The sequence below is a fragment of the Oncorhynchus mykiss genome, chromosome 5 (genome assembly GCF_057628025.1).
Source record: "Oncorhynchus mykiss isolate SJ-2025 chromosome 5, ASM5762802v1, whole genome shotgun sequence".
NCBI classification, from domain to species: Eukaryota; Metazoa; Chordata; class Actinopteri; order Salmoniformes; family Salmonidae; genus Oncorhynchus; species Oncorhynchus mykiss.
Genome location: NC_143026.1, coordinates 58,523,828 through 58,812,185, shown reverse-complemented (window position 1 = coordinate 58,812,185; position 288,358 = coordinate 58,523,828). Strand labels below are relative to the sequence as shown.

Here is a 288,358-nt window from a genome sequence, read left to right as displayed (position 1 = left end):
CACACACTCTTCTGACGTGCTTCCTGCTCTCTGGTTGCATCTTTCTGGGAAGCAGAGCACAGAGATGTGTGGACACACACATAAGCACGGAAGCAGAGATCTGTGTGTGTGTGTTTATTTCTGTGTGCGTGTGTGGCAGGAAGCCCAAAACATGTTCAGCAGTGTGAGGCCGGTCTTGTACACACACACACAGTCATACACACATGGAGGCAATCTGGCTCGCATTAGGCACAGTGAAAGAGGTGGGCGAGGGCCTCTACATTATATCCCACCTCCTCCGCTCCTTTCACCCTACCAGTCTCCATCCCGCCCCCAGGCCATGCGGCTCCATCCCGCCCCCCCCAGGCCATGCGGCTCCATCCCGCCCCCCCCAGGCCATGCGGCTCCATCCCGCCCCCCCCAGGCCATGCGGCTCCATCCCGCCCCCCCAGGCCATGCGGCTCCATCTCGCCCCCCCAGGCCATGCAGCTCCATCGCGTCCCCAGGCCATGCAGCTCCATCCCACCAACAGGCCATGCAGCTCCTATGCCCCTCTTCCCCCTCCTTCCTTCCTACTTTTCACAGTTCCGTTGGAGTTTGTCAGACTTATGTGCTGCCACCTTTGCAAAAACCACATCCTCCCTATTGGACAGCACACCCTAATTCATATCCAGTGTGTGTGTGTGTGTTTGTGTGTGTGAGCATGTGTGTGTGTGTGAGCATGTGTGTGTGCGTGCGTGCATGTGTGTATGTGGATATAATGTGCGTGCGTGGATGCATGTGAGTGTGTGTGCGTGAATGGGTGCATGTGTGTGTGTGTGTGTATGTATGTGAGTGAGTTACTACCCATCACCACAATTTGCCTGCGTGGCATTCTCTTTGATACCCTCTTTGTTCCATCAAAGCTCAATGGGTGTTACAGTAGTCTAGTAGTCTAGATGCCAATTAGTCCCCAATAAGAAGACCACACCAGAGCCATGTGGGTACAGAGCATGGCACAGAGATAAAAGGACAGGCAAAGGAGGAACCTTAATAGTGCGTAGCCTTGAACACGCACCAGCATCAAAGACGACTGAGGTTAGCTCGAGGACTAGACGAAGACCTTGCGAATGCAGACCTTGAACTACAGAACAAAGTATTTACAGATTACAGTCTGGCTCAAAAACAGAAACCATATGAAAGTGCTTAAAATGTAGCAATTACCATATTGCACCTAAAAATGTGTTCGCAAAGTCACCACAAGTTCTTCAAAAGATACGGTCAGAGAAGAAACAGGGGACAAGAGAGGTAAAGAGAATCTTCCTAAATCTCTTGCAAAGAGCCAGAGCAGGCAGAGAAATGGAAGGAAGAAAGGAGGGAGGGAGCGAGGGAAAGGTAAGACTCCTGCCCTTCTCAGTGGAAATATGTTTGGGAGCAGAAACCTGTTGAACCAGGTGTGGAGCGAGAGAGACAGGTACAGCAGGACAGACAGAGAAAGGGAAGGTCACACACAAGGAGAAAGGGAGAGAGATCAGAGTGTACTCAGCTTTGGGCTACAACCCTGGGCATTGTCCCAAAAAGTACGAACGAGGAAGCTGTGGAAAGCTTCTCTCCCACAGCCAAGACTTCAGACAAGACAATAAGAGACAGGATGTGTTGTGTGGTGGGTGCACCCCATGGCTCAGTATCGAGTCCGGGGCAAATTATTTTCCCAGCCATTGTTAACTTCAAAGAACATACTAAATACTATGTGGTGCCGAAGTATCATTCTTTGAGCTTGATGTCGCCAAGAATTCCTAGGTAAAGGACGTAAATGACTATCCAAAGGAGTGTCGTGGTATGTCTGTAATTCCTTTTGATACTATGCATACTTGCACACAAATTGCATTGAAAATGCAAATGTGTGGTTTGCATAGGGCAGGCCTTGGGTGAACGAAAGGGAGTACAATTATCTCCCTGAGAAGGTATTTGCATACAGGTAAAGGTGATTAGTGAATGTGTTTTTTTTAGCCCCCGGATGTACAGTGCCTTCAGAAAGTATTCATACCTCTTGACTCAGGGGCACAACTTTGGTTTTAGAAGTGAAGGGGGATATTACCTGACGTGAGGTCTGGGGGCATCTAAAGCTCACTTGCCTAGTTAAATAAAGGTTAAATAAATATACATTTTAAAAATCCTGCATTTCCACACTATCTAATATGACCCATGCCCCTTCTAGCTGGCTCTATTTAGAACAAAAAGTATACAAAAACGCCCTAGGTAAAGGACGTAAATGATTATCCAAAGGAGTGTCAAGCTAGGTAAGAGATCCTTATTAAATATGTTTAAGTGATAAAACTGAACTAGATCAAAGGTCATTTAATAATGGATATTGTGTTGCCCCTTTAACCAATAGCCTAACAGATGAACAAACTCTTTAAAAAAGGAAGTACAAAGACTTAACTTTCAAATTGTCATTATTAAGACATCCTCTAAATCAACTTTCAGCCTGAGCTGCCTGCACGCCCGACCCCCAACAGTCTAGTCCATAACGCAACTCTCCCCAATACAAATTCCTTCCCATCTTTTTAAGTAAATCAACAAACAAAAAAACACCTACGCCTACTGTATACATTAACACAAATAAACGGCACATCCTCTATATAATTAATATCATAGGCCCGAAATCCAAAAAGTGACATATTGCAGATGTAACTGAAAGGTGAAGGTGGTACTCAGGTAGGCCATCCTTCATAGTAAAACTCCAACATGATGAAGACGGGTTTATCATGACAGATAGAGGGGATCCTATTCAATTAAAACATATGCTCCTGCACAGCGAGAGAGCATGTTCAAATCAACCTGCAGTGGAGTTCCGCATTTGGTGGCTATGACCAAACACAAGCACACAAACGCACATGCACACACACACACACTCTTCTGACGTGCTTCCTGCTCTCTGGTTGCATCTTTCTGGGAAGCAGAGCATAGAGGAGTGTGGACACACACATAGGCACAAAGGCAGGAGGAAGCAGAAATCTGTGTGTGCATGTTTATTTCTGTGTGTGTGTGTGTGGCAGGAAGCCCAAAACATTTTCAGCAGTGTCAGGCCGGTCTCGTACACACAGTCATACACACATGGAGGCAATCTTGCTCGCATTAGGCACAATACACCCCATTCAGCTTTAGGATCTGAGTGAAACATTCTTTATTGGTTTCAGGTGTGTTAAACCAGGTACAGTATTCCCAAACTGGGGTATGCGTAACAGTGACAGTTGTAAATCTGATGCAGCCGAAGAGCTACTGGCCCCTTACCCGGGAAAGCACCGAACAACAGACACGGATGTTGGACCACCGAAGAGGTGCAAATATAATGAAAACTACATTGATTTGGGGCTCACTTATATTGGGAGTAGTGCCTTTCCTCAGCCACAGTGTGTTATATGTGCAAAAGTACTATCTCACAACTCAATGAAACCTCCACTCTTGCGCAGACATTTAGAAACGAAACATGCAAATTTGAAAAATAAGCTATGGGAGTTTTATTGAGCGAGAATTAATCCGACTTTCGAGTAGTAAGACATGTATAAAAGCAACAGATACCATTAATAAGAAGGGGATAGAAGCGTCTTATATGGTGAGCTACCGAGTGGCTAGGACAGGCAAGCCCCATACTATTGTTGAGGACTTAATTCTTCCTGCTGTCGCTGATATGGCTGGGACAATGCTGGGGCAAAAGACCAAAAAAACTATACAGACAATGTCTTCATCAAACAACACTGTTTCACGATGCACCAGGAGATGTTTTGAAACAATTACTGTTTCGCATACAAGCCAGTGAATTCTATGCTTTGGATGAATCAACAGACGTGGCGGGCCTGGCACAGCGCCTGGGTTATGTCCGTTACGTTTATGGGGTTCAATTAAGGAAGAGATCCTTTGGACACTACAGGAAGACGTTTTGAACACTACAGTGAAAATGGTTAACTTCGTTAAAGCAAGGCCCCTGAACTCTTGTGTATATTCTGCACTATGCAATTATATGGGCAGCGACCATGTAATGATTTTACAACATGCAGAAGTGCGCTGGTTATCAAGGGGCAAAGTATTGACAATTTTTTTTTTTTAATTGAGAGACGAGCTGAAAGTTTTCACTGACCATCATTTTCACTTGTCTGACCGCTTGCATGATGATGGGTTTCTCACACGACTGGCCTATCTGGGTGATGTTTTTCCTCGCCTGAATGACCTGAATCTAGGATTACAGGGACTCTCCGCAACTATATTCAATGTGGGGGATAAAATTGAGGCTATGATTAAGAAGTTGGAGCTCTTCTCTGTCTGGATTAACAAGGACAGTACACAGGTCTTTCCATCATTGTATGATTTGTTTGTGTGCAAATGAACTCAAGCTTATGGACAATGTAAAATAGGGAAGCACCTGAGTGAGTTGGGTGCGCAATTAGGTAGGAACTTTCCAGAAACAGATGACACAAACAACTGGATTCGTTATCCCTTTCATGCCCTGCCTCCAGTTCACTTACCGATATCTGAACAAGAGAGCCTCATCGAAATTGCAACAAGCGGTTCTGTGAAAATTTGGGCTGCGCTCAGAGTATCCTGCCTTGGCAAATCGCACTGCTAAGACACTGATGCCCTTTGCAACCACGTACCTACAGTGCCTTGCGAAAGTATTCGGCCCCCTTGAACTTTGCGACCTTTTGCCACATTTCAGGCTTCAAACATAAATATATAAAACTGTATTTTTTGGTGAAGAATCAACAACAAGTGGGACACAATCATGAAGTGGAACGACATTTATTGGATATTTCAAACTTTTTTAACAAATCAGAAACTGAAAAATTGGGCGTGCAAAATTATTCAGCCCCTTTACTTTCAGTGCAGCAAACTCTCTCCAGAAGTTCAGTGAGGATCTCTGAATGATCCAATGTTGACCTAAATGACTAATGATGATAAATACAATCCACCTGTGTGTAATCAAGTCTCCGTATAAATGCACCTGCACTGTGATAGTCTCAGAGGTCCGTTAAAAGCGCAGAGAGCATCATGAAGAACAAGGAACATACCAGGCAGGTCCGAGATACTGTTGTGAAGAAGTTTAAAGCAGGATTTGGATACAAAAAGATTTCCCAAGCTTTAAACATCCCAAGGAGCACTGTGCAAGCGATAATATTGAAATGGAAGGAGTATCAGACCACTGCAAATCTACCAAGACCTGGCCGTCCCTCTAAACTTTCAGCTCATACAAGGAGAAGACTGATCAGAGATGCAGCCAAGAGGCCCATGATCACTCTGGATGAACTGCAGAGATCTACAGCTGAGGTGTGAGACTGTCCATAGGACAACAATCAGTCGTATATTGCACAAATCTGGTCTTTATGGAAGAGTGGCAAGAAGAAAGCCATTTCTTAAAGATATCCATAAAAAGTGTATTTTAAAGTTTGCCACAAGCCACCTGGGAGACACACCAAACATGTGGAAGAAGGTGCTCTGGTCAGATGAAACCAAAATTGAACTTTTTGGCAACAATGCAAAACGTTATGTTTGGCATAAAAGCAACACAGCTCATCACCCTGAACACACCATCCCCACTGTCAAACATGGTGGTGGCAGCATCATGGTTTGGGCCTGCTTTTCTTCAGCAGGGACAGGGAAGATGGTTCAAATTGATGGGAAGATGGATGGAGCCAAATACAGGACCATTCTGGAAGAAAACCTGATGGAGTCTGCAAAAGACCTGAGACTGGGACTAAGATTTGTCTTCCAACAAGACAATGATTCAAAACATAAAGCAAAATCTACAATGGAATGGTTCAAAAATAAACATATCCAGGTGTTAGAATGGCCAAGTCAAAGTCCAGACCTGAATCCAATCGAGAATCTGTGGAAAGAACTGAAAACTGCTGTTCAAAATGCTCTCCATCCAACCTCACTGAGCTCGAGCTGTTTTGCAAGGAGGAATGGGAAAAAAATTCAGTCTCTCGATGTGCAAAACTGATAGAGACATACCCCAAGCGACATACTGCTGTAATCGCAGCAAAAGGTGGCGCTACAAAGTATTAACTTAAGGGGGCTGAATAATTTTGCACGCCCAATTTTTCAGTTTTTGATTTGTTAAAAAAGTTTTAAACATCCAATAAATGTCGTTCCACTTCATGATTGTGTCCCACTTGTTGTTGATTCTTCACAAAAAAATACTGTTTTATATCTTTATGTTTGAAGCCTGAAATGTGGCAAAAGGTCGCAAAGTTCAAGGGGGCCGAATACTTTCGCAAGGCACTGTATGTGAGAGTGGATTCTCAGCCCTCATTAGCATGAAAACTAAATACAGGCACAGACTGTGTGTGGAATATTATTTAAGACAGACTCTCTCCAATACAACCTAACATTGCAGAGTTATGAGCATCCTTTCAAGCACACCCTTCTCATTAACCTGTGGTGAGTTACTGTTTCGATGAACAAATACAGTTTTATACGTAAGATGGCTAAATAAATAGCAAAATTATTGATTATTATTACATTATTATTTGTGCCCTGGTCCTATAAGAGCTCTGTCACTTCTCACGAGCTGGGTTGTGACAAAAACTCACACTCATTCTTATGTTTAATAAATGTATCGTATAGAGTTTGTGTGGCAGGCTTACAATGCTGGCAAGAAACAACATTTGAGAGTGCGCTGACCCTGGTGCTAGAGGAGGTACGCAGCTGGAGGTTGAACGTTTGAAGGGGTACGGGACTATAAAAAGTTTGGGAACCACTGTGTTAGGCCAGAGTGACAACCCACAGAAAGGCAGACCCCCCTCTAGCACCAGGGTCAGGGCACACGTGGGCATGTTTTCAATACAGACTCCTTTTGTCGTACTGTATTCAATATAAAAGGCATCCATCCAGACCTTGTAAAAGTTGCCCAGTACTCCCTCAATCTTGTAATAAATCAAATCTAGTGATACATAACTTGACATTTCTGCCATCCATTGTGACATTGTGGGACCATAACCAATATTCCAATTAATGGCAATGCATTTCTTAGGCTGTATAAATGTTAGGTTACACAGTTTCTTCTGATAACAGTCTCCAATACCAACCTTTTAAAGCAAACATAAACAGGGAGTATCTGTACATGTTGAGATAAAATAACATCCTCTTTGCCAGAATTCAGCCAGCCAGCCTTCCCAAGACCATAACATATGCAAATGTTCCTCCAGCAGAGGAATGACATTTGAGTGTATGTTTTTCAGTTTCACTGGCATTTAGTACATTGTGATTGGTCTTAAAAACGTATTCTGGATCAAATCCCATTAACGGGATCGATTTGACAACATCCGGTGAAAGTGCAGAGCGTGAAATTCAAAAAAAATAATTAGAAATATTTAACTTTCATACATTCACAAGTGCAATACACCAAATTAAAGCTTAACTTCTTGTTCATCTAACCACCGTGTCAGATTTCAAAAAGGCTTTACAGCGAAAGCAAACCATGCAATTATCTGAGGACAGCACCCCATCAAACAAACACATGACAATCACATTTCAACCTGCCAGGCACGACACAAAACTCAGAAATAACAATATAATTCATGCCTTACCTTTGAAGAACTTATTCTGTTGGCACTCCAATATGTCCCCTAAACATCACAAATGGTCCTTTTTGTTCGATTAATTCTGTCGTTATATCTCCAAAATGTAAATTTATTTGGCGCGTTTGATTCAGAAAAATACCGGTTCCAACTCGCCCAGCATGACTACAAATTATCTAATAAGTTACCTGTAAACGCTGTCCAAACATTTCAAACAACTTTCCTAATCCAACTTTAGGTATTTTAAAATGTAAAAAATCAATAAAATTTAAGGCGGGATAAACTGTGTTCAATACCAGATAAAAACAACGTGAAGCGTGTGACCTGGAGCGCGCATCAAAACAGTAGAGTCCACTCGGCTGGACCCTCGTTCTGAAAAGCCGTACTTCTTCATTTATCTAAAGTAAAACATCAACCATTTCTAAAGACTTTTGACATCTAGTGGAAGCTATAGGAACTGCAAGCATATTTCTATTAAAACTGGCTTACCACAGAAAACCAATGGAAAACAGATTGATCTCCAAAAATAATTTCCCTGGATGGATTGTGCTCGGGGTTTCGCCTGCCAAATTAGTTCTCTTATACTCACAGACATTATTCAAACAGTTTTCAAAACTTTAGAGTGTTTTCTATCCAAATCTACCTATCTAATTATATGCATATCCTAGCTTCTGGGCCTGAGTAGCAGTCAGTTTACTTTGGGCACACTTTTCATCCGGACGTGAAAATAGTGCCCACTAGCCTTAAGAAGTGTTTAAACTGCATTAATTTATTTCTGAGATTATATGAACATGACCGGGAATTCAATCATATCTGTATCCATTCATCATCATCAATAGCTTCTACTAGGTCTTCCTCACATTTTTGTTTTACATGTTTAGTGTCATTGGCAAAGACTCTTTCAACCCTTGATACAGTTTGGAAATCAACTTTGGAGGTTGTCAGACTGCCTTAAAAAGCTTATGGCTTATACAGTGTTAGCTGCACAGCGAGAATAAAGTGTTGTATCTGAAAAAAATTAACCTCAGCTCCGTCAGACTGGTTCACCCTGGCTGACTGACCCTGCTGAGATCCCTGTCACTATTTGAACCCGCTAAGATGTGGCATGACAAATATTTACCGTTGTGTACAGTGCCTTCGGAAAATATTCAGACGCCTTTACTTTTTCCACGTTTGGTTATATTACAGCCTTGTTCTAAAGTGGATTACATGTATTTTTTCTCAGCAATCTACACACAATACCCCATGATGACAAAGCGAAAAACTGAAATACCTTATTTACAGAATTATACCCTTTGCAATGAGACTTGAAAGTGAGCTCAGGTGCATCCTGTTTCCATTGATCATCCTTGAGATGTTTCTACAACTTGATTGGTGTCCACCTATGGTAAATTCAATTGATTGGACATGATTTGGAAAGGCACACATCTGTTTATATAAGGTCCCATAATTGACAAAAACCAAGCCATGAGGTCGAAGGAATTAGAAAGCGCCGAGACAGGATTGTGTCGAGGCACAGATATGGGGAAGGGTACCAAAACATTTTTGCAGCATTGAAGTTCCCCAAGGACACAGTGGTCGCCATCATTCTTAAATGGAAGAAGTTTAGAACCACCAAGACCCTTCCTAGAGCTCGAGTTTGCCAAAAGGCACCTAAAGACCCTCAGATCATGAGAAACAAGATTCTCTGTGATGAAACCAAAATTGAGCTCTTTGGCCTGGAGGGAACCTGGCACCATCCCTACGGTGAAGCATCCCTACTCCGCTATTCAAATCTATCTAGTCCTACAGTGTACCTCAGGCCAACAGCCTAAAAGGATGTGACACCACCACTTAACATACCCTGTAACTCTTCTAATGTCCCAGCTCTGCAGATTTTCCTGCAAAAAGACGATCATTAGATCACTTGTTTTGGTCTAAAAATTGCAAAATTTACTTGGAGCTAACTCTGCAAATACCACTGCTGGGTGAATCAATCAAAAATATAATAATACTCTTAGCAAAAATGTGTATCTTTAATTTACAATCTCTAGAAAATATGAGAATAGAAAGGTTCAAAACTTTTGTGAAACATCACAGCACAGTGAAAATCATAGATTGATGATAGATGGGAGGGGTTGTGGGTAGCTGAAGGCTGGGACTAAAAACAAAATATAACTAAGATAAAATATACTGTCCATAAAATGTATACAATATGTATAAGCTGGAAGTAGAAGCCTAACTATTGTTGTCCATTAGTTTAATCCAATTAGGGGAGGAGTGGCAGGGGAAAATAATAAAGGAAAATATATTTAAAAAATATATATATACTCTACATGAACACAAGTACGTGGAAACCTGCTCGTCGAACAACTAATTCCAAAATCCTGGGGATTTATATGGAGTTAGTCCCCCTTTTGCTGCTACAGCAGCCTCCACTCTTCTGCGAAGGCTTCCCACTAGACGTTGGAACATCGCTGCAGGGACTTGCTTCCATTCAGCGACAAGAGCATTAGTGAGGTCAGGCATTGAAGTTGGGCATTTAGGCCTGGCTCGCAGTCGGCGTTCCAAATCATCCCAAAGCTGTTCGATACGGTTGAGGTCCAGGCTCTGTGCAGGTTAGTCAAGCTCTTCCACACCGATCTCGAGAAACCATTTCTGTATGGACCTCACTTTGTGCACGGGGGCATTGTCATGCTGAAACAGCAAAGGGCCTTCCTCAAACTGTTGCCACAAAGTGGGAAGCACAGAATCATCTAGATTGTCATTGTATGCTGTAGCTTTAAGATTTCCCTTCACTGGAACTAAGGGGCCTAGCCTGAACCATGAAAAACAGCCCCAGACCATTATTCCTCCTCCACCAAACTTTACAGTTGGCACTATGCATACAGGCAGGTAGTGTCCTCCTAGCATCCGCCAATCCCAGATTTGTCGGGGACTGCCAGATGGTGAAGCGTGATTCATCACTCCAGGTAACACGTTTCCACTGCTCCAGAGTCCAATGGCGGCGAGCTTTACACCACTTCAGCCGATGTTTGGCATTGCACATGGTGATCTTAGGCTTGTGTGCGGCTGCTTGGCCATGGAAGCTTCATCACTCGGCGGTCCATGTAGTGTATACTTTAATCACTCTACCAACTAACCCTATACTCATTAAAACTCATCACCTTATTATACAACTTTAACCCTATCTGATCCTACCCGTCTGATCCTACCCCAGGCCAACAGCCTGAGCTGACGGGACACTACCACTCAACACACACTGTAACTCTTCCGAAGTCAAATCTCCTATCCCTAAATACTTCTTTGTAGCTGCCACCACAACATCTATTTTCTGTGATTTGCGTTCTATTTCTGCGGTACGGTAAAAACCCTAGTGAAGTATATATCACTCTCTGGCCTATCCCTCTGTGCTGGCTCTATTCACAGGGATCCACTCAGAATCCTTCTCCCTTGACCCATCCTCCTCTACTTTCTTCACTGCCTCAGCATACGACACCTTCTGCACTACTCGGGACTCTAGCCACCTCAACCTGCCTCTATCACACCGGACACTTCTGATCCCCAGCAACGTGGGCACCCCTATAGTTGACACACACAACTTTATCCACTGAAACTACACAACCCTTTATCCCATGCTCTCCTGCACACTTCCCACATCTTGGAATCCCCATCCTACACATTGCTGCGACAATATTCTTCTTCTCCCGACTTTGTTTGCAGCCCGGTGGCATCCTGACGTAACTCCATCTCATAATCGTCCTGCTCACCTCCGAAACTCTGTTAAACTCTCCTGTGCCAGTCCAGAGATGTTAGGGAAAGAAAAATATAGTTTCCATTCATTTTCCAATGGGATTCCTGTCGACCAGTCCATTCACGTCGTCATGCTGCGTCACGCGGTTGCTAGAATTATCGTCATGCAATCCCTTCTCAAAGTCAGGGTGTGAGTCGAGAAACGCTCATATTATACTCGAAAGTACAGTACCAGTCAAAAGTTTGGACACACTTACTCATTTCCTTTATTTTTACTATTTTCTACAAATGTAGAATAATAGTGAAGACATGAAAACTATGAAATAACACACAAGGAATCATGTAGTAACCCAAAAAGTGTTTCAGATTCTTCAAAGTAGCCACCCTTTGCCTTGATGACAGCTTTGCACACTCTTGGGATTTTTACCCATCTACCAATAGGTGCACTTCTTTGAGAAGACTTATTATGTGACTTGTAAAGCAATGTTTTACTGTTGAACAAACGGGTTGAACCTTATTGACTAAAGACGTTTGTAAAAAAAAAAATGAAAAACATAATTTCAGTTTGACATTATGGAGTATTGTATTTACGCCAGTGACCCAAAATTGAATCAATTTTATATTGAGGCTGTAACACAACCAAATGTGGAAAAAGTCAAGGGGTGTGAATACCTTCTGAAAGCACGGTATTCTGTAGAGTCAGGTGTGTGTACTTTATTTGGATAATCTGGATTTGTCATTCTATCAACAACATATGTGTTGATAAGAAACTGCTCGCTAAGGTCACAGTTAGGGTTAGGATAAGGGTAATGATTAAGGTTAGGGTTAGGGTAAGGGTTAAGTTTAGGGTTAGGATAAGGGTAATGATTAAGGTTAGGGTAAGGGTTAAGGTTAGGGTTAGGATAAGGGTAATGATTAAGGTTAGGGTTAGGGTAATGGTTAAGGTTAGAATAAGGGTAATGATTAAGGTTAGGGTTAGGGTAAGGGTTAAGCTTAGGGTTAGGATGAGAGTTAGGGTTAAAGCTAGGGTTAGTAGATAGTTAGTTGAAATGTTACTGATAGTCTTGTAGAGCATCTTCAGATGGACCACCAAGATAAAGTGTTACTGCGTGTTCAATGCATGCTGGTCATTACTCTGTTTGCTCACTTCAATTTGATGGACCTACGATGCTACGGCTACATTTCCCAATTCAGCCGAAACTTGCATAAAGAGTAACACTGTTGACATTAGCACAAACACACACATATGGGAAAGCTAGGCTAACACAGGCACACTCACAAAGCAAGGCACGCCGACGCATGTTGCATGAGAACGACAAAGGTCACAACGCTCACACCGTCCTACCTTTCTATTTCTATGTCTCAAACAGCTCCTGTAAAAAAAAGACAGACAAAAGCAACAGAAAAAGGGAAGTTCTTCCATTTACCAGCTAGCACCTTGTTTTCAGCATTACAATGCTGGCATCTGTCATAGATCAAACACAGCATTCAAATAGAAGAGCGTATTTTGACAGAGCACCGAACACTGGTTGAATGAGATAGGATAAGCCTGCGTGGTATTCTCTTGCACAAAGAGGGGAATGCCGCGTTCCCTCATGCTTATGGTTCTACAACCGACACTGTGGGAAAAGGAGACATTTGGCCTCTGTTCCTCTCCTGCCCTTTACCAGCGATGGTACACTTCCTCTACCAGACACTTTCTCTCCACTCAACAGCTTTCTTTCTTTTCTGTGTGTGCATCTTTGCAGTTCTTGAGCAGAGAAGATACAATGGCCGTCTGTCTATGAACCTGTTTCCTGAGTCATCGGTCGACATGGGATTCTGAGGGAAATAATGACATGGGCCCGGCCTCCCGATAGCGGTGGAATTTAGGCTGATGAGTGTTTTAACAATACACCGTTCCCACAACAGCCGAAGATGTAACATGCGTTTCCCAGAACACCACACAGAAAGAACTTTCGCTAAGAGCGTCATTGGAGAATGTGTCGATAGGCTACTGATAGGATCGAAAGAAAGGCATCACATCTTACCTGAATATTATACACTGATTGTACAAAACATTAAGAACACCTTCCTGATATTGAGTTGTACCACCCCCCCCCCCCCCCCCCCCAAGTGCAGCTTTAGTAACAATGGTTCTCTTTATTATTTGTTTCGATATCTCACAAGTGGGATTCACCAGAATTAGCTTGAAGAACCAAATCATACATGCCTGTCGGAGACAGTGGCGAATGAAGGAGCCCCTCCCCTCATACTAAAGAGCCAATTGCCCGCCCTCTGATCTTTCTCGTTCTTCAGAGTGAGGTAAAAGAAGGGGAGGACGATGAGGCCGTGGACAAAAAGCCTGTCCAGAACAGTGATGGTGTACCAGTCCAGCTTCTTCCCAAGAGTAGATGGGTCTTGCATGTCCAGGATTTTTCCAGCTATGAGAAATATGATCCCAAATGGAAAATACCTGTCCGTAAATTTAAAAAGGAAGAACTGTGTTTCACTGTTGTTCAAAAAACACCTCCAAAGACTTTCTATACAACCTACATGTAACTGCCAAAATAAAGTAAACATCAACATAAAGTGTCTTAATTAACAGGGAGATGGGCCACAACAAGCAAGAACGTTGATTGTTAAATTTGGTTGAGATCTGGTGACTAAGACGGCCATTGCATATGGTTTACATCGTTTCATGGTCATGAAACCATTCAGTGATCACCCGTGCCCTGTGGATGTGGACATTGTCATCCTATGGAGGCTTAGCCATGGTAACCAAAATAATGGTCTGCCCAGCATTATTATACATGACCCTAAGCATGATGGGATGTTAATTGTTTTAAATAACTCGCAAACCACACCTGTGTGGAAGCACCTGCTTTCAATAAACTGCATCCCTCATTTCCTCAAGTGTTTCCATTATTTTGGCAGTTACCTGTAGCTCTCCTCAGCCTGACTTGATCGGTTTCCTGTTAAACTGTTCACAGGTGTGCCATCAAGTTTATGCCGCCAAGCGCAGGTTTTTCAGCTACTAAAAATTTAAAAAATGCTCACAAGCGTGTGAGGAAGTTCAGCATGCTCAAGAATGATCAGAGGGCAGGAAAGTGGCTGTTTAGTATGAGGGGAGGGGCTTCCTCATTTGCCACTCGACCTGTCCGTCTCCGACAGACTGGTATAATTAGTTCTTCGAGCTACATAGAGATTCTGGTAAATTGTGAGATATCTCACTCATAATATCAGAGATCCGTGGTTACACAAGTAACCTTATGTGTTGGGAAACAGCTCAGGGCCCGTATCCACAAAGCATATTTAAAAAGGTCATAAGAATCCTGTTAAAACCTGTTTTAAGACAACAAAGTCTGAGCCAGTAAAATCCACTCATGAAAGTTTATCTCAGCTGGTAATCATGACAGCTTGAGGTACCACAAGATATGGAGATGGCGCCTATTGACAATGTTGCAAATTATGGGGACTAAGCAATTGCAATGAAGCATCGCCAGCTTCAAATGTTGCAATGATAAAATGTTTGATATCATTTTGGCCTGACACGATCACTTTGCCTCCTCTTAATTCTTGGCTAATATATTGGCATGCATAACCCTTTTTTCTAAAAGCAATTCTGATGGTTGTTAAAAGCGGGATTTTGATAATTATACTGTTATATCAACACACTCGTCACTCCCGTTTAACAACTCCACATCGCTTTGGTACAGTTGGCATCAAACACAAAGTTAACATAGGCCCTAGATGCCTACAATTGCCCAACTTACAGGCATGCCCAATTTTAGCATATTTTTTAAACAACGTGATATTGCGCTTAGGGTTGCAAAGTGAGGGTATATTACTGGAACCGTTCTAAGTTTACCAGTAAACTACCACAATTTTGGTATCTTTCATGTAATCTATCACAAGACACCTAGTGGCCTTTTTAAGGTACTTCAGATTATCACAGGTGTCTGTAATTATCTCTGGCCCCCAGTCAAACTGGTGGCAGTTGTGAAAAAAGGCAATAGATGGACAAGTGGCAGAGATAATTAAAAAATAAATGGCATTGTTGATTACATGCTTTTTTTCATTAATTACGCTATTTTCTCTTGAACTGTATGGTCTATCTACTAGAAACTGTCGGACATCATGGATACAGATATAAAAAATTTAAAAAATCACTATATATGAATACATTTTATAAAAGTTATTAAAGTATTAATTACCAAAATTACTGAAGATTATGATAATTTTGGTCAATTATTGGTAGCTTTGCAACACTAAGGGTTAACTTGAAATAACATGGACTGTAGGTTATTTGGCCTATCATGTGAAATCATTTTCAAAACTGCTAGAGATACTGTTGCATGTAGGTCTAGACTATTTGTTATCATATAGTAATATCAAAACAGTCTTTGAACAACTCCAAAGCAACTGCATATGACTCAGGAACCACTGACTCGCTGCATTTCCCTATTATCAGGATACCTTCTGGTAACTCTTCAATGGTTAGGACAGCTCATGAGGTGTCCTAAATATCTGTTGACTGGGTCTGACTCTTATGACTAAAGAGGCTTCATGCATAGCTTTTATTTTTATCCCATAAGAGTCGGAGGAAAATGCATCTATTCCAATTTCCTACTCTAAGAAGCTTTGTGGATATGGGCCCAGAGATTAAACAATGCTCCTACGAATGTTCTTACAATGACTTGAGCCTTAAATGCTTTTGGGAAACCAGGCCCAGGTATTTCTCCCAATGCACAAAGTTTTAATTCTTGACTGTTTTTTTCTCCAAAGGGGAATAGTCCTAAAATATGAAAGCAAAGCAACAACCGGAAATTGTCTTCACTATAGTTAATCTATATTTATTTGGAGGAAGTCGTCAGATTCCACTCAGGCTCCCGAGGGGCGCAGCGATCTAAGGTACTGCATCTCAGTGTCTCAGGCGTCACTACAGTCCCTGGTTCGATTCCAGGCTGTATCACAATCGGCCTTGATTGGGAATCCCATAGGGCGGCACATATTGGCCCAGCATTGTCCGGGTTTGGCTGGGGTAGGCCGTCATTGTAAATAAGAATTTGTTCTTAACTGACTTGCCTAGTTAAATAAAGGTTAAAAACATTTTTTCAATAAAAGGTGAAAGCGCTTGCCGTATCTGCAAAACTAATGCTCACGTTTTATACACATTTTACTGTACAAATACATAACAGCACCCACACACGTGTCAACATCAACAACTTATCATTCTGTCCCAGGGAGAATCATTCAAAAGAGACACAGTGTTAGTTAGTATCCTTACCTGAGAACGTCTAATCACATAGTTGCATTGAAAACCTCAAAACATGTTTTTTGTCTGTTTCCTATGTTCGCTATTCCCATTGATTAGGAGAATAACATACATTGTTCTCGTCGGATATTGGATGTATTCTAGTTACTATCCGTGTGCTTCGTCGGCTGTACATTACTTGGGTGACCTAAGAACTTCATTAGGTAGCGAATTGGCTCTTCAAACCTTGCATGACCATCTGTGGACTAGAGACATATAATGGCAGTGAAAATGTCAAGGAGGCGACTGGAGTGGAGATTGGGGTAGACTCGCTGAGTCCCTTCTGTCCTCCACAGCAGCGGAAACAAAGCACAGAACCTATCGGAAGCATCCGCTTACTGGTTAACACTGGCTACCGCTCTCGCCCACACATGGAGGGGATGAGGGGAGAAAGAAGGAGGAAGGATGATTGTTAAGCACAGTGGTGATGTGGAGCAGGGTTGGGGATTTTGCCACAGAGATTTAGCCACAGAGATTTAATGAGCAAGCTCCCGGCAGAACCACCACGACGCACGGTCTATTCAAACAAGCTGCAGTCGTAACGGAACAAGAGGGAGGTGCTTGCACGACACACACTTGTATTGCTCCTGATGGTCAAACAATGTGCAAACAGCTTTTCGTGTCAAAACAGTGGCTCAATACTCGCTGTGTGTTATACAGCTGTAACACAAGCCTTGCAACAAAATGTTTTATAAACCAATGTGCAATTAGGATTGTGTATGCAATCCTTGACCAGGGCTCATATAGGGACTAGGGTGTCATTTGGGACCCGGCCAGACAAAACACTAACGGCTGCATATAGAAACAGCTCACAACTGTGAATCTGTTCAGTAGCCATTTAAAATGTGGCACAAACTAGATCTTTTTTTCCATGCAAGTCAATTGCTTGTTTTAAATCGAATCATTTGATTCATTGTTCACAGAATAATATATTAGATAAAACACCCAGAAAACAGAACAAATTAATGTTACGGTGACCCTAATTCCTAACCATTAAAACCTACCAGGACCTTTTTAGGAACCAAGGACAATTAGCTGGCGACACATGGGTGGGTGTGGGCGAGGGGGGGCAGAAGGCTACACAGCGATAACTCTGCCAAGTAGTGTCAACAGCTTCAGAGAGGCTGGCTGTGATAACCGTGTGTGTGCGGTGTGTGTGCGCGTGCGCATGTGTGTATGAATGAGAGAGAGCAAAAGAGAATGACAAACCACATTCCCTCCACTCTGCTGCGACTCTGTCAGTAGAAGTGTGTGACCCAGAGACCGGTGCAACCATATAAGGAGAGAGGAGGAAATTAGACCAGGAAGTGGGAAGTCCTGCATGTGTGGAGCCACGTGGTTTCCAGTATTCTGATGCGGTCACTGACAAACATGGGCCGACAACACACACACACACACACACACAGCAAATAACTGCATCTGAACACCACGCGTAGCTTACGACTGCCAATAAAAACATTTCGCTAAAGTCAATTGCAAGAACAAGACAGTGGGGAAATGAGGCAAGCCTGGTGTGGCGCTTCCTTCAATTTTGGACAACTGTTTGGGCAATCAGGTTAATTAGTGCATTTCCAATAATGACACTAAGCACTGTGTTGCAATCTTAACAGTACTGCCATGACGTACAATGTACGCAATAATTGTAATGTTCACACGATGTGTGCGCGCGCCTGCCAGCCTGCCTGTCCGTCTGTGTATGCGAGTGCATACTGTATGTGCATGTCTGTGTGCACGTGTACACACACACACACAAATATGTATACAGAGCCAGACACGCACTGTATGCCTGGCTTGGCCTGTCCGTGGTTTGGCTGGAACATAGCAGGGAGCCAGCGTGGATGGGCTGTGCTCTATAGACCCCTTGTGCATGCAGAGATGACACAGACCAGTCAAGGCAGCCACTGACGTCTCCAATCCCAGAGTCGACGCACCACGGCTGGGCACCCAGCCACCCCGCCTGCCCCTGCTCCAGCACTGACTCCATGCAGCAGACCTTGAGACGGACATACAGTACAGTACTAGATGGCCCAGGGTCTACTGACAATAAATGGGACACTACCAGTTCAGTATCTCTTCCTTGTCTACGGTCTTAGTCTTATCACAAGGGCTACAGCATTGGCTGTCATTCATTCAGACTCAAGCCTTTATCCAGGCTTAGGCATAGTTCTCGACGCAACAATTCAGGAAATGTATTTCGACTGAATACAACATGAATTGGGGTTCATTATCTGTATTTTGCAGAAGGGTTAACTATGTTTTTGAAAGAGGTACATTCAATTTCCCATTCATTCATTCCCTGAATTACACAGTTGAAGTGAATGGAGCATATCCTGTCCTTCAAATGGGCATTGCCGATGTGGACGTGATAGGTTCCTAAGGAAAATAGGAAATGTCCGTCCCTCTGAATGTTACAGTAAAGATGTCAGGAATCAGGATTGTGTATGCCACAGTTTGTTCCTCAGAAGGGAGGCTTGTGTTTGTATAAGTCAACAAGCTGATAAGATAAGAGCTCAGGCCCAGTTCAACAGACTGGCTGCTGGCTAGTTGGCTGCGTTTCTGAGTCAGACAGAGTACTCATATCATGCTGTGAGAATGTAGGCCTACATTTGAATGGATTAAATCAAGAAAACCATATTTGACACCATTTCATTTCTATTCAACAATGATTCTTTCTTACTCGTTCATTTGATTAAATTAGGGCACTTGTCGATACGGTTTTGCAAGGGGGTATCTGTTCTGCTATGTTTGCAGGTGTATGCATGTTCAGGCATGGTGTGTGGGGGTTGCTTTGCCAGCATCATTGTGAGTAAACCAGACAGAAAGAACAACATTGACCTTCAAAAGGTAACCTTTTCTCACAGTAAATAATCCACATCGGTCGACCTCAAGTTGAGTCACAATAGAAAGCCTCATGGAATCCCTCTCTCTTTTTTGTCCGGGTGAAATATCATCACATTTGAGATCATATTCAGAGATGAGCCGGCAGGCAAAGCCCACTCCTGCCTGCCCACTCACAACGTCATTCACAGACCGCGCTAGAATCTTCCTCTACGGTGCAGCTGTAGTCAACCACACACACACACACACACACACACACACACTCTCTCTCGTTCTCCCACGCGCAAAGCGCCCTCTGGGGGCTGTATAACTTTTGAGATTATAGACACCCCCCTTCACACTCCCACCCCCGCTAATTGTTCTCTTTGACGTACACAGGCGTGCTGGGGTGTGAGGATGACACACAGGCACAGGCTATGCCTACTACCATTGTATTATCACTGTTGAAACCATTGTGTGATTCTGCTTGTGTTCTCAGTCATCTGCTAACACTGTCCTGCTTACCGGCGCAGTATTTCACTCAGTATAGTGCTGAGATAAAGCAAAGAACAATCTTTGGAGCTTTCTACCGCGTACAATTACTGCTGCACAAGTGACACCTGCACTACAACAGAAATGTAGAAGAAATATTCGATTCGTGCATTAACAGCAGCAGAGGTCAACCAAAATAAGTTGTGTTCTGTCCTTACAATTAGCACTTACAACCCTGCACCCAAAGAGAGCATGTGAATCATTCACCCACACATTAGCAATCTATCAGTCCAAATCCAATGTATACCCAGGGATCACAGCTGCTAATTAGCTTGACAGCGTGTACAGCGTACAGGTTGTGCACGGTCCAAACCAATGTCTCAGCTGTCTTCATCTCCTCAATAGCTGACATAAATCAGGGGACACACACACACTCTGATCATGCCTTTCTCTGTCGTTGCTCATCATGCTGTCCCGCGTGCTCTCTGGCTTTCCGACGTAGCCTGTGTCACCTTCCGCCAGGCCAGAGGTTTACAGGTAAACACGACCTGTGCAACGCTGATATGGATCCTGACTGCACCTGATGGAGGGAACGTATATTAATGAAGACACATAGGCATAATGTGCATACTGTATATATATTAAACAATATGGCCATTATGAACACGCAACAATCAATGAGAAAAAAATACACAACTACACACACGCCAAGATATACAAGACTGTACAAGAAATCAGGAATTACCGTGCAATAAAAACAGCTCTGTACTGAGTTACTGTACTGTAAAAACAGTTATGTACTGAGTTACTGTACTGTAAAAACAGTTATGTACTGAGTTACTGTACTGTAAAAACAGCTCTCTGAGTTACTGTACTGTAAAACAGCTCTGTACTGAGTTACTGTACTGTAAAAACAGTTCTGTATTTAGTTACTGTACTGTAAAAACAGCTCTGTACTGAGTTACTGTACTGTAAAAACAGTTCTGTATTTAGTTACTGTACTGTAAAAACAGCTCTGTACTGAGTTACTGTACTGTAAAAATAGTTCTGTATTTAGTTACTGTACTGTAAAAACAGCTCTGTACTGAGTTACTGTACTCTAAAAACAGCTCTGTACTGAGTTACTGTACTGTAAAAACAGTTATGTACTGAGTTACTGTACTGTAAAAACACTTATGTACTGAGTTACTGTACTGTAAAAACAGTTATGTACTGAGTTACTGTACTGTACCCCTGAGACACCCCCAGGGAGTAGGGTAACAGCCAGGGTCACCATTGTACCGCACCCCTGGAGCAATTGGGGTTAAGTGCCTTGCTCCAGGGCACAGGGACAGATTTTTCACCTTGTGGGCTCTGTGATTCGAACAATCTTTCAGCTACTGTCCCAATGCTCTAACCTCAAGGCTCCCTGGGGACAGCTCACAAGAACCGTGGCTAGGGTGACAATGTCAGCCGAATGCCCGTGTGGAAATAGGAATGCAACATGAGCGATAAGGGAGGAAGAAAGCGCGCACGGTCTCAGCATACAGCAGCTCTAGCCTAAGAACAACAACCACCGGTAGAGAGAGAGAGGGAAAGCCCATTTGAGGCAGGGTCGAGGCTGGTGTGTGTGTGTGGTCTTTCACGTGTGATATGATGAAAACTCACTTCTACACACAGACACACACACACACACAGTTATGTACTGAGTTACACTGACCACACACACATTTGCAATAGATTGTGCAATAATAGTCCAGCTGCAGAAGTCATGGAGCGTGTGTGTGTAAATAGGATGATTGTAATGTCCGGGGCTTGAACCTGGCTACTGGTCCACCTAACCTATAACCTCTATCCTCCTGGCCGTTGGCCGACTCGTAAAACGAGCCTGCTCTAGTCCTGTACTAATGCTAACTGCTACTCCAGTGATAGCATCTTTAGAATATTATCACCACACAACAGAAGTCCCTTGCTCTGTTTTCGCACCCGTCAAGCATCATCTCGTGGTCATTCTTATAGTAAGAGGGGGGGGGGGGGGGGGATTCCAGAAAATGGCATTGGGACTTTAAGTAACTCTCCCTTTTTGACTCAAACCGTGGAGCTAAACATCTGTCCAGTTCTACTCGCCCTTCTTTTCAAATAAACACCTTGCACCTTGAGCCTGAGGGGATTTCCATGGTCTGTATGCTGGAAATCACACTGTCTTGGTCTGACAGAATCAGAAAGTGGATAGAAGGTATTTTTTCTTCTTCTATGTGTGCAAAGAATCAATGAGAGCTTCATTTCAATAAAAAAATATTTTGGAAATGTAAGGGCTATGTTAAATTACCAATTTATATTAAATGAACAATCTCAGCTCAGCTCCCCTGAATGCAACATAAGTCAAACTTTTGGAGGGTCTCCTAAATAATGCCAATTTCAACTATTCGCCTATTTGTTTAAAATGCAGTGGCAAATATGTTTTACAGTAGTAGTACATTTGAGTAGTAGTAAATATCACAACACTTTGTGACATCGGCTGATGTAAGAAGGGCTTTATAAATACATTTGATTGATTGAGTGGTCTCCAAGTACCTCTTGAAGAATATTGTTGTTTAAGGGTTACTTCCAATTTGGCTCAGTCTCGATCTCCCCCGCCCCCTCTCGCTCTCCCTCTCGCCCCCTCCCTCGCCCTCCCTCCCTCCCTCTCTCCCTCGCTCTCCCTCGCCCTCCCTCGCTCTCCCTCTCCCTCGCCCTCTCGCTCTCCCCCTCCCTCGCCCTCTCTCGCCCTCTCGCTCTCCCCCTCCCTCGCCCCCTCCCCCTCGCTCTCCCTCGCCCTCTCTCCCTCGCCCGCCCTCTCTCGCCCTCTCCCTCTCTCGCTCTCCCTCGCCCTCTCTCGCTCTCCCTCGCCCTCTCTCGCTCTCCCTCGCCCTCTCCCTCGCTCTCCCTCGCCCTCTCGCTCTCCCTCGCCCTCCCTCGCCCTCCCTCTCCCTCGCCCTCCCTCGCCCTCGCTCGCCCTCTCCCTCTCGCTCTCCCTCGCCCTCCCTCGCCCTCTCTCCCTCCCTCTCTCCCTCGCCCTCTCTCTCTCGCTCTCCCTCGCCCTCCCTCGCCCTCTCCCTCTCTCCCTCCCTCGCTCTCCCTCTCCCTCTCCCTCCCTCTCCTTCTCCCTCTCTCGCTCTCCCTCGCCCTCTCCCGCTCGCCCTCGCCCTCTCCCCCTCGCCCTCTCCCTCTCTCGCTCGCCCTCTCCCTCTCTCGCTCGCCCTCTCGCTCGCCCTCCCTCTCTCCCTCTCCCTCTCCCTCTCCCTCTCTCGCCCTCTCCCTCCCTCGCCCTCGCCCTCTCTCGCTCGCCCTCTCCCTCTCGCCCTCTCCCTCTCGCTCGCCCTCTCCCTCTCTCGCTCTCCCTCGCCCTCTCTCGCTCTCCCTCGCCCTCTCTCGCCCTCTCCCTCGCTCTCCCTCGCCCTCTCCCTCGCTCTCCCTCGCCCTCTCCCTCTCCCTCTCCCTCTCCCTCGCCCTCGCCCTCTCCCTCTCTCGCCCTCTCGCCCTCGCCCTCTCGCTCTCCCTCGCCCTCCCTCGCCCTCTCCCTCTCTCGCTCTCCCTCCCTCGCTCTCCCTCCCTCGCTCTCCCTCTCCCTCTCCCTCTCTCGCTCTCCCTCGCCCTCTCCCGCTCGCCCTCGCCCTCGCCCTCTCCCCCTCGCCCTCTCCCTCTCTCGCTCGCCCTCTCCCTCTCTCGCTCGCCCTCTCCCTCGCCCTCCCTCGCTCTCCCTCGCCCTCCCTCGCCCTCTCTCCCTCTCCCTCTCCCTCTCCCTCTCCCTCTCCCTCGCCCTCTCCCTCTCTCGCCCTCTCCCTCCCTCGCCCGCCCTCTCGCCCTCTCCCTCTCTCGCTCGCCCTCTCCCTCTCTCGCTCGCCCTCTCTCGCTCTCCCTCGCCCTCTCTCCCTCGCCCTCTCTCCCTCGCCCTCTCTCCCTCGCCCTCTCTCCCTCGCCCTCTCTCCCTCGCCCTCTCCCTCTCTCGCTCGCCCTCTCCCGCTCGCCCTCTCCCTCTCCCGCTCGCCCTCGCCCTCTCTCGCTCGCCCTCTCCCTCTCTCGCTCGCCCTCTCTCGCTCGCCCTCTCCCTCTCTCGCTCGCCCTCTCCCTCTCTCGCTCGCCCTCTCCCTCTCTCGCTCGCCCTCTCCCTCTCGCCCGCCCTCTCCCTCTCCCTCTCGCTCGCCCTCTCTCGCTCGCCCTCTCGCTCGCCCTCTCCCTCTCTCGCTCGCCCTCTCCCTCTCTCGCTCGCCCTCTCCCTCTCTCGCTCGCCCTCTCCCTCTCTCGCTCGCCCTCTCCCTCTCTCGCTCGCCCTCTCCCTCTCTCGCTCGCCCTCTCCCTCTCCCGCTCGCCCTCTCCCTCTCCCGCTCGCCCTCTCCCTCTCTCGCTCGCCCTCTCCCTCTCTCGCTCGCCCTCTCCCGCTCGCCCTCTCCCTCGCCCTCTCCCTCTCTCGCTCGCCCTCTCCCTCTCTCGCTCGCCCTCTCCCTCTCTCGCTCGCCCTCTCCCTCTCCCTCTCCCTCTCTCGCTCGCCCTCTCCCTCCCTCGCTCTCCCTCGCCCTCCCTCGCTCTCCCTCGCCCTCCCTCGCTCTCCCTCGCCCTCCCTCGCCCTCCCTCGCTCTCCCTCTCTCGCCCTCCCTCGCTCTCCCTCGCCCTCCCTCGCCCTCCCTCGCCCTCCCTCGCCCTTCCTCGCCCTCTCTCGCTCTCCCTCGCCCTCTCTCGCTCTCCCTCGCCCTCTCTCGCTCTCCCTCGCCCTCTCGCTCTCCCTCGCCCTCTCGCTCTCCCTCGCCCTCTCGCTCTCCCTCGCCCTCTCGCTCTCCCTCGCTCTCCCTCGCCCTCGCCCTCGCCCTCTCTCGCTCTCCCTCGCTCGCTCTCGCTCTCCCTCGCTCGCTCTCGCTCTCGCTCTCCCTCGCTCGCTCTCGCTCTCCCTCGCTCTCGCTCTCCCTCGCTCGCTCTCGCTCTCGCTCTCCCTCGCTCGCTCTCCCTCGCTCGCTCTCCCTCGCCCTCTCTCTCTCTCCCTCTCTCTCGCCCTCTCTCTCGCCCTCTCTCTCTCTCCCTCTCTCTCGCCCTCTCTCTCTCTCTCCCTCTCTCTCGCCCTCTCTCTCTCTCTCTCGCTCTCCCTCGCCCTCGCCCTCGCTCTCCCTCGCTCTCCCTCTCCCTCGCCCTCCCTCGCCCTCGCTCGCCCTCGCCCTCGCTCTCCCTCGCCCTCTCTCGCCCTCGCCCTCGCTCTCCCTCGCCCTCTCTCTCTCTCTCTCGCTCTCCCTTCCAACCAGTTCAGAGCGGCAGAAAAGACACTCTTCAACCTTTTCCCTCCACAGCCCTCCCTCTCTTTCTGTTTCCCTCCCTCTCTTTCTCCCCCTCCCTCCCCATCTCCCCATCTTAAGTGCTCAACTTCTATTACTAGCCCATGTCAATACAGTCCCACTCCCTCAGATCATTACAAGTCAATATCACTGCCTCAGTGCCTCCTCTCAAGCCTGAAGACACACTCAAATGTCCACTGTGTCTGTTTTATTGCTGTTGAATCACTCTGTGCCCACAACACGGGGGTATAACAGATCCTGAGCTCCAATACAGTTGTAATATCGGTGATTCGGGGCCACAATTTTGCCGATAGGAATTTACTCACAGCCGCTGACGTCTTTTCAGACTCGAGTGTACAGTGATTCAACTAAGAGAAAGCCTTAAAAGTCCCAGCTGACCAGGAGGGAGCCATAGTATTATTGTGTTGTAGCTCACCGTTCCTTCTACATATTATTTCAGATGGCACTTTTTCATGTTGGGCTCCTTCTTTCATCATAAATGCTAGTTACAATGAAATTATTTTGTAAAAAATTATTATATATTTTGTTACAGTGAAATTATGAACAGTTTATCAATAGATAAAGTTTCCTGTTATGCCTAATGGAATTCTACCAGTCTGTAAAAAAAAAAGTGTTTGCTAGTGGCATTTCCCATGAAATGGTTTCTCTGAAAATACAACTAAAATGAGACGTTAACCTTTTCATGAAACTCGCATTCATACCATGAAAATCGCATTCATGGGTTCAAGAGCATTACACAAAATGATGCAACATACAATGTCAGCACAGTGTTGAGTTTTTTTTGTATTAAAGCAGTTAGGCCACCTCCCCGCTCCCCAAGGAAATACAGTACTGATGGTGGCTGGTACGTGAGCTGGACGGAGTGTGTGTGTGTGTGTGTGTGTGTGTACACAAGGTAGATAACGCTTCTGTCCAACATTGATGACATCAGAGAGGGACTTTGGGTCGGAGCTGCTGACGTCATTATGCGCTCACTGTCATACTCAGAGAAGAGGAGGTGGGCGTGTGTGTGTTTGTGTGAACGAGAGAGAGAGTCACACCTGGGGCAGAGAGAGATACATATTGAGTAAGATGGTGAGGGAGATGCAGAAAGCAGGGGAGAGACAGAGACAAAAATGAGAGAATGGTAGAAAAATAGTGCAAGAGAGTCCGGATGCCAAGTACCTCCAGGCCATGCATGACTCTTACTCCTACAGTCAGTTCAAACGACCATTGACTTCTGTGACCTGCTGGGCCCCTAGGGGGTAAGGTTGATCTGTGGTCAGTATGGATGAGCAGCCAGTGTTAACCTATAAGTCAACCGGTTCATATGTCTCCCATATGAATGGGAGACCTGGCTGCAGTTTGAATTCAGTCAGTGGCTTTAATCACCCCTTCACTATACCAGAGAGAGAGAGAGTGTTCTGGGCAGCTTAGAGTTGTTACCCTGGCAACAGACCTCTGCCTATCCAATGCATTTTAAGAATTGCATAATATGTGTGTGTGTGTGTGTGTAGACGTGAGTTTATCATATCACACGTGAAAGACCACACACACACAAATACCCATATCCTACTTAAATTATTTTGTATTCTTCTATTATATTTTTGCTACATTTGTATCCTCTTTTTTTTCCATTGAGCTTTTATTCACTTAAAGTGAAGCTCTATAACTTTTTCATAATTTCAGCCAGTAGTTTTGAAAGGGATGCGCACCATTTTACAAATGGTGCCGAAGAACATGGCTGACGTTTTACATTCTCCCAACCAATTGTGCTATTTTGTTAGTTTTTTTTGTGTAACTTATTTTTTTTATCTTATTGTGTACATAATGTTGCTTGTTGCCGTCTCTTATGACAGGAAAAAACGTCTGGACATCAGAACAGCGATTACTCACCGCAGACTGGAAGAAACATTTTCCTTTACGAGTCCAACGAGAATGTTATCCTGCTTTCACTGGAACAGGCCCAGATCCACGCCTTTGCGTGAAGAAAAGACGCAGGAAAAGGGGCCGCAGATCGGGCAGCCTTCTGAGAATCCACAGGCAAGCAGGCAAGCACTGCCATCCGTTCTTCTTGCTAAAGTGCAATCATTGGAAAATTAATGACCTACGATTAAGATTATCCTACCAACGGGACATCAAAAACTGTAACATCTTATGTTTCACAGAGACGTGGGTGAACGACGATACAGACAATATAGAGCTAGCGGGATTTTCCATGACCCGCAGAACAGAGACGCTACCTCTGGTAAGACGAGGAGTGGGAGTGTGTGTCTATTTGTCAATAACAGCTGGTGCGCGATGTCTAATATTGAAGAAGTCTCAAGGTTTTGCTCACCTGAGGTAGAGTACCTTATGATAAGCAGATGACCACACTATCTACGAAGAGAGTTCTCATCTATTTTATTCGTAGCCGTCTATTTACCACCACAGAACGAAGCTGGCACTAAGACCGCTCTCAACCAACTCTATAAGGCCATAACCAAAGAAGAAAATGCTCACCCAGAAGCGGCGCTCCTAGTGGCCGGGGATTTTAATGCAGGCAAACTTCAATCTGCTTTACCACATTTTTACCAGCATGTCACATGTGCAACCAGAGAGAAAAAAAATCCTAGACCACCTTTACTCCACACACAGAGATGCATACAAAGCTCTCCTCTGCCCTCCATTTGGCAAATCTGACCATAATTCTATCCTCCTGATTCCTGCTTACAAGCAAAAACTAAAGCAGGAAGTACCAGTGACTCGCTCAATACGGAAGTGGTTAGATGATGTGGATGGTACACTACAGGACTGTTTTGCTAGCACAAACTGGAACAAACTGGAATATGTTCTCAATCTCAATCGCACTCCACACTGCCATTTCTCACCTGGACAAAAGGAACACCTACTGTATGTGAGAATGCTGTTCATTGACTACAGCTCAGCGTTCAACACCATAGTGCCCACGAAGCTCATCACTAAGCTAAGGACTCTGGGACTAAACATCCTCCTCTGCAAATGGATCCTGGACTTCCTGATGGGCCGCCCCCAGGTGGTAAGGGTAGGCAACAACACATCTTCCACGCTGATCCTTAACACTGGGGCCCCTCAGGGGTGTGTACTTAGTCCCCTCCTGTATTCCCTGTTCACCCACGACTGCGTGGCCAAGCACAACTCCAACACCATCATTAAGTTTGCTGACAACACAACAGTGGTAGGCCTGATCTCCGACAACGATATGGCCCATAGGGAGGAGGTCAGAGAACTGGCAGTGTGGTGCCAGGACAACAACCTCTCCCTCAATGTGAGCAAGACAAAGGAGCTGATCGTGGACTACAGGAAAAGGCGGGCTGAACAGGGCCCATTAACATCGACGGGGCTGTAGTGGAGCGGTTCGAGAGTTTCAAGTTCCTTGCTGTCCACATCATGGTACAAACATACCAAGACAGTCGTGAAGAGGGCACGACAAAACCTTTTCCCCCTCAGGAGACTGAACATATTTGGCATGGGTCCCCAGATCCTCAAAAAGGATTCCTCAGTTGCACCTTAGAGAGCATCCTAACCTGTTGCATCACCGCCTGGTATGGCAACTGCTCGGCATCTGACCGTAAGGTGCTACAGAGGGTAGTGCAAACGGCCCAGTACATCATTGAGGCCAAGCCATCCAAAAACCTATACAATAGAGGGTGTCAGAGGAAAGCCCATAAAATTTGGTGACTCAAGTCACCCAAGTTATTGACTGTTTTCTCTGCTACAGCACGGCAAGCGGTACCAGAGCACCAAGTATAGGACCAAAAGGCTCCTCAACAGCTTCTACCCCCAAGCCATAAGACTGCTGAACATTTAATAAAATCACCACCGGACAATTTACATTGACCCCCCTCCCTTTTGTACACTACTGCTACTCGCTGTTTATTATCTATGCATAGTCACTTCACCCCCACCTTCATGTACAACTAGCCTGTACCCCCCGCACACTGACTCGATACCGGTGCCCCCTATATATAGCCTCGTTATTATTGTTCTTATTGCGTTACTTTTTATTTTAGTCTACTTGTTAAATATTTTCTTAATTCTTCTTGAACTGCATTGCTGTTTAAGGGCTTGTAAGTAAGCATTTCACGGTAAAGTCTACACTTGTTGTATTCGGCGCATGTGACCAATAAAGTTTGATTTGAGAGTTTGTGTTTACTCCTCGTTTTGTGTGTACTACATCATCCAATTTGTATAAGTTACGTTGTTTTTTTTAAGGGGTGGGGTGGGTTGCAATTTGTATTATATATGTTACGAATCCAATTAGTACAAGTAACTCATTTGTTGTGCTTAACTCTACCGCTGTCTGTTAGATATTTAACAAAGAACATTATGCACATCTGCAATACATACTTCCGAGTGTGTTTATTCTAACAAGACTGCATCTTTAATGACTTTTCAATTGCTGTTGCAGTGTCCAGAGGTGATCCTGCAAGTAAGCATTTTGTTGCGCTGCATACTCCCCGTATATTATGTGATATGAATAATAAACCAGCTTTAACCAGAGGGCTGCTGCCCCACAGCTAGGGCGATGCAAGAAGCAAAGTCCTGCCTCATTCCACACACAAAGTGACTGCGTCAAGTTGCATGAATCAAACATGCATCCATTGTAAGAGAAGAATGCCTCAGCAGAATAGGACGACTGCATACGGTGGAATATACACCAAAGTGTCTTTATTCTAAACAATATTCTAACCCTTGTTAGAGTAAACACACTCGGAAGTAAATATTGCAGATGTGCATAATGTTCTTAGTTAAATATCTAACAGACAGAGTTAAGAGTTAGGAGTGCAGTAGGCAAAACTAAACACACAAAAAAGATCCAGAGGGATCATGACATCTTGTGCTCTATGGAATGGGCAACTGTGGGTAGGTACTGACTCATTATTCCAATGGGAGACCTTTAAACTGGGCCTGCAATCCATAATGACTAGTATTGTTGGCTACAGTTGGGTTGTGCACAGTTCACTCCTCCTCTCCTCCCCTTCTCTCCCCTATACAATTGCTCTACCCCTCTGCTCTTTTTCACCCTGGCTCTCTGCAAAGAGTAGATGAGTCACACTGCCTGCCCCTGAGAGGGGTGTCCTCCTTTACACTTCATCACTGACTGAACACATGAGTGAATACACACACACACACACACACACACTCTACCTCTTTCCGGCAATCCCCTTTCACCCTCTCTTGCCCTTTCCCTCCACATTATTCTCTCTATCCTGCCTCTCCACTCTCTTTTTCCTCGACCAACACTGCTCTCCCTTTCTTTCTTTCTTTCTCTCTCTCTTTCTTTCCTTCTTGCTCTTTGAATGCCAGACGTGCAGTCCAGTGAGACGTCCTTCTCATCAAGGTTATGGATGGGTTACTGTGTGCGTTTTTATTCCCTTTAAAACAGCAGCTTCAGTTGTGACTAAGAACAATAATCTGTAGCCTACTCTGTAACTTAACCTGTTTCTGTTTCTACTCTGGGCATTAGGACCTACGTGTCATTTGTACTTATTCTGTGCATGAATTGTATTGTGTACACACATCCAGATGCTCAGCTCCTTTGTGTGGTTTTGGGAGAGGTTCTCGGGAATATTAATGTGGACTGGTTGAGGTTATCGGGACAGTATTATGCCCAGTTTTAAATAATTCCATAACAAAATTAGGCTGTAATGATGAGAGCATACAACTATTGACTATGAAAGTGTGCTGTTTTCTGCTGACTTAGACAGCTTGTGTCATAAAGCAGGTTGGATAATTTGCATACAGGGTGGGACCGGGGAATCTGGTCACAATGCAGACGCAGTGGGCGGATAAGAGACATTTTATTAACGTGTAGACGCAACAAATCTCGATCACATCTTGATCGGATGACGTCAACCACATGTTAATGTAAGGTGTGACCACGGCTTCTGACGCTTCTGCACTAATTAAGGGCCAAAGGTGAGGAAGTGATAGGTGACCTTTTACCTTTGAACTCCTGTAAATGGATGATTCAGGTGGAGAATTATCGCACCAAAACACTACCCTGTCCTATAGCTAATTGAGGTCTTCTTCATTCAAAAGCATTTCAGAGAACCATTTCAATCTAGTCTTATGAATGATGAGAAAAATAGTTGATTGCATAGATGTAACACATTTCGCTGGGTCTCAAAGCACTTTACCTTGCAACATAGGAACTATCCTTGTTCACTACAAAGGCACGCCACATCTAATTCTGTTTCCTACTGCATATGGGTGTGCATTGTGATCTTTCAGGGAGGCCAACATTTGTAGTGGTTATCTAATGACAAATGAAGGGAGAGGAGGTTGAGATTGTTTGACTTGCACACATTCTGTTCTGATATTGATAATGGTCACATGATGGGGGCAATGACTTCATTCTACGTCCTGGATTGTTTGCTCTTAGTAGCCTATAAAAGGAGACAGTGATAAATGCTAATTATCAATCCATTAAATACACATTAGCTTGGAGACCTATGAGAAAGACCAGGCGAAGGGAATCTGGGACACACTAGATTATTTTGAAAAGAGCAAAATATGTCAAACCAACCAGTGTCTGTGGTGTATCACAGCTACTTTAAGCAACATAACTCATTAATAAGGAAGAGAGTAAAATGTGAATTGCTTAGCTATATAAATAGGACAGGGAAACCCAAGTTAAGTATATTAATTCATTATTCATTGCACTTACAGAAGATAGGCACCATTATCATTGCAAAATTAGCATCACCATTCAATTGGGCACTCCGTACCACCACACACAACAAGTCTCTCAGAAGGCAGCATAAGGTTTTTCAACAGAAGAGTCTGCAACTCCCATCAAGACAGACCAGCATTTCTCACACTTTTACAAGTTTATTCACCATCATTTAGTCTAAGGGGTTTTCACACCTCTGCCCTGGAAGAGGCCAACACAACCGTTCACACAACACATCCAACCCCCTTCTAACCTCCTTCTCCCTGAGCCCTTACTCTGACCTCTCTGGCACCCCCCCACCAGCTGCCCAGGTGTAAACATTTTGCACCTCTTCGCTCACTGAAGAATTTACCAGGGGAGACATGCCTTTTTACTCGTCCTGGGAAAACCCAACTTTAGTTTAACTGAACTTACAAAGGCAAAACAACATTGTCTGAAACAACAGCTTGACTACAACTTGAAAGAAAAGTGACTTTAACTGAAATAATCTACATGCCTCATTACATTTTGTATATTAGGCATTTAGCAGTAGCTCTTGTGCAGCGGCTATTTAGCTTGTATGAAAACAGGTTTGCCATTAATGCATTGGCTAAATCCAGCTAAAAAATTAAAGTAGAATGGTTCTAGACGCGCAAGTGATTAACACAAGGAGTAAATTCAACATTAGGCATCCACATATGTCTGCCCGGCCGGGGCGTATATGTGGATTAGCTTGAAGGAAACAACTAGCGAATTAGCGTTAGCACTGATTAGCATTAATATGCTCATTAGGTGATGATATATAGATGACTCTGACACTCTTGAATCCACTAAGGTTAAAGGCAGTAGAAATCCAATTGAGCCTCAAGAAGGGTACGCTAGCCATGCTACAAGGCCCAGAAGTTACACTAGCTAACATGCTGTTTGCACTGGAAAACTGTGAAGAGACGTTAGGAAACTAGCCAGACCAGTCATTGCGGAGGGTTGTTGTGTTCTTGTGAATATCTTTCATAATTCATAGACATTGTTACTTCTCAAATGCCGAAAATCCAGTGTTTTTATATCAAAGCGTTTTGTTATATTTTAGTATTCTGTTACGTATATAAAGTGTAATATTGGGATGCAAACTCAAAATTGAATACATTTCAACTCTATATCTGACATGGTACAGGTGTCTTTTATTTAAAGACCATAACCATGCATGTGAGGTGTATACTTTTGTTTTAAAGTAGATTTGTTCAAGACTACCAAGAAACCCTCTGTGTGACCCTTTTACTGCAGTAAAAGGTTAGGAGCTAGTAACTCAAGCATTTGGCTGACCCCGCTATAATATCTGCTAAACTGTGTACGTGACCAATAAACTTTGATTTCTAAGGTTACATATATTAATATGGGCTATTCTTATCCCTTTTCTTGGTAGCTTGTCATAGATAGACATAATATGGAGAAAAATATAATATTTGTGTGTGTGTGATATTGGGCTTAAGTTACTGACCCTGTGGCTTGGCTCTCTCATTCGTCCCAGGCTTTTGGGAGGGAGGGTTGACAATGAGCCAGATGTAAGTAATGTTCCCATGAATGCATAAGAATGCATATTCCTACTGTATGCATTCAACCTCCATTCATCTATGCCAGAAGTGACAGCAACAACACCATTCTAATTTCCTGACAATGAGCCACGCAATAACTAAAAAGTGAAGTGGCAACATGTATTGCATCGGTTATCAAAGCCATTGTTGGTGAGATAATTTACTGAATATATAGGGGGCACGTAAGGACTAACTTCGGACTAATACACAGAGCAAAAAAAGTCAGCTATTAAACATTAAAGAGAATGCCGACCCCTTTCATCCAGAGCAGTGGTTCCCAAACTTTTTATGGTCCCGTACCCCTTCAAACATTCAACCTCCAGCTGTACCCCTCTAGCACCAGTGTCAGTGCACTCTCAAATTTTGTTTCTTGCCATCATTGTAAACCTGCCACACACACACACACACACACAATACATTTATTAAATATAAGAACAAGTATTTTTGTCACAACCCGACTAGTGACAAGAGCTCTTATAGGACCAGGGCACAAAAAATAATAATCAATCATTTTGCTCTTTATTTTGCCATCTTACATTTAATCCAGTTGTTTGTGTCGTCTATTTTGGGAAAGTACCTGTGTAATTGCGCACCCAACTCACTCAGGTGCTTTCGCTATATCACATTTGGCATTGTCTGTAAGCTTGAGTTAATTTGCACACAAAAAATACAATCATACAATGATCGAAAGACCTGTGTGTTGTCCTTGTTAATGCAGACAGAGAAGAGCTCCAACTTCTTAATCATAACCTCAGTTTTGTCCCCCACATTGAATATAGTTGTGGAGAGTCCCTGTAATCCTAGATTCAGATCATTCAGGCAACAAAAAAACATCACCCAGATAGGCCAGTCGTGTGAGAAACTCGTCATCATGCAAGCGGTCAGACAAGTGAAAATGGTCAGTAAGGAAAACTAAGCTCGTCTCTCAATTTAAAAAAACGTGTCAATACTTTGCCCCTAGATAACCAGAGCATTTATGTGTTGTAAAAGCGTTACATGGTGGCTGCCCATATCATTGCATAATACTTTAACAAAGTTAACCATTTTCACTGTAGTGTCCAAAACGTCTTTCAAGCTGTCAGGCATTCCCTTGGCAGCAAGAGCCTCTCGGTGGATGCTGCAGTGTACCCAGGTGGTGTTGGAAGAAACTGCTTGCACACGTGTTACCACTCCACTATGTCTCCCTGTCACGGCTTTTGCGCCATCAGTACAGATACCAAGTACATCTTAACCACCAAAGTCCATTTGATGTCACAAAGCTGTCCAGTACTTTAAAAATATCCTCTCCAGTTGTCCTGGTTTCGTGACGTTTTCGTTGATGGCACACGAGTGGCAGAACTGTCCATGGTCCTGGCGCTGTTTGGTGACAGCCAGTGTTTTCCTCCTCTTTGGCATGGGAGAGACCGCACTTGTAAAATGATACATTGTTGCACAGGCCTTAGAGGTAGACAGGTATGTATATACAACCCCCAACTGTTGCAAACCAGATAATAGCATGTAAATGTGTAGATGCTCTTTTCCCAAAGAAAATTAAGTTTACGAAGTTGCGGAGAGAAACATTAAACGCGTCATGGTATTTTGCAGGAGTTGTTGACCCACAACTCCAGCATATCAACCAATCAGCATCCAGGATCCAAACAACCTGTTTTATAATGAGTAACAACCTCCATGCAATATCATACCGATTCCTCACTGATAATGCAGGTGGACACTGGACACTGGAGCCAAATCATACAGGGATATTGGGAAATTATTTCTGCAACAGTTTTACTGACCACAATGAGGAGCCTAAAGAGAAAGGTCATGATATATATATATATATGATCTGCTGTATTTTATTTAATATTCGGGCATCTCAGGAAATATCTTTCTGGGGAGATAAACACTTCAATGTTCTCAGGGTCCACCACTCTTCTGAAGTCTTTCTTTTGTTTGTGTTCTTTTGTGAGAACATCTCGTACACAGGGGCACTTGAGGGGCCTTGAACATACATAGATACCCCCTGAGCTTCTGCACTTTTCTTGAACCTAGAGTACAAGTCCTCGACACACACACCACGTTTTATTCAAATTGGTGAGAAAAGATTTCACGGGAAGACAGGGCGATAAAATAAGCAAGGGCTTTCAGAGTTCAAGATGATAAAATAAGAATCCTTGTGGATGAAGATATCATTTAGATACTAACTTTGAAGCGGTCTTTGGGTAACGTAAAAAGTGCCATTTACAGAATATGAAGTTCCAAAAATATGAACCTATAAGCAGACCACCTCCACCACTAATGGGAGGCCATGAAAGGCCATGCTTTAAATATCAGAGCAAAACCCCTGGCGACTCCACTGTACAAATACCAGTCTGGCTGGAAACTCTGGAGCCCACGGGACAGTGATGCACAGACAGCAGTATTATTGGCTAACACCAACGACGACAACCGTCAGGCAAGCAGGCAGTTGTCAAATGTGGCACTATATTCACACACACACACACACACGGCTAGTGGTAAGGCCTGCTGACTTGCGACCATGTTCGCGCCCGGGTGAAGTCCGAGCTGACGGTTTCCAGCTGTAAGCTTGAAACAGTGATCTACTGTATAAATGACAGTGCTGAATAATTCATGGCACAGTCTTAAACCTCAGGCTTTGTAGTGGTAGCTGGACTTTTCTCAAACTCTAAATGTTTCGGTGTGAGTTTGACCCTCCCCTCTTTCACTCCCGTTTAATTGGGGCATGGAGCAGGCAGTACCACACACGCACACACACAGTGACCTATACCCCCCCCCCCAGTGTGTGTGTTTGTGCATGTACCCGTGGTAAATATGTGTTTGTGTACGGAAGAGAGTGTGTCTGTGCAAATAAGGGCAGAGAACACCATGTTAGCTAATGTGTCATCTGGGAATGCTTGGGGACAAACAGCTCTGTTCCATTGTTGATTGATGGGGACACGATTGCTGCCAGGAAATTTCGACAGGTACATAAACATGAAGGAAGTTAACAAAACTACTACACTGTAACTACACTTATCCAGGCCACCAAAGTGAATTGAGTGCTGTTGGTAGAGATCAGAAAAAAGCTGAATGAACTGAAACTTGAGTACACAGGGTTTTGTTGTCATCAACAACATCAGGGGTATGAACACAGGCATACTCCTACCCACACACACACCTGGTCTGCAGGGGAACCAAGTTTTCAGCAAGTACGGTCAGCTCACCCAGAGTTCACCATAGGGGATGGGGGAGGGGTATCCGTTCCTGTGGCCAGTCCTGGGAAAAGTGCCTGCACCCTGGCTAGAGGGCGTCAAAATCAACCAGCCAGAGGCCCCCCTGCCTCCAGGGAGCCCTCAGGGTTTCACACCTCCAACTCTGGGTCATGGGAGAGCCAGAGGAACACTACAGACCACCGTGACATCAGGAACTAACCAGGGCCTGTCTGAGAGAAGAAATTAAGTGCACTAACCTGACCTGAATCAGACAGGAGGGAGCGAGTGGGTGGGAGGGAGCAAGGAGGAGCTAAAGAGGAAGTGAATGATGGAGGAAACGTAGGAGGAGAGATGGAAGAAGGAAGGGAGAGGGGTGCAGGGGGGATATTCTACTAATGATGGAAGTGGGGGTTAGGGCACCCCAGGAGGGGACAGTGGGGGGGGGGGGGGGGGGGGGGGGTTGAAGTGTGGGAACCAGCACCCCTCGAAGGAGGAGGGTGAAGCTTGACACGGAGGCCTGAGAAGAGACACGGCTTCTTGTTGATCTAGCTGATAGAGGCTATTAAGGCTGGTAGCTGGATTTATGAGCAGGCGGGACTGGAGCAGGCTGCTCCAGTTTCAACTATTCTGCCTTATTATTATTCGACCATGCTGGTCATTTATGAACATTTGAACATCTTGACCATGTTTTGTTATAATCTCCACCCGGCACAGCCAGAAGAGGACTGGCCACCCCACATAGCCTGGTTCCTCTCTAGGTTTCTTCCTAGGTTTTGGCCTTTCTAGGGAGTTTTTCCTAGCCACCGTGCTTCTTCACCTGCATTGCTTGCTGTTTGGGGTTTTAGGCTGGGTTTCTGTACAGCACTTTGAGATATCAGCTGATGTACGAAGGGCTATATAAAATAAATTTGATTGATTGATTGATTGATTGACAGGCTTGATTGGGCTTGGCTGGGAAGGACCCCTGGTTTTCTCATCTCAGAGAAACAGAGAGATGAGACACAGCAGGTTCAAGCTACTAGGGGTTTTTCCCCAAGTTCACTGGTGTAGATTATAGATATTTAGGGTGTCTCTGGGTGACATTTTCTGTTAGCTTGAATGCTCAAAAAAGAAGGCATTACTCACAATCCTTTCATCGGGATTAATCATCAAAACCTCTCAATTTACCATGTCACAGAAATGGTGGCACTGAAATGGTGGTGATAATTTATGCAGTAAATAGTGCAGTAAATAGTGAAGTAAATAGTGGATAAACCATAGGCGATGTGCACAATACAATCGTGAACTGCAATATTCCAAACTCATTTTCCCTTCCCCTCTTTTTAAATGTGATGGTTGTTTTCACACAGGAAGGTTGAATGAGAACACATTCTCTGAGGGCGCTTATAGGTGGACATAATAAAGCAGTCCGTTTCACCAGTAACTGTTACAGACACGGTGTTCTGCATGCCAGAACTCTTTTCAGTTCCACTTGGCATCACCATATGCCAGCTAAGTGGTGCCCACGCTTTCGGAGTGCCAGGCAGGCACCGTAACGGAGAGTTGACCCCTGTGCCATGGCCGTAGGCGGGCAGGAATGCCAGGCGGTGAGACGTGGTGCTCTATGTGCCGAGAGAGGGCGGGAAGAAAGTCAAAGACAAGCATACCCTGTACAGAATGTTCCTATAAAGGCTCCCAGATAAAGTAGCACCTGATACGAGCCTATGAGACTGTGGGTGTGGGTGTGTGTGCGTGTGTGAGTGTACATGAGAGCATCAATCGAAAGTGGGTCAGAAGTGACTAATGACCAGCCTGCATATAATTCTAGATCCATCTAAAAATAAAAGCCAATAAATGAGTCCTCGTGGAAATGAGATGCCCCTCTGACAGCTGAGCTGAGGTCAGTTTGGACAGTCTTGGCTGGGAGAGGAAGGTCGGTGGGGGAGGGTGGTCTGATTTGAAGTAAGTCTGTACACAGAGCCAGCCTCTGTGTGAAAGACTTTCCCAGAACCATCCAACATTGAACATAGAAAAATAGCTGTAAAATCCTGACTTTCTTCAAAAAGGGAGAAGAGTAAGTACAGACAGACCAACTTGGACTCATTGGTAGACGTAACATAGTTAAAGTATATTCAACAGCCCCAATTAGTATAATATGTTAGGTTTTGCATGGTATGTGTTAATTGTGGATGTCCATCATCCATTTGGAATGACATGTTACGAATTACAATTCGTACGAATTACAATTTGTTGTTGCGAACATTAGCTAGGTGGCTAATGCTAACATTAGCAAGGCTAAGGTTTATGGTTAGGAGTTAGGTTAAAGGGTTATGGTTAGCTAACATGCTATGTAGTCTCTGACGAGATTCGAACTTGCAACCTTTGCGTTACGAGATGTTCGCCCTTTGGGTTGCCGCATATCGACCCAGCCCAATCACCCTACTTTCGTTTCGCCTTAAGAAATCTTCTGTCTTATGTAACCAAATTAACAAATTTGAGCATTTCGGGCTTTACTATGTTATGTCTAGTCTATGAGACCAGGCTGGACAAACAGACAGACAGGCAAGCACACACACACACACACACAGAAGGGAAGTTGAGTGACGAAAGATTCAAAGATGAGTAAAAACTACTGGAATTCTCCTTACCACAAAACTCCCTGTGGGTCAGGGAGCAGATTTACCGGTTGATACCACCCTCTAACCGACAACATAATTTCCCCCATTTTTTACCCTCCCTTTCTCCCTCTCCCTCCCTCAAACCCCGCCTTTTACAACCTTCCCTCCTCCCCTCTCGGTCTTGTTCTAAGCTCTCTTTTCCTCCTCCCATCACCTCTCTCCCCCCTTTCCCTCTCTCACTGCCCGCCCAGTCCCAGCAGACCTTGCCCTAGCTGGCAGTGTTATGCCGCTCTGGACTTCCCGCGCCTTGCCTTTCCCGCTCCTGACGCTCTAGTGTCATGTTTCCTTTCAGTGTCTAACGACTCACGTGGTTGGCCGTGCCGGCCAAACGGACGTTTGGAACGAGACAGGAATGAATGACGGGAGGGGAAAGGACTCGCGGAGCCAAGAGGCTAAGCGTCTCCACTGCTAATATAACTGTCAGGAAGGCCACGCTTGTTAAAGTTCAAGGCCACGCCTGAGAAAGAACAAAACAAGTAAAGCCTGCCTGACAGAAGTTATCAGATCCACCAGTCGCATACCACAAAACCTTAGTCTTCTGCTCAGGGGAATGCTAGCACCACTATCAGTACCTGAATTCCGGCATCATCATATAGTCAACGAGATTTCACTTGCTATGGCATGGGAAACGCCGCGCATTGTTGAATTTGCACTCCTCTCGTCACAAGACCAAAATAGCATTCACAGTTTCAATGAAATGTCATGCAACATAATGACATTTGCCTCCCGCATTTTTTCTCCAACCAGGGTTGATTCTTGACTGCTATTTCCAGTATTCTCTCTCTACCTTCTGTCTCCCAAATCTGACCACCGCATCAGCGCTTTTATCGAGCCGACTACAGTACTAGTCTGGCTAGCTGCCATCCGTTCTTTCCTGAAATACTTAACTTACAACTATTCCAGTCCAATGCAGCAGCTATTCTTTGGACAGGAGGTGGTTGCATTCCATTCTCATTGGACAATTCAAATGGCTCAAAACAAGTTGGCTTGCAGCTGAACAAGACAATGCAGCTCCTTTTTTTAATGTTGACTCACTGACTTTGTCTTTCCGAACATCATTCCAACATTACTACTCAGCGTCAGCTAATAGCACAGGCTAAATGTCGTTGCTTCCTTGGTATGCTAGGGCAGATGAGCGGGAAATGCTGCGTATGACTTCCTTTGACATTCTATTCAAACCTTGCTAGGTGTGCAAGATAGCGAACTGAATTGACGAATCGGTGCTTTGTAAGCAGGGCGGCCATATTGTCCTTTAGGTGCACTGTAGATTTAATATTTTAGTTTGATTCTGGAGATACTCTGCTGTATACTATGTCAACCAACATCATGTGCATATACAGTATAACGTCACTGCTTCTCGCTCTCAGAGCTTGTATGGATGCAGTGAAATCTCTTCCATACATGGTTTCCTTAGGTGGACAATAACTTGACATAACAGACATTATAAGCAGACATGATAGCTGATGCTGGGTTTTCAGTATGGTTATAGACTAACCCCAAAGTATATAGACTAATCCTGCAATGGCAAGGGGGGGGGGGGGCTGAGTACATAGGAGAGGCATGCACAGATCAAGTTCAACCAGCCCCTCCATCCGCGGGAGCCAGGTAAGCGTTCTGCTCAGAATACGGCTCAACACGTGGCATGTAAAAGAAAGAGAGGGAAAGAAACAAGTGTAGCCTGAAGCGGCTGGGGAGAGGATGTGAATGCAGCCTGCCTGACACCCTCTGGCTCACAACGTCCTCACATTCCCGCCAATAGAACACTGGGAATGCACACGCAGTGCCTGTGTGGACCCCAGGGCTTGTCAACAGACTCGCTCCATTAGAAACCACCACCACAATCCAAATGACGGTGCCTGGAGCAGGGACACACAGTTCTCTTGCTGATGCACTTAACAATAACGGCTGGAATGCATGCCATTCTTAAACAGGGTCGTGTCTCTCGAGATTTCCCAGAGATATAAATAACAGTATATCTGTTCATTTACAGTACATCCCCAGGAAGAATGACGCCTTTTTCTATATAGTCATTTTCATACTTTTATAGAATGTTTGGGAATGACATAGAGTAAGGCATTTGTGAAAATTCTACAGCGATATAGAGTGGGAAAGCGGCCGTGAGGTTGGACAATTAATAGACAATACAGTAAATAAAACCGAATAAAAATTTGTCAATCTTGTCCAAGGACCGAATGCTACACAGACCGGTGCGCCATAGCCAATCAGAGCAACTGTAGAACTATAAGCCATTTGCCACAAGGGCCTTGCCATAATACACTTAGACCTGGGCAGTGTGTTTAGAGGCAGTAGCAACAGCGCGACTTTAGACCATTACAATGCATTCGCCAAAAGCCACAAAATGCACCTGAATTGATTTCTGCAAATATATAAATACCACAGGAGTCCTCTTACATTTGGGAACTTACAGCCCTATTGATCAAACAAGCGTGAAAAGGTAGGCTCTCTCTCCCTCTCTAAGATCAACAACTAATGTTAGCCAGAGCGATATGAGTTAATATCAAGCGAGGCAAGAGTAGATAAACCCTCAAACTTTTTCAGTTGTATAGTGAACACAAATATAAACACAACATGTAAAGTGTTGGTCCCATGTTTCGTGGGCTGAAATAAAAGATCCCAAAAATGTTCCATACACACAAAAGGCTTATTTCTCTCACATTTTGTAAAGAAGTGTGTTTACATCTCTGTTAGTGAGCATTTCACCTTTGTCAAGATAATCTATCCACCTGACAGGTGTGGCATAATAAGAAGCTGATTAAACAGCATAATCATTACACAGTTGCACCTTGTGCTGGGGACAATAAAATGCACAGTTTTGTCACACAACACAATGCCACAGACCTCTCTAGTTGAGGGAGTGTGCAATTGGCATGCTGACTGCAGGAATTTTACCAGAGCTGTTGAGTGAGAATGTAATGTTAATTGCTCTACCATAAAACGATTTAGAGAATTTGGCAATACGTCCAACCGGCCTCACAACTGTAGATAACGTGTAACCATGCCAGCCCAGGACCTCCACATCCGGCTTCTTCACCTGTGGGATTGTCTGAGACCAGCCACCTGGACAGCTGATAAAACTGTGGTTTTACACAACCAAATGTTTTCTGCACAAACTGTCAGAAACCGACTCAGGGAAGCTCATCTATGTGCTCGTCGTCCTCATCAGGGTCTTGACCTAACTGCAGTTCGGCATCGTAACTGACTTCAATAGGCAAATGCTCACCTTCGCTGGAGAAGTGTGCTCTTCACGGATGAATCCCGATTTCAACTGTACCGGGCAGATGGCAGAGTGGGCCACCTGTGGGCAAGTGGTTTGCTGACGCCAATGTTGTGAAGAGCGTGCCCCATAATGGAGGTGGGGTTATGGTATGGGAAGGCATAAGCTAAGGACAACGAACACAATTACATTTCATCAAGTTTGCGGACGACACAACAGTGGTAGGCTTGATTACCAACAACGATGAGACGGCCTACAGGGAGGAGGTGAGGGCCCTCGGAGTGTGGTGTCAGGAAAATAACCTCACACTCAACGTCAACAAAACTAAGGAGATGATTGTGGACTTCAGGAAACAGCAGAGGGAACACCCCCCTATCCACATCGATGGAACAGTAGTGGAGAGGGTAGCAAGTTAAGTTCCTCGGCATACACATCACAGACAAACTGAATTGGTCCACTCCCACAGACAGCATCGTGAAGAAGGCGCAGCAGCGCCTCTTCAACCTCAGGAGGCTGAAGAAATTCGGCTTGTCACCAAAAGCACTCACAAACTTCTACAGATGCACAATCGAGAGCATCCTGGCGGGCTGTATCACCGCCTGGTATGGCAACTGCACCGCCCTCAACCGTAAGGCTCTCCAGAGGGTAGTGAGGTCTGCACAACGCATCACCGGGGGCAAACTACCTGCCCTCCAGGACACCTACACCACCCGATGTCACAGGAAGGCCATAAAGATCATCAAGGACATCAACCACCCGAGCCACTGCCTGTTCACCCCGCTATCATCCAGAAGGCGAGGTCAGTACAGGTGCATCAAAGCTGGGACCGAGAGACTGAAAAACAGCTTCTATCTCAAGGCCATCAGACTGTTAAACAGCCACCACTAACACTGAGTGGCTGCTGCCAACACACTGACACTGACTCAACTCCAGCCACTTTAATAATGGGAATTGATGGGAAATGTAAATATATCACTAGCCACTTTAAACAATGCTACCTTATATAAATGTTACTTACCCTACATTATTCATCTCATATGCATACGTATATACTGTACTCTATATCATCGATGGTATCCTTATGTAATACATGTATCACTAGCCACTTTATACTATACTATGCCACTTTGTTTACATACTCATCTCATTTGTACATACTGTACCCGATACCATCTACTGTATCTTGCCTATGCTGCTCTGTACCATCACTCATTCATATATCCTTATGTACATATTCTTTATCCCCTTACACTGTGTACAAGACAGTAGTTTTGGAATTGTTAGTTAGATTACTTGTTATTACTGCATTGTCGGAACTAGAAGCACAAGCATTTCGCTACACTCGCATTAACATCTGCTAACCATGTGTATGTGACAAATAAAATTTGATTTGATTTCAATAGCAATTTGAATGCACAGAGATGCCATGACGATATCCTGAGGTCCATTGTCATGCCATTCATCCGCCGTCATCACCTCATGTTTCAGCATGATAATGCACAACCCCATGTCGCAAGGATCTCTACACAATTCCTGGAAGATGACAATGTCCCAGTTCTTCCATGGCCTGCTATCGCATTTCAAGGTAAGGCCCAAATGCAGACTGTGTCGAACTAACAATTATTTACTACAGCAACAGGCAAACGACAGGTCAAGGCAGGCAGGGTAAGGGCGGGCAGAAAAGGTCATACCCGGGAAAAAACAGGAACAATCAAGAGACAGGAACAGAGGGAAAAACACTGAAAGGCTTGACGAAACAGGAGACAGGAGACAAAGGGCTGTGAGACATGGGTTTAACCCTGGTCACATGAAAGGTGGCATGTATACGAAGGGTTCGGGTAAAACAGAAGACGAACAGCAGATGGGCTAATCATTTTGGAGATGGGGAACAGGCCGATAAATCGGGGGGAGAGATTGCAGGATTTCAGCAGATCCCGGGTGGATAGCCATACCTTCTGCCTGATGGCGATCTGCTTGTCTTTTTTTTTTTTTTTATTTTTTTCCCTTTTACCCCTTTTTCTCCCCAATTTCGTGGTATCCAAATTGTTGTAGTAGCTACTATCTTGTCTCATCGCTACAACTCCCGTACGGGCTCGGGAGAGACGAAGGTTGAAAGTCATGCATCCTCCGATACACAACCCAACCAAGCCGCACTGCCAACCCGGAACACACATCCAACCCGGAAGCCAGCCGCACCAATGTGTCGGAGGAAACACCTTGGTTAGCGGGCACTGCGCCCGGCCTGCCACAGGAGTCTCTGGTGCGCGATGAGACAAGGACATCCCTACCAACCAAGCCCTCCCTAACCCAGACGACGCTAGGCCAATTGTGCGTCGCCCCACGGACCTCCCGGTCGCGGCCAGTTACGACAGAGCCTGGGCGCGAACCCAGGGACTCTGATGGCACAGCTGGCGCTGCCGTACAGCGCCCTTAACCACGCTTGTCATTGATACCTGGGAGGTGGTCTTAAGGAGGGCCGACCGGTCTCTGCTCCAGGTACAACGACAGCGACAGACAATCATCTGGGCAGAAAGTATGCCGACCTCTTCCTCCAGCTCAGGGAAGACTGGGGTGTAACCCAGAAGAAAGGCTGGCCGATGACCCAATGAGGGTGCTGAACGCCTTCCAGAACCTGGACGAGAACTGAGGACCCCGGTTGGAGATCATGTCCACGGGCAGTCCATGGACTCGGAAGACGTGTTGCACCATAAGCTGGGCCGTCTCCTCGGCCGAGGGTAGCTTGGGAAGAGGAATGAAATGAAGTGGGCGGCTTTGGAAAACCGTTTGACCACAGTCAGGATTGGAGTGTTGCACTCAGACGAGGGGAGACCCGTGACAAAATCCTGGGATATGTGGGACCAGGGACGTTGAGGGACAAGCAGTGGTTGCAGAAGACCAGCCGGACTTGCTGAGGAGTCTTGTTCTGAGCACAAACCGTGCAGGCGGCAACAAACGTGAGGACATCTGGAACCATAGTAGGCCACCAAAAGGCCAGGGTTCGATAGGAGCCCGGGTGGCAGGCAAGCCTGGAGGAATGGGCCAACTCCAGAACCGCGGAACGGACAGCGTCAGGCAGAAACATCCGGTTATCTGCACCCCCCCCCCCCCCATCATCACCACCACCAGGCATGAAGGATGGTCTCAGACTCCAGGGTGGCTATAGCGGCGAGACAGGGCATCCGGCTTGACGTTCTTGGACCCAGGCCAGTTAGAGAGGGAAAAGTTGAACCGGGCCCATCTCGCTTGCCTGGAGTTGAGGTGCTTGGCAGTGCAGAACTAGTTTTTGTGGTCGGTCCACACAATGAACAGATGTTCCGCCCCTTCCAGCCAGTGCCTCTATTCCTACAATGCTATCTTCACCGCAAGAAGCCCTCGATTCCCCACATCGTAGTTCCTCTCTGTGACGTTGAGGCGGTGGGAGAATACGGCGCAGGGATGCAGCTTTAGGTCCACGGCAGAACGTTCGTTCAGGACATCCCTCACTCCGACATCCGAAGCATCGGCCTCCACCACAAACTGACAGGAAGGGTCAGGATGAACAAAGATAAGAGCAGTGGTGAAGCGGTGTTTGAGGTCCCGGAACACCTGGTTATTGGCACGTGGAGCACGTTTTATTGGGGGGAGCGGGAGAAGACAAGGATGTCATCAATGTAGGTGAAGACGAACTGGTTCAACACGTCGCAGAGAACATCCTTTACGAGTGCCTGGGGCGTTGGTGAGGCCAAAAGGCAACACCAGATACTTCAGCCAACGTTTGGACCACCTCCATAAGACCAGGAAGCAATTCCTTGTGCCTACTGATGGTGGCTCCTTGGGAGGAGATGGTGTTGCGCAGCTGGCCCGGGGTCTGCGGGGTCTGCGGGGTCAGTCAGGGCCAATTCGTAGTACCACATTTCAAGGTAAGACCTTTCTTTTTAAAAGGTATCTGTGACCAATAGATGCATATCTGTATTCCCAGTCATGTGAAATCCATAGATTAGGGCCTAATGAATGCATTTCAGTTAACTGATTTCCTTATTGTAACTCAGTACACTTTAACTCAGTAACATTTTTGAAATGGTTTCATGTTGCATTTATATTTTTTTTCAGTGTAGCTATAAAAGGTCAATGTTTTTACTCTGAGTACTGTTTAAATTAGCTACTTTTTACTTGATTCATTTTTTTACACCAGTAGTTTTACTTCTATTTGAGTATATTTTCATTAAAGTAACAGTACTTATACTTAAGTAAGATATTTCAGTACTCTTTCCACCCCTGACCTTGAGGATTCAACCCTGTGGGGATTTTCAAGTACCATTGACCTCAAGAAGAAGATGAGTCAAGGGCCTATACCAGCCAAAATGGGTTTGGTACAGCCTATATATCAACATAATTTAAAAGCATGGTTTGGCCTTTTGGCATATTTAACACGGGTATGGGAGAACACTTTTGAGAACAGCCATTATGATGACACTAAGCTGTCATTGTAATGATGCATCTATTAAGATACCTAAATATGAGCTCTTGCATAGCATGAATGCGCTATAGATATGCTATGGATATATTTCATTAACCTTTTAATAATCAGACACAAAAGAGATTTTGTAATACCTGTTTATCAAAAAGATAGGAATCAAATATATTGGTACCCGTTTTCACTACCTCAACTTGCGAGGATCACGTCACTGAACCTTCTTCTAAAATGTTTTATGAGATTGGAGACGACATTGTTAGGAATCTTAATCATAATCAGACACCTTATCAATAGCAACAGTTCATGGTCCTCCTGGAATCAGAAGACCCAAGCTTTGCAGGCTAGCTCAACCAGCATCAAAGCCACTCCAAGCCACTGGAGCCGAGGGAACTAGCCTTAGCCTAACAGCTATGCTAATGCTACACAGGATGAGCTATGAGCTTAGTCAAAAATTAGACAAGAGCACTGGCTCAACTGAGTCTAGCCAATTCATGTCAACACACTAAAATGTTTGCTTGGCTTAGCATTAGCTCAGCTATTTTACTGCCACTAGTTTACTGCTATTCATTAAAACAAATGATGAGAGTTATGGTTCTCAGGAATTAGACTCTCACACACATGCAATGTGACACGTTCTGGGCATTTATCTAAATAGTATGCCTTATACTGTATATGTGTGTGTAGATGCAGCTAAGTAGGGTACATCCTCATCAACATCAGTACGACTCCTTACATGCAAATGGCTTGAGATTGTCATGAGTTATAAATGAAAGCATATAGATATGCAAAGCATGTAAAAGCTGCATGTATTTGTTTTAATTAGGATTGGATTTGAATTGGGATTGGATATATTACACTGAAAACCGGAGTTAGCCCCATATCAAGGTGAACTGTATTCCTCACAAAGGATGACGATGCACATTTGGCCAAAACGTTAGCACGCTGACTAACAGGTATGCCTAACAACTCAGAAACGAAACCGGAGCTGATAAGTGCAGCAGGAAGCAAATGAAATAGAAGAAATGGTTTATTCTGATGTACTTGGACACACACCCCTCTTACAGTAAAGCTAATAGTGAATTGCCTTCTGTAGAAGGGAGGGTGTACTTCCAGGAACTGATACTGTTTGCTGGAGTGGTGTTGCATAAGACCATATTTTCTTCTCTTGCAACCCAGTCTATGATTTGTCATGTCGACAGTCAGTTTCAGCGGCAGAGTGGAAAAATACTGCTGTTTGAGGACAAACAAACTCTGGCTTTTGTACATACATTTTATAATCAGAGTAACTACAGAGAAATAACCAATGTAATTACGCTGGGCTACAATAGAGCAGAAAGAGAGAGGGGATCCCTGTGAGAGTGGTGTGTGTGTTCTGCAGGGATGCATTGTTTGGCTCAGCAGATACCTAATATGTATGACTCTCTACCTGTGTGGTTGTGTAGAGTGGGAGAGAGTGGGAGTGCGAGAGAGTGCGCTTGTAGGTGTGTGTGAGTGTGCGCGTGGTAGCGATTACATTTTTTTTTTTTTTTAAACGAAAGGTTAGATTACACATGTTGCTTGCCTCTCTCAAACATACCCTGACCGACAAGCGTGGGTGGAAGTGCGAGCGGAGAACAGAGAGAGCCGCGCAAAAGGGTAGAGAGAGTAGGAGGAGGGAGAGGAGACGGTGTCTGTTGCCTCATCCTGTATTCATATTAATCCATCTTATCCATTATAACACAAGGCGAAGGATGAAAGTGTCCAGTGCATCTGTGAAGAATCTTACTCACGGCAATCCAGCATGTCGAATAAAAACAAAGAGCTTGACTGATAGCAGAGAGAAACACGGCCTCATCCACATCACCACAGTGGAGACGGTCAAAAGGTCCTCGGCGTCCACATCACTGCGGACCTGAAAATGTTCCCTCCACACTTACATTGTGGTAAAGAAGGTGCAACAGCACCTCTTCCACCTCAGGAGGCTGAATAAATGTGGCTTGGCCCCTTAAGTCCCTCAAAAAACGCGAAAATTCTGTCAGGCTCTATCACCGCCTAGTACGACAACTCTGGCGCCTGCAGCCGCAGGGCTTTCCAGAGGGTGGTGCAGTCAGTCCAACGCACCCCCGGGGTCACGCCGCTTGCCCTCCAGGACATCTACAGCGCCCGGTGTCACAGGAAGGCCAACAAGATCATCAAGGACTTCAGCGAACCGAGCCACGGCCTGTTCACCCCACTACCATCTAGACGGAAAAGGCAGTACAGGTACATCAAAGTTAAAAGCTTTATTTCAGTCTCTCGGTCCTATCTTCAGGCCATCAGACTGTTGAACATCACTAGCCGCCTACCACCCGGTACTCTACCCTGCACCTTAGAGACGGCTTCCCTATGTACATGGAGTCATTGAACACTGGTCACTTTAATCACGTTTGCATACTATTTTACCCACTTCACATGTACATACTGTATTCTAGTAATGGCTCATCCTATATAACTACTGCTGTGCACACCTTTTCTATTCATATACTGTCCATATTGTCTATACACACTATATATTTAATATTTATTATATATATTCCGGACTGTGACTATTTCTTATTTTTGGGGGTTAATGTATTGGCTAGATACTACTGCACTGTTGGAGCTCTAGACATAAGCATTTCTCTGCACCTGCGATAACATCTGCAAACCTGTGTACGCGACCAATACAATTTGATTTGATATTTTTTGTGATGGAGGAAAATGCTTGCCGACATATACGGTAAACAAGTAGAGTCAGAATGTTCAACTTAAAAGTCGTGGAGTCATCTCCTCACCCAGGTGGGGAGGGAGGAAGGTGATATAGGTCAGAGCATACCAAGGTAAACAACCCTGGTAGTATCACTACCCAGACTATGAGGCAACTCAAGTGCAATGCACCAGAATCTGCCCTCAGCAACAGCTAGCGAATGAAAGGGGTTTCTCACTTAACCACAAAGGAAAGTAATGGGTTTTTCCCCCTAAGAGAGCAAGAGCAGGATAACTTCTCCATCTGTCCCTTTCTGTAGTGATGTGACTGTGCAGCTTATTAACTGCTGCCCTCACCCTTTCGAATTCGCTCTCTCGGTGTTAATGTTGGTGTGCTGTGCAGCAGCTGCTGCTTAACAGTTTTTAATACTTGTTTGTTTAACCTGAGTGAGTGGTTAAAATTAAAAAAGGGTTGTTTGAAAGTACATCTCGTTCTCCCTCTCTCCTGGGGAGGGGGGGGGATGTGTTTCCAAGAAGGGGCGATAGGGGAGTGTACACCCTATGCAGTCCGCGTGCCCTCATTTCCATGAGGCCAGCCAGCGGTGGTAGTATGTGTGGTTCAAGTCAATTGAACGGGGAGGCAGCCAGCCAGCGAGCCTAGTATGTGTGAAAGGGAAAACAACATGCATCAATATGTGAGGAATCTAGACAGTACCCAGCTTGCACAAATCATCCTGAGAGCTTTCTTAGAGCTTGGTTGACCGATGGTTATTTTGCATACAACCTTCCTACAACTTTCTGGGAATGGTGCAGGATAGTTGCATGGCTTTTGAACATTCTCCGCATACTTAAGGAACTTCACAAAAAAAACATGACTCTCTTGGTATTTCATTCCTTTAACAGAATGTTTCCTAAGTTCAAACATGGTTACAATTATTAAAAATATTGGTATGTTCTAGGAATGTTCTCCAGCTGGTTTGACATTGGGAATGTTCTCAAATGATTCATAACGTTAAGAAACAAATGTTATTCTGTGGGAATTTCAGTACTTTTGCGTAACGTTTCCTACAGGTTTACTCGTGGTTCTATTTAAAGTCTCCAGCAAGCATGTAACCTTCTGGTAACATACGTCTCTTAGAGCGTGTTTATCATTTGGTTATTTTGCATACAACTTTCTCAAAACAGTCTTGGAATGTTGCAGGATACCCAGCTAGCGTATAACATTCTCAGAACCACATGTTTCTTAGCTGGCAATTTCAGTACTTCAGCATAAGGTTTTCTACAGGTTTCCTCACAGCTCTATTTAGTCATGTTCTCAGAACTTTCCATCAAAAAAACAAAAAAAAACACAAGAAAGCATTCTTACAATGTTACTAATGTTATTTAAAAACGTAAACATTCCGTTCTCAGCATCAACCAAACTCTCTATAAGGGGTGTGCTCAGGTGTGTTGGCCACACCCACTAATGGGCCACACTGGAGCTTGTTTCCTTTGAAATGGAGTCTGTTTGAACAGACAAATGAACAGCTTTGTATGAGTTAAAAAATCATAGCATGCTAGCTCCATCCTGGTGGTGCATGGATAGAAAACAGAATATCATAGGTCTGAATCTCACTGATGCTGTGGCCCAATAAAAATATAAATGTGTTTGCATGATTAATGCCTAAGCAAATTCATTTCCATGTGTCTTATCTGTGTTTGGAGTTCAAAACAGTTGTATGTATGCTAGCCGAGTTTTTAAAAGTCTTATTGAAATATTCTGTGAAAGTGTTAAGGAAGTTATTCAAAAACATCCAAATAACCTTTACACTTTGTTCAAAACATTCATTGCACATTCTCAGAACGTTTTTCAAATGACCTTCACCAACCTCGAATTTCCATTCTCAGAACGTTAAGAAAACCTCCCAGGAAAACTTTTGGGGAACCATAGTCAGGAAATGTATGGCTTAGTTCCCAGAACCAATGGGAATCCAAAAACATACAACCCCACACCTTCCAAGGAACCAAACGTTCTAGCCCGGGTAGCTAAAGTCTCATCGCTAACCAGGCATCTCCTTCACTCTCTCTCTCTCTCTGGGGGGGATTGTTTCCTGTGGTGGGATTCTAGACGGGGCCCCAAACCGTCTGCTAGTTGCCCCCGTTGAGTCACAGTCTACGGGTGAACTGATGTAATAGGGCAGGAATCCGGCCCATACACTGCCAGTCTAGACAGCCTGGCCCGCTCCCTCAACCTGAAGTGGAAAACAATAGTCTGGGAAACAAGCTCGGCCAGGGGGTTGCCATTTTGTGGTATTATATCGCCCCCCTGTGGCTGCTAGGTGTATTCTGTTGGATGACCTCAGTTCTTGCAAAAACAGGTGGAATCATGAAACAGTCAAATGAAAATCACCAATCATAAGGACACAGATCCATACTATAGAAATATTCCCCCATTGTGGTTATGCATATTTTACAGTATTTATAGTAACATTTGCCTTTTAAGGGAAAACCCACAATAATCCACCCTCAATCGCTCCTTAATTAAGGGGCAGCAGGTAGCCTAGTGGTTAGAGTGCTGGGCCAGTAAGTGAAAAGGTAGGTGGATCGAATCCCCGAGCTGACAAGGTAAAAATCTGTCATTCTACCTCTGAACAAGGCAGTTAACCCACTGTTCCTAGGCTGTCACTGTAAATAAGAATTTGTTCTTAATTAATTGATTTGCCTAGTTAAAAAAAAAACAACTCCAAAGACCTTTAAAATGCCTATATAAATGTCATTAGCTGTGCATTCTGATGAGTCATTGTGACCATTATCCTGCAGCATCTGACTGGAACAGAGCTCTTACTGCAGAGAGAGCATCTCCAGGTAATGCTTTCATTAACACCTTCCAGCTAGCCCTCCTCCCTAACAGCCTACTGGAAAATTGATAACCCACATGTACAGTGCACACACACACTTCCTGGAAACTCAGAGCTGTCGGGAGAGGGGAGGGTTACGATGCTGGCATTTCCTCACATTCTTCCCCGCAATGCAATTGCAGCATCACGGGAGATAGCAGTGCACCATAGTGGAGTAAGCTGATAGGATGGACCCATCTTGTGGCTGGCCAATCCCTGTGCAGTGCACAAACAATCAGAGAGCAGCCGATAGAATCGGAAAAGGGTAAGGAGTTTCCCGGTTATTGATGTTACTGCAGAAAATGCTGTGTGTTCTGCAGAGGCGGTGTTTGAGTTGAGGTGACAGATCAATATCTGTGTTTGTGTAGGTGTGCATGTGGGAAGACACTGTTATCACTGATAACAGTCTTGTTTTTTGTTTTGTGTTCCAGTACTAGTAGGGACATCACCTTGTTCTGTGGGTCAGGTCCACATGAAACAGGAACAAAACACACGAGAGGCCTAGCAATTACAGTAAATAAAAGTCAGCCGCTGCCAAACAAACCAGCAGAGGAAAGCACTAAATGACAAAACACTGGGCTGGATTTCAGGAAGAGTTGGGCAAATAAGGGTTTCACTGACCGAGGACAGAAAGAATAGTCCACGGCTCACCAATTTGGGTTGGTGTCAAATTACAAATTAAAATGAGGGGTGAAATCCTCATAGATAGATAAATGCACTTGTAAATGATTGAAATGGTTGAATTTAAATCAAATTGGCCTTGATTAAGGTCACAAACAAAAGGTATAAAGGGGCAGCAGGTAGCCTAGTGGTTCGAGTGTTGGGCCAGTAACCGAAAGGTTGACGGATCGAATCCCTGAGCTGACAAGGTAAAAATATGTAGTTCTGAACAGGGCTGTTAACCCGCTGTTCCCCAGTAGGCCGTCATTGTAAAAGATAATTCATTCTCAACTGACTTGCCTAGTTAAATTATAAAAAATAAACAATCAGATTTTTGGACAATGCATAGGCCAAATACAACAGAGCAATGCATTGGAAAACTGGCCTGAGCCATTTGGATGGAAATGCTGTTAAGGTGTAGTCACCTCCGGCATGTGTTTCACAAAGCCAGAGGGCCTGCCTTTTACAGGTGGGGCTCCCGAACGAACAGCCTGGTATATAGCCTCTCCCACCCCCTAACCACACCAGCCCACCTCAGGAAAAAGAGCGAGGACAGTGGGCCACCAACCGACAGGGCAGGAGAGCACTTGCTTTGTGAGAAAGATACAAAGAGGGCCAGAGTATAGTGAAAGGTAGGAGAAGGGGTGTTTTTCATCCTCACCTCTCTGTTGTTTTTGAGGACTATCACGGGCTATAGGAAAATGGAGAACCTGCTGTGAATTGTTCCAAACAATTCCAAAAAACTTTAGTGCTGGGGACATGTGATGGTGTCCTAAAAGAGTTGTAATATTTATTTAAATGTTTATGGCAATGGAATGCATCATCAATGCAGAACTCTTCCAACATAACTGGACAGTGGAGATGAACTTGTATTTTTCTCTGCTGCTTTCCTGGACTAGTCTCGGAAAGTGTCACATAAAATGTGGGTTTTGAACAGCCTGCTAGTTTAAAAATGAGCAAATACGAGTTATGCAATAAGACAGAGGTGCTGTGTCTGACGTTGGAACTAAACTCTGTTGCCATGATACCACAGCCACATCAACACATTTTGAAAAAGGGGCACCTAGGCTTATACAGTAGCCTTAAGTGGTTGGCTTAATCCCAGAGCCTCCCACAAACATTTTAAAGGAAAAAAAACACAATAAAACATTTCTCTGACAGAAATCTTTGCCACACGTTGGGGTTTCTATGGCGAAAGCAACAACAAATTCATTTGCAGGGTTTGCAGTGGTCTCCCAAAATGACACAAAAAACCTTTAAGAGTTTCCTCCACACTAAACTCTCCACAAGAGATAAACTCTGAGGTTAGTGGTATGACTCATTTTGCACACAGCAAAAGTGACCTGCATAGTCAGCGGACAGCCATATATTCCCATCATGACCAGAAATACTACACTTTTTCCTCAGCAAAAGCCTCCTTTTTGGGGAGAAACCCCAGTTTGCTAAATCTATTTCTGGAAATAGTGGAACACCCCACCAGAACACTCCCTAAAATGGGATGTGTGGTTTGTCTGGGCATTTGGGAGGAATGAGAGGGGGGGGGGGTTAAAATAGGACCAATGTGTGTGTCACACTCATATTTGCCCCTCGTTAGGGTCTCGTCTCTTGGCGCGTGTCGGTGCCAGTTGATGCCCTGGTGCGACTTCTGGCCAGCGATGGCGAGTGTGTATTGTGACCCTGAGGCTTCTAGACACGTGTGAGGGGGGGGGGGGGGGGGGGTTCATGTTCACAGTTATCTGACCAGGCAGCAGCAGCCATACTGACGTCGGTGCAAGTCAAGGAGGAAATGGAAAAACACATCATGTACCTAATGGTCAATTCTTCTGAGGACAGACAAACAGCTCTTTGTTACCATTTATGACGAAGATGTTATCAGCCAATGTTTTATCACTCCCATACATTTTGACCTTGTACTCCGTAAAAATGTATATTAATAAACTACTACGTTAGTGTGTACATACATGTTACACTTACACACACACACACACATCAAAGCTAGAACACTCCAGAACACCAGCTTAGATTACTTACACTACAGCCAATCATCACAAACAAATAAACAAACATGGGTGTCTGTCCGGTCTGTCTGTCTTCATGACTCAGCACCGATCCACTAACACGCTGAGCATCGTGTCACTACAGGACACAGGACACTCAACAACACATCAGAAAACCTTGAGCAAGAGTCTAACAGGCTACATCAGCAAGTTCACAACTGCCAAAAGAGAGAGAGAGAGAGAAAAAGAGACAGAAAGAGAAACAGAGCGAGAATGAGAAAGAGAGGCTGACATGCTCCAGACCTCCACCTTTGACATCATTCTCCATAAATGTTCTGGTTCCCTCCCCCTGAGTGACGATCAGCGTGCGCACAGCAACAACAACTCGAATGACAGGCCTCTCTCACAAGTTACATAGGTAATCTTCATCAAGACCTGTTTCAAGCTCAAAACCTATTACAGAGACCTACTGGATGTGCAGATTTTTATTCTAGACATGCTCTAACACACCCGTTAGGAGGTAATAGAGGTCTATGCGCCTGATTAGTAGAATCAGTGCAGGAATGGAACAAAATCCTGCACAACGGGTTGCGGTCCTTGAGGAGGACTCAGTACAGTAAAAGGTTGTAAAGGTCAGCAAATGTCGAGAAACTCTTCCCTTTTATTGTGCCTTAGACCGCTGCACCACTCAGGAGGCAAGAACGTTGTTTCTTAATTAACCTTCGAAACAATTTCAGAACATCCCTTTAAATAGAACCACGAGGAAACATGTAGGAAACTTTATGCTTGAAGTACTGAAATTCCCACAGAAGAACATTGTTTAACCTTTTCTGAACTACTGTATTTTAGAACATTCCCAATGTCAAATCAGTTGGAGAACGTTCCTAGAACATTGGCAAAATGGAAATGAAATGTAACCACGTTTGAACTTCTGGTAAAGTAATGAAATTTTGTCAAGTTTCTTTAATGTGCTGAGAATATTCCAAAGCCAAGCTTGTATTTATGCCAATTAACCATAGCACAACCATGCTCTCACCAAGCTCCAAGAAGCATTTGGTTCTCAGAACGTCACGTGCTAGCTCGGTTGATTTGCATCTCTGTCCTTATACTTTCAAATATTTCTTGCAGCTTCCTATCCTCATCTCCTTTTCTTTAGAGTTGACCATAAGAGCAGTGCAAAATAAAGGAGTTGCCTTCACCTACATAGCCCTTTGAAACCCACTGAGGAGAGAAGACGCTAAGGGGCCTTTTCAGACAGAGTTTGGAAAGCAGCCTAACCCCCAGTCTGAGTAGAACTGGAACCCATCATGTTGTAATTGTCTCCGATTGCACACGGCTGCTTCTTACGCCACTACCAAACACTAGATAATGCTGAGCAAAGGTAGTGAGGTCATCTCATTCAGATACACACTTTCTCACAGACACACAAGCAGTGAGCACACACACACACCCAGGGTGGCTAATAGAACAGCTGGCTTCCATTTAGCTCTGGCTTGGCCTCCCTGTCCCCCACCCTGGGCCGTTCCACTGTGCCTGGCCCCTGATGGCTCAAAGATGTGGGTAATCTACAACTCTAAAAGAGGGGGGGAAACACAATGCAAGACTGTATGTGTCGCAGAGAGTAGCTCCTTTCTCATCCTGCTGACACACAAACCCTGCTCTCACAAGTGGAGAAACAATTATGGGTTGTTGATTTTTCTTTGTTGCACTGCTCTGATGCAGATGTCTCCCCCAGACTCCCACAATGCAAAGCCCTCCTGGTGTGGAAAAAGAGAGACACACACATACAGACACAGACAGTGGCGTCATGCCCATTTCAGTGTTGTGGAATAGTGAACTACATGTAGTTCAACCAGTAATATAGCAACATTTTTCAGTAGCTTGGTGGTAGTTGAACTAAATTAAAAATCTTTGTAGTGTTTTCAGTAGTTAATTACTTTTTTGCCATGTAGCGGTGTAGCGAACTACTGGAACTACACACAACTTGTTTTGCTAAAATAAAATACGCAGTGAAGTAGGCAATCATTTCAGACCTGCCTAATTCTCACTTGAAACATATTTTGTATGTGTTTTAAAGGTTAAATTACACATTCTGTTAATATCTGACTCTGATCTGATCTACAATCTGTAGTCTATGACATTTCAGATTTAGATGTGATCATTTATCGCAAGGTAGTTTGGATGTAGTGAACTACTTTTTAAAAGTAACTTTCGTTAAGGAAACCACATTCTTAAGGAGTTGCTTTAGTGTAGCTTAACTTCCTCCAGTGTGAAGTAATTGGTAGCTTGGTAAACTATATGTTTCAGAGTAGCTGAAACTGGCCCATTTATCCACTCCACTTGTATGCCAAAAACATTGGCGATACTGTTTATTTTATGCCTAATTACCCAATGCATGTTTCAGAAATGTTGAATTTAGTAGCTGCACTACCTTTGTAGCTATGGCCTGCGTATTTCTGTCTGTAGTATTTTTTCCAGTCTGCGTGATGGATAGCGAGTGCCTTCACTGAAGGGGGGAAATCAGGCACTTGTTGTTTTGTCCTCTTGACAGAACAGCCAGGGCCTAGCCTTGTCTGTATGGCGTGTCCTTGCGTCACACCACCATCAACCGTGCTACCCTACTGTCACCCGAGTAACCGTGCTTGTATTACTGCAACAGTTACAGTTCACGAGGAGAAACATCTAAGAAAAAAATCAAGCCACTTGAAGCCTTCATATTTACTCAAACTGTCCTTACCCTAGGAACTTGCTGTGGACTGGAGCCATGTTTTTAATGATTTATGTAATGAACATGACAGGGAGGTAAACAAACATAAGCCGATATCTCAATCTGCTTCTGGGAAGCTTTACAGTCCGAGTGGCGGTAGGCTCGTATACTAGGAAAAAGTAGAGAAAGTGGAGGAGCACGTACTGTATACTTAAGCCTTGGGCCTGATGCCAAGACGTCTGACAACTGTGGTTGTAAAGCGCGTCATTCACGACCTCGTAGTTCATCTTGTTCACACCTAGCAGTAGGATATTGATCACATCAAGATCGTTCGCATGGGGCTAAGGCAATGTAATGGTTATGAGTCATGAATTTGACCCTACTAGAGCTGCCGTAGGAATTGTGACGATTGCATTAGGGCACAATATTCAACATTGAAGTGTTGTAACAAGACAACACTTGAAACAATGTTGACGTCACCTAATGTCACTCAATTATTCGTTGCAACACATGATAGGGCAAACTGAAACGAAAGCAGACCAGAAAGTTAACGGTTAGTGGCGTAAAACTGTCATTAATGCGACCCTCTCGTTTCTTGTATTTCCAATCATAGCCTTAACGGTCTTGTGAGAACCATGTACGGGCAACTAAACCCCAATGTTCAGCATTTACAGTAATCATTATCTACCGAGGGATTTCTCTGTGGAAAGAGAGCACTTCCCTGAGCTGGGCTTGTATTTACTGCTTACTGTTTCTTTTGCACCATAAACCCAATTCCCAGGAGTCCAAACCTTGAGCTTTCCCTCAATCAGAACAAACTGTACCGAGCCTCTGAGATAAAACACAACAGCACATCTGCATGGCTGTGTTATAAGCAGAGGGGGAGAGCCTGTTAAGACATGAGCTGAAACCGTATGCACTAGCAGGGTTGACATTTTAACATCCAGCCTACTAGTTAGAGTTGAACTGAGTACAGAGTCAGCTGATCCTAGATCTGTGATTGAGGGCAATTTCTGCTCGAACCTGCCTTCCTTCCGAGCAAAGCCTGTGTGCTAAGTGTTCATTACCTATAAAGCCATTCCACACACGCGCACACACACACACGAAAGAGCCTGAGTCACTGTATCCTCCCTAAAGCTCACCCTCTATCACCATCGACACACACATAGGAACTCTTCCTCTTTAATCATTACCACATCCTGGATGAAATGATAACACAACGGGAGATAAGAGGCTACACTACACGATATGACACACATGCGTGTGTGTCTGCACTCTTAAAGGGGAAATCAGCAGTTGCTACATCCATTTTGGGATTTATAAAATGAATGATATGTACCCATGGATTCTTGAAGATATAACTTAAAAAGGGCTGAGTTTAACTGTCGTACCCCATCAAAACCCAAAATATAAGCTTGTTTTGCTCCAATGTTTGTAAACAAAGTAAATGTAAACAAACACTGTATAGTCTCAAAACATGGTTAAACCCATAATTTTGATATCATGGATTGTCAGTCCTTGCAACCATAGCTCTGTCTATGAATTTGAGAGTGGTTGCATTTCTCCAGCGCCATCCCTCAGCTTTTTACAGAAACAGTAGTGGGACGCCCTTTGTTATTGTTTCAACTGTTGATTGGCCCTTTAAGTCAAGAGCCCAGGTGTGTGCGAGTTAGGCTATTACCCCTCTCTTCCTGAGCCCACTGGGCCTTTGTTGCCCACCGACACCATGATACCATGTGTTGTGGGATGCGTCAGCTAGACCTGAAAGACTTTATGCAACAGCCGTGGGTCTGAGATGGGTGTTAGCTGGACGCTAGTAGGCTAACAGAGATATCCGTCCGGATGTCTGTATTGTTTTGAAGTAGCTCGGAAATCAAGTGGGGCCCCTGTAGTGACGACATGATGAGATCACATGGGCAAGGAACAAAGCCCTGGTCATGGGACCAATTACACTCTCCTCTACAGCAACTCCTCTGCTCTCACTTACGCACACACACACACACACACACACACACAGGGATATAGGTCACCTGGTCGAGGGCAATAGGCCAAACTACTAACACACTAATCACCAGAGAGTGAGATGTGACTGACGCCGTGAACCAGGAGAGGTTATGAAATTAAGAAGCTTGAGGCTGTGTGCAGTGGCTAACTGTGTCATTAATCATAGACTGAGCGAAGATGTACGTGGCGCTGCATGGGAACAGCACAGAAATAATCCCATTACTCTGACTGTGTGCCAGATAATGCTGTCATCATCATCATCATCATCATCATGCCACGTTTACCATGCACAGCTTCCCTGTCAGAAGACTCGGATACACACAGATCTAGTCTATACCTAATGGAATTAAATTAAATAAAGTCCTTGATCTTAGGCCTGCTACGTCGTAAAAAAGAGACATTTCAAACAAACATCCCATCAGCAAGGCATACCCGACTCAGACGTAGTCAAACACAGCAGAACACTGGTACTCCGTAGAACAAGTAGATAACAGGTTAAGATTCAAAAATGACAATGGCACCATCTTGTGGGGGGGCGCTAAAAAAAGGACGCGTTGACACGGCACGACTTCTCCCATCAATTTGCATCGCAAATCATTTCAAAAGCAAGTCCTGTTTTTTTTTTTTTTACACCAAGACATACAGTATTTAAGATCCTAAAACAATCCCTGCTTATTTTACGTCCTAAAGGGGAGCGCAAAAGGTTTGCAACTCTGCGAGCTAACAGAGGCTAGTTTTCAACCACTGATGGATTGCACTCTTACCTGAGAAGCAGATACCAGTCAGCCTGACTAGTATACATCTTCTCGATTCACTTTGCCTAAGGCCACAAGCACTGAGGAAGAATTGGTGGACCACATAAGTAATTAAACATCTTACTAAACCATCCCATTCAAGGTAGACTAAACTCTCCACTGGTTTATGTTCAGGGTTCAGATCTTCATTTCAGATTCAGAATATACTCTCAACTCTCAGGAATGATGCTTGTTAGTACTATATGTCACTGTACTACTACAGCACAGGGCTTTCTGGGCAAGTTTCACAACATAAGGCAAGAATTATAAGGCAAGTACCACAAATGCAGATGTTAAACGGCACAGTAATGTGAAAGGGGAAATGTGACAGATCGCCACAATACAGTGTTCTGGCCTGAAAACAAGGTAATCGTGACTGAACGCTCCAACCTGTTATGAAACAGCCCTTAGACGTGGTAAATTGGCCATATACCACACCCCCCCTTATTGCTTAAGTAAACCGTGCTGAAGTATGGATGCAAGAAACAATAACATAAAGTTAAACCAAGCTGAAGAGAGTATGGACGCAAACCACAATATCATCATTTAGTGTCATTCCTATTCAGGGTTGTTGTGCACTGACATAGGTTAGGATGGCATGACACATATCAGTTTGCTAACAATGTTAAAAAATACAAAATAAATCATTGAGTTAATGAGCCGCATACAAACATGTTGTCTTTTTTACTTTCTTGAGTAAGGCAGCTTCAAAATGCAGGTGTTTCAGCCTAGCTCAGTGCTATCTGTGGTGGTGGGGCAGCCAGCGGAAAATACAGGGTTGCTCCATGTTTGGCTCAGTGTTCTGTCACTCATGGGGACATTATGTCACCTCCAAATCTAAGGGTAGAGCTCGAAAATTGAAGCCCCTTGGGTGCTGCCATAGAGTTACATTAGAAGTGCCCATCCAAGAAGGCTCAAGGTCATTGGCCACAGATACAATTATGTCAAATCACGTCTACAGTAGCTTTGATTAGACTGAATAATGTCAACATCATACTTTCTAAATTTTAGCTAGCAGTCATTATCATGAATCAAGTCGACAATCTACTGGCAAATACTTTTTAATCCTTGTCATATGAAGGAAATAGGATAGGAAATCTGACTTCAGTGAGTTCAAGACAACTGGGAACTCAGGAAAAAAGGAGCACTAACTGGAGAAATATGTTATGAACAGACATTCAACTCGGAATTGTAAGTCGGGAACCCGGGCCTCTTTCTAGAGCTATGACCTGAAGATCACTGACGTTTTCCAAGTTTCCAGTTGTCTAGAAAGCACCATAAATCCAGGGAATGCCAGACTTTGATGACAAAATATGCTCACAATGGACCAGTGTGCCACCTTCCTGTTCAAGTGAGGACAGCACAATAAGGTGAGTACAAAAATGTCTTGTATGGTGCTGCATAAATGATGTAACATGCCAGCGAGATATGTATACTGTAGCTAAGTGAATGACATCACCGAAGTCGCGGATCGGTAGGATGGTCAGTTTTACGAGGATATGTTTGGCAGCATGAGTGAAGGATGATTTGTTTGTGAAATAGGAAGCCAATTCTAGATTTAACTTTGGATTGGAGATCTTTGATGTGAGTCTGGAAGGAGAGTTAACAGTCTAACCAGACACCTAGGTATTTGTAGTTGTCCACATATTCAGAACTGTCCAGAGTAGTCATGCTGGACAGGCGGGCAGGTGCGGGCAGCGATCGGTTGAAGAGCATGCATTTTGTTTTACTTGTATTTAAGAGCAGTTAGAGGCCACGGAAGGAGAGTTGTAATGACATTGAAGCTCATCTGGAGGGTTGTTAATTAACACAGTGTCCAAAGAAGGGCCAGAAGTATACAGAATGGTGTCGTCTGCGTAGAGGTGGATCAGAGACTCGTGGAATCGTGTCAGCTCTTTACTTTTCAGCAAGGTTCTAAACATTTCAAGGTTTTCTGAACAGCCACTTTCAGCAGGCACAACATGAGAGAAAACAGTTTGAATCTTAAGAGTTTTGAGCTAGGAGTCAAATCTGAATTTGTCTAATAAGAATCATGTTGATTTGGGCAGTGCCAATGACGTCACCAGACGCGGGCTTTCGTCCTGAATGATTTTGTCTCAGCCCTGAGTCTTTTGCCCTGCTGGGATGTAAAAATAAACTAGGCTACAGTGCATTACACACTGCAATGAATACTCCAAACACAAGACCCGGTTTGCACTGCATTTTTAGTTATGCCTGAGACCAACAAGTGTGTGTATGGTGGCACTTCAGGATGCAGAGTCAAAATCATTTTGGATTTGTCCAAAGAAATTATATTTCGGAGCGCGCGGGTGACTGCTCATTCTCTGGGGGCGAAAGAGCAAAGATGAGAAGGGGGACCGAAGGTAAACTTTGTTAATTTGATGCTCCTATGGATAATTTTGTTAGCCTGTGATGAGATTATGACCTCACAGTAAACCAGATTAGAGTAATTTACATCATTAACGTCATCACGCACTCTGGCTTCTATTTCTGGTCAATTGCGAAGCCCTACTATTATAAACTGAATTTGCCATATGTGCTACATGTACATCTGATTTAGATTTGCACATGATTGTGGCAAGGGTTTACTCACAACTGCGTGTGTTTAACTGTAGTATCCTGCCTGCTTTCCCCCTAACACATTTTCGCTGTCCAATGATGTTTATATCCTGTTGCTATGGTGCACTGCGCAGCATTGGATTCAGCTGACCTAGTCCTGCTCAAACCACTGTTTGCATTGCAGTTTTTATTATTATTTGGGAATAGACAACTGGAAAGGGACTACTGTAGATGTATCTATTAATCTCTGGATATCCAATAATCGACAGGGAATATTTCTCTGCTCAGCTTAGTTTTTTCCATCAGGCTTGTTGATGAAGGCCCATTTCCCACCTAAATTCTATAGGGGCCCTTCGTAGTGGTAATTACATCTAGACATGCTCAGAGCACTAATTGTTGATATCAATCACTTCAATTAAGACAGAGGAGCTGTAATTACATCCAAAGCTTTTATGGCTACTTGTGGGCCATGTAAAATGCATGGGAGATCAAGTAAAATAGGCTGATAATATGTTATACTTGCTGTTTGTTAGCGCTATCAATGCAGATCCAATAACTTGACATTAACAACTTACTTTTATGGCAACAATTGTCCATGGTCCAACTTCTTAGGACCCATGCATTGTATTTGATATGTTACCCATTCTTCAGTCTTATTTCAAATATGTATTTGGTTGTATAGAAGCACATACTATAAATTGTACTAAAGATATAGGGAAGGGAACTAAACACCAAACAGGAGGGATACTTGTTTCACGTTAGGAGTCCCATGACTGTTCACATGCTCAGTGGAGATTTTAGCGTGTAAATCTTGGTGGGGCAAACAAAAAAAATGGTTTGGGATGCATGCCAGCAAAGCCACTACACAACAAATCATGAAATAATACATTAATTGCACTATAACGGTGACAAACGGTGCCCACAAACTGTTAGGGCCGACATAAAGCTGTCCCAACACTTTACCACTGGCTATCAGAGGAACCTTGTCTGGCAGCGAAACAGTTCATTCAGCGAAACAGTTAATTTACTGCCTTTAAAAAAAACAGTTGATATTGCGGACTTGCTTAAACAAATGTGTTTTTTACTGACAATTGAGATGTACAGACTATGGCATAAGGAGATAACGAGCGGATAAGAAGAAATCTGTCATTTCGATTAAGACATTAACGAGCTAGGACGGACAAAGTCAATATTAACTATTTCTTCAGCACTTTTGAAATGTACAGTGACAAAATTCAGAACATGGGCTGTTCTTACAGTATTCTCCCTGTACACCAAGTCAGAAGCGTAGGATAAATAAAGGAGGCATATAATCAGACAATGGAAGCTCTTACAACATTCAATGATTACATTTCTCTAAAACAGGCTATAGGGAACATGTGCACCACCTTTAGTAAGATAGCGCCGACCGATATGTCAGCTCTGCTTCTAGCTTCTAAGCAACTTTGCAGTATTTTGTTTTTTTTGTGTGTTATTTGTTACATTATTAGCTAGAATTTTTTTGTGTTATTATAAACAGCCAGAAACAACTTTTGGATATCAGAGCGACGGTAACTCACCAGCATTACAACCAGGAATACGACTTTCCCAAATTGGATCATTTGTTTATACCTCCAAGGGCAATTGAACTTATTTCAGAGGCTGATCCAAAACACCACCAGTTGAGAAGAGGTATTCGGAGTGGACTTCTAGTCTAACTCAGGAGGCGTTCACACAATCCACCACTTCAGAGTATATTACTCGCTAATGTACAGTCTCTGGATAATAATGTAGATGCGCTCAGGGTGAGGATCTCCTTCCAGAGAGACATCAGGGATTGTAACGTACTCTGTTTCACAGAAACATGGCTCTGTGGGGTCCCTGTCCATACAGCCATCTGGGTTCTCAGTACATCATGCAGACAGGAATAAAGAACTCTCCGGGAAGAAGAAAGGCGGTTGTCACGCCCTAACCTTAGAGATCCTTATTTATTCTCCATGTTTGGTTAGGTCAGGGTGTGACGCAGGTGGGAGAATCTATGTTTTCTATTTCTTTGTTGTTTTTGCCTAGTGTGGTTCCCAATCAGAGGCAGCTGTCTATTGTTGTCTCTGATTGGGGATCATATATAAGTTGTGATTTTCCGTTTGGGTTTTGTGGGGAGTTATTTTCTGTTTAGCTGTTTTGTTGCCTGACAGAACTGTGCGCTTTCATTTTTCTACTTTGTTATTTTGTTGCGGCGTTCAGTTTATTAAAAATCATGAACGCCTACCACGCTGCACCTTGGTCTCCTTCTTCAACCCACGAGAGTCGTTACAGCGGGGGTGTATGATTTGTGATTAATTACTCATGGTGTGATTGTGATAACATACAGAAATTCAAGTCCTTTTGTTCACCCAACTTAGAATACCTCAATCAAATGCTGAACGTATTACCACCCATGAAAATTATCTTTGGTTATAATCACAGTCGTGTATATTCCCCCTCAAGCCGATACCACTACGGCCCTCAAAGAACTACACTGGACTTTAGGCAAACTGGAAGCCACATATCCTGAGGCAGCAGTTATTGTAACAGAGGATTTTAACAAAGCAAATTAGAGAAAAACACTATCGAAGTCTAACAACACATTGACTAATATTCGCACTGGTAAAACATTGGACCACTGCTACTCAACTTTTCGAAATGCCTACAAGGTGCTCCACTGGCCTCCCTTCGGCAAATCTGATCACGACTCCATTTTGCTCCTCCCTTCCTATAGGCAGAAACTCAAACAGGAAGTACCTGTGCTAAGGTCTATTCAGCGCTGGTCTGACCAATTGGAATCCATGCTTGAAGATTGTTTTGGTAACGTGGACTGGGATATGTTCCGGGTAGCCTCTGGGAATAACATTGAAGAATACACGGTTATGGTGACAGAGTTCATCAGGAAGTGTATAGGAGATTTTGTACCCACTGAATATTAAAACCTACCCAAACCAGAAACCGTGGATAGATGGCAGCATTCGCGCACAATTGAAAGCGCAAACCATTGCATTTAACCATGGCATGGTGACTGTGAATATGGATGAATACAAACAGTGTGGTTATTCCCTCCATAATCAAACAGGCAAAATGTCAGTACAGAGACAAAGTGGAGTCGCAATTCAACGGCTTAGACACGAGACGTATGTGGCAGGGTCTACAGACAATCACTGACTACAAAGGGAAAACCAGCCACGTCGCGGACACCGAAGTCTTGCTTCCGGACAAGCTAAACACCTTCTTCGCTCGCATTGAGGATAACAGTGGCACCAACGCGGCCTGCTACCAAGGACTGGGTTCTCCTTCTACGTGGCCGACGTGAGTAAGACATTGAAGCTTGTTAAACCTCGCAAGGCTGCCGGACCAGACGACATCCCTAGCCGCGTCCTCAGAGCATAAGCAAACCAGCTGGCTGGAGTGTTAACAGACATATCCAATCTCTCCCTATCCCAGTCTGCTGCCCCCACTTGCTTCAATATGTTCACTATTGTTTCTGTACCCAAGAAAGCAAATGTCATTATGAAGTGCTTTGAGAGGCTAGTTAAGGATCATATCCCTTTACCTTACCTGACACCATAGACCCACTTCAATTTGCTTACCACCCCAATAGATCCACAGACAACGCAAGTGCCATCGCACTGCACACTGCCCTACAAGAGGAATACCTGTAAGAATGCTGTTAATTTATTATAGCTCAGAATTCAACACCGTAGTACCCTCAAAGCTCATCATTAAGCTCGGGGCCCTGGGTCTGAACCCCTCCCTGTGCAACTGGGTCCTGGACCTCCTGAATTATTTATTTAACCAGGTAGGCAAGTTGAGAACAAGTTCTCATTTACAATTGCAACCTGGCCAAGATAAAGCAAAGCAGTTCGACAGATACAGCGACAGAGTTACACATGGAGTAAAACAAACATACAGTCAATAATAGAGTATAAACAAGTCTATATACAAAGTGAGCAAATGAGGGGAGAAGGGAGGTAAAGGCAAAAAAGGCCATGGTGGCAAGGTAAATACAATATAGCAAGTAAAACACTGGAATGGTAGTTTTGCAATGGAAGAATGTGCAAAGTAGAAATAAAAATAATGGGGTGCAAAGGAGCAAAATAAATAAATAAATTAAATACAGTTGGGAAAGAGGTAGTTGTTTGGGCTAAATTATAGGTGGGCTATGTACAGGTGCAGTAATCTGTGAGCTGCTCTGACAGTTGGTGCTTAAAGCTAGTGAGGGAGATACAGTGCCTTGCGAAAGTATTCGGCCCCCTTGAACTTTGCGACCTTTTGCCACATTTCAGGCTTCAAACATAAAGATATAAAACTGTATTTTTTTGTGAAGAATCAACAACAAGTGGGACACAATCATGAAGTGGAACGACATTTATTGGATATTTCAAACTTTTTTAACATATCAAAAACTGAAAAATTGGGCGTGCAAAAAAAGACTTGGACAACACACCCACGCCAACGAATAGCAGGCTAGTGATTGCTTAGCCACTGATTCATTCCACCCCCCACCCCCCCAGCATAATGCCGTGTGTAATTGCGGGCTATTCTTTGGGGGCTGAAATCAGTCTTAAAAAAATATGTTTTTTTAATTGTTTTTTTTAAATGCAGTCTGCTCACACTAGTCGCCGCTCAACTCCATCGTAAATTGTGGAGTTGAGTTTTAATCGTCTACCCATCCCTATATCTAAAACAACTGGGTCTAAATGTGGTCATGGGCATGAGACATGGCAGTGGCAAAACAAATCTGTTTCGACTTTCTGACTTGACATATTCCCACAAACCAAGCACATCACGCAACGCAAGTTGTACCGGTAGTAGGCTATAACTACACAGTAATAGAAAAAGCAGCTGGTCGGATAAAAACAACTGTTGAGACCAGTGTGCATAATGATTTCAGTTTAGAACACTGAACACACATCTTGCTGCGGTGGATCTCACCTGTTCATCAACAGGATCTCACCTGTTCATCAACAGGATCTCACCTGTTCATCAACAGGATCTCACCTGTTCATCAACAGGATCTCACCTGTTCATCAACAACAGCAGGCTAGGCCTACTCTTTGCTTTAGAGGCGAATATTGTTTATTTTCTTTATCACAAAACGTATTTATTTTAGGCTATTTGAGTGGATTAACTTGTGTATTGAGTTGCTTGAAAGTTAAACTCTTTTGTTCTCTGTTCAAGGAGGGCCTTAGGGTGCCAGGCCCGCCCTACCTTTCCCGTCCAAATAACATTGAAATATATTTAAAAAAAATATTTCACAGAAACCCGCGCCGACAGAAAGACATCAGTCTCAGATAAAGCATCCTATCGAGCGAAACAGCGCCCCTCTATGTAGCCCATGTGTCTGATTCTGTCTGGAACAAAAGAGTATGCCATGTCATACCATTTCTGGCCAGACAGCATCAGATGCATGGGCTACATTTAGAAAGACAGAGGGGTGCTGTTTCACTCACTGGGATGCTTTCTCCAGTGAGAGAGTTTCAGAAGAGAGGAAGAGGCGAAGCGAGAGGGCTCTCGCCAAAATTTCTCCAGGATAAGCCCAATGCATAATAAGCAGACCTAAACTTTTCGCCTGCCTTCCCGCCCTTAGGACAACGACTCCCATTGATAGGGCGGAAACATGAGCATTTTGTCATTTATATACATATCTCTGGTTTCAGACCTGTGAATTGGAAAGGAACGTTGTCGGGTGTAGTGCACTGATAGGATAATATCTTCCCCTAAAGTAAACTGGTGTTTTGCCAAAATGATGTAAGTACTACTGTCTAAAGAAAAACATTCAAAATACATCACCAGAGAGCATGACTTAGCCACAGAGGATCATTAGCTTGTTTAAAATGTTTTGCTGTGGATCGTTTCAAATCACAAGTGTGTAAGCCTATGCTTATTTGGGAATTGAGCAATTTGGGCAGCATGAATAGCAATATGTCTAGCTGATTGAGTTGTGGCTGTCAGTGAAAAGGACAATGATAATGTGTCCTGAAAATAACAGCAAATGTTGGCATAAGAAGATGACGGGTGTGTGGCGAAGATATTGCTTGTCGCTCTCCAGAGTGCATGCACTCAGCTCTCCAGAGTGCATGCACTCAGCTCTCCAGAGTGCATGCACTCAGCTCTCCAGAGTGCATGCACTCAGCTCTCCAGAGTGCATGCACTCAGCTCTCCAGAGTGCATGCACTCAGCTCTCCAGAGTGTGCTCAGTGGTCTGCTGACAGTTATTGTGCATTCATTGTTTCATTATGTGAATAGTTAAAAAAAAATAATAATCCCCATTACGTAGGCCTAGTAAATATACATACTGTTAATCCACCTTCATTTGGTTACATACATTTCTGTTAATTCATGTATTAATCATAGTCATTTACCGTTTTTCATTCTCGGAATGGAAACATTGTTTACAAAGTTCACAATCTGTTACACTTGTGAGAAACAAGTTAATGTAGGTAAGTGCCCGTTTGGCAATGTCTGATTTCTGATCGTCTTAGCTCGCCACGTCAACCACTAATAAGATGAGCTTCTCGGTACATGTTTTCTTCACCTTGCACAGTAAGTCAATGAAGTCTGATACAATTTTGCACTTCACTAGCAAGACAGATAGAAAGGGAGGCAGACAGGCGGAGTAGAGAGATTAACGTGATCGAAATTACCTGCATTTCCATCGGGATATTTTCTGCTGTTTTTATTTGTTGACTTGAGGCCAATGTATTTTACTTAGTTGACATGGAAGTTATAGGCCTACTTCTGCATTGGCCCATAGTCGTGTGCAGACTGGCTTTATGTTATTCTTAACGATTTCACACAAACCAGAAAAAAATAAAACTATATATTCACAGTAATATGAATGAATTGGTTTATTTGGTAGCATTTGGTAGTGTGACTGATTTTACTAATTGCATTAGTACTGTACAAAGTTAGAGGTGCGCTCTTTGATAAATTCCCCCATTCCCACGGGCTTCCAGTGGGGAGACCTGAGGTCAACCTACCCCCGCCCCATCTCGCACTTCAGAGTGGGAGACCTTCCCAGGCAGTAGCCTGCCTATCTCACAAACTAGAATCAGGGCGCCCACTTCGACAAGGTTAATGGACCCACAGCCCCTAAGTAATCATTTCACGGTAAGGTCCTGCTGTATTCGGCACACATGACAAATAAAATAGGATTTGAGAGTGTCCAATTTTGTCAAGGTTGTCCTCTCATGTGGCCCAGCTGTTCTATTATGAAGTTACCTACCGTCATGTGCTTGTGCAAAGGGAAACATTTTGGGCTGTCTTCTAGAACTAGTTAGTGAATCTTATACCCTAGACCAGGAGTCTTCAAACCTCTCCTCAGGGACCCCCCAGCCGTTCCATGTATTTGAACTATTCCACAGCTAGCATATCTAATTCAACTTGTCAACAAATCACCTGGAATGCTTTTCCAACAGTCTTGAAGGAGTTCCCACATGTTCCCACTGTTTTTCCTTCCCTCTGTGGTCCAACTCATCCCGAACCATCTCAATTGGGTTGAGATCAGGTGATTAGTGAGGCCAGGTCATTTGACGCAGCACTCCATTACTCTCCTTCTTGGTCAAATAGCCCTTACACAGCCTGGAGGTGTGTTGGGTCATTGTCCAGTAGAATAACAAATTATAGTCCCACTAAGCGCAAACCAGATGGGATGGCGTATCGCTGTAGTAGCCAATCTGGTTAAGTGTGTCTTGAATTCGAAATAAATCAGTGTCACCAGCAAAGAAACCCCACACCATCACACCTCCTCCATGCTTCACGGTGGGAACCACTCATGCAGAGATAATCCGTTCACCTACTCTGCGTCTCAAAGACATGGGGGTTGGAACCAAAAATCTCAAATTTTGACTCATCAGACCAAAGGACAGATTTCCACGGGTCTAATGTCCATTGCTCATGTTTCTTAGCCCAAGCAAGTCTTCTTTTTGGTGTCCTGATTCACACAGTTTCCTCTGAACAGTTGATGTTGCGATGTGTCTATTACTTGAACTCTGACGCATTTATTTGGGCTGCAATTTCTGAGGCTGGTAACTCTAATGAACTTATCCTCTGCAGAGGTAACTCTGGGTCTTCCTTTCCTGTGGTGGTCCTCATGAGCCAGTTTCATCATGGTGCTTGATTTTTTTGCGACTGTACTTCTTGACATTTTCCACATTGACTGACTTTGTCTTAAATTAATGGACTAATTTCTCTTTGCTTATATGTGCTGTTCTTGCCATATGGACTTGGTATTTTACCAAATAGGGCTATCTTCTGTATGCCACCCCTACCTTGTAACACAACTGATTGGCTCAAATGCATTAAAGAAAGAAATTCCACAAATTAACTTAAGGCACACCTGTTAATTGAAATGCATTCCAGGTGACCTGATGAAGCTGGTTGAGAGAATGCCTAGAGTGTGCAAAGCTGTGATCAAGGCAAAGGGTGGCTACTTAAGAATTTCAAATATATTTGGATTTGTTAATCGCTTTTTGCTTACTACATGATTCCATATGTGTTATTTCATAGTTTGTCTTCACTATTATTCCATAATGTAGAAAATAGTAAAAATAAAGAAAAACCCTTGAATGAGTAGCTGTGTCCAAAAGTAATGATGGGGAGGTGAGTCGGAGGCAGGTGAAACGTTGTTAAATAAAAGAAAACCAAGAACACGACACTAACATAAGGCCGACCTCCAATACACACGAGCAATACCAACTGGTGAGTGAACCTGGGAGAGTGGCATATATAAAAGGGGAGGAAATAATGATTCACAGGTGCGCGTAATGATGAATCCCAGGACCTGTGGTTAGTACTCTGGCGACGTCGGAGGAACAGACATGACACCAAACTTTTGACTGGTACTATATATGTGATGTATAGACAATATGGATAGAATATGTAGTATATCTGAAGAATAGTATACTGTATGTACAACAATAGTTAAGTATTATAGGCCTTGACTAGAATACAGTATATACATATGAAGTGGGTAAAACAGTATGTAAACATTATTAAAGTGACCAGTGCTCCATGACTATGAACATAGGACAGCAGCCTCTAAGGTGCATGGTAGAGTAACCGGGTGGTAGACGGCAAGTGACAGGGACTACTGTAAGTTTATTGCAGGGTACTGGGTGGAGGCCGGCTAGTGGTAACCATTTGACATTCTGATGGCCTGGCGATAAAAGCTGTTTTTCAGTCTCTCAAATCAAATCAAATTTCATTGGTCACAAACACATGGTTAGCAGATGTTAATGCGAGTGTAGTGAAATGCTTGTGCTTCTAGTTCCTGCTATGCAGTAACATCTAACAAGTAATCTAACAAATTCACAACAACTACCTTATCCACACAAATACACACAAATGTAAAGGGATGAATAGAAAATGTACATATAAATATATGGATGAGCAATGGCGTGCGGCATAGGCAAGATACAGTAGATGTTATAGAATACATTAAATGCATATGAGATGAGCAATACAGTTGAAGTCGGAAGTTTACATATACTTAACATTTTTCAACCACTCCACAAATGTCTTGTTAACAAACTATAGTTTTGGCAAGTCGGTCAGGACATCTACTTTGCGCATGACACAAGTAATTTTTCCAGCAATTGTTTACAGACAGATTATTTCACTGTATCACAATTCCAGTGGGTCAGAAGTTTACATATTAAGTAGACTGTGCCTTTAAACAGGGGTGCTCCCTCTTGTTTCCTGTAGTCCATGATCATCCCCTTTGTTTTGTTGATGTTGAGTGAGAAGTTATCTTCCTGACACCACACTCCGAGGGCCCTCACCTCCTCCCTGTAAGCTGTCTCGTCATTGTTGGTAATCAGGCCTACCACTGTAGTGTCTTCTGCAAACTTGATGATTGAGTTGGAAGCGTGCATGGCCACACAGTCATGGTAGAACAGGCAGTATAGGAGAGGGCAGTGTTGAGGATCAGCGGGGTGGAGAGGTTGTTTCCTACCTTCACCACCTGGGGGCGGCCTGTCAGAAAGTCCAGGACCCAGTTGCACAGGGCGGGGTTGAGACACAGGTTCTCGAGCTTAATGACGAGTTGAGGGTACTATGGTGTTTAAATGCTGAGCTGTAGTCAATGAACAGCATTTTTACATATGTATTCCTCTTGTCCAGATGGGATAGGTGAGGTGTGATGGCGATTGCATCGTCAGTGGACCTATTGGGGCGGTAAGCAAATTGGAGTGGGTCTAGGGTATCAGGTAGGGTGGAGGTGATATGACCCTTGACTAGTCTCTCAAAGCACTTCATGATGACAGAAATGAGTGCAATGGGGCGATAGTCATTTTGTTCAGTTACCTTAGCTTTCTTGGGAACAGGAACAATGGTGGCCATCTTGAAGCATGTGGGGACAACAGACTGAGATAGAGATTGGTTGAATATGTCCGTAAACACACCAGCCAGCTGGTCTGTGCATGCTCTGAGGACGCGGCTAGGGATGCCGTCTGGGACCGGCAGCCTTGAACGGTTAACGGTTAACACGTTTAAAAGTTTTACTCACATTGGCCACGGAGAAGGAGAGCCCAAAGGCTTTCGTAGCGAGCTGTGTGAGTGGCACTGTATTGTCCTCAAAGTGAGCAAAGAAGTTGTTTAATTTGTCTGGGAGCAAGATATCGATGTCCGCGACGGGGCTAATTTTCTTTTCATAATCCGTGATTGACTGTAGACCCTGCCACATACGTCTTGTGTTTGAGCCGTTAAATTGCGACTCTACTTTGTCTCTATACTGACGCTTTGCTTGTTTGATTGCCTTGAGGAGGGAATAGCTAGACTATTTGTATTCGGTCATGTTTCCGGTCGCCTTGCCATGATTAAAAGTGGTGGTTCGCGCTTTAAGTTTTGCGTGAATGCTGCCATTAATCCACTGTTTCTGGTTAGGGAAGGATTTAATTGTCACAGCGGATACATCTCCGATGCACTTGCTAATCGCTCACCAAGTCAGCGTATACATCAATGTTGTTGTATGACGCTATCCGGATCATATCCCAGTCCATGTGATCGAAGAAATCTTGAAGCGTGGAATCTGATTGGTCAGACCAGCATTGAGCACGGGCGTTTCCTGTTTTAGTTTCTGTCTATAGGCTGGGAGCAACAAAATTGATTCATGGTCAGATTTGCTGAAGGCAGGGCGCGGGAGGGCTTTGTACGCATTGCGGAAGTTCGAGTAGCAGTGATACAGAATTCTGCCAGCTCGTGTTGCGCATTCGATATGCTGATAGAATTTAGGGAGTATTGATCTTAGGTTAGCTTTGTTAAAGTCCCCAGCTACAATAAATGCAGCCTCAGGATGTAAGGTTTCCAGTTAACATAGAGTCCAGTGAAGTTCTTTCAGGGCCGACGAGGTATCTGCTTGGGGGGGATATACACATCTGTGACTATAATCAAAGAGAATTCTCTTGGAAGATAATACGGTCGGCATTTGATTGTAAGAAGTTCTAGGTCAGGTGAACAAAAGGACTTGAGTTCCTGTATGTTGTTGTGATTAACGACTCACGGTGTAATCACAAGGCATACACCGTGGCCTTCTTCTTACCAGAGAGATGTTTGTTTCTGTCGGCGCGATGCGTGAAGAAACCGGGTGGCTGTATCGACTCTGACAACGTATCCCGAGTGAGCCACGTTAGTGAAACAGAGAATGTTACAATCTTTGATGTCTCTCTTGAAGGCAACTCGTGCCCTAATTTCATCCACCTTGTTATCTAGAGATTGGACATTGGTGAGTAATGTGCTAGGAAGTGGTGGACGGTGTGCTCGCCTTCTGAGTCTGACCAGTAGGCCGCTCCGTCTGCCTCTCCTGCGGCGACCACGTTGTTTTGGGTTGGCCTCTGGGATAAGATCGCATGTCCAGGGTGGAGGTCCGAACAAAGAATCCACTTTGGGAAAGACGTATTCTTGGTCGTCTTTGGCAGCATTCACTAGCTAGCTCACAAGATTAGCCAAGTCTTGGGGGCGGCATGCACCCTGAGAAATAGAGCTGCATTTCAGGCATAGTTCAGGGCTTGAAAGCCGCAAGGCTCCTTGCTGAAGTGGCTATAGTGCATCTGAACAAATTTAATGGATGATGCGTGGTACTTTTTTTTCAATGCCTTTGAAAACCTAGTCTGACTAAGGAATGTATTTTGCCATTCCATACCCTACATTTTTGCAGAAACAACACTACTGGCTATACCACCAAGGTTTTGAACAAAACCACCAGCTAGATTGTTTCTTACCTTTCTAGAAGATTTGCAGCCTCTTAATGCTCTGTGGAACTTCCTGAGTGATAGATCATTCCATTCGCCCTGAAATCTTCTTGTAAGATCCCCCTCAAGTGCCAATGGGATTACTTGAGCTTTCCTCGGGTGTAGCATGCTTCTTCTGTGCTGACTGAACACATTTGTTAAAATGGAAAATTAGTTCTCGGATGTTGTAACGGTTTTGACTTGAGGTTATTATTTATAGGGGTGCCAGGTAGGTTGTGCCTACCAGAGAAAACATTGGTTTCTCCTTTTGGTTTGGGAAGGAATGAGTCCCATCTGGTCCGTCAAGTCTACACCAATACAAAGGACTTATGTAAAAGTCAGGATGGAAATAAACATTTCATAAACCCTTAAAACATTGAAAAGAACTTTGAAAACTATATTATTTTGTGTGGGTTGTATTAGCAACATCAATGATTACACACACATATAATAATATAACACAATGAGTTCTGGTTCCTCCAGAAATGTCCTGTACCTCGGGCCTAAAAAGAGTCCAGCCCGGTAAAGGAGTTCAGGGAACTCAAGTGACCTTTGTCCATTGTTTGTCCATTCATTCAAGTGTAGCGTAAACCCAGTATTAATCATACAATCAATATAACATTTATTTTACCACAGAACTTTAAAGTGTATAAACTCTTACTAAGTCCTCAACTACAACTACATAAATCATCACCGTATACATATCAAAACAAATGAAATACCGTATACAAAGGTGGTAGTCAGACAATCCAATCCACCAATAGATCTCCAGCGGAGAAAGGCCATGAAGAACGGAGAGGTGTAGTCCACGGACGCAAAGAGTGGATCCGATCCTGGTTAAACTCTATTAGGCTACAAAACACACGTTTAACGATAACAAAACAAACCGAACCGTTGAACACATCCTCATTCACGTCTCCATCACAACCCCACTTATGCGCAGCTGATGCTGGCTATTTAATTGGGAATTAAAGGGAAAGCACCCCATTGGAAGGAGAAGAAGCATTGATAGGTTCCGAAAAATTCAGGGCCGTCACAATGTAGCTGTGGACTCCCCACTCATGCGGCCTAGGATTTCAATTTGAATATTGTGCGACATGTATGTGCATTATGGGGTATGGTGCTAAACACCTTGGCAAGTTCCTTGTTTTTTCAAAGAGTATATTCCATCACAGACAGAAAAACTCCACTGCCCCCATCCCCTCTTAACTCTAATTGCATCTAATGTCCCCCTCAAAGGTTGCTGGTTTGAAACAAGGAACTCAATAATTTCCACAATCGCCGACAAAATACATATGATTTATTGTCAGCTAACAAGTGTTGACACCAATGTTACCATAGTACTTCAAACTCTTTCTTTCCACAGTGCAGTGCATTTTAAATGCTCTTTGCTTGATGCGTGTCTAGCAAATCCTTTGGTACTATCAATTTAGAATACCCAGCTCTTTGTGAAGGCCTTGTCTGCATTAGCATTGGACCCAACAAAATGCAGTATCTGCAGTAACCGAGTATTCCAGCCACTCTTCCTATTAACCAGCAGCTATTACATGAATACATCTGGACAGAAACTCTGTGGCTACATTTGGATTCTAGGCTAACCTGTGCTGGCTCCTCTGTTCTAAGATTGTCAGGAACAGTCGGAGGTGGAAGGGGTTGTGGCGCCATTATCCTGGCAGCGCTTGTGGAAGAGTGAGTAGGCTCTGCTAGCTGGATCATGGCAGCATCATCGCTGATGGTCTTGGCGGTGGCCTTGGTGGTTTAATGCTGCTGCTGCTGCTCATCGCTCTCTTTCTCCATTGGCTTTGTTTGGGTAATTTGGCGATTCTGTTATCTATCCTGGCAGATTAGCTGGTTTGAGCTAGCTAAACAGGCTAAGGCTAATAACACTACCGCTTTTTACAGCTAGCTAAGAAGCTAGCTAACTGAACTCTGTAGTGGTGGAGAGTGAGGCAGAGTTGAGTGAAGCAGCTTCAACAGTAAACTTGACCCCACCTGGAGGCATATCACGTTATTCACTTAGCCTACCACAGATGAAGCGTTTCCCCCCCACTTTTTTTATGGAAACTCAAATGAGTCCTACATAACCACCCCAGTGGGTTTCCATAGCCTCCCAACACACACACAGCGGCACGCTCTGTACATTGTGCTGATACAGATTTTGCGCCAACCTGTCACTCAATCGTTTGAACTTTTTGGAAATAAAACTAAAACTGAGGGGGCACAAGTTTCAACTGGGGGGGGCTAAGCACACTTTTGCCCCATCGTGGAGCCAGGCCCGACTAAAGTCCAGGAATGTTTTTTAGGTCATAATGACTGTGTTCAGATGGACCTACAAACAGTACCGTTAGGAGAGTAGGGGGGGGGGGGGGACTATTAATCAATGGAAAAAATGATTATACTCTTTGGTAAAGTATTTAGTTTTAGGGCAATCTCTGTAAAACCTTTTAAATAGAGAGGTGTAAGACCCTCGTAATACATCCCAGTCAAATAGGATGTATTACAAAAGGAAATGGTAAAATGGTAGTGTACTGGGTAAGATGGGTTAGTCTGTGGCTGTAAATAGCAGGAGAAGAAGTGTCGTTGTTGTGGTAGGGTAAATAATAAGTAATAGGGGGATAAAAAAAATATTATTATTATTGTTTTTTTTTAAATACGGTTTTGATAAAACAGTCAAAGGATGCTGGCTCCATATTTTGTGCAATCTACAAATTACTGTTTTAGTCACTGCACAGTCATTTTTTCAGCAGGAATTGAAGGACTACTCATTTTTAGGCGAGAGTTTAATGAGGGATCACACAAATGTGAGACATCTCTCCCCCCAAAAATATGACTACAGTGACAAATAGCAAAAATGGCTGCCAAGCATGACTAAATGAAAAATTATAGCTGATTGTTGATAAATGAAGCACCTTGTTGTATAGTGGAAAAATCTATAATATTGAAAACTCAAGGTGTCAAGCATCCTAAATCCGTAAAAAGATTACTATAGAAAATTCTATGAGATTGTACAATTTTTGAAAGCATAAGTCACTCCCGATCCTGTGTAGTGTGTGACCTGGATGTGGTGTCATTCTCACCCAGAAATACAGCGGCACGTTACGATATATGCTACATAGAACGAACATGCCTCTCTCTGATATGTACAATAAGGACTCTCTCGCAGGGCAGAAAGAATGCTATTTTTGTCATGCCCTGAAAAGGATCTCATCTGATCAAATCAAAATAAATAAATACAGAGGTAGCTACATTTAGGTGTTACTCCTCTGTCCATAACATTGTATCTCTGGATGATGGCGTTAACATAAAGCAACACTGAGAAATCTCATGGGGAACATCTCTTCTTGACCCTTCCCCAGTCAGAGCACATGGGAGTCAGTCATGTGTTGCTAATGATAGGGTACAACAGCCTTGAATCTGTATCTGTCGGTGAAACAGTGACACTCTGTAACCCTGTATACTGTAGTGTACACATTGTCCTCCTGGATAGGCTACTACTATGGCCCATTGGCCGTGTGTAATCCCCTTATAGCTGTCTGTTGCCTTCTTCCTCTCTCTCTCTTCTGCCCTCTACTTAGTAAGCATCCCGATGGCAGCTCGTACTTGTTCTCTGCAGTGATCAAACACTGTCGCCCTGCAACCTGTCAAATCCTCCGAGCAAATCCCCCCATTGATTTCAGCCCGCTCCAACCGCCGGACTCGTGGGCTTTTTCGCCGCTAGCCAATCAATGAAGAAGACAGCTTGTTCGGTAGCCATCATCCATCCATCCAGCTGCAGCTGCTGCACAGAACCTCCCTAAGCTTCAATAATGCATGACACGACAAGTCAGTATTCAGACGGAGTAGAATAACATCTACAATGTATTCATGGTGCCGTTATAGCAACACTGTCTGGGAGGAAATAGTGAGCATGTACAGGAATGACAGATGTAATTTTCTTTCTGGGAACTAACTGAATACCAAACAGTCAGGCTGTTGAAAAGATAGGGACATCTATTGGGATGAGGGGTAAGTGTTGGATAAATGTTCTATCATTCTATTCATATTAGGCAATGAATGCAATGGTACAGCACACCTAAGAACAAGTATTTCTCCAAGTAAAATGATCATGTACTTACTCCTGCAGGACTCATTCTTTAAACTAGTGGTGTAGTGGAGTGTAAACGCAAGTAAAGGCAGTTTACCCACAGTTTACCCACTTTTTACCCACTTTTCACGCCTTTTGGGGAAAACTGCATTGAAAATATAGGGAGAGTTACTTTTCTCACTGCGACTCTGGCAATCAGAGTTTACCTACCCATTTTATTACCACTACATCACTGCTTTAGACCTTGCATGTAACAGTGTGCGTGTAAATTGACCAATTAACAATTATATGTACATTTAGTTGTCTTTATTTGGCAGTTCCTTTATATGATTCAAATTGCAAAATCCCCTCAAGTGAAATGATTCCTCCAGAGCACGTCAAAGGGTTTACCAAAAGATCAAATGTCACTGTGCTCCAGATCCTCAAAGTGCAGTCATATTGCTAAAGCAATGCCATGTGATTTCTGGATTGCAACAAATATTCAATAGGGAGGAGAGGCAAAGCAAGACAATATGAGCATTTGGAGCATAAAATATATTAATTACAGTATATTATACAGTATATTAACAGAAGATAGGCATATAATGTGATCAACATTGATATAGACACCTAATTTAATGATATTTGTGCTATAGAGATTCATTACATTTCTTCAAAAACGTTTACATTTCGAACGTGCTTTGACTGCTTGTTGCTTTTGTTATTTGTTTGTGCTTTGTTTGGCTAAAGCTCACTTAAATGTTGAAATTATGCAAAATGTCAAGTCAACTGGTAGGAAAGGCATTTCAAATGTACAGCAAAATGCAGAGACCACTTGCAGCTATATTTCCTATATTTGTATTACTACACATGCTAACGTTAATTAGCAACCACTGATAGGCCTAACCTGCACCTGTAATATACAGTGCATTCGGAAAGTATTCAGACACTAACTTTTTCCACATTTTGTTACGTTACAGCCTTATTCTAAAATTGATACTTATATATTTTCCTCCTCAATCTACACACAATACCCCATAATGACCGAGCGAAAACAGGTTTTTAGACATTTTAGCAAATGTAATTAAAATGAAAAATATATGAAAAATATATTTACATAATTATTCAGACTCTATACTATGAGACTCAAAATTGAGCTCAGGTGCACCCTGTTTCCATTGATCATCCTTGAGATGTTTATACGACTTGTTTGGAGTCCACCTGTGGTAAATTCAATTGATTGGACATGATTAGGAAAGGCACACACCTGTCTATAAAAGGTCCCACAGTTGACAGAGCAGAAACCAAGCCATGAGGTCGAGGGGATTGTCCGTAGCGCCCGGAGACAGGATTGTTTAGAAGCACAGATCTGGGGAAGGACACCAACACATTTCTGCAGCATTGAAGGTCCCCAAGAACACAGTGGCCTCCATCATTCTTAAATGGAAGAAGTTTTGAACCACCGAGATTCTTCCTAGAGCGAGCCACCCGACCAAACTGAGAAATCTAAGGAGAAGGGCCTTGGTCAGGAAGGTGACCAAGAACCCGATGGTCACTCTGAAGGGGCTCCAGAGTTCCTCTGTGGAGATGGGAGAATCTTCTCGAAGGGCAATCATCTCTGCATCACTCCATCAACCAGGCCTTTATTGTGGCCAGACGGAAGCCACTCCTCAGTAAAAGGCACAGCCCGCTTGGAGTTTTCCAAAAGGCACCTAAATACTCTTAGACATCGATAAACAAGATTCTCTAGTCTGCTGAAACCAAGATTGAACTCTTTGGCCTGAATGCCAAACGTTACACCTGGAGGAAATCTGGCGCCATCCTTACGGTGAAGCATGGTGGCGGCAGCATCATGCTGTGGGGATGTTTTTCAGCGGCAGAGGAGAGTAGTCAGGATCGAGGGAAAGATGAATGGAGCAAAGTACAGAGAGAGCCCTGATGAAAACCTGCTCCAGAGCGCTCAGGACCTCCGACTGGGGCGAAGGTTCACCTTCTAACAGGACAACAACCCTAAGCACACAGCCAAGACAATGCAGGACTGGCTTCTGGACAAGTTTCTGAATGTCCTTCAGTGGCCCAGCCAGAGCCCGGACTTGAACCCGATCAAACATCTCTGGAGAGACCTGAAAATAGCTGTGCAGCGATGCTCCCCATCCAACCTGACAGAGCTTGAGAGGATCTGCACAAAAGAATGGGAGAAACTCCCCAAATACAGGTGTGCCAAGCTTGTAGCGTCATACCCAAGAAGACTCAAGACTGTAATTGCTCACATAGGTGCTTCAGGTCCGAATAGTTATGTAAATGTGATATTTCAGCTTTTTATTTTTAAGAACTGCTAAAATGTCTAAAAACCTGTTTTAAATGTTTGAATACGGTAGTAACGTAACAAAAGGTGGAAAAAGTCAAGGGGTCTGAAAAATGTCAGAACGCACTGTTTAATGAACAAATAACTTTCCGTCAACAACTCTATTCAATCTGTATCGCTGCAGCGATAGAAATGTAAAGGTCATTTCCGATTGAGCCAACATACAGTGCATTCGGAATGTATTCAGACCCCTTCCATTTTTCCACATTTTGTTACATTACAGCCTTATTCTAAAATGGATTACATAAATAAAAATCCTCATCAATCTACACACAATGCCCCATAAGGTCAAAGTGAAAACAGGTTCTTAGAAAAAAAAAGTCATTTATTTGCATGCATTTCTAAAAATCTGTTTTTGCTTTGTCATTATAGGGGCATAGTGTGAAGATTTATGAATAATTTTTTCCCATCCATTTTAAAATAAGGCTGTAACGTAAGAAAAATGTGGAAAAAGTCAAGGGGTCTGAATACTTTCCGAATGCACGGTATGCAGCGTTTACCGTGAATGCAGTCTCCTCTAACGCAAGAACATTGCCTCTAAATTTCAATTATGCTGTAACGCTGAACTTCCGCTATACAGATTGAATAGAGCCCTTTATTGATGACAATGTCTAGTTCTCAACTCTGTCCAATTACCAGGTAAATACACAGAGACTGAAGGGCAAAAGTCCAACTTGTGCTTATGGAAATGGACTTGATTTGACGAAAGTCATGTTTCAATTACTTTCACATTAAACTTGATACTCTCATCTCCCGCCAATCCACCCTATTCCCTTTCACAATCATAAGAGTCAAGTGGCTATCTCATATTAGCAGGAGACAGACAGCTATAGGGAAAAGAGGGTGTACGTGGAGTGAATAATATTGACATGGGCACTGTGTCGGGAGTTCCTCCTTTTTGTCATTATACCCTGAACAGGATATGAATTCTCAGGGCTCCATATTCTTTCCTTTTTCCCATCACAGCAGAGATGCATCAATATTTGACCTTCTCTTAGAACTTGACTCTTGTGTCCCAAACTTTTCTATCCGGGCCTTCAGTGGCATACATTTTTTGATGGAGAGGCAAACCTCCAAATCAAAACCAGTGAGACAGACGGGTTGACTGTGCCCTAGGGGTGATTCCTGGTTAATGGTATGAGCAGAGTGGGGGAAAGGTGGAGATGGGGCAGTGGTATAAAGTAAGGGGGGGGGTTGCCTCTTTCGGGATAACAAAATCCCTCTCAGACGACCCCCACCCCCACCCCAACCTTCCCTCCATTCCTCGAAGTGAGTCTCTTCAAGAACGCCCACCCTTTCCACCACCACCACCACCGCTACCCTCCCCAACCTCTGTCTTTCCTCCTAGTGGTCAGGCATCATCTCTCCCTCCCTACATGATGCTGCACTTGCCCTTAAGCTTGTCGGCATGCTTCTGCTTGCCGGAGCGCTTGCCGTCGACGCTCAGACTCATGTTCCTCTTCTTCTCCAGGGTGAGCAGCTCCTGGAAGAGCTCCTTGACGTTGTTGTTCATCTTGGCCGAGGTTTCCATGAAGGCACACTTCCATGCTGTCGCTTGCGCCTCACCCTCCTTGGTCTCCACTTCACGCTGGGTCTCGTCGCTCTTGTTGCCCACCAGCATGACGGGGATGGCGTCAACGCTGCCCTTGATGGCCAGCACTTGCTGGTAGATGGGCTTGAGCTCCTCCAGAGACTGGCGGCTGGTGACAGAGTAGACCAGGATGAAGGCGTGGCCCTTGGAGATGGACAGGCGCTGCATGGCGGGGAACTGGTGGCTGCCCGTGGTGTCGGTGATCTGGAGGGTGCACACACTCTTGTCACAGCTGATCACCTGGCGGTAGGTGTCCTCCACGGTGGGGATGTAGGTGTCCCGGAAGGTTCCCTTGACAAAGCGAAGGACCAAGGAGCTCTTGCCCACACCTCCAGCCCCAAACACCACAACACGGTAGTCATTACTCTGCTCCGGCATGTTGGGGGGGGTTTGGGATCCCTGTTGTTATCTGTTTCCTAAGACCTGAGGAAGAGAAAGAAGATAAGATCAGGAATGGTCATCAAAGGATGGGATCAGAAGCACTATCAGAAAAAACATGAATGCCATTCAACTATGTTGATTGGAATTTGCCTTGTAGTTGAAGCTAACCCAGCAGCCAAAGTTGGTTTACATGATGTCATTTCAATCACTTTTGCCAGCTGGGACAAGGCAATACAAATATCCCCACTACAATCACATTAGAGTGAGATCATACACAATAGCATAATCATGACAAACAGTGAGCTTTATCTCGAGAAATAATACATGTTCTTATCTAAATAGCATCCTCGCTATCTTCTTGTGCACTTGAACAATATCTCAGAGACCCTCGACTGAGATAAACAGTGCAACAAGCTGGTCCCTTTAAAGCCAGGCCTGCCATCATAGATTATCATTAACCTGAACAAGACACAGGAGAGGCAGTTAATTGATGGGCTCTCAGATCTATGAAAGCACAGTGCAGTGGGAAGCAGAGGCCAAGCACATTGTCATCAAAGGTGTGTTTGTGTAGCCTGGGCCCACATCTGTTTGTTCTGTCTTGCCAACTCCTATGTAGATTGTCACGGCAAGCAAAAAAAACACAACTCAGACTAGGCTATTTTTTGTGGGGTCCAATGTTCCATGAGGACTGCCTTGCGATAATACCAGAGAGTGGAAAGGTATGGAATACAGCGACACAATAGACTGATCCAAATAGCCATTGAAAATGTATTACATGTACCATTGATCTTAATGCTCAGTGGTAATGGATAAAAATGGATGTTAGGAAAAACAATACTATAGCTTCACAGTTGGGGTGTTATGTAGTACTATTGCATTTTCAAATGTGCGCTCAGGTGCATGACAATGAGAGTAATGGAGATAGTTCGATAAGCTATGCTTGCATGATGAATAACCTTACCTACCTTACCTTACAGATAACCCAGGTTCAATACCCAATCAGTCACATGAGAACACTTTCAGACATGCAAATAAGAATTGCACTGGTGTGTGTATGTGCGAGCGAGAGAGAGAGAGAGAGAGAGAGAGAGAGTGAGAGAGATTGTGTGTGTCATCTGCCATCAACACTATAGTCAGATTGCATTAGGGAGTCATTCATCTTGCTCTGGGTATGGAGGTGGTGGATAAATAAAGTGGAATGGAAGGGGGCTAAGCCTGGGGAGGGCTGACAGATTGCCATTGAGTGGGAAGATGACTGAGTGAGAGACTAAGAGGAAGAACAGTGCGGATCTAGATTCAAAATGACCAATTCAAGGTTTTGGTTGGGGGATTTGCTCAAACATAGGGACATGGTCAAAAAAGCATTTTGCCAGCTATCTGTCACTTCATCAAGTGATCGGTATCAGTTCTGTGTCATTAAAAACACAAAGCATCACCAACATAAAGTGTCTTAATAGGGCATGGGCCACCTCGAGCAGCCAGAACAGCTTCAATGCACCATGGCATAGATTCTACAAGTGTCTGGAACTCTATTGGAGGGATGCGACACCATTCTTCCACGAGAAATTCCATCATTTGGTGTTTTGTTGACTTGTGGAATATGCTTTCTCAAGCGCCGCTCTAGAATTTCCCATAAGTGCTCAATTGGGTTGAGATCTGATGACTGAGATGGCTATGGCATAATGGTTTACATCGTTTTTATGCTCATCAAACCATTCAGTGACCACTCGTGCCCTGTGGATGGGGACATTGTCTTCCTAGAAGAGACCACTCCCATCAGGATAGAAATGCTTCACCTTAGGTTGAAGGTTATCAATCAGAATGGCTGTGTATTTATTGGTGTTTACCTTGCCCTCTAGGGGTTGCGTGGACTTAAACCATGCCAATCACATATTTCCCTCCGTGGGTATCTGAGCCTTGTGTGTTACAGCCAAAGGAACCCCCCATTCATGGACCAGACAGATGCTAGCTGGAGCTCTGGCGTTAATCTCTAGAGTAAGGCTCCTTTGGTACTCCATGCAGAGCATTCTGTTTGAAGTATGTTGGAGCCCTTGGTGTTTCCACAGTTAGAGCAGACACCTTACTGTGTTCATCTAAAATAGGTGTTGGTTTCTCTCTCTGTCTCTCTCTCACGTACACTATTTTTATCTACCTTTCTCTCCCTTCCTCTCCTTCTCCCTCCCTCTCTCTCTCTCTCTCTATTGGAAGTTGTGCTTTGATAAGTACACCACACAGCTCTGTGATCACTGTATTGTTCTCTGAGGAGCTGCCAATGCTTCCCACCAACACCTGGTCCTGTCCAACATATCAAACAACACTCTGATTCATTCATGTTCGGGTAGAGCGGGAGGCCATTGCGTAGCTACAGAGCTCTCCACTGCCTTGCTGGGTCAAATATACTTGGCTATCATCATAGACGTCTGAGTACATTTGTTATGTCTTTTGGGTTTCATAACCACGTCTTTATAACAATTAAACGATGATGATGCGCGAGAGAGGGATTCAGTTCCACCATTTATACAGAACGCGATCGTCTCAACACGTACAACCCAATGATGCTCGGCGGCATAACCCCAAATCACAACGCCTTACCTCCTACATAAATTGTTGAATAACAGACCCGAGAAGGTGACTGTGAGCCTTCAGGGTCATGGTGTCACCCAGTTACAGTTCTGGACCCCTCATGACTGGTGGTTCTGTCGGTGTTGCGTTACTCAACAGTAACTGAGCTGTGTGCCTTTTCCAGACAACGTCCTCTGCAGTGTGGACCGTGTACCACACAGGACGAGTCTGAGTAAGGACTGTGGCAGGAACCCTTTGAGGTAGTTCCTAGCTAAGGCAGTTTCTCCAAGATCGAAAGCTCTGTCCTTTGCTCTCAGTTCACAATGTTTGACTTGACTCCCCTGTTGACGTCTCCTTTGCGTTCAGAAGTTTGAGTAGGTCGAAGCTTGTGCATAGTTCTTTCTTCATGAGTAGCGATGCAGGCGAGGCTTTGGTGGTTGCATGAGGAGTGTTCCTGTAGGATAGCAGGAAGCTTTTCAAGAGTTGGTGCAGTGTTCCTTGAACCGCTTTTAAGGCATGTTTCATGGTCTGAATGAACCTCTCTGCTAGCCTGTTGGTAGATAGATGATACGGTGCGGACCTGATGTGTTGTATGCCACTCATCTGTAGGAACGTAGCCATTTCTTGGGACACTAGCTGCAGTCTGTTGTCGCTAACAAGATGGATTGGCGAACCGACTAAACACTTATCCAAGCTCCTTGATGGTCTTCTCTTCAGTAGTAGATCTCTGTCCACTTGCTATGAGCAAAGTCGATGTGGATGCGTTGCCACGCTTCCTCTGGCCAATTCCACGGATGAAGAGGTGAAAGTTGAGGTACGTTGCGAACCTTCTGACATGGGGAACGTGTTTTTGCTTTCTCCTCAATGCTTCCATCTAGTCCAGGCCACCAGAAGTAGCTAAACCTGCGAAAAGGTTATCAATGTAGCAGATATTGCTCAGCAGACAACACAAGGTTTAGCGTGACTTTAAAGTCTTCACATATCCTGATTCCACCATCCTTCCTAAAGGAAAACTCTAATCAAAACTATCTTTTGGTATTTGTTTCATTAGTCCATTGTTGACATAGTCCCAAAATGTTTTGATTGTCAGCAATCACGTTTTCAAGATATGTACCTTTCAAAATACAGATATCATCCCTGTATGATGTATTTTTCATCATATGATGCAAAACGCAGCATCATAGGATGCACAATGCATCATACAGGGAGGATTTGTGTATTTTGAGTCACATATCTTGCAAACATTCTGACAAGCAAAACATTTTGGGACTATATCAACAATGGATATTTGTTGGGTGGATATAGTTGTTGGGTGGAGTTTTCCTTTAGGGACTGGAAAGATGAGTGTCGCCCATTCACTCACACTGACTGGCTCCAGTGCTTTGTTCATGACTAAAGTGTCCAAGTCAGCCTAAACTTTTGGTCTGATAGCATAAGGTACTGGTCTTGCTTTCGGAAACTTTGATTTTCTGTCTGGCTTAATGCGAAGATTCACTATTATGTCTTTCATGCTACCCAGCTCTACATTAAAGAGTCCTCCATGTTTCTTTAAGATGGCGGGTAGGCCTGTGTCTCCATGCGTCATTGTATGTGCTGATGGCCAGTCCAGTGTGATTTCCTCCAGCCACGAGCGTCCCAGTAGTGATGGATAGTCTCTCTTTATTACGTAGAGTGGCAGCTTCAGTTTGTCCATTTAACTGAACTGTGACCTCAGGGATGCCTCTTCGCCTGTGTAAGTCCTAAACACGATGTGTACTGGCTGAAGTGGAAGGTGTTTCAGTGTCTTTTCGGAGACTGTGTCTGACACAGAGATACACCCCCCCTCCCACCCCCCACAGTCACTATTTTCAATGTGACTTCCTCATCTGAGTCACTCGCCTCTGTGTTCTCTTGCTCAACAGCGTGAACATGTCTCTTTTGCTTTCGTAGGAACGTCTCTTTCTTGGATATCTTTTTGCTTTTGCAGGCTTGTGCAGCAGTGGCCTTTTTTACCACAGGCTCAGCAATCCATGTCCTTACACCAGCATGTACTGTAGATGTCCCGCTTTGCCACAGTGGAAGCATGTGCCTTGATTTCCCTGTCTCTGATTTTCAGTTCCACTCGTGTGCACTCGTCCTGATTTCCCTGTCTGCTGAGCCTCTTTAGCAGCTAGTTCCACACTGACTTCAATAGTCTCTTTTGTGTAGCTTCACTCCGTAGCCCACATTACTAGTCTGTCTCTAATTGTGTCATTTAAAACATCATTAAACTCACAGTGCTCTGATAGTTTCTTTAGCAAACATTTTCACTGATTCTCCCTCTTCCTGATTTCTTCCGTGGAACCTAAAACCTTTCAGCAACAGTGGCGACCCGTGATTCAGGGCAGGTGAGTCAGAGCCCCACCTGTTTTGAGCCCCACACTTTTTAGCTACATTTTTTTACATGTTATTTTGGCATTAATCCATGTCACATCAGTTTGCAAACAATGTAAAAAAGTAAATAAATAATTGAGTTAATAAAGCTGCATACAAACATGGTCTCTTTTTGCTTTATTGAGTAAGGCAGCTCCAAAATACAGGTGTTTCAGCCTAGCTCAGTGCTTTCCGTGGTGGTGGTGGTGGGGCAGCCAGCGGAAAATACGGAGCGTAGGTGTTGGTCATGTTCTCTATTTGCGCCGTGATTGGCTCAGTGTTCTGCCACTCATGGGGACACTACGTCACCGCCGAGTCTAAGGATAGAGGGCGAAAATTCAAGCCCCATGGGTGCTGCCATAGAATTACATTAAAGTGCCCATCCAAGAAGGCTCAAGGTCATTGGCCACAGATAAATTACGGAAAATCCCGTTATATCTACAGTAGCTTAGATTAGACTGATCATGTCAACATCATACTTTCTAAATCTTAGCTAGCAGTCATCATCATGAATCAAGTCGACAATCTACTGGCAAATACCTTTCAATCCTTGTCATATGAAGAGGAAAATTGAATAGAAATTATAGATAAAACGTATCGGTGCTCATCGGCCATTGGACATGAACATTACACAACAAGATGGAAATCACAAACAGTACAATGAGTGGTTTGGAAGTAATCATTGGCTAACTGCAAGCATTGCAAAGCGATTAGTATTCTGCTATTCATTGGAGTGGCTGTATGGTCCCAAGTCTGGATTAAGGGTCTCTTTTCCAAGCTTAAAATTATAAACATTCAATATTGGCCATGCCGTCAATGAAGCATGATTTGTGCCACGCTCAAAACAACTTAACTCTGAACTTTTGAACGGTCATCCAACTAGGAATTGGAGGTTGGGAACTTGGACCTCTTTCTAAAACTGCGACTTGAAGATCACAGATGTCATCATGATTCAACCTTCTTTTTTCAGAGTTCCCAGTTGTCTTGAAAGCACCATAAATCCAGATAATGACAGACTTTGATGACAAAGTTTGATGACTTGACTGAATTTGCCCACCTTCCTGTTCAAGTGAGCACCAGGACCACCCCTGGATTGGTGAATTTCCCCCTTCTTCCCCAGTGTACCAAAATCCCTAATAAACTCCCCATTTGCATTCTATTTATGCTACTGGTGTCAAGCCCTGACCATAGAGAGCCCTTGGGGCTTCTCTGTGGTGTAATAGGTTAGGGCATGACGAGGGGGCGTTTCTAGTTGTGTTTCTATGTTGGTGTGTGTGTATGGTTCCCAATTGGAGGCAGCTGATGATCGTTGCCTCTAAATGAGGATCATACTTAGTGTGTCATTTTTCCCACCTGTGATGTGGGATATTGTTTTGTATAGTGCGCTGGTGCATGGTTAGTTAATTAACCTGGTGACGTGGAAACCATTTCATATTTCTCAATAGGCTCCTGATTGTCATTCACTTCAATATTGTATTCCAGCACAGCAATATTTTCCTCAGTCACGATCTTCCTTCACTTCACTCACTGACGTTTCATCCTCAAGTTTGCCCATTTAGCAATTTTTTTAAATTCTAAAGTTCGTCTTCACAGTTGAATTTATGCCCGATCCATACTGTATTTTCCTGCCTTAATATTTTTTTCCCACGTCAATGTCTACCTCGACTCCTTTTCTGCTGTCCATGATGCTAACTCTCTCTTAGCTTGCTCAACTACAGTATGCACTTGTCTCTGCTAGCAATACACTGTGCTAACATTAGCATAGACTGTACAATGATAACTGTTTTAAACTTGTAAAACACAACTTTCTACAGACCGACTAGTTACTGTAGATTCAGACCTACTCGTCTCCAATCTTTTATAATGCCTTGAGACAATAATTCAGTTGAACCATTTATCCAGAATGTGATCATCTCAACACATACAACCCCCATGATGCTATGCGGCACAACCCCACTACACAAATATTTAGTCTTTACAGTATTTTGTGACCTGCTGCCCAATTACTATCCATAAATACAGATGTAGGATCTTAATTTGAACCAGTTTGATAAAGAAGGAAAATAATCCTGCAGCAAGAGGAAATGTGGATTATAATTAATGGATATTTTTGTAGGGATTGATACATTTTTTCAGGCAAAATCAAATCTGACATTTTAAAGTGGAAATTATAAAGGTTAGAAGCCTTTTTAAACGTTGAATATGCACTTTCATTTCCTGTTGTGCAGGAAAATTCTCAGCAATAAGGGTGATCAAATTAAGATCCTACATCTATCTAACTGTTCTTATAAAGATAACGGCTCATTTCAGTTTTGGTTGACGCAAAGAAAGGTTGACCTCATGCTTCTGTGGCAAACAGTGAAAAGCGTTGGTTCTTGCTTATGTTAATGTCCTGTATGAACATCGAAAAACAACTCAATGTTTTGTCAGGTTTGCTATATAATGAAATGGTGCTGGGTCACTCCTAGGGTTTGAGTTATTACCCTGTCTGTCAGTTTCCCCCAGTGCCTGCTGTACAGCTGTGTCCAGACGCTACTGGGTTGGTTATGATGACCATGTCCCACTGTCCAGGTCACAACAGGTAATCACACAGCTATTGTTCTCTCTTCATATTGCACTTTGTTCTCTCCTTACTCTGCCCCTTTGTGCAGGCTGCTCCATCCTTTATCCCCAAGTTCTCCCTGGCTTAACGAACCACAGCCTTGCCTCGTTGAGGCAGGAAGTCCATATAAGGCTTGGGGGTGGAGCCAGCAGGCTGCAAGATATCTCTCCTTAATAACCACTCCCCTCACCTCTCCCTGCCGTCTGCCACAAACTATTTGTTCAGCACTTTTGAAATGTACAGCGACAGAATTCAGAGAGAGAGAAATGTCCATACTTCCACTCCCATCTATCTGACTGCGATATCATGCATAGTGACAGCCTGGACACTGCTGCATGTCTGGTGGCCATTTCAAGTGACGGGGTGATTGTCAGATCATATAGCCCAGGAGGCCACTGTTCAACATTTGGACGGGAACTATAATCCGGTTATAATTCAATTGATTTTTTAAATGATATGTTTCGTTATTGCTTGAGTTCATTCTTGATTGAAACTGCTTTCAATGGGGAAAGATTGGAAGCCCCTCTTCTCGCGTGTGAACCTATGGCTACATTGTCATTTGTGACATGATTTATGTGAGGAAACTAACCACGTGGCTTGTTCCCAGTTAGACTAAAAATAATAGACATCTAATATTGTTTCCCTGACATGTGCTTCATGTTTTAAAAAAATATAAGTACCTTACAAAATAAATCAAATAAATCCCTCTGGTCTTAAAGGGAGAGTGTTTGATTCTAGTTATATTGATTTACTGTATGAACAGAGCGTCAAAGCAATTTCACACAAAGTAGCATTTCCAGAAGGAGATTTTGACGCTCATGTTTGACATCAGTCCTTTTCCCCCTCGGTGAGAGACAGATTTAGAAGAGTGACTAATTGAAGGTCTGGTAATCGATCTAGTCCCCGGATTTGGTCATGTATGCTCTCCCTCGGTGACAACTGCAAACCACTTGACGACAGCAGACGAGCTGGGCAGGCAGGTGTTCTTGCTGTGTTGGTGTATCTTGCTATTATGTATAGGTGTGTGCGTGCGTGTTCCCTCCCTCTGCAGCTCTGGGATTACTCCAGTTGTGTTTTTTTTCCCCCACATATCTCTGGGAGTTCTCTGGTTACTGTGGAAACAGGGCCCAGAGGAAAATCTATGACAGAGGAAGAGAGTGTGTGTTGCACGCGTGGGTGCGCACACATAAGGGAGATAGACAAAGGGAGGGGGGTAATGACTTTTGTATTTGGGGACGGGGGCATAAACATGTCATCACCCCTGTCAGCATTCAGTTGCCATGGTTACCTTCCCACACCCGTCTATGTCATATCCTTTTTCAGAGAGGTCAACAACACAACAGGAACATTTTTAAGGATTTACGCCAAACTCTTTCTCACTAACAGCTTTCTGACATTGACAGATAGGAATTACCAATGTTTGGACCACTACCGAGATTTGACAACTTGCTAGCCACATTGTCTCATCTCTGATTGAAGGCATCTGTAGGCTTGAATAAAGGAGGACTTTGAATTAGTATGCACTAGTCTATGTGGTTACTCACACAAGACCATTCAAACATTTGGAGCCATCTGCACAGACACACACACACACACAAACACCCACTCAGATCTATTAGAGACATTAAGTGCCGTACATACCAGTATTGCCAGAATGGTGTGGAGGAGGTAGTAGACAGACCAAAATGTCTGATAAACAACATTATGTCAAGAGAGGGCGATTTCGAGTGTCATGAGAATGGCCTCAAATCTCTTGATTCCTGTGTATTTCAGCAAGGAATAACTGTCACGACTGCTGCCGAAGTCGTTGCCTCTCCTTGTTCGGGCGGTGCTCGGCGTTCGACGTCACCGGTCTTCTAGCCATCATTGATCCTTTTTTCATTTTCCATTGGTTTTGTCTTGTCTTCCCATACACCTGTTTTCAATCCCATTCATTACCTGTTGTGTATTTAACCCTCTGTTTCCCCTCATGTCTTTGTCAGAGATTGTTTTATTGTCAGTGTAGTGTGATTGTTGTATAGGTGTGCGTCGGGTCCTTGTACCCATGTTTATGTACATTTAGTGTTATGGAGCATACTCCGTGGACTTTATTAAAAGACTCCATTTACACTCCATTTGACTCTCCTGCGCCTGACTTCCCTGCCACCTATTACATCTACGCATGACAGAATCTCTGACCAAATATATGAAGTCAGCAGGAGAGGACACTATGCCCATGGAGCTGGAGGAACGCGTTCAGGAACAAGCTAGGGAGATTGACGTTATCAGCTCCGTCATGGATCACATTGCCATGAAAATGGATCGCTGGGAGAGACAGGGAGTTTCTCCAGCGCCACCACCACCACAACCGGAATCTCCCGTGAACGATTTTTCCTCTCCGGAATCGAGGATCCATTTATCCCTACCTACGGGATACAACGGAGATACTGCCGGCTGCCAGGGTTTCCTCCTTAAACTGAACTTGTATCTAGCCACGGCCTCCCCAGTACCATCTGACCGTGAGAAGAGTTACGCCCTCGTCTCATGCCTCACCGGGAAAGCCCTGGAATGGGCCAGCGCTGTGTGTAGTAGGGAGGTTGCGGCGCTGGACCATTTTGAGGAGTTCACCCGCCAATTCCGGATAGTATTCGATCACCCACCTGAAGGCAAAGCAGCGGGTGAGCTTCTCTATCATCTGAGGCAGGAGACGAGGAGTGCACAGGATTTTGCCTTGGAGTTTAGGACCTTGGCTGCCGGCGCTGGATGGAGCGACAGGGCCCTGATCGACCATTACCGTTGTAGTCTACGCGAGGACGTCCGTCGGGAGCTGGCCTGTAGAGACACCACCCTCACCTTCGACCAGCTGGTGGACATGTCCATCAGGCTGGACAACATGCTGGCTACTCGTGGACGTCTAGATCGGGGTCTGGTTGTTCCATCCTCCCGCACCCTCTCTCCCGAACCTATGGAATTGGGAGGGATGGTGCGCAGGGAGACCGGAGGGGGTTCCCGCTCGAGCACCATTCAAGGTCGCAGAGAGCACACTGCTGGTCGGTGCCGGGTTGGTTCCTCTGGGAATAGAGAGGGCAGGCAGGGCATTCTGGCGTCACCCCAGGTGAGTAGGCACCATTCTCATCCAGAGCCCTCTGCTGCACTAATGTTTGTCTCTGTCTCTTTTCCTGACTTTTCACTGCATTCCCAGTATAAGGCGCTAGTAGATTCGGGTGCGGCTGGAAATTTCATTAATAAAAGTCTAGCTCATAGTTTAGGGATCCCTATTGTTCCTGTGGATATGCCTTTCCCTATTCATGCCTTAGATAGTCGACCATTAGGGTCAGGGTTTATCAGGGAGGTAACCGCACCTTTGTGTATGATAACGCAGGAGGGTCACAAGGAGAAGATTAGTCTTTTCCTTATTGATTCTCCTGCGTATTCTGTGGTGCTAGGCCTACCCTGGTTAGTTTGTCATAACCCCACTGTTTCTTGGCCACAGAGGGCTCTCACAGGGTGGTCGCGAGAATGCTCAGGTAGGTGTTTAGGGGTTTCCGTTGGTGCTACTACGGTGGAAAGTCCAGACCAGGTCTCCACCGTGCGCATTCCCCCCGAATATGCCGATTTGGCTCTCGCCTTCTGTAAAAAGAAGGCGACTCAATTACCACCCCATCGACTGGGGGATTGTGCGATAGATCTCCTGGTAGACGCTGCATATCCCAAGAGTCACGTGTATCCCCTGTCGCAAGCGGAGACGGAGGCTATGGAGACATATATCTCTGAATCCCTGCATCAGGGGTTCATTCAGCCATCCATTTCACCCGTCTCTTCGAGTTTCTTTTTTGTGAAAAAAAAGGATGGCGGTTTACGCCCGTGCGTTGATTATCGAGGTCTTAATAAAATCACAGTGAAATATAGTTACCCGCTACCTCTGATCAATACGATTATTGAGTTAATGCACGGGGCACGTTTTTTCACAAAATTGGATCTCAGGAGTGCGTACAATCTGGTGCGTATTAAGAAGGGTGATGAGTGGAAGACGGCATTTAGCACCACCTCAGGTCATTATGAGTACCTGGTCATGCCATATGGGTTGATGAATGCTCCATCAGTTTTCCAATCATTTGTAGATGAGATCTTCAGGGACCTGCACGGGCAGGGTGTAGTGGTGTATATCGATGATATTCTGATATACTCTGCTACACGCGCCGAGCATGTGTCCCTGGTGCGCAGGGTGCTTGGTCGCCTGTTGGAGCATGATCTATATGTCAAGTCTGAGAAATGCTTGTTTTTCCAACAATCCATCTCCTTCCTAGGGCATCGGATTTCCACTTCAGGAGTGGAGATGGAGAGCGACCGCATTACAGCCGTGCGTAATTGGCCGACTCCAACCACGGTAAAGGAGTTGCAGCGTTTTTTGGGGTTTTCCAATTACTACCGGAGGTTTATCCGGGGTTTTGGTCAGGTGGCAGCTCCCATTACCTCACTGCTAAAGGGGGGCCCGGTGCGCTTGCAGTGGTCGGCTGAGGCGAACAGGGCTTTTGAGCACCTGAAGACTCTGTTTACTTCTGCGCCTGTGCTGGCTCATCCGGATCCCTCTTTGCCATTCATAGTGGAGGTGGACGCATCCGAAGCTGGGATAGGAGCAGTGCTCTCTCAGCGTTCGGGTACGCCACTGAAGCTTCGCCCCTGTGCTTTCTTTTCTAAGAAGCTCAGCCCGGCGGAGCGAAACTATGATGTGGGGAACCGGGAGCTGTTAGCTGTCGTAGAAGCTTTGAAGGTGTGGAGGCATTGGCTTGAGGGGGCTAAACACCCTTTTCTCATCTGGACTGACCACCGCAATCTGGAGTATATCCGGCAGGCAAAGAGATTGAATCCTCGCCAGGCAAGGTGGGCCATGTTTTTCACTCGTTTTGTGTTTACTCTTTCTTACAGACCAGGCTCCCAGAACGTTAAGGCAGACGCATTGTCTCGGCTGTATGACACAGAGGAGCGGTCCATGGATCCCACTCCCATACTCCCAGCTTCGTGTTTGGTGGCGCCAGTAGTGTGGGAGCTGGACGCGGACATTGAGCGGGCGTCACGTGCAGAGCCTTCTCCCCCTGAGTGTCCAGCTGGTCGTCTGTACGTTCCGTCTGCTGTACGCGACCGATTGCTATATTGGGCTCACACGTCACCCTCCTCTGGTCATCCTGGGATAGGTCGGACGATGCGCTGTCTTGACGGGAGATACTGGTGGCCCACTTTAGCTAAGGACGTGAGGATTTATGTTTCTTCCTGCTCGGTGTGCGCCCAGTGCAAGGCTCCTAGACACCTGCCCAGAGGTAAGCTACAACCTCTACCCGTTCCTCAACGGCCGTGGTCACACCTGTCGGTGGATTTTTTGACCGATCTTCCACCTTCACAGGGTTACACCACGATCCTGGTCGTTGTGGATCGGTTTTCTAAGTCCTGTCGTCTCCTCCCTTTGCCCGGTCTCCCTACGGCCTTACAAACTGCAGAGGCCCTGTTTACACACGTTTTCCGGCACTATGGGGTGCCTGAGGATATAGTGTCTGATCGGGGTCCCCAGTTCACATCAAGGGTCTGGAAGGCGTTCATGGAGCGTCTGGGGATCTCGGTTAGTCTTACCTCAGGTTTTCACCCCGAGAGTAATGGGCAGGTGGAGAGAGTTAACCAGGATGTGGGTAGGTTTCTGCGGTCTTATTGCCAGGATCGGCCGGGGGAGTGGGCGAAGTTCGTGCCCTGGGCAGAGATGGCTCAGAACTCGCTACGTCACTCCTCCACTAACCTTACTCCCTTTCAATGTGTATTAGGGTATCAGCCGGTTCTGGCTCCTTGGCATCAGAGCCAGACCGAGGCCCCTGCGGTGGACAATTGGTTTCGGCACGCTGAGGAGACCTGGGAGGCAGCCCACGTCCACCTTCAGCGTGCCATAAGGCGCCAGAAAATTGGCGCAGACCGTCGCCGCAGTGAGGCCCCAGTGTTCGCACCAGGGGACAGGGTCTGGCTCTCGACCCGAAACCTGCCCCTTCGCCTTCTCTGCCGGAAGCTGGGTCCGCGGTTTGTGGGGCCGTTTAAAGTCCTGAGGAGAGTGAACGAGGTATGTTATAGGTTACAACTACCCACTCATTACCGTATTAACCCCTCGTTCCATGTGTCTCTCCTCAGGCCGATGGTGGCTGGCCCGCTCCAGGAGGCTGAAGTGCGTAATGTTCCTCCGCCTCCTCTAGACATCGAGGGGGTTCCGGCGTACTCTGTTCGATCCATTTTGGATTCGAGACGTCGGGCGAGGGGCCTTCAGTACCTCGTGGACTGGGAGGGGTACGGGCCGGAGGAGAGATGCTGGGTTCCGGTGGAGGACGTGTTAGATCCTTCCATGTTATCAGAATTCCACCGTCTCCATCCGGATCGCCCTGCACCTCGCCTTCCGGGTCGTCCCCGAGGCCGGTGTCGACGCGCAGCTGGAGCCGCGCGTCAGGGGGGGGGTACTGTCACGACTGCTGCCGAAGTCGTTGCCTCTCCTTGTTCGGGCGGTGCTCGGCGTTCGACGTCACCGGTCTTCTAGCCATCATTGATCCTTTTTTCATTTTCCATTGGTTTTGTCTTGTCTTCCCATACACCTGTTTTCAATCCCATTCATTACCTGTTGTGTATTTAACCCTCTGTTTCCCCTCATGTCTTTGTCAGAGATTGTTTTATTGTCAGTGTAGTGTGATTGTTGTATAGGTGTGCGTCGGGTCCTTGTACCCATGTTTATGTACATTTAGTGTTATGGAGCATACTCCGTGGACTTTATTAAAAGACTCCATTTACACTCCATTTGACTCTCCTGCGCCTGACTTCCCTGCCACCTATTACATCTACGCATGACAATAACTGCCAAAACATGGCAACGCATACACACACACACACACACAGATTGATATAGGGGGTAGTTCCTCTTTGATGGAAATTAGTATGAACAATATCTCTAGATCTATGAATTACAGTTGAATTTCCCAAAGAACAAAGACAATGCTGACATGACATACTGTATTATATTGTATGCTGTTATTACTACAGATCTCGGGTGTAGGTTTAGCCAAATGTTACCATGCAACACTTAGGTGGTGGCCTTGAGAAAAGTGGGTAGAGGACATGAGAGATGGACTCCTGGCTAGATGTATCCACTGTCTTTTCTCAGTTTGTGTGTGTATGGTTTCTCCTTTTTCAATCGTTGGACAGATTGCTCCACTGGGACTAAGTTTCAATGCTTTTGAAAGCTCCCCTATGATACCCTACAACCACCCCCTGCCCCACAACCCCATGACACGATAGACCCATCTAGAAACATGAACAGCGCCTAGTTCCTCCATACCTCTCAATGTTTAGATCTGAAAGGATTGGATATGGTAAAAAAAAGTCACACATCAAATCAAAATTTAACAGGGGACAAGTAATTGTTATATGATGTAGGCCGTCATTGTAAATAAGAATTAGTTCTTAACTGACTTGCCTAGTTAAATAAAGGTTAAATTAAAAACATTAAATCAGTAAATGGTTAAAACATTCATAGATTCTTAACATCTGGTGACGTCTGAGGAAATGTTTATCTAGTAGATATGATTGTATTTTAGATTTATAATAAAATGTGTTATGGCCCTTGAGAGGCATTCCATGCAGGGGTCATTGATATGAAGCTGGTTCCCTATTGGCTGGTGGTGATAAAAATGGTTGATAATTCCCTGGACGCTAGTGATCAAGCTGTGACGATTGCCCCACTACTTTCCTAACACATGCTAATGCTAGCAGTTATAGAGTCAGGCTCTTTATCGTTCACTTCAAGAGGGTCTCACCATATAAAATGCATTATCTCTGCATCTCACATGCTACCATTGCTTCTTGCAATGTAGAAATGTTCTCCTTGAAAATCCCTTTCTGTCTCTCACAATAATTACATTGATTTCCAATGTAAAATGTCCAAGTGTAGTATACAAGTTGAAATGATTGATTGTAGTTCTAGCAGTAAAGGCTACATCTTTGGAGTGGTCTTTCTAACGTTCTCAGATGAAAAGGTTCCCCTGCTGAACCCTTGAAGAAATTGAGAACCTTTTTCATGTTCTAAGAGTGTACTGTGCAAACACTGTATTAACATGTAATTATAACAGTGCTTCAAAGCTATAAGCAAAGAAAATGACATACCTGTATTTGTATTAAACCCCTTGAGTCACCTTTGACAGTGTCACACCCTGACCATAGAGAGCCTTCTTATTCTCTATTTTGGTTAGGTCAGGGTGTGACTAGGGTGGGTAATCTAGGTTATCTATTTCTATGTTGGCCTGGTATGGTTCCCAATCAGAGGCAGCTGTTGATTGTTGTCTCTGTTTGGGGATCGTATTTTGGCAGCCATAATTCTTACGTCGAACGTGACAGAAGACCCCACCACAACACGACCAAGCAGCGTGCCCAGGAGGAGAAGGGATCCTGGACTTGGGAGGTCTTGGATGGGAAGGTATCCTGGACTTGGGAGGAGATCTTGGATGGGAAAGGATCCTGGACTTGGGAGGAAATCATGGCAGGACAGGATAGCCTTCCTTGGCGGAAGACACAAGGAGAGAAGGGAGGACAGCGACGACGCCGGAGTTCGCGGCCACAAAAAAAGACCAAAAAACACCTCACATTTTTTTGGAGGTGGGGCACAAGGGGTGGTCGGCGGAGCCGAGGAGTGAACCAGAGCCAGTCTGGGAGAAGAGGGAGAAACTGGAGGAGAGTGAACGGAGAGAGTCCGAGACCGTCAGTGAGTGGATGGAGATATTGGAGGAGAAAGAACGGAGAGAGTTGTTGAGTTGGTGGAGGATGCATGACATTTGGGGGGGGGGGGGGGGTACTGTCACACCCTGACCATAGAGAGCCTTCTTATTCTCTATTTTGGTAAGGTCAGGGTGTGACTAGGGTGGGTAATCTAGGTTATCTATTTCTATGTTGGCCTGGTATGGTTCCCAATCAGAGGCAGAAGCGTGTTATCAGTTTAATGCCACCTGAGTCAGCTCTCCGTACTCGTCCTGAGGAGCGTGCTATCAGTCTGGTAAAATCTGTGCCGGCTCCACACACCAGGTCTCCAGTATGCCTTCCCAGCCCTGTACATCCTGTGCCAGCTCTCCAAACTCACAGGACGTACTGGGCTGTGGAGGCTTCCGGTGACGGTTTCCAGTCCGGAACCTCCTGCGATGGTCCACAGTCCGGAACTTCCTGCGACGGTCCACGGTCTGGAACCTCCTGTGACGGTCCACGGTCCGGAACCTCCAGCGACGGTCCACGGTTCGGAGCTTCCAGGCAAGGCATCCAGTCCTGCTCCAGGGCAGGAGCCTTCCTTGACACCGGGGCCCAGTCCAGGCACGGCGTCCAGTCCCGCTCTATGGCAGGAGCCTTCCTTGACACCGGGGTCCAGGCACAGTGTTCAGCCCGGGTCCATGGCTGGATCTGCGGGATGAGCGGGTTCTTCAGCCCGCACCAGAGCCGCCACCGACGCTAGATGCCCACCCGGACCCTCCCCTATAGAGTCAGGTTTTGCGGCCGGAGTCCGCACCTTTGGGTGGGGGGGGGGGGGGGGGGTACTGTCACACCCTGACCATAGAGAGCCTTCTTATTCTCTATTTTGGTTAGGTCAGGGTGTGACTAGGGTGGGTAATCTAGGTTATCTATTTCTATGTTGGCCTGGTATGGTTCCCAATCAGAGGCAGCTGTTGATTGTTGTCTCTGTTTGGGGATCATATTTAGGCAGCCATTTCTTCAATGTGTTTTGTGGGATCTTGTTTATGTATAGTTGCCTTTGAGCATTCCATTATCTTCACGATCGTTCATTCTTTGTTGTTTTTGTGCGTTTCAGTTAAAAAACATGTGGAAACCATATCACGCTGCACCTTAGTCCGATAATTCTTACGACAAACGTGACAGGCAGCAATTACAGATGTGAGCCTTTAAGGGTATGTCTCTAAGAGCTTTCCACACCTGGATTGAGCAACATTTGCCCATTATTATTTTTTTAATTCTTCAAGCTCTGTCAAATTGGTTGTTGATCATTGCTAATCAACCATGTTCAGGTCTTGCCATAGGTTTCCAAGCAGATTTAAGTCAAAACTGTAACTAGGCCACTCAGGAACGTTCACCGTCTTCTACATTCACTGTCTTCTTAGTAAGCAACTTCAGTGTCGATTTGGCCTTGTGTTTTAGGTTATTGTACTGCTGAAAGGTGAATTTATCTCCCAGTGTCTGGTGGAAAGCAGACTGGACCATGTTTATTTTTTATCCTGAAAACTCTCCAGTACTTAATAATGATTACAAGCGTACTCCTAACATGATGCAGCCACCACTATGCTTGAATATGGAGACTCAGTAACGTATCATGTTGGATTTTCCCCAAACATAACACTTTGTATTCAGGACAAAAAGCTGCTTTAACACATTTCTTGCAGTATTACTTTAGTGCCTTGTTGCAAACAGGAGGCATGTTTTGGAATATTTTATTTGGTACAGGCTTCCATCTTTTCACTCTATCAATTAGCTTAGTTGGTTATTGTGGAGTAACTACAATGTTGTTGAGCCATCTTCAGTTTTCTCCTATCCCAGCCATTAAACTTTGTAACTGTTTTAAAGTCAACATCCCTGAGCGGCTTCCTTCCTCTCCGTCAGCTGAGTTAGGAAGTATGCCTGTACCATAGTAGTGACTGGGTGTATTGATACACCATCCAAAGTGTAATTAGTAACTTCACCGTGCTCAAAGGGATTTTCAATGTTTGAATTTTGTATTTTTACCCATCTACCAATAGCTGCCCCTTGAGAGACATTGGAAAACATTTCTGGTCTTTGTGGTTGAATCTGTGTTTGAAGTAGTCATTCAAAAATCATGTTAAACAGTATTATTGCACACAGAGTGAGTCCATGCAACATATTATGTGACTTGTTAAGCCCATCTTTTTTTATCCTGAACTTATTTAGACTTGCCATAACAAACGGGTTGAATACTATCGACTCAAAACATTTCAGCTTTTCATTTTTAATTAATTTGTAAAAATATAATTCCACTTTGACATTATGGGGTAGTGTGTGTGTGTGTGTGTGTAGGACAGTGACAAAAAAAATCTCTATCTAATACATTTTAAATACAGGCTGTAACACAACAACATTTTTAAAAAGTCAATAGGTGTGAATACTTTCTGAGGGTACTGTAAACCTCGTCGAATATATGCAGACATTATAGCCCACAAACATAAACGTATTATGTACGTCACAACATTCTTATACAACAAAGACGTGGGTATACTACAGAGTAGCTTACGTCAAAGCAGCATTGCTCAGGCTTGCCCCCTTCTATGCCATGCCCACGCAAATAACGAAGTGTCAGTCTCCCACGAATTTTTAGAAGACTGACATAATTGCTACCGCGCATCTTGGATAATCACACAGGAATTTTACTTAACGGGCTCGCGATACCGATTTAACGGCATTAAATCAAAACATCAATCACTCATTCCCTGGCATAATGCTTGGCGGCGACATCCACACTGTTGGATGAATGAACGAAACATTGATATCCCCCCCCCCCCCCCCCCCCCCCGAGTCCCACACACGCTTTTAGGCTACACAAACACACACTCCATATTGTAGCACATCCCATATGGATGACCATTTCCTACTATAGCAGCGACATGCCTATATAACCGCACCATGGTCAACTATGGGAAGTCAGAAATGAAATATAATTCCGAACCCTATAGAGAAAATAAGATTATCTGTGCAAGGTGGTTAACTTTGAGAAAGAAATGCAGAGTTTCGAGTCCTGTATACCACAAACACACATTTGAAAGCAAAGGTGGTTGTCGCTCAGACCCTAATCAGACGCACCTGAGTATTTATTTATTTCATAAAGAGGGTATGTTAACCCACACTTGTCTAGAAAGCGTCGCTACAGTGTCTCATCCTATGTGTCTCATCCTATGTCTCATCCTACAGTGTCTCATCCTCACTCATCCAGGTTGGATATTATCACACAGTAAAGGACTGGCCTCACTATTATGGCTGTCAAATGTAACCTAAGGCAAGTATACATTTCCACCAAATACTGATGAACAATGGAGAGAATGATGAATGAGTCAGTAGGCTAGATGAGTGAGGGAATGAAAAGTGAATGGATGGATGAACGTGTTGAGTTGAAATGAATCGAACTTACCTCAAGTTTACTTTCCCAGATCCGTTGTGATGATGCGGATTTAAATATGCCCGCATTCAAGTAAATACATTGACGCTAGAGTTCTTCTATAGCAATAACATTTTACAATATACGTGATGTGTTGATGTAGCCAGGTCCTCCCCTTTTCACTGCAGCTCGCTCTCTCTGTTTTTCTGATTTAAACCCCTTGATGCCAAAGATAGGAGGTGCTTTCCTTTCTATTCAGTCGCTCATCGAATACTGACGCAAGCGAATGGGCAGTTATAGAAAAATCGTGCGCTTTTGACACTCCTTATCCTGCTTTTGCTGAAGATGTGTGCGCTTCCTCCATCATTCAGCTACGCCTCTGAGACACGCCTCTCATTCGGCTCCGTCTTTATCTTGATCATTTTTTTTCAATTGTTGTTTTCAACACCTAATATGATTGCTGAATTCAATCATGTGGGTTGTTTTTGATCGTTTTTTTTTTCTCTCACTCGTCGATTATTAGATTATAGCCTGTTTGTGAAACCAATCCGTTTATTTTGGAGAGAAGCTGGAATAGTATCATGTCAATCAAAAAATATATGATTGCTTTTGATTAGATCGGGTTCTTCCAGTCAGTCCATGTAATATACTGTTACATGCGGTGCTTTGGGCTTACATAATGTGTGTCATTGAGTAGATGCTATTTTCTGATGATAAATAGCATAGGGGCTCCCCGGCGTGCTAGTCCATATAGCTTCTTGAATCTGTGTAGACCTACTGTAGGCTATATGTGGCATGTCATGTATCCTAGGGCTAGGCTACACCTCATTTTCAGTTTTTACCCCTTGTTTCAAACTCAAATTCACACATGAAATGGCAAAAGAATATATATATATTTTTTTTTTTACTTGTCAATACCTCCAAAACTTTGTTAGCAAGATGCAAGAGCCACCATAAATTGTATTGTGAGGTACGTCATGGACTTCACACAAATTTGCCACATTGGTGTCAGGAGAGTAATGGCGCCACTGTCTGGCCATTAAAAATGTTCCCACAAACGCATTCCCACTTCCCAGCCAACCTTTCTTTGGTGCAGCTGACACAATAGATGAGCTTTTGTCTCGCTCCAGTGGTAAACTGAGAAACTCCAAGAGTGAGACGACACCCACCTCCATAACAATGGGCCATGGTTAACCAATGATGAATGGGGTCATGCGCACTTCTTTAATGTTTATCTTCACTGTGTTCGGCCAGGTGAATTAATAAGAATAAATAATACCTGGTAGGCAAAGTACACTGGGGATCTGTCCGTTCAGCACCTCGCTACCCTGGCCAGCAACATCTGAAAAGGCAGCAGCGCCATCCACCTGTTCAGCACCATGGACAACAGCCCATGGCAATGTAGCAGCCCATGTAGCAGAACACGTCAAAACGACCGAGCATTGATTCAATAAAAGTGTGCACAGTATTATAATTCACAGATGCAAACATTATAGGTGGGTACAAAATCTGACGTCTGTTTGCTTGTCCCGCACTTCCACGCACACGTTTTAAGTTTAAGTTAAAGTTCAGGCTTTGCTGACCATTCTTTACGCCGAACGTCTGAACTAAATCATTTTAACCCATATGGCTATGTTTACTGCATTCATGCTTTGTAGAGTTTCTAAAGTTTCCATTGAATGCAGCCTATGCAATACATTAAGAAATAGACATTGGCTAGAGGTCAAACGTATTTCAAAAATAGTTATAATACCTTCTATATTCAACATTTGCCTGCCAAGAGAAATAAATATATTTTTTATGTGGAATTGCGAGAGAGAGAGAGAGAGAGAGGCTGTGATATGTGACATCAGACTATAGCGTCACAGCACGCAGCTAGTGGTGAATTCAGCATCCATCCCACAGAGTCCGCGCTCTCATTCCACGCCCTACTGAAATCAACACGGCTCGGGAAATGAGGTAAGAATCCAACACAATTGTAACGCTTAGAATTGTCTTACATGACAACATTTTAAATCTACGATAATTTTTTTATACTATTTCTATCTACGATGCTGCATATTAGATTGGTTGTGTCGCGAGCTGCACGGAGGGAGAGTGGTCCTGATGTGAATAGAATGTTAAACAGGCAAATGCATGAAAGTGGGTTTGTTCAAGATATACATGACGCTTTTATAATTGAATAGATTTTATGTTCAATCTTTTGGAGCCCCAATTGTCCAATGTATTTGGATAGTGTAGCCTAATACCTGAACATGTATGGGGTTGTAGTGGGCAAGGTCGATTGAAATAGGTAGGCTTATCCAGGTAACTTAATTTGATGGTTTATCCTAAAGGGTAAGTGGCAGGCTATTTATCAAACAGATAACCAACCCTCCATTCGAAGTCAAAAAATCGTGGACATATTTTGCATTGAAATTGATTCGTGCATGTTGGTGCATTTTGTTCGACGGTGGCCTATTTGGAAGGTGAATCATTGACGTCGTCAATGGAAGAAAACGAGACCATCGCTGTTGTGTGATGTCCTCCTTCATAGATGCAGTTTATTTTCCGTACAGCTAGTTGGAGCCTTTTTTATAAAGTTGTCGGGCTAAGCAATAGTGGATTGACATTCATAACCTACACTGGTTGATGAGAAGGAGGCTTCATTGTCTGTCATTGTGTAATCCATAGGCTAAAAACAATGTATCGCGTTTACATTAGAATGCTTGCACGCACATTTTCATGGAGTATCATTTTTGTCATTTGTTTGAATCAATCACCTGAACCTCATCAGGGTAAAATATAATTGATTGTGACATTTCTGGGCAAAATATCCCACCCATAAGAAAATAGATAGGGTATGTGAAGAAGGAAAGCAGTAGACACATCGAGCTAAATATGACAGGCTTCATATAACACATGAAACATGGGGATTAAACCCAGCAGCAGAAAATAATATAGCATCATTGATCTTATTCTCTCACACACACACACACACACACACAGAGCAATGGTAACCAGTGCAGATCCTACTCTAATGAGTCTCTTAGGGACTGGCCACTCACTGTGCCCATGGCTTTGATTATACTTTGAGTGGCTTCAATCATACAACTACCGGGTGTGGCTGTGCCCTATTAGGTCTATTACCATCTGTGTAGGCCTATGTCTCCAGGTCTTCACACCAACATCCAGGAATCCAATATTACTATTTCCCTCACCGTTTTCACTTCCTCGTTGCAGTTGGCTAAACTGTCCAGGGGAACTGAACTGGACCACAGAGAGAACTGCCAGGTCTGGAATCTTGGGCCTGGAATCTTCCAAGAGCTTTGGGCCAGTAACCGAAATGTCGCTGGTTCAAATCCCAGAGCAGACTAGGTGAAAAATATGCCAATGTGCCCTTGAGCAGGGCACTTAACTCGAATTGCTCCTGTAAGTTGCACTGAATAACATCGTCTGCTGAATGACTCAAATGTAAATGTAATCCCCAGGCCTGAAAATCCCAACAAAATGGAAAGCGCTTATGTAATATTACATAACGTGATGATTTTTTTTAGGGAAGGGGTGGGCTACTAACTGACACGTCAGATATTGTGGAGGAAAACAGCGGAGCCCTGATGTCGTTGGCATCACTATTTATTCTGTGTATGGATGTCTATGGACAACGACAAGCCTTGAATTGAGATTCAATAAGGTTGACAGGTCAATTTGCTTTAACCAAGAGAGCGTTAATTGGCCTGCCTCCCATAACTTCACATCATTCTCTAGTCCTGAGAAGAAGGGAGAAGGGCTTTACTGACAGGTCCAAAACATTTTACATCATATTTGAAGGGAGATTAGGATATAGACCTTTCATGAGCGGTCTATGTGAATTGACATTGGCAACCACGCCCAGAGAATAAGTACGAAGGATTATCAGCATTTGTCTTTGTATGACTTTGTTATTGAGGGAAGCATTTGCCAGTCTAGTGTAGCTGTGATATATTTGTTTTCCTAAGGATGTGTGTTTTGTCTTGATGCACTCAAGGGAATATCCAAGTTTAGCAATGTCGGCAGATTACAAATGCATAACACCTAATCAGAGAGATTTCTATTTTCTGACTATTTTGACAGTCGGTTACAGAACCTCAGATCAAATGCATGTCTATGGTTCTCTCTTCAATGTCACTGATAGGGAAGAACCCCTGTCATCTACATTGAGGAAACAACCATATAGACATGCGTTTGACATGCATTTGCCAGTTTCCCTTTAAAAATAAATAGCCAACTTTTCCAATGATTGGGAGGCAGGAACGATCATTTATTTGTTTTCCTCCTCTGCTTCGTCTCTCCTACAGCTAAGGGCCTTATTTCCATAATCACTGAAAGACTTCTTTCTTATAATGGATGCTGAAATGCTGCTCCTGTTGCTGCTTCAGATACAATCTCTGAGGCAGTGCCTTTCAGCTCTGAGCCAAAGTTATTGACAGAATTAGCTGAAGTGAACTAATGCCTGCCCTACTCACCATTTGAATGCTCATCACTCAGAATGCAAATGGAAGATCTCTTATCCACAGAAGATATAGTGGGATGATGTTAACCTCTGTCACTAGAACAATGGGAAATGTCCTCCGTTCTACCTATGGAAGCCTACCACCTCTTTACATTGTACATTGCTAACCTCCTCTCTTGACTCATCGTTACTGTATTAGTTGCTATGGGAGACCCACTTAGGTTAAAGATAGTTAGTCCATCATTTGTCTGACATTTGGACCCATGAATGGTTTAGAACCTGTAGACGGCTATTGCTAGCGAAAGCCTTTCCCTTCATGATATGATGTAAGCCTGTATAAACAAAGGGCCAACGGCAGATCACTAATTATGCAGTCTTCTTGAGTTGTTTTTACCACACGCATATCACCCTTTACATCTAGCATCCACGTAATTGATGAAAACAAAATGTTGCGGTCACTTTTGAAGGACGTGTCCCCAGAGAGACGGATCATTTTGTGTCTGGGTCATTTGAGAACTTCGGCACAGAGTTAGACTGTCGATGAGAGGCTTTTTGGCAAGTGAATTCTAGTCAACTCCAATGCTAACACCGTATTGATTCCTCACTTAATGAACATGTACAGAATAGTCAGTCCCAGCTGTGACAAGCTGATGGAAACACTCTAGCTCTCACAGTCCAGTCCCTAGGCTGGGATGGCCATTTAGTTCCAGACTAGCAATGATCTGTGCTGTTAGCATTAGCTGTAACGTTAGCAATGAGCTGGCTAGGTAGGTCTACTGACAACATGTATGTTGTGTTAGCTATGTGTCAGACCCCGAAAACTCGATATACATCTACAAATAAGGTTGCTCTGTCTTATTTTCCCATGCAAGGACAATCTCTCTGTAAGCTTTGGATGTGTCCAATTGCCATGAAAGACGCTATTTTGAAAGAAAAAAATATCGGTGTCTGGAAACCTCACCATTAGGAAATTACATTTTGATCAGATTGCAGGACTTCCTCGCCCGTTCGCAATATCTGAATAATTGATGTTCTGGATTTAATTTTGGATGAGCGTCTACAGTAGATGCTCCTCCTACCAGGCTCACTCTAAGAATATTGGCATGACAGTATATTACCTGGCCTTTTGACCCCATAAGCTCCGTCACTGTCAGTATGGGCTGGTCTGACCCCATGCTCAATCCATGGAAGTGGGTTTCTCCATTAATGAAAGATGGCGGTGAGGTGACGCATTTCTCATGAGATGGAAAATGCCCTTTTAATACTGTGTCGTGTCATTTAGGAACTCACTTTCATTCAACACCTCTGTGTTTCACTGTATGTTTCTGACCAAAGGGACCATAATAATAGCTAGGAATAAACAAGCACGGCACTGCTGCATTGTTGATCCGTAGACTATATTATTTCATTGCACTTTATACTAGAAAAAGACTTCTCGACGGTTTAGGCATTTATCAACACCTTGAATGCACCTGAGCTACTGCCCTACTGTGAGAGCATTGTGCGTCTTTCAGCGACACCTACTACAGCACAATTCGATTGATTCCACCGAATAGTGCACAAAGAACGAGACAGCCTGGTTGAGGAGAGGGAGATCCTCAGGCTCGCCATCTTCACGGGTAGGTGCCGTTGCCGTGGTAACCAGACGGTCTTGGAGGGAAAGGGTGGTGGAGGAAGAAATAATGCAGCAGTGTGGGTCGGGGGGAGAATCCTAGCTGTATGCTACTTGTGTTCTTTGTTCTGGCCTCACACTCTGCGCAGCCATTCATGGCCTACTTTCACTGTACAGAATGAGCTGCGGACCGTTGGACTGTATCGAAATGACTCACCCTGTAAACAATGTAATGATAACCTAATGATAGGGTAAAAAAGAAACATATTATGATGATCATGATAACGCAAATCTATTACTTACCTACTGTTTTTTTGGACTGAACTACATTTAGAAACTCAGTAATGTTAGAAAATTAGTAGCCTATTATTATTTGATATTATAATATGGTTATTGTTAATGAATATGTATTCGAATTATTGTTATTTTTTTATTTTTTATTAGTAGAATTAGTATTATTATTACAGCATCCTTGCTATTAGTGGCTAAGTATTTAAACATATGACCATAATTATGACAAACAAGATGGGAGAGGCAACAAAAAGCTTATTTGGCTCCTACAAACCCTCATGGACCTCTAAACTTAAGCCCTTGACTGTTTCAGCACAACAAGACAACACTCAGAAACCATGATGTCTGCTTGTTTCTTGTCAAACCCAGAACCCCCTTTTCCCCTTTTATGCCCACACAGCCTTTGAGTCATCGTCCATCGTCAGGGGACAGTGCTCTTGATTAGCCTTTTTGTTTCGCCTGACTTAGTTCGCTGACTTCACAAGCGCCAGTTGCAGCCAGTGGATGTGGCTCAGACCTTTGGCTCCTATTGTGTTTGCATGACTGGAGAGAGAGAGAGAGAGCCTGTAGTGCAGAGCTGACTAGCTAATCACAGCACGGCTCGTCCACAGCCCACTGCTGCTGAAGGGCATTTATGCTCTAGCATGGCTAATGTTCAGCCTGACCTTATAGGCGTGGAACAAGGCTTTGTTTGCGTTTTTGTTTGTTTACATTGTCTAAACATGGCTATTACTTAATCCTAAACATAGTTATTATGAAATCTGAAAATGGTCATATATCAGTTCGGAATCATCTTGCCACTTGTCACTAATCTTCTTGCAGCTAGCTGAATGGAAACAAGTCCCTGCAGCAATGTTCCAACATCTAGTGGAAAGCCTTCCCAGAAGTGCGGAGGCTGTTATAGCAGCAAAATTGGGACCAACTCCATATTAATGCCCATGATTTTGGAATCAGATGTTTGACGAGCATGTGTCCAGATACTTCTGATGATGTAGTGCTTTTAGTCACTCACTGATAGAAATAAACAGTGATTCAACATCAGATTGTGGTTCTGAATGGAAACTGCACAAGCCAGTTGTGAAGTACACAGCACATCATGTCAATAGCATTCCATTTGGCTGGTATTAATAGACTTGCACTATATGAATTGCTTTCTTAACCACGCACAATAGGGATGTGCCGTCCAACATAGCTGCAGGATGGAGAATATAATATAGAGTTGTTTGGCTCTGCTACATCGATTACTCCTACCCCCTATTACCCCTTCTGATTGGTTCGGCCTTTATTCATCTCATCCTCACTTTTACCACCTTTTCCAGAGCGTGAAAGGGGATTGGCTGTTTCCATAGAAACAGTCTCGAACTGTTAGCACTCCGTTGGCAGGCTCGCTAACACTCACACGGCTTCGTCTGAATTCTATTCCTCTGGGGGACAATTTCCTCACAGATTACCCAGCATGCATTCCGGCCCCACCAGCAGCAAATGGGACACAACAGAACGAGCCATGTTGGGGATAAAAAGAGAGCGAGGAAAAAATGCAAGAGAAATAGCCATCACCTGACATAAATATGTCACTGCAATTAATGCTTTTGCCACAAGGGCAATTAAGATGGAAGGACGTTGCGATAACGTTGAACCGTGAGCCAGCTCATGAATATATTCCTTTGATGGAAGAAACCTAATTGGAAAAATCAACCAGCTGTATTGAATTCCCTTAGGACCACAATCCAACACGCCCCCTCAGTACCTACTCCCTATCCAGCATTGCTCAAGCATCAGTGGCTGGCCTTCAACAACAGACTGCCACACTGCCTTCAATGCTGTCCGGCAGAATAACGAATGTGTTTCATGTCCCCCACTTTGAAATGATAAAGAGCTGTGTGTTCAAGGCATTGGCATTGATGTGTCCCCATATGTCCACAGCCATTAGATAGACACGCTAAGGCTGCTTTGTGTAGGCTGGATGCATATCATCACCCGCCTAATTGCAGTAACATACTGCGTTGCTTATCAGTACATGTGGACACAGATAACAGTGTGTGAGAGAATGTGACTCGCTGATGGAAACATTTGGAAAAATACCACCACTTTCATTGCTCCAACCCATTGGATATTCAGTATTGATTTGCGAGTCTGTATTTGAGTTACATTGATTTTTCCAAGCTTGTGGATGTCCTTTGCATAACACTCTGGCCTGACATTCACTTTAAATGAACATTACGTAATTGCTCAGTTTGCTTGTTGAGAGAGAAATTGTGGGATTTGACTTTAGCGGAATAAGGCAACAGAGTACACAGACAGGACAACAAAAGAATGGACCGAATTCAATCAAACCCACACTTTGGAAAAATAATTGTTGCAATCAAAATTTCTGTTTCACCAATAAATATTGTACAATCAATCACATACAAATGTGCATTGATGTTGCGTAATAACAATTATATTTTTCTCAATGCAAATCAGATTGAGTTTGAGTATGTGCCAGTCCTCTATTTTCTACTATAAAACATTTCAACACGTTCAATCCAATACCACATCAGCCCTATCTCCTCCATTTTGTTCCACTGTGAATTCCCTAAAGGGTTGAAAGACAGACACAAGGTAATGAAATGCAGCACTATTCCAGCGGAGGGTTTGCCGCACTGACATTGCCTGTCTGCCCCCAGAGCACCGTGGTCCATAGTCGCAGACGCCCTCCTCCGGTAATATCGAAGTGGGCTGGATTGCACCTCCCCCTTATCAACGCTACTGCTGCGGGAAGGGAATCTCATCACTAGGGCTAACAAAGACTGGCCGAGGTCCTTTAGCAATTCAGATGGCTGCACTGTGCAGGAATGAACGTTTGTTCAAGTGAAATGAAGTGTCATCAAAACCCATTGAAATGAATTTGAATAAGACTTGTCTTTTTTTGTATGTCTCGGTTTGTATTCATGTGGGGATTTGATGACGAGTAATTCTTCAACAAGTAATATTTCTAACTATTAATTACCCCCCCCCAAAATGTATGCATTTCAATTCTGCGTTACATTTCATTTCTTTGTTAAAAATAGCAACCATTGTAATTCCGTAATAGAGCAGACGATTGCTCTTGCTCTCTCTGAAAAGCAAACATCCTCAAGTAGTCAAAATGTCACACCACTTGTCGTGCAAGTCTTACACATAAAAATGATGTGTCAAATTACAGACCCAGGAGAATCACTGTTGCAGTTGTTGTCATGAAGAGCAGGAAGGCTTTAATAATGTAGATATGTCACTGCCGTCGGAGTCTCCATAAAAAGCAGAGCGAATGACTGCTTCAGGCATTATGCACAAATGCGTACTGGCTTCATTTGGTTTCATTGATGTCAAGGTGACTGGGGATGAAATTGTGAATTTGATTTGCTTCTATATAATTGCATCAAAGCCACCAGTAGTGAGATTGGAGTCAAATTCGATTTATTGTACCATATATTTATGAAACACTTCCACTCCTTCAAACCTCAGAAAATGGCTCCCTGCAGCCCATTTATCAAAACGGCTGCATTGTTTTTCCTCACTGACAACATTTCTTATCTAGTAACAAATTATCAAATAACATGTGCAGGTGTAGGATCTTAATCTGATCACTCTTTTGTTGCAGAACATTTACTGCACCACAGGAAATGCAGATAAGCTTTATGATTTACATAAATTCACTGAAAACCCACACTAACACATATATTATAATACTGTTATATTAACAGTATTGCACCTTTCATGTACCCTCATTTTAATAAACTAATAGCTTAACCACTGCTCAAGTAACATTATGGGAGAAACGTTCAAATCCTGTTGCTGCAGGATTACTTTACTGTGAAAATACTGGTCAAATTAAGATCCTACATCTGTAGCACATCCAATTTATGAGTTACAATGTGATGTATACACAAATGATGCACAAAAGTTTCAAATGAACAGCAACTATAATAAATACTGTATGCTGCAATGTCATTTTGATATGGTTTTATATTCAACTGCTGTAACCAGCGGTATCAAATACCATAATATTATCCAATATCCATAACAACCATAGACTCTAAAACCAGATTAAAGCGTTGCTTAAACAAACTGCAGAGCACATTGCCAATATTGAATGGCCACACTGAGAGTGAATTCAGGCTCGGCCAAGCACAAAGATTGATCAAAACCGAGCTAAACTTGATTTGACAGATGATTAGGTTCTCTGTGTACCATCTGCTGCCAACCTTACACTGCAGAGAGGAGAGAGAAGGGATGTAGCCGGAGGAGCCCTTCGCATGTTCTACATTGTTTATATCGACACTGCCACTCAAAAGTTTGGGGTCACTTAGAAATGTCCTTGTTTTCGAAAGAAAATCAATTTTTTTGGTCCATTTTAAAATAGCATAAAATTGATCAATACATACTGTGTAGACATTGTTAATGTTGTAAATGACGATTGAAGCTAGAAACAGCAGATTTTTTAAATGGAATATCTACATAGGTGTACAGAGGCCTATTATCAGCAACCATCACTCCTGTGTTCCAATGGCACGTTGTGTTAGCTAATCCAAGTTTATCATTTTAAAAGGCTAATGGATCATTAGAGAACCATTTTGCAATTATGTTAGCACAGCTGAAAACTGTTGTTCTGATTAATGAAGCAATAAAACTGGCCTTCTTTAGACTAGTTGAGTATCTGGAGCATCAGCATTTGTGGGTTCAATTACAGGGTCAAAATGGCTAGAAACAAATAACTTTCTTCTAAAACTCGTCAGTCTATTCTTGTTCTGAGAAATGAAGGCTATTCCATGCGAGAAATTTCCAAGAAACTGAAGATCTCGTACAACGCTGTGTTCTAATCCCTTCTAACCAGAATAGAAAGAGGAGTGGGAGGCCCTGGGGCAGAACTGAGCAAGAGGACAAGTACATCAGAGTGTCTAGTTTGAGAAACAGACGCCTCACAAGTACTCAACTGGCAGCTTCATTAAATAATACACGCAAAACACCAGTCTCAACGTCAACGGTTAAGAGGTGACTCCGACTCACATTAACAATGCCTGCACTGTATTTCTGATCAATTTGATGCTATTTTAATGGACAAAAAATGTGCTGTTCTTTAAAGAACAAGGACATTTCTAAGTGACCCCAAACGTTTGAACGGTAGTGTACATATGGAGGAGCCCTGAGCATCTCTTTTTATCTATGTGCTGCATAAGTATCAATTGGGAAATGAAACGGGCAGTTTTCCTATAAATGATTCTGCAAAGACAATGAAATAACCTTATAATAAGAAATGCATGATATGCCAGAGTTTGCCAAGAAGCTAACCTCCACACCACACTAACCTTCAATCTCACTTGTTTCTCCTTCCGTGCAGGGACCACAACACTGCCTGAAGATGGCAAACTCCACGGCTTCCTATGACCAGCTGGTCTACCAGGTGGAAGCTCTCCGCCAGGAGAACTCCCATCTGCGTAGAGAGCTGGAGGACAACTCCAACCACCTGTCTAAGCTCGAGAACGAGACCACCGACATGAAGGTGAGAGAGGGCAAAGGGATGACCCCAGGGCTATGGGGGAAATAATAATAGGATAGGATTCGAGTGTTGATTTGATGTCGCAAAGGTGGAAGTTCAACCATTGCATTGACCTTATAGTTTGTTGTTTCGTTGCATATAGACCAAAGATTTTAAAACGTTTAAGACACAGATGATTAAGTGTTGCTAAGATAAAGTGTTGCTTTGGTATCTAAAAGACAATGTTTTTATTTTGGAATTTATCTATGCCTACAGATGTAGGATCTTAATTTGATCACCATGTTGCAGGAGAAATGTCAAACCTGTAGTGTATTTGAGGATTTAAAAAGGCTTCTGATGTTAGTAATTTCACCATTGAAATTTCAGACGATTCTCCCTTACCAAAAATGTATCAACCACTACAAAAATGTCCATTAATTATAATCCACATAATTCACATTTCCTGTTGCTGCAAGATTATTTTCCTGCAGTAGCAAACAGGCTCAAATTAAGATGTAGGATCCTTCCCTCTATTTTGTCAAGTCGTGGCTAATAGCATAATTGAGATACAGATAGGACGTATTCCAATTCAAAATCCACTCAGTTCTGCCCAAGATGGATAGAGTTCAGCCCCAACTCTGGAGGATGCTGTAGACTTCATGTAACTCCTTCACTAGTGACCCAGTTTCCCTCCTGAGTGACTGGAGATGCTAATGCTTCATGGCTAGCATCCCTAGCCTAGATAGACGAGGCACTGGGCCACACTTGAATCATTCCTCTTTCTGCACGGATCCATCCGGTTGTCTTTGTTACAGTAATGATGCCAGCAGGGATTGAGACAAGCCGCTGAGGAAGAAGGAAATCATTAGACCATTCAGCCCATAAGATGTTTTCTCATTATAGATTTTTTTTGCTGTTTGAAATCCCTGTGTGTCTGACCGGATAGTCCTTTTTTCCCCCCTCTGTGGCCAATCCTCTCCCTGGATTCCAGGAAAGAATCCGCTTCAAGTTTCTGTCACACCATGTGTCATTGCAAGGATGGTTTGCTGTTTGGTATTCGTCTGTCTATTGACAAAACGGTTGGCCTTTATAGACATTCATCATAATATGATATCAGTGTGGATTAATATGATCGGGATCAGATGGAGATTAAATGGCACACCCCGACTCTGTGTACCACTTCATCTCCTGCAGAACATTGCAGAGTCCTTGCGTTACCTCGGGAATAAATCAGCTCTATCCTGCATAATCACCCAGCTCTTGTCACTGTTACTTCAAATCAAACTGTGTTATTTGGAAAATGATTTCCTTCTTCAAAAGACAGAGAGGAACTGCAGCGCCAGCTGTGCCACCAGAGACTCTGGGTTCGCGCCCAGGCTCTGTCGCAGCCGGCCGCGACCGGGAGCTCCGTGGGGCGACGCACAATTGGCCTAGTGTAGTCCGGGTTAGGGAGGGTTTGGCTGGTAGGGATATCCTTGTCTCATCGTGCACCAGCGACTCCTGTGGCGGGCCCGAGTGTAGTGCATGCTAACCAAGGTCGCCAGGTGCACGGTGTTTCCTCCGACACATTGGTGCGGGTCGCTTCCGGGTTGGATGCGCGCTGTGTTAAGAAGCAGTGCTGCTTGGTTGGGTTGTGTTTCGGAGGACACGTGACTTTTGACCTTCGTCTCTCCCGAGCCCGTACAGGAGTTGTAGCGATGAGACAAGATAGTAACTACTAACAATTGGATACCACGAAATTGGGGAGAAAAAAGGGAGTGAAATAAATGTAAAACATTTAAAGATAGAGGAAAACTGATGAAAGAGATAGCAGGGACTTCTGCCTTGGCATATTTTATTCACAGGGAGGAATAGACCTATTGGTTCTCTACTGGCTCTGAATAGAGATTTGTATTCCCAACGATGTGCCATCATTTGAAAATGGAGAGAAGAAACCATAGACCCATTTGATTGCTTTGTTGTGCTACTTCTGACCCAATAGACACTCTCAATGTCAGGGGAGTTTGGATTACTGGTAGAATTAGGGACCATCCCAAGAGTGGTGGAATCGGGCTTTCCATTGTGCTTTAGAGTGGCTTTAGCCTAAATTCTGTGTACTGTGGACTACCACTAAAACACTGTGCACTTGATTCTGAGAGGCATGAGCAGAAAGGTCAAAACATGTAACATAATCTGGTTATTAAAAAAAGCCCCACTCATCCTTCTTTCATAATGAATTATTTCAAATCAGAATTGACGAAATGAACAACAAAACATACCCGAAATACGATTTCTCCGGACCCATAGCTGCAGCCAGCAACATCAATCATGGTCGTGATAGTTCTCAATCTGAAACTGTAATCATAGGTGCCAACCCCAATGCACGTGGGTTTGTCCCACAACTCCTCTGGCACATGTGCCCAGATGCTGAGCACAGCTGGATAATCCCCAGCTAAAGCCTTTAAATTCCTGAGGTCGGCTTTAGCCATCAGCAGAAAACCAAGATTCTCTGTAGAGAACACTGCCGGATACTGGTGGCAAACAGACCAAACTGTCCATCTGAAGAAGAAAAAAAATGTATCTCTTCCAGTAAGAGGACATTCATTCAAAGAAAGGCTGGGATTTCAGGCAAGCTGCTATGATATGCCATCTTACGAGAGGATAAAAAGGAGTGGAACAGGAGTCATATACAGTGTTTTCATTGCTTGGTTTATTTCACCTCTAGGTCATCAGAGACCCAGCAGGTTGTAACTCTTTTTTGTTGTTTTACTGTGGCCACAACAGCAATTTGAAGTTGACACAGTAATTATGATTTGCTTTCTCCACTCTAGGGGGTATTGAAGGGCCTGCAGAATAAACTGGAGCTGGAGGCTGGCACTTTGGCCTCCTCAGGGAGGACTGATGTGCTGGATCAGCTCAAAGGTACATCTGATGTAGTTTTCCATCTATTTTCTCCCATTTTAATGTCTGTCTTGCATTAAACTGATATTGTACACAGCTCATTCAATTATAGGACATTTCAATGGTTCATAAAAAAAAATGAATCTCTCTCTTTCTCTCTCAGAGTTGCACATGGACCTGACCAACTACTATGAGCTGAAGTACCAGCCGCACAATCTGCGCGTCCTGCCAGACAGTCTAGCCAGTCTGGCAGCTCAGTCGAGTGACATGGACGATCGTCTGGCCTGCTTGCCTCCCTCCTCCTCCAGAGCCAGGAGCCCCCTACGGCCTTCATCCCGCCAGAGCTCCTCTCTGTCAGGGGAGGGCACGGCCGTGCATCCTGGACACCCCCACCTCATGGATGGAGCCCTGGCCAAAGCCATGCTGGGAGACGGACGTATCACGGCCCAGCATCTGGAAGACCTCTACAAAGAGAGGTAAGCTCTTTACCATTTTTCAATCAGATGCATGCATTACCTGTAATACTACCTTAAACATCATCATTCACTGGAAATCTGTAGTCTCCCCCCCCACATTAAAAAAGGTGAGGTACTATGAATCCCCAGTGATGTTGCGGATGGTAGTCTATGTGTTAAAGGTTTGTGTGGCTGTGTGTGTTCCAGGGCCATGCTGGTGAGTGAGATAGACAAGGAGGAGAGGGAGCGTCACTGGTACTACAGCCAGCTCCAGGGCCTGTCTCAGCGGCTGAACCAACTGCCACGCATCGACACAGTGAGAGCAAACTCAATATACTTTAAAATGCCTAAAACAAAATTTAAACTGTGTAGAAATTATAATGGACCTACATTCATACAGATTCTTGACTGTGTCCAGCTCGTTAATAATCAGCTAAATGAAAGCTAAACAGTCAGGGAGCATTTGAAAATTCCAAAACCGATGGATAGAGGACTACTTTTTGACCATTTTGACAGCGAGGAAATATAACCAATTTTCAGTGCAGTGCTCCAGACCTTGTTGAAGACCGAATGCGGCCCCTGGGGAAGAATGAGTTTGACACCCCTGGTTTACATAGATATACACAAAAAAATGTTTTGTTGGTATGCTCATTGTCATGAAATCAACTCATTATTGTTTAAACAGGTGTGCAGGTGAGATTCAAACTAGCAACCATTTTGTTTCAAAATTGATTCTTGTGTTGCGTGGGAACTAACCTCCGCTTCCTTATTGTCATAGTTCTCCATACAGATGGACCTCATTCGGCAGCAGCTGGAGTTCGAGGCGCAGCAGTTGCGTTCTGTCATGGAGGAACGCTTCGGAACCAGCGATGAAATGGTCCAGCGGACTCAGGTAAGGAGAAGGACTCTCTGCCAAGTCTGTCTCTGGAATGGCAACACAGACTGTGACATTTGGCAGCTGTTGTCAAAGCATTCACTTACATTATTGAGTGTGGTACTTCTTCCTGAAACGTGTTTGGGATGCAACAGATGGCCCAGTTTGGCCTGCATATCCATATCCATACACAATTGACATGTAAAAAACGCAGAAATTAAAAACTGTGCTGTTATGGAGGGTGTTTTACAATGTTTGTCACCTCACAAAATGTCCGTGGCGACCAAAGACTCTCCCTCTCTCACTTGCTCATCCCTCTCTGTCTCCCCTCGCAGATCCGTGTGGCTCGTCTGGAACAGCTAGAGAAAGAGCTACAGGAGGCCAAGGAGTCCAGAGGCACCCAGGAAAAGAACCCGTGTGAGGTGAAATAAACAGCACACACACACACACACACACACACACACACACACACACACACACTTGAGATACAGGTAAAACAAAGGGGCCTAGTGTCGACTGTCCAACAGAGGCAGCACAGAATAATTGGTTTTCTGAAGTACTGTATGTACATAAGACTTCAACTGCAAAGGCCATTATGAACAGTCAATACACACAACGATTGAGGTGCGGTAGATAATCCTGTGTTCTGTTTTCACAAAATGATTTTGTACTGTAAAACATGAAAGATGACAAGGATTAGTTTCCCTCCGATGTGATTGATTTCACGTTGTCCCCCGCCTCTCGGCATCTGTCGGTGAATTTAAATCATATTGTCAGTTTTCCCCGTCCTGTGACTGGTTTAATATTTCCCTCTCTAATTCCTCTCCTGTGTCTTGTCAGCACCGCGCTGCATGTTTTATCGGTGCTATGCAATCACTACAGGGGGCCGGTACACAAACAGGCGCAGTGCCACGCCGCTGCCTTCAACATCGACACGTGCTGAAACTGAGTGATGTTTGATGTGTCTTCTAGAAACATCTTTATTGATGATTTTTTGAGAGTACACAGGCACACCACCATATTGGGTTTTAAAATAAACGTTTCATGCTGTGCGGTGGCGCAGGCAGAAATCTGTTGATGGCAGGGCCAGAAAATAAATGTGGGTTGGGCAAAATTTGGGCACTCAAATCCTCATTAAATGATCATAAAAGCATAGCCGACCTTATACCCTACTGTAATGGACCGCACACAACAAACCATAGTACATGTGATTTCGGATTACAGACCAAATAGTCTCGTAGGCCAACGGAAATCCGTGACTTGCATTTCACATGCGACTCACATAGACCTTACACGCAGGCATATAAATAACCATAGACATATAATGAATAGACAATGAGACTATAATATAATGCCCTTATGTAACAGTAATGATTGCAATAGGCTTGGTAACCTCTCACTGGCTCAGATACCAGGAGATGCTAGGCTAGGCTAGGCGGCCACAAATGTAAGCATTTAACACTAGGAAAGCAGAGAGCGTCATATTGACTAAAAACAAATGTACTTTTTTTAATTGCTTTGCCATTTTTAAACGTATGCCCCCCCCCCCCCCCCCATGCTTGACTTTTTGTAAATAAGTCTATCTAACACACTATCGTTGTTCAAATCTTAATATCACAAACAGAATTTGTGTTAGCAGTTTAAAAAGAGGACACGTCTTTTTTCTTTTCATGCCTATCAAACCTGTGAAGCTGATGATGACCCGTCGAAACTACACCTAACTATATCGAAACTAATTTCACACGCAACAATAGAGTTAGCCTAAAGACCAGATTAAATTGACAATAGTCTGATGGGTAAGAATATTATCAATTGTTAAAATATATATGAAGAATGTAATGAACCGTGCAGCTTGGAATTGACACAGAGGCAGGGAAATGAAACAGAGTGCCAAAAAGGATCTTTGCAAATGATCCTACAGTCGCAAGCAGGTAAGATGTTTTGATGTCTATATAGTAACAGAAAGAGCAGACAGTTAGAATGTTGATTTTCAAAAGACACGTCATTGGCCCGAAGGGGGTGTCCAACGAGGCCTGTTTAGTGTTAATCACTGGCACGGAGGCCAATCAAAGTAGATCCGGTTTGCATTAGACATCATCAAAGGAAACTTAAATAATAGCCTAGTAGTATGCTAATACACATAATACTAGGCCATAGCCTATATTGACTAAAACAGTGGTCACCAACCTTTTCTTAACCGAGGTCACTTTATGAGTCAAAATGCAAGCAGAGTGCAATTCTCTGCTGGGCGCGGAAGATGGAGTGTGCCTACAATGTATTGTTTGATATCAATTAAATTATAAATAGCCTATAGGGCCTAACTACAGGGCAGTTTTATCCCCCTCCCCCCCATTTAAAAAAAAATAAATAAATTACAGGCTATTTATGTTGACTGGAAATAAATATTGTTTCATGCATTTGCCTATTTTCATATATAGTATAATAAGAGATGTAGAGTCCCTTATATTTCAAAACTCGATTCTCAAGCTAGGCTATATGATAACACTGGTAATAGGTCAGTTGTTATAGCTAAGCTGTATGATAACACTGGTAATAGGTCAGTTGTTATAGCTAGGCTATATGATAACACCGGTAAAAGGTCAGTTGTTATAGCTAGGCTATATGATAACACTGGTAAAAGGTCAGTTGTTATAGCTAGGCTATATGATAACACTGGTAAAAGGTCAGTTGTTATAGCTAGGCTATATGATAACACTGGTAAAAGGTCAGTTGTTATAGCTAGGCTATATGATAACACTGGTAAAAGGTCAGTTGTTATAGCTAGGCTGTATGATAACACTGGTAATAGGTCAGTTGTTATAGCTAGGCTGTATGATAACACTGGTAATAGGTCAGTTGTTATAGCTAGGCTGTATGATAACACTGGTAATAGGTCAGTTGTTATAGCCTATTACTTTGTGAGGCACATCGGAGCATAACTTGAAATAACTTGTTTATTTTATTTTTTTATTTTTTTTATTTCACTGGACTGATGGTCATGTTTCAGCGGAGGGCGCGTTCCTGATTTCTGAAAGTGTTGCATAAAAACAGTGTTGTAGTGGTGATCAGTGTCTCTGAATGTACCAAAACTGTCTTTAAGGCCCTCAGATTAGAATAATGCAATCAGTGATTGATCTAGAGGGTGGAGGCCCTTCATGGCTAAATCACTGATATCAAATAACTTGACAAATGCTCCAACCTTCTCGTCTATACACTGCCTCTTGAAAAAAATCTCATAGTGAGCTTCGTTTGGCCATTTTACTTGTTTACTTTACAAGTTGTCAATCTCTTTCGTTTTCCCAGCACCCCCTTACTGCTTGCTATGAATTCTATCTGACGGTGAATGCATGTTTAGGCCAGTGCTTGAGTTGGGTACCGGTACCGTTTATATTTAGGTGCAGGAACTCCTCAATTCTTTCGAGATAATATTCTTTAGGAGGTGCCGGTCCTCCGTTCCGGTGAGCTCATGCCCAAGTCAAGTAAAGACACATCATGTCCCGTTTAGAAGACTGACAGGTAAAGCATACAAATGAAATCAAAATGATTTATGTATATTAGCCAATCTTATTGGGTGGGCCTGGCTCCCCGTGTCTACGCCTGGAAAACCCACAAGCTGCTCCCGTTCATTTGATATTGATGAGCAACACCGATGAGATCATTTGGTTTTTGGTTGAAACTTGATAATTGTGAATTTGAAAACAGTGATTAACTGGTTACACCAAGTTTGGGAATTTCAGGTTTAAAACGAGTTCATATATTCTTCATATATTGATTCACATAATCAGTTATTTTACTTGAGGGGGTTCCACTTTGGGTTAATTAATTATGAACTAGTTTAAATAAATCATTGTAGACAATTCGATTGAGGCAATTTCATAATTTATCAGATTCAACCTGAACCTTTGGCCTAGAAAAACCGGGATAAACAAAAAGAGATCTGTTGGTTAACCAAAACAATATATTGTACATTTTATGAAGTGACCGTTTGATTGGGCCTTCGTACTATTTTATTATCAATTCAAACTAAAATTCTAATACAGAATCACCTGTTTTACATAAGTATAATATTTTATTAGTATTTACTGTACATGCCAATGATGTTTATTCCATCCTATATGGTTTTTATGGGGGGTTGATGCTTGAACATATGATTCTAATAAGGACAGTGCACTGTGACTGTTTACAGAATACCTATTATACAAGTAGGATCTAATCCTGTAGAGTGTGGAATGCTGTTATCCTGTAATATACTGAAAATCCACTTTTATATTAACCTTGAGCTGACTGAGCTTAGCTGCTGCACTGCGCAGCAGGCCCAGCCGCATCTCTCTCTCTCTCTCTCTCTCTCTCTCTCTATCCCTCTCACCTTGTGTCGCTCCCTGGCTATGCTCTCCAGTGCTGCCGTGCTGCTATGCAGAATGCAGGCTTTACCACTCTTTAGCTCGGCTCCAATTGGTCGCTCCTCTCAGAAAGTATAGAGTTGCTTAGGGACTGCAAACTTGGCAAAGAAGGGAGGTGTGTTTCGGTTGTCTAAAACAATGTTACCTGGGTCCCAGACTGGCCCGTCTATGTGTCTGTGTTTCTGTCTGTGGGTGCTCTATAGGAGAATAGCAATGATCTCTATAGTGTCAGGATGCAGGGAGAAATAAATAAAAGGGGCTACAACAAAGATTTCTTAATGTCCAACAAGCTTTCTCTGCCCTTAACCTTGTTCTGAATACTTCCAAAACAAAGGTCATGTGGTTTAGTAAGAATGCCCCTCTCCCCACCGTGTGCCCCTCTCCCCACCGTGTGATTACTACCTCTGAGGGTTTAGAGCTTTAGGTAGTCACCTCATTATAGTACTTAGGAGTATGGCTAGACAGTACACTGTCCTTCTCTCAGTACATATCAAAGCTGTAGGCTAAGGTAAAATCTAGACTTGGTTTCCTCTATCGTAATCGCTCCTCTTTCAAACTAACCCTGATTCAGATGACCAGCCTACCCATTCTAGATTACAGAGAAGTAATTTATAGATCGGCAGGTAAGGGTGCTCTCAAGCGGCCATCAGATTTGCCACCAATGCTCCTTATAGGACACATCACTGCACTCTATACTCCTCTGTAAACTGGTCATCTCTGTTTACCCATCGCAAGACCCACTGGTCGATGCTTATTTATAAAACTCTGAGGCCTCACTCCCTCCATCTGAGATACCTACTGCAGCCCTCATCCTCCACATACAACACTCGTTCTGCCAGTCACATTCGGTTAAAGGTCCCCAAAGCACACACATCCCTGGGTCGCTCCTCTTTTCAGTTCGCTGCAGCTAGCGACTGGAACGAGCTGCAAAAAACACTCAAACTGGACAGTTTTATCTCAATCTCTTCATTCAAAGACTTAGACACTCTTACTGACAGTTTTGGCTGCTTCTTGTGATGTATTGTTGTCTCCACCTTGCCCTTTGTGCTGTTGTTTGTGCCCAATAATGTTGGTACCATGTTGTGCTTCTGCCATGTTGTTGTTGCTACCATATTGTTAGCATGGCAGCAACACAACATGACATGTTGTCGTCTTAGGTCTCTCTTTATGTAGTGCTGTGTTGTCTCTCTTGTCGTGATGTGTGTTTTGTCCTATATTTTTATTCCAGCCCTTGTCCCCGCAGGAGGGCTTTTGGTAGGCCGTCATTGTAACTGACTTGCCTATTTTTTTTTTTTTTTATACAATAGACACATTGTTCCATGTTTTTCAGAGCTATTGTCATCCATCTTGTAGCAGACAGCAGGTTCCTGGTCAATACATTGTAAGCTATTGATTATGTATTTGAACTGCGACAATTAATGGGGTAAAAGCTACTGCAGATTCAATCCATCAAAACACAGACACATTTAGCATGGTTGTCTTGTTATTGGCGAGATAACACTTTATTGCTTACAACATGGAGGTATTCAGACAAGCATATGTCTATAGCCCTCCCCCTTTGTCTGAGAGTGAGTCTTTGGCGTGATCAGGCACAGGCTCTCTCACACACACACACGCACACACACACCCTGCAGCACCAAGGGTTACCATGGTGATGGGTTGGGAGGATAAAAGAGTGGATAGATATTCTCTGATGATTTGTGATGTAGCCAATTGGTATGTCGAATGTAAATGGAGTGTGGTCTGTATGCTTGGAGTGTGCAGCTGGTACCCGATGAAGAGTATGTCTGTCCGCAGGGCCAAGATATTATAGAGTTGAAATTAAATTAGCTGAAATTAAATGTATTTATACAGTGCCTTCAGAAAGTATTCACACCCCTTTGTCCACATTTTGTTGTTTTACAGCCTGAATATAAAATGGATTACATTGAGATTTTTTGTCTCTGGCCTGCACACAATGTTTTTGACATTTTTACAAATTAAAAATTAAAAGCTGAAATTGAGTCAATAAGTATTCAACCCCTTATTTATGGCAAGCCTTAAGTTCAGGAGTAAAAATATGTTTAACAAGTCAACAATACGTAGCATAGACTTTGTGCAATAAGTGTTTAACATGATTTTTTAAATAATTACCTCCTCTATGTACCCCACGCATACAATTCTCTGTAAGGTTCATTAGTCGAGCTGTAAAGGAGTGTGTAACTGGCTGCAGGGAAGTCAGGCGCAGGAGAGCAGAAATGGGAAGCACACGGAGCCCTTTATTGAGGCGAACAAAACACAAAACAAAACACACACGGCGCAAACCAGCCTGGAGTACACATACATTTACATATAACAATTCCACACACAGACATGGGGGGAAACAGAGGGTTATATGCAAGACAAGTAATGAGGGAATGCAAACTAGGTGTGCGGGAAAACAAGACAAAACAAATGGAAAATGAAAGGGCGATTGGCAATGGCTAGAAGACCGGTGACGTCGACCACCGAACACCGCCCGAACAAGGAGAGGGACTGACCTCGGCGGAAGTCGTGACTCGAGCAGTGAATTTTAAACACAGATTCAACCACAAAGACCAGTGAGGTTTTCCAATGATCGCAAAGAAAGCACCTAGAAAAAGCAGACATTGAATATCCATTTGAGCATGGTGAAGTTATTAATTACTCTTTGGATGGTGTATCAATACTTCCCGTCACTACAAAGATACAGGCGTCCTTCCTAACTCAGTTGCCAGAGAGGAAGAAAACAGATCAGGGATTTTAAAACAGTTATAGAGTTTAATATTGTAGTTACTCCACAATAAAAACCTAATTGACAAGAATGAAGCCTGTAAAGAGTAAAAAATATTCCAAAACATACATTCTGTTTGCAACAAGGCACTAAAGCAGCATTTCACAGACTTGTAATCGTTAAGTACTAGAATCTTTTTCAGGATAAAAAATGTATGAAATAGAAAATCTGGTGCAGTCTGCTTTCCACCAGACACTGGGAGATTAATTCACCTTTCAGTAGGACAATAACCAAAAACAAGGCCAAATCTACACTGGAGTGTCTTACTAAGAAGACAGTGACTGTTCCTGAGTGGCAGAGTTACAGTTTTGACTTAAATCTACTTGAAATTCTATGGCAAGACTTGAAAATGGTTGTCTAGTAATTTGACAAAGTTTGAAGAATTTTAGAGACTTACCCAGAAAGAATAACAGCCGTAATCCCTGCCAAATGTACTTCTACAAAGTATTAACTCAGGGTGTGAATCCTTATGTAAATAAGATATTTTTATTTTTATTTTTACATTTTAAATAAATGTTTAATTATGGGATATTGTGTGTAGATGGGTGAGAATTTAATCAATTTTAAATTCAAGTTGTAACATCAAAATGTGGAATAAGTCAAGGGGTATGAATAATTTCGGGAAGGCACTGTAGCTGTCTATTGACAATAACATCTCACTCTGGTTTTTGACGCTGACTCCTAAATACTTAGGATTGAACAGAAAATGTAGAACATTTGTTTATTAACTTGTATGAAATTCCAATGATCTACCAATGCCAGCAGCTGCATACATTTCTTATTTATTTAGGCCTACCTATCAGGTATAATTATATTTGTACAATAATTCACGAGATACTAGCTAACACACTGTGAATAAATAATGTATCAATCTTTCCATTCAAATGGCATTATTTCAAAATTAAGTCTGTTAGATCAAAGAAAACTACACAAATGGAAACTATAGAATAATTTAATTTAAACGATTTTGTTCTCATTTACATAACCTTTGGGATTGATCCATACATCTCTACGTAATTTAGAGATTTAGTCTGCAATTAATGACCAAATACATTTTCTCGAGGGCACTTGGGGACCGGCTTGATCGTGAAGACTGTTTTGAAAGTTCAAAGCAAACATGACTCTCATGCTGCAAAACAAGAAATAATGCACATTACTTGACCCTCATTGACATGAAGCATTTTAAAACCATGCCATTTCCTATCCCTTTCTGTATTTGCAGATCTCAAGCTGTGAAACAGAAAATGCGCTGTCTTCTTCTGCGATTGATGCACAAGGAGATGGAAGCAAAGTAAGGGCACCATTACATATTTAGTATGATGAATGCCAGTTCAGATCTACAATGCAGTTTACATTACTGGCTTTGCATTATCTAGATTAATATTTGTTTAGGTGGACAATAATGGTCCCATTGCCCTGCCATGTGTAGCAAAAGTGGAGCTTACATGCATATGATACTATCCATCCACCATTTTCCGATTCGTTGGTCATGCATGCCAATGTTATAATATCAAACATTCTTCTCAAGTCGTTGTTGTAAAATATTGTAGTAAAATACAAGTATTTAAAATACAAAAGTCAAAATGAAGGAGAATTAAATACGTACTCACCACGGCCATTTTGTATTTTATCTGGATTAGGTGGAGATGGTGTTCTGGCTGCTCTCCATGTTGGCCAACCGGGACAGGGAGGAGATGTCCCGCACTCTGCTGACCATGTCCAGCTCCCAAGACAGCTGCATCGCCATGCGCAAGTCAGGGTGTGTACCCCTGCTGGTGCAGATCCTTCACGACGGCCCAGGGGGCGCCGGAGAGGCGGATGGAAGTACAGGGTGCAGCCGGGAGGCCCGATCCAGAGCCAGCGCTGCCCTGCACAACATAGTGTACTCCCAGCCAGACGAGGGCCAAGCCCGGCGGGAGATGAGGGTGCTGCACGTGCTGGAGCAGATCCGCTCGCACTGTGACAGCGGCTGGGACTGGATCGAGAGCCACGTGGGGAGGCCCTCCCCCGGAGGTACTACAACCACAGGTTAGTAGTGGAGAGAAGCAGGATTATTTTAGGCGATTAATGCCATCTCCTATAGCACACTGTGGATTATACTGTGAATGTGAATGTAATTCCAGCTGTACTTGTCTGTGTTGTATTCAGACATCCCTGAGACATTGGAGCCCCAGATCTGCCAGGCCATGTGTGCTGTCATGAAGCTCTCCTTTGAGGAGGAATACCGACAAGCCATGAATGAACTAGGTTAGTGAACAACATGTCAATGGGAAATATACTTCCAGCAAAGATGATAAAGCATAACCTTACTGACAAATATTATATGTGAATGAAGTGATTGTTCAGTTTGTGATGTGCATGGCTGGTGTGTCTCTGTTTAGGGGGGTTGCAGGTAGTCGCAGAGCTAATGCACTTGGACCAGGAGCTGTACGGAATGAAGAACGATCCCATCAATATGGCGCTTCGACGCTACGCAGGCATGGCGCTGACAAACCTCACGTTCGGAGATGTCGTCAACAAGGTAATGTATGATGAGAAAAGCATTTAAAAAACTGAGAGGGATACATATTTATCCCAATTCTTAAGAATATTTTTTTATTCAAGATAAATGACTCCTGTCTGACCTCTCTTTTACACAGGCCACTCTCTGCACAAAGAAAAGCTGCCTGCAGGCCATTGTTGCCCAACTTGCATCTGATAGTGAGGAACTACATCAGGTACAACATGCTTACTACTATCCTAACTACTTGAGAGTGTTTTATTTTTTGTCAACATTTCAGAACCACGAGACATTACTCTTTTCAGTTTCAGCGGTTTAAGTCAATGTTTCCAGTACCACATGGCTAAAGAGATATCTATTTTTCCCCTCACAGGTAGTGTCTAGTATTCTGAGAAATCTGTCATGGCGTGCAGACATCAACAGCAAGAGGGTCCTTAGGGACATAGGGAGTGTAACAGGATTGATAACCTGTGCTCTTCAAGCCACAAAAGTAAGATCACACCGAGATAATGTCATCGATGCATGGTGGCAATTGTAACCAAAGCAATAACCAAAGGAAACAATGGCAAAATATCTGCACAATTCTAATCTCTAATGCAATGTAAATGTAAAATCCCATTTTAGGAATCCACGTTGAAAAGCCTCCTCAGCGCTCTGTGGAACTTGTCAGCACACAGTCCTGAGAACAAGGTAGCCATTTGCTCAGTAGATGGGGCTCTGGGCTTCTTGGTCAGCACCCTCACCTACAGATGTCAGACCAACTCACTGGCAATCATCGAGAGTGGAGGTGGCATCCTGCGCAATGTTTCCAGTCTTGTGGCCACACGGGATGATTACAGGTATTTACTTGAATTGAATTCTACTGTATATCAGTGCAACAGTTTAATAATTATTGCCATTGCCATACAGTTGAAGTCGGAAGTTTACATACACCTTAGCCAAATACATTTAAACTCAGTTTTTCACAATTCCTGACATTTAATCCCAGTAAAAATTCCCTGTCTTAGGTCAGTTAGGATCACCACTTTATTTTAAGAATGTGAAATGTCAGAATAATAGTAGAGAGAATTATTTATTTTAGCTTTTATTTCTTTCATCACATTCCCAGTGAGTCAGAAGTTGACATACATTCAATTAGTATTGCATTGCCTTAAAATTGTTTAAAAACGTGGGTCAAACGTTTCGGGTAGCCTTCCAAAAGCTTCCCACAATAAGTTGGGTGAATTTTGGCCCATTCCTCCTAACAGAGCTGGTGTAACTGAGTCAGGTTTGTAGGCCTCCTTGCTCGCACACGCTTTTTCAGTACTGCCCACACATTTTATTTTGGAGTGAGGTCAGAGCTTTGTGATGGCCACTCCAATACCTTGACTTTGTTGTCATTAAGCCATTATGCCACAACTTTGGAAGTATGATTGGGGTCATTGTCCATTTGGAAGACCCATTTGCGACCAAGCTTTAACTTCCTGACTGATGTCTTGAGATGTTGCTTCAATATACCCACATAATTTCCCTTCTTCATGATGCCATCTATTTTGTAAAGTGCATCAGTCCCTCCTGCAGCAAAGCACCCCCACAACATGACGCTGCCATCCCCGTGCTTCACGTTTGGGATGGTGTTCTTCGGATTGCAAGCCTCCCCCTTTTTCCTCCAAAGATAACGATGGTCATTATGGCCAAACAGTTCTATTTTTGTTTCATCAGACCAGAGGACATTTCTCCAAAAAGTACGATCTTTGTCCCCACATGCAGTTGCAAACCGTAGTCTTGCTTTTTTAATGGCAGTGGCTTCTGCCTTGCTGAGCGGATTTTCAGGTTACGTCAATATAGGACTCGTTTTACTGTGGATGTAGTTACTTTTTTACCCGTTTCCTCCAGCACCTCCAGCTGTTGTTCTGGGGTTGATTTGCACTTTTCGCACCAAAGTACGTTCATCTCTAGGACACTGAACACGTCTCCTTCCTGAGCGGTATGATGGCTGCATGGTCCCATGGTGTTTATACTTGCGTACTATTGTTTGTACAGATGAACATGGTACCTTCAGGCGTTTGGAAATTTCTCCCAAGGATGAACCAAACTTGTGGAGTTCTCCAAAAAAAATTCTGAGGTCTTGGCTGATTTCTTTTGATTTTCCCATGATGTCAAGCAAAAAGGCACTGAGTTTGAAGGTAGGCCTTGAAATACATCCACAGGTACACCTCCAATTGACTCAAATTATGTCAATTAGCCTATCAGAAGCTTCTAAAGCCATGACATCTTTTTCTGGAATTTTCCAAGCTGCTTAAAGGCACATTCTACTTAGTGTATGTAAACTTCTGACCCACTGGAATTGTGATACAGTGAAATAATCTGTCTGTAAACAATTGTTAGAAAATGTACTTGTGTCATGCACAAAGTAGATGTCCTAACCGACTTGCCAAAACTATAATTTGTTAACAAGACATTTGTGGAGTGGTTGGAAAATTAGTTTTAATGACTCCAACCTGAGTGTATGTAAACTTCCGACTTCAACTGTAAATAACCACAAAATTAATTCTAATACGTTTTTTCTCTCTTTCAATTCAGGCAAATCCTCAGGGACCACAACTGCCTCCAAACTCTGCTTCAGCACCTGCGCTCTCACAGCCTGACGATTGTGAGCAACGCTTGTGGGACCCTCTGGAACCTCTCTGCCCGCAGTCCCAAGGACCAGGAGCTGCTGTGGGACCTGGGAGCAGTCAGCATGCTGCGCAACCTCATCCACTCCAAGCACAAAATGATAGCCATGGGAAGTGCCGCAGCTTTACGGAACCTGCTCACAAATCGGCCCCTCAAGTATAAGGATGCTGCGGTCATATCCCCTGGTTCCTGCATGCCCTCGCTCTACATGAGGAAGCAGAAAGCACTGGAGGCTGAGCTAGATGCAAAGCACCTTGCTGAAACATTTGATTCCATTGAAAAACAAAGCAGCCCCAAGCATCCAAGCATTAACAAGCCGCTGCGGCATATCGAGAGCCTGGCAAAGGATTATGCATCTGACTCAGGCTGCTTTGATGATGATGAGGCCCCTAATGTCTCCAGTAGTCTGGATACAGGGAGTTTCTCCATGCTCTCCATGTTCCTGACCAATTCCAACTTTCTTCAAAACCAGCCTCGCAAGAAGGACAGTGAACCGGAGAGAGACGTGGAGCCACCACAGACAGAGGATAAGAGGCCCGCGCCTCCAGAAGACGAGGTGTCTGTTGCAGCAGGAAAATTAGCAAAAAAGATCACCAACACTGTGGCCAAGATTGATAAGCTTGTGGAGGACATTACCATGCATACATCTTCGGAGGACAGCTTCAGCCTTAGCTCAGAGGACCATTTTGCAGACTGGCCTTATGGATCAGATGAACTCCATGAGGCCCGGGCCAAGTCATGCTCCCCCTGCCGCCTCTCTGATACCAGCAACTTTGCACACAGAGAACGTCTAAACAGAGCCTATGCTCTCTTACGTCTCAAAACCACCCATGCAAGTTTGTCCACTGACAGTCTCAACAGTGGCAGTACCAGTGATGGCTATTGTGGTAGCAAGGACCAGATTAGGCCCTCAGCGAGGTCAGCAACAGCTCAAATACGACCTAACAAGCTTGATCTTAAGGTTGCCCATCAAGAATATCTTAACATCAGAGCTCATGTTCTCAATGCGACAAGTCCGATTGATGTGCCAGAGAGAGATTCTGTGGACAACAAAGAGGTTCAATTGCTTGAAATAAATAGCACAGAAACCGAGAAGAGCCAAGAGCTGCCCCCACAAACACCAGCTAGTGCATCAACTAAACTCTCTTCTGATGTCAGCATGACTTCCATAAAGCTGTCCCCTTCCTACCAACATGTCCCTCTAATTCAAAGTGTCTCCAAGTTTGGTGTTGCAAAAAGTGCCATCAATGTGCAGGCAGCTCAAGCAATGAGGAGACAAGCCTGGGTCCCAACTGTGATGACTGGAGGGAGTTTAGCCAAGTTTTCTCCAATGAGCTCTGCTAGAAGTCCAACCATTGGCCCAATGGAGACACTGCAGAAGTATTCAGTGGAGAACACCCCAATCTGTTTCTCCCGTTGCAGTTCCCTGTCCTCCCTCTCCTCTGGTGATGGAGCTCTTGACGGACAGAGTCAAAGTGAAAATGAGTTGGAGAGTGACTCATCACTTGAGATCATTGAAATGGAAGATGGGGATCTGGTCAATAGGGAGGAGGAGAATGAGACTCTGGAGGATTTAAGTGATAGCCAACTGCTAGTCACTGATTCAAAAACCTGTCTGAGCATTGGGTCTGATCCTATTGAAATTCCCTGCCCCACCAAACGTGAAAAGGTGTTCCTCAGGGGTGTATCACCAGGCATACTTGAGGACAGATCACCTTCAAGTTCATCAGAGAATTACATCCATGAGACCCCACTTGTGATGAGCCGTTGTAGCTCGGTCAGCTCACTGGGTAGCTTTGAGTCTCATTCAATTGCCAGCTCCATACTTAGTGATCCATGCAGCGGAATGATCAGTGGAACCATAAGTCCAAGTGATCTTCCTGACAGTCCAGGACAAACCATGCCCCCCAGTCGAAGCAAAACCCCATGCTTTGCTGAATCAAATGGACCAGAAACCCAAAATGCGGGGACAGCAGGGCAGTGGGAAAGCAGCTTGCGCAAGTTCATGGAAGTTGCAGACTTTAAGGAAAGGATCAACTTACCTCCAGATTTGGACACCATGATCTATTTTACAGTAGAAAAACCCACAGAGAACTTTTCATGTGCCTCCAGCTTGAGTGCTCTACCTCTTCATGAGCACTACATTCAGAAGGATGTGGAACTGAAATTGACTCCCTTACTCCACCAAAAGGACAACAATCCATCATTCCCAAGGGCTCATGGAGATAGAGATGACAATGAGCATCCTTCTTTTATGGACCAAGGGGAGAGATATAGTGAGGGCAATTCAGATGATGATATAGAAATTCTCAAAGAATGCATCAATTCAGCAATGCCCTCCAAGTTCAGGAAAGTAATGCCCTCCTTGATCTCCACCTTACCCACCCATGTTCTAAACTCACAAACCCGAAAACCTATACCTGTTTATATGATGGTTCCTAGCAATGCCAATCAAATGTGCTCAGGGAGAAGGATTGTGATGCAACAAAAGGACTTATATCTTGATGATTCATCATACACGGATTCTGCCGAGGGCACCCCTGTCAACTTTTCCAGCACGACATCGTTAAGTGACGAAACACTTCAGTACCCAGTGAGGGACAAGGGGGCAAAAGATTGGAGGGTTAGAAGTATGAACAAACAGGAATTGTTGGATCAAGAGGCAAAGAGAATTGAAGACCTTCGGGTTTTCTCGCACTTCCACAAACCCACTAAAATTACCAGTCAGCCTGACATACCAGTCAATCAAATGAGCAGGTCAAACAAACATGTCATTCCCACTCAAAGAGTACTGATGCAGAGCAAAGAAGTTGCTGATAGAGTGGCTAATCAGAGAAACCGTGATCAATCACCCAATCAACAAAGACAAAAGCAGGGACAGGTCCTGACAAGGAAACTGGATCTACCTATCATAAAGCAAAACACAGAAGGGAACCAAAATCAGAGAGCACTAGAGAGAAATAAGGCTTTTCAGTCCATGCCCCATCCAACACCTACAGGGGAAGCCATTTACTGCTTGAATGATGACCAGACAGACAAAGAGGAGGGAGTGATGAAAAGGACAGGGAGAAAACAGATGAGAGAGTCCAGCAGAAACACTCTCTCCCGAAGTATGACTAATATTGGTCGGATTGACAATTCCCAGACAAGACCCAAAGGCTTCAATAGGATCAAGCACAAACTAATCATGGAGGAAACACCCCCATGTTACTCTCTTAGTTCATCTCTTAGCTCTTTGAGTGATGCAGAATTTGAGGAACACCAATCAAAATCCCAGCAAGTATGGGTGAAAAACAAACACAACAAGATATCTAACCAGGTCCAACAAACAAGACCAATGCACATCCACAATCAGTATGAGGAACAAAGCTCACCAAGCTCAGTCAGTATGGATTCAGAGGATGATCTTCTGCAAAAATGCATAACATCTGCAATGCCCAAGCAGAGGAAGAAGCTATCTGCAAGAAAGAAAGCAGAGAAGAAGCAGAAACAAAGAAACGACATGCAGAAAGTGTCCGGTGGATGGAACAACGACCAAGACTTTGACAGTGATGATATAGCATCTGATAAAGACTCAGACCTCAACAGTGTTGAATGGAGAGTAATACAAGAAGGAGCTAATTCTGTTGTCACAAGGTTACAAGCATCAAAGTCTCAAGAACATTCCTCTGAAGAGACTGAATCTGTCCTCTCATTCATGTCTGGATCTAGCTTTACGCCTAAAGAAAAGAAGATCTTTAAAGACAAAAAAGCAAACAAACCACTGGACTTTAACCAACGTAAACCAGTTCCAAATCTACCAGTCGTCTTCAGAGGTAGAACAGTGACATACACGCCTAAGAAAGAGACAAATCTTTCGCAAAGGCCGCCTCCTAATAAAGAATCCCCCAAAACAGATGCTCCAAAGAATCCAAACCTTGCTCAACAGAGGTCAAAGAGTCTCCACCGTTTGGGACAACCCCTGGACTCCACACAGTGGTGTTTGCCGAAAAGAAGCTCAACCCCACCTCCGAGGATACCAAAGAGCTCATCCTCTGGATCATCTCAAAGCTCTACTCCATCGAGACAGTCACAGAAGAAAATAATCTCGCCCTCACAAACAAGTAAACCTGTTCCCCAAAAAGATAACACACCAGCAGGTAGTCCACCTGAAAGGAAGGGACGTTCCACTGTTCCTTCAAATCAGAGCCCAATACCTCCAGGACACAAAACACAGAAGTCACCCGTCCGAATACCCTTCATGCAGAATGCAGCAAGACAGTCCAGAACTCTATCGCCATTGGTAACCAACCAACCCACAAGTATCAGCAGACAAAACAGTCAGGTGTCTGGAAAAATAATCCCTCCAGCCAATCGTTTTGACTTAGTCCGCATGCCATCTACCCATTCAAGCAGCAGCGAGTCTGACCGCAATGGGTTCCTGAGGCAATTGACATTTATCAAGGAATCAAAGACAAGGATGAGACGTGACATTTCGTCCTCACGCTCTGTGCCTACCTCGCAGCACGCATCGCCCAGAAAAGCAATTCCAGGTGCTCCTGCAGTCTTCCTATGCTCATCTCGATGCCAAGAGCTAAAGGCAGTTGCTCAGGGACCAAGAAGAATGCAAGGAAAGGGCCCAGGGCAAAGGCAAGAGCCAAGGCAGGAGCAGGGGCTTCAAAGGCAGACTGTGACTCTGTCCAGAGCCTGCTCTAGTGACCGAGACCTCTCAACGAGGTGTCCAGCCAGGAGAACCAGCTCAGAGAGTCCCTGCAGGGTGCCTCCGAGAAACGTCTCCGCAACCAAGCAACAAGCAAGAGACAACATCAAGCGCCATTCCTCATCGCCCAGCATAAACATACTAAGCAGAGTAACCAGCCGCTCCTCCCTCCGCTCCTCGTCCTCCGACTCAAGTGGGCGAGCCAAGAGTGAGGACGATACAAAGAAGAAGCAGCAGAGAACTGGATCACACCTCAATGACAGAGTCACCTGGAGGAGGATTCGGGATGAGGATGTGCCTCAAATCTTGAAGAGCACTCTGCCATCTACTGCATTGCCTCTGTTGCCTGTTCCTGAAGGGCCAAAACCAAAACCACCGGCACTGCCAAGGAAACTGCCAACCATTTTACTAAAGTCAAGAAAGACGAGCGACGCTACAGTCCAAACAGAGGATTTCTTGTCCAACAAGACCAACTCAAGCACCTCTCCAACTGTTGAGACAGCTTCAATCATCTCAGAGGAAGCAGCAAGACTAGCCCTCCTTAGAAAGATCAGCATTGGCTCCGGCCAAGATGGAGACTCTGATGGATCCCTAAAGAGTTACAGCACAGCATCCTCTGGAAACGCTCACTCTGTGGAAACTCACACAGGCGGCGTCGGCCATTTCCGTCAGAGCTCCCCCAGCAAGGCAGTTCGGGTCACCCCATTCAACTACATACCCAGCCCCATGGCCTGCTGCCTGCAAGATGCACAGAGCCAAGCAACAACAATCAATGAGAAGTCATGTGAAAAATCTGAAGCCTAGTACCTACTACGTAGTACCGTATGTAATTCTGTACAATTGAGATGAGAAAAATCCTACTGTGTTCCTGATTGAAACTAACACAAATACTTGTGTATGTCAATCCTTTTACCTCGGGTATTGAACCTTCTTTTTCCTCACTCCATCAGAAACATGTCTTCAAAAAAGAACACTCGTCATTTCAAATCATCTGATCCCACATGTCATTCATACAAGTTGGATGTATGCATTAAGACAGGACTTCATTGGATAGAATAACACTATCCTATATTTAGAGAGGAGTTACCTAATCTCGTACAAAATGCACATTTTTGTACTTTTTGTATTTGTATATAAACCATTGCTTGTTAGAAGATTAGTGGAGACATGACAACATAGGGAAAAAAAATACAATTGTCTGTGGATTTCAAGACATACAGCACCATCATCAAAATGAAGGAACAACCATTATTGAAAAACAATATGCAAATCATTGAGTGAAAACCCAGCTGGAAGACTTTTTGAAAAGGTACTACTGTAGCTCCAAACTCATTTGAAAAAGACTGTTGAAATACATCAAAATATGGACATAATATTATGTAAAGTATTTACTATGTACCCACATGTTACTGCTTTGCCTTCGCCACACTATTTACTACTGAGGATACCACACTGTTAGCCTTCACTTTAGAACCACTGCAGGAATTATTATTGCCAATAGTTAACGTTAAATAATCAGCACTGCTGGAACACTATGTTAACTGTATTCTGTTTTAGAAGCGGTATTGTAAATGCATGCAGACCAATGTTCCCTCTAAACTGAGCGCATGCGCAGCCGTGTACCTCCTCCAGGACTGCCACGCAGAAAAAAAGCCAGATGGCTCAGAGATTCAAGAGTTTGAACTTCACTGAGTTCACATTATATATAGCAAAATTTTCTGTGATCGAATCAACATTATATCAGGCCATGTTTAATGCAACAAAACAAAACAAATCCATCTTTGCAAGATTTAGTCGGTTATTTTGTTGTAGGCAGAGCGCAACGGAGAAGAATTCTATTTGCGGGTGTAGCCCACGATCTGAATGCAAGTGAATGCGCTTTTCAGATCAGAGCCGCGCGTGTGGACATTTGTTGATATTCTTTGCTAGATAGCGAGTTATTAGCCCAGTTATAGATAAGTATAGGTCAGCAATGGAGAGTTACTGCTTCATACAATAGCACAAAACGTGTTGGATACATTTCAAGCTCGTTGAAAAGCCAGTCAGGTAAAAAGCTTGTGTCTTAATTAAAGGGGCAGTGTTGTGTTTTGAGACAGGCGTGAATATGCACATAAACCAATAGGAAGAGGGGTAGCCTACATTGTCTAATTCGCTGTATGGTAATAATAATTAATTGAATTTTGTAAAGTGGTTTATTGCATCATATAATACTATACAATGCTATTTGTTTTACCCATGGTTACAGAATAAGTAAAAAAAAAAAAAAATGAATTAATGTCAAGCCCTTCATAAAAACGTTTTTAAAAGACTCATGCAATGTAGGCCTGCATTGAACACCACATATAGGCTACTGTAGGCTATTTCATAGAAATCAAAAGCTATTTCTATGTGAATGTTATGGGATTTGCGCCATTCGTTTCCTTGGTAGGCCTACATTATGCTCAAATAGCCACAATAGCCTATTGGTTACTGTCTAAAACTGTAAACACACGCCGGAAGCTGGACAAAATTCTCACAACATTCAAGTTTCCGTTCACAAGACCTCAAATTTGATTTGCGCAGCGCACCAAAACAATTGAGGGAACATTGGTGCAGACATGCAGTAGAACTCTGTAAGCTTCCCAGTGAGCAAAAACAACTCTGTGTTGCTCCTTACAGCATGCTAAATACACCTGTATTACACCTGTTAATATTGTAGATGTTGAACTAAAATGAACTTCTCCTCAGTGGCATTCTTCCTTATTTAAAAAGACCAACATAAAATAACCAGCCATGGAAACAAACATGCATTTCTTGTCCATCTCCATTCTGGATCAAGTGGCAGTGAGAATATGCCATGCTCATTGATTCTAATTGTAGATGAACAGTCTGAATGACTGTATTTCAACATAATAGCTGTAAATGCCTTTGTCTATTGAATGCTATGACATATGTGTTCGCCTCTAGAATCACTTAAAGTAATCAGAGAGCAGGTACTGTACAATATGGTGTGATGGTGGATGATGGTCGTTAAGAAACAACTGTTGGGTTCTACACAAGAGTACACATACAGAAATTATTCTGTAGAAATATTTACAGAAAGGTGTTAATATCCGCTTAAACGTCTTGCTGTCAGTAGTGATAGGTCAACGAACTCAAGCATAAAGACCTTAGAAATAAAAATGCATATTCTCTGTAGTTGTAACATCACCTGTTCATATGTTCTCTTAAGAGATGTAACCAAGACAATTCGATTGAGAGAAGTGCTTGACAGAAATGAAACTAATCTGGCGTGATTTCCATGGAATTTAAGAGCTGTTTATTCTCATTTAATGTACAATGTTAAATTGAGTCAGGTAACATTTCCAAAGCATTTGAGTAATACAATTAACCAAGCCCCTTTGTCACAATTGCCATTGATAATGTATAAACAGCCCTTAAAGACTAGTAGTGACAATGGAGTACATAGGAAAGTTGTCAAAGATCAAGACAGTATTCTTGAAATCTTTTGTAAAGGTTCTTACAACGGAAATGTTGTATAATGTATGTTACGAATCAGATTAAAAGATCCAAGGTTGTACACCATGAACGTCATAGACCTTGTTTATACCTGGCATTAAATTACATAAAGTTAGATTCAATGCTTGAAAGCACCGGAAAGATTTGTGAACGAGTCTAGTGAAAATCCCCTCCCAAGGTGGAATAGAAAGCCGATTTGGATCAGCCATGACTCGGAACTGGAATACTGTATTAGCAATTAGGTATCCTGTGAGATCAGTGTCATTTTGATATTACTCACTTTGCTTCAACTAGGATAGGCTAAATTAAGTTGGGCCATGGGGTGAAAGGAAAGAAGGATTATAGCAGATCAGATATGGGGTAGAAGAAATCTCATGCCATGTATAAACAGGGCCACAGGCAAATGGTACCATGTGATATAGGCCAAGGAATGAAAGTCATCATTATACATTTTCTCATCAAATAAATTGTGGATGTGTATCATTTTCCTGGCTGACTTAAAGCTTAATTTGACTTTTTCTTGAATATATCAAAGCAATATAATATGAGCTTTCAATTATAATCGACTAAACATGCATTCATGCCAATGAAACGTGGACATAGACTGACAGTTTTCTGAGCTAATTAAGAAACATATATACTCTACACTGACATGTACTTGATCATTGCATTAACTACATAAGGACCTTTAAGTTAAAATATAACATTCATATGAGCCGTAGCCTGACTCCTGCACATGTCAGTGTTATTGAACATTAAAAACCAAGTTATATTTGTTCACAAATAATTATTTTATTAATTGTCATTACAGAACATGTAGACAACTAATTTGCTTTAACATTTCGTGAAAAGTCACACCAATTTATGGAGACACATTTAAACACCAATGAGTCGGAACAACAATCTGTTGTGTCCAATTTCTATTTTCTGCTATGAGACCCTCCTCTGCGAGATTGAGGTGGCATGACTCAAGGAAGCCAAGTTAATTCCTGATGAATCTGTTTAAGCTGAGGTAATGTGCTCCCTCAGCCCTGAGGTGTGAGGGAAGACTGGTCAGAGGGCTCTCCCTTTGACCTCGGCCACACTCTTCTCCAACTGCTCTTTGGCCACCCACAGTTCCTCCCTCTGCTGCACAAGTTCACCTCTAACCTCCTGAAGCCGCTCGTTCATCTCCAAGTACCTGCGGCTCTGAAGGTACTTTGTCTCTGCTTCATTGTCTGAGGACCCCCTCTTGGTATCTGTGGAAAGGGACAACATCCAGTTTAGTTCTACAGGTTTGTTATCATATAAGCTATCTAATCAAGAAGATAATTTGCTGAAAGCTCAACATTACATTAGGTGAAATAAAGTGAAAGTGTCTGTTTGAATTCACAGTAATAAGGCAGGCTACCATGGCAATGAACAGGATACTTAGACTCAGCGATATGATGTAGATGCAGAAAGTAAACAGTCGGTAAATTTCCGAAACAACTGTGAAGCACGAGGTTCAACCTTTCCTCGCAGTTTTGGTGCTACTCGTGGCAACGTAATTTCGCCGAGCCTACCTTTAATGACTTGCCATCTGTTTGACTGATGAACTGGGGTGTTTTCATTAGTAGGATTCTTTACCGTTTAGGAACTAACCGGAAGCAAACGAAACGGGAAGTGACCTAACCGAATTTGTCCTATTGAAACTCGTTTTTGTTGCAAAACGATTTACGTTTGGAGTAAACTGTTTCCATTGTAAAATATTTTGCAACGGAATCAGACGAATGAATACAACCCGGATTCATAGGCGCATAGTGCGTACCTTGGTTGCCATCTTCCAGGACGTTGAAGACTGGATCATTCGAAAAGGCTCTGTTGATGTCCTCAAGAATTTGCTCCACAGTGGGCGGATCTGGTCGACTTGGAAGTACCACTCGCTTCTTATTTTTGGCACCCATGCTGATATTCATTCTGCAGAGCGTACTATATGGAATAACGATACCGTGGAATATTATGTCTATACATGTAGCTACGAAACAGTTTGCATCAGAGTCCTGTTGTCTGATTTCCTAAGCAAGCCAATGGTGTTGCGGGGTCTTCTAAACGTACCACTTCTCTGTTGGTAGCTTAACTGAATACTTTCTACGGTGCAATTTCACCAAGCTGTCGGGCAAACGTCGCTAACTCTACATACAACATAACTTGAAACAATATTCATAGCTAGCTACAAAGGTAGAGGCTAAACAGATTGTGCGTGAAGCTGAAGTTAACACGTCATTCGTGTGAGACGGACACGTCATTGCTCATATATATATATATATATATATATATATATATATATATATATATATATATATAATTTTATTTTTTTCGCTGTATTTTTAATCCTATGTTTTTATCAAGAAAATGTTTAATTCATAATAATAATACATTCAATTGTATATATTGCCCTCGTGCAAATTAGAAGCCATCTTTTATTGGGGTTGAACCAATGATGACGACTAGAGAGCACTTTCCTCTAAAATGCTTTTGCCGAGTTCAGGCGCCAGTCGGAACTAGGAAATGTCGGACATTTCCGAATTTCTAGTTCTGACAAGCAGATGCCGCGTTCAAAACTCTCGTACTGCCGACTTCATTGCGGTCAAAACAACTGGGAACTCAGAAAGAAACAAGCTCCGACTGGAAAACATCGATTTGAACGGTCTTTCAACTCGGGAACTCGGGCTCTTTCTAGAGCTCATTTTATTTTATATAATGTAGAATACTCTGTATACATACAAGTACACATATAGACAATGATAACATGCTAGGGGGTACAACAAATGACAGATTATACAAAGACCTTAAAACAATCAATATGTGTGCTTCTTTTAACAACTTTCTTATTAGAAGAATGTGGAATGGTCTTAATTGTACTGCTCGAATTCCTTATAGAAAACACGGAGGTGTTTTTTTTATTAGTGAATTTACATTTATGAATATGACATTTTTCCATTAGCACAATTATAATTGAGGTAAAATTGTTTTTATCTTTATTATCGTTAAGGAAACCGAGCAGCACATTCTCCCATAACAAACAAAAGTCATCAAGAATATTAACAATTATAAAACTGAATATCTTTCCATTATTGTTTTACATGTAGACAATGCCAAAGTAAATGTGAAACTGTTTCTGGATGCTCAAAACAAAAGTACAATCAATGTTAATGTCTTGTTTTGAGTTTCTTCAGGTAATGATTCGCAGGGTAATACTTATGGATCATTCTGAAAGAGACCTCTTTGACCCTGTTAACGAGCAAGTATTTGTGTGGTAATAACCAGACTTTTTTCCAACAGATATTAGTGACCAATGTATTCCAGTAACTTGTGACATAAGGAATGAAGACAATATCCCTTTGAAATAAAGCACGTATAGATCTGTTGTTCTGAGGGAGGAAGGAGAAACATATTTTCCCTATTGGAGAGAACTGGATTAAGCGAGGGTAGGTCAAGAAGGTGAGGTCTGGCTACACCTCTAAATAACATGAGCGTTCCAGATGGAATAGCATCAACGACTATGGCAAACTCTAGGTGTTACAGGGATATTGTAACGAGATAAAAAATTCCTCATAATTGAGTGACAATCCTTCTGCATTAAAAAGCTGACTCACCAGCAGGATATGATAATTGAACCAGTTTTTTCTATACAAAATGTCCTTATTGATCCAAATGAAATACCTATGCGGGGAACAATTATGTTTATATATTAATGACCACGCTAAGAATACTTTATGAAAAGCAAATCATTTTGTGTAACTGATGTGAAATGGCTAGCTAGTTAACCTGAAGTAGTTGTTCCCCTTGCTCTGCAAGGGCCATGGCTTTTGTGGAGCGATGGGTAACGATGCTTTGGGGGTGGCTGTTGTTGATTTGGGTCCCTGGTTCGAGCCCAGGTTGGGGTGAGGAGAGGGACGGAAGCAAAACTGTTACATTTGCAGGAGTCTTAGCAATGTTACAGTTACAAAGTAACATAAAATTGAGGCCACCAAAATGGGAGAAGATATAATGAAAACATTTTAGCCCAATTTATCTTAAGTATTATTCAAAGTAGGAAAATCTGAAAAATTGAGACCACCATATTCATACGAGTTCATAACGACAGATTTCCTAATATGTGTACGGTTTTTCCAGATGAAGTTGAAAAGCACCTGGTCAACCACTTTACCTATTTTGTTGTCAAGATATAGGGACTGGGCTGCATAAGTAAGTGTGGAGATACCTTCAGAAAGCAATACTCGACCTTTCAAGGATAAATCCCTCTGAAACCAATGATTAAACTTATTTTTGTTTTTTTTCAATAATAGGTATACAATCTAATGAGCATCTTTCCTGTTGATCCTAAGATATGGTAATCCCAAGGTATGTTACTTTTCCCTTGACTGGAATATTGCATATAGAGGTTATCACACAGTCTTTAACAGCAAACAATTCACACAATTCTTTTTAGAGCTCTGACTCATCGACCGGAAGATCACTGACGTCATGATTTGTCTCGTATTTTTCAGAGTTCCCAGTTGCTTTGAACGCAGCATTAGTTCCTATGATCCATGCCAAAGAATCAGTGATCATCATAATGACAAGCAATACACTGAATAAGAAGAGGACACTTTTATTGATACACAAGGTACAACTTACTTTACGTCCTTTTGAGAGTACAACATATGTACATGTATAATAAAAGGAATAAAGGACTGTTTTTGAAATAACTTAATTGCCTAACTCATGACGTACCATATATTACCCTTTCTCCTTCAACTTAAATGATTGGTTAAATACACAGTACTAGTATTTACCATTGGACAATATCACTAGGATTCCAAGACCCAATGCATTTCTAACTTACAGTAGAGGTATGTGTCAATTTCATTTTCATATGGCCTAGATCCGACTATACAAAACTGTTACAAGACACAAAGAGAGAAAAACATGTCCAAAAAGAAACAAAGAACAACGGTGAAAACTAAAGCAATGAAGTCCAAGACCAGAACACTGTGGGCTATTGTTGAAACATTGAGCCCACACACTCCTGCAGACAAGGACACTGCATTGATTGTAAACCAAAGACCAGTTTAAATTCAGTTACTCTAATCAGGTGATGAGAAGGTCAAAATATCAGACATTGCATACCATTCAACTAACCACCCACAACCTTGCGGATGTGAAGTGTTTTTCAGTTGCAATGGTTTTGGTCGATTATAAAGCAGAATTTTACCTTGGTTATGTTTTTTTCATGTCCCGTTATCTGTCTGTGTAATGGTATCCCAATCTCTGTCAGACTTGTGTCATTGTTTTCCAATCATAAGTATTAGTGGTTCAGCAGTTTGCAATTCAACATGGAAACCCAAAGTCTTTCCTGTGAATCTGGCATGGTTTGGTTTGCTGTCATCAGTACCATCACTGAGACTTGTCTTGGTTGGATGCCTCTACCTGTTGGTCTGTAAAGATAATGAAATACACTTGCTCAAAGTTCACTCATAGTTGCTCATATTTCACTTGTAGTTGCTCATAGTTCACCAAATAAAATGTAAGACACTCAAAGTAGTTATGTCAAAATGACATGAGAAATATAGGCAAATGAAAGAAATATGGGCACAGTATACACTCCCCTTCATATGTTTTTGGACAGTGAAGATACTGTTTCAAATGTGGTTCTAAACTCCACCATTTTGGATTTGAGATCAAATGTTTCACATGACTCCCCAGTTGAGGAAGTCATAAGTATTTGGACAAATTCACATAAAGAGGCAATCTGCAGTTGCTACATACATTTTTGGACTTATAAATGAATATCTTCCCATTGATTCTTGAAGAAATGTACAACGTTTGCGTCCCTGTCCAAATACATATGGAGGGGAGTGTACAGGAAGTAGATGGTACCCATATCTTTCTCATTCATTTGGGAAAACGGCCTAGCTGGATCTACACAACAAATGGCATGGGGCATGGACTCATACGACGCGAGACGAATTTGGAAGTCTAAAACCATCTGACAAACTTTAGTAATGAACTATTCCTTTAGGAGGTTAGAGCACTTGGTTAATGCAAATGGCAATCTGTGCCACCAGATTCAGCCACTGCCCACAAAACCTTGTGGTTGACCGGGTGAATACAGTGAGTGATACTGTATACACACACAGTGTGACTGTGTGACACTTACCATTAGTCTACAGTGGGTTCAGTGTAAATCAACTCATTGATAATCTTCTGAATAGACATGGAACAGGAACAGACAAGACAGTGAGGAATAATTACTTTCAAAAGAGCTTCACAACCATATGACGAAAGGGAAGCACAAAGCAGCGGGAAGCATACATTTAGAATCATTGAAATATTGGCTAATTGGCTGATGGTCGACTACCTCTTTTCACAGTTCAGGTAATGCCTGCTGTAGTGGGCCTTGATTTGTTTTTAAACCTGAGGAGGGAAGCCTAGCAGAATCTTTAATCCAGCCACTTGTTCTTCTCACAAGTCGGATTTGCTGACTTACATCCTCGTTTTCATTCTTGAGAAAACAGACTTTGCCATCTGTTGCTGTGCTAAAATCTCTGGCAAAACATTTTGAAAGCTTATTTTGTGTTGAGGCTGTGCTTTCTACTGCATTTCCTCCAACAAGACACTCCCAAAATTAAACAATAGACCCAGATTCCAAGCCTGCAGAAAGTGACTACGTGAAAAATAACTAATGGCAGCTTTATCAGTATCCATTGTCTACAGATTGCAGTGGAGTGGGATTAGTTAGCTAGCACCCATTAACTTCCACATGACTGTACAGAGTATCAGTTTAGGAATGATCCCACCAACAACATTTACCAGCCAGAGGAGAGAAAATAGTGGTCCACGGTGTGGACTAGAGGCTTGACACATGCTCCATAAAATACATATCTGTATTCTATTTTGATGACATGCATTTCAATAGTGTTGGCACTTTCGATCACACTGTGTTGTCGTCTTCTGTTGTTCAATTAAACCATTGAATTATTTCTGACAAATAATAGCAATCAAATGAGATATTAAAACTAAGAGTTGATACTAGCTACTAGAATGAAGGAGTGGTTTCTTAGAGGCTACAGCAGGGGTTACAGTGCCTTCGGAAATTATTCACACCTCTTGACTTGTTCCACATGTTGTGTTACAGCCTGAATTTAAAATTGATTAAATTTAGATTTTGTCATCACTGGCCTACACACAATACCCCATAATGTCAAAGTGGAATTATGTTTCTCAAAATGTTTACAAATAAGAAAAAATGAAAAGCTGAAATGTCTTGAGTCAATAAGTATTCAACCCCTTTGTTGAATATCCCTTTGAGCATGGTGAAGTTATTAATTACACTTTGGATGGTGTATCAATACACCCAGTCACTACAAAGATACAGGTGTCCTTCCTAACTCAGTTGCCGGAGAAGAAGGAAACAGCTCAGGGATTTCACCATGAGGATGGATCAACAACATTGTAGTTCTTCCACAATACTAACCTAATTGACAGAGTAAAAAGAAGGAAGCCTGTACATAATAAAAATATTCAAAAGCATGTATCCTGTTTGCAACAAGGCACTAAAGTAATGCTGCAAAAAATGTGGCAAAGCAATTAACTGTTTGTCCTGAATACAAAGTATTATGTTTGGGGCACTCTCCATATTTTCAAGCATAGTTGTGGCAAAATCCTAGAGGACAACCTGGTTCAGTCTGCCTTCCAACATACACTGGGAAAGGAAAGGACAATAACCTAAAACACAAGGCCAAATCTACACTGGAGTTTCTTACCAATAAGACAGGGAATCAAATCATATGAAATCAATGAATGTTTCTGAGTGGCCGAGTTACAGTTTTGACTTAAAATCTACTTGAAAATCTACGGCAAGACCTGAAAATGGTTGTTTAGCAATGGTCAACAACCGATTTGACAGAGCTTGAATGATTTTTTAAAAATAATAATGGGCAAGTGTTGCAAAATCCAGGTATGGAAAGCTCTTAGAGACATGCAGTACCAGTCAAAAGTTTGGACACACCTACTCATCCAAGTTGTTTTTGCAGCACCCCCTGAAAAATATATGTTTTTAAAGAATACAAATATATATATTAGTAGTGCTCTGGGCCTTTACTAGTCCTGTGTTAGCACACCGATATAGGTGTCTGTAGCACGGGTAAAAAAAAGTGCAGCACTCCCAAACATCTTCCCGCTGCTATGGAGACATACCCAGAAAGACTCACAGCTGTAATCACTGCCAAAGGTGCTTCTATAAAGAATTGGGGCGGCAGGTAGCCTTGAGGTTAAGAGCTTTGGGCCAGTAAACGAAAGGTCACTGATTCAAATTCCTGAGCCGACTAGGTAAAACATCTGTCGAAGTGCCCTTGAGCAAGACACTTAACCCTAATTGCTTTTGTAAGTCACTCTGTCACTCTTAAATGTTTAAAATGTTAAATGTATATTAAATGAGATATCGCTGTATTTCATTTTCTATACATTTGCAAAAATGTCTAAAAACATGTCTTCACTTTGTCATTATGGGGTGTGTGTAGATGGGTTAGAAAGAAAAATCTATTTAATCCATTTTTAATTTAGGCTGTTACACAACAAAATGTGGAATAAGTCAAGGGGTATGAATCATTTCGGAAGGCACTATATAGACAACACATACTCTAGGGAAACAACACACAGCTAACATGCAAACAAGCTAATAGTGAGACTATATTAGCTTAGCTGGAGCAGTGTTAGGCACTAACTAATGGCAAAGGAAATCAAGTGATAAAGAGTTTGTTACAGAAATAAAGAGTTTGTTTTACATACAGCTGATTCTGATGTGCTGAGTAAGGCTTTGGCCCCTGATGCATCTGATGTGCTGGGTAAGCCTTTGGCCCCTGATGCGCTGGGTAAGCCTTTGGCCCCTGATGCGCTGGGTACTATAGTCTTGTTTTTCACCAGTGATTGAAGGACTGAGGGCAGACAGGAAAGAGAGAAAGAGACAGGCCCCATGCAAACAAAGGTATATGAAGGTTGCTTCTGAAACAAGTAAGCGATCTGTGCACATGAAATTGCAAAAGCAGTTGGAAAGGATGTATACAAACAATCAAGGCTGAAACACACATGCATGTGCACACACAAACAGACACACACACACACACACACAAGTGTATCTCAGTTTTTCCTGAAACTTAAATGGATAGCAATATTTAGGCTAATTTGTTTATTCTGAATACTTTGCATTATTTTCACAGTAAGTATGCATTCTTTCACAGGTTGAAAATAGCTACCTCTATATCAGCTGACCTGGTTCCTGCCATCCTTCTGTCTACCTTTTATAAGCTGTCTATGACCTCAGTTGACATCATTAATCCCTGCTGGACCATTTGCCAGTTTATGAAATCCATCACTGGTGTGACCTCATAGCCAACAGCACATTAAATATATCATCGTTGTTTTCTCAATAGATACAGTAAAGAGTTCAAAGGAACTCAACCAAAACAATGGAAATGACATGGAAACGTGTGGGGAAAGATCCTGAATATCCTCATTGCCCCAGCAAAATTAGCCTACATTTAGGCTATTGATTATATGTACATTTCACACTACGTTGAGGTAAAAATCGGAGTATATTGTTTGTATGGATGTCAACCCCAATACATGTCCATGTCATCGTCACCAATCAACTACATTAGTTAAAAACGACTGACTACCACCACCCATATCTGTATGCTAGCTATGCTACCAGCTTATACGAACAGGCGAAAGCATTTAGCAGTCACGTCTTCTAAACCTGAAAAGGGACAACTTCTAAATGGTATGCAGCGAAAACAGAGAAATATATCCTAATCGAACTTTAGTAATCGCATTGTGTGCCTGTTACAATGCATCAATCATGACAGATTTGACCAATATCCACTTTGTTAGATCAGATTGGCTGAATCTGCACCAACACGGCGTCCTTCTTCTATCCCCCACGGCCTGCACTCCATTGACCTCTTTACCGCATCTATATGGGTGCAGTGTTACACACAGCTCTCTAATAGGATTTATACTGTGAAATAGCAAGCCATTTAGGGACTTCAGAGGGAAATTAGCTATATAGCTAAATCAGGTACAACATTTATTGGGCATGCTTTTGAATGTACTGACCGCAAAATGATATAATCCGTTTCCACTGGCATCGATTGCTACAGTGCATTTGAAAAGTATTCAGGCCACTTGAATTCTTCCACATTTGTTACGTTAGTCTTATTCAGAAATGTATACAATAGTTTTTTTCCCTCTTTTTTTCCCTCATAAATCTACACACAATAAAAACACCATAATGACAAAGCAAAAACAGGTTTTTAGAAATGTTTGCAAATGTATTCAAAATAAGAAAATGAAATATCACATTTATCATAAGTATTCAGACCCTTTACTCAGTACTTTGTTGAAGCACCTTTTGCAGCGATTACAGCCTCAAGTCTTCTTGGGTATGACGCTAAGCATTAAGCATCTCTCTGTACTTTGCTCCATTAATCTTTCCCTCGATCCTGACTAATCTCCCACTCCCTGCCGCTGAAAAACATCCCCACAGAATGATGCTGCCACCAGCACGCTTCACTGTAGGGATGGTGTCAGGAGTTCAATCTTGGTTTCATCAGACAAGAGAATCTTGTTTCTCATGGTCTGAAAGTTCTTTAGGTGCCTTTTGGCAAACTCCAAGTGGGCTGTCATGTGCATTTTACTGAGGAGTGGCTTCTGTCTGGCCACTCTACCATAAAGGCCTGATTAGTGGAGTGCTGCAGAAATGGCTGTCCTTCTGGAAGGTTCTCCCATCTCCACTCTGGAGTTCTGTCAGAATAAACATTGAGTTCTTGGTCACCTCCCTGACCAAGGCCGTTCTCGCCTGAGTGCTCAGTTTGGCCGGGTGGCCAGCTCTAGGAAGAGTCTTGGTGATTGCAAACTTCTTCCATTTAAGAATGATGGAGGCCACTGTGTTCTTGTGGACCCTTCAAAGCTGCAGACATGTTTGGGTACCCTTCCCCAGAGCTGTGCCTCGACACAATCCTGTCTCAGAACTCTACGGACAATTCCTTCGACCTCATGGCTTGGTTTTTGATCTGACATGCACTGTCAGCTGTGAGACCTTATATAGACAGGTGTGTGGCTTTCCAAATCATGTCCAATCAATTGAATTTACCACAGGTAGACTCCAAACAAGTTGTAGAAACATCTCAAGGATGATCAATGAAAACAGGATGCACCTGAGTTTAATTTCAAGTCTCATAGCAAAGGGTCTGAATACTTATGTAAATAAGGTATTTATGTAAAAAAAATAAAAAATAAAAAAAAAGATAATTTGCAAAAACTTGTTTTCAATTTGTCATTATAGGGTATTGTGTGTAGATCAATTAGGATTTTTATTTATTTAATCAATTTTAGAATAAGGGTGAGATGTAGCATAATGTGGAAAAGGGGAAGGGGTTTGAATACTTTCCGAATGCACCGTACATTCTCCAAACATGCTTACAAGGAGATTTTGGACACTGGTAAATAACCTACTAACATATTTTAAAACAGTTTGGAGGAAATGACAACACCCTAGGGAAGTCGAAAATAAGATAATACTTCACTTTAAGGTGTACATGAAATGCATTGGGGCTAGGAGCTAGCTGTTTCTAGACTGGGCCGTCAGGGGCCTCTGTACCTTCTCTGGTGACGGACTCGGCTGCATTCATGGCCTTCCCGCTGAGGTCATTGACCATGCTGTCCACGGTGGCCTCGTGCTTGAGGAAGAAGGGCCGCACCACCCGGTTGTACAGAATCTGAGAGCCGTTCCACGTGACGGGGGCCATGCACCACAACAAGAACAGGCACTGGCAAAGAGCGTGGGAAAAAAACAAGAACATGATTGACACATGTTGAAGGGCAGCACATACAGTACTACCGTAACCACATAAGCAAAGCATGACACCTCCATGAGCCAAAATAAAGCATAAATACAGGTGTTTGATCACAGGTATTTCACAGCATACCACAAATTTATTGACATGTACTTATGAATGTTTATGTATAGCAAGCTTATTAATTGCTTACTAAGTGTTATATGCGGCTGTATTCCATAGCCTATAGTGATTTTGAATTATATTGTAACTGTAAGGTCAGTGGTTGGTCACAATGAGTGAGTTGAAGCAGTTTTTAGTTTGCTTAGAATAGAGTCTGTCTGTGTGATACACATCTGATTATCACCTTACCTTGAAAGCATAGTAGAAAGGAAACCAGTAGAGGAAGATGTCAGAGAAGAATTCCGCCAAACTGAAGATTCCGTAGACGACCCAATAGGTCAGCCATTTTGTGTCATCTTCTTTGTTTGTGCTCTCAATGGCTTTGATTCTACATGGAAGAGTGGAAACAGTACCCGACATTACATAGCCCTAATTGAGGTAAGGTACTACATAACGTAAAATGGCAACACATAAATGGTCTAGCTTAAAACATGTAACTTTAAAGCTAGTTTGCTACTGTTCTTACGAGTAATATGCAGGATACACAAATCCAATCATGTTACAGAGGAGGGAGGCTCCATAGCCGTATACCAAATACAGTCCCGTCAGAGACACTGCACCTGTCGATAACACAAGACACATGACGAGAGGTCAAGCGTTATACTGCACAAAGATGCTAATCAAGCAGTGCACTGCTACTTCATGAGAATGTATGTAGTCTTAGGGAAATTGTGAGAGGAGTCTCAAATGCTGCTATTGATAGTGAAGGATTTACAGAACTTTAGAATGTCATGCAAAATGCATAATTGTCTTGGTTGCAACACAAAACTGATTTCATAATTCTGGGGAAATACATTTTTTTTAAATAGAGAGAGAGAGAGAGAGAGAGAGAGAGAATGTCTGGTAACAGCTGCAGAAGAAACATTTAAGAAATTAGAACTTGAGAATTGTCCAATCTACAAAAGGATGTGTTTGCCAGTGATGATATACTTACATCGGCCTACTCTCATATTTAGGTCTACAGGTGACTACAGTTGTTCTATGGCATTGTTGATTCCTTGTTAAGCTCTACATCCAGAGACAACTTTTTAGTCTCGTGCATGCTTGTGCATTCATTCCTTGTTGAATAAAGCAGTATTGAGAATTTGCTGGAAGCAATTGTGGGTTCATGGAAGTATGTGGGTATCATTGGGCACCAGGCACGGGTAATTACATCATCACAACTGAACCCATGGCACAAGGGCACATGGCTCCCTATGGTGGTGCTGTCTAGGGCTAATACCAACATGTGACATGGAACAGTATTACAGTAAGTGCAACCCACTGGCATGGACGCACTCCTGGCCCATGCCTTGCCAAAGTCCTCTGGAGGGTGACAATGAATTATTCAACATAACGGACAGTCTGAAACTACCAAGACATGGAACTGTGGTTGGATTTGTGACAGTGAAGTATCTGAAGGAAGTGTGGTTGTTTTTTGTTTACATACAGTAATAGCAGTAGTATTTTCAATTATAATACTGCACCATTCAAATATGTATGTTCCTAAAAATCTAATGGAAATAATCTTTCATTACAATATTATTGGTAGATCTAATATTTATAATGTATACAATGTAGGTAGAGGTACATCTGAAGAGTGTGCTCTAAAGAAACACACCTGTTGGTCAATACCAAACTGTGCGCCATAGCATAACCTACTTATAGGCATTCCAATTGGCTGCAGTTCGTGTTCACAGCAAGGACTACAAGTGTGCTGCGCATTCGACGAATGTAGGCTTCCAATGAATCAATAGCCTACAGGAATCCATCTTTGACATAATGGTATTTAAACATCTACATCAAATTAACATGACAACAAATTTGTCCTCCGAGTAGGCTACACAAAAATTACATACCTAGGGCAATAATTTTTTTCTTGATTCCCGTTTTCTCCTCCAGTTTTCCAAGGAAATCTGTAACCATGTTTTTCTCATTTAGAAATTTATCTGCGCGATCTCGAAGTTTGTTAAGTACTTCTGAGATACCCATGGTGACGGGTTACAGAGTTCGGAGTTTCTTAAGGCCAAATTCTAAAAATAAACATATAAATAAACTATATTTTCCCTGTGGAAATCTGAGTCCTCGCGCAGTTCAAATCCGCTGACGGGACAGGTTTCGTCTCCTTAATCCGTTTTGCTGGAGAGTCCCTCTGTGCGTCATTTGGCGGTGGAGAGGGAATGGTCAAGGATCACGACTGGCTAGAAATAAACCAATAGGAATACAGATTATAATTATCTGAAGTTGTACAGTGCCAAATTGCAACAGATGTTTATCTGCTACACTGTATTAATTTCAATAGGTAAAACAGCCTATATGGGTGTGTGCCTATAATTTGTCTATATTTCTAACGGGAATAATGTGTCGCTGTGTGGAATGTATTAGGATACCCAGCAGGTGTCAGTGTACGCGCATTCTTAGTGATCCCTCCAGGAGTGTAATGAAGTTGCCCTTAGACAATGATCTAAGGTCAGTTTTGCATTCACACAAATTGTTACGTTTAGGGGACGGTACACTTACGCCTCCCGAGTAGCGCAGCGGTCTACCAGAGGCGTCACTACAGACCCAGGTTTGATCCCGGGCTGTGTTACAACCGGCCGTGATCGGGAGTCCCATAGGGCGGCACACAATTGGCCCAGTGTAGTCCGGGTTAGGAAACAAATAGGAGGAATACAGGTTATATGACGTCAATTAGGGGAGGGATTGGCCGGGGGGCTTTACAAGTAGGCCGTCATTGAACTTGCCTAGTTAATCAAATAAAATCCAGTGCCTATTGGCAACTTTAAATGGTTTTACACAGGCTGGTATCAAACTTTGCTTTGGCGGGGGTCTTGAAATCACAGTAGGCACGGTGATTTCAGCTATCCGATTGGCCAGGGCAGTATGCGCACTCGATTTAGCCACAGATCTCCCGGTCGGCAGGGTAGGCGGAGTTTGTCATTTCAGATAAGTGAAATGGTTAAAAAAGGGAACACTTACCCGGTGCGTATGGCTTCTGAATCAAGTGCACTTAGTGTCAAGAGGTCAACACAAATACAAAAAAAGAGTGCAGGCTTTTATCATTGGCTTTTGTACAGAAATGTTCGATGATCCACAAGGAATGCCTCGAAAACCTTGCCTCGATCGCGATCGGCCGGTTGGTGACCACTGCATTAACATATGATGACAAAATATAACAACAAGCCTGATGTGTTTATTGATTATTCTGCGAATGACAGCCCACCTACACGGAATTCAAAATGATTGGCTATTCTAAATGATTACTTTCATCAGTCACATGCCCCTAGTGGGGCTATAATGGACATACTGTAATACAAGTTTGTGAACATAACTGCATGCTGTACAAATGACAATGATTTTAACATTCCTTTTCCCAGGCATCCAGTGCTGTTCTTATAGCAGTAGGAATCTATGCCAAGGTTGCCAAAGAGAAAAGTCAGGCATCAGTCTAAATAATAGGTAGTGAAATTAAATTTTCAATGGCAAAATAAACTCAATGATGGGCGACTATTAATTAGGTGTGTGTGTTTTGCCAAAGATGTGGACACTGACGACTGACCCAGCAATCTTGCTGATCATCATTGTTCATAGATTCATGATCATCATCATAGATTCACCTTCTTTGGGTGTTTTGGATCATTGCACAATCTGTCACGTTCATCTGAATGGACCAAGGCACAGCGTACTTAAGAGTTCCACATGTTTAATAAATATGAAACTCACCAAAAACAATACAGAGGAAAATGAAACGGGACGTTCTGGGCTGCTCACAGGCAGCTACACAAAAACAAGATCCCACAAAAAAACTGTGGGAAAAAGCTGCCTAAATATCCCCAATCAGAGACAACGATAGACAGCTGCTTGGGAACCATACCAGGCCAACATAGAAATGAAAAAACTAGACTACCCACCCTTATCACACCCTGACCTAACCAAAATAGAGAATAAAAAGGATCTCTAATGTCAGGGCATGACACAATCGAAGCTGCCTACTGAAGACAGTAGCTGAGCTCCTTGCTTGTTACCATTGTTTACAATATCACTGTGACTTAGCCATACGTACAATATTGCTTTCTGTATATTGGAAAGCCATAGATAGATTATGGTAAATAGTAGTACCTGTAATTATCTCAACACTGTAGTTCTCTTTATGGTGATTGCAGAAAGTAAGTAATACCATCATGTCTTGCAACCGTCCTAGCCTACTACAAGGTTGAAAAATCATTTCTGTTGTCAGTTTTTAGGGATATTGGCTGGCAATCCTCCTGCAGATTGCAGCTGCAGGGCTTGTTTTCCTATTCACTGACAAGGTAATGTTAGGACCCTGAAAGCCGGTATTTTGCTGAGAATTGCATCCCATGCAAAGCCAAAGCAGAATTGAATTCTCTGCATGCCACCATTTTAGAATAAAGGTTTCACCAAAATTAAACTAATTTGCTTGTAGGTATCAGAGATAACTGAGATGTTTTCTGGTGTTCTTTCAGGTTTTGGAGAGGACTGAAAAGTTGATGAAAAGGCAATCGGGATGATTTGGACTTGAAAACATGTTATTGACTTTGTTCTGAAACAGGTTAATTACACTGGTTCAGTTGGTTGGAGCATGGTGCTGGCCATATAAATAGAATTACTAGAATTGTGGATTTGATTTCGTTATGGGCCTCATATACAGAGTATTTGTGTATTGGTGTGTTCGGATGAAAGAGTCTGATTAATGAAAATATGACTATATTATAACATGATCGTTAAATGGGGAGAGGGGCATCACATGAATCATTAATAATGTACTAATTACTAAAGAATGACAGTATATAAATGACCTTTGGGAACAACCTTTGCTATGAAAATGAAATGAGAAGAAATAGACCACAACACTACGCACTGCATACTGACAGAACAGTGGACAGCGGACTGCTGAAATACTTCCTGTATTAGCAGAATCCAAGAGCAATTTAGCACAACCTACTATCATAGAACAGAATGACAGAACTGCAGTGAAGCAACTCAATCTAAACCTGGAAATGTTTAAATCAAGTTTATTCACTATAATTCATGAGTTGGCTTTGTATCAGAATCAGGGGTTTTAGAGCCAGGCCGGAACAAAATCCTGCGCACCCAACAGTCATGCTCCGGAATGTTATATCCACGGTATTTCCACAGACAGTGTTCAACACCATGTGTGGCTATGAGGCCCAGAGTATGGAGCGGAGTTCGACAGGGGCGAGCGTGTACACCGCTGGCTGCCTGGATAAGGTTGTGTGGTGGGGGACACAGAACCTCTTCTTAATGGGGGGGATTACCGTGAGTCTGCTATGTTTAGAGGTAAGACATGGCTCAGTAGTTCACATTTGAATTCGATTGGGGAAAAACATGTTTAGTTTGCTTGGCTGGATATTCTAAACATAGTCAATCCCGGAGAAGTGCAGATCAGACAAGTGCAAATCCCTTTCGAGTGAAATAGCAGTCCCAAATTAAATATATTTGTTTTTACTCTGGATGTCTTTATGCCCCAGTTAAGGCAACAAATGTAATTTTCAAGTCATTAGGAATCAACTGTATGCAGGACCAGTAAGAAGATGGCACATACAAATATACAATTATACCATGTAGATTTTTAGTAAATTGTCAGCTGCAGAGGGGCCATAAAAAAAAAACACAATTAGATTAGCTCTCCAATAATATATTTAATCACATTTCAAGATATAAGTTCAGTTGAGAACAAGCAGAAGCCCATAGGAAGCTACACAAGTCACAGAGAACAGGAAGGCAATGCTTGACATTGGAAAAGCTCTAAAGAGCTAGTGTTCACGGCGTGGATGAACATGTTGATTAAAACGTTGCATGAGATCGTGTTAGCAAAGAGGCTGGAGAAAAATAACACAGACTCGGGAACGAGTCTTGTGTTTCTTTAAGGACACTTGAAATAATCATGACCATGAAAAAGCATATCATTTAAATATGTATTTGTGTTTTGCATGTGTGTGTTTTTTTTTGTGTAATATGTTGGTTATGTTAAAGATTAATTTTTGGGGGGGAAATTGTCTATACAAAAAAAGAAAGGCAATGCTCTCTAAATAAACAGAAAGACGGTGCTTTCAAAAGGACTTGAAAATATGAGTGATTGTACGGCATGTTTGTAGAATGCCCAACCTTATTTCTCATCATGTACCAAGTTTTTGTGTCTTTTTCTTGCAAGCCGTGTATAAAGGTCCAACAGAGGGGAAAACAAGATGGTGGAAGAGAGCCTTCCTTCACTAGAGAAAGACTAGACAGCAATGTTTGGTGCCCTGCTTCCTGGGACTTCAATAATAAATGAGAGGGCCCTCCTCTTGGTCCATTGGAGTTGTTTAGCAACAACTTTGAACAGAAGTAGTCTGTACGCACTGTGAATCTCTGTACTTTAATGTCAAAAGATTGTTCAAGAGAGCGCCGGAAGGCAAAGACAATAACTATTTTATATATGATTTCCAACAACAGGAAATGTCAGAATATTTTATTTTATCATTCTACAAAATATGAACATTTCTACACAGAGTGTAAAAAACATTAGGAACACCTAATATTGAGACACACCCCCTTTTGCCCTCAGAACAGCCTCAATTTGTCGAGGCATGGACTCTACAAGGTGTCGAAAGCGTTCCACATGGAATGGCCCATGTTTACTCCAATGCTTCCCACAGTTGTGTCAAATTGGCTGGATGTCCTTTGGGTGGTGGACCATTCTCGATACACACAGGAAACGTTGCAGTTCTTGATCCCCTCACACAAGTGAGCTTGGCACCTACTTCCATACCCCGTTCAAAGGCAAGACAATCTTTTGTTTTGCCCATTCACCCTCAATGGCACACATACACAATCCATGTCTCAATTGTCTCAAGGCTTAAAAATCCTTATATAACCTCTCTCCTCCCCTTCATCTACACTGATGTAAGTGTGTGAAGGAACAGTTTATGGTTTGTGCTTTTCTAAGAACCAATTTGACGGATTGATCGCGCCTGGGAGGTATCCTCACAATCAGTATAAGCAATTTGGCAGTATGCCCAGAACATTGCTTTGAGAACTGAAAAGGGTATCTCGGTTTCAAGGTCTTAGCTTGGCGAGAAGAAGCCTTGTGAGGTATTGGTTGGTCACATGCATGAACCAAACATTAATGATTAATTAATTATGAATAAGCTAAATCATGCAAATACAACTATAAGAGAACTAACGGGACTGCCCCGGCAGATCTCCCGAACAACGTGTACTATTGTGCATTAAGTTGGTTGGAACCTCTCCAGTTTACTGATAATAATGAGTAATTTAATGTTTGACTGAGTCCCTGGTGGTAATTTCCATGACAAGTGGATTTAGCAAGTGACATCAATAAGGAATCATAGCTTTCACCTGGATTAACCTGGTCAGGCTATGTCATGGAAGGAGCAGGTGTTCCTAATGTTTTGTATACTCAGTGTACATGTGTGCTTTGTACAGCAACTAGCCCTTAAATGTTCTGCATATTGATGCTTTTATACATAATCACGGCATTTTGTAACAGTTTGTATATTTGTCATCTCTACGTGTCATGTGATGAACATGTGCTAACACAAATTCCTACATTTCACAGAATGTTTTATAATAAGTAATGTGCATAGCTGATTTAAAGCAAGAGAATTGAGCTGACAGACATAGCCCCTATTTTCATATAATTCAGTGTGAGAAACTGAAGTCAACTTACTGTATACAGTAGCAGCACACCTTAGGACCGTATATGACACTAGATCTCTACAATTGACACTATGTCTGTAATGTTATGTCAGTTTCCTTACAACAGTTGGCATGAGTGAGAGGGTTTGCTCTTGAGCATCAGGGCCATGAAGTTAAACTGAGCGGGATTGTACTCAGGGATCTCTGTGATGACGCTGTGAGGGCTGTCTGCACTCTTCTGCCGGGACGTGACCCTGTAGTGTGCGTTGACGTTCCGGAGTGGGTTATATTCCGGACAGACGCCATCCGGACAGCGGAATCCTTCCTTGATGACGTAGCCCAGCTGAGAGATTGCCACAAAGCCATTCCTGTAGGTCAACATTTTGGTGACAGGAGCGTAGACATACTGGACGAATAACAGACTCCCTGGGACAAAAAAAAATGATACACAATATGTAGTGTTCATTTGTGTATACCAATATGGGAATGATATATGGTTTGAAATAGTAGCGAGCAACATTTATTTCTAATAGTAGTAAACAAACAATGTAAAATAAAATAAAAAAACTCAAATGGAGAAATGAAGTGAGCACATACCACTAGCAACATCCCAGACTTTAATAGTTCTATCCTGTGAGCCAGTGAAGACGTGCTTGTCACTCTCAGAGAACGCTGCACAGAGAACCCCTTCAAACAAGAACCCCTGTATTTCAAAAGGTCCAAACACATTTATGTCAATGAGTCAATCTGAGGTGTGTCTGAAAAATAGATTCTCCCTGACTAGACCGTTGACCTTTAACCTGACCTTGAACTCCATGGTGTGATCCAGCACCAGGGGGGTCAGCCCCCACAGCCTCTGCACGGCGTCCTCTGAGCCCACCAGGGCGTGCGTCCCCCAGTTGCTGGTCGTCACGCAGTTGACCCTGCTGCGGTGGCCATCCAGGGTGGCGGTTGAGGCGGACTTGAAGTCGTACATGGTGACCTTATATTAATAAGGAGACAGGACACAATGCTAGCTTCAGCAACATCTTTACTAAGTTAAAACGAAATATCGTGTAGGCCTACAGAGCATTATGGGTAACGTCAGCAAATTATGCTACAGACCTCCCCGCAGGCCGTTCCGTACAGCAGCCTACAGTCTGGGAGCAGGGCCATGGAGGAGACGGGCGAGTGGAGCAGGGAGAGGGCAAACCTCGCGGAGGGCCCCTCCACGCTGGGGAAACTGTCCCTGGCCGTGATCTCAAACAGACACACTGAGTCCTCGTAGGCCACGGCCATGTGCTTCTCCTGGCCGCCAATGGCCATGCAGCGCACCGTGGGCAGGGTCTCAGGAGGTGGGATGCACAGGGTCTCTTTGGGGAAGGCTAGGGGGTAGATGAGGACCGTGCCAGTCGTGAGGCCACAGAAGAGGAGTTTCTTGTTCTGGGCCAGCTCTAGGCAACACACCTCAGCAGAGACGGCCATGGTGTCAGTGGAAGAGCCTGAGACAAACAGGAGAGAGATTCTCTTTAACAGGCCCCCATTGTCAAATACAAGCAAATATTCTCCATGTTGCATGTGGATATTGAAAACATACAATGAGACATGTTCGTTAGCCCCTCTAGGTTCACATTATACACTCACATTTGTAACATTATTTCTTATTCTTTCTCTATGATAAGTACAGTGGGGAGAACAAGTATTTGATACACTGCTGATTCTGCAGGTTTTCCTACTAACAAAGCATGTATTTTTTATCATAGGTACACTTCTTGCTTTTCTTTTCTTTTTTTTACCCCTTTTTCTCCCCAATTTCGTGGTATCCAATTGTTAGTAGCTACTATCTTTTCTCATCGCTACAACTCCCGTACGGGCTCGGGAGAGACGAAGGTTGAAAGTCATGCGTCCTCCGATACACAACCCAACCAAGCCGCACTGCTTCTTAACACAGCGCGCATCCAACCCGGAAGCCAGCCGCACCAATGTGTCGCACCAACCGTGCACCTGGCAACCTTGGTTAGCATGCACTGCACCTGGCCCGCCACAGGAGTCGCTAGTGCGCGATGAGACAAGGATATCCCTACCAGCCAAACCCTCCCTAAACCGGACGACGCTAGGCCAATTGTGCGTCGCCCCACGGACCTCCCGGTCGCGGCCGGTTACGATAGAGTCTGGGCGCGAACCCAGAGTCTCTGGTGGCACAGCTGGTGCTGCAGTACAGCGCCCTTAACCACTGCGCAACCCGGGAGGCCAATCATAGGTACACTTCAACTGTGAGAGACGGAATCTAAAACAAAAATCCAAAAAATCACATTGTATGATTTTTAAGTAATTAATTTGCATTTTCTTGCATGACATAAATATTTGATCACCTACCAACCAGTAAGAATTCCGGCTCTCACAGACCTGTTAGTTTTTCTTTAAGAAGCCCTCCTGTTCTCCACTCATTACCTGTATTAACTGCACCTGTTTGAACTCGTTACCTGTATAAAAGACATCTGTCCAAACACTCAATCAAACAGACTCCAACCCCTCCACAATGGCCAAGACCAGAGAGCTGTGTAAGGACATCAGGGATAAAATTGTAGACCTGCACAAGGATGGGATGGGCTACAGGACAATAGGCAAGCAGCTTGGTGAGAAGGCAACAACTGTTTGCGCAATTATTAGAAAATGGAAGAAGTTCAAGATGACGGTCAATCACCCTCGGTCTGGGGCTCCATGCAAGATCTCACCTCTTGGGGCATCAATGGTCATAAGGAAGGTGAGGGATCAGCCCAGAACTACACGGCAGGACCTGGTCAATGACCTGAACAGAGCTGGGACCACAGTTTCAAAGAAAACCATTAGTAACACATTACGCCGTCATGGATTAAAATCCTGCAACGCACGCAAGGTCCCCCTGCTCAAGCCAGCTCATGTCCAGGTCCGTCTGAAGTTTGCCAATGACCATCTGGATGATCCAGAGGAGGAATGGGAGAAGGTCATGTGGTCTGATGAGACAAAAATAGAGCTTTTTGGTCTAAACTCCACTCGCCGTGTTTGGAGGAAGAAGAAGGATGAGTACAACCCCAGAACACTATCCCAACCGTGAAGCATGGAGGTGGAAACATCGTTCTTTGTGGATGCTTTTCTGCAAAGGGGACAGGACGACTGCACCATATTGAGACGAGGATGGATGGGGCCATGTATCGCGAGATCTTGGCCAACAACCTCCTTCCCTCAGTAAGAGCCTTCAAGATGGGTCGTGGCTGGGTCTTCCAGCATGACAACGACCCAAAACACACAGCCAGGGCAACTAAGGAGTGGCTCCGTAAGAAGCATCTCAAGGTCCTGGAGTGGCCTAGCCAGTCTCCAGACCTGAACCCAATAGAAAATCTTTGGAGGGAGCTGAAAGTCCGTATTGCCCAGCGACAGCCCCGAAACCTGAAGGATCTGGAGAAGGTCTGTATGGAGGAGTGGGCCAAAATCCCTGCTGCAGTGTCTGCAAACCTGGTCAAGAACTACAGGAAACGTATGATCTCTGTAATTGCAAACAAAGGTTTCTGTACCAAATATTAAGTTCCGCTTTTCTGATGTATCAAATACTTATGTCATGCAATAAAATGCAAATGAATTACTTAAAAATCATACAATGTGATTTCCGGATTTTTGTTTTAGATTCCGTCTCTCACAGTTGAAGTGTACCTATGATAAAAATTACAGACCTCTACATGCTTTGTAAGTAGGAAAACCTACAAAAATCGTCAGTGTATCAAATACTTGTTCTCCCCACTGTATATCCCTATGAACTTTTGCTTTGACAATTTTCAAGTAGGTCATATTTTTCACCCAAACATAAGGTGCACATATGTATTTTTACCTGTGTGACAATTCCATGTAATCACTTCTTTCTGGCCTACGTTTCTAACATAGTATACCGTGTCGCCATCTTTAGTGAGGGCAACCTGAGGGCACCCGGCTGGAATGCAGCAATTGGGTCTCTGCTGAGGGTTGTTGGGTGAGGGCAGATGCCACAGCTTCAGGTAGTAGGCTGAGGAGGAGGCGGAGACGACAGTGCCCTCATTCAGAGCCAGAGTGGTGACAGGGGCATCCATGCCAAGGAAACAGTCAAGGAGGTTTCCCGTGGTCATAGACCACACCTGTAAAAAGCAGAGTGGATCAATGTTAGCCTGGTCCCAGATCTGTTTGTGCTGTCTTGCCAACTAGTAGGTGCCGGGAGCACCGGTTCGTGTCAAGAACTGCAACGCTACTGTGTTTTTCATGTTCAACAGTTTCCCATGTGTATCACGAATGATCCACCATCCAAAGACATCCAGCTAACTTCACACAACTGTGGGAAGCATTGGCAGTGCAACTCAATACACTCAGTGTATATTTGGGGCACAATTTAGAAACGTAGGATATCACAAGGCCACATTATCTAGGGATGTTTCATCAAAGTTGTAGCTATACCAATAACAATGGTAGTTGGCAAAAACACACAAACAGATCTGGGATCAAGATAAGACATTTGGATCAAAGTTCGTCATTGAGAACAAGTGACTTCTTTGAATAAGCCCAGTATGTGACTTGCCATCTATATCCTCTATATTGCCATCTATATCAATGCCATCTATTATCAGTAATAATCAATAACTACAGAACAGTCTAGAAACAAGTTGTATACAAGTGCATCATTTTCATGGGTACCAATTAACCAATACTGACCCGTATAGTCTGGTCCTCAGAGCCCGAGATGACCACTCTGCTGTCGCTTGACACACAGGCACACAACACCGTGTCCTCGTGGTGCAGATCCAGGAAGCTCTGGACACAGTCTGACTCTCTATGGAAAAGGACCAGTGTCCTCTCACAGCCTGTAATGATATGAATATTACTGTATATAATAGTCTTTTGCCAGACACTTTTCCAGTTAGCATATTCAGTATATGTGGCCTAGCCTGGTCCCAGATCTGTTTGTGCGGTCTTGCTAATTCCTATAGTCAAGAAGTCATCAAGACAACATGAACTGATCTAGGACCAGGCTATACAGTGCACTCGGAGAGTATTCAAACCAAAGGACTTTTTCCACATGTTGTTATGTTACAGCCTTAATCTAAAATGGATTAAATCTGTTTTTTTCCTCATCAATCTACACACAACACCCCATAATGACAAAACAAAAACGGGTTTTTAGACATTTTTGCTGATTTATAAAAAAACAGAAATACCTTATTTACATAAGTATTCAGACCTTTTGCTATGAGACTCGAAATTGAGCTCAAGTGCATCCTGTTTCCATTAATCATCCTTGAGACGTTTCTACAACTTGATTGGAGTCCACTTGTGGTAAATTAAATTAATTGGACATGACTTGGAAAGGCACACACCTGTCTATATAAGATCCCACAGCTGACAGTGCATGTCAGAGCAAAAACCAAGCCATGAGGTCGAAGGAATTGTCCGTAGAGCTCCGAGACAGGATTGTGTCAAGGCGCAGGTCTTGGGAAGGGTACCCAAACATGTCTGCAGCTTTGAAGGGTCCACAAGAACACAGCGACCTCCATCATTCTTAATTGGAAGAAGCTTGGAACCACCAAGACTCTTCCTAGAGCTGTCTGCCCAGCCAAACTGAGCAATCGGGGGAGAAAGGGCCTTGGTCAGTGAGATGACCAAGAACCTGATGATCAATCTGAAAGAGCTCCTGAGTTCCTCTGTGGAAATGGGAGAACCTTTCAGAAGGACAACCATCTCTGCAACACTCCACCAATCAGGCCTTTATGGTAGAGTGGCCAGACAGAAGCCACTCCTCAGTGAAAGGCACGTTTGCCAAAAAGCACCTAAAGGACACTGACCATGAGAAACAATATTCTCTGGTCTGATGAAACCAAGATTGAACTCTTCGGCCTGAATACCCAGTGTCATGTCTGGAGGAAACCTGGCACCATCCCTACGGTGAAGCATGGTGGTGGCAGCATCATGTTGTGGGGAAGTTTTTCAGCAGCAGGGACTGGGAGACTAGTCATGATCAAGGGAAAGATGAATGGAGCAAAGTACAGAGAGATCCTCGATGGAAACCTTCTCCAGAGTGTTTAGGATCTCAGGCTGGGGTGGAGGTTCACCTTTCAACAGGACAACGACCCTAAGTACACAGCCACACATTTACAAACATTTACAAAAACTGTTTTTGTTTTGTCATTATGGTGTATTGTGTATAGATCGATGAGGGGAAAAAAATATTTAAATCCATTTTAGAATAAGGCTGTATTGTATCAAAATGTGGAAAAAGTAAAGGGGTCTGAATACTTACCGAATGCACTGTATGTGGCCCATATGGGAATGAAACTCTACTCCAACCCCCTGAACCATAGAGACACAGAGGTAGGCTACATCGTGTCAATGCCATTCATGGGGTTCCTCCTAAGGTCCTCCTGTACTGTAGTACTGCTACCTGCCAAAAGTATCCTTTCGTCATCTGAGGCGGAGAGGAAGGTTGCACAGACTGGAAGCTCTGTGACTGTCTGTCTCAGAGTCCACTGTGACTGTCTGCCCTGTACCGTGCTGGAAACCTACAAATGACAGATGGTCGAACAGAATGCGATGAGAAACCAATTATGCCATTAAAATCAGAAATACAGTCTATCTAATAGGAAATTGAATCATCCTCCTCCAGGACATGTTTCGACAATCTGTACCTGATAGAGAAAGCCCTCCTTGGATGCTATAAGTAGTCGGCCATTTCTTTGCAGTGTAAGGGTTGCCGTCAGCGTCAAACTATGTGAAGATTTTTCCAAATGTATCTGCGCTGTCTTGTCCTCGGCAGATGGGTGGGAAAATGTGACAAGTCCTCCGTCTGAGAGGGAGACGACCATTCCATTCAAAAATCCAAGAATAATGGAGACACCGGTATCTTTGACTTGGAAGAGTAGTTCTGTTGTGTTAAGATGCCATACTTTCCCCTGCAGGTAAAGCAGAAGCGTTACTGATGATAATATCTTTTTGTGAGTACATACTGTAAATATAAAAAGGTTGGTTAACAAAATGATTGAAAATATGCATTTGAAGGAAAACTCCTCAAAGAAAATGTATTCGATAGAATACAATTAACCCCTTCACATGTATGTCATACCTGGCCTCCAGAGTGAGTGAAGACAAGCGCCCTCTCCTCAGACACATGGATGTGTGTGGTGGAAGGTAAGGAGTTAATGGACACCGCCTCCTGGGTACAGTACAGCTGCCTGCCACTCAGCAGGCTCCACTTCCTCAGACTCCCGTCAGCAGCCAATGAGAGACAGTGAGTGCCGCTGTCAATCACTCTCACTGATAGCACCTTAGCTGAAGAGCAGAATGTGGATACGCTTGACAGTGATTAATTACAAACTCAAATACCTTTCCTTAGAAATACACACACACACACACCTTCGCCCTCACCTGTGTGTCCCACTAAGGTTTGGATGACCTCTAGATCATTGAGGTCCCAGGCAATCACCTTCCCGTCCTCTGAGCCTGCCAGCAGGATCCCTCTCTCTGGGCAAATATCCAGAGCTGTGACCCCTTCAGACAGACAAGACAAGAAGCTGTCCTTAAGCACAGATGTAAGATCAGCTTACCCATGCCATATCCTAACTTTAACCATTGGAGATGTGAAAAACAGACTGACATTAGATCAGCATCTGGTGGCTACTTCATCCTACTCCTGGGCTCAATTGCAATGAACAGGCGAATCCTACACTATGTGTACAAACCTTTCTGGAAACCAGCAAGCGTCGTCTTTAGCGCTCCCCCTGGAGGCTGGAGGAAGGTGCACTTGGGGACAAGGATGGGGTCGGGACAGCACGAGAGCCAGTCGTGACACTGGCAGCAGAGTCGTCCTATCAGTGAAGGGTACATCTCAGCGAAGGAGTGGAGCCTGGCCAAGACCTCTGTGTAGAAGAGGGGGGGGTCTTTGGAGAGGAAACATAGTATTAGAACGGAGTGAGATAGTTGGTGAGACAGTGTGAAGAGAAGGCTCTCCTGATACAGTATCACCCAACCACCCACCCATCCAAGTATAATGCCAATGTTTCTGGTTCCAAGCCAGAGGGACGAGAGTCATCAATAACCTACCCTACAGTTAGCACTCATTCTCTTTTGATCTATGATTTTTTTTGTTGTTGTTGCATCGCTCGTAAATATGTGAAATAGTGATCCAGCTACTTTACCTGAAACCGGGCAGATTTAAACCCAACAGAACGTGCATTAATTGAACATGTAACACTCAACTACGATACCACCCCCCCTGACCCATCTGACCCATCTGGCCATCTAGAAAGTCCAGGGTGGGCTTGAGGAGAATGAAAGTGTCTCGGATCAGTTGAGTCTCGGGGCAGTCCATGAGCTTGGTGCAGAGGGTCAGGTCCTCAATGACACTGGCCACTCCACAGGTCAGAGTCTTACAGTACAGCCACTCACTACTGCCTGTGGGGCAAAGAGTCGCAGCTTAAAGGTAGACTTCGTAATATGACATCATCATACACAGTAAGACAACATCCTGACATCAACAATAAGACAATTCAAATCAGCCAAGTCTGTCTGCCAGTATTGGCTCTTCCCACCATTGACTTTTGCACTGTGGCCTTACCTATGACCTCCTGGCGCAGCTCCTCCCAGAGGCCTGCGTGGAGGAGGTGGTAGGGCAGCTCCTGCAGCTTTTTGACATTTGCCACTCCTTCAGCGAACCACAGAGGCTGAGGGGGCACCTTGGCAACATGCCAGGGGAGAGAGTAGACAGGTGTACGTTAATGATTCAACACGACACAAGTAGCCCGCGGAAACATTTTCACTATGGAAACACGTCCGGTTAGCTTCAAGGTAGTATCAAAAACAACCGTCCATTTCATTAAATGGAAAACATGTCCTCTTGTGCATCTCTATCAATTGTTCTTCCTAAGTTTCAGATCTTATTTACTGTGATATTTTTTGTGTTTTTTGTGCTCCCTCTAAAAAAAGTGTCAGAGACTTTTATCCAGCTCAAATGGACCACACACACACACACACCACACCGAACGTTGATCTACCATTCATCTGCCGTTTGTTCGTGGAAGTCTGTTTTAGTTGACCACCCTGGTGGACGTCTGTCTGACTGCAGACATGTTCGCGTGATTCAACCGGTAAAATCCGTTTGCACTTGGTTTGCAAATCATGGCCGTCACTCTTTTGAGGTGCTAAGGCCTTGTTTGCGTGGCGCTACAGAGGGAGGTGCGGACAGCTCAGTACATCACTGGGGCCGAGCTCCCTGCCATCCTGGACCTCTACATCAGGCGGTGTAAAAAGAAGGCCAGGAAAATTGTTCATGATTCCAGCCACTCAAGCCATAGACTGTTCTCTCTGCTTCCGCAAGCCAAGCGGTACCGGTGCATCAAGTCTGACACCAACAGGCTCCTGAACAGCTTCTATCCCCCAAGCAATAAGGCTGCTAAATAGCTAACAAAATGGCTACAAGGACTATCTGAGTTGACCCTTGTATTTTACACTGTAATGACTAGAGGAGTACACCGATTATTATTGAAAACACATCTAAGGGTTCTTTGAGGTGCCATTCTATGTCATCATAGGAAACTGAACTGAAATCCCATCATTCTGTTACCTTGCGGTCAGCGTCCAATGTGGTCGTCAGTGGGGGTAGGAGGACAGCTTTGAATCGGCCTTGGCTCCAGCTACCCAAGAAGTACTCAGCAAGGACCCTGTGTCTGTCAGCCTGCTGCTCTGACCTCTGGTACCTCTCTCGCACAGTTTCAGTCAACAGCCTATTACCATATTAAATTGCACAGACAAAGTACAGGATTGGAAGTTCTGCCATAAGCAGATCAATACAAGAAGTATTGTCTACTACTGGACTGGAAGCATGCTCAATGGAAAATCTACATTATTAAAATAGATTTTTAGCAAAAATAAATGGCTTAATCTGAGTTTGGAACCCCAGCCCCTAAACCTGTTTGGCTGAGATATATAGAGAGGATCTTTACTTGTGGTGGAAGTCGAGCACCGTGACGCCATTGGCCTGTCCCTCCACGAGGAGTTCTCCCAAGTCGTGCCTGAGGCGCACCCACAGTAGAGGGGGGAGGCGGATGAGGGAGTGGTTGGGGGGAAGCCAGTACTGGTAGACTTCAGCCAGGACATTGTCATCAAGGGACAAGATATCACGCAGCTCTGCCTCTGATAGACTACCCCTGGAGAACAGAATGAGTAATAATAATTTGGAAAATAAATCATTATAAATAGAAGGATGGATTTTTCAGTTTCTAACCCCAATGTATGATAAGGGGGGGGGGGGATACGGCAGCTTTTGATCTGGGAATTCGTCATGTGGATTGTCTGTAGGTTAAAGTATTACTCTGGCTTGATATTCCAGTGGTCTATTGATTGAAATATCAATGTTGTATTGTCGGTTAATGCACCAGATGTGTGTGGGCGTGTGTATGTGCGTCACAGGTGGCTGGTGGCACCTTAATTGTGGAGGATGTGCTCATAATAATGTCTAGAATGGAAATAAATGGAATCATACACATCAAACACGTGTTTGATACCATTCCATTCCAGCTATAATGAGCCGTCCTCCCCTCACAAGCCTCCTGTGGACTATGCATCTGTGTGTGTACACAAACACCTCACCTAGCAGAAACGATATATCCCAAAGCTGCGCCAACCAGTTGCTTCCCATGCCTCTCCTCAAGGGCCTGGAGTAGCTGTGACATCACTTCCTGTGCACTACTGCTCAGGGCCAGGTCAGTCACGGGTGTATAGGACGCCCATCGCCTGGCCATGTCCAGCAGTAGCTTCAGATGCAGAGGATTTCCACTCAGCTGAAAGCTACACAGTACCACTTCACACTGTTCTGGAGTCAGGCTTCGTTGCACTTCCCTCATGTAGGCATTCATGATCTCTCTGCCCTGGTCACATGATAGGGGTTCTACTTCAAAGAAATTTCCCGGTACTTCGACTGTTCTCCGAAGGTTAGCCAAAACTGGAGAGCCTGTATCTGCGGTGGACACCACCAAATGGACATTGGGGGGGATGTCTTTGGGTAGCCAGTGGAGTTTCTGGCCCTGGGTGGCTGAAGACAATTGGTCCAAGGAGTCTAGTATCAGAAGAAGTGTGTCTCCTCGCTCCGACACCTCAGCTAGAAGGCCATGGAAAAACCTCACCAGGTCCTCACTCGTGTGTGCTGTTATTGGAGTGGGAGGTGACAAACTGAACACAGAGCAGATCTGGAAACAGACACTCTGGAGGACACGGCCCAGGTCGGAGCTCTCTGCCGACGTCCCCAGCAACCTGAGCACCACCACAGCCCTGGGGTCCAGGAGGCCACGCATCTCCTGTGCCAGCTTGCAGAGCAGCGTTGTCTTTCCCACACCTGGTGGCCCATGCACCACCAGGGGCGTGTGGCGGGTGTTGGTGTGCTCCCACATGGCCAGACAGATCTTCCCAAGGAGTCCCTCCCTGCCGCGAAATACGCCTGAACACTTCCCGGCACTCAAAGCCATGTGGTGACTAAGCTCCTGGAGCAGCCAACCTCGGTCCTCTTCCCCCTTCCTCTGACTTGCATCTCCTCCTCTTGCCCCATTCGTCCTCACTTCACCAGCCTCCACTGACGAACCAGCACCAACCCTCCTGCGAATGCGGGCCTTCGTCTGGGACACGAGCTGCTCGCAGAGGCTCTCCAGGTACTGGGCATGCTCCTTGCAGCTGGGCTCGATGGCTCCCTTGCACAACTCCACACTGTGCAGGTTGAGCATGCCCGGCGAGGCAGCGAAGAGACGCGACTTGAGGCCCGAGAGGAGTTCCTGAGCCTCGGTATCCAGCAGACCATCAGCCGTCACATCCATGTACTGGGCCAGCCGCTTCGGGCCGTCCTTCTTACGCAAGTGAGGTAGCTCCCGCACGAAGAGGATGGCGGAGGGCTCGCTCTCGTCCCCATCTGGAATTCGCAGACCCTCCTCTATCTCATGCTCCGCCACTATGGAGGAGGGAGAACACCAGAAAATGGGTTGATTGGTTCTACAAAATGTGGATTTTCTACAATAAGTTACAGCTAATGAGCAAATAAGCTACCAAGTCATTGCGAATAAATAGTAGTTTAAGTGGAAATGTAACTAGAAAGCCACCAAGACTGAATCTAGCAACACTTGTCTACACATCACAAGGCAGAACATAACAGGTTTTTAGCTTGCTCCTATTCTAACATGACTGGTCCAAGACATTGGCAAGCTCTGACCAGATTTGAAGAACTGGTGTTTTTGTTCAACCGTTATATCCCCGTCTTTTTCAGCCTGCACGGCCGCAGTGCGTAGGAGCTGCAATAATCGAGCCTCTGTGTAGCGCCAGGAAATGACACTGTCATCCTGTAGCGGCCTTCTCTCAGGCTGAAGGTCATTGTAGTGGGGCAACAGAGTTGTGATTGGCTGAAGAACGTAGACAGGCGGAACAGCATTGTTGTCTTTCCTGAACCATTGGTGGAGAAGCCCCACCTGGTCCTGTGGTAGCTTGGACAGCAGCACCTCAAATTGTTTTCCTGGGAGGACACGGGGGATAGGGCGGTGGCCATACCGGTTCCCCAGCAGAGCCTTGAGAACAAGGGAGACATATTGAATCAAATTAAATCAAAACACATAACACCCTGCTGGAATTATATATTTCAAGAACTATTGAATTCAAGGAAAAGAAGAGCCAATTAACATTTGTGCAGGGTTCTCCAACTCCTGTCCTGGCGAGCTAGTAGGTGTGCAGGTTTTTGACCCAGCACAGTAGACAGCACTTACATCCCACTGGGTACACTAGTTGAATCAACATTGTTTGCGCATCATTTCAATGGAATTACATTGAACCAACGTGGAACAAACGTTGGGATACAGGTATCAAATGATCCATCTTCAGTCTGGGCCACAGTTATTTCATGTCATGGGTTAGAAGAAAAGCCTGTAGCTCTCCAGGTTCGGAGTTGGACCCCTGTGCTAGAGGAACAGTATTGAACAACACTTACAATGAAACTTGGTCCTACGGATACTTTCCTGCAGGCCTCGATTTCCTGAAGACACAGTTCTGTGGTCATGTGGTCCACAGCAATTGCATCCTGGAGACCCCATCTCATATCCACAACCTTCAGGGATAAAGAACTAAATACAGAAGTTCCTCCAACAACACTAACATCACACTTCTCCGAATAATGATCTCCGAATTCATATGAAATTAGAATTAATTGACATGTGTCTGATGGCGGCCCGTAATGTACTGCTACTCACCTCAAACACTAAGCCCAGACTCTGACAAAAAGCTTGAAGTTCAGGATAGGTTTTGTCCAATAAGGCATTTCTTTCACTGCTCATATCTGCCAACGGTCACATCAGGTCAGAAAACACACTAGGTTTGCAGTGTTACCCAAAACTAAACACAAGGCTATTCACCGAAAGATTACAAATTAGCAGGGGTGCAACTTTCACTGGGGACAGGACCCCACATTCTGAAATTGCATTCCCCCCCCCTTGGAATGTGATACAAAACGAGAGGCAACGTGTGCTTCAGGACCATGCGGACACCTCTGAGCGGTCGGGTAGGTTGTTATATCCTCCCAACTTCTAAAACCAAAGTTGCGCCCCTGCAAATTCGGGATATGATTCTTTCAAAACAGATACAATGGCTGGGCCGTTGTAGTGATGATGTAGCATCTGCTAAATAAGGAATAATCACTTCTCTGATAAATTCAGTTGCAGCCAAATATATTGGCACCGTTGCACTTTTCTTAAATAATTCACTATTTCTTTTAAAATAAGTTGCCATTGAAAAAAACTGTCTCCACATCTTGTTATTGTATTTTTGTAAACTTAAGTTTTAATTTAGAAAATAAAGACAAATGCATGGACAAAGTTATTGGCACTCCGGAGCTTGTATTTGGTTGCACAGCCTTTGACCTAGATCACTGCCAACCAAATGCTTTTATGGAGCTACTAAGGAGCTTGCTGCACCATTCTACTGGCATATTTCCCCACTTTCAGCAGCAAAGTTCTTTAATTCTTCAATGTTTGAGGGATACCCTTCAACTGCTGTTTTCAGCTCTCACCATAAGTTATGGATGTGATACCTCTTCGAAATATGGGTGTGGCTATGATTGGTAAATTGAAAGCAGACCACTACCTGAAATCTACTTCAGGTCATTTAAATAATCCATCCAAATTTTGGCAAGTAGTGAATGGTTTGGAGTGCAAAAAAGATACACAAGCTTCCAAAACAATTGTTGGAAGACACACAGATTGTAACTGAGAGAACCTCCACTCTGACAGCATTTTCTAGATGCAGGCAGTTTATTTGAGAAGGTCAAGGTATAATTGAGCCCCCTATGAATTTACCTGACACCCCTGTGCTCTCCATCGCCAGGTTCCCTTTTCATCCTTCTCTGTTTCAGAAGTGTGTAAAGCCCTGAAATAAATTGATAGAAAAAAATCCCCTGGCCCTGATGATCTAGACCCCCACTTCCTACACCTAGCTGCAGGCATCATTGCTCTCCCTTAGCATGTATTTTTAACCTTATGCTTGATGATAAGGAAATCCCCAAGTTATGGAAATCGGCTTTTGTATTGCCTCTCCTGAAAGGTGGAGAGCCTTCGCTACTTGACAACTATCGACCCATATAAAAATTGTCTGCACTGTCTAAGGTATTGGCATCTTTAGTAGGCAGCTGAAGGCCTACCTCCAAGAAAATAACATCTTAAATGGAATGCAATCAGGATTAAATCTGGCCACAGCACTGATTCAGCAACATGAAGGCTTTAAATGACATCCACTGTGCTCTTGACAAGAAGTTACATTGTGTGTCTTTATTAATTTGTCGAAGGCATTTGGCACTATGGACCATGCTGTGTTAGTGCAAAGGTTAAAATGTTGTGGAATTACTGGTCATGGTCTAGATTGGTTTATAAATTCCCTATCAAATCGTACACAATGTGCAATGGCGGATGGTTGTAAATCTGAGTCCAAAGAGTTGCGCTCAGGTGTTCTGCAAGGTTCTATTTTTGGCCCACTGTTGTTCCTTTTGTATATCAACAACATTGGGGATTATATTGAAACAGCAGATGTTAATTTTTATGCAGATGATACTGTTCTTTATTCAAGGGATAGTAGTTTACCTTAAGCTTTTGAAAATGCCCAAAGAGCATTTATCATCATACAACAGAATCTGTATGATTTAAAGCTGGTTCTGAATTCAGGTAAAACAAAATGCCTGGTATTTTCAAATGCCAGGCATGTTTACAAATCATGTCATTGCTATATTGGCTGGGAATACTATAGAGCAAGTCAAAGTGTACAAACATTTGGGTGTGTGGGTTGATGACAAGCTGAGCTTCCATGTTCATGTGGAGAACTTGATAAGGAAGCTCAAGCTGAGCTTCACTGTTCATGTGGAGAACTTGATAAGGAAGCTCAAGCTGAGAATAGTTTTTTTTACCGGCATAAGGGTTGTTTTTCTCTGGAGGCCAAGAAGGAGCTGGTACTATGTACATTACACGTAGATTTAGATTTTAGTGATGTTATATATATATATATATATATATATATACACACACACATATATATATATATATATATATATATATATATACACATACATACATACATACATACATACATACATACATACATACATACATACATATATATATACATATATATACATACATATATATACATACACACACACATACACATACACACACACACAGTGGGGCAAAAAATTATTTAGTCAGCCACCAATTGTGCATTTTCTCCCACTTAAAAAGATGAGAGAGGCCTGTAATTCTCATCATAGGTACACTTCAACTATGACAGACAAAATGAGACAAAAAATTCCAGAAAATCACACACTAGGATTTTTAATGAATTTATTTGCAAGTTATGGTGGAAAATATGTATTTAGTCACCTACAAACAAGCAAGATTTCTGGCTCTCACAGACCTGTAACTTCTTCTTTAAGAGCCTCCTCTGTCCTCCACTCATTACCTGTATTAATGGCACCTGTTTGAACTTGTTATCAGTATAAAAGACACCTGTCCACAACCTCAAACAGTCACACTCCAAACTCCACCATGGCCAAGACCAAAGAGCTGTCAAAGGACACCAGAAACAAAATTGTAGACCTGCACGAGGCTGGGAAGACTGAATCTGCAATAGGTAAGCAGCTTGTTTGAAGAAATCAACTGTGGGAGCAATTATTAGGAAATGGAAGACTCCATGCGAGATCTCACCCCGTGGGGTCAAAATGATCACAAGAACGGTGGGCAAAAATCCCAGAACCACACAGGGGGACCTAGTGAATGACCTGCAGAGAGCTGGGACCAAAGTAACAAAGCATACCATCAGTAACACACTACGCCGCCAGGGACTCAAATCCTGCAGTGCCAGACGTGCCCCCCTGCTTAATCCAGTACATGTCCAGGCCCGTCTGAAGTTTGCTAGAGAGCATTTGGATGATCCAGAAGAAGATTGCGAGAATGTCATATGGTCAGATGAAACCAAAATATAACTTTTTGGTAAAAACTCAACTCGTCGTGTTTGGAGGACAAAGAATGCTGAGTTGCATCCAAAGAACACCATACCTACTGTGAAGCATGGGGGTGGAAACATCATGCTTTGGGGCTGTTTTTCTGCAAAGGGACCAGGACGACTGATCCGTGTAAAGGAAAGAATGAATGGGGCCATGTATCATGAGATTTTGAGTGAAAACCTCCTTCCATCAGCAAGGGCATTGAAGATGAAACGTGGCTGGGTCTTTCAGCATGACAATGATCCCAAACACACCGCCCGGGCAACGAAGGAGTGGCTTCGTAAAAAGCATTTCAAGGTCCTGGAGTGGCCTAGCCAATCTCCAGATCTCAACCCCATAGAAAATCTTTGGAGGGAGTTGAAAGTCCGTGTTGCCCAGCAACAGTCCCAAAACATCACTGCTCTAGAGGAGATCTGCATGGAGGAATGGGCCAAAATACCAGCAACAGTGTGTGAAAACCTTGTGAAGTCTTACAGAAAACGTTTGACCTCTGTCATTGCCAACAAAGGGTATATAACAAAGTATTGAGATAAACTTTTGTTATTGACCAAATACTTATTTTCCACCATAATTTGCAAATAAATTCATTAAAAATCCAACAATGTGATTTTCTGGATTTTTTTCTTTCTCATTTTGTCTGTCATAGTTGAAGTGTACCTATGATGAAAATTACAGGCCTCTCTCATCCTTTTAAGTGGGAGAACTTGCACAATTGGTGGCTGACTAAATACTTTTTTGCCCCACTGTATATATATGCAGGCCTCAACCACCACCCTGAGAGCACTTGATTCAGTATATCATGCGGTCCTCAGGTTCATTACAAATCAAAAACGTCTTACACATCATTGTGATCTCTACAGCGCTGTTGGCTCGTCGTCATTGACCTAGCGTAGGCTTAAACACTGGTATACACTGATTTATAAGGTCATATTAGGTAAGATACTATTTTCTCTGTTCTTTTTAATCAGGTCGGTAAATAAATACAGTGCCTTGCGAAAGTATTCGGCCCCCGTGAACTTTTCGACCTTTTGCCACATTTCAGGCTTCAAACATAAAGATATAAAACTGTATTATTTTGTGAAGAATCAACAACAAGTGGGACACAATCATGAAGTGGAACGACATTTATTGGATATTTCAAACTTTTTTAACAAATCAAAAACTGAAAAATTGGGCGTGCAAAATTATTCAGCCCCTTTACTTTCAGTGCAGCAAACTCTCTCCGGAAGTTCAGTGAGGATCTCTGAATGATCCAATGTTGACCTAAATGACTAATGATGATAAATACAATCCACCTGTGTGTAAACAAGTCTCCGTATAAATGCACCTGCACTGTGATAGTCTCAGAGGTCCGTTAAAAGCGCATAGAGCATCATGAAGAACAAGGAATACACCAGGCAGGTCCGAGATACTGTTGTGAAGAAGTTTAAAGCCGGATTTGGATACAAAAAGATTTCCCAAGCTTTAAACATCCCAAGGAGCACTGTGCAAGCGATAATATTGAAATGGAAGGAGTATCAGACCACTGCAAATCTACCAAGACCTGGCCGTCCCTCTAAACTTTCAGCTCATACAAGGAGAAGACTGATCAGAGATGCAGCCAAGAGGCCCATGATCACTCTGGATGAACTGCAGAGATCTACAGCTGAGGTGGGAGACTCTGTCCATAGGACAACAATCAGTCGTATATTGCACAAATCTGGCCTTTATGGAAGAGTGGCAAGAAGAAAGCCATTTCTTAAAGATATCCATAAAAAGTGTTGTTTAAAGTTTGCCACAAGCCACCTGGGAGACACACCAAACATGTGGAAGAAGGTGCTCTGGTCAGATGAAACCAAAATTGAACTTTTTGGCAACAATGCAAAACGTTATGTTTGGCGTAAAAGCAACACAGCTGAACACACCATCCCCACTGTCAAACATGGTGGTGGCAGCATCGTGGTTTGGGCCTGCTTTTCTTCAGCAGGGACAGGGAAGATGGTTAAAATTGATGGGAAGATGGATGGAGCCAAATACAGGACCATTCTGGAAGAAAACCTGATGGAGTCTGCAAAAGACCTGAGACTGGGACGGAGATTTGTCTTCCAACAAGACAATGATCCAAAACATAAAGCAAAATCTACAATGGAATGGTTCAAAAATAAACATATCCAAGTGTTAGAATGGCCAAGTCAAAGTCCAGACCTGAATCCAATCGAGAATCTGTGGAAAGAACTGAAAACTGCTGTTCACAAATGCTCTCCATCCAACCTCACTGAGCTCGAGCTGTTTTGCAAGGAGGAATGGGAAAAATGTTCAGTCTCTCAATGTGCAAAACTGATAGAGACATACCCCAAGCGACTTACAGCTGTAATCGCAGCAAAAGGTGGCGCTACAAAGTATAACTTAAGGGGGCTGAATAATTTTGCACGCCCAATTTTTCAGTTTTTGATTTGTTAAAAAAGTTTGAAATATCCAATAAATGTCGTTCCACTTCATGATTGTGTCCCACTTGTTGTTGATTCTTCACAAAAAAATACAGTTTTATATCTTTATGTTTGAAGCCTGAAATGTGGCAAAAGGTCGCAAAGTTCAAGGGGGCCGAATACTTTCGCAAGGCACTGTATAAATTACAGTCCCATTCTCATTTCCTTTTATCAGTACCAAGAATTAGAACAGGTTTTGGTAGAAATAGTTTTAGTTACTCAGGTCCTGGCACTCTCTCCTGAACATTAAAACATATGATTATCTAGTCTTGTTGGCGGAGTTTATATGTAAATATCATATAAGAGTGTAATTGTCTTTAGGACAACAGTTTTTTAGTCGAGACATTTGTGGGGGGGGGGGGGGGGGTTTAACGTAACATGCAATTGTTGTACTGTATGTGTGTCTATAGTTTTGTTTCATGTTGTGACAGTGTATGCTTTGTTCCCCCTGCTGCTATTGGACCAGGTCTCTCTTGAAAAAGAGATGTTATCTCAATGAGGAAAAAACCTGTATAAATAAAAGGTCCAAAAAAAATCAAATAATCATCATCATCATCCGGACTCTTCGATGGTCACTCCAGAGCAGTCCCGTGTTTCATAATGAACCATCTCCAGGGTGCACACATCAAAAATGGTTCAAAGAGAGATGCTGGACTGTTCTGGTGGGCCAGATCTGAATCACATCCATAAATTATAGCAAGAGCTGAACACAGCAGTTGGTGGAGGGTACCCCTCAAATATGGAAGAATCAGTGGAAAAGGTGCAGCAAGCTTATTGATGGCTACAAGAAGAGTTTGTCTGAAGTTATCTTGGCCAAAGACTGTGCAACCAAATACTAGCTCCAGGGTGCCAATAATTTTGTCAATGCCATGTGTCTTCATTTTCTATTTTAAGTTTACAAAAATAAAATTGGTTATGCAATGTTGAAAATCCAATAAGGTGTGGGGACCAAAGGTTTTCTTCAATTTCAAATTATTTTAGAATAGGAAATTATTTATGTTCAAGGGTGCCAATATATTTGGCCGCAACTGTATATGCCTTGTGTTATAACGCGAGGCTGAGCCCATGTTACAATGAACATACTGAACCCATACCATTATGAAAATACTGAGCCCAATGCCATCATGAAAATACACCCACCTGTAAATGTGGAGCTGACAAAGACTCGGACCACGTTGGACCTGAGCTTCAGTCCTTCAGTCGCCTGGCCTTTGAGAACCTCCATGAGTGCTCCTCTTGGCGATGCCATGGTCCTCCTCACCTAGCACTGTCCCAGGCTAAAACCTCCCTCTCATCTCACAATGACCCACAATAATTGCTCAGCTTCCAAAAGTCATCAGAGAAGCATGTGAGCAGACTTATCTATTCTGACTGTAAGCATGTACTTGTGTTACAGTTTTTAGATAATTATTTGAGCATCCAATCCAATTGCCCCTTGTTCCTTGTGCTTCATGTTGCAAAGTGAAATTAGATGAGAGATACACACCTGAATGTTTTTCCCCCTCTCCCGTTGAATCCTATTTGTCATATCCTTGGAGATCAAGCTCTCCAAGGCAACCTTGGGCCCTGTTCAAATATTTTCAAATTGCACCCTTCGTTTCTCTTTTCCTTGAGGTAATCACCGGTGTAACACTAGCGGGTAGGTGAAAGCCACGGTTTCTCTAAAATAGCTCTCCCCCACCCAGTCAGTGATTGCATTGAGGGGAGTAGGGTAGGATGCCCTTTCAAAGTATTGGAGCAGGGCCTTTGTTTACGAATGGTGCCTTCCTGGGACTGGAGGTCCCTTAGGGTAAGGAAAGGAGAAGAGGGAGTTGGCTGTTGCCTTGCAGCTGAGGCTCACCTTTAATGACATGGGGGAGAAGGGGCAAGACTAATAGAGTGTTTTAATATACAGTCATTGGTTTCAACTTATCAGACTGTAGCATTCTCCAAGCACTTTTAGGAGCTGACGGGCTTGATGCCACTAAACAAATCAATTATCAGAAATCTCAGAAACTGAGCTTTTATTTTATCGTGGGAACACTTAAGAATATTCTGCAACAAGGGTAGCTTTGGATTATACTTAAGCATATTTAATGCCTCATGAAGCTTTTCTGAAATATCCCATTATTTATACTTAATAGAAATAAGATATTTCAGAAAAGCTTCATACAGAAGTATAACCTGGTTATAGTTGCTTGCCTCTCAAATAAGTTAGAGATCTGAGATATTGTATTAATGTACTTCATTTTCAGAATGACTAGGCATTCCAGCTCATTACCCTGACCATACATCATGATGTTTGTTCCCCAGTACTGTACTACCCTTAAGCTGTTTTGACACGGGCTCCATTTTACCAAACGAAATCCTCAGAACACGACAGGAATATCCCTGGAGTTCATTTAATCATCAGGGTACTTAACTACAGAGCTTATAAAGTGAGTCAAGCCTGAGTTTGCCTCTGGCTAGAACTGGCAACAACATCTGCGACAATATTCCTGGTAGTGCAAGTTAAAAAACACCTAACAAAACACCTAACAAAATCTTTGTAATACGAGGTTATACTTCATTTGGAATGTACTACTGCTATACAACCATGAGGACTGCCGTTGTAACAGCTTTATGGCAGCGAGTGTACTTCAAGGCTACAGACTCATTCTCAGGGGAGTTAGTCTTATGTAATACTAATGAGACACAGTATTACGCCTTGTTTCACCAGAAAGGATACTGAATCTATATGATACTGGCTGCATATCAGGGCCTCAAACATACGGCCTAAGAGCTGTTTTAATGTGGCCCGTGAACGTCTTAGTATAAAATTAACAAAATAAGTTTGAAACCCCTTAAGAGCTACTTAATTTGAGAAAACTGACAGAAGGCGACAAATGGGTCAAGTCAATTCTTAATGTATTTTGTTCAACCTTACTTGCATATAATAGTTTAAAACATCTCCAAACTAAAAAAAATCAAAAAAACACAGCACAAAAGGGTGAAATAGCATGCATCAATTCTTGTTTTCATTGTTTTTTCTAGAACATGTATGTCCCTTGTGCCCGTGTCCCAAGTATATGATTGGTTGGGGTGGGCGTTTACACTGAGCTGGTTCTGATTGGTCAACAGGCACATGGAGTGTCTGCCTCCAGCTCTACCGTTAATCCTTTGCTCAGGAGGAAAGCTTCTTGCTTTGGCTCCCTCCCTAGGAAGTTCTTGAGCATAATTTCAGCGTCTTCCGAGCCTCCGGGCTTTAGGATACAGTTTCTGTAGCCCAGCCCCACCTAGAAGAGATGGAAATGTACTTCATCAGCATCAAGCAGGTGACACTTGAAGCTGACAACAATGACATTTCTGCCATGGTGAAATCATCTGGCTCCAGTTCTGGAGGGCTGCAGGCAGTCACTGCTCACTAGCATCAAGAACCAACAACGCCTGATACCAACTACTCGATAAGAGCGGACGGTCAAGTGTAAAAACAGAATTGTAAATAACTAGCTGTGCCAACCTTGGGGTTCATGATGCCCTCCTGCTTGAAGCGGGCGTAGAACATGTCCATGGAGTAGACCTCGCTCCAGAGGTAACCGTAGTACTGGGCATCGTAACCACCCGCCAGGTGGCCAAATGTGGCTGGCATGTTGGTTCCTATGGGCACAATGGCGAAGAAAAAAAGGATTTGTTTTTAAAAAACGGACAATAACTAAAGGAGTTGGCAAGACTGCACAAACAGATCTGGGAACAGGCTACCAAACTACAGCTGTGATAGTGCTATGGCCCATTGGTTGAGGTTGTCTCTGACCTGAGGATGCAGGCACGCCCAGTATCTCCTGGCTCAGCCGGGCGTACTCCTCGGCCGGGTCCAGCCCATTCTTGGTGTGTAAGGCCTGGTCCACTTTGGCCAGGACGATCTGACGCAGGTTAAACAGACCTGCATGGGAGGGAGAGGGTTAACACAATAACACACTGAAGCATTTAAACCCAGTAGCTCTTCAGGAGTCGTGTTGGTGACCACTGCCCAGTAACCTAAACACCGGCACTGGTGTAAAAGGTGTTATTAAGCTGGGTGTTCTATGAAAGAGCCAGGGTGTTGTTTCATGGTGGCCCACCCGTGTTGGCCAAGCGGGACTTCATGAGTTTGTCCAGCAGGTCGTCAGGGATTGGGGCACCCGTCTTGTAGTGTTTGGACATGCGCTGCAGGGGCTCCTTCTCCCACACCCAGTTCTCCAGCATCTGCGACGGCGCCTCCACAAAGTCCCGCTCCACGTGTGTCCCGCTGAACATGGCAAAGTCCGCCTGGGAGCAGCAGAGGAGGAGAGACACATGCATCTGTTAATCCCCGCATCCTGTGGTAGAACTACTGTTAGACATCAAACTGGACAGGAAAGGGATATATTATTTTGGTGTTCATTTTTGGTGTTCATATAGGTTTGATGACATTTTCTATACCATATTAAATATAGATTTTATAGTGAATGGTCATTGACGGAGTACACTGTGCTCTCAGGTATTAAAACTGGCAAAAAGTCACTGCTTACAAATGTGTTTTAGGTTGATTTTACAGGTATTAAATAGCCAATGACGTATTGAGAGCAGGAAATATATTAACCATCACACTAAAATGCCTTTACTCAGTCAAACATTCATTTCGGTGCTGAGGAATTACGCAACAATGTATACTCTATAGTAGCAATGACACCACACACACGTATACATACACACCTGAGCGCAGAGCTGGTGCATGACGTGGCCAAACTCGTGGAAGTAGGTCTCCACCTCGTCGTGCTGCAGCAGGGAGGGGGCGTCGGCCGTGGGCTTGCTGAAGTTGGCCACCATGGCCGCCACCGCCATCTGCCGGGTCCCGTCCGACAGCAGACAGCCGGGCTGCAGGCCAAAGCAGGCCGCGTGGCCGTACTTCCCCTCGCTGGGAAGGGTTACACACAACCACCATGACTGGCTAAACATTTTTATTTTATTGTCTCCCCCATAATGTGGAGGAGGAAAAGGTGGACTCTTCTCTGTTTCAATTGCTGTAGACAAATTCAGAACAATGAAATAAAGACTTTCCCCAAAAAAAACTATTAAAATCCTTATTAAAAAAAGATGGTTATATCAAAACAATCATCATACATAACTAATTGTATGCGGCCATCTTTAAAATCCTCTGCCCTTTTCAATCTCTTCCGTTTTCCTCAGACTCACCGTGGGAAGAGGTCCAGGTAGAACTGGCCCACCACCGTGCCCGTGGTGCGGTCCTTGACGGAGTAGAGGGTGACGTCGTCGTGCCACACGGGGGCGCCCCCCTCCACCAGGTCAAAGGTGAGGTTCAGCAACTCCTGGTAGATGTCCAGCAGGCCCCGGGTCACAACCTCCATGGGGAAGTACTCCTTCAGCTGGTTCTGGTCCACCGCGTATTGGGTCTCCTCCACCTACAGGGGGGAAGAGCAAAGGACAGATTCAATTCATCACTTCAAAACATTATCCCTTCAGGGGCAAATATAGACCACACAGCCCACTGGGTCATCTCTAACACCGCAGTGAAAAACACAGAGCTATGATTTTTTTTAAAAAGTATGTTATATATTTTGAGTAGGGATTGATTGATGCTCAATGTTAAGTTGCAATCTTCCTACCATCATATCTAAGCTAATTTAACACCAACGTCGATGAAACTTTGCAAACAAACATGAAAGTACACAACACACTTGACACACACACACACACACACACACTCGACATGATCCGTTCAGTCGTTACGGAGAAACACATACCGGATTTTTCACAAAGTCGTTAGCATTAGCATAATTGCCCAAACCTAGCTCAAATTCTAGACGTCGGATTAAAACAAGACTACAGCATCCATAAAATGACCATCAGACTTGGTTTTATTTGGACAGAATAAGTTGAGATGCAACCCGCTTGTACATCGTACAATTTATCACTCTCACATGTCCAATTAGAACCAACGATGTGACAACTTTTTTAAGCATTTCCAACACACACCGGGAGACAAATTCACCTTTCAGCAGTACAATAACCTAAAATACAAGACAAATACACACTGCCGAGTCGCTTACCAAGACGACATTGAGTGTTCCTGAGTGGTCGAGTTACAGTTTTGACTTAAATTTACTTGAAAGTCTATGGTAAGACCTGAAAATGGTTGTCTAACAATGATCACCAACCAAAGTGACAGCGCTTGAAGAATACATTTTAAAAAGTGCAAATATTGTACAAGCCAGGTGTGCAAAGCAACTTACCCAGGAAGACTCAAAGCTGTAAATCGCTGCCAACCGGTGATTCTAACATGTATTGATTGACTCAGGGGTGTGAATGCTTATGTAAATTTGATATTTCTGTATATCATTTCCCAAAAATTTCATCCATTTTGAATTCAGGCTGCAAAGCAACAAAATCTGGATTAAGGGGTATGAATACTTTCTGAAGGCACTGTAAATATCATGGCTGTTTTTTTTTAGATATAGGCATATTGTAATTTTGTTTTATTGTAGCGTGTTTTGTTTTATTGTATCTTACTACAATTTTTTTATTTTTATAAATACTAACATAATATTAAGCTGCATATTAAATATGACAAGAGGTAATGAACTGGCCATTGATCAGAACAGCAAATGATAAAACAGGTCCATATTTGCAAAACAAGTGGTTCTGAGTTCATGTCAATATTGCACAGATTAGATAATGGTTACAGAAATCAGGAAGGCAGAAAGGCTCTAAAGACCTCTATATCTATATGAATGACTCTGTCCAACACAACCTGTTGTTATGTTAAGCACCTACGGAGAAAAAAAAAAGGATCCAATTCCCCCCTCAATGACATACGGTGCATTCGGAAAGTATTCAGACCCTTTTTTCCATATTTTGTTACAGCAGTACTCAAAACTGATTCAATAGTTTTTTCCCCCTCATCAATCTACACACCATACCCTATAATGACAAAGCAATTTTTTTAAAATAATTTTTTAAAAATGTATTAAAACATAAAAAAACATAAAAACCTTATTTACATAAGTATTCAGACCCTTTGCTAAGAGACTCGAAATTGAGCTCAGGTGCATCCAGTTTCCATTGATCATCCTTGAGATGTTTCTACAACTTGATTAGAGTACACCTGTGGTGAAGTCAATTGATTGGACATACTTTAGAAAGGCACACACACCAGTCTATATAAGGTCCCACTGCTGACAGTGCATGTCAGAACAAAAACCAAGCAATGAGGTCGAAGGAATTGTCCGGAGAGCTCTGAGACAGGATTGTGTCGAGGCACAGATCAGGGGAAAGGTTCCAAAAAAATTCTGCAGCATTGAAGGTCCACAAAAACACACTGGCCTCAATCATTCTTAAATGGAAGAAGTTTGGAACCACCAAGACTCTTTCTAGAGCTGGCCGGCCGGAAGGTTCACCTTCCAACAGGACAACGACCTTAAGCACACAGCCAAGACTACACAGGTGGGGCATTGGGACAAGTCTCTGAATGACCTTGAGTGACCCAGCCAGAGCCCGGACTTGAACCTGATTGAACAGCTGAAAACAGCTGTGCAGCGATGCTCCCCATCCAATCTGACAGAGCTTGAGAAGATATGCAGAGAAGAATGGCAGAAACACACCAAATACTGGTGTGCCAAGCTTGCAGCGTCATACCCAAGAGGACTCGAGGCTGTAATCACTGCCAAAAGGGCTTCAACAAAGTACTGAATAAAGGGTCTGAATACATATGTAAACATTAATCCATTTTTTTTTATTTTATCCTAAATTTGCAAAAATGTCTAAAAACCGGTTTTGGCTTTGTTATTATGGGGTATTGTGTGTAGATTAATGAGGGAAAACTAATTTAATCCTTTTTAGAATAAGGCTGTAACATACTTTTTTTTTTTTTTTTAAGTCAAGGGGTCTGAATACTTTTATATTGCTAAAATATAGCTTTAAATAAACAAAAAAAACATGCAAGCACCACATACATTACGACAAGACAACAAAGCTCATGTGATCAAGCCTAATGGTCTTTTTAATTATAAAAGCAAAGCTGACTTACATATAATTTACAAAAAGCAGCTTGAAAAGGGTAGTGGAATGGGATAATGTCTTAGTTTGGGTTGGGAAGAACGCAATACATGATCTTGCATGCGGTACAAACCACATTATTGTGGGAGCCCCTCTACGAGTATAAATTAGGATGTTTGAGAAAGTTTCAATCCTAAGTAACCTGCCTACACATTGATTGAAGTACAACATACATATAGTTAATGTAGTAGGTGTCAAAGCTGTGTGATGGAAAACCTTGGTAGTGCATGGGTGGAGTAGACCAATCCCTGCTTTTCACATTAAACTGTTCTGTGTTTTTAATAAATATAGGCTTTGCACATACTGGGATAGCAAATATGGAATACAACAGCAGAATAACCTTTGCAATCTGCAACTCTGACATCCCGCCATGCCACTGTATTTATGGGTGTTAAAACAAAATACTGTTGGGTCCCCAGAAAAACAGAGCTGCAGACATTTGTTGTTTTTACCTATGGCCTACCTGCGTCATGAAGTAACGTGTGTCCCAGGCGTATAACTCGCCCTTGAAGGGCAGGCCCCTCTTCTGGCACTCCTCCTTCTTCAGCTTGAGGATGACATGGCGCTCCTCCTCCCCCAGGGGCTTCAGCTTACGGGCCAGTTCCTCTGGAGAAAAGGAAGATGACCTTATTGTCAAATGTACCCAAAGGAAATGTGTCTTCTGCTTTATCCCAATCCCTCCCAAACACAGAGAGACACACACACACACACACACATTGGAGCAGAGACGTGAGGGGTGGAAACCGTGTGTGTGTAAGGTTTTTTGTCTGGATCAAAATGGACTTTAGGTTGCATGCGGGGGGCATAGCAGTGTGTGGTCAATGGCAGTCACCGACTGAACATTTTAGAGGCCCTATTGGCTGCAGAGACAAAATGTTGCTGTTTTAAAGGAATACTTCAGAGATTTTGGCAATGAGGCCCTTTATCTATTTCCCGAGTCAGATGAACACGTGGACACCATTTTTATGTCTCTGCATGCAGTTTGTGGCATTGATATGAGTCAAACATTTATTCTAGTGTCAAAATGGAATACAAACTGTAAGTAGGATAACTGGTCATAAAGTAAGTCTCGTCCAAAACAGTTTTTTTTTTTTTTTTACTTGAGGGTTGGGTATGAATTACTTACATGCCCACTTTTGCCAATGATGCCCAATTGAGACAATGCGTTGTGGTCAGCACCTAGCTGCCATGTGAAATTACTGGACCATGTTGTCAAGTCTGTATATGGGTGCAACGCACGCACATTTCGCTCAACAAATAGGAGTGAAAATGGGCTCCCATTAAATTGGTGCAAACTTCCAATGCATTTAAACAATATGGCCAGGAATGGATTATATCTGTTGAAATGCTTTGGAAGTTTGCTAGCTAAGTACAAGATAGCTGGTACTACCTAGCTAGTAGCTACCTTTGGCTGTACAACATAATGCTAGCGAGCCAGGGTTAATTTGCTAAATTACTTCGCTACTATGGCCTATTTATTGCCTTACCTCCTCACGCCATTTGTACACACTGTATATAGACTTTTTTTCCTATTGTGTTATTGACTGTACATTTGTTTATTCCAAGTGTAACTCTGTTGTTGTTTGTGTCGCACTGCTTTGCTTTATCTTGGCCAGGTCGCAGTTGTAAATGAGAAAGTGTTCTCAACTGGCCTACCGGGTTAAATAAAAGGTGAAATATATATACATTTTTAAAAGGCTAGCTATGATATACCACAGATGAAAAGGGAAGGATACTGTAGCTTGCTAAATACACCAAGCTAACGTGTAATGTGATGTGGCATGTCACGTTAGCTAGCTACCTTGCTAACAATAGCGAACTTAAATTTCAATTTAGGGTCAATGCAGGGCAGGCATTGGATGCTAGCTTTCTAGCTAATCATGATGTAGCCAGCTTGCTTTAAATAATGTTGACTCGAACTGGCTCACTAACTGGCCAATTAATTTAAACTCGGACAAAGATATTGATAGTGCCTTCAGAAAGTATGTATACCCCTTGCCTTATTTCACATTTTGTTGCGCTACAGCCCAAATTATTTTCTCACCCATCTACACACAACACCCCATAATGACAAAGCGAAAACATGTTTAGATTTTTTTAGCAAATGTATGGAAAATGAAATACAAAAATATGCTTAAATTGTTCCCCCCCCCCCCCCCCATCAATCTACACACCATACCCCATAATGACAAAGCAAAAAAAGTACATAAGTATTTCACAGTCCTGAGTCAATACTTTTGTAGAAGCACCTTTGGTAGAGATGACAACTGTGAGTCTTTCTAGGTATGAGCTTGAGACACCTGGATTGTGCAACATTTGCCCATTCTTTTTTAAAACTCTGTCAAATTGTTTTTTAATCATTGCTAGCCAACCATTTTCAGGTCTTGCCATAGATTTTGCAAGTAGATTTAAGTCAAAACTGTAATTCGGCCACTCTGGAACATTCACTGTCTTCTTGGTAAGCAACTCCTGTGTAGATTTGGCTTTGTGTTTTAGTTTTTTGTCCTGCTGAAAAGGTGAATTCATCTCTAAATGTCTGAGGGAAAGCAGACAACCAGGTTTTCCTCTAGGATGTTGCCTGTGCTTAGCTACATTGCATTTATTTTTTATCATGAAAAACTCCCGTCCTTAACAATTACAAGCATACCCATTACATGAGTGTAGAGTTATACTCCACACACAATTTATTTTGATTTGCTAGGTACACTATATATACACAAAAGTATGTGGACATCCCTTCAAATTAGAGGATTCGGCTATTTCAGCTACACCTGTTGCTGACAGGTGTGTAAAATCGAGCACACAACCATGCAATCTCCATCGACAAACATTGGCAGTAGAATGTTTGTCTATGGTGACTTGCAACATAGCATTCATAGGATTAAACCTTTCCAACCAGTCCATTCATCAAATTCCTGCCCTGCTAGAGCTGCCCAAGGTCAACTGTAAGTGCTGTTATTGTGAAGTGGAAACGTCTAGGAGCAACAACAGCTCAGCTGCTAAGTGGTAGGCCACACAAACTAAAAGAACGGGACCAGAGTGCTGAAGCATGTAAAAATAGTCTCTCCTCAATTGCAACACTCACTACAGAGTTCCAAACTGCCTTTGGAAGCAACGTCAACACAATAACTGTTAGTCGGGAGCTCCATGAAATGGGTTTCCATGGCCGAACAGCCGCACACAAGCCTAAGATCAACATGCGCAATGTCAAGTGCCGGCTGGAGTGATGTTAAGCTTGCCGCCATTGGACTCTGGAAATGCGTTCTCTGGAGTGATGAATCATGCTTCACCATCTGACAGTCTGATGGACTAATATGAGTTTGACGGATGCCAGAAGAACGCTACCTGCCCCAATGCATAGTGCCAACTGTAAAGTTTGGTGTAGAAGGAATAATGGTCTGGGGCTGTTTTTTTATGGTTCAGGCTAGGTCCCTTAGTTCCAATGAAGGGAAATCTTAAAGCTACAGCATACAATGACATTCTAGACTATACTGTGCTTCCAACTTTGTGGCAAAAGTTTAGGGAAGGCCCTTTCCTGTTTCAGCATGACAATGCTCACGTACACAAAGCGAGGTCCATACAGAAATGGTTGTTCGAGATCGGTCCGAAAGAACTTGACTTGCCTGCAGAGCCCTGACCTCAACTCCATCGAACACCTTTGGGATGAATTGGAACGCCGACTGCGAGCCAGGCCTAGTTGCCCAACATCAGTGCCCGACCTCACTAATGCTCTTATGGCTGAATGGAAGCAAGTCACCGCAGCAATGTCACCGCCTTCCCAGAAGAGTGGTGGCTGTTATAGCAGCAAAGGGGGGGAACAACTCCATAATAATGTCCATGATTTTGGAATGAGATGTTCGACGTGCACGTGTCCACATAGTGTATGTGTAGGCATACCGTCTTCATAAGCACATCAATATGACATTTACAGCATAGAAAGTTTTTATAAATGTATCTACACTCAAGCTGGGCGATGTTTCCACGTGTTCACACATGTAGCCTAGGGATATTAATAATTCTGGGAATTGTCCCTCGGGAAAGATCTAACAGCGGACATAAGGAGAATAGAGGCGAGACAAAACTAGCCAGTTATAGAATACTGTGTTGTAGGACAGCTGAGCTGACTCCGGACAGGTCATTCAACTCGCAGTTGATACTATTTCCATGGTAACAAGTCTTTACATGACACAATGACATTTTGAAACTAAGTTGCAAGCTACTTTTGTTGCAAGGTGTTGTAGAACTAGTGCCTTATGAAACACATTCCAGGCACTGGCTCTTGCTATCAACGCCATAACTGATTTGACAGAGAAATCAGCTAGCCAGCTGCTGTCAGCTTGGCTAAACACAAGGTCAGTGAAGGCTTTAGTCAACACATAGAACTGAATTAGCAGAACATCTTGAGATGGCGAGTCAGTCAGGAGGAGAGAAGTCCTCATCTTCAAATGAAATGGAAAAAGACATGAAACACACACATCAAACCACGCCCCCAAGGCAACTCTTGATTGGCTTCAGTCATGGCCGCTAAGCATTTCTTAACGACCAAGCTTCAAAATGAGGCCAAATCAGGAAGCTCAGTTGCTCTTTAAAGCTAATTCCCTGCAATTCTACACATTTTGCCATGGGGCTGATAGCTTTAAAATGGCAATATATTCTAACTTCCTGCAATTCTACACTTTTTGCCATGGCTTAGGCTGTGTTCTTATGCTATCGGAGTGACTGAAACATAACAAAAACAATGGGGGCCACATGCCATGACAAAAATACCCCTGAATGTACCATTTTGCTGATTGTTAGTTCTCAAAGATGATCTTATTTATAAAAAAATAAAAAACATATTTTAAAAAATAGGTCCATTATCTTTTCTACGTGGTTTACACTGAAAATGTTTTTCCATCCTGAAAATTATGAAACATTTAAATAAAAAAAAACACTTAGGGTGGCTGGCCCAATACTTTTCTATGCAGAAAAAAACATGTGTGAACTGCTGTCATTCCATTTTTGCAATGTGAACCACTTTGTGCTGTAGCAGTTGTGTTTGTTAATGCATAGTTGAGTGTGAGCAATGCCCTTAACAAATACAATATGACATCAATACTTTTACTAAAACGGAACAGGGTGGTTACGGCCAGGGGGGGTCAGGGCAGTATAGTGAAGCAGCTGAAGCACTACATTGTTTCTGATACAACTGACAGCAGCTAAGAACAGTTAAATATACACTGGTCAGTTGGAAGTGGAACAACGGACCATAACAAACTTTCAGATAGTTGTACCCCATCTCGATCAGTAACACCCACCTAGGAAGCCGGCCACCTTCTTGCCAGACTTGGCCATGTTCATCTCCAGGACAAAGTCAGCGTGGGTGGTGAAACCCAGCAGGGAGCTCTTCTGGGCTCTCAACTGCACTAACTCCTTCAGGATGGCAGAGTTCTTCTACACCAGGGTAAAAGACAGAGGGTGAGGGCTGAAATTCATTCCAGGGGACCATTTTAAGTAACTTTACAGGTTATCCTTGGTCCTTTACAGGTTATCCTCCTTGGTGCTCAGAGAAAAAAAAACACAACTGTTGTCTATTATCAATTTTGGCCGACATAAACGTAAACGTTCATTTCGGGCAGCAGTTAAGACTTTCTTTGAGTTTCTCAGGGGCTCAGCGATTTTCTCTAGTCAACGCTCTCCCAGTACAGGATAGTATCTCGGTCTCACACAAAACATACAACGGCTCACCTCTTTGCACCGAGAGTTGAAGGCCTCCTCCAGCTTCTTGCGGGTCTCGGGGATGAAGCACTTCTTCATGGTGGGGAAGTAGTGGGGGTACTTGAGGGTGATTTTCAGCCTGTCCCCATCCTTCTCCAGCGAGCTCAGGAAGTCCTCAGGGAGACCGCCTAAAGTGCATCGTCAGACATGTCACAAGTCCTACTTAGGGATTACTTTCAATGTTAGTGATTTTTGATTCTTCTTTTTTTTAAGCAATCAAATTAGAAACCTGAAAACACATTAGATCTTTCATATAGCTAAGAATGAAACATTGAAATTCTACAACAGTTTCCATAAGTGTCCTCCCCCTTAATGTTGCGGAATCAGTTAAGGTCGAACAACACAGCAACTGTCGTAGGAACTTAGGTTTTTTGCATCCTTTTGATGGTGACTGCTACAAGAGAACAGGGGCGGGTTCAATAGGTGCCTGGGTGCTTATCGCTTGTAAAGAGTCAGGTTGGGATGAATTTCACTTCAGGACACTTTGACTCAATTAAGTAGATAGTATACTGAAATTCAAATTCAGAGGGCCATCTATTTTTAATGAAGATATTTTAACAAATTGGAATTGATACCAATACTATTAAGTAATATTTAGTTACTATTAATGGATAGTACACATTATTGCCATTAGTGGATAGTACCCATTATTTCTATGAGCAAAGGTCCAACAACAGAAATGGAGTCTCAGAACAGGCCGCGTGAACATGGTCTCACCCAGCTCCTCTCTGGTGAAAGTCAGACTAGTGGTGTCTTCGTTCAGGTGCTTGTTGAAGTCAATGCACAGGTTGCTCAGCTTCTTCTTGATCCTCTTGACTTCCTGTTTGGATTAGATAGATAAAGTCAATAAGTTGACAACAATGAACCTACTGTAGATCAGAGTATGACACGAGTCATTCCACCTCAAAACGCACAAGAAAGAAGATTGACACCCACCATCTCAGATTGTTCTGAAATCATTTGTTGGGAACAGATAAGATTAGCATTCCTGAAACATTATTTTGTTTCAAGATGATTTGAACTGTGAGAAATCAAGCTAAATCGACTGCACCCAAAATTGGCCATTTCAATTTATAGGATTCATATACTATTCAATAAATATAGTATATGAAACCTAATGATTAAGACGTTATCCAAAACCCACGGACCACCCCAAAGGCAAGTATACAGTATTAATTCTGTATGTTTGACAAGTAGTATGAAGCTGCGGCTTAGAGTACTCTTTATTCATTCTATATAATGTATTCAATGAATTTGGTGGATTTTCCCCTGCTGTTCAGAAAAATTAGCCATTGAAGTCACTTGCATTCCCCCCCATAAATTAGAGTGAAAATACCTGATTTTTCTCACTAGATGCTGCTGTTACTGCCACACACTTTTATCCATGTTGCTGGTCTCTTGTGTTTCTTAAATGGATCACGAAAATGCTCGTGCAACTTTGGGTAGACAATCAATAGTTTTTGCTCACGGTGAAAATAAATAGTGTGGTCATCCTCACAAACCAAGGCAGTCCTCAATGAAAGCAATTCAGTTCGTCTCTTAGCAGCCCAACTCCTCTCAAATAATCCAACAAATGGCAGCTCTCTGAGAGGGTTATCCCTATGGTGCAATTCTCATATGAAGACTTTTCCTACAAGTCCAAAAATGTGATGGAGAAATTGGCTAGTGACTAAAATGTTGTGACATCCCTAATAAAATAAAACAATTATAAACCATTACATAGCAGTCTTTTGCTTTTCAATTAAAATGGTAAGAAAACATTTCTGTTGTTTGACTAGTGACATTTAACATTAAACCCAACCCAAATACCATTACAAAACAATATACAGTGTGTATTTGGGACTTTTACCTTTAGAGACCATAACATTGAAACCATTAGAACTGCTGTTAGTTTGCTTGTTCACCAGGAATGTTGAATCCAGACATTTTTGGAAGGGAATAAACTAAACATACATTGTCTGTTTCCTGGACACAGGTTAAGCCTAAGAGGTGTGTGTTTGAATTGCTTTCATTGAGGACTGGCTTGAATTGTATGCATGACCAAACCTTTTATTTTCATCATGGGCAAAAGCTATTGGTTTTCTACACAGATTTGCAAAAGGGTCCATTTAATAAACACAAGAAATCAGCTATATGGATAAAAGGGTGTGGCAGTAACAGCAGGAAGAGCTGCATCCATGGTCAAAAGTGGTACTTACACATTCATTTATGGGGGAAAAATGCAAGACTTCAAAATGGCTAATTTCTCTGAACAGGGGGGGGGGGGACGTCACCAACTTCACTGAGAATAAATTACATAGTATGAATAAACAATACACCAAGCCGCAGTTTCATACTACCTGTCAAACATAGAGAACTGATACTGTATACTGACCATTCGGGGGGGGGTTCCGTGGGTGGCTTTTGACCATTTATTTGGATTCCTCGCGTCACTGTTAACCCCCCGAGGTCGATGTCCACGCCCCAAGGTAATCTAAATAGCATACTACAGAAATCCCCATAATTGTCTGTCAGTTTAAGAGATATCAGGTTGTTTTGCATTGGATGCGTCTCAATCCACAGCATCCACCTATATCGCACTTCCGCATCTGCAGTGAAACGTGACAGAGCTAGAGCAGTGCTTGTCAGACCATGAGACATCCCGAAAATCGGCCATCACAAAATCATCTGAACGGTTTGGCCTGAAAACTATTATGACCCCTCTATGGAAGGGGGTGTTCTCTGTTTTGCTCTATGACCTCCACAAGTCAGTACAGCCAATCTGCCTACTTCTGTCTGTAGCTTCCGAACACTCTAGGCCTCACAAGTCTTATCTGAAGGTCAGCCGGTACCAGTTGCAAAAAAAATGGAAGTATATATGGAGACTTTTTAGGGCCAAAAATGAGTTAAACACGTAAATAATTATTTTAAATATTTTTGTGGATACTTCAAAGAGTCTTAAAATTCTAAATCAAATAGCTAAATGACCTTATGAATTGAAAAGGCCAATTTGGGTTCATTTCTCAGAGATACCATTTGAAATGAAATGGAACGATCCACTTGGAAATGAGCGTGGCCGTGATATCCGTCAAGGTCACTTCCTTTGAAAACGGTAAAGTCTCTTACATCCTGTGTTTCTTTGGGCAGGTGGAGACCATTCCTTTGGCCCAGCTTGATCAGCCTCTCCATGTACCTCTTGGACTCCTGAGTAAGCGTGTCATCGTCAACCTTGCGCTGTGAGAGGTTAAAAGCAGAACTCAGTCAATGAGAATGATCAGTTAAGTTAAGTCAGTTAAGAACAAATGTAAAAACATGTAAAAACATACAGGCTATAGAGATCTTCCTAGGTACAGCTCAATAGGTCAAAGTGGATCACCTTTTCCTCTCCTTTATTAGTACTGATATAATGAAGTGGGAAGATGAAAGCACATCCACTGCGTGCATTTTCAGATCAGTGTAGATGAAGAATAAGGAGATGCGGAGGAAGCAACTACAGACTATTGACATCTTATCTACGGACTAGTGGGACCTTCCGTACTAATCTCACACGGCCCTCCTCACCTCCAGCGCCACGATCCTCTGGTAGACGTCCTCCCTCATGCTCATCTCCACATCAAACTCCGACAGCTTCTTGTCGGCGTCGGTGCTGGCCGTGCGCACGTCCTTGGAGGAGGACACATGCTGGGGGAAGTCTAGCATGTTGCGGTCAACTGGAGTAACACGTCAAAATGTAAAAGTGAGCAGTTATTATGAGTGTCATTTTCATTGTACGTGATGCTATGTATCATGAGGATTATATATTGTGCTTTTTCAGTGGTCAAAGTGCTTTCATACTGAAATGGGGGTGGACTCAATCCATTACCAATGTGTAGCACGCTCCAACAGTTTATAAAAACCAGTCTAAACTGACCATTGTCAGCTTGAAACATAGGCTTAGGTTTTGTAGATTATTTCATCACTACGCACAGTCTTAACAAAAGGCCTAAAATTATGAAAAGCAGTAAGGCGATGATAAAAACAAGCTCTTTTGGATTAGGTCATTTGCTGCCTTGAGTCTATAAAAAGGCTACAACTGACTGATTTAACATGTAGAGTCCAGTGTCCACTGCCTATTGTAGGGAGCATAGGCTTGTCAGCTAGTTTTTATGTAAAAAGTGCTGATTTGTCTTTACCATTGCATACCTCTTTCGTGCCAACTCAGACATTTTCCCAATCGCTTTCAAGGCCAGTGGAGTAGATGCTAGTTGTGGTTGCTATGGACTGAACCCGCTACACATCATAACCTATTAATTTCAATCCACTGTGGTCATACAGGAAAGGGGTTGAAGAAATGATGCTATTTTGGAGTCACACCCACCTGTGTACTCCACCTCCACATCAGCGAGAGCCTTCAGGGTGTTCTCATAGGAAACACTGGCCAGGTTCAGGGCCCCGACACAGTCATATACCTTTTTGGTCTTGGCAATAACCTCATCCGAGAGCTGATTGATTTGCTCGGGGGTCAGGTCCCAGCGCAGGCGGTTGTCAGCACAGACTGGCGCACCAGTGCCAGATGCCAACTCTTCTGTTGGGTGAAAGAAAGGTTGGACATTAGTTGGATGGCTCGTCTTGGAAAAAGGCCTACTTCTAAAGCGTATGAGGAAATGTGCAGGAGATGAGTCATGGCATTCAATGGCATGTGGTATGAACTAGGTAGAGTTTCAGTATTGTTCATGTGATTCGAAGAGACTGTGGCAGGTGTACTATCAGAAGTACAGTCATTTTCACAAAGTTTGCTGCTTCAGTGTCTTTAGATATCTTTGTAAGATGTTACTATAGAATAGTGAAGTATAATTACAAGCATTTCATAAGTGTCAAAGGCTTTTATTGACAATTACATGAAGTTGATGCAGAGTCAATATTTTTCAGTTGAACATTCTTTTTCAAAACCTCTGCAATCTGCCCTGGCATGCTGTCAATTAACTTATGTGGATGTGCATAATTCTTGCATAATCAATGCTTGGAGTTTGTCAGAATTTGTGGGTTTTTGTTTGTCCACCCGCCTCATGAGAATTGACCACATGTTCTCAATGGGATTATGGTCTGGGGAGTTTCCTGGCCATGGACCCAAAGTATCGATGTTTTGTTCCCCGAGCCACTTAGATATCACTTTTGCCTTGTGGCAAGGTGCTCCATCATGCTGGAAAAGGCATTGTTTGTCACCAAACTGTTCCTGGATGGTTGGGAGAAGTTGCTCTCTGAGGATGTGGCTGTGTTCTTAGGCAAAATTGTGAGTGAGCCCACTCCCTTGGCTGAGAAGCAACCCCACACATGAACGGTCTCAGGATGCTTTACTGTTGGCATGACACAGGACTGATGGTAGAGCTCACCTGGTCTTCTCCGGACAAGATTTTTTCCGGATGCCCCAAACAATCGGAAAGGGGATTCATCAGAGAAAATGACTCTACCCCAGTCCTCAGCAGTCCAATCCCTGTACCTTTTGCAGAATATCAGTCTGTCCCTGATGTTTTTCCTGGAGAGAAGTGGCTTCTTTGCTGCCCTTCTTGACACCAGGCCATCCTCCAAAAGTCTTTGCCTCACTGTGCGTGCAGATGCACTCACACCTGCCTGCTGCCCTTCCTGAGAAAGCTCTGTACTGGTGGTGCCCCGAGCTCGCAGCTGAATCAACTTTAGGAGACGGTCCTGGCGCTTGCTGCACTTTCTTGGGCGCCCTGAAGCATTCTTCACAACAATTGAACCACTCTCCTTGAAGTTCTTGATGATCTGATAAATTGTTGATTTAGGTGCAATCTTACTGCCAGCAATATCCTTGCCTGTGAAGCTCTTTTTGTGCAAAGCAATAATGACGTCACGTGTTTCCTTGCAGGTAACCATGGTTGACAGAGGAAGAACAATGATTCCAAGCACCACCCTCCTTTTGAGGCTTCCAGTCTGTTATTCGAACTCAAATCAGCATGACAAAGTGATCTCCAGCCTTGTCCTCGTCAACACTCACACCGGTGTTAACGAGAGAATCACTGACATGATGTCGGCTGGTCCTTTTGTGGCAGGGCTGAAATGCAGGGGAAATGTTTTTTGGGGATTCAGTTAATTTGCAATTAATTGCAATTCATCTGATCACTCTTCATAACATTCTGGAGTATATGCAAATTGCCATCATACAAACTGAGGTAGCAGACTTTGTAAAAATGAATATTTGTGTCATTCTGAAAACTTTTGGCCACGACTGTACAGAGCCATTCCACTCGTGGTGCTGTTGCACCCAATTGAAACCTTGTGTTGTCAGTTCTAGCTTTCAGCTTGCTCGTGTACAGTTGAAATTCTGTGTTCCCTGTTGGGTAATTATATTCTGTTGCATCCTGTGGTGGATTCAAGGACGTCCCAGGGACTCATCTGGACTAAGTTAAATGGTGAGTTCTCACTCTGTTGTTCGAAATACCTCTTTGGTACAGCCTCTCCCATAGTTCGTTTGGCTACCCGTTACGAAAACAGAAGAGAACATTGGGTTATGGATGTAACCTTGGTTCTCTCAGAAGAATAACAGGTCGCCAATCTTTCATGTTGTTCCTCCACCTCTGTGGAGTTTGAGTGAAGTAATGGACAGTGTGTCACACCACGCCTTTTATAGTAACAGGTCACGTGGGTACAGCAAGGGTGTGGCGTGACTGTAAACATCTTTGATATTAAGCATCTCAAACACAAGGGGAAGGAGTTCCCATAGGTCGTCAGGCGACCCGTTACTCTACTCAGAGAACCACGGTTACATCTTTAACCCAAAGTTTTGTACCACTGATTTTGTCACAAGTGGCTGAGATGTGCAGGACTTAAAATGTAGAGTTAATGAAATGGCACAGGAAAATTTGAGGCAGTCTCTATAAAGGTTGCTGGCCACACAACAATAAATGGATTTGACAGTCAAACTATCACTTAAAGATGCACTATGCAGTAATTGCTCTGCCATTTCCTGGTTGTTCAAATTCTAATAGTTTGTCTGATTTCAGATTGTGACAAATCAAGCTAGTGTAGAGAATCAATGTACCATCTGAACCACTGTAAAATATATTTTCAATAAACAAAAATATCATATTTTCAGCTGTTTGAAGCTGGTGAACAAAACCTTAAGTAAAAGAAGCAAAAACAAAACTTAAGATAGGAATAGTGCACATAGAAACAGATCTACCTCTTCTTAGACTTGCTTTAAATGAGAAGGAGATCTAAACATACATTTTAGAGGTCGACCGATTATGATTTTTCAATGCCGATACCGATTATTTGAGGAACAAAAAAGCTGATACCGATTAAAAAATATATATATTTGTAATAATGACAATTACAACAATACTGAATGAGCTTATTTTAACTTAATATAATACATCAATAAAATCTATTTAGCCTCAAATACATGTCCAATTTGGTTTAAATTATGCAAAAACAAAGTGTTGGAGAAGAAAGTAAAAGTGCAATATGTGCCATGTAAAAAAGCTAACATTTAAGTTCCTTGCTCAGAACATGAGAACATATGAAACCTTTTAACAGGAGTCTTCAATATTCCCAGGTAAGAAGTTTTAGGTTGTAGGAATTATAGGACAATTTCTCTCTATACGATTTGTATTTCATATACCTTTGACTATTGGATGTTCATATAGGCACTTTAGTATTGCCAGTGTAACAGTATAGCTTCCGTCCCTCTCCTCGCCCCTACCTGGGCTCAAACCAGGAACACATCGACAACAGCCACCCTCGAAGCAGCGTTACCCATCGCTCCACAAAAGCTGCGGCCCTTGCAGAGCAAGGGGAACAACCACTCCAAGTCTCAGAGCGAGTGACGTTTAAAACGCTATTTGTGCGCACCCAGCTAACTAGCTAGCCATTTAACATCGGTTACACCAGCCTAATCTCGGGAGTTGATAGGTTTGAAGTCATAAACAGCTCAATGCTTGAAGCACAACGAAGAGCTGCTGGCAAAACGCACAAAAGTGCTGTTTGAATGAATGCTTATGAGCCTGCTGGTGCCTACCACCGCTCAGTCAGACTGCCCTATCAAATCATAGACTTAGTTATAACATAATAACACACAGAAATACGAGCCTTAGGTCATTAATATGGTCGAATCCGGAAACTAACATCGAAAACAAGACGTTTATTCTTTCAGTGAAATACGGAACCGTTCTGTATTTTATCTAACGGGTGGCATCCATAAGTCATAATTACGTAAAATTCTGGCAAATTAGGTGGCCCAAACTGTTCCATATACACTGACTCTGCATGCAATGAAAGCAAGAGAAGTGACATAATTTCACCTGGTTAATATTGCCTGCTAACCTGGATTTCTTTTGGCAAAATATGCAGGTTTAAAAATATAGACTTCTGTGTATTGATTTTAAGAAAGGCATTGATGTCTATGGTTAGGTACAGTCGTATAATGACTGTGCTTTTTTCGCAAATGCGCTTTTATTAAATCATCCCCCTTTGTTAGGAAGAAATAGTCTTCACAGAGTTCGCAACGAACCAGGTTAGAAGGCAATATTAACTAATTATGCAGGTTTAAAAATATATACTTGTGTATTCATTTTAAGAAAGGCATTGATGTTTATGGTTAGGTACACATTGGAGCAAGACAGTCCTTTTTTGTGAATACGCACCACATCGATTATATGCAACGCAGGACACGCTAGATAAACTAGTAATATCGTCAACCATGTTTAGTTAACTAGTGATTATGATTGATTGTTTTTTATAAGATACGTTTAATGCTAGCTAGCAACTTACCTTGGCTTCTTACTGCATTCGCGTAACAGCCAGTCTCCTCATGGAGTGCAATGTAATCAGGCGGTTGGAGCGTTGGACTGGTTAACTGTAAGGTTGCAAGATTGAATCCCTGAGCCGACAAGGTAAAAATCTGTCATTCTGCCCCTGAACAAGGCAGTTAACCCACCGTTCCTAGGCCGTCATTGAAAATAAGAATGTGTTCTTAACTGACTTGCCTACTTAAATAAAGGATAAATAAAGGTGTGTGTAAAAAATTTTTTTTTACAGACAAATCGGTATCCAAAAATACAGATTTCCGATTGTTATGAAAACGGCCCTAATTAATCGGCCATTGCGATTAAATCGGTCGACCTCTAATACATTTCTATGTGAATTTGGTAGGGTCACCCAAAAAGTTTCATATTGCAGCTTCAAATAGCAGCCAACCATTGTCACTGTTGATATACTATGCCCCGTCATGATTGGTTTAAGTTTACTAACAGACAAAGTTATTCTTAGAGCTGGCCGCCCGGCCAAACTGAACAATCGTGGGAGAAGGGCCTTGGTCAGAGAGGTGACCAAGAACCCGATGGTCACTCTGACAGAGCTCCAGAGTCCCTCTGTGGAGATGGGAGAATCTTCCAGAAGGACAACTGTCTCTGCAGCACTCCACCAATCAGGTCTTTATGGTAGAGTGGCCAGACTGTAGCCACTCCTCAGTAAAAAGGCACATGACAACCCGCTTGGAGTTTGTCAAAAGGCACCTGACTATCAGACCATGAGAATCAAGATTCTCTGGTCTGATGAAACCAAGATTGAACTTTTTGGCCTCAATGCCAAGCGTCACGTTTGGAGAAAACCTGGCACCATCCCTACGGTGAAGCAAGGTGGTGGCAGCATCATGCTGTGGGGATGTTTTTCAGCGGCAGGGACTGGGAGACCAGTCAGGATTGAGGGAAAGATGAACGAAGCAAAGTACAGAGAGATTCTTGATGAAAACCTGCTCAGGACCTCAGACTGGGGCGAAGGTTCATCTTCCAACAGGACAACGACCATAAGCACACAGCCAAGACAATGTAGGAGTGGCTTCGGGACACGTTTTTGAATGTCCTTGAGTGGCCCAGCCAGAGCCTGACTTGAACCCGATCAAACATCTCTGGAGAGACCTGAAAATAGCTGTGCAAAAACACTTCCCATTCAACCTGACGGAGCATGAGAGGATCTGCAGAGAAGGATGGGAGAAACTCCCCAAATACAGGTGTGCCAAGCTTGTAGCGTCATACCCAAGAATACTTGAGGCTGTAATCACTCCCAAAGGTTCTTTAAGAAAGTACTGATTAAAAGGTCTGAATACTTATGTAAATTGGATATTTCAGGGGGTTTTAAAATTATAAATTAGCAAACATTTCTAAAAAACAGGTTGTTTTTTTTTCATTCTGGGGTATTGTGTGTAGATTGAGGTAAAAATAATAATAATTTAAATACAATTTAGAATAAGGCTAAGGTAACAAAATATGGAATAAGTCAAGGGGTCGGAATACTTTCTGAAGGCACTGTAAGTGATTCATTGCCACTTGTTAAAACGAGTTTTTAGTGCTTGTGCCGATTATAAGGGGCTCCTCAAAAAAAATGTTTTACAAGTAATACTATTGTTGCACATGTATGAGCAGATAAACATAACATTTGCTATGTTTCCATTATAATCACGAACTGTTTCTGCATATTGGTTAGGACGCCGTTAACTGTGTTTTGACATTGGACTATTTATCAAAATGTCTTGTCAACAGGAAGCGTCAACGGGAAGCAGCAACGGAATAATTTTGGTTCTTTCTGTTTTAGTCATATAAAATTGAACTTTCAACCTTAATTTCCAATGGTAACTGCAACTCCAAAAATGTGCTGCGATTGGTTTATTTTGATGATATACCAGAAATCACCAAAAAGGGTTTGCCCTGCCTTCTAATGGCACATATAATTAAACATAATGTTCAAATGTGAGTCGTTTGAAGACTCACGCAGTTCCTCTCTGCTTACCCCATGTCAAAATAGAAGTCCCCCACAGCACAAGTGCTTGCTTTTTTGTGCAGGTATAGCGCACGTTCAGGACTTTTATTTTGACAGTGAGCGGGAAAGGAAGTGAGTCTACAACAGACCCACGTTTGGAAAGTCTGATTTATGTTTTATTAGACGTTTATGTCAATACCCCCCGGCCCAGCATAAGAACCAACCCTATAGACAATCGGCAAAGTTGAACTTTACTTGTATTTGACATCTGCCTTCCGGCGGACTTTTCCGTTATTTTGTCAACTAATTCCTAGTAAATATAGTGTGTAACGTTAAATACTAGCAAACGTTGCTAAAAAGCAGGTAGCTAACGTTACTAGCTAGGTAGCATTCAGAAAACCAGAATGCCAAGCACAGACGTATTAATATGCATAACTTTGAGTTTGTATTCATTTGGCAATGAAGTGTTAGGAAAGACTAACATGGATTCATTTCGTACTCACCTGTCGGTGCCATCTTCCAGAAAACCAAGTAGCAACGTTTTCAGAGCGCTTTGCGGTCTGTGTTTGCCGATAAAGCGACTGTAGTGCGGGCATGCTTCAGCTACGTAGTGATGACGTCTAACACTTGCGACGAAGTCAACACCTTTTTTGCTATCATCACCAGACCTATCAGCAGAGATACCTTTCTAATATCTCTGGCACCACCAGCTACTGCAAGAAGCACCTGAAGCAAAGGCAACTGGTAAGGATCATTTTTGCTAGCTAACATCTGTTGTGTGCCATAACGTATCGTTTTTTAAACCACACGTCAATGTCAACGAAAGTCGAGTAAATCGAGGTAAAGTGCTCCAAGCATTTTGTTATTGGCGTCATGTCAGTAAAGCTAATGTGCCAAGTAGGCTAGATAACTAACATTATTTAGCTACAAGCAGCTAGATAGCCCTAGCTAAGATATCCATGTAGTTAAGCTTAATCATTTTTCATGCAAAACTAGACAACGTGAACGAATACACGGTCGGAGTATTTTCACATGGTAGGCCAACTGTTAGCTCTGTTAGCCTTATTAGCTAACAGCAGCCGACCGTAAGCAACTTGCTAGAACATTCTAGCTAGCTCGCGACGTCTTGTCAAGTTATCAAACTTGCTAGCTAGTTATTAGCCTAGGATTAAGAAGCTATCTAATCAGATGACATGGTAACATATAGGTTTATTTGTTATAATACCGGTATGTGTAAATGTTACTGTTTTAGCTACCTACAATCTATCCCAATCAGTTTACAATGGAGATTTTTTTTATTTTTTTTACCTTTATTTAACTAGGCAAGTCAGTCAAGAAAAACATCTTAACTACCTGTTCAGGGGCAGAAAGACAGACTTGTACCTTGTCAGCTCGGGGATTTGAACTTGCAACCTTTAGGTTACTAGTCCAACGCTCTAACCACTAGGCTACCCTGCCTCCCCGACTGTACCAACATCATATTCTCTTATTTTCTTCTTCAGGGTCCCTCACAATACACTTTCTACTAAGGGGTTTGGACCTCAATCCAAAATGACTGACACAAAGCGTCTTGCCTTCTCCATCATTCACTTTCTTCATGATCAACTGGGCTCTGGGAGTCTATCATCAGATGCTCAGGAAAGTTTAGAAGGTAAGCTTGAGTTGGGAAGCTAAGATTCAGTAAAAGGAGATGGACTCCTAGCCCATGTTGGAAGATGGTCAGGGACTCAACTCTGTCCAGTCATTGCCATTTCTCAACATCTGATGCTTTCCCAGTTGCAGTCCAATGCCTGGAGACCGCCTTCAATGTCTCGACCGACGACCAGACCCTAGCTGTCACTCAAACGCTACCAGAGATTTTTGCCTCTGCGACACTGAAGGTAAATTTAAGACATCCGCTTTATATGAAGTTGAATATGTGGTCAATAGTTTGTCTCAAATGTGTTGACTGTCTGTTGCAGCATCCAAACACCCTCCAAGTGAATATAAACACAGCCACAGATTCCCCCACTGAGGAGGAAGAGGCAGAGGCTGAGCGACTCAAAACTGATGGTAGGACCTTCCCTGTAAATAGTTTGTATATTACTCAGTCTTCAATATCAGCTCTCTTCAAATGGGTCTATGGTTAAGCTGTTACATTCTATACAGCCTATACATTATTCTGGCAAATAATTGAATGTGTTTTTCATGGTAGGGAATGATCAAATGAGGGTTGAGAACTATGGGGCAGCTGTGGAATTCTACTCAAAGGCTATTGCCATAAACCCCCAGAATGGAGTTTACTACTGCAACAGGTATTGACCAACAAACTCCTGAACTTGGAGGATAATGTGACAATTATTTACACATTAGGTATATCCAAGTGTATCCAATTTGTTTTTGTAAGGTACTGCTAATTGTAAGGTACTGCTAATTGTATGGTTTGCTTTTGCTAGGGCTGCTGCATACAGCAAACTAGGCAACTACGCTGGAGCAGTGCAGGACTGTGAACTTGCCATTGGTATTGACCCAAACTACAGCAAAGCGTATGGAAGAATGGGGTATGTTAGACACTAGTGTTCAATATTACAGTGGACATGGGCCAGTGTGTTGCTGATTTGTTATTGACTGATGGTTGACTTACATTGACTTCAACGTCCCATGCTTCCAGTTTGGCTCTAGCCAGTTTAAACAAACACACAGAAGCTGTAAGTTATTACAAAAAAGCCCTGGAGTTGGACCCAGAGAACGACACCTACAAATCCAACCTGAAAATAGCAGAGCAGAAAATGGAGACTCCAAGCCCAGTAAGTTGATAACATCTCAGCCACTATGGAAAATGCATATCATCTGGAAGCATGTGGAATGAATCATTGTTGATCATGTTGTTCTTAAATTATCTCCTTCAGACAGGGGGAGTGGGAGGAGTTGATCTGGCTGGGTTGCTCAGTAACCCTGGTTTCATGAACATGGTGAGTTCCAATTAACTAAAACTGGCCCTTTCAAATGAACGATACTAGGAACAACCAGGCTGATCCACTATACTACTATAATGCTGTATACATGACAAATGGGAAACTCTGAAAATACTACTTGTAAACTGTAAGCAACAAGTTGTGTGCATTCAAGTGCCTTGGTTTACCAAAGAGTAGAACTAGTATTTATATTAATTGTTATGGCTGCTTTATCCTAGGCATCTGGTTTGATGAACAACCCACAAGTACAGCAACTGTAAGTTATCCATTTATTTTCTATAACATACACTCTCTTTTTAGATGTAGCACAAGGACTTTGTAAATGCACTCTGAGATTCCATACTTGGGAACTAGCTTTGAGGGTAATGCATGTAGAATATACCACTTTCTTGTCTGTGTTGTACAGGATGTCGGGGATGATGTCAGGGGCTTACGGGCCAATGGGACCTCCAGCAGCGTCTGGAGTAGGTCCTGGCTTAGGTGCAGGACCAGGGCCTGTACCAGGGTTAGGGTTGGGAGCCGGACCGGCAGCAGGAGTTGGAGTAGGGGGAGCGGGTCCGGGTGACATCTCTGGTCTCATCCAAGCGTAAGTCGACTACTAGCTCTACTCAGTCTGTGCCAAATATGACTTGTGTATTGTATTATTTGTTATTACATTAGACTATATGTATGTTATACCAATGACATCAGTGATAGACATGAAAGCATTTGAAATGTGAGAGTATTAATAAAATCCATTCATGTATGACCTTTTTGTGACGTGTACTTGGTAACTGCCATTCCATCACCTCGCTGTAACCATGTCCATTTAGGGGCCAACAATTTGCGCAGCAGATGCAACAGCAGAACCCAGAGTTAATTGAACAGCTGAGGAGTCAAATTCGCAGCCGGCCGTCTAGCGCTAGCAACGATGAGCAACCTTGACCCTCAGACGGGTAAGATGAACATTTTAAAATGACATTTGATGGGTTGGTCCATGTATCATAGAGTTGTTTTTCTTTTGTACAAACTGCTCATGTAGCTAATCCTAAAACGGTCTGCTCTTTGTTTTTTTACAGAGAGAGATTTGTGTGTGGAAAAGTGAAGACGGCCTGTGTCCTTTTTTTTGTAATTTGTATTATTCTCGCAACTCCGGGGACAAAAAGCTTTTCTTCACTGAGTAATTATTGCATGTGCAGCCCCTCCCTCCCCTCCAAGGAAACCAGTCAGTGAAACTTTGATCAAATTTGATAAACCCACTGTCAACAGATATCTATCTATCTAGATATCTATCTAGTATGGATTGAGTGGATCTGTTATACTCCAATCTGCAATGTCATGCCAGTATAGCACTTGGTTTAACTGTTTAATGTTACTAATCCTTGCCAGTGAACTGAATCACTACACCCCCAGTGGGCTAAATGCAGTTGCATCACTTGAACTTTGTCATTTCAGGTGCACAACAACAGATAGTATGTGATATATTTCAGCAGCCACCTTAATTTGAGAAGCATCTATTTGTACAGAGATATACTGGTAGGCAAAGATGGCATGTAGAGTACTGTCAACATTATGGGAATTAAATGGACCATTTCAAATAGGACCTTTTTATGGTTGTTGACTTGTCTAGTGTAATCCAGGAGTTGTTTCAGCATTTTTCTTGAGTTGCACGATAACACCTACAGTCCACAGTCCACTTTGTTCTTATTTTGTCATGAGAAATTTGTTTTTTCTAACAACATGGGTGGCTGTCTGGGAACAAAAACAATCTTTGATTAAATCGCACTGGTAACTTAGCCTAACATGTTTACTTGATTGTAAACCTATTGTTTATTTCAACTCAGGAAGTGAGTTGAAATTCAATTCATGAATATATTTTCTAAATGGAGTTGAATTCATCAATTGAAGTTCAATTCTTTCTTTGAGTTGACTGAAGATTGAATTGATGCCAAGTACCCTATGTGCACTGAAACATAAATAAATAAAAAACTGCCTTGCATGGTGAGATTGATACATTTAGGAAAGCTGAAGGACATATGCACATCCAGGTCATTTCCACAAGTGCTGGAGTTGTAGGCATCTCACGGAAAACACTGCTCATGCTTCCATGTGATATTTATAACAATATTTTGACCCTTAGGTCTTCATATCCCAGATGGGGGTGGAGGGTCCTATATATAGAGACAGTACTCAGTGACATCACTTCCTGAATCCAGGGGGAAAACATGTATCAAAATATATGATCATACACCGGGAATGTGATAAACATGTACAGTAATATACATATATTCAATTTGGACATTTTGAAACTATAAAAAAATGTTTTGCCTCCTGAGCAGCAGTGTGCGGATTTCTGTTTTCCATTGATATTTAGCAAAAAAAAATATTTTCAGGGGCTTAGCATTAATTTTCAGGAACTCGCTCAAATGGAGACTTCTGTTTACAAAACCGTTCAACGAAACGTCATCATATATAATGATATGCTCTCCACCAATCAAACGTTTACGTCGTGTGAACACGAAGTGTCACCAGAACAAGGAATGAAGCTGTGAAGGGAAGGTGTACAACAGAGGTATTTCATATTTCTCATCAAAAAGCTCGATAGAAACTAGCTATAGTCATTGTATTATTATTTACTCGTGTACAATTTAGCTGCTGACAAAGATTGCAACGTGATCCAAATTATTATTAATTATACCGACTGTAGCATCCACTTAGAAAGCTGTGTTTTATCAACGGGTTGCTCAGATAATTGACTTATCGTTATGTTGCCGTGAGTGCAATGTTAACTAGCTAAATTAGCAACAATCTCGCATGTTGATTGTATCATGGTAACGTTACATGCTGTCGGATATGTACATATCTATACTTGTGCAGTATTAAAGATTGTGCTTTGCATCATTCAAGATTACACATCTAGCTAGTACTCGCAGCTGTGATGAGATGTAATCAATTCAAACCAGTCAAGGTGGTCATAGCTTAGCTATCTGTTCTAGTTTGTAACGGACTGTCACTACAGATACATCTCACAGTTGACCTAGTTAGTTTGTTTGCACATATTTAACTGTTTATTTTATCATTTGTAGTTGATGTCACAGCCTCTCGGACCAGGACCAGCATGACAAGACATATCTCTGTTTCTGACAGAAAATAGGAGAAGAGGCTTTATGTGCCACTCATATTACTGAGCGATACCATATCTGGACATTATGGAGCTTGTAGTGGCCAAGGTCCTTTGCCTTCTGGGAGTGTTTTCCCTCATGTTGGCTGGGATTCTTCTCCCAGTGCGACTCATGATTCAGGTGGACTTTGAAAAAGCCCCAAGGTACAGGAAGGCTCTTGCACTCTGCAATTCTTTTGGAGGGGGTGTATTTCTGGCCACTTGCTTCAATGCTCTTTTGCCTGCCGTACGAGACAAGGTAAGTAGCTATGTCTTCAAAATATTAGATTTTGTAGAGGAAAAGGTTGATTGGTTTATAAAACCTCCCATAATCATGTCATCTCAGAAGTAGTTTGGAAGACCGAAGCCGTGTTGAGAAGCCCCCAAAAATGTATTCTGACAATACGTGAAAGCCTCAACTTTTTTGCTGTTGTAGAATAGAAGTAGGAAGTTTATGCTGATGTTCATTTACTGGGTGTCTCTGCCTTAGGTGGATGAGGTCCTTAAACTGGTGAATATCACCACAGACTACCCACTGGCAGAGACCATGATGATGCTGGGCTTCTTCCTCACAGTCTTCGTGGAGCAGGCAGTGCTCACCTTCAAGAAGGAGAAGCCATCTTTCATTGACCTGGAAACTTTCAACGCAAGGAGCTCAGAGGCTGGTAGCGACTCTGAGTACGACGCTCCATTCATCTCCCCCACCCGGGGCTCCCCTGTGAGCCGCCACCACCACGGGCATCACCATGGACACCTCAGCCCCACCGAGCTGGCCAGAGCTGGGCCTCTACGGCTGGCCAGCCTGGTCCTGGCTCTCTCTGCCCATTCTGTGTTTGAGGGACTGGCGCTGGGCCTCCAGGAGGACGGGGCCAAGCTTGGAAGCCTCTTCCTGGGGGTGGGCATCCACGAGACCCTGGCTGCCGTGGCTCTGGGGGTGAGTGTTGCCAAAGCTTCTTTGCCCATGAGGGATGCCATCAAACTGGGTGTGACGGTCAGCCTCATGATACCCATTGGCATCGGACTGGGCATGTGCATCAATAGTGCCCAGAACCTGGCAGGCAGTATTGCATCGGTGGTGCTCCAAGGCCTGGCTGCTGGTACTTTCCTCTTTGTCACCTTCTTTGAGATCCTGTCTCGGGAGCTGGAGGATAAACATGACAGACTGCTTAAGGTGCTCTTTCTCATACTGGGCTATGGAGTTCTAGCAGGCCTAATGTTCATCAAATGGTGATGGAAGGAAGAAGCCTTTTAATGCAATCAGTTGTCTGATTATCACACTGACCACAATTTGTATTGTGTGCACATAGGCACTACCAAAGTAAATGTTTTTTATTTGGTAAAGGGGAACAGTAAATCAAGTATCGTAGTTTTTTTCTTTGCACTGGAACATGTTTGCTTACCAAGTCAGGCTATGTTACTGTGTTAGTTTCTGCCATAGGGAATACATGCTCCTGTGGATGCAATGCTCATTGATTAGTAATGGTAAAGCTAGTCACTTTGATAGTATATGTTTCCAGAGACCGGATGAAAACGGATGTCGAGAGATCCAGAAAACAAATTTATAGCATCTATAGTAAAGACTCATTTTGGTAGTGAAGTGAACGACTTGTAACATAAAGGAAACCTTTATTGAAGAAAATGTGCTACGTGCCGTGATATGTAACTGATATTAACATATTGATGTTTGTGGTTGAAGGATATAATGGTGGTTAGTATGAAGTGGTTCATTTTGTCTCCTGTCTGGTCTATGTACCTGCTGTTTCCATGATCAGTAAGCTATGTGTTCAAATATGTGCATATTTCAATGTACCATTGTCAAATGTAAACAGTTTCGATTTGTTTTTGTCTGTTGGGGTAAGTGTTTCCTAGAATGAATAGCCCAATAAGGAGTTCCTAATTGTGTAATTTTTGTTGCATACTTTAGCCTTTTTACAATTATTACCCTAACTCCCTAATCAAATAAGAATCAATTCACTGGAAACCGTTTGTGTAGCCTGGTGTATGGTCCTGATATTTGTCACGTTGAGATTATATCAATGGTTTCCTTTTCAAGATGTTATTTTTAGGTTTATGTTAACAGGGAGTCACATTGAGACCCATGTCTCTCTATATGAATTATGGGGTACAGATATGATATCAGCAGTAGAGGCTGTGTGTTTTTTATTTGTCTTTTCCACAGTTAGTTTTGACAGATCATTTTACACAGCTTAGAGGAATTCCATTTTCACCTAAATATGTTTTATTTTTATTTTTTTATATTTTTTTTTACTTGTGAAAAATGTTTTGCTCCTGATGTGAATGTGTAGAACTTAACATGTTTTGCAGAAGATACTTACTGGAGGAAGCCTACTGTAAAAGGTACATTTGTAAAGCTCAACCCTTATTGTGCTCCCTAAAATCTACATAAGATCAATTGTTCAAATGTATTGTAGGGCACAGTTATACATTGAATGTGTCCATATCAATTTGTGCTTTTAGGGTCTTAAAACAAAAGGAAACTTTCATTATTGTGAAAATAGTTTTAATGCAAAAAATATATATTCAGTGGCAACCAGCTTTCCTTTATATAATGAACAGTGAAATGCAAATAAGTTATGACTTCTATTACAACATGGGGTTGGTGATGGTTAAATACTTTATTTATATTAGATAATAGCAGCCCTTCAATGAAAACTGTTTGCAATGTTGTGACAAATGTTTAACTCAAACTATTTTTATATATATACTGTGTATTACATGTTTTGGCGGTGAGGTTTTCCATTTTAATTTGATTGAATTGAGCATTAAAGAAAACCTTACTCACACCATGGCCGGACATCTTTTCCTTTATCCTATTTGGTTCATGTTTTAGAAACATGTCGCAGTCAGATGAACAGTACCACAAACTGTTTTGACCTTGGATGGCATAGGTGTGATTTCTAAATTTTAGCTCTGTTTTTTGAAAGGAAATGCCCAAATACGTACACTTAGTGTACAAAACATAAAGAACACCGTCCCCTCCCCCCTTTGCCCACAGAGCCTCAATTCGTCGGGGCATAGAATCGACAAGGTGTTGAAAGCCTTCCATAGGGATGCTAGTCATTGTGTCCTACAGTTGTGTCGAGTTTGCTTGATGTCCTACGGTGGTGGACCATTCTTGATGATACACACAAGAAACTGTTGTGTGAAAAATCCCAGCAGCGGTGCAGTTCTTGACACAAACCAGTGTGCCTGGCACCTACTACCATACCCCGTTCAAAGGCACTTGAATATTTTGTTTTGCCCATTCGCCCTTTGAATGGCACACATATACAAACCACGTCTCTTAGCTTAAAAATCCTTGTTTAACCTGTCTCCTCCCTTTTCATCTACATTGATTGGAGTCGATTTAACAGGTGACATAAATAATGGATCATAAGATTTGACCTGGATTCATATGGTTAGTCTATGTAATGGAAAGAGCACTTGTTCTTACTGTTTTGTGAACTCAAATGTATATTTAGATGTGATTTCCTCCATTCCAGTTGGTGAACTAGCAACTGGCCAAACCATTGCGTCTAACCTGTAGTGCAACCTAACTATTTACGTTCACACCTTCAATAACATATTCCAAATGGCTCTCTTCCAAGTAAGGAGATGTCAGGATGTAGCCGGTGTATTTGGTATTTTATTAGGTTGCCTATTAGCTGTTGCAAAAGCAGCAGCTACTCTTCCTTGGGGGCCTCATGAAACATGACATTACAGAACTAGGCAAGAACAGCTCTGTGATAACTAGAATTGACAATTCTACAGTAGGATAATTTACAAAGATAGTTTGAGCCCTCCGTTAAATATGTCTACAGGGTCAAAGGTCTGGGTTTGAGACAACGCCCTGTTCAGCATGTCAAAAGTTAATCTTGGGTCTTACCGACCGTTCTGAGTATTCCCCTAAGTAAACCATGGGAACAGTAAACACTGATTCAAATATACTAATGTAACAGATACAGTGGGGTCTGAAATTATTGACACCCTTGATAACAATGAGCGAAATTGACTAAAATAAATTATTCAAATACTGAGCTGTATTGTAAGCTCAAAAAAATTGGGAAATTAGATTCTCTTACACTAATGCAATTGATCAGAGAAAGCGATTTTGTTAAGCAAGTAATAATTATTTTCTCAAAGGCAGGGGTCAGAATTATTGACACCCCTGTTTTCAATATCTTACCTTGTAAGAATAACCGCACTGAGCCTTTTTCAAAAATGTTTTATGGGTTGGAGAACACATTGGGAGGGATCTTAGACGATTCCTACATACAGAATTCTTCCAGGCCCTTAGTCTGTGCTTATGGACTGCTCTCTTCAATTCAAACCACAGTATTTACATTTGTAATTTAGCAGACTCTTTTATCCAGAGTGATTTACAGGAGTAATTACAGTTAGGTGCCTTGCTCAAATGCACATTGGCAGCCTTTTCACATATTCTGCTCAGGGATTCGAACCAGCAACCTTTCAGTTATTGGCCCAATGCTCTTAACTGCTAGACTACCTGCAGCTCCTTTTTCAATAGATTTCAAGTGCGGAGACTGAAATGGCCATTTTGTGGCCAATTAACCATTTCTTTGTGGGTTTTGATGTGTGCTTGGGGTTATTGTCTTTCTTGAAATATAACCTTGCGGCCAATTTTCAGCAACCTTTTTTTTAGCTAAAATCTCCTGGTACAGGGTAAAGCTCATGATGCTGTTGACCTTTACGGGGGAAATCAACCAAATTACAAATTCACCTCACCATATTAATACTGCAAATCATAATCAGTCACTGATTCTCCAGGTCCATACATTCTATCCATGAGATATTGTTTACTCCACTCCTCATAACTTAATGCAAATGTGGCTGTATCGATCAGCAACAGGAAATATTACTGCTGTCCTGTGCTGGACCAAAGTATACCAAAATGCTTGCATTTGACAATAAATACTGTCACTTAGTTGCACTCAGCTGAAGATAGAGCCCATGTAGACTACATTCTAGGGGTCCATGAGATTAGGTAAATGTATAGCTAAATTGGATAAAGCATCCCTTTTTAAACTTAATATTGCTTGATTCTGTCAGTATAGAACAATGCCAACAGAATATGAAATGTATTAACATTAGGAGGTTATAATATGTTAATCGAATGTTATGATAGGTTAATTATTATGTAGCGTTTGTAGATAATAAAGATACAGTGCCTAGTGTAAGTCTACACTCCCCTTGCACAGTCTTCACGTTTTCTGCCTTAAAATTAAACCTAAAAAGGATGAAATTTTTTTCCTAATCGACACAACCTACTCCATAATTTTTAAGTGAAAGAAAATTATAGAACAGTTTTATACAAAAAAAATGAAGTTGTCTTGATTGCGTATGTCTTCACACCCCAGAGTTATTACTTGGTGGAAACACCTTTGGAAGCCATTTCAGTTGTGAAAAATATTCTTCTTAGGGCAACAATATTATATCCATTGTTTTTGGCTTTGCTCCTTTCATATTTCTTTTGATCTTGACAAACTCCCCAGTCCTTGCCGGAGACAAGCATACCCACAACATGATGCCACTGCAATACTTAAAATACAGAGGGTTTCACTCTGTGTTGTATTGGATTTGACCCAAACCTGTAGTTTTTAATTTAGGCAAAAAAAGTACATTTCTTTGCTGTGTTGTCTTGCAGTATTACTTAACGGCCTTGTTGCAAACAGAATGCTTGATTTGGAGTGGATTTCATAAAACAGGCTTCCTTCTTTTCACTTTGTCATACAGGCCAGTAATGTGGAGTTTATGCAATGTTGTTGATCCTCTGTTTTTTCAAGTATTGTTATGGCAGCATCATGTTATGGGAATGCTTGTCACCGGAAGGGACTGGGGAGTTTGTCAGGTTCAAAATAAACATAAAAGGAGCTAAGCCGGTTCTGTGTAGATCGGTAAGGGGAAAAAATCAAATGTAATCTTTTTTTAGATTTAAATTTAAGGTAGCAAAATGTGAAGACTGCAAGGGCTGTGTAGACATTCACTAGCGACTGTAACTGTAAATCCACAGACAACATTCAGGGACACATTAAGATCTTGAATTAAATACCTTTTGCCACACATCAAGGTGAAAAGAAGGAACAGCCACCTTCCAGGCCTCTCAAACCCGTTTTCAGTTGCCTTTTCCATCACTTACCTGTTGGCTGACCTTTCCTCTTATTGACACACCAAATATATGTTCCTCACAGTCATCTCCGTTCCCTTCTCTCCCTCACCTTTGACATTTGGGCTCAATACTCAAATGCAACCAGCTTCTAATAGGATTTGACTGGATTGCAGCCGTGCATTTGTTTTGTTAATTAGAACAAAATTACAATCAAATCTTTTTGATTGACCTTTTTGATTGACCTTAAGAAATATGAATCTACTGATCCTTAAAAGTTCGAGAAGGGGTCAGTTCAATTGGGATCCATTTCATCTCAGTTGATAAATTCGATTTTATTCACAATTTGGAATATGATATGACATAAAATATGGCCCTGGTACAGAATTGTTCAGTTTGGCAGTGTATGTAAGATGTAGTTTTCTTTGATAAGAGGCTACTACAATGACATCTTCGAATTTGAGCAAATTTGGGGCGAAGCTGGCAGGGCTGGAACCATGAGGGACCTCATACAGTAGCGGGGGCGTCATGCACCCCAAATATCTGAAGGGGCACAAAGTACGTGAAGATGGCTGGAGGGTGGCTAGGCCACTCGACTGTAAATTGTAGGTTTTTAGCATTTTAGCATCTTAACCCTAACACCTGAATAGGTTTTTCCTGCAATCTAGAGCCATTAAGCTCCCCCCCCCCCAAATAATCTGCATATCTAAGATCTTGAGCTGTCTGTATCCTCCTGACTAATGGTTCTTTTCATACTTTTTTGTTGTATTTTACCTCCTCTTCTCCCCAATTTCCAATCTTGTCTCATCCCTGCAACTCCCCAACGGGCTCGGGAGAGACAAAGGTGGAGTCATGCGTCCCCCGAAACATGACCCACCTAACCGCATTCCTTAACAGCCAGCACCAATGTGTCGGAGGAACCACCGTTCAACTGGCGATCGGGGTCAGCCCGCAGGCACCTGGACCGCCGCAAGGAGTCACTAGAGCGCGATGAGCCCTAACCTGGACGACACTGGGCCAATTGTGCGCTGTCCTATGGCACTCCTGGCCACGGCTGGTTGTGGCACAGCCCGGGAAATTAACCCAGGTCTGTAGTAACACCTCTAGCACTGCATGCGATGAGGTGCCTTAGACCGCTGCGCCACTCTGGTTCTTTTTTTAAAGAAACTAAATATGCTTCTCTGAATCTTTGCTCAAATCTGGGTCAAATATTGAAAGGAACTTGAGTCTTATTCAGTACATTTAGTTATTGCTTGCTTTTCTGAAGTCGACCAACGTCGCAATAAGGCATCCCAGCTAAGATAGTTAGACAAGCTAGCTACTCTAACTTGATTGATAGCCTTAAATGGCTTCTTGGTAGTTAGTTATGAGGTTGGGAACCTATCTGGGCTAGCTAAAGCCAACTTCCTAAAATTGGTGGCTAGGTGGCTAGTAGTATTACGTTTGACCAATGACAATAGAGCCTGTATTGAAGTAAATCTAGTCATGACGACGATCAGGAGCCATTTGCAAACAAGGGGAAATCTCATTAAGCTGTGAAGTTAGCACGGCATGGGAGCCTTCTGCATTCTAAGAATAGCAGGTTCATTAAAGAGACATCAGCATAAAGGCTGTTCAAACAGAAAAAAAAGAGGCCAGATGGTGGTGAAAGGGTTGCGAGAACCATGGACCAATCTCAGCTCTATGCTGCTTTCCACCAGTTAATGTTCTGGATAAGTTGGGACGGGCTTCATGTCATCCTTGAATCCTTTTACACTATTACTACATGAAATCCATGATTTATGGGGATGTCAAACCTTTTCCCTCAGTAGCCTATAACTCATCCAAGAAAGTTAAAGGTTTTGCGAAAAGCAAGGTTGAAGCAGTTGACCCGGTGGACTACCCAGAACAGCTAGAAGAGTATGAATCCTCGGTTCTTAGCCTAGTTTTCCCACTGTGCTTCTGCTTCCACCTCTGCTTGCTCTTTGCGGTCTAGGCTGTGTTAACGTGGGAGCACTTTGTGACAACTGCTGATGTAAAAGGGGCTTAATAAATAAATGTGATGATTGATTGAGATGACAAGATATAAACAATGACGTTCAAAAGCATGGCAGCCTGCTACCTACCAACAAATACTTGTTAGATGTTGTTACACGTTTGTAAGCCTCTTAGTTCCACATTCTCCCTAATTGTGGGCTTTGGCTGGCTGGCATTCACTCTACACGATGGCTTAATCCCCATGTAAGCTAAATTAATTGCACCCTCCAGAAGAAGTTGACTGTCTTCCCAGTGAAGGACTTGGCACTATGGAGGAGCTACTACTGCCCACAGATGGCAAGGAAACACGATACAACAATAGTACGTATTCTCCAAGAGGAGACTCTGGGGGGAAACCCATGTACAAACGCGTCAAGACATTTTTACATGGGACTTTCGTCGTTGACTTGAAACAGTGGCTGAGGGAGTACCTGAAGCTCAACGGCTTGCTGACACTCTCGGTTTTTGCCGTGTTGGCCGGCTGTCTCCTGGGGTTCATGTTGAGAGGGAGCCATCTCTCTACCCAGGTACGTGGTTCTTTATCACAAAGTCGGACACATGTGCAAATGCTGCTTGATTAATTGAAGTGCCAGCCTGCCAGGTCCATGTGTCTCCCTTGGCAGTGTGTACATTTCTGTGTTTGACCATCTCTCACTCTTTTCGGATGAGGCGGATCCGTGAAAGTGTTCCACTTAAAACGCCCGATTGCATTGGAGAACATCAACCGGCAGACGTAATGGACCATTGAGAGAGGCTTCTAGTGCACGACACCCTCAGCAAATGATGGGACTGGAACCTGAAAAGTGGTGTACGTTAATTGTTATAGCAACAGAGAGCCAGTGCACAGCTAGAAGAGCAGCCCATGTAGCATGCATTCATCCCCCTGATTGAATACGTGGTTGTTAGGGAAGGAGTTAATGACCTCTACTCAGCAACGTGTTTCAGTCCCTGAGAGGAAATGAGAGGAAAGTTCTCCGCTGATGCAATTGTAGCACTTTCAACGCATTTTGTGGCAGAATAAATTCTATTCTAGGCCATTGATGGTGAACCGATTACTGGCTTCAGAAAAATAAATGCAAGCATATTGTTGGGGAGCAACAGTAGACACCTAGAGTTATAGGCCATCTATGGTGCTCATAAGGTAAAGAAGGATAGGTATCGTATGCCCACATCATCACGCCCTTCCTGTCCCCTTTTACATGAAAACAAAAGGAATGTGATGTTCAGAACAGTAGATAGTTGAGGTCAATCCAAGCTCAGTCCTGTCAGGAGAAGGGGATTATTTGATCTCAGACTGAGACTTGGCTTGCCAAAGCAAACATGGCCTAAAGTGTGCTCGATAATCACAGGTGTGTGAGGTGACGCATGACCCAAAGCTGATGTTTGTAAGTGAGCGGAGGTTTAACCTGAGGAAATTACTGTGGGAGTTACTACCAAGAACTACACTCAACAAAAATATAAACACAACATGTAAAGTGCTGGTCCCATGTGCTGAATAAAGTATCCCAGAAATGTTCTATACGCACAAAAAGCTTATTTATCTCACATTTTGTGGACAAATTTGTTTACTGTACATCCCTGTTAGTGAGCATTTTATCCTTTGTCAAGATAATCCATCCACCTGACAGGTGTGGTATATCAAGAAGCTGATTAAACTCCATGATCATTACACACATGCACCTTGTGCTGTGGACAATAAAAGGACACTAAAATGTGCAGTTTTGTCACACAACACAATGCCACAGATGTCTAAAGTTGAGGGAGCGTGCAATTGGTATGCTGACTGCAGGAATGTCCACCAGAGCTGTTGCCAGAGAACGCCATTTTTAAGAATGTCCAACCGGCCTTAAAACCGAAGACCACGTGTAACCACGCCAGCTCAGGACCTCCACATCCAGCTTCTTCACCTGCGGGATTGTCAGAGGGGGGAGGGGCTGTCTGTCTGTCTGTAATAAAGTTTATATTTTTGTTCAGTATAGTCATAGATGGCTCTGAGACCCATCAGTGCCATCCAAACATTTTAAACCACGTGATTTATAATTTTTATCAACACAAATGACTGATGTAAAGCAGTGTTGTGATATCTTGTAATAGAAAAGGTAATAGTCCATACCTATGAACCAGATTGAATCAACCAATATTATTCACAGTTATTTCTTTACGATTTTGAAAACCAAGAACAACCTTTCACCTTTTCACAAGGGGTGAATCTGAAAAGCCGTTTTCCTCAATTTCCCTTCTCAAAACATTGAAGGAGATGGAGCATTGGAGGAGAAGGAACATTCTCTGACCTCCTTTTGGTGGTTTGAGAAGGAATCTAGGAGAGAGGACACGAAGAATCAAGCAAAAGGCTTTTGACATTCACCCAAGTGTGTGCTGATGGGCACTTTTTTTCTAGAAGACAGGAATAATTGAAACAAAAATATCTGTCCAACTATTGTAACGGGTCTCCTGTGGAAAGAGACAAAGTTTTGGAATGTGTTTCAAGGTGGCCTTTTTTTCAACAATCATCCTCCTCGAATGTGTTCAGTCACCAGCTGCCACTGCTTTGGAGTGAGTGCTTCATCCCTACTTACATTAATTAACATGAATGTTTCTTCTGATTTCCCCTTCCAGGCTAAGATTTATTTTTCATTCCCTGGAGAACTTCTCATGAGAGTGCTCAAAATGCTGATCCTCCCCCTCATCACGTCCAGGTAAACATCTTTAATGTCAACTTCTTTCCAGTAATATGGTTGCATATTCAACCAGCAATAGAGTAATAAAAGTATAATTTGATCTTCACTGAGAATTCCTCTATTGTTGATTGAATATACTTCACACACCACAAAAAAGAGCCAGCCTCAAAAGTGACTTTTGAGAAAAGTGCAGAACCGCACTCAATGATAGTCGCTACCCCCTATAGACAGGTAATGATATCACATCTTCATTCAAGTTGAATGGGGGTAAAACATTACCACTAAACAAGACTTTAGAAACCAGATTTCAGTATATTCCATATGGTCGACATAACATGACAGGTTCCAGTTATATTACAACTGTCAGATAGTATATAGCCTCTAACCTAACCTAGATAGTATATAGCCTCTATATAGCCTATAACCAGATATTCCGGTTTTCAGGGGAAATGGAAACAAGGCGACGCTCCATTTTAACTCCTCCTCCACATTGACTGGATTGGTTGAACAGTGCAGAAGAGAACCTCCCCCCACAGTTTTTAATGTTCTTGTCAATACCAGTATGTAAGGGATCTAGTTTCAGGCATTTATTTTATGCCTGCTATGTTTGGTTAGGTAGTATAGGAAGTAGTGCTGACAACAAACACTTGAAAAGGTGTCCTTCTGCCACTTCAATAGAAATGTTCATTAGATCTCACTTAGATCCACATTCTCCTTAGTTTCCTTTAATCACTCACTAGAATGGAACCATATGTGATTACCAATTTAGGCACCTGAGCAATTATTGGGCCATTTTTATTGCATGTTTTCATTATTTCATCCTAACCAATCTTCTCTCTTTTTTTTCTCTCTCTAGTTTAATGTCAGGCCTGTCGTCTATGGAGTCCAAAGCCTGTTGTCGTGTGGGTGTTCTCACTGTGACCTACTACCTGTGGACCACCTTCATCGCGGTGGTGGTGGGTATCCTGCTGGTGATCATCATCAAGCCCGGGGTGGGCACTGAGATGGACAGCAACAGGCTAGGAGGAGGGCCCGTCATGACTTCTGCTGATGCCTTGCTAGATCTCATTAGGTGAGTGACCAATAACGAAAAACCAGAAGCCAAACTGAAGCGTGATTTCTACTTAAAATATCAAAGGGACGTAGAAGGCACTCATTCGTGGAATGGCCCTGCTACAGTGCATTTGGAAAGTATTCAGACCCCTTCTATTCTTATACATTTTGTTACATTCCAGCCTTATTCTAAAATTGATTAAATAAGAATACAATTCTCATCAATCTACACACCATACCCCATAATGACAAAGCAAAAACAGGTTTTAAGACATTTTTTCCAATTTATAAAATTTAAAAATAGAAATGTATTCAGACCTTTTGCTATGAGACTCGATATTGAGCTCAGTAGCATCCTGTTTCCATTGATCATCCTTGAGATGTTTCTACAACTTGATGGAAGTACACCTGTGTTAATATCAATTGATTGGACATCATTTGGAAAGGCACACACCTATATATAGGGTCCCACTGTTGACAGTGCATGTCAGAGCAAAAATCAAGCCATGAGGTCGAAGGAATTGTCCGTAGAGCTCCGAGACAGGATTGTGTCGAGGCACAGATCTGGTGAAGGGTAACAAAACATTTCTGCAGCATTGAAGGTACCCAAGAACACAGTGGCCTCCATCATTCCTAGATGGGAGAAGTTTGGAACCACCAAGACTCTTCCTAGAGCTGGCCACCCGGCCAAATTGAGCAATCGGGGGAGAAGGGCCTTGGTTAGGGAGGTGACCAAGAACCCGATGGTCACTCTGACAAAGCTCCAGAGTTCCTCTGTGGAGATGGGAGAACCTTCCAGAAGGACAACCACCTCTGCAGCGCTCCACCAACCAGGGACTGGTAGACTAGTCAGGATCGAGGGAAAGATGGACGGAGCAAAGGACAGAGGGATCCTTGATGAAAACCTGCACCAGAGCACACAGGACCTCAGACTGGGGTGAAGGTTCACCTTCTAACAGGACAACGACCCTAAGCACAGCTAAGACCACACAGGAGTGGCTTCGAGACAAGTCTCTGAATGTCCTTGAGTGGCCCAGCCAGAGCCCAGACTTGAACCTTTGCAGCAAAGCTCTCCTCCAACCTGATCGAGCTTGAGATGATCTGCAGAGAAGAATGGGAGAAACTCCCCAAATACAGGTGCGCCAATGTAAATGTGATATTTTTTATTTGTAATTTTATACATTTGCAAACAGTTCTGAAAACCTGTTTTTGCTTTCTTATTATGGAGTATTGTGTGTAGATTGATGAGGAAAACCAAACTATTTAATCCATTTTAGAATAAGGCTGTAACGTAGTCCTGCATTAGCGGACCAATGTATCCCTATGTAGCGAGGGCAAAAGTCACAGCACCCTCAACCCCAAACATCGTCCCCTTTATGGTAGAGTGGCCAGATGGAAGGCACTCCTCAGTCAGACTTCAGATATTGATTTCCAGAAAGTGCTTTCAGGAGTAAGTTGGATTTGTTACAGCAGTGTGTCTTGGATGAAGGGAGTTGAGACTAGATTTAGAAACTGGCAGTCCTGTGGCATGGCCCCATTCAGTGCTGGCGGCAAATCTAGCACCCACAACCAGACTGACAGTTTCTACAGTGAGCTCCACTGTATTGGGACAGTGACAATTGTGTTGTTGTTGTTTTGGCTCTGTACTCCAGCATTTGAAGTGATATAATGACTACAAGGTTAAAGAGAAAGACTGTCAGCTTTAATTTCAGCGTATTTTCATCCATATCGGGTAAACCGTTTAGAAACTACATAGTCCATTTTACTGTGCCAAAAGTATTGGGACAAATTCACTTACATGGATATTAGAGTAGTAAAAACTTAAGTATTTGGTCCCATATTCATAGCACGCAATGACTACGTCAAGCTTGTGACTCTGCAAATTTGTTAGATGCATTTGCCGTTCAGATTATTTTGTGCCCAATAGAAATTAATTGTCAATAATGTATTGTGTCATTTTGGAGTCACTTTTATTGTAAATAATAATTTAATATGTTTCTTAAACACTTCTACATTCATGTGGATGCTACCACGATTACTGATAATCCAGAATGAATCATGAATAATGATGAGTGCAAAAGTTAGAGGGCATAAATGCCGCTCATTTCTATTAGGAACAAAATGATCTGAAACACAATCAAAACGGATAGCAAATGGATCCAAGTTGGTAGAGTCACAAGCTTGATGTAGTCATTGCGTGCTAGGATTATGGGACCAAATACTAAACTTTTGACTAATTTAATACACATATAAGTCAATTTGTCCCAGACATTTGGTACTCTAAAACGAGGGGGGCTATGTACAAAAAGTGCTGTTCACCTGATAATGATGAAAATGTCACCAAAAAAACTGGGAGCTGCGTTATTGGCTTTCACTGTAATACAAGACATGCTGAAGTCCAAGGCTATACCTTAAAGTGAGATCTATTGTTTGGGTGTTAATCAAAATGTTTATTTTCCTCACTAAAATTAAGAACTTCAGTGGACATTCCAGTACAAATACCTACTTCTGGTAATTATTCAATTAAAAAATGTAAATGAATACAAATAAATAAATATGATAAAGACATGTAACTTGGTCATGTAAATTCAAAGCTAAATTCAACTATCTCAGGAGGTTGGGACGCACACACACACACAATCCAGTTAACTGACAGGGGTGATGAACGTTTTTTTAGTTGTCCAAAAGGGATGATTTACAGATGAACCTAGTCATGAACAGCGGGGCTACAAAGGATCTTCGTGGAGGATTGCTTCACCGGCACACGTCAGGAGGGCTTCTGGCTCGTGCCTGTCTGAAAGTACTTCCCTCTTTTAAGGGCCCTCGCAGGAGTCGTCTGCCCTCTTCATTCACTTATTAACTCGACCTCTGACACTGCAGAGTAAAGAGAGGAATAGAGGAGAGCCAGAGTAAAAACTGATAACGTAGGGGGCAAATTGCCTCTACTGTGTTCACTGATATAAAACGAAGACACTTCACAAGTTCTTCATTTCTTTGCAGATGTCACGTTCTGACCTTAGTTCCTTTGTTTTGTTTTTGTTTTAGTATGGTCAGGGCGTGAGTTGGGGTGGGCAGTCTATGTTTGTTTTTCTATGTTGGTTTTTGTGTTCGGCTTAGTATGGTTCTCAATCAGAGGCCGGTGTCGTTAGTTGTCTCTGATTGAGAATCATACGTAGGTAGCCTTTTTCCACCTGGGTTTCGTGGGTGTTTATTTTCTGTTCAGTGTTTTTTCCAGCACCATTCAGGACTATTTGTTTGTCGTTTCATTTATTGTTTCAGTGTTCAATTACTTTATTTATGAATATGGACACTTACCTCCTTCCACCTATGACAACGCTCGTTACAGCAGAGGCATAGTAATTGTTTGGCCCATGCAAATACTTTAAACCTTAAAATACTTCAATTCATAAAATATGTTTTGTATTGTCAAAAAGCTGCACTTTATGCAGACATGCATCAAAAGGTGTGTTCATCACTTCTATACATTCTGTGGAATACACATCAATGATTAGACTGCAGGGGACCACTTTCCTTTGCATGGCTCACAAATGACAAATGGCTCACAAATTACTGTGACAATAGCCTCGCTACTTTTATAGCCTTGCTACTTTTATAGCCTGTCTTTTTACTGTTGTTTAATTCTTTACCTACCTATTGTTCACCTAACACCTTTTTTTGCACTATTGGTTAGAGCCTGCATGTATGCATTTTACTGTAAGGTCTACCACACCTGTTCTATTCAGCGCACGCGACAAATAAACTGATTTGATTTGATTCAAAAGGTTGAAAAAGCATGTTATTCATGATCATACTTATCAAGTTGAAATTATTATGATTCCCTCTTATACGGTAATAATTACACTTGACCTTACAAATACCGATCAGGAATGAATGGCCATGCGTTTTACCCTGTCTGTATGCACCAACATATCAACATGCTAAGCTAAATCATAACATCATCTTTTTACAGGAATATGGTTCCTTCCAATCTTATTGAGGCGACATTTCAACAGGTAACACCAGACCAATGCTAATGTACAGTATGACACATTAGAGAGTGACTTCAGAAAGTATTCACACCCCTTGACTTTTTCCACATTTTGTTGTGCTACAGCCTGAATTTTAAATATATGAAATTAAGATTTTGTGTCACCATACCCCATAATGTCAAAGTGGAATTATGTTTTTAGACATTTTTACAAATTCATTCAAAATGAAAAGTTGAAATGTCTTTAGTCAATAAGTAATTCAATCCCTTTGTTAATAGAGCAATACAACCGACATGTACATGATTGTGAGAGTCTCACCTTTCCACAGAGTGTGTTAGTGTGTATCCCAAACTGTTCGTACGCTGCACACAGAAGTAAGCAGAAGAGGCTGGACCAACATCAGATGAGTCCCGTGACTCTTGTGGGGGTCGTAGAGCAAAACAGAAAACACCCACCACCGTGTTCGTGAGTTTGTTGGCCAAACAGTTCGGACGCTACAGACTTTAAGTGAGAAAACAGGTTTTAGGGAAGTATCATGGTCTGACAAACACCATAGATGTGGAAGGGTGATATCGGCAGATGCGATGGATTGAGCCCATGTCAGATATCGATAGTTTAAACAGACGGATTTTGATGGCGAATTTTGAATCAGGTTAATTAGGTTTCCGCGGGGACGTGGAAATTGTACGCTAACTGTTAACATGAATTTTGGATGATTACCTCGTCTCTGTACCCCAAACATAAAATGATCTGTAAGGTCCCTCAGTTGAGCAGTGAATTTCAAACACAGATACAACTACAAAGACCAGGGAGGTTTTCCAATGCTTCGCAAAAAAGGGCACCTATAGGTAGATAGGTAAAAAATGTAATAAAAAGCAGCCATTGAATATCACTTTGAGTATGGTGAAGTTGTTAATTACACTTTGGGTGGTGCATCAATAAACCCAATCACTACAAAGATACAGGTGTTTTTCCTAACTCAGTTGCCGGTAAGGAAGGAAACTTTTAATGGCTGTGATGGGAGAAAACTGAGGATGGGTCAACAACATTGTAGTTACTCCACAATGCTAACCCAAATGACAGTGTGAAAAGAAGGAAGCCTCCACAAAATAACAAATATTCCAAAACATGCATCCTATTTGTAATAAGGCACTAAAGTAAAACTGCAAAAAATGTGGCAAAGAAATTAACTTTATATCCTGAAAATAAAGCGTTATGTTTTGGGAAAATCCAACAATACACATCACTGAGTGCCACTCTTCATATTTTCAAGCATGGAGGTGGCTGCATCATGTTATGGATATGCTTGTAATCGGCAAGGACTAGGGAGATTTTTAAGATAAAAAGAAACTGAATAGAGCTAAGCGCAGGCAAAATTCTAGAGGAAAAGCTTTTTCAGTGTGCTTTCCAACAGACACTGATAGACAAATTCACCTTTCAGCAGGTCAATAACCTAAAATACAAGGTCAAATATACATAGGAGTTACTTACCAAGACGTCATTGAATGTTCTTGAGTGGCCTAGTTACAGTTTTGACTTAAATCGGCTTGAAAGCCTATGGCAAGACTTGAAAATGGCAGTCTAGCAATGATCAACAACCAACTTGACAGAGCTTGAATAATTATTGAAAGAATAATTTGCAAATATTGTACAATTTAGGTGTGCAAAGCTCTTAGAGACTTACCTCTCAAAGACTCAAAGCTGTAATCGCTGCAATATGTGATTCTAACATGTATTGACTCAGGGGTGTGAATACTTATGTAAATGAGATATTTCTGTATTTCATTTTCAATAAATTTGCAAACATTTCTAAAAACTGGTTTTCACTTTGTTATGGGGTATTGTGTAGATGGGTGAGATTTTTTATTAATTTAATCCATTTTGAATTCAAGTTGTAACACAAGAAAATGTGCAACACGTCAAGGGGTATGAATACTTTATATAGGCACTGTACCATTGTTTATTTAATCATATGCCAGACATAGAAGACCTTCCATTGGTAGTGATTAACAAGTCAAGACAAATCCCTACAGCTCATGGGTATTGTACTTTAAATCACCTTCCTCATCTGCAATGTTCTTATTGATCCAGTACAAAACAGATCTGGTCCGTATCCTGAAAGTCCCCAGAGTCACAGTACAGCCCAACTTTGTGTACATCATGCCTGACGATAGTGGCCCCACTGGTCGGACGGTGTTCCTGGAGCTCACTCCACCCCCTGAGATTCACTACAAGACCAGAGCTGGCAGCAGCCAACAGATGAATGTGCTGGGGATTGTCATCTTCTCTGCCACCATGGGTAAAGACAGATTATCTTCCGTTTTCTTTTATCTTTTCTTTTTTCTTTTTTTCTGTATCAATGCTACAGTTGAAGTCGGAAGCTTACATACACCTTAGCCAACTACATTTAAACTCAGTTTTTCACAATTCCTGACATTTAATCCTAGTAAAAATTCCCTGTCTTAGGTCAGTTAGGATCACCACTTTATTTTAAGAATATGAACATGTCAGAATAATAGTAGAGAGAATGATTTATTTCAGCTTTTATTTCTTTAATCACATTCCCAGTGGGTCAGAAGTTTACGCACACTCAATTAGTATTTGTTAGCATTGCCTTTAAATTGTTTAACTTGGGTCAAATGTTTTGGGTAGCCTTCCACAAGCTTCCCACAATAAGTTGGGTGAATTTTGGCCCATTCCTCCTGACAGAGCTGGTGTAACTGAGTCAGGTTTGTAGGCCTCCTTGCTCGCACACGCTTTTTCAGTTTTGGCCACAAATCTTCTATAAGATTGAGATCAGGGCTTTGTGATGGCCACTCCAGTACCTTGACTGTGTTGTCCTTAAGTCATTTTACCACAACTTTGGAAGTATGATTGGGGTCATTGTCCATTTGGAAGACCCATTTGCGACCAAGCTTTAACTTCCTGATTGATGTCTTGAGATGTTGCTTCAATATATCCACATAATTTTACTTCCTCATGATGCCATTTATTTTGTGAAGTTCACCAGTCCCTCCTACAGCAAAGCGCCCCCACAACATGATGCTGCCACCCCCATGCTTCACGGTTGGGATGGTGTTCTTTGGCTTGCAAGCCTCCCCCTTTTTCCTCCAAACATAATGATGGTCATTATGACCAAACAGTTCTATTTTTGTTTCATCAGACTAGAGGATATTTCTCCAAAAAGTAAGATCTTTGTCCCCATGTGCTGTTGCAAACTGTAGTCTGGCTTTTTTATGGCGGTTTTGGAGCAGTGGCTTCTTCCTTGCTGAGTGGCCTTTCAGGTTTTGTCGAATTAGGACTCGTTTTACTGTGGATATAGATACTTTTGTACCTGTTTCCTCCAGCATCTTCACAAGGTCCTTTGCTGTTGTTCTGGGATTGATTTGCACTTTTCGCACCAAATTACGTTCATCTCCAGGAGACAGAACGCGTCTCCTTCCTGAGCGGTATGACAGCTGCGTGGTCCCATGGTGTTTATAATTGCGTACTATTGTTTGTACAGATGAACGTGGTACCTTCAGGCATTTGGAAATTGCTCCCAAGGATGAACCAGACTTGTGGAGGTCTACAATTGTTTTTCTGAGATCTTGGCTGATTTCTTTTGATTTCCCCATGAAGCAAAGAGGCACTGAGTTTGAAGGTAGGCCTTGAAAAACAACACCTCCAATTGACTCAAATTATGTCAATTAGCCTATCAGAAGCTTCTAAAGCCATGACATCATTTTCTGGAATTTTACAAGTTGTTTAAAGGCACAGTCAACTTAGTGTATGTGAACTTCTGACCCACTGGAATTGTGATACAGTGAATTTATAAGTGAAATAATCTGTCTGTAAACAATTGTTGGAAAAATGACTTGTGTCATGCACAAAGTAGATGTCCTAACCGACTTCCAAAGCTATAGTTTGTTAACAAGAAATTTGTAGAGTGGTTGAAAAACTAGTTTTAATGACTCCAACCTAAGTGTATGTAAACGTCCGACTTCAACTGTATATGTATCCATCTCTATCTAAATCATTTTAATTTGGCTTTTTTAGGGCTGTTACTGGGGAAAATAGGCGAGAGAGGAGCACCACTAGTTCACTTGTGTCAGTGTATCAACGAATGTGTCATGAAAATCATCAACACTGCTGTTTGGTAAGTGGGGGACGAGCTTTATCAATAGTTTACATTATCATGGTTCCACTGGCTCAGTGGGTTAGAGAATGGCAACATCAGGTTTGTGGATGTGATGTCCATTCAGTGTGACTTTCTGAGGTTACGACCTGTACACGGGCATGTGGTGAGAATGGGGTCATTGTCTTGTGGTCAAGCTTTGGTGGAGAAGTCAGGCGACGATCTTGCTTCGTTCCACCCAGCAGCGAACTGCACATGCCAAGGATTAGTCAAGCAGGAGTAGCTCATCCTGTGCTCAGGGTCAACAGTGACTTATCCCAGGGGCCTCTGGCACCACTAGGACAGTGACTGCCCCCTCTCATTGAAGCAACAGCGGTTCAAGGCCGACCGTGGTACTGTAGGCATTGTTTGCAGAAAACAGGATCCCCCATTATAGTGACTAGGTAAAATGACAATCTTTGGGGTCAATCTTTGGTTAAAATCGAATACAACCATGGAACCAATAATTGATAATTTAGTTGCTAATGGCAGCTTGCAGTACCCCAGTCGGCCTTCAACTTGAGTAACTCAATGAGAGGGGAAAAGCACTAAAGCTAGCCTGCAACGTCACTTATTGGACTATTTCAAACTGTGCCGTCACTAGTTACCCCAGCCACAAAGTCTGAATTATGGTTAAACCCTGCCTATTTCTAAAATGTATCTTCTTAAAATCTGATTTGAAACCTAACCTTAACCACAATGTTTAACCCTAACCTTAAATTAGAACTATTAAGCAACAAAATAAATCATGACTTTTATGATATAGCCCGTTTTTACTTTGTGGCTGTGGTAACTAGAGGCAACAATATTATTTCTCCATGAGACGCCATCTTAACCAATTTCATTTGGCTTAAATGCGCTATTGAGTCTTCACATAAGAGTGAATGGTGTCATGTGATCAATGGCTTTGTCCATTTTTATATATGTATATATATATATGTGTGTATACAGTCATTAGGCACATTGCATGCAGCTCAGGTTTACCTGAAACTGGCCCGGCCATATTGTACGATGTCACTTACCACAGAGGTTCTGCTGATATAAGACCGACCTCAAAGCCTTGAATGGCTCTTGGCTCTGACATGTTTTTAGCGGCAGGAATAAACTCACGTGAGACAACAGGGCAATTTTTTTTTTTTTTTGTGAATATAGTTTTGAGATTTGGTCAATACATAGCATCATGTAAATTACAATTTCTTTATTTTTATTCTGTTTTACTGGGTGGAAACCGCTCATTAGGAAAAGCACATTTGACCTATAGGTACAGTGCCTTGCGAAAGTATTCGGCCCCCTTGAACTTTGCGACCTTTTGCCACATTTCAGGCTTCAAACATAAAGATATAAAACTGTATTTTTTTGTGAAGAATCAACAACAAGTGGGACACAATCATGAAGTGGAACGACATTTATTGGATATTTCAAACTTTTTTAACAAATCAAAAACTGAAAAATTGGGCGTGCAAAATTATTCAGCCCCTTTACTTTCAGTGCAGCAAACTCTCTCCAGAAGTTCAGTGAGGATCTCTGAATGATCCAATGTTGACCTAAATGACTAATGATGATAAATACAATCCACCTGTGTGTAATCAAGTCTCCGTATAAATGCACCTGCACTGTGATAGTCTCAGAGGTCTGTTAAAAGCGCAGAGAGCATCATGAAGAACAAGGAACACACCAGGCAGGTCCGAGATACTGTTGTGAAGAAGTTTAAAGCCGGATTTGGATACAAAAAGATTTCCCAAGCTTTAAACATCCCAAGGAGCACTGTGCAAGCGATAATATTGAAATGGAAGGAGTATCAGACCACTGTAAATCTACCAAGACCTGGCCGTCCCTCTAAACTTTCAGCTCATACAAGGAGAAGACTGATCAGAGATGCAGCCAAGAGGCCCATGATCACTCTGGATGAACTGCAGAGATCTACAGCTGAGGTGGGAGACTCTGTCCATAGGACAACAATCAGTCGTATATTGCACAAATCTGGCCTTTATGGAAGAGTGGCAAGAAGAAAGCCATTTCTTAAAGATATCCATAAAAAGTGTCGGTTAAAGTTTGCCACAAGCCACCTGGGAGACACACCAAACGTGGAAGAAGGTGCTCTGGTCAGATGAAACCAAAATTGAACTTTTTGGCAACAATGCAAAACGTTATGTTTGGCGTAAAAGCAACACACCATCCCCACTGTCAAACATGGTGGTGGCAGCATCATGGTTTGGGCCTGCTTTTCTTCAGTAGGGACAGGGAAGATGGTTAAAATTGATGGGAAGATGGATGGAGCCAAATACAGGACCATTCTGGAAGAAAACCTGATGGAGTCTGCAAAAGACCTGAGACTGGGATGGAGATTTGTCTTCCAACGAGACAATGATCCAAAACATAAAGCAAAATCTACAATGGAATGGTTCAAAAATAAACATATCCAGGTGTTAGAATGGCCAAGTCAAAGTCCAGACCTGAATCCAATCGAGAATCTGTGGAAAGAACTGAAAACGGCTGTTCACAAATGCTCTCCATCCAACCTCACTGAGCTCGAGCTGTTTTGCAAGGAGGAATGGGAAAACATTTCAGTCTCTCGATGTGCAAAACTGATAGAGACATACCCCAAGCGACTTACAGCTGTAATCGCAGCAAAAGGTGGCGCTACAAAGTATTAACTTAAGGGGGCTGAATAATTTTGCACGCCCAATTTTTCAGTTTTTGATTTGTTAAAAAAGTTTGAAATATCCAATAAATGTCGTTCCACTTCATGATTGTGTCCCACTTGTTGTTGATTCTTCACAAAAAAATACAGTTTTATATCTTTATGTTTGAAGCCTGAAATGTGGCAAAAGGTCGCAAAGTTCAAGGGGGCCGAATACTTTCGCAAGGCACTGTAACTGCCAAAATAATGGAAACACTTGAGTAAATGAGGGATACAAAGTATATTGAAAGCAGGTGCTTCCACACAGGTGTGGTTTCTGAGTTAATTAACCAGTTAACATCCCTTAATGTTTAGGGTGTATAAAAGGTATAAAAATGCTGTTTTGTCCATCATGGCTATGACCCCATAGGATGACAGTGCCCCCATCCCCAGGCCACGAGTGGTCACTGAATGGTTTGATGAGCATTTAAACGATATTAACCATATGCCATGGCCACCTCCATCACCAGCTCTTAACCCAATTGAACCCTTATGGGAGATTCTTTAATAGTGCCTGAGATATCCTTTTCCACCACCATCAACAAAACACCAAATGATAGAATTTCTTGTGGAAGAATGGTGTTACATCTGTCCAATAGAATCTATGCTAAGGTGCATTGAAGCTATTCTGGCTCATGTTGGCCCAACGCCCTATTAAGACACTTTATGTTGGGATTTTCTTTATTTTGGCAGTTACATGTAGGTTGTATAGAAAGTCTTTGGAGGTGTTTCTTGAACAACAGTGAAACACAGTTCTTCCCTTTTAAATTTACGGACAGGTATTTTCCATTTGGGATCATATTCCTCGTAGCTGGAAAAATCCTGGACATGCAAGACCCATCTACTCTTGGAAAGAAGCTGGGCTGGTACACTATCACTGTTCTGGCTGGGCTTTTTGTCCACGGCCTCATCCTCCTCCCCTTCTTCTACCTCATCCTGACTCGGAAAAACCCTTTCACTTTCATCAGAGGCCTGCTTCAAGCCTTGGTCATAGCACTGGCCACCTCCTCAAGGTCTGTCTGTGTCCTATTTTCTCATTAAACAATGATCTTTTTCACTGTCCTGGAGGTTGCTGCAGTGTTCAGGCTGCAGTGTGCAACCAACAACCTGGGTTGGGGTCAATTCCTTTCTTAATTCAGTCAGTTCAGCAGGAAGTGAATTGACATTAAACTCATGTTGAATCAGAAATGTACTTTTTTCAATTTGTGAATCGAATTTCAGTTCACCCCCTGATTTGAAATTAAAGTGACCCCCCCCCCCCCATTCAGCTGAGTCATATAACACCTGATTCATTTGATTCAGGTGTGTTAGTGTGGGGTTGGGACAAAAGCTTGCAAACACTGTGGCCCTCCAGGAACAGGTGTAAAGAACACTGTCCCAGAGGGTTCCTTATAAACATTGTAATGTTTGATTGATCATCTCCAGTTTCAAACACTTTCTTTGGAACTCTTAAAACTTACTCAAATGCATCTGCATCATGTTGCTATTGATCCACACTATGGTGTTTCGAGGCGAACAGTCAAGCACAGAAATGTATTAAGAGAATAATAGCCTAAATGTACAACAACAACAAAATAGCATGAAAGCTGATTGCTGTAATTAATAAGTAGTGTAAACGAAACTATTCCAAATGGAGGAAAACAAGCAATAATATATCCAGAGGATATCAGTTAGAATGGTCCCTTAACTCAACTCTCTCTCTCTCTTAAGTTCTGCCACTCTGCCCATTACTATGAAGTGTTTGCTGGAGAACTGCAATGTGGATCGGCAGATAGCACGCTTCGTGCTGCCGGTAGGCGCCACCATTAACATGGACGGAACAGCTCTTTACGAGGCCGTGGCGGCCATCTTTATCGCCCAGGTCAACGATTATGAGCTGGACTTTAGCCAGCTGGTCACCATTAGGTATGTATGTGGTTTCAAATCACTCCAATTCGCATGTAAACTTTCTCATAAAGCTACCCAGTCCATATACTGGGGGGAACTTTGAGTCCTAACTCAAAAGCAGTAACCGGTCGGTGTAGTCTGCCATGACAGTCTTGGTTTCTGGGTGCCAGGATTATAACCATTTCACAAAAAGTAACATCCTGATATGACCTGTTTCACACAACTACATGGGAATGTCACTGTACAAAGTTAATGTGATGTTTTTCATGATGAGATTTGGTCACTGTTTTTGAACTTTTTAAAGAGTATAGCTCATATCATATTAACCATGGCAGGACAATATTGTAATGCACCTTCTTAGCTGAGTAATTGATTGTGTTGGTCTCTGTTCAAAGTATAACAGCTACAGCTGCCAGCATAGGTGCTGCTGGGATCCCCCAGGCCGGCCTCGTCACCATGGTGATTGTGCTGACATCAGTGGGTCTGCCACCTGATGACATCACTCTCATTGTGTCCATCGACTGGGTACTGTAAGTTCACTATGACAACAATTAGTCATATTCAATATCTACATAGTGGAACATATACCATACCACATGTTAATAGTGACTGAAACGACAGAACATTTTATGGTTAAAAAGTGAATTCATTCATATGTCAAAGGAAATCTTAAATTGTTTCTGCATTCAAGAAGCAAACGTTTTTTGGTTGGAGTGAGAGGCTGACTTCTAGAGCTTTTGTATTCCCTGTCCTCTCAGGGACAGATTCCGAACCATGATCAACGTGCTGGGAGACGCCCTGGCAGTAGGAATCATCGGCCACTTATGTCAGAAAGACTTTCCTCGCAGACCTACTGGCAAGGTAGGCAGCTGTCCCTGTCTGCAACCACATCACTAGCTGCAACCACATCATAACAATTGAGTTATAGTCCTAAGCAAACTGTTTTCTTGTGAGGTATCAGAGGCCCTGCACATAATAATGATTGTCTTAAACTGATTAAATGTGTCTGCCAGCCAGGGTTACACATTTAACAATCTGAAATCAATATGTCATGTGAATCTAGACCTCAATGTCTGCACAGTTTGTCACTTATTACAGAGATACTGATCAGTGTGTGTGTGTGTGTGTGTGTGTGTGTGTGTGTGTTCCTCCCTAGTCACAACCTTCATATGGCACACAGAACTCTCACAACATGCAGAACAGTGTGCCTATGACCGCGCTGCCTCTGCACAAGCAGGACTGCTGCTATGATGTGTTGGGGGCCACAGTCAATGAGAGGCCTACCATCTACTACAACATCTGTCAAGTTTAACTCCTGAAAAGACATTAACCTCAAATGACGGACAACTTTGGTGCACTTTTCCCCTACTCGTGCCATGAAACGGTACTGAAAGAACCTGCTCCTGCTGTCCCCTATCCAGTCTTTTTGTGACAGAACTTTTTGTGACTGAACATTTTCGCTTTGTCGGTGACACTGTAATGGACAAATCAGTGTTTTCCACAAATACCTTTTATTAAAAAAAAATAATAATTAAACAGTGATGAGTTAGGAATCGGCCAAATGTACTACTACGATCTTGTCTATGTGGTATTGACTCTTGCTATTAACTCGAGTCGTCCAACGTGCTGTGGATTCACTGGATGTTTTTTTCTCACTGTTCCTCACCATGGTCTCTATGGTCCATGTGACAGTCATAATAACAGCATGCAGGTATGCATTTTGAACAACTTGTTTGGCTTGATTTTATTTTTTTGCATACAAAGGAAGTAGGTCTACTGTCGGGTCATACTGGACATTCTGGGTCAATGGCAATAAACTAATTTCACTCAACTTCGTCTTCTATTTAATGCGCCTAACATTTATTGGCAGTTTCAACAATCTAAAGGGAAAGTACAGGGGGGGAAATTTGTTTAATTCAAAACACGTCGTCTGATTATCTTTTTTTTTATATGTGACCCTGCTTTTCTTGTATTCAAAAACCTAAATGTAATGTTGCCTTAAATAAAAAATGTCACTTGTCCGCAAGATTAAGTCATTTATCTACACAGACACCAACCATTTTGTTTTCCAATGCACACAGACAAACTACCATACCATTCTTCCCTCAATCATAGCAACATAGTACTCAAGGAATTACGTTGTTTCTTCAGATTCATTTATTGTAGTTATTTGAAAAATTATTTGTTTGTTTTAAGTTGCTTGATTTCTGGTGTATCTATATGTTGTAATCAAATGCAACGTAATGGATGTGAGTTCCTTTCAGTGATTAATCCAGTTAGTTAGGACATGAGGAAGCCATGAGTATGAAGCCCTTGGACGGCATGCACACGCATGTGCCTCCGGTGTTAGTGAGAGATTAAGTCACGGTGAAGACTTGGACAAAGAAGAAGGATTACGGGGGAGGGTCTTTTGGCTTTAAGTGCTTGAGATTACAGTGCTTGAGTTTACAGTGCCTTTGTCATCCACAAGGACATTGCTGACCTACTAGCCATTTGTGTATGAAAGATAAACTTGTTGTAAATGGCATGCTTTTGACTGGTTTGCAAATCTTGCTTGGTTATCTAATAAGGCTGAGGGTTGCCTAAAACTGTCTCAGATTGACCTATCATGTAGGCATAAAACCTTCCCTCCTACTTTTTTAATTTGTTTTATTTCCCCTTGTAACGGTTGTCGTCTTCCTCTTCTGAGGAGGAGTAGGAAATATCGGACCAATATGCAGCGAGGTACGTGTTCATAATTACTTTAATAGAACACTGAAAAATACTAAAACAACGTGAACGAACGAAACTGAAACAGTTCTGTCTGGTACAGATACGAAACAGAAAACAACTACCCACAAATCATAGTGGGAACACAGGCTACCTAAGTATGGTTCTCAATCAGAGACAACGATTGACAGCTGCCTCTGATTGAGAACCATACCAGGCCAAAAGCAGAAATACAAAACATAGAACAAAAACATAGAATGCCCACCCCAACTCAAGCCCTGACCAAACTAAAATAGAGACATAAAAAAGGAACTAAGGTCAGGACGTGACACCCCTTTATTTAACCAGGTAGGCCAGTTGAGAACAAGTTCTCATTTACAGCTGCGACCTGGCCAAGATAAAGCAAAGCAGTGCGACAAAAACAACAACACATGGGATAAACATACGTACAGTCAATAACACAATGGAAAATCTGTATGCAGTGTGTGCAAATGAAACTCTGGATCGTTCCATTTCATTTCAGCAAGCCATGACACTCACCATCTCAGATCGTTCTGAAATTGTTTCTGTAGTTAGAAACAGATAAGCATTTCTTCAAAATTATTTTGTTGAAAAGCAATTTAAACTCTGAGAAAATAATCTAATTGATTGCACCCAAATTTGCCATTTGAATTGATATGATTCATATAATATTCATACCCAACATACCCAAATACCTCATACCCCTGCGCATTGTACTGGTACTCCCTGATTGTACCTCCATTCTTGTGTACTTTATTCCTCGTGTTATTATTTGTCTTTTTAGTATTATTTTATAGTTGATTAGGGCTCGTAAGCAAGCATTTCACAGTAAAGTCTACACCTGTTGTATTTGCCGCATGTGATTAATAAAGTTTGATTTGAACCTAACAACACAACAATGGCTCAGATGTGTAAATGGTGAAAAGCCACCCATGGACTCCCCATACCCCACACCAAACTTACCCCAAAGGTCAGTATACAGTATCAGTTCTCTATGTTTGACAAGTAGTATGAAGCTGCGGTTAGGAGTATTGTTTATTCATACTATGTCATGTATTCTCAGTGAATTTGGGGATGTTTTTGTTCCCCTGTTCAGAGAAGTTAGTCTTTGAAGTCGCTTGCATTTTCTTCTATAAATGAGTGTTATCCACATTGCTGGTGTCCTGTGTTTATTAAATGGACCCTTTTGCAACTGAGTAGAAAGCCCAATAGCTTTTGCGCATGATGAAAATAAAGGATACTGCCATCCTTTCAATTCAAGCCTGTCCTCAATGAAACCACCAATGGGGAGTGGTCGGGCTCACTTGGACATTCCATTGGCCCAGCTACAAATCGTTTTAAAAACCTGTTCTAGCTGTGTGTGTACAATCAAATGCATTTATAAAGCCCTTCTTACATCAGCTGATGTCACAAAGTGCTGTACTGTACAGAAACCCAGCCTAAAACACCAAACAGCAAGCAATGCTGTATAAATCGCTTTAAAAATTGGTGCTTCTATCACCAAAGTTACAATCCAAAAACATATCTGCCCCACAACATGGAATTCTATCGCTAAGCTTCCAACATTCTAATGTCAATGTGGGTGAGTTACAATGAACAGTTGTTTACTTAACTAGGTAAGTCAGTTAAGAACACATTCTTATTTACAATGACGGCCAAACCCTAACAACACATACCAATTGTGCACCGTCCTATGGGACTCCCTATCACAGCTGGTTGTTATACAGCCTGGAACTGAACCAGGATTTCTAGTGATACCTCTAGCTCTGAGATGCAGCGACTTAGACCACTGCGCCACTCGGGAGCCACTAGTTGTAGCTGGTGCTTCCAAAGTTGGTTATATTATATATAATTTGAAAGGTAATGTCATGACTGTTCAGAACCACTTGTCAAACAAAGTTTCAAACGTAACAGTGTTTCCTTTCTAAAGCAATTTATACTGGTAATTCTGATACAGTATGTACCCTAGAAGTCAAAGATCTATTGACCTGAACATACCGAAAACGTGTCTGATGGATAGCTGGGAATCTAACTTTGATGGTTAGTTGAACTGAATAGAAATTAAGAGCGGGCTGGCATGGTTGAGAGCTTTACTTTATGCACAGATTGCACAGATTGGTTTCATACAACCGCTCTCAACCACCAGCTCCAAAAGTATTGGGACACTAACCACGCTTCCATACACAGTTTTTATGTGAGTAAAGTCATACAGTATAAAAAAACAACTATGACAACTAACAACTATTAACTATACTAACAACTATTTTTTTTACCTTTATTTAACTAGGCAAATCAGTTAAGAACAAATTCTTGTTTTCAATGACGGCCTACCGGGGAACAGTGGGTCAACTGTCTTTTTCAGGGGCAGAAGGACAGATGTTTTACCTTGTCAGGTCGGGGATTCGATTTTGCAAACTTTCGGGTACACTCTAACCACTAGTCTACCTGCCGCCCCTGTAATGGAAACTGGAAGTTTCAATACAATTGTAGAAATGCAGACAGATCACTTTGACATGGTGGAATCTTGATGTGTGGGTAAAATGAATTAGGTGAGAAATGGGTTTGGAAACGCCTTTATGCTTAAATATTGATATAACAACCATCATATCAAAGTAAACTTGTGTTACTGTAATTTCATTATGCCAATGTGTTTTCATTAATTGAAAACCCTTCATCTATTTTATGAGAATTTGTAAGATTCTTGTTTGCATAAAATAGACGGAGACCAGTCTTTTCAATAATAGGTAACAGAATTTATTCTCGGAGCGCGCTCCCATTTCACCACGATCAACAGTTTATATACAAAACATGACGTCATTTCATTGCTTAACAGAAACCCCTCCTCTCGACAGGGACAAAGTGAGGTGAAAAGTTCATTCTAACTTACTAACACACTCCCAGGTAACTTTTGACCCCTGAACATTATCGATCACCACTTAGCTGACAGTTCTAATTAACAGAAAACCTAGGAATGCACTCACTGTCTTATCTAAAAACCCCAGAGCTCAGTTTCGTCGGTTCAACCATGGGTTAACTACCTTATCTGTTTACTTAATCCACAACACATTCGTTTCTTCCTAGTTGGAATGGTGTACATTAACTTTAATTACTCCTTGTCCATGTCTCACAATCCCTTCTTATGAACTCATATTGTTAATCAGATATAATAAAACAGAGTATAAGTTTACTTAGTTACAGTTCCATTTAAAATGATTTGTTCAGTCATTTAATCATAATTTTCCCAACAACTTGGAGTCACTCGAAGACATGGGTGTGTGGTCCTCCCACTACAGACTCGGGGAACCATGCCGCTCATTTGGCTACAGATTAAATAAATTATGATTAACTTCACAGGGTGGTGAAAGTGCACGTGATCTTGATGCCTATTCAAGGGTCTTATTCTGGTGACATGATGATCGATGCTTGAATGCAGTTTGACAAATACACTTATTCTTATCTAGAATAATCTCATTGTGTATTCTAGCCTGTCTGCACTGTCTCTGCGATCTGTTGCCTAGAGTGCACATGCCAAGTCCAGAGTAGGCACATTTGCTATTTACCGCAACAGTTTTTATGACAAAACTATAGGTAGAGTTGAAATGGCGATGGAATTTTAGATTTTTATTCAGTACATGAAATCTTAAGAGAAAAGTTACATTTTCAGGACTACGTTGTCACACGCTGATTTTTATCTGCAACAGGACAGTTAGGTGAAAACACACCACTGGTGGGAAAAGGCACATGTTTTCTTTACATCGATTTTAGAATATTGGTATGAAAATCTCCCGCTAATTAGTTGGAAACCTAGCTACAGAATTCTTTTGTTGTTGTTTTGGCTCTGCACTCCACCACTTTGGATTTGAAAGGATACAATGACTGAGTTTAAAGTGCAGACTGTCCGTTTTAATTTGAGGGTATGTTCATTCATGTTGGGTGAACCATTTAGAAAGCTCATACCATATATATATATATATATATATATATATATATATATATATATATTTGTACCTTTATTTAACTAGGCAAGTCAGTTAAGAACAAATTGTTATTTTCAATGACGGTTCTACAGGAGAACAGTGGGTTAACTACCTTGTTCAGGGGCAGAACGACAGATTTGTACCATGTCAGTTCGGGGATTCGAAACTTGTGAACAGGTGGCGGTGGGGTTAAGCTACAGACAACGACCATAAGCTACGGACAACGACCATAAGCTACAGACAACGACCATAAGCTACGGACAACGACCATAAGCTACAGACAACGACCATAAGCTACAGACAACGACCATAAGCTACGGACAACGACCATAAGCTACAGACAACGACCATAAGCTACGGACAACGACCATAAGCTACGGACAACGACCATAAGCTACGGACAACGACCATAAGCTACGGACAACGACCATAAGCTACAGACAACGACCATAAGCTACAGACAACGACCATAAGCTACGGACAACGACCATAAGCTACGGACAACGACCATACGCTACGGACAACGACCATAAGCTACGGACAACGACCATAAGCTACGGACAACGACCATAAGCTACGGACAACGACCATAAGCTACGGACAACGACCATAAGCTACGGACAACGACCATAAGCTACGGACAACGACCATAAGCTACGGACAACGACCATAAGCTACAGACAACGACCATAAGCTACAGACAACGACCATAAGCTACGGACAACGACCATAAGCTACAGACAACGACCATAAGCTACAGACAACGACCATAAGCTACAGACAACGACCATAAGCTACGGACAACGACCATAAGCTACGGACAACGACCATAAGCTACAGACAACGACCATAAGCTACAGACAACGACCATAAGCTACAGACAACGACCATAAGCTACAGACAACGACCATAAGCTACAGACAACGACCATAAGCTACGGACAACGACCATAAGCTACGGACAACGACCATAAGCTACAGACAACGACCATAAGCTACAGACAACGACCATAAGCTACGGACAACGAACACAATTGCATTTTATTGATGGCAATTTGTTTGCACAGAGATACCGTGACAAGATCCTGAGGCTCATTTTCGTGCCATTCATCCCCTGCCATCAACTCGTGTTTCAGCAATATAATGCACGACCCCATGTTGCAAGGATCTGTACACAATTCCTGGAAGCTGAAAATGTCCCAGTTCTTCTATGGCCTGCATACCCACCAGACATGTCACCCATTGAGCATGTTTGGGTATGCTCTGGATCGACATGTACGACAGCGTGTCCCAGTTCCCACCAATATCCAGCAACTTCGCACAGCTATTTGAAGAGGAGTAGGACATCATTCCACAGGTCACAATCAACAGCCTGATCAACTCTATGTGAAGGAGATGTGTTTGATTGAGGCAAATGGTGGTCACAACAGATACCGACTGGTTTTCTGATCCACGCCCCTACATTTTTTAAGGTCTATGTGACCAACAGATGCATATCTGTATTCCAAGTCATATGAAATCCATAGATTAGGGGCTAATGAATTTACAGAACCAAAAGTATGTGGACACCTGCTCGTCGATCATCTCATTCCAAAATCATGGGCATTAATGTGGAGTTGGTCCCCCCTTTGCTGCTATAACAGCCTCCACTCTTCTGGGAAGGCTTTCCACTAGATGTTGGAACATTGCTGCGGGGACTTGCTTCCATTCATCCACAAGAGCATTAGTGGGGTCGGGCACTGATGTTGGGTTATTAGGCTTGGGTCGCAGTCAGTGTTCCAATTCAACCCAAGCTGTTCGATGGGGTTGAGGTCAGGGTTCTGTGCAGGCCAGTCAAGTTCTTCCAAACCAATCTCAACAAACCATTTCTGTATGGACCTTGCTCTGTGCAGGTGGGCATTGTCATGCTGAAACAGCAAAGGGCCTTCCCCAAACTGTTGCCACAAAGTTGGAAGCACAGAATCGTCTAGAATGTCATTGTATTAAGATTTCCCTTCATTGGAACTAAGGAGCCTAGCACAAACCATGAAAAACAGCCCAAGACCATTATTCCTCCTCCACCAAACTTTACAGTTGTCCCTATGCATTGGGGTAGGTAGCGTTTTCCTGGCATCCATGAAACCCAGATTCGTCCGTCAGACTGTCAGATGTTGAAGCGTGATTCGTCACGCCAGAGAACACGTTTCCACTGCAGAATCCAAAAACAGCGAACTTTACACTACTCCAGCCAACGCGTGGCTTTGCACATGGTGATCTTAGGCTTGTGTGCGGCTGTTCAGCCATGGAAACCCATTTCATGAAGCTCCTGAAGAATGGTTATTGTGCTGACGTTATTGTTATTGTGCTTCCAGAGGTTGTTTGGAACTCAGTAGTGAGTGTTGCAATCGAGGACAGACCATTTTTACGTGCTACGCGCTTCAGAACTCGCCAGTCATGTTTTGTGAGCTTGTGTGGCGGCCTACTACTTTGCGGCTGAGCCGTTGTTTCTCCTAGATGTTTCCGCTTCACAATATCAGCACTTACAGTTGACCGGGGCACCTCTAGCAGGGCAGAAATTTGACAAACTGACTTGTTGGAAAGGTGGCATCCTATGACGGTGCCCCCTTGAAAGTCACTGAGCTTTTCAGTAAAGCTAATGTTTGTCTTTGGAGATTGCATGGCTGTGTGCTCAATTTTATACACCTGTCTGCAACGGGTGTGGCTGAAATAGCCAAATCCACAAATTTGAAAGGTTGTCCACATACTTTTGTGTATATGTAGTGTATCTACACAGTGTAAAACACAATAAGCATGAGGGATCTACAACAGAAAACAGCCTAGTAGCACCCCAGAAAAAAACGAATCGCTAATAATCATGCTAAATTGTAATGCCTTCCGGATGGCAATGTTAATGCTAGCGCTAACGCTAGCGAGAGTATGCAAGCTAACATACAGACACCATTTGGCTCCAAACAACAAGACACCAAATATGGTGAAGAGTGGAAGCCCAGTGGCCAGCAGTTGGAGAAGCTAGAGCGAGATGGATTTTGAACTAGACTCTGCACATTTTCTAATCAATGAAACATTTGATCTCAATACAACTTTTCCCGAATCTTGAATCTGTTACGAACAGAGTGGACACATTTTGGGGTAGACTTGAACCTTTGCCAAAGTTGATAAAATATTGCATTGTTTAGAAGGAGTACAACAAGTAGGTGTTCCCTAACGAAAAAAAATAATGTTATTTGTCACATGCCTCGTAGACAAGCCGTGTAGACTAAGAGTGAAACGCTTACTTATGGGTGATTTTCCAACAATACAGAGTTAAAGATAATATAAAAAGTAAACAGAAATAGTTGACACGAGGATTAAATACACAGTAAACAATGAATAGAAATAAAAAGTAAAAATAACATGGCTATACACAGGGAGTAGAAAATTACATGGCTATATATAGGGAGTCAATTTGCAGGGGTACGAGGTAATTGAGGTAACTATGTACTGTACATATAGGTAGGGATAAAGTGACAAGGCAACACAATAGATAATAGACAGTAGCAGCAGCAAAAAAGGGTCAATGTATATAGTCCGGGTAGCCATTTGATTAGCTACTTAACAATCTTGTTTAGAAATCTTATGGCTTAGGGTTAGAAGCTGTTCAGGGTCCTGTTGGGTCCAGACTTGGTGCATTGGTACCGCTTGCTGTGCGGTATCAGACGGAACAGTCTGGCTTGGGTGGCTGGAGTCTTTGACAATATTTAGTCCCTTCCACTGACACCACGTGATATAGAGGTCCTGGATGGCAGGGAGCGTAGCCCAGTGATGTACTGGGCCATACGTACTGATCTCTGTAGCGGCTTGTGGTTCGATGCCAAGCAGTTGCCTTTGCAAGTGTAGCTGTAGAACTTTTTAAGGATCTGAGGCCCCAATTGTTTCAAGGCTTAAAAATCCTTATTTTACCTGTCTCCTCCCATTCATCTAAACTGATTGGAGTGGATTTAACAGGTGACATCAATAAGGGATCATAGCATTCATCTAGATTCACCTGGTCAGTTTATGTCATGGAAAGAGCATTTGTTTTGTACACTCAGTGTGTCTATGTCTGTGTAGGTATGGACATGAGTGAGTGCATGTGTGCTAAGGTGCGGTGAATCAGAGCAGGAGGTCAGTCCAGTTCAAGTGTTCAGCAGTCTGATGGATTTTAGATAGAAACTGTCTCTGAGCCTGTTGGTATCAGACCTCATGCTCCGATACGTCTAACCGACGGCAAGGGAGAGAACAACTCGTGGCTGGGGTGTGTGGGGTCCTTGATGGTGCTGCGTGCCTTCCTAGGCACCGTTTCGAGTAGATGTTCTGGATGGCCTTTATATAATCTCATCATTATATACAGTATCTCTGAGAAGTGTAAATTAGTTAGTAGGTGAATGGAGGAGTGTTCTCGCCTCCTCAATAGCCTTCTCCCAGCGAGGAAGCACAAGAGTATCCTACCTAAGTCCTTTGTGGAAGAGTTTTGAGATACGCCACACCCCCTTTGAATCAGCTGTTGTTTACTCAGAGGAGAAAAGCACACACATATTTAAAAACATTATGCTACTTATCCTTGTATCTATAAATGTCACAACTAGCTGAATGACTTTTTACAACTTTACACATTTAATTTGGGATTCCACCCCTATAAACGTAATTTGCATGAGTGATCTCATTTCATACATTTGTTTCCACATTTCCCTCTCCTCCCCCTCCCCGGTTACCTTTAACCTTTTTCAATAGGAGAGGACGGAAGATGAATTTTAGTATACCAATTGAGAATCTCCCATTTAAAGGGCAGCAGCCATACTGACAGTGTTCCCCAACCCCTCTCTGTTTTTTAACTGGTCGTTCAGAACAGCACCAATTCTGTTTAATTGAAGGTTAAACACTGTTTTTTTTCGTACTGAACGCAGCTCAGCCTGTATTGCATTGGCAGGTCACTGAAACAGTTACTTGCTGCCTTTTCCACATGCCAGGACAAATCGTCTCTGTTTACCTGCAATCAGACTTTTTTTAATACTGCATCTGTCAGAGGTCTGGGCTTTTGGGATAGGTGGTACATCTCTCGTTTCTGGACTGCTGGATCATCAGATGCCTTGAGATGCATCCACCTGCAGTCGCGGAGGCAAGCCACCAGTCACTAAAACCTGCCTGTCACTAAACATATTATTCTGTACATAAATTCGTGCCTCTCCATTTAGCATTATAGAGTATGTTACGTTATGTTGGCCAAAACTTGTCCACAGCTACCTTTCGTCATTTAATTATTTTTGGGCTCATAACCAATGTCGATACTAGCAAATAGGATTTAAATAACTTAGTGTGAAAACTCTGTGATACAAGCACATTCCACGGGTAAGACTTTTTTTGATTGTTGATTTTTTGATAATGGCAGCCTTCAACTGGATCATTATTTTCCAGCTCTCCAGGTAGCTGGCTAAAAGGTGTGCATTTTTACTATGTGACTTTTTGCATGTGTGTGTGTGTGTGCTCACAGACTGTTCTCTCTCCCCAGTGCCAGTGGTGAGGCGTCCATGGAGAGTCCATCCTTTACCAACAAGGAGCCCATTTCCAGCTCTGCTGGTTAGTACAGCTGTCACACACGTGGACACATCATTCTCTAACACATACACACCCTCTCTGCATCTTGTATCTATCTCATAGTCTCTTTCATGGCCTCTCCCAAACGCACACATTCTCTTTCACGGTCTGTCTAATGTATTTTTCCTCTGTTTTTCTGTTCCTGTCTTTCTATCTCTACCTCCTGCTACTCATTATCTCTCCTTCTGTCTCCTCTTCTCCTCTGACATCAGTAGTAGTATGCAGCTCAAAGTAGTAGCATGCATCTGGCCTCCCCATGCCAATGTTTTAAGAGGCTTAGGCCAGCAATCTAAATGCCTGATCAAGGGAGCGTTATCCATGGTTTTTAGACTGTACTTTTAATTTTCCAACTTAATAACATTGTCATTTTTCTTTGTTATTCCCAGTGCTATATTAATAGTTTTGTCAAGAGGTGGCCCCAATCCCGTTGGATGACAGTCCCCCGTCCCATTTACACCCCCCCCCATCCCATTTACACCCCCCTTATAGATCCCTCCCTGTAGATCCCTACTCTGTTTATCATATATCCTGATGCCTAGTCACCTTACCCCTATACATATCTAACCCTACCACTCTACTATCCCTGCACACTATAAATATGGGTATTGGCACTGACCCTGCAACTGACCCTGTATATAGCTTACTTACTTTCTCGTGTGTTTTTGTTCTACTTGACTTTTTTTATTTTATTATATTGTACTACTGATATTGATCACTGCATTGTTGGGATTGCACAAGGAAGAAAGGCATTTCACTGTACATGTGAACGTGACAATAAGAACCTGATTATCTTTCTGAATTTTGTTAATGCTACAACCCTTAAATTTTTCATACACAGTTAACTTTGTATATCACATTTTTGTTTATGCTGAATAATTTCAAATTGCCTATTCAGTCTTATCAGTATGCACAGTTGAGATTGCTCTCAGGTACAGTATACATCCTGTTCAAATATAACCCAAACACAACTATTGACTTATTAGGTCAGAGCCACAGTATGTCATTTCTGTCACTTGTTGTATCATACTATGGATTCTGTCCTATCACTCTAGGCAGAAATGACTCTTGATTGTCGTGTAACTAGTATACACATCATGCATTGCTTTATTCAATTTGTTCTAAGTATTTGTATGTGTGAAATCAAGATGTAGGATACTGTACATCCTTCAATTCGTATTTTATTATGACCGCAGCTCAATTGGTAGCCCAATGTAATCTAACGTAAGGTATCATATCATACTAAAGCAGTCGAACGTAATATATTATAAATGGGCCAAAGCTGGTGCAATCAAGACTTTGGATACTATACGTCTTACAATTTGTATTATATTGTACGACAGCTATTCCATCAATAGCCTAATGTAATGTAACCTAACGTAAGGTAGCATATCATACTAAATGGCATGGCACGGTTTTACGTACAGAATAATATGTTTAGTGACAGATACTACTGCACTGTTGGAGCTAGGAACACTAAGCATTTCGCTACACTCGCAATAACGTTGGCTAAATATGTGTATGTGACTAATAAAATTTGATTTGATTTGACAGGCGGGTTTTAGGGACAGGAGGCTCGACTCCAGAGCTGCCGCTTGATACTAGGATCGGATGTATAGGATGTAGTATAGGATGCATTCAGGGCCTTTCAGGAGGATCCTGTGATACCTATGGGGTCTTTGTTTGTTGACGGTTCTAGAGTGAGGGGGAATACTGTAGTGCTTAATACATGAGAGTAAAGTATAAATGTAATGCAGATTTTTCTACTATTCTCTAATTCAATGTATACTGAGATGTAGTAACAGTTCTAAAAAGAAGTCATTCCAGTACCCGTCCAAGCAGGTACACGGATGTCAGAAAGAATATCGTATGATGTGACGTCATTACGTTTTAACAATGTTTTTGCAAAGATGGCGGTGGTTGAGTGAATGGGACGATACAGCCCCTTTAGTTTGAAAAATAGATTTATTCTAAGGTATTTCAGTTTCTTTTCCGATAATCTGATTTAAATAGTTTATTTTCTGAAATTCCTTAATAAATATATTCTTATTAAACGAAGAACTAGAATGGTAATATGACACAGAGCAAAAAGAAGAAACGGGCGAATCGCAGTCTCCTGCTGGCGAAAAAAATTATTATCAAGGATGGAGGAACGGTGAGTTTCCACCTAAATGACAGTATTTGCCATCGTATTTCTTGAGATTAACTAGCAGCATGTGGTATGTCTACAATATGTCACATTTCGCGAGCTAGCTAGCTCCTGCTTGCTAGCGTCCGGGAAGTTCATCATATGCCTCTTCATAGTTCTCTCAAAAACAACATAGCTAACGTTAGCTAGTTGGCTGGCTAGCACCAGATGTGTGGCACTAGCTAGCTAAGTTAGCTAGCATATCAGTATCTTTGACAGTAATTTAGCTAGATGCCATCTGAGATGGACAAGTATTAGCTAGCTGACTAGCTAGGGAAGTAACTTTTAAACACTATTGTTAAAAAGGTGGCTAGGCTAATAGAGTTCCATAACCATGGGCAAGCTTTCTAGCTAGCCGTTTGTTTAGTTCAATGATGTTATAGTTAGTTATTCAGCAATATGGTAGCTAGCTAAATTCCTAACGTTGCTTACTGAAATCAACAACAACTAAAGTGAAATTTGCCAAGACTGCAACACCGCTACTGGCTCTAGTGTCAATTATGAATGTTGTGTAAGCAGGAAGATGCCCCACTGTGTATTATGGTGACTTATTGCTGAGTTGACCTTTTAATATATCTTCTTTGAAAGTAAGACAGTTGAGTATTACTTGTTTCTTGTTGACACACTTACATAGTTATTCCACTCTGTTCACCAGGCACAAGGTTTTGGAGCTCCCAGCGTGTACCATGCTGTAATTGTCATCTTTTTGGAATTTTTTGCCTGGGGCCTGCTTACAGCACCCACTTTGGTGGTATGTTGTCTTGTTTATGACCTATTATTTAATACAGTATGATTTGTTGGCTGCTGATGAAACTATGTTGAAGACCTTCTCCAATTTACAGTATCCACTCTCTGTTCCTGTCCCCTTCCAATCCAGGTCCTACATGAGACGTTCCCGAAGCATACGTTTCTGATGAATGGCTTGATCCAGGGGGTAAAGGTATGGTGTTTGAACATGTGCTATTATTTTGAACAGTTATCTTTCAATTCTGTTACAATTTTTTGGGGGGTGTGTCTTGCTGTATTACAGGGCCTGCTGTCTTTCCTGAGTGCTCCGCTGATTGGTGCCCTGTCTGATGTGTGGGGTCGGAAGTCTTTTCTCCTGCTCACCGTTTTCTTCACCTGCGCTCCCATTCCACTGATGAAGATAAGCCCATGGTACGATGGGTCCCAACCTGAGAGAGTTCATAGTTACTGAGATCACCATTTTAAAAGCTGAATCAAGTGTATTATTAACTGAGTGCCATATCCTGCCTCGGGTTTCAGGTGGTACTTTGCCGTTATCTCGGTGTCCGGTGTGTTCGCTGTTACATTCTCTGTGGTCTTTGCCTATGTGGCTGACATCACGCAGGAGCATGAGCGCAGCATGGCCTATGGACTGGTGTGTATTGAACATTACCTACGCAGTTTCTTCTAATCTTGTTTACCACAGCACCTTTTTTGATTCAGGGATTTGTGGTTCATTGCTAAAATAGTACATCATTCAGAACCTATTTGCAGATTTGTCCCTCTTAAACAAAGCAGAAATTATGCACAAAAAAAAAGTGAAACTACAATTTCATTCAAAGAGTAGTAGTAGCAGAGCTTGGCAGTAGTAAACCTTGTCTACTCTTGTTCGTTAGGTGTCGGCCACCTTTGCTGCTAGCCTGGTGACGAGCCCGGCCATTGGCGCCTACTTGGGCCGTGTGTACGGGGACGGCCTGGTGGTGGTGCTGGCCTCGGCCATCGCTATGCTGGACATCTGCTTTATCCTGGTGGCCGTGCCTGAGTCTCTGCCTGAGAAGATGAGGCCAGCGTCCTGGGGGGCTCCCATCTCCTGGGAACAAGCCGACCCCTTTGCTGTGAGTACCTGTCCACCTCTAAAGGCTCAGTCAGTTGATGTTATTATTTTGTGTAGCCATTATTAGTGTGCTTTCAGAACGCAAAATGATAAACCTCTTGAAAATGTGTGCTTCAGTTTGGCACTATGATCAGTGGTAGCAGCTAGAAATTTGGTGGGTCTCAAAGAGACCGAGGCGGAATATGGACATTTTTCATTTCTGTTTCATCACAGTCCTCCTGACTGCTGACGTTGGGGTCATTTAGAAATCCCAAAAAGGTTATAGGGGTAATGTGTGTCTGTTTTCAAGGGACAATGGTATCAACGGAATTGGTGGCGGGGGGGGTGGAGGCCGGTATTGTTTATGATTAAAAGAGGGCTTAAGAATAGAATGTGGTGAGAATGGCTGTGCTGCAAGACCCCCGCCCATGGTTCCCCTTAGGGAAACATAGCATCTGTTTTTGTGTTGACACTTTCAACTAGCTACTCATGTTACAAGTGGTCCTCTTCAGTCTTCCTATTTCCCTACAATAGCTCTATCACTTAAGCTACTGTTTTCATTCAAGTTCATAGAAGAACAAGACCACCTGATGTCGTATGCATTTGGGAAGAGAAACTTGACAAGTTCTAATGTGGTTAGTTGTAAACGTAACGATTCATGTATTTGGACCAACTTGTTTGGTACAGGCCATGTTAGTTTTACCTCGTCTTTAATTTATGCGCACTGTTTTCATAATTTCTCTATAGTAGGCTTTCAGCGAGTGGCGGTGGTTCTAATTGCACATTGGCACAAACGGTGCCCAAAACAGTGCAGGAATAGTACACAAAAAATAATATTTGATAAACACAATTGGATTTACCCAGAATAAGGAACAAACATTCATGGCGCATTTAGACCAGGATGTGGTCTTTGTCAGCCAAACCTGAACTTCCCCTAAGGTGGGTTGTTTGAAGGAGCCAAGGTGGTGTGTGTGTGTGTAAAAGGGGGAGGGAGTTCAACAGGCTGTTAGACAGATGCCAAATAGGGGAACAATTAACCTTTCATAATCCTCTATATTGCTGAGGGGCTGTACAACAACAGTTAAAGCTACATGGCACAATGTACAACAGCTACATGGCACAATGTACAGCAGCTACATGGCACAATGTACAGCAGCTACATGGCACAATGTACAGCAGCTACATGGCACAATGTACAACAGCTACATGGCACAGCGAAACAGGTCTTCCTCAGGCAATGTTGAGGGGGAAGGCTGACGTGTCGCTGAAATACATCAACATCACATGATATACCAATGATGATTGCAGGGTACTTACAGTGTCTTCAGAAAGTTTTCACACCCCTTGACTTTTTCCATATTTTCTTATTACAGCCTGAATTTAAAATGGATTCAATTGAGATTTTTGGGGGTAACTGTCCTACAAATAATGTCAAAGTGGAATTATGTTTTTTTTTTTTTTTTTTTTTTTTTAATTTTTTTTTTACAAAAATGTTAAGATGCAATATGTAGAACTTGCTCCACCATTTCCTGGTTGTTAAAATTCGAATAGTTTGTCTAATTTCAGTTTGTGACAAAACAAGTAGTCATTGTGTAGATAATCATTGTAGATCTACCGCTTCTTAGACTTGCTTTCGATACGAATGACAGATTTATAACACAGATTTCTATGAGAATTTGGTCAGGTCGCCCCAAAAATGACATATTGTAGCTGAAATGTCTTGAGTCAATAACTATTCATCCCCTTTTCTTAAGGGCCTAAATAGGTTAAGGAGTAAACATTTGCTTAAGTCAAATGATAAGTTGCATGGACTCTGTGTGCAATGATAGTGTTTAACATGACTACCTCATCTCTGTACCCCACACATACAATTATCTGTAAGGTCCCTCAGTCGAGCAGTGAATTTCAAACACAGATTCAACCACAAAGACCAGGGGGAGTTTCAAGTGCCTCGCAAAGAAGAGCACCTATTGGTAGATCAGTAAAAGCAGACATTGATTATCCCTTTGAGCATGGTGAAGTTGTTAAACTTTGGATGGTGTATCAATACACCCAGTCACTTCAAAGATACAGGCATCAGGGATTTCACCATGAGGCCAATGGTGACTTAAAAAAACACTTTGAGTTTAACGACTGTGATAGGAGAAAACTGAGGATGAATCAACAACATTGTAGTTACTCCACAATACTAACCTAATTAGAATGAAAAGAAGGAAGCCTGTACAGAATATGCATCCTGTTTTCGACAATGCACAGAAGTGATACTGGGAAAAAATGTGGCAAAGAAATCTACTTTTTGTCCTGAAAGAAAGTGTAATGTTTGGGGATAAATACAACTCATTACTGAGTACAACTCTCCATATTTGCAGGCATAGTTGTGGCTGCATCATGTTATAGGTATGCTTGTAAACGTTACGGACTGGGGAGTTTTTCAGGTTATAAAATAAATGGAATTGAGCTAAGCAGAGGCAAAATCCTAGAGGAAAACCTGGTTCAGTCTGCTTTCCACCAGACACTGGAAGATGAATTCACCTTTTGTGAAACCCCTGTTGTAGGTGGTTATGTGTTGGTGTAATTCTAGGTCTCCTGACTCTCCGACGCAGACCACAGCTGTTTTGTAACTCTACTTCTCTAGTTTGCTCTCTTGGGTTGAGACCCAGTTCTCACAATAGGCCTCCTTTCCGACCAGGAGGAGTGGTTGGGTGTTCTTGCACATCATATCGTTAACACTTGTTATCACCTACCGTCCTCCTAACCCCTTTTTCTTTCTGTCTCCAGTCTCTAAGGAAAGTGGGCCAGGATTCCACTGTGCTGCTCATCTGTATAACAGTGTTCCTGTCCTATCTCCCTGAGGCTGGCCAGTACTCCAGCTTCTTCCTCTACTTACGACAGGTCGGCAATGTATACTGTCAAATACATAAACGGACGTGTAAGATGCGCGTCAGATGTCAGCCCATCCCCCTATTTCCATTATCAATGTAACTGAGGTCAAGTCCCCTTCATAGTCAGAATATAATTTGGTAGAGTTGTCGAGGGATTTTGACTATGTAGCTCATTCAAAGTATACAACCAAGTTATCATATTTTGCTTGGACCCCTGCTCTTTGCTGCTCACAGTTAGGCCTGTATATATATATCCTTGATGATAGGCATACTCATTTTGTTTCACTGGCAGTACAATCACATTTTCGCTCTCCTTTTTTTCAGATTATGGGATTTTCACCTGAAAATGTTGCAGCTTTCATAGCTGTTCTAGGACTGCTTTCAATCATTGCACAGGTTAGTTGTCATTAACTATTAACATAACTATCATTACATTAATTATATTTATGTTTATATATATATAATGTGTGTGTGTGTATATCTATCTCACACACACACACAAAATTATGTGGACACCCCTTCAAATTAGTAGATTTGGCTATTTCAGCCACACCTGTTGCTGACAGGTGTATAGAATCAAGCACACAGCCATGCAATCGCCATAGATAAACATTGGCAGTAGAATGGCCTAACTGAAGAGCTCAGTGACAATCAACGTGGCACCGTCATAGGATGCCACCTTTCCAACAAGTCAGTTTGTCAAATTTCTGCCCTGCTAGAGCTGCTGTTTCTTCTGTTATTGTGAAGTGGTAACGTCTATGAGCAACAACGGCTCAGCCGCGAAGTGGTAGGCCACACAAGCTCACAGAACAGGACCACCGAGCACTGTAGCATGTAAACATAGTCTTTCCTCAATTGCAACACTCACTACCGAGTTCCAAACTGCCTCTGGAAGCAACGCAGCACAATAACTGTTGGTCGGGAGCTTCATGAAGTGGGTTTCCATGGCCATGCAGCCGCACACAAGCCTAAGATCACCATGCGCAATGCCAAGCGTCGGCTGGAGTGGTGTAAAGCTCGCGGCCATTGTACTCTGGAGCAGTGGAAACTCGTTCTCTGGAGTGATAAATCACGCTTCACCATCTGGCAGTCTGACGGAAGAATTTGGGTTTGGCGGATGCCAGGAGAACACTACCTGCCCCAATAAATAGTTCCAACCGTACAGTTTGGTGGAGGAGAAATAATGTTCTGGGGCTGTTTTTCATGGGTCGGGCTAGGCCCCTTAGTTCCAGTGAAGGGAAATCTTAACGCTACAGCATACAATGACATTCTAGATGATTCTGTGCTTCCAACTTTGTGAAGGACCTTTGCTGTTTCAGCATGACAATACCCCCCATGCACAAAGTGAGGTCCATACAGAAAAGGGTTGGTGAGATCGGTGTGGAAGAACTTGACTGGCTTGTACAGAGCCCTGACCTCAACTCAATTTAACACCTTTGGGATGAATTGGAACGCCGACTGCGAAGCCAGGCCTAATCGGCCAACATCAGTGGCCGGCTCTTGTGGCTGAGTGGAAGCACATCCCTGCAGCAATGTTCCAACATCTAGTGGAAAGCCTTCCCAGAAGAGTGGAGGCTGTTACAATATATTAATGCCCATGATTTTGGAATGAGATGTTAGACAAGCAGGTGTCCACATACTTTTGGTCATGTAGTATATATCTATATAGTTATTCCATTCTCTGCCATGTTATAACAACTTTTGGTTTGGCCATATAACAAGGACTTTCATTATAGGCATTATGAACATTCCAATAAAGTGTTTCTAATTGTTATTTTTTGTTCCCTTTGTAAGACTGTAATATTGAGTTTACTCATGCGTTCCATCGGGAATAAGAACACCATCTTGCTCGGCCTTGGGTTCCAGATACTGCAGCTCGCCTGGTATGGGTTTGGCTCCGAGCCATGGTAAGCTTTTTCAAGGCGACTCAAACCATTGAACGCATCTGATGATTCAGTTCAGTGATAGATACTCTTTACAGTGATAGATACTCTTTACAGTGATAGATACTCTTTAAAGTGACTATCTCTCCACAGGATGATGTGGGCAGCAGGGGCTGTAGCAGCCATGTCCAGCATCACTTTCCCAGCAATCAGTGCGTTGGTTTCTCGCACCGCTGAGCCAGACCAACAAGGTTTGTACTTAGTTATAACTTTATTTTGCAACTTTCTTTGATTTGTCTTTTGGCAGGGTCATAAATGCAAATGAGAAATGGTTCTGTTAAAGGGGCAGTTAATCAAAATGACTTATTTTTTCCCTTACCTTGAAACCAGTTAATGCTTAGCCATAGACCACTTTTCAAGGTAAGGAAATAAATATGTACTTTTGCAGAACTATCCCTTTAACTTACCTTGTGAATTAAAAGTTGAATAAAATCGAACTAATTCGAAAATTATTTTGGCGCTCATCCCACAGGGGTGGGCCAGGGGATGGTGACGGGGATCCGAGGTCTGTGTAACGGCCTGGGGCCGGCGCTCTACGGCTTCATCTTCTACATCTTCCACGTGGAGCTAGATGCACCCCCAGACGGCAGCCAGGACACGCCGGTCCACACTCAACCCCACCTTCAGCACCTCCCACAGGTTAGTCCCAAACCCCAAACTTTTCTCCTCCTCCTCGTAGTTTTGATACGCAGCCTGAACCCGACGAGGCTTGAATTTGGGTGGAGTTCAACAGCCAGCATACCTCCTCAAAAGTGACCAAGCAGTTCAACAAGGCTCTATCGCTGTCTTAAAAGTGGCTATCATTATTTAGGCACTATGCAATCTTAGAGGTTTGTGGCCACTATTTAATGTTAACTAGTTACCAAGTATTTACGTGACTGTTTTTGAATATGCTTTGTACAAGTGTAACCCTAATTTGTTAAGCATTTTCCTAATTTTGTCAAATTGTACCTCTCTTGTACCTTTTTATATCCCCCTCTCCTCAGACGTCCATCATTCCTGGCCCACCCTTTCTCTTCGGAGCATGCTCAGTGCTGCTAGCACTCTTGGTGGCCCTTTTCATACCAGAGCACCCCCACCTGGGCCCCCGGCCTGGCAGCTGGAAGAAGCACAGCTCGCCCCACGGGCACCCCCACAGCCCACAGCCACCCGGGGAGGCCAAAGAGCCCCTACTGCAGGACACAAATGTGTAACACAGACCTGTCTACTCGGCCTGACTCCCCTCTCTTCAAAACCACACAAAGCAAGAGAGCTCATGTGTAGGTGTAGTAAACAATCAAAAAGCTATATTAAGAGTTACCACTATATGTATACATAGGAATATGTTTTTTTTTAAAGAAAGTTCTATCCAAAGGCACTATTTGCAATGGCTTATATTTATTCATTTTTTTGTTTTTCCTCAAACTTTTACTTTTAGTTTTTCTTCAACCGTTGTTTTGATGATATTGGACAGGGCAATGCTCAACTCAGGGACATACCTGTTGGGCTGTTTCTGAACACAGTGTGTTCCACAATCAGAAGAGGGAGTCTCTGCACAAAAAACAACAACTTAGAAAGAAAAAGAAGCATCAAAAAAGACTGGTTAGTCCTCTAGAGTTGGGCCTTCAGCTTTACGGAACTGTGTGTGAGAAAAATGACAATGCGGGGCTGAATCGGAAATCCAGTTGAATATTCCCCCAGATCTCTGCATAAAACAGCCTTAATCCACAAACTAACCACGGAATGTGAAGACGCGATGGACTTGGAATGGTACAGCTGAATTTTTAAAGCACCTTTGTTTTGATGCTTATATCAAACTGCTGCCTATATGAATTCCTACTACCACTTCTTCAGACTGACTGGTGCCTCAATTGGGGTGGGATACTTTTTGGCGGGACCACAAGGAGATATCGTATCAACCCCTGCTTACTCTTTGACATCACAGAATGTGACAGATTGGCTTGATATTTTGTCTTTTATTCTCATTTTGTTCATGTACACGGCCAAGTTCCTGACATGTATGGATCGTACAGTTACAGAAAATGATCATACAAGAAGGGTTTGCCTTTAAAAAATATCTCATTTACACGAAGGACACCCTATGTCAGACAACACGTTGCATAGTTACGGAATCCGTAGATCCATCTCGTGGCCTTCTAAAAACCTTTTCACTTGTACAAACAAAATATGTTCTCGTTTTAACTTGCTTATTGACCAAATACCAAAAGTACATATTGAATCATGAAAGTTGTGAAAGTGTGCTCTAGCTATTTATGAGTTGGTGTTCTGTAAAACAGCAATTTCTTGAAATACTGTATGCAGTTTTTTTCTTTTCCATGTATTGTCATTGTTTTGCTGCCTTTTATTTTCAATATTACATTTGTTGACTGACCTTGTAAATATACAGTAAGTATACAACCATGCATTTCAATAAAGTGGAATATTTTGATGGATTTATGGTTGGGAAACTTAGGTAAAGGGAACATTGAGCTAAATCCAAACATGAGATACCAGTATGATGAATCTTGAAGTCAATGCATTTTAGGGTTCCACCCGCAGCCTTTTATTGTACACTATCTGATAGGATACACACTTATCAATATAATTTAGCATGTTTTGCTGTGTTGGGCAGCAGGCTGTAATTGACGACAGGTGAGATGGACACATTGCTGGCAGTTATTTCACCAAGAAAAAGTTACATGTCACGCTATATTTCTAGTTTGTCTTCAAATGGTTCTGTAGGCTTGATTTGGCAATGCAACTATTTGAGGAGATCCACAAGATGCAACTTCTGTTTCAAGACAACAAACCAACAGATTTAATTGCAGTTGATCAGAGGCTTGACCACTGACATTTTTGGAAAACAAAATTTTAATATACATACATATACAGTGCCTTGCGAAAGTATTCGGCCCCCTTGAACTCTGCGACCTTTTGCCACATTTCAGGCTTCAAACATAAAGATATAAAACTGTATTTTTTTGTGAAGAATCAACAACAAGTGAGACACAATCATGAAGTGGAACGACATTTATTGGATATTTCAAACTTTTTTAACAAATCAAAAACTGAAAAATTGGGCGTGCAAAATGATTCAGCCCCCTTAAGTTAATACTTTGTAGCGCCACCTTTTGCTGCGATTACAGCTGTAAGTCGCTTGGGGTATGTCTCTATCAGTTTTGCACATCGAGAGACTGAAATTTTTTCCCATTCCTCCTTGCAAAACAGCTCGAGCTCAGTGAGGTTGGATGGAGAGCATTTGTGAACAGCAGTTTTCAGTTCTTTCCACAGATTCTCGATTGGATTCAGGTCTGGACTTTGACTTGGCCATTCTAACACCTGGATATGTTTATTTTTGAACCATTCCATTGTAGATTTTGCTTTATGTTTTGGATCATTGTCTTGTTGGAAGACAAATCTCCGTCCCAGTCTCAGGTCTTTTGCAGACTCCATCAGGTTTTCTTCCAGAATGGTCCTGTATTTGGCTCCATCCATCATCCCATCAATTTTAACCATCTTCCCTGTCCCTGCTGAAGAAAAGCAGGCCCAAACCATGATGCTGCCACCACCATGTTTGACAGTGGGATGGTGTGTTCAGCTGTGTTGCTTTTACGCCAAACATAACGTTTTGCATTGTTGCCAAAAAGTTCAATTTTGGTTTCATCTGACCAGAGCACCTTCTTCCACATGTTTGGTGTGTCTCCCAAGTGGCTTATGGCAAACTTTAAACAACACTTTTTATGGATATCTTTAAGAAATGGCTTTCTTCTTGCCACTCTTCCATAAAGGCCAGATTTGTGCAATATATGACTGATTGTTGTCCTATGGACAGAGTCTAACACCTCAGCTGTAGATCTCTGCAGTTCATCCAGAGTGATCATGGGCCTCTTGGCTGCATCTCTGATCAGTCTTCTTGTATGAGCTGAAAGTTTAGCGGGACGGCAAGGTCTTGGTAGATTTGCAGTGGTCTGATACTCCTTCCATTTCAATATTATCGCTTGCACAGTGCTCCTTGGGATGTTTAAAGCTTGGGAAATCTTTTTGTATCCAAATCCGGCTTTAAACTTCTTCACAACAGTATCTCGGACCTGCCTGGTGTGTTCCTTGTTCTTCATGATGCTCTCTGCGCTTTTAACGGACCTCTGAGACTATCACAGTGCAGGTGCATTTATACGGAGACTTGATTACACACAGGTGGATTGTATTTATCATCATTAGTCATTTAGGTCAACATTGGATCATTCAGAGAACCTCACTGAACTTCCGGAGAGAGTTTGCTGCACTGAAAGTAAAGGGGCTGAATAATTTTGCACGCCCAATTTTTCAGTTTTTGATTTGTTAAAAAAGTTTGAAATATCCAATAAATGTCGTTCCACTTCATGATTGTGTCCCACTTGTTGTTGTTCTTCACAAAAAAATACAGTTTTATATCTTTATGTTTGAAGCCTGAAATGTGGCAAAAGGTTGCAAAGTTCAAGGGGGCCGAATACTTTCGCAAGGCACTGTATGTATATATTCATACCCATAGGTGCAGTTTTTACACAGAAAAACACTTCAGCAGCAATCATATCCTGACATTCAAGTGGAGCAATAACCATAGTAAAGGTGTTAAGACTGTTCATCAATGAGCTGGTGATTCCTCGTTAACCATTGAAAAGGGTAACTTCTCAAATGGCAGCTTTTCCTGGGCAACACTATTAAGAATGTTTTCACACTGGCTCAAGTGTCATTTGGACCAGGGCTTGAGTATTTAATTTTTTTTATTTAACCAGGAAGGGCTCATTGAGATTTGAAATCTAATTTTCAAGAGATTCCTTGCCAAGATAGGCAACACCAAGTCATAACACAATTACAGACAGACATGAACAACTACAGGTAATCTAGTAAAAAAAAAACAGAATTCACAGGAGAAGAACAAAATACCCAGAGATGGTTGTCCATCTGGAAAGTTCTCCCATCTCCACAGAAGAACTCTGGAGCTCTGTCAGAATGACCATCGGGTTTTGGTCACTTCCCTGACCAAAGCCTTTCTCCCCGGATTGCTCAGTTGGGCCATGCGGTTAGCTCTAGGAAGAGTCTTGGTGGTTCATTTCGATGAGACATGGTGAAGCCCCAAAATTTCCTACCCTGGAAGCTGTGTTTCAGACATAAGTGGATGGCTGCAAATGTTCTGCTTTTAAACTCGGACAAAACAGAGATGCTTGTTCTAGGTCCCAAGAAACAAAAGAGATCTGTTGAATCTGACAATTAATCTTGATGGTTGTACAGTCGTCTCAAATTAAACTGAAGGACCTCGGCGTTACTCTGGACCCTGATCTCTCTTTTGACGATCATATCAAGACTGTTTCAAGGACCGCTTTTTTCCATCTACGTAACATTGCAAAAATCTGAAACTTTTGTCCAAAAATGCAGAAAAATTAATTCCATGCTTTGTTACTTCTAGGTTAGACTACTGCAATGCTCTACTTTCCGGCTACCCAGATAAAGCACTAAATAAACTTCAGTTAGTGCTAAACACGGCTGCTAGAATCTTGACTAGAAACAAAAAAAATATCACATTACTCCAGTGCTAGCCTCCACACTGGCTTCCTGTCAAGGCAAGGGCTGATTTCAAGGTTTTACTGCTAACCTACAAAGCATTACATGGGTTTGCTCCTACCTATCTTTCCGATTTGGTCCTGCCGTACATACCTACACGTACGCTACGGTCACAAGACGCTGGCCTCCTTACTGTCCCTAGAATTTCAAAGCAAACAGCTGGAGGCAGGGCTTTCTCCTATAGAGCTCCATTTTTATGGAATGTTCTGCCTACCCATGTGAGAGATGCAGACTCGGTCTCAACCTTTAAGTCTTTATTGAAGACTCATCTCTTCAGTAGGTCATATGATTTTAGAGAGGAATGGAAAATTTGATATAGGCCGATAGTTTTTATATTTTCTGGGTCAAGGTTTGGCTTTTTCAAGAGAGGCTTTATTACTGCCACTTTTAGTGAGTTTGGTACACATCCGGTGGATAGAGAGCCCTTTATTATGTTCACCATAGGAGGGCTAAGCACAGCAAGCAGCTCTTTCAGTAGTTTAGTTGGAATAGGGTCCAGTATGCAACTTGAAGGTTTAGAGGCCATGATTATTTTCATAATTGTGTCAAGAGATGTTGTACTAAAACACTTGAGTGTCTCCCTTGATCCTAGGTTCTGGCAGAGTTGTGCAGACTCAGGACAACTGAGCTTTGGAGGAATACGCAAATTTAAAGAGGAGTCCATAATTTGCTTTCTAATGATCATGATCTTTTCCTCAAAGAAGTGCTGAACTGCTGAAGTGAAAGCCATCCTCTCTTGGGGAATGCTGCTTTTTAGTTAGCTTTGCGACAGTATCAAAAATACATTTTGGATTGTTCTTATTTTCCTCAATTAAGTTGGAAAAATAGGATGATCGAGCAGCAGTGAGGGCTCTTCGATATGTTCTGGCGCTTGCTGCACTTTCTTGGGCGCCATGAAGCCTTCTTCACATCAATTGAACTGCTCTCCTTTGAAGTTCTTGATGATCCAATAAATGGTTGATTTAGGTGCAATCTTACTGGCAGCAATATCCTTGCCTGTGAAGCCCTTTTTGTGCAAAGCAATGATAACGGCATGTGTTTCCTTGCAGGTAACCATGGTTCACCGAGGAAGAACAATGATTCCAAGCACCACCCTCCTTTTGAAGCTTCCAGTCTGTTATTCGAACTCAATCAGCATGACAGAGTGATCTCCAGCCTTGTCCTCGTCAACACTCACACCGGTGTTAACGAGATAATCAATGACATGATGTCAGCTGGTCCTTTTGTGGTAGGGCTGAAATGCAGTGGAAATGTTTTTGGGGGGATTCAGTTTATTTGCATGGCAAAGAGGGACTTTGAAATGAATTACAATTCACCTGATCACGCTTCATAACATTCTGGAGTATGTGCAAATTGCCATCATACAAACTGAGGCAGCAGATTTTGTGAACATTAATATTTGTGTCATTCTCAACACTTTTGGCCACTACTGTACACCGGCCCTTTGACCTTGTTGCTTCTGCAGATCTTGTTTAGTTTGCTTAATTCTAGTCTCCCAAGGGACTTGATAGAGATGACGGTGCCACTGCCACCCCGGTCATGGTGACCCTGATCAAATGCAGCTCCCAAAACAGTCTTAACTCAAAACAGGACTGGAGTCTGCCTACTCACAGCTTCCTCAATTAGACAGGTAAGGCTTGACAAGGACAGAGGCAGGAACATATCTGCTTAGATTTCTTCACTGCAGAAGGAAACGCATTGGTCCTCATAATGATTGACAACATGATTAGCCTTTTTTCAATTTGGACCTCAATTCTTATTCATTATCAAGCCAAACTGCATGTAGTAAGTAACTTTCACATAATTGACAAAAAGGATCAAATACATCTCACTCCAAATAGACTGTAAAGTTCATGGAAGCACCAACACAGTTAATGTATACGTTCAAAACAGATGGGAGCACAGCTGCAGTAGTCCTGTAACAAACCGTCAAATCCTGTTGCCGGGCGGTCGCAGCCAAATTAAATAGTACCTTCTAAATTGCACTAATTTGCATGAAGTAAACCCATGTGCTAAATTCCCTCGACATATCCCTCTTTGTGTATGTTATTGTATTGATGGAATAGCTTATTTGCTTTGAAAATCTTGTAAGAGTAGCAATAGAGCTCATAGCTTGTCAGTAGTGTTCCTAGATGAAACGTGACTCCGGAGGTTTCATTTTAGTCAGGGGTGGAACACTGAAAATAGTGGTGGTGGTCACAAGCTAAACTTGCCACATGGACTACAGTCCCCCTGACAACACATGCCTTCAGAAAACAGTAGGAAGAATTGTGTGAAATAGGGGTGGAAACTGTTCCAATGGTCACGCAACATGTTTGTCCTCTGTTCAATGGGGTGGGAAATTAGAAGCATTTTAGGACGAGTTCTATTCATTCCAAGTTCTGGAGACAAAAACATTGAGCAATGGTCAATGGAAAGATGGTTACTCGGTTAACAAAATATTTTAAATGAACTGTAGGGCTATAATAATACAGACCTTATTTTCACAATTAAAAGAATTCCCATGGGAAAAATGACTGGGAATTTCCAACATGAACCTGTATCTCTCCCATACTTCCAGGCGAAGACAATTATTTAGCGTCTATAGACTGAAGGCTTTATTTTGCCAAACTAGGTGAGTGTCAGAATTCTTGGGGAACATAACCCACAACACTCAGCAAAGCCAATAAATCTTTACACCTCAAATTTATTAAAACTTGTTTTCAGGATCCACACAATATCAGAAACGGTGATTAAGTCAGACAGGCATTTCTCACACACCTTCAAATAGTACAATCTCCCTAAAATACAGAGACCACAGTACGCATTCCCAAAACCCTACACTAAGGTTATGTTCGAATACTCATACTAACCGCACTATTTGTGACATAAATTGAGTAGGTAGTATACGGTATGTTAGTATGGTGTATTCGAACAAAGCTTAAGTGTTCACTTCCACCCATAACTTAATATTTTCCTTTTTTTTAAAAAAACATCATCAAACAGCAAGAAAAGCAGTAACACAAATTGATCAAACTAACAATTGGGGAACCATTGGAGTCTTTTATCCAGTAGCTGCTGACATCATACAGTGCCTTCAGAAAGTATTCATACCCCACATTTTGTTGTGTTACAGCCGGAATTTAAAATTGATAAAATTGAGAATTGTTATCACTGGCCTACACACAACACACCCATAATGTCAAAGGTTTTTTACAAATTAAAATTGAAAAGCTGAAATATCTTGAGTCGATAAGTATTCAACCCCCTTTATGGCAATCCTAAGTTCAGGAGTAAAAATGTACTGAACAAGTCACATAATAAGTTACATGGACTCATTGTGTGCAAATATCATGTTTAACATGATTTTTGAATGACTACCTCATCTCTGTACCCCACACATACAGATAATTGTAAGGTCCCTCAGTCAAGCAGTGAATTTAAAATTATTTCAACCGAAACACCTGGGAGGTTTTCCAATACCTCACAAAGAAGGGCACCCATTGGTGGATGGGTAAAAACAAAAAGCAGACATTGAATATCCCTTTGAACATGAAGTTATTACACTTTTGATGGTGTATCAAGACACCCAGTCACTACAAAGATACAGGTCTCCTTCCTAACGCAGTTGCCGGAGAGGAAGGAAACCGCTCAGGAATTTCATCATGAACCCAACGGTGACTTTAAAACAGTTACAGAGTTTAATGGCTGTGACAGGAGAAAACTGAAGATGGATCAACATTGTAGTTACTCCACAATAATAACCTAATTGACAGAGTGAAAGGGAAGCCTGTACCGAATAAATAATTTTCCAAACATGCCTCCTGTTTGCAACAAGGCAGTAAAGTAATACTGCAAAAGATGTGGCAAAGTATTTCACTTTTTGTCCTGAATACAAAGTGTTATGTTTGGGGCAAATCCAATGCAACACATCACTGCGTACCACTCTCCATATTTTCAAGCATAGTGGAGGCTGCATCATGTTATGCTTGTAATTGTTAAGGACAGAAGTTTTTCAGGATAAAAATAAAATCAGCACAGGCAAGATACTAGAGGAAAACATGGTTCAGTCTGCTTTCCACCACACACAGGATAATAACACAAGGCCAATATCTACACTGGAGTTGCTTACCATGAAGACCGTAAATGTTCCCGAGTGGTCAAGTTAGTTTTGACTTAAATATCTATGGCAAGACCTGAAAATGGTTGTCTAGCTTTGATCAACAACCAATTTGAGTTTGGAGAAATTTGACAAGTATAATGGTCAAATGTTGCACAATGCTTGTGTGGAAAGCTCTTAAGAGACTTACCCAGAAAGATTAACAGCTGAAATTCCTGCCAAAAGGTTGCTACAAAGTATTGACTCAATGGTGTGAATACTTACGTAATTGAGATCTATATTTCATTTTCAATACATTTGCAAAACATTCTAAAAACCTGTTTTCACTTTGTCATTGGGTATTGCATCAATTGAATCCATTTTGAATTCAGGCTGTAACACAACAAAATGTGGAATAAGTCAGGGGGTATGAATACTTTGAAGGCACTGTAGCTGATATGAACACTAACAAGCGCATGTTGTGCAATGGTGCTTTCCATAGGGAATCACTAAACCGCACATTCTCTTGAAAATAGCTTTCTAGCATTGATGGAATGTGTGGGGCTGTAAGAAAACAAAAAGGTGCAAAGACATTTTTACAGGGTTATACAGTATTTCAGAAATACAACAGGTTTACTAAAAAAAAAAAAAGTTTTCCTTCCAACATTCTGCTCTTCAGGAGAAAGCGCTACTGTTCATACCCATCCTATGTCAGTAAGGCAACCAGAAGAGAGCAAACAAACGAAGGCCACACACAAAGATAAAAACAGCCAGCAACTAGAGATTAGTTTCACAACGTTGAGTAGTAAGGGAACTTGTGGTGTCCGTGGCGTGTGCAGCCATCCATGTTCGGAGGAAGAAAGGTTTGGATGGCCAAGGGGTCAGGAGCAGTATGGTGACCAGTAACACCCAGTCAAAGTGACTACCCAAAGAGTCAGAGTACAGTAGACCAACTTCACATCATCATGGGGGCTGGTTTTGCGTCGCTGGGCTTGCGTCCAGGGGATGCAGGCCAGGGTACCGCATGCTCATTTCAGATCCAGGACCATAGAAGCCGGGTTCTCCAAGTAGTCCCTCCACAGGTTGGAAAACCGCGCCATGGTGGCCCCGTCGATGATCCGGTGGTCTGCCGACCAGCTGACGTTCATGACGTGAGCTTTCACCACCTCGTCCCTCGAGTTAAACCTGGGTAGGACCTGAAAGGGGCATAAACATGTCAGGAGATGAGTATTCATAAATCAAGCCAGACATCCATAACTATCAAATAAATATAAATGTAAGTCCAGACAATGTCATGAGGCTCAGTCAGGCGTCTGTATCGTGTTGACACCTCCCAGTCAGCTGGCCACATGCCCACTAAGCTGAGAACTAGCACCAACACTCAGCTCCCATTATCAGCTGAGGTCCGTACCCCTGCGCCACTCATCATAGCCAGCATTGACAACTGATAATGTTAAAGTAATATCATTTTCACAAACCTGGATCTTTCCAAGAGCGCCAATCGCCACCTCAGGAGGCAGAATTACTGGCTTTGCATAAGTGCCTCCAATCTGATTCAATGGAAAACACAAATACATGACATGTAAAGACTGAACAAGCGGCTTAAGCAAGCATAGGTCCCAAATAATGCAGCCGCTAGCTGTCAATTACTATTCAAGTTAGCATTAGATGGCTACTAAAATAGCATTAGATGGCTACTAAAATAGCATTAGATGGCTACTAAAAAATGCAAACACAGCTTTTAATTATGAAAACGTCAACATAAAATCACACAAGGTTTAAAAAAATATATAAATCTGTTTGACTTATCTGTATCACTTTAAGCTCATCCTCCCAGCCACTAGTCCCCCTCCCTCCCACGCCCACTACCCCGCTCACCGAGCCAATGTTGGAGAGGGTGAAGGTGCCTCCTGTGAGGTCAGCCGTGCCCAGCTGGCCCGTGGCGCCCAGGGTCTGCATGCGGTTGAGCTCCACTGCGATCTCAAACACACTCAGCAACTGCACATTCTTCACATTGGGCACCAGCAGGCCCTGGCTCGTGTCCATGGCCAGACCAATATTGTGGGATGCCTGGTGGTGGAGGAGGAGACATATCAGCACATCTCAGAACCAGCTCAGGTTCTCAATCACTTTGAAGAAAGGATGAGAGAAATGTCATGTTCATGAGTCATTCTAGTCCTACATCCAGCTCGCTGTGAGCAAGTACCCCATCTATTTGAATATACACTACATGACCAAATGTATGTGGACACCTGCTCGTCAATCATCTCATTCCAAAACCATGGGCATTAATATAGAGAGTTGGTCCCCCCTTTGCTGCTATAGCAGCCACCACTCTTCTGGGAAGGCTTTCCACTAGATGTTGGAACATTGCTGTGGGGACTTCATCCACAAAAGCATTATTGAGGTCGGGCACTAATGTTGGGGCGATGAGACCTGGCTTCACAGTCGGCGTTCCAATTCATCCCAAAGGTGTTCGATTGGTTTGAGGTCAGGGCTCTGTGCAGGCTAGTCAAATTCTTCCACACCGATCACGACAAACCATTTTTGTATGGACCTTGCTTTGTGCATGAGTGCATTGTCATGCTGATACAGGGAAGGGCCTTCCCCAAACTGTTGCCACAAAGTTGGAAGCACAGAATGTCGTTGTATGCTGTAGCGTTTAGATTTCTCTTCAATGGAACTAAGGGTCCTAGCACGAACAAGGAAATTCAAGATGTAGGATGGGACAAACCTAAACTTTAAATGAGTAATTTCTCTTAACGGGGGGGGGGGTAGCAGACAACCAAATTCACCGAGAATACATTACATAGGATGAAGAAACAATTCTCAGAGCTGCAGCTCTTAACTACTTGTTAAACATAGAACTGATACTATATACTCATTGTTGAGGTGGTCGTGGATGGCTTTATACCATTTCTATGGATCCCTCATGTCCTACTCGTTAGAAAAAAAATAGTTTGGTCTAAATCGGATGTTAGGTACTATAATTCATTGAATATTATGAATCCTATAATTATTATTATTATTTTAAATGGCCAACCCTTTAAATAACACCCGAGACGTTGCCAGACCCCTGGTTGAGTTGGCGCGTACACAGTTAGATAAACACACAGAATCTCTGAAGGGTTAACAGTCACATGTACAGGGTTGCAGGTATGATTGCAGAGTACAGTGAAAATCATAAGCTCTGACATGCAGGACTAAGTGGAAATAAAATGACAATGCTAATAAAAAAACGATAGAACTATATACACATAACTGTAGCAGTGATTAATACATGTCTATTAGGGTGGAGGCAGAGTATAGACTTGAGGCGGTGGGGGGGACCAAGTGAAATAAAAACAAAAAGAATAAGAAAAAAAAAAAAAACACTAGAAAAACAAACAAAGTAGAAATCTGCAATGTTTTAAAATCGGCGCTTGAGGCGAGGCGCCCTCATTAGCTTGCTGCTACATGCCAGGGAGATAGCGTCTCTCCCACTGGATTGTGGAGGCTGCTTAGAGAGCGCCCTGCCAAAAGATGGATTAGCAAAACAGACAAAACGTTGGTCGGATATCCTGGGTCCGTTCAATGTACGTGCGTAAAGAAGGCCACCGGACACAGGGCATGCAAACTATGTTGCTCATCAGAAACAAATAACGAAAAATAGAAAATAGCTTAAACATTTTTTTAAGGATCTGTAGGACATAGCCATTACTTTCAGGGCAGAGACTGCATTTGGACGTGACGTCACCTCAGAATGGCCTTGGGCGAACTAAAGTATCGGAAGGGTGTATGGATGACTTGGGAGGTCCCCAACATGTTTAGCCGAGGCTAAAGCCACAAGAAAGGAGATGTCACAGGAGAAGATCTTCAGATCCAGACTCAGTCATTCAAAAGAAGTCCTCTCACAGAGCATCCAAAACCAAATCCCAAGTGGGCGCAATAGGTCGAGAATCCGTAATCTAATTCCTAGGAATGAAAAGTGTTGAGCTGGGGAAAGACAGCTCATTTTGGGGTTCATTTGAACCAGAGAACGTGTGTTGGACAATAGCATGGTTGTGTCCAACCCTGATTGTTCCCTCAACTCTGCTTCCAACCACCAACGGGCCCATAACCTGTATCACTAGACACCTCATTAGGGACTAGTGAACTACAGACAGGAAGCAGCAATGAATCCCAGTAATGCACAACCTATGGGAAGGGTGTCCCCTTGTGGAATCATCATAGGGTTTGGTTTCAATACTTCAAACCAAATATCGGTCCAGGTAGTCACAAAAATAGATGGGGGTTGGTTTAAATGGTGATTTTAAATGAATGGAGCGAATTTGGAGCGGCAGTTTAAGAGAGCGGTTGGAAAGGACGTGGAGCGTTCAATAAACATAAGAAAGCGGTTGGAAAGGACGTGGAGCGTTCAATAAACATAAGAAAGCGGTTGGAAAGGACGTGGAGCGTTCAATAAACATAAGAGAGCGTTACAATAAACACAATCTAGAAGAACTGTAAAAAGGGATATCATTTGTGTTTTGGAAACAAGTGCTTTCATAAATGCATGACGCATGCCTCGTTTCACAGGAGCATTATAAAAATAAGCCTTAACGAATTTCGTTTACATACATATCGAGTGATTGTCCAACAACAGTTTTATAATTTATTCATTTTGTGACCACCTAGTGTCCTCTTTCCACTGCTGTGGTGCTGAATCGCAGCGAGAATGGTGAGTGGGCCGGGCCTGCCCGGTCATGCCTAGAAGGAATCCAGCTTTTGTCAAATTAAGATCAAGTTTAGCTAACACAAACCCTGTTCCTAAGCTTTTAACCTAATTCTCCTAAACTGCTACAAAAAGTCAAATCTGACATTCAATTTGACAAATGCTGGATCCCTTCTAGCCATGACCGGCTGGCCCTGGTGTTTGTAGACAGCCATGTTTTGTTATTTACTACTCCTACTCCTAATTGTTCATGCCTAGGCTAAATTAAATTAGAGTCTGTGTTTCGTTCTTTATTCATTTAAAATGTTCATACAAATAACCTATTGGACAGGTCGCTCGCAAATTATATAAATATACTTCGGCATTGTGTTTTATTACTGTGTAGGTGATTTGTTCAAGGCAAAATGTTTATTTTTTAAATGATAATTATGATTTCTAGCAGGGATGAAGACTCAACGGTTAATATTTTGCTTTTCAATAAACATCTTTAATTTCGGTATAAGAACATTGTTCTACTTTTACAGGCTAATTTCTATTCTGAATCATGTAGAAACCAAATCATTTTTGATTCTTCAAAGAAGCCACCCTTTCCCTTGATGATAGCTTTGCACACTCTCAGCATTCCCTCAACCGGCTTCATGAGGTACTCATCGAGTAGCCTCCCGTAACTGGTGATAGAGCGCGCAAGAACCGTGTTGATTGAGGGCAGCCACCCAGGCATTTAAGACATTTGCACTGACCAAAGACTCAATCCATCTCCGCATCCTACAACTGAAAATTGATTCCAGTCATGTCTTGTCAAAAATGTTCCCTGTATGTCCTGATCCCGCAACAGTTCCATAACCCCGGAATTTTCCTGTCCCGTGGTATGTGCAGAAATCAGAAATAACTTCCTCCGTTAGCTGCTCGTCTGTCCCCCGTTCTGCATACAGAATCGCTTTAGTGGAAACCAAGACTGTTCTCAGGGCAGGCCTGGTTGTAGCTATATAGTGCCTTCAGAAAGTCTTAACACCCCTTGACTTTTTCCACATTTTGTTGTTACAGCCTGATTTAAAAATGGATTCAATTGAGATTTGTCGTCACTGGTCTACACACACACAATACCCCATAATGTCAACGTGGAATTATATATTTTTCAAAATGTTTAAAAATTAAAAGCTGAAATGTTTAAGTCATTAAGTATTCAACCCCTTTTATGACAAGTGGAAATAAGTTCAGGAGTAACATAAGTTGCATGGACTCACTATGTGCAATAATAGTGTTTAACATGATTTTTAAAATGACTACACCATCGCTGTACCCCACACAATTATATTTCATCTACTGGTAGATGAAAATAAATATATTAAAAAATAAACATTTAAATATTGGTGATTAATTACACTTTGGATGGTGTACACCCAGTCACTACAAAGATACAGGCGTGACTTCAAAACAGTTAAGAGTTTAATGGCTGTGATAACCACATTGAGATTTTCTACTTACCCAGATGGAAAGTGGATACCTAATGCATTCAAGTGAAATGTGTCTTCCACATTTAACCCAAGGAGGTGCGGGGGGGGGGCTTAAATCGACATCATCAGCAACTGGGAGCAGTTCTTGTGGGGGTTAACTGCTTGTTCAAGGGCAGAACGGACGATTTTCTTCCCACCTCGCCGGCTCTGGGATTCGAACAAGCAACCTTTTTTTTGTGTTTTTTTTTAGTTTTCACCCCTTTTTCTCCCCAATTTCGTGGTATCCAATTGTTAGTAGCTACTATCTTGTCTCATCACTACAACTCCCGTACGGGCTCGGGAGAGACGAAGGTTGAAAGTCATGCGTCCTCCGATACAGAACCCAACCAAGCCGCTTCTTAACACAGCGCGCATCCAACCCGGAAGCCAGCCGCACCAATGTGTCGGAGGAAACACTGTGCACCTGGCAACCTTGGTTAGCGTGCACTGCGCTTGGCCTGCCACAGGAGTCGCTGGTGCACGATGAGACAAGGATATCCCTACCGGCCAAACCCTCCCTAACCCGGACGACGCTAGGCCAATTGTGCGTCGCCCCACAGACCTCCCGGTTGCGGCCGGTTATGACAGAGCCTGGGCGCAAACCCAGAGTCTCTGGTGGCACAACTGGCGCTGCATTACAGCACCCTTAACCACTGCGCCACCCAGGAGGCCGAACAAGCAACCTTTCAGTCTAATTAACTCATGACGTGCAACTGTATATTTCTCCACTTGCATCGGAGGTCAAGTGACTGGCTACAACTGGAGCGAGGAAATTACCATTTATTGTTTTTTTTTGTTTTTATTAAGCAAATTATATATTAGGCCTCACTCCAGAACTTCACTACCATTCCTGTTCCCTTGTCAACCTCTAACTTACACAAAGACAACAAACCTGAGTATCTCTTTATTCATTTGGGCATGGTTATGAACCCAAACCCGGCTTAGCCTTCGTCATCTAGGTTGCATTTTTAGCAATCTTAACTCATTGCTATAGCCAGGCCAAACAATCAGAAGAATAACACATTTTTTGTGATTAGGAAACTATAAGAACCATACAAACTCCAGCACACAACATCCAGGGGTGCGCACGCTCTACCACAAAGGGGCAGTTTAGTTGGCGCAACGTGAGACAGTCTCGTGTTCCAATTGTTTGTTTTAGTAGCGTGAATCGTTCCTGTCTACACCGAGATGAAGAGCGGAATAATGGAAAGAATTAATTCTAGCCTCACACTTATCACCTGTGGAAGGCGGGGCTTCCAGAGAGGAAAGGATTTTATTGGCCTTGTCAGGAGTGATTTTAGATTTTCAACAGAAGTTGAGAGTGCAACTCCCCATAGTATGTTGTACCAAAGTTGACTGACTGAAAGGGAAGCAATGTCTCCCCAACACCATCCCCCCTTCCTGCAGCCTTACCTTGTAGGTGATGTTATGAACAGCCTCGTCCACCGAGGCGTTGAGGATAGGGAAATGGAGAAGGCCCAGGGAAGCAGCCTGCTCAAACAGAAAATCATGATTATCTTCAAATGACATTTTATTTGTCACATGCGCCGATTACAACAGGCCTTACCGTGTAACGCTTACTTACAAGCCCTTAACCAACAATGCAGTTAGAGTGAAGACAATTAAAAAAAAAAAATAAACTAAAGTAAAAAATTATAACACAAAATACCAATAACGAGGCTATATACGGAGTCAGTGTGTGGGGGAACAGGTTAGTCGAGGTAATTTGTACATGTACGTAGGGGTAAAGTCACTATGCATTGATAAACAGCGAGTAGCAGCAGTGTAAAAACAACGGGGGGTGTCAACGCAAATAATCTGGTTGGCCATTTGATTCATTGTTCAGCAGTCTTACAGCTTTGGGGTAGAAGCTGTTAAGGAGCCTTTTGTACCTAGATTTGGAACTCCGGTACTGCTTGCCGAGAACAGTCTATGACTTGGGTGACTAGAGTCGTTGATAATTTTTTGGGCCTTCCTCTGACACCGCCTAGTATTATAAGTCCTGGATGCAGGAAGCTTGGCCCTAGTGATGTACTGGGCCGCACGCACTACCCTCTGTAGCACCTTACGGTCAGATGCAGAACAGTTGCCATACCAGCCAGTGATGCAACCGGTCAGGATGCTCTCGATGGTGCAGCTGTATAACTGAGGATGCCAAATCTTTTCAGTCTTCTGAGGGGGAAAAGGCATTGTCGTGCCCTCTTTACAACTTTCTTGGTGTGTTTGGACCATGATAGTTTGTTGGTGATGGGGACATCAAGGAACTTGAAAATCTCAACCTGCTCCACTACAACCCCGTCGATGTGATGCTCGGGCCCTCCTTTTCCTGTAGTCCACATTCAGCTCCTTTGTCTTAAGCACGTTAAAGGAGTTGTTGTCCTGGCACCACACTGCCAGGTCTCTGACCTCCTCCCTATAGGCGGTCTCATATTTGTCGGTGATCACTGTTGTGACGTCAGCAAATGTAATGTTGGTGTTGGAGTCGTGCTTGGCCACACAGTCGTGGGAGAACAGGGAATACACGAGGGGCCAACGTGTTGAGGATCAGTGTAGCAGATGTAGCAGATGTGTTGTTGCCTACCCTTACCACCTGGGGATGGCCCGTCAGGAAGTCCAGGATCCAGTTGCAGAGGGAGGTGTTTAGTCCCAGGATCCTTAGCTTAGTGATGAGCTTTGTGGGCACTAGTGTTGAACGCTGAGCTGTATGAATGAACAGCATTCTCACATAAGGTTACTTTTGTCCAGGTAGGAAAGGACAGTGTGGAGTGTGATTGAGATTGCGTCATCTGTGGATCTGTTGGGGCAATATGCAAACTGGAGTGGGTCTAGGGTTTCCGGGATGATGGCGCTGATGTAAGCCATGACCAGCCTTTTAAAGCACTTCATGGCTACCGACGTTGAGTACTAAGGGGCGTTAAGTCAATTACCTTCGCTTTCATGGGCACAGGGACTATGTTGTGATCCAAACCGCAGCAAGCAGGCTATTTACCCAAATCCTCTGGCATAGTACTTCAGGTATGACGTGCAATGATTCTTTCATGACACCCCTGTAATAATGAAGTTTCTGTGCAGGGCATTATAACACTTCCGTCACATAACACAAGCTGCTACCTCTGTCATAACAAGAGTACATGATCTGGCATGAGCTGACATTTCAACATCATAACGAACACATCTTATTAGGTGTTCCCCATGCATTTTGGCAATAGCGTCACTTTGACACTAGATATGTCACCTCACAACTTCATATTACAGCATGTCAGGAGTCAAAGGTCACCTTGATGAAGAAGGGCATGTAGCTGAGCTTGACACCGCGAGCCTCTGACAGGCCCTTCAGCTCCTTGCGCAACTGCACCAGCCTCGTCAAATCCACTTCATCTTTATAACCAAAGTGGGGGATCTTCAAAGCTGCAGTCATGGTCTTCACCATTGCTTTGTGAAAACCTGGTCGTTCAGAAGAACACATTGGAAAAAAGGGATGTGTTTTGATGAAGCCAGTACTATATTGCTAAGTTACCACCTGTCCGGTCAGGTCACTTTAGACTGTTACAAACAAAGCCAGAAGGAAGTTGTTTGGAACCTGGACTGAACCTAGATTGGGAATTTAAATACAGTGAGTTGCTTTTTGAAACACGTTCAAAACATCACTGCTACTCTAATTATAATAGACTAGATTTAACCTGTCTATGGGTTATTCTCTGAATCAGAAATGTATCCCAGAAAGCAAACACATTTATTGGAACCATTAACCATCTCTGTAATGCTCCCTCTACCTTTCAGGGGCTCAGTGCTGTCCTTGCCCGTGAAGACGGGCCTGGAGACGACAGGGAGCTGGACACTTGGTGTGGGCTTCATCTTGGGCATGGAGGCCGAGGAGGGGGCGGATGCTGCGGGAGGGGGTGGCTGGATCTCATGGAATGGGGTCGGGGGTAAGATGGCCCCTGTCTGTTTGGCCAGGAAGTTGAGGATGTCCTCTTTGAGGATCCGTCCGTCTCTCCCGGTACCGACCACTTCACTCAGCTTGATCTAAGGAGGAATGGAAAGTAGGCGGCAAAGAGGTAAATAGACAATCATCACAAAAGCCTGGTTAACCCAGTAGTTGGCCATTTCAGGTTTAAAGGGGTGGTGCTAAATCTTGTGCTGTAGTGCCATCTTGCAGTGAATGCATGCTTGCATGTGTATGTGTCGGTCTTTTAATAACAACTCACATTGTTCTCCATGGCTAAACGACGGACTGCAGGAGTGGCCTGGGTCTTGTGTCCCTTGATTTCCTGGTGTGTGTGCTCATCGTTTGACATCGCCGGGGTCTCCACAACATCCTCCTCATGGACCACCTCTGAAAGATCGACCAAAGTCACTATTCCCACCTTCCAACAGAAGCCAACGTTGTTTTGAACTTAGATAATTTGGTGTTCCAAACTGTTTTTATTTATTATTATTATAAACGTGACCCAGGTAATATGAACTGGCTTCAAGTTTCAGTTCTATTGTCTAAACATTTGATACATAAAAAGTTGGGAGATTCCCATTATGCCATTGTTGGTGCTTTGGCGGTATACCTACCCGGACCGGGCTCTGTCTCGATATCCACCAGGGGTGTGCCCACTAAGGCTGTGGCATCAACCTCATAGTAGAGCTTTTTAATGACACCGTCATAGCGACTTGTGATGGTGACAGATGCCTTGTCACTCTGTACCTCACAGATGCTATCAAACTGGGAGACTTTGTCTCCTTCCTTCACATACCTATGGAAACAGAAAGACAACCTTAACATCTTTCTCTTGGAGTAGCAATGCTTAGTAATCATTGAACTTGTGTGCCCTCTAGTGGCAACTCTTAACAAAACATAATTCATATACAGCTTTGTATGTTGCTGTACTATATTTTGAAAACATACCATTCCTTCACCGTCACCTCCATGATGCCCTCGCCAATATCTGACAGTTTGAATGGCAGAATTGGTCCTGATGTGACTAAAGAAAGCAAATGATCATTAAAAATGAAACATCCATTCTTTAACCTATAACTTCCACATAGCCTTTTGTGCATTTAAGATTGATTAGTTTATTGTCTGTACGGAGTGTACACTGTCAGCAGTAGCATCTTCCTCATTCCACATCCCTGTGCGCCGATTCCGAAGCCTACTTACCATAACTGGTGTGGAAAAACCTAGAGCTGCACAGCTGAGGGATGAAGACAGTGTGGGGATGACGGGTGTAGTCTGGTCGGCCAGTTTGGACCCTGGAGCAGCAAAGCTTGTACCGATGTGCCAAGAGCTGCGATGATAAACGAGAAATAGATCCATGTCATGAACAGTCATTAGATGGGGTCACGTTTCAGGACTAGGCTTTGTTAATGGATACTTCTATACCATTTCAGCATCTAAAGATATAGCTAGCATGACTTCGTAGCTTTCAACAGTTGACTAGCTGCAGAGCAAGTTTAGTTTAACAATCTAATGTTACACACACACAGTACCAATCAAAAGTTGACACCTCATTCAACGTTTTTTCTTTATTTTTACTATTTTCTACATTGTAGAATAATAGTTAGGACATCAAAACTATGAAATAACACATATGGAATTGTGTAGTAACCAAAAGGAAGTGTTAAACAAATCTAAATATATTTTATATTTGTGATTCTTCAAAGTAGCACACTGTATATAGGCTTTCTTTTTTTCTATTGTGTTATAGACTGTACGCTTGTTTATTGCATGTAACTGTGTTGTTTATGTCGCACTGCTTTGCTTTATCTTGGCCAGGTCGCAGTTGTAAATGAGAACTTGTTCTCAACTAGCTTACCTGGTTAAATAAAGGTGAAATAAAAATACCAATGAGAAATAATCTTTCAAATAACAAAGATAAACTGCTAAGGTAAGTGTTGCACAAATCCATACGCAGTGTATGCCTCCAGTTGACGAACTACACTTCCTCCCCAGTTAAGTTTACACACAGGTGTTCGGAGAACGCTAAATAGCCAATTAGCAAAGGTGGCCGCCTGTCTTCCGTAAACAAAGGTTGTAATATAACAGAGATTGCCGTGTGGAAACCCTATCACAAACGCTAACCCTATAAAAGGTGTCTCGTAATTTAACCTTTTGATTTAAGAAATGTATTTGTCGCTGATATGAAAAATACGTAACTTGATTCCAAGCGATGCGTTTTAACGTTCAGAACTAGCGTAGAAAATCTTAACAAAATATTACAGTACTATCGTCAGGCGATAAAGGTAACGTTAGTTACAGTGGTCTATGAATGGGTTAGGGATGACATTGTATTGGCATTCAAGTTCAAACACACAGTGTCAACAGTTTGAGTCAAATAAATAGTTGACTATCTGGGTAGTAGTGACCAACAGATAGCAATTATTCCCAGCAATTATTCATAACTACAAAACAATTAGGAAAAAATTGTCTATTTCAATCCCACTTCACTGTAACAGACTCGAATTAGCTTGTTTGCTAGTCAGGCTAGCAGCTGCATGGGAAGCGTATCTATATTGATGTACAGTAGCAGTATTTCTAAATGTATGATCCTTGTGCATCATCAACTATCTCGTAAAGCTTTCACGTCGGTTTACACATCTGGAAAAACTTTTAACAAACCTACCAAGCGTCTAATAAATGTGAATGAGCCTCTGGTAACTGCCGCCATCTTTGTTTCTCTTCGTCCGGATCCAACGCACGCCCCTTTCAATGGCCAATCAGAGATCAGTCATTATAGAGATGTTGCTGTGTTCGTAGGCCAGTCGGAACTAGGAAACACGTGCCATGTTCAAACAGTTATCAAGTCAGAATATCCGGATTTCCTAGTTTCAACGGGGTTGTGAACGCGGCATAAATTCACTATATGAGTCAGACATACTTTTGAGGAGATGGGAACAATTACCCCTAACTGAGAATAAATCATATTTCCTGTTGGGTGGGAAAGGTGTCACATTGTTCCAGGTCAGACAGGTAAAATGGTAGAAGTGGATGCTGAGTTCGAATTAAGCAGCATGCTGAACAAAGTTGGTGAAGATGCATGTCCTGAAGGGACAACAGTAGTTTCAAAAACTGTAACAAAAATGAAATAGTCTGAAATTGGAGTGGAGGAAACGTCTATGAATGATAATGAATCGCTTCTTGTTGAGTAAGAATGCATGTCTGGGAAACCCATTTGAGGTGTCAAATGGTGATGTACACGCTGGGAAAAGTGGAATGTGTCAGTGACCAGGAGTGGTCTTATTTTGATTCATTGTATTTCTGAAGAACAAAGGAAGATTGAATGGGTGAATGGCGAAAAATAATAAAGTCTGTTCCACTTATGTCGCTACCATGAGCCGTCTTCCCCAATTAATGTGCAACCAACCTCCTATGCTACTCATGTGAAGCGTGGTTAAGTAAGACACACTGTAAGAGCTTTAGTCTCCAAACCACTGCAGTGTAAGAACTGTAAAGGATTTGTTTCAAGTGTGGGCAGACGGACGGAGTATACTGAAGAACAGTGTGTAGAAGAAAAACTATATTGCAGTTGTGGGGATCCTGAGTTCCTGGAGTGCCCGGTGAAGGAGATTGAGGTGGCAAAATAATTGAGAAAACAAGTGATGCTCGTGAAAATATGGTAGTGGATGCACCACATGCTGAAATAACTGTTTGCTGCAAGTCAAAAGATGTACAACTCAACCTGTACAACTCAAGCCTCAGAAGAAACTGGACATTGTGGTTGCGCAGACAAATGGTTGGGACTTGTAAAAACGTTTTACTGGCGCTGGAAGACGCCCGAGCCTGTGTAGTGATCAAATCGGTTTATTTTATTTTGGTCGTCTATACAATAGAAGTAGAGCAGATGTGGAGGGAAACTCGTATTAACGTGTGTACTTTGACCATGCGTCGTCAATGGACCGCGCGATGCATTCTGGACTTTTCTGGGACAAGAAAAGCTCTCCTTCAAGCGGTGAATGAGAGTCAATTGGGCGCTAGCTCAAAAACCCAACATTAGCATGAATTTCGTCAACATTACAAATCTTTTCCGAGATAATTAATTGGTTATCTGTTATATCGTATAGCTGGGGAATCGTGACTACGTACTTTCAAGGAAAATATGCAGGTTTCTCGACTCATACCCTGATTTTTTTGATTTTTTCATACCCTCTCTCTAGTCACCCCCAAAACCAATTCTTTCTTTGGCCGCCTCTCTTTCCAGTTCTCTGCTGCCAATGACTGGAACGAACTACAAAAATCTCTGAAACTGGAAACACTCATCTCCCTCACTAGCTTTAAGCACCAACTGTCAGAGCAGCTCACAGATTACTGCACCTGTACATAGCCCACATATAATTTAGCCCTATCAACTACCTCTTTCCCAACTGTATTTTATTTATTTATTTATTTTGCTCCTTTGCACCCCATTATTTTTATTTCTACTTTGCACATTCTTCCATTGCAAAACTACCATTCCAGTGTTTTACTTGCTATATTGTATTTACCTTGCCACCAAGGCCTTTTTTTGCCTTTACCTCCCTTCTCACCTCATTTGCTCACATTGTATATAGACTTGTTTATACTTTATTATTGACTGTATGTTTGTTTTACTCCATGTGTAACTCTGTGTTGTTGTATCTGTCGAACTGCTTTGCTTTATCTTGGCCAGGTCGCAATTGTAAATGAGAACTTGTTCTCAACTTGCCTACCTGGTTAAATAAAGGTAAAATAAAATAAAATAAAAAAATTTGAGACGGGATTTCGTGACGATTAGTTTAGCAACCGCGTGACGCAGCATGACAACGGGAACGCGATTGGTCGACAATCTGCTGTGTGAGGCGTTACAGGATCTTCAATTCATTGCCTAATGGGATTCCGATATTCGCCTTTCTCTGGTTTTCATGTGTAGGGTGACCACATCTCCCGGATTGTGAAGAACAGTCTTGTGTTTTTGCATTTTATCAACAAATTCAAACACCGCTAATACCAAATAATTTTTTTTTTTAATGTGTTCCGTATTTCAGTCAGACATTCCAACCTATCCCTTGGAGTCATGTTGCGTTTATGAAATATATATAAGGATGTGGTAGCCTAAGCCGACTGGTGACAAAGCCGCTGAGAGGTGTTTGGGGGTGGGGGTGCTGTAAATGTTTTCGCCAAAGGGGGCTCTCCATGCTGATTAGTTTCTCATTCAACATGCACTACATGACCAAAAGTATGTGGACACCTGCTCGTCAAACATCTCATTACAAAATCATGGACATAGAGCTAGCAGCAAGCCTATAGGTCTGCTGTTAGAACCAGTAAAGGCCACTTTACCAGTCTTGGGTAGCGGAATTACGTTGGCTTCCATCCAGGCCTGAGGACAAAGACTTTCCTCTAGGCTCAGATTAAATATATGACTGATAGGAGTGGCTATAGAGTCAGCTACCATCCTCAGTAGCTCTCCATCTAAGTTGTCAATGGCAGGAGGTTAGTCATTATTGATTGATAACAATAATCTTTCCACCTCTCTCACATGAACTTTACAAAATTCAAACTTGTAATGCTTTTCTTCCATTATTTTTTTTAATGCATGAATACGATGGCTCACTGTTTGTTGTTGGCATTTCCGGCCTAAGTTTGCCTACTTTGCCAATGAAGTAATCATTAAAATAATTGGCAGCATCAAATGGTTTTGTGATGAGTAAGCCATCTTATTCGTTGGAAGATGGGAGTTAAATGTGTCTTTCTGCCCATAATTTCATTTAAAGTACTCCAATGTTTTTTCCCATCTTTATATCATTGATCTTGTCTTCATAATACAATTTCTTCTTTTTGTTGAGTTTAGTCACATAATTTCTCAATTCGCAGTAAGTCAGCCAGTCAGATATGTAACCAGACTTATTAGCCACTCATTTTGCCCCATCTTTCAACCATACAGTTTTTCAATTCCTCATCAATCCATGGAGCCTTAACAGTTCTAACAGTCAGTTTCTTAACAGGTGCGTGTTTATCAATGATTGGAAGAAGAAATTTCATAAATTCATTAAGTGCAGCATCTCAATGCTCCTTATTAATCACATTAGGCCAACAAATATTTTTAACATCATCCACGAGTCACAGCAAAATCTTTTGTATGATCTCTTATACACTATTTTAGGCCCAGCTGTTGGATCTTTGGCTTTCCTGGATATAGCCACTATATTGTGATCACTGCATCCAATGGGTACAGGTACAGCTTTAGAACAAAGTTCTACAGTATTAGTAAAAATGTGATCGATACATGTGCATGATTTTGTTCCTATAGTGTTTGTAAACACCCTGGTAGGTTGATTAATAACCTGAACCAGATTTCAGGCACTGGTTACAGTAAGAAGCTTCCTCTTGAGCGGACAGCTTGATGAAAACCAGCCAATATTCAGGTCCCCAAGAAAGTAGACCTCTCTGTTTACATCACATACACTATCAAGCATTTCAAACATATTATTTAGATACGGATTGTTAGCACTTTAGATGTGCCAAGTGAACGTGCAACCACAATACTTCAATAACACATGACATAAGATCTTCTCTAAGCATTACAGAGATATGGCTATATACAGAAATACAGTGCCTTGCGAAAGTATTCGGCCCCCTTGAACTTTGCGACCTTTTGCCACATTTCAGGCTTCAAACATAAAGATATAAAACTGTATTTTTTTGTGAAGATTCAACAACAAGTGGGACACAATCATGAAGTGGAACGACATTTATTGGATATTTCAAACTTTTTTAACAAATCAAAAACTGAAAAATTGGGCGTGCAAAATGACAAAAAAATAAAATAACAACAACCTGGATATGTTTATTTTTTAACCATTCCATTGTAGATTTTGCTTTATGTTTTGGATCATTGTCTTGTTGGAAGACAAATCTCCGTCCCAGTCTCAGGTCTTTTGCAGACTCCATCAGGTTTTCTTCCAGAATGGTCCTGTATTTGGCTCCATCCATCTTCCCATCAATTTTAACCATCTTCACTGTCCCTGCTGAAGAAAAGCAGGCCCAAACCATGATGCTGCCACCACCATGTTTGACAGTGGGGATGGTGTGTTCAGCTGTGTTGCTTTTACGCCAAACATAACGTTTTGCATTGTTGCCAAAAAGTTCAATTTTGGTTTCATCTGACCAGAGCACCTTCTTCCACATGTTTGGTGTGTCTCCCAGGTGGCTTGTGGCAAACTTTAAACAACACTTTTTATGGATATCTTTAAGAAATGGCTTTCTTCTTGCCACTCTTCCATAAAGGCCAGATTTGTGCAATATAGGACTGATTGTTGTCCTATGGACAGAGTCTCCCACCTCAGCTGTAGATCTCTGCAGTTCATCCAGAGTGATCATGGGCCTCTTGGCTGCATCGTCTTCTCCTTGTATGAGCTGAAAGTTTAGAGGGACGGCCAGGTCTTGGTAGATTTGAAGTGGTCTGACACTCCTTCCATTTCAATATTATCGCTTGCACAGTGCTCCTTGGGATGTTTAAAGCTTGGGAAATCTTTTTGTATCCAAATCCGGCTTTAAACTTATCAGAGATAGACATAATATAGAGAAGAGCAAACAAAGAATCTACATTCAGCAGTCCATTAATCAATTGGTGTGTGTGTGTGTGTTCTGCGGGGTTGAAGCAACAAACCAATAGGCTTGGCTTACTCATCCCTTCCAGTCTTCTGGGAGGAAGGGTGGAAAATGAGCCTGTCATGGCAGATGTAAGCAATGTCTCCACGCACTCTGGCAGCTTTCATGGCTGTGATAAGTTATTTCCTCTTCTGGCGCACAGCTTCCGGATAGTCCTCATTGAGGAAGATATACGTTCCTCTCAAGTTAGTGGCTCGTTCCAGAACATCTATCGTGTCCTTGAACCTCAGGAACTTGACCACTATCGGCCTGTGCTTGTCATCTGGGCCGGTGGTGAGTTTTCCAGTCCTGTGGGCGCTCTCCACCTAAATCTTCCTGTGGTCCATCTTCAATTCTCCAGAGATAATTTCCCTCACTTTGTCCTCAGACTCTGTCCAGGTCTCATGTGGAGATTCTACATGGAGGCATTGTCAGGCTGAAACGGTAAAGGACCTTCCTCAAACTGTTGCCACAAAGTTGGAAGCACAGAATCGTCTAGAATGTCATTGAATGCTGTAGCATTAAGATTTCCCTTAGCCGAAATAGCCGAATCCACTAATTTGAAAGGTTGTCAACATACTTTTGTATATATAGTGTATTTACTGCTACTTCATTTAAAAGTCCCTTCCAGTGGAGTCTGGTGAGGGGATAATAATGGCGGCTCATAATAATGGCCACAACAGAGCAAATGGAATGGCATCAAACACCTGGAAACTATGTATTTGATACCGTTACACTGATTCTGCTCCAGCCATTAAGGTGCCACCAACCTCCTGTGTTTAATACACATATAACTGAATTTGTCCCAATATCTTTTGGACTATGTACAAAATGTGCTGTAATTTCTAAACGGTCCACCTGTAAATCATGTGTTTGATGTACAGTACCAGTCAGAAGTTTGGACAGACCTACTCATTCAAGGGTTTTTCTTTATTTTTATAGTAAAAATAAAGAAAAACCCTGGGTGTGTCCAAACTTGTATATATACATATTAGCTAAATAAGTGGGGCTCAAAACAGCCCCACCTGCCCTGAATGATGGGTCGCCACTGTCCAAGACATTGATTCAGCTTTGATCTAAACTTTACTAAAGGAGCACCATTGTAAGAAGTGGCGGAGGTGCTACGACACCCCTGCAGTCTATGCACCTAATGAGCAATTGACGTGCACCCAGCCTACTCCTTTGCCTGTGCAGAATTTGGCAATGCAGAAACGGGAGAGCACAAAATCTGGGAATATTTGGCCTAGGAACATTTTCTGGTTGGTCTCAGGGAATGTAAGACAGTTAGGAAGGGTGCACTGGAGGTTGGTGGCACCTTATTTGGGGAGAACAGGCTTGTGGTAAGGACTGGAGCGGAATCAGTGAAATGGTATCTAATACAGTACCAGTCAAAAGTTTGGACACAGCTACTCATTCAAGGGTTTTTCTGTATTTTGCTATTTCCTACACTGTATAATAATAGTGAAGACATCAAAACTATGAAATAACACATCAATCATGTAGTAACCAAAAAAGTGTTAAACAAATCTAAATATATTTGAGATTCTTCAAAGTATCCACCCTTTGCCTTGATTACAGCTTTGCACACTCTTGGCATTCTCTCAACCAACTTCATGAGGTATTCACCTGGAATGCTTTTAAATTAGCAGGTTTCCTTCTTAAAAGTCCATTTGTGGAATTTCTTTCCTTCTTAATGCGTTTGAGCCAATCAGTTGTGTTGTGACAAGTTAGGGGTACTATACAGAAGATTTCGTAAAATACCATGTATTGTGGCAAGAACCGTTCAAATAAGCAAAGAGAAACGACAGTCCATCATTACTTTAAGACATGAAGGTCAGTCAATTTGGAGCATTTGGAGCAAGATCTTTGAAAGTTTCTTCAAGTGCAGTCGCAAAAACCATCAAGCCCTATGATGAAACTGGTTCCTCTCATGAGGACCGCTACAGGAAAGGACCCAGACCCAGAGTTACCTCTGCTGCAGAGGATAAGTTCATTAGAGTTACCAGCATTAGAAATTGCAGCCCAAATAATTGCTTCATAGAGTTCAGCAAAGAAACCACTACTAAAGGACACCAATAATAATAAGAGACTTGCTAGGGCCAAGAAACACGACTAATGGACATTAGACTGGTGTAAATCTGTTTTTTGGTCTGATGAGTCCAAATTTGAGATTTTTGGTTCCAAGCGCTGTGTCTTTGTGAGACACAGAGTAGGTGAACGGATGATCTCCCCATGTGTGGTTCCCACCATGAAGCATGGAGGAGGAGGTGTGATGGTACTTTGCTGGTGACACTGTCAGTGATTTATTTACAATTGAAGGCACACTTAACCAGCATGGCTACCACAGCATTCTGCAGCGATACGCCATCCCATCTGGTTTGCACTTTGTGGGACTATCATTTGTTTTTCAACAGGACAATGACCCAACACACCTCCAGGCTAAGGGCTATTTGACCAAGAAGGAGAGTGATGGAGTGCTGCATCAGATGACCTGGCCTCCACAATCACTTGACCTCAACCCAATTGAGATGGTTTGGGATGAGTTGGACTGCAGAGTGAAGGAAAAGCAGCCAACAAGTGCTCAGCATGTGGGAACTCCTTCAAGACTGGAAAAGCATTCCAGGTGAAGCTGGTTGAGAGAATGCCAAGAGTGTGCAAAGCTGTCATAAAGGGTGGTTACTTTGAAGAATCTAATCTAAGTAAAATGTTTGTTTCATGCTTTTTTGTTTACTACATTGTACATTAATTATACTGTCATAGCCAAACTGAAAAACTCATAATACTTTTATTTCCCTTTTGACCCACATTTGAACCCTATAGACAAGTAGGGTAAATCCAGAATATAAAAAGTGTCACTTAAACACAAGCAGGAACCAATGGGATGCTCGAGGAGGGGCGTTCTTGCTGATTCATGAATGCACACATGCAGGAACATCCAAATTGAGGGCCGCAATCACACACTATTGGAGAGGTCCGGACATTCGGAATTCAATCAGGGTCTCAACTTACTGTGAGAATGCTGTTCATAGATTACAGATCAGCGTTCAATACCATAGTCTCCTTCAAGCTCATCACCAAGCTAGGGACCCTGGGACTGAACCCCTCCCTCTCCGTCTAGTAGGGCTGAGCGTTTAGTGCTTTTTGAGGTTGGTTGGTTTTGGTTCGATTATTAAAAAATTATCACAGTTTTTCGATTATTCTTTAAAACATTAAATGCACTCTGCATTATGTGGGTTGAATGTTGTACAAACACTGAATAAAACAATGAATAAAAGTCCCATGATGGTAGTGGCTGCCCATTACTGCTTATCACTTATTTTTTATTTATCATTTATTCACTTTACTTTAATAAAATATTTGTTTTATTTGATCACTTTATTATTTCCTTCCAAGTCATCATCTCATCTCTATAGAGCTGTTGCCTATGTTGTCTGATAAAATGACTATTTTAGTATGTCTTCAAAGTAAATAAGGCATACATTTATGACTGTTGAGAACCAACTACCAATCACTTAGATCATGTATTTTCAGGCTTGCAAAGCAATGGCTTTCTATCCCTCTCTATAGTGCATGCTCTTTTCTCTCAGTCTCGATGTCTGCTCCACACAGACCGGACAAGTTTAAGTGGGCGCACAATGGATTATGGTCATTGTAGTTAATTAACATGTTTTCTGAGCTAAACTATGTAGAATATTGGCCTGTTGGAAACTACAACTTCCTACTACATTGCACATTTCAGGCTCTACAGAAACTGCTCATCAAGCTCACATAAAAAAAATGAACGAACTGGAATAATGAATAATTTAACCAACTTCGGTCAATTAGTTATTTAAAAAATGAAAAATAACCAACATTTTGGTTAATTGCTCAGCACTAGCAACTCGATCCTGTACTTCCTGACAGGCTGGTCCCAGGTGGTGAGGGTATGGGATGTGTGCTTAGGTCCATCTTGTACTCCCTGTTCACTCACGACTGCTTGGCCATGCACGACTCCAACACCATCATCAAGTTTGCTGGCGACACAACGGTGTTAGGCCTGATCACCGACGGCGATGAGACCGTGTACAGGAAGGAGGTCAGAGACTTAGCAGTGTGGTGCCAGGACAACAACGTCTCCCTCAATATCAGTAAAACCAGAGAGCTGATCATGGACTATAGGAGAAAGAGGGGAGAGCACACCCCCATCCACATCGACTGGGCCGTTGTGGAGCGGGTCAAGAGTTCTTTGGCATCCACATCACTAAGGACCTAACATGGTCCACACACACCCGCACAGTCGTGAAAATGGCACCTCTTCCCCATTTAGGAGGCTGAAAAGATTTGGCAGTGATCCTCAGATACTCAAAATGTTATACAGCTGCAAGCACTATGGGGGGTGGTGTGGAAAGCCCAGTACATCACTGGGGCCGAGCTCCCTGCCATCCAGGTCCTGTCAGAGGAAGGCCCAAAGAAATGGCCAAAAACTCCAGCCACCCAAGCCATAAACTGTTCACTCTGCTTAAAGTCCGGCAAATGGTACGGGAGCATCAGCTCTCGGACCAACAGGCTCCAAGACTACTTCTACCCCCAAGCCATAGCCAGACTTCTAAATACTAAATTAATGGTACCCAACTGATCTGCACTGACCCTACACACACTCACTAGACTAAACAGTACACACTATATACACACTCACTCACACACATTCACATACAGGTACACCACATACGCACACACATAACGCAGGCATTCCGACACAACACAAACACATACATGCACATTACATGCAAACACAAACAAAAACACTTTTACACTTATCATTTGCTGCTGCTACTCTGTTCTTTATTGTACTCTTATTACTAAATACCCTGATACCTAGTCTCTTTACCCTGCCTTCATCTACATATCTACCTCAACTACCTTGTACCTCTGCTCATTGATCTGGTACTGGTACTCGCTTTATACAGCTCCATTGTTGTGTATTTTATTTATATTGTTACTATTTCATTTTACTCTGCATCGTTGGGAAGGCTCATAAGCAAGCATTTCACGGTAAAGTCTACACCAGTTAAATTCGGTGCATGTGACAAATAACATTTGATTAAATTTGAGTTAGAATAGCAGAATACACAAGGTGCAATTTCGAAACGTGGTTGGGCATCAGTACTTTTCCTCTTCTAATGTCACTCAATGACAGTCACTCAATTAGCCCATGTCAACAACAAAAAATGTTGATTGGTAAATTAGCTGGCTAGACAAACACTAAACTATCTAAACTTGTACAGTCATGGCCAAATGTGTTGAGAATGACACAAATATTAATTTTCACAAAGTCTGCTGCCTCAGTTTGTATGATGGCAATTTGCATATGCTCCAGAATGTTATGAAAAGTGATCAGGTGAATTGCAATTAATTGCAAAGTCCCTCTTTGCCATGCAAATGAACTGAATCCCCAAAAAAACATTTACACTGCATTTCAGCCCTGCTACAAAAGGACCAGCTGACATCATGTCAGTGATTCTCTCGTTAACACAGGTGTGAGTGTTGATGAGGACAAGGCTGGAGATCACTCTGTCATGCTGATTGAGTTTGAATAACAGACTTGCTGCCAGTAAGATGGCACCTAAATCAACCATTTATCGGATCATCAAGAACTTCATAGAGAGCAGTTCAATTGTTGTGAAGAAGGCTTCAGGGCGCCCAA

General features: G+C 42.8%; 11 protein-coding genes, 1 long non-coding RNA gene and 2 other non-coding genes across 20 annotated transcripts; 6 read left to right on the top strand and 8 right to left on the bottom strand.

The window, feature by feature from the left end:
- Positions 1 to 79,862: 79,862 nt before the first annotated feature.
- On the bottom strand, positions 79,863 to 103,974 carry diras1a (DIRAS family GTPase 1a). Its single transcript, XM_021603468.3, has 2 exons — positions 103,622 to 103,974; positions 79,863 to 83,930 (listed from the first exon to the last, which is right to left on the bottom strand). Exon 2 carries the CDS (start codon positions 83,883 to 83,885, stop codon positions 83,289 to 83,291), a length of 597 nt encoding a protein of 198 aa, XP_021459143.1. The 5' UTR covers positions 83,886 to 83,930; positions 103,622 to 103,974; the 3' UTR covers positions 79,863 to 83,288.
- Positions 103,975 to 105,402: 1,428 nt separating this feature from the next.
- apc2 (APC regulator of WNT signaling pathway 2) lies at positions 105,403 to 140,705 on the top strand. Its single transcript, XM_021603466.3, has 15 exons — positions 105,403 to 105,547; positions 115,319 to 115,480; positions 118,267 to 118,357; positions 118,500 to 118,812; positions 118,999 to 119,107; positions 119,570 to 119,683; positions 120,001 to 120,087; positions 128,079 to 128,147; positions 128,497 to 128,884; positions 129,005 to 129,103; positions 129,238 to 129,377; positions 129,496 to 129,573; positions 129,730 to 129,846; positions 129,981 to 130,195; positions 131,919 to 140,705. The coding sequence occupies exons 2-15, from the start codon at positions 115,340 to 115,342 to the stop codon at positions 137,512 to 137,514; spliced, it is 7,557 nt and encodes a 2,518-aa protein (XP_021459141.3). The 5' UTR covers positions 105,403 to 105,547; positions 115,319 to 115,339; the 3' UTR covers positions 137,515 to 140,705.
- On the bottom strand, positions 139,986 to 143,843 carry c5h19orf25 (chromosome 5 C19orf25 homolog). The gene is made up of 2 exons (XM_021603467.3): positions 141,998 to 143,843; positions 139,986 to 141,446 (listed from the first exon to the last, which is right to left on the bottom strand). Exons 1-2 carry the CDS (start codon positions 142,143 to 142,145, stop codon positions 141,262 to 141,264), a joined length of 333 nt encoding a protein of 110 aa, XP_021459142.1. The 5' UTR covers positions 142,146 to 143,843; the 3' UTR covers positions 139,986 to 141,261.
- Positions 143,844 to 144,467: 624 nt separating this feature from the next.
- LOC149983524 (uncharacterized) lies at positions 144,468 to 147,474 on the top strand. Its single transcript, XR_016496177.1, has 3 exons — positions 144,468 to 144,573; positions 144,720 to 144,838; positions 145,097 to 147,474. It is a non-coding gene; the product is annotated as an uncharacterized LOC149983524 (long non-coding RNA).
- LOC110524113 (receptor expression-enhancing protein 6) lies at positions 144,808 to 154,646 on the bottom strand. 5 transcript variants are annotated; one of them, XM_021603461.3, is made up of 7 exons: positions 154,067 to 154,646; positions 152,695 to 152,788; positions 152,418 to 152,556; positions 151,871 to 152,039; positions 149,002 to 149,147; positions 146,372 to 146,418; positions 144,808 to 145,649 (listed from the first exon to the last, which is right to left on the bottom strand). In XM_021603461.3, exons 1-6 carry the CDS (start codon positions 154,197 to 154,199, stop codon positions 146,374 to 146,376), a joined length of 726 nt encoding a protein of 241 aa, XP_021459136.1. In that variant the 5' UTR covers positions 154,200 to 154,646; the 3' UTR covers positions 144,808 to 145,649; positions 146,372 to 146,373. The 5 variants fall into 5 exon arrangements, with proteins under 5 accessions (XP_021459136.1, XP_021459137.1, XP_021459138.1 ...); XM_021603462.3 differs by having other exon boundaries at positions 146,372 to 146,415; positions 154,067 to 154,408; XM_021603463.3 differs by lacking the exon at positions 146,372 to 146,418 and having other exon boundaries at positions 154,067 to 154,559.
- Positions 154,647 to 157,871: 3,225 nt separating this feature from the next.
- nwd1 (NACHT and WD repeat domain containing 1) lies at positions 157,872 to 173,209 on the bottom strand. Its single transcript, XM_090235339.1, has 19 exons — positions 173,126 to 173,209; positions 172,867 to 172,983; positions 172,102 to 172,450; positions 170,499 to 171,843; positions 169,853 to 170,056; positions 169,474 to 169,633; positions 168,469 to 168,586; positions 168,141 to 168,305; positions 167,594 to 167,791; positions 167,280 to 167,402; positions 166,978 to 167,183; positions 166,544 to 166,807; positions 166,300 to 166,417; positions 164,577 to 164,725; positions 163,729 to 164,008; positions 160,992 to 161,368; positions 160,693 to 160,869; positions 160,485 to 160,590; positions 157,872 to 160,313 (listed from the first exon to the last, which is right to left on the bottom strand). The coding sequence occupies exons 1-19, from the start codon at positions 173,207 to 173,209 to the stop codon at positions 160,006 to 160,008; spliced, it is 4,848 nt and encodes a 1,615-aa protein (XP_090091465.1). The 3' UTR covers positions 157,872 to 160,005.
- An 8,543-nt stretch (positions 173,210 to 181,752) lies between these two features.
- LOC110524109 (thimet oligopeptidase) lies at positions 181,753 to 204,063 on the bottom strand. The gene is made up of 14 exons (XM_021603458.3): positions 203,924 to 204,063; positions 197,026 to 197,232; positions 196,230 to 196,378; positions 195,795 to 195,902; positions 193,407 to 193,509; positions 192,660 to 192,817; positions 192,230 to 192,365; positions 187,396 to 187,538; positions 184,053 to 184,279; positions 183,573 to 183,774; positions 182,960 to 183,146; positions 182,653 to 182,781; positions 182,362 to 182,498; positions 181,753 to 182,137 (listed from the first exon to the last, which is right to left on the bottom strand). Exons 1-14 carry the CDS (start codon positions 203,934 to 203,936, stop codon positions 181,976 to 181,978), a joined length of 2,061 nt encoding a protein of 686 aa, XP_021459133.2. The 5' UTR covers positions 203,937 to 204,063; the 3' UTR covers positions 181,753 to 181,975.
- On the bottom strand, positions 192,985 to 193,120 carry LOC118964761 (small nucleolar RNA SNORA16B/SNORA16A family). Its single transcript, XR_005051954.2, has one exon. It is a non-coding gene; the product is annotated as a small nucleolar RNA SNORA16B/SNORA16A family (small nucleolar RNA).
- Positions 204,064 to 204,089: 26 nt separating the features above from the next.
- On the top strand, positions 204,090 to 208,352 carry LOC110524110 (small glutamine-rich tetratricopeptide repeat-containing protein alpha). Its single transcript, XM_021603459.3, has 12 exons — positions 204,090 to 204,164; positions 204,923 to 205,071; positions 205,197 to 205,300; positions 205,382 to 205,472; positions 205,615 to 205,714; positions 205,856 to 205,960; positions 206,071 to 206,206; positions 206,309 to 206,371; positions 206,593 to 206,630; positions 206,781 to 206,960; positions 207,187 to 207,309; positions 207,433 to 208,352. The coding sequence occupies exons 2-11, from the start codon at positions 204,972 to 204,974 to the stop codon at positions 207,296 to 207,298; spliced, it is 1,029 nt and encodes a 342-aa protein (XP_021459134.1). The 5' UTR covers positions 204,090 to 204,164; positions 204,923 to 204,971; the 3' UTR covers positions 207,299 to 207,309; positions 207,433 to 208,352.
- A 207-nt stretch (positions 208,353 to 208,559) lies between these two features.
- LOC110524111 (zinc transporter ZIP3) lies at positions 208,560 to 212,317 on the top strand. Its single transcript, XM_090235338.1, has 3 exons — positions 208,560 to 208,925; positions 209,440 to 209,772; positions 210,004 to 212,317. Exons 2-3 carry the CDS (start codon positions 209,563 to 209,565, stop codon positions 210,742 to 210,744), a joined length of 951 nt encoding a protein of 316 aa, XP_090091464.1. The 5' UTR covers positions 208,560 to 208,925; positions 209,440 to 209,562; the 3' UTR covers positions 210,745 to 212,317.
- Positions 212,318 to 217,888: 5,571 nt separating this feature from the next.
- LOC110524108 (excitatory amino acid transporter 5-like) lies at positions 217,889 to 236,122 on the top strand. 3 transcript variants are annotated; one of them, XM_021603456.3, is made up of 11 exons: positions 217,889 to 218,180; positions 220,270 to 220,349; positions 221,188 to 221,403; positions 225,355 to 225,397; positions 227,465 to 227,672; positions 229,412 to 229,511; positions 232,989 to 233,222; positions 233,920 to 234,114; positions 234,492 to 234,621; positions 234,855 to 234,957; positions 235,253 to 236,122. In XM_021603456.3, exons 1-11 carry the CDS (start codon positions 217,923 to 217,925, stop codon positions 235,345 to 235,347), a joined length of 1,662 nt encoding a protein of 553 aa, XP_021459131.3. In that variant the 5' UTR covers positions 217,889 to 217,922; the 3' UTR covers positions 235,348 to 236,122. The 3 variants fall into 3 exon arrangements, with proteins under 3 accessions (XP_021459131.3, XP_021459130.3, XP_021459132.3); XM_021603455.3 differs by having other exon boundaries at positions 234,492 to 234,626; XM_021603457.3 differs by lacking the exons at positions 217,889 to 218,180; positions 220,270 to 220,349 and adding an exon at positions 220,847 to 220,986 and having other exon boundaries at positions 234,492 to 234,626.
- Positions 236,123 to 248,288: 12,166 nt separating this feature from the next.
- On the top strand, positions 248,289 to 257,673 carry LOC110524107 (solute carrier family 71 member 1). Its single transcript, XM_021603454.3, has 12 exons — positions 248,289 to 248,564; positions 249,253 to 249,348; positions 249,475 to 249,537; positions 249,628 to 249,755; positions 249,864 to 249,978; positions 250,220 to 250,438; positions 253,195 to 253,308; positions 253,623 to 253,694; positions 255,093 to 255,205; positions 255,335 to 255,432; positions 255,714 to 255,880; positions 256,228 to 257,673. Exons 1-12 carry the CDS (start codon positions 248,484 to 248,486, stop codon positions 256,432 to 256,434), a joined length of 1,473 nt encoding a protein of 490 aa, XP_021459129.1. The 5' UTR covers positions 248,289 to 248,483; the 3' UTR covers positions 256,435 to 257,673.
- A 7,659-nt stretch (positions 257,674 to 265,332) lies between these two features.
- On the bottom strand, positions 265,333 to 277,747 carry LOC100135807 (branched-chain alpha-keto acid lipoamide acyltransferase). The gene is given in 11 exon segments (NM_001124203.1): positions 265,333 to 266,092; positions 266,375 to 266,446; positions 266,775 to 266,966; positions 272,496 to 272,573; positions 274,360 to 274,526; positions 274,856 to 275,108; positions 275,291 to 275,418; positions 275,646 to 275,827; positions 275,980 to 276,055; positions 276,232 to 276,358; positions 277,694 to 277,747. Coding segments are annotated over 11 exon segments (1,488 nt in total). The 5' UTR covers positions 277,739 to 277,747; the 3' UTR covers positions 265,333 to 265,924.
- On the bottom strand, positions 266,193 to 266,331 carry LOC118964777 (small nucleolar RNA SNORD94). The gene has a single exon (XR_005051970.1). It is a non-coding gene; the product is annotated as a small nucleolar RNA SNORD94 (small nucleolar RNA).
- Positions 277,748 to 288,358: the final 10,611 nt, after the last annotated feature.

What these genes read in the sequence shown, in the direction of transcription:
- c5h19orf25 (XM_021603467.3), bottom strand. Translation starts at nt 142,145, where the DNA reads ATGAATATCAGCATGGGTGCCAAAAATAAGAAGCGAGTGGTACTTCCA. An exon ending in CCTGGAAGATGGCAACCAAG is followed by an intron (nt 141,447 to 141,997) that starts GTACGCACTATG and finishes CCCTTTCCACAG; the next exon opens with ATACCAAGAGGGGGTCCTCA.
- LOC110524110 (XM_021603459.3), top strand. Translation starts at nt 204,972, where the DNA reads ATGACTGACACAAAGCGTCTTGCCTTCTCCATCATTCACTTTCTTCAT. An exon ending in TGCTCAGGAAAGTTTAGAAG is followed by an intron (nt 205,072 to 205,196) that starts GTAAGCTTGAGT and finishes ATGCTTTCCCAG; the next exon opens with TTGCAGTCCAATGCCTGGAG. An exon ending in AAATGGAGACTCCAAGCCCA is followed by an intron (nt 206,207 to 206,308) that starts GTAAGTTGATAA and finishes TATCTCCTTCAG; the next exon opens with ACAGGGGGAGTGGGAGGAGT.
- LOC110524111 (XM_090235338.1), top strand. Translation starts at nt 209,563, where the DNA reads ATGGAGCTTGTAGTGGCCAAGGTCCTTTGCCTTCTGGGAGTGTTTTCC. An exon ending in TGCCTGCCGTACGAGACAAG is followed by an intron (nt 209,773 to 210,003) that starts GTAAGTAGCTAT and finishes TCTCTGCCTTAG; the next exon opens with GTGGATGAGGTCCTTAAACT.
- apc2 (XM_021603466.3), top strand. Translation starts at nt 115,340, where the DNA reads ATGGCAAACTCCACGGCTTCCTATGACCAGCTGGTCTACCAGGTGGAA. An exon ending in ACGAGACCACCGACATGAAG is followed by an intron (nt 115,481 to 118,266) that starts GTGAGAGAGGGC and finishes TCTCCACTCTAG; the next exon opens with GGGGTATTGAAGGGCCTGCA. An exon ending in GCCACACGGGATGATTACAG is followed by an intron (nt 130,196 to 131,918) that starts GTATTTACTTGA and finishes CTTTCAATTCAG; the next exon opens with GCAAATCCTCAGGGACCACA.
- nwd1 (XM_090235339.1), bottom strand. Translation starts at nt 173,209, where the DNA reads ATGAGCAGTGAAAGAAATGCCTTATTGGACAAAACCTATCCTGAACTT. An exon ending in CTTTCTAGATGGCCAGATGG is followed by an intron (nt 167,792 to 168,140) that starts GTCAGATGGGTC and finishes TCCTCTCCAAAG; the next exon opens with ACCCCCCCCTCTTCTACACA. An exon ending in TACATGGAATTGTCACACAG is followed by an intron (nt 161,369 to 163,728) that starts GTAAAAATACAT and finishes TGTTTGTCTCAG; the next exon opens with GCTCTTCCACTGACACCATG.
- LOC110524113 (XM_021603461.3), bottom strand. Translation starts at nt 154,199, where the DNA reads ATGGGTATCTCAGAAGTACTTAACAAACTTCGAGATCGCGCAGATAAA. An exon ending in GTGTATCCTGCATATTACTC is followed by an intron (nt 152,557 to 152,694) that starts GTAAGAACAGTA and finishes TCTTCCATGTAG; the next exon opens with AATCAAAGCCATTGAGAGCA. An exon ending in CGAGTCCGTCACCAGAGAAG is followed by an intron (nt 149,148 to 151,870) that starts GTACAGAGGCCC and finishes GTCTGCCCTCAG; the next exon opens with TCCTTCAATCACTGGTGAAA.
- LOC110524108 (XM_021603455.3), top strand. Translation starts at nt 217,923, where the DNA reads ATGGAGGAGCTACTACTGCCCACAGATGGCAAGGAAACACGATACAAC. An exon ending in TTGAGGCGACATTTCAACAG is followed by an intron (nt 225,398 to 227,464) that starts GTAACACCAGAC and finishes TTATTGATCCAG; the next exon opens with TACAAAACAGATCTGGTCCG. An exon ending in CTCGCAGACCTACTGGCAAG is followed by an intron (nt 234,958 to 235,252) that starts GTAGGCAGCTGT and finishes GTTCCTCCCTAG; the next exon opens with TCACAACCTTCATATGGCAC.
- diras1a (XM_021603468.3), bottom strand. Translation starts at nt 83,885, where the DNA reads ATGCCGGAGCAGAGTAATGACTACCGTGTTGTGGTGTTTGGGGCTGGA.
- LOC110524109 (XM_021603458.3), bottom strand. An exon ending in TTTCACCAGAGAGGAGCTGG is followed by an intron (nt 192,818 to 193,406) that starts GTGAGACCATGT and finishes GATGCACTTTAG; the next exon opens with GCGGTCTCCCTGAGGACTTC. An exon ending in GAAGGTGGCCGGCTTCCTAG is followed by an intron (nt 187,539 to 192,229) that starts GTGGGTGTTACT and finishes CCTTTTCTCCAG; the next exon opens with AGGAACTGGCCCGTAAGCTG.
- LOC110524107 (XM_021603454.3), top strand. Translation starts at nt 248,484, where the DNA reads ATGACACAGAGCAAAAAGAAGAAACGGGCGAATCGCAGTCTCCTGCTG. An exon ending in TTATCAAGGATGGAGGAACG is followed by an intron (nt 248,565 to 249,252) that starts GTGAGTTTCCAC and finishes TCTGTTCACCAG; the next exon opens with GCACAAGGTTTTGGAGCTCC. An exon ending in GCAGCATGGCCTATGGACTG is followed by an intron (nt 249,979 to 250,219) that starts GTGTGTATTGAA and finishes CTTGTTCGTTAG; the next exon opens with GTGTCGGCCACCTTTGCTGC.